Source organism: Rhamphochromis longiceps, linkage group LG14 (genome assembly GCF_057381845.1).
Source record: "Rhamphochromis longiceps isolate RC_006_pf linkage group LG14, R_longiceps_female_GT1.1, whole genome shotgun sequence".
In the NCBI taxonomy this organism is placed as follows: Eukaryota; Metazoa; Chordata; class Actinopteri; order Cichliformes; family Cichlidae; genus Rhamphochromis; species Rhamphochromis longiceps.
The window spans coordinates 5028855-5308332 of NC_140570.1; the positions used below are offsets into that span (position 1 = coordinate 5028855).

The 279478-nt window shown below is 40.4% G+C and overlaps 7 protein-coding genes and 1 long non-coding RNA gene across 16 annotated transcripts; 4 read left to right on the forward strand and 4 right to left on the reverse strand.

Annotated features, from left to right (window-relative positions):
- Window positions 1–9955: 9955 nt before the first annotated feature.
- On the reverse strand, window positions 9956–31730 carry wsb1 (WD repeat and SOCS box containing 1). The gene is made up of 9 exons (XM_085379772.1): window positions 31335–31730; window positions 29877–30045; window positions 23276–23559; window positions 17816–17947; window positions 16528–16628; window positions 14427–14599; window positions 12385–12498; window positions 11582–11689; window positions 9956–11359 (listed from the first exon to the last, which is right to left on the reverse strand). Exons 1-9 carry the CDS (start codon window positions 31372–31374, stop codon window positions 11197–11199), a joined length of 1284 nt encoding a protein of 427 aa, XP_085235898.1. The 5' UTR covers window positions 31375–31730; the 3' UTR covers window positions 9956–11196.
- A 2106-nt stretch (window positions 31731–33836) lies between these two features.
- Window positions 33837–63358, reverse strand: cuedc1b (CUE domain containing 1b). 5 transcript variants are annotated; one of them, XM_085379776.1, is made up of 12 exons: window positions 63340–63358; window positions 60827–60927; window positions 59060–59704; window positions 58026–58153; window positions 55437–55563; window positions 50326–50581; window positions 47059–47124; window positions 46769–46846; window positions 45867–45960; window positions 42422–42480; window positions 41338–41407; window positions 33837–38139 (listed from the first exon to the last, which is right to left on the reverse strand). In XM_085379776.1, coding segments are annotated over exons 3-12 (1191 nt in total). In that variant the 5' UTR covers window positions 59372–59704; window positions 60827–60927; window positions 63340–63358; the 3' UTR covers window positions 33837–38138. The 5 variants fall into 5 exon arrangements, with proteins under 5 accessions (XP_085235902.1, XP_085235900.1, XP_085235903.1 ...); XM_085379774.1 differs by having other exon boundaries at window positions 46769–46867; XM_085379777.1 differs by having other exon boundaries at window positions 46769–46843; window positions 50326–50584.
- A 5843-nt stretch (window positions 63359–69201) lies between these two features.
- On the reverse strand, window positions 69202–89228 carry akap1b (A kinase (PRKA) anchor protein 1b). The gene is made up of 11 exons (XM_085379697.1): window positions 89060–89228; window positions 80691–82288; window positions 80212–80333; window positions 79100–79226; window positions 78807–78934; window positions 76721–76898; window positions 76145–76295; window positions 73530–73597; window positions 73288–73361; window positions 73117–73182; window positions 69202–72533 (listed from the first exon to the last, which is right to left on the reverse strand). The coding sequence occupies exons 2-11, from the start codon at window positions 82261–82263 to the stop codon at window positions 72471–72473; spliced, it is 2550 nt and encodes an 849-aa protein (XP_085235823.1). The 5' UTR covers window positions 82264–82288; window positions 89060–89228; the 3' UTR covers window positions 69202–72470.
- Window positions 89229–93616: 4388 nt separating this feature from the next.
- LOC146653454 (uncharacterized) lies at window positions 93617–98907 on the forward strand. The gene is made up of 3 exons (XR_014907306.1): window positions 93617–95018; window positions 96306–96428; window positions 97797–98907. It is a non-coding gene; the product is annotated as an uncharacterized LOC146653454 (long non-coding RNA).
- Window positions 98908–101381: 2474 nt separating this feature from the next.
- nf1a (neurofibromin 1a) lies at window positions 101382–236138 on the reverse strand. Of its 4 annotated transcripts, none has more exons than XM_085380819.1 (57): window positions 235898–236138; window positions 219631–219774; window positions 215211–215294; window positions 212103–212299; window positions 204717–204823; window positions 204496–204563; window positions 204329–204404; window positions 203157–203314; window positions 202891–203064; window positions 200426–200554; window positions 200235–200309; window positions 200009–200140; window positions 199643–199780; window positions 199384–199497; window positions 198539–198618; window positions 196299–196422; window positions 195896–196142; window positions 194763–194836; window positions 194541–194624; window positions 193697–194074; window positions 191374–191513; window positions 189035–189157; window positions 188404–188487; window positions 188154–188270; window positions 178998–179179; window positions 178691–178902; window positions 178319–178480; window positions 178113–178210; window positions 177599–177734; window positions 168347–168409; window positions 164144–164302; window positions 162964–163061; window positions 161679–161825; window positions 161430–161576; window positions 157360–157470; window positions 125303–125735; window positions 124831–125171; window positions 123557–123759; window positions 121043–121236; window positions 120822–120962; window positions 116375–116654; window positions 115980–116194; window positions 115756–115817; window positions 115527–115668; window positions 115168–115269; window positions 114798–114938; window positions 114006–114132; window positions 113532–113663; window positions 113134–113269; window positions 110387–110544; window positions 110042–110164; window positions 109812–109930; window positions 109626–109726; window positions 108822–108964; window positions 108544–108590; window positions 105943–106159; window positions 101382–104281 (listed from the first exon to the last, which is right to left on the reverse strand). In XM_085380819.1, exons 1-57 carry the CDS (start codon window positions 235955–235957, stop codon window positions 104139–104141), a joined length of 8322 nt encoding a protein of 2773 aa, XP_085236945.1. In that variant the 5' UTR covers window positions 235958–236138; the 3' UTR covers window positions 101382–104138. The 4 variants fall into 4 exon arrangements, with proteins under 4 accessions (XP_085236945.1, XP_085236944.1, XP_085236943.1 ...); XM_085380818.1 differs by having other exon boundaries at window positions 193697–194077; XM_085380817.1 differs by having other exon boundaries at window positions 193697–194098.
- evi2b (ecotropic viral integration site 2B) lies at window positions 130263–136292 on the forward strand. Of its 2 annotated transcripts, XM_085380347.1 has the most exons (3): window positions 130263–130382; window positions 130753–131606; window positions 132057–136292. In XM_085380347.1, the coding sequence occupies exons 2-3, from the start codon at window positions 130787–130789 to the stop codon at window positions 132083–132085; spliced, it is 849 nt and encodes a 282-aa protein (XP_085236473.1). In that variant the 5' UTR covers window positions 130263–130382; window positions 130753–130786; the 3' UTR covers window positions 132086–136292. The 2 variants fall into 2 exon arrangements, with proteins under 2 accessions (XP_085236473.1, XP_085236472.1); XM_085380346.1 differs by having other exon boundaries at window positions 130264–130382; window positions 130753–136291.
- Window positions 141313–143636, forward strand: LOC146653457 (oligodendrocyte-myelin glycoprotein-like). The gene is made up of 2 exons (XM_085379942.1): window positions 141313–141524; window positions 142655–143636. The coding sequence occupies exons 1-2, from the start codon at window positions 141322–141324 to the stop codon at window positions 143634–143636; spliced, it is 1185 nt and encodes a 394-aa protein (XP_085236068.1). The 5' UTR covers window positions 141313–141321.
- Window positions 236139–273442: 37304 nt separating the features above from the next.
- On the forward strand, window positions 273443–274063 carry LOC146653458 (uncharacterized; the record flags this gene model as incomplete). The annotated part of the gene is made up of 1 exon (XM_085380505.1): window positions 273443–274063. A coding segment is annotated over one exon (621 nt), but the record flags the coding sequence as incomplete, so codon positions are not given.
- Between the last annotated feature and the right edge of the window lie 5415 nt (window positions 274064–279478).

Consider the following 279478-nt stretch of genomic DNA (forward strand, 5'->3'; position numbering starts at 1 on the left):
TCGTTGTCCGCTGAATGCAGCTTGGACTACGACAAACTGAAAAGTGCAATCCTGTTAGCCTATGAGCTAGTCCCCGAGGCTTACAGGCAGCGATTTCGGGGGCTGAAAAAGGTGCAGGGTCAATCCTTCCTGGATTTCGCAAGAGAAAAGAGTGTCCTCTTTGATCGGTGGTGTATGGCCTGTAAAGCTGCAGACCTAGCTTCGGTACAGGAATTAATTCTCATTGAGGAATTCAAAAACTGCGTCACCGAGCGGATGGCGGTATATCTGAACGAGCAGAAGGTCTCTACGTTGCAGCAGACCGCGACCCTGGCTGACGAGTTTGCACTCGTCCATAAAACCAGTGTTGTTAAGCATGAGCGACGCGACATACTAGCAAAGGCTAGCGGTGCTAGTGGTGAGCAAGACACAAGGAGAGAGGTGCCTGTGCCTCGTCCCAGGTCAGACCGGAAATGTTTCTACTGTTTTAAATCCGGCCATTTAATAGCGGACTGCGAGGCCTACAGGCGGAGACAGCCAGTTTCAACACCACGTAAACCAAAAGGGATAGGGCTGATTAAAAATGCTTCTCCTGGTAGCAGACCACTTAGCACTGAAACGCCTGACGAATGTTTTAAACCTTTCATTTTCAAAGGAGCGGTGTCACTCTCTGGTAAGCCTGGAGATGGGCGTACTGTGACCATTCTACGCGACACAGGTGGTTCACAGTCCCTCATACTGGCTAGTGCACTTGCCTTTGATGAAAAGACCGCCAGCGGCACTGATGTTATTGTTAGGGGCGTTGGAATGACTTATGTGCCAGCCCCCCTCCATCGAATTTGGGTGCAGAGTGACCTGATAAGCGGTGTTTTTCCTGTAGCTGTGTGTCCTTGTTTCCCGATTGATGGTGTGGACTTCATAATGGGCAATGACATTGCAGGCGGGAAGGTTTATCCTACCCCAGAGGTCACAAAGACCCCTGACCCAAGCCCCTTGCCAGATGTTTTAAATCGGCAGCACCCGGATGTATTTCCCGTAGGTGTTCTTACCCGGTCACAGGCCCATCGGCGTGTAGAAGTGGTTGACTTGTCAGGGTCAGTGGTCGGCTCTATGCTGGAGATGGATGTGATGCCCTCGGAGCAGGAGGTGGGTCCTGATGCCAAGGAACTGGCTCAAGAAGTGGCTGAGCCTGCTCCTGAACCCGCAGACCCCCCTCTCCTCACACGGGAGGCCCTTATTATCGCTCAGAAAGCAGACCCATCGTTAACCAAATGTTTTGCTGCCGTAGATGAGAGTGATCATCTGACAGGAGACAGGAAGCAGACATTTGTTGTATGTGATGGATTGCTAATGCGCAGGTGGACTTCAAAGCCAGGGGAGGACTGGAGTGTAGTCCAACAGATAGTGGTCCCGGCTAGTTTGCGTCAGCACGTGCTACAATTAGTCCATGACCATTCATGGTCAGGACATTTGGGGATAACTAAAACGTATGACCGTATTCTGCAGCACTTCTTCTGGCCGGCGATGAAGGCAGATGTTGCGAAGTATTGTAATACTTGTCATACGTGTCAACTGGTGGGCAAACCAAACCAGACTGTGCCCCCCGCCCCACTATGTCCAATACCTGCTGTTGGTGAGCCATTCGAGCATGTTTTGGTCGATTGTGTTGGTCCGTTGCCAAGAACACGAGCAGGCAATCAGTTTTTGTTGACCATAATGTGTTTGTCCACGCGGTTCCCTGAAGCAATTCCTCTGCGGAGGGTCACCACTGCAAACATTACTAAGGCGCTAATCAAGTTTTTCACCACCTTTGGTCTTCCAAAAACAGTGCAAACAGACCAGGGAACTAACTTCTTATCTCGAGCATTCAAACAGACTTTAGCTTCCCTGGGCGTCTCTCATTCTGTGTCTAGTGCTTATCACCCAGAGTCGCAGGGTGCACTTGAGCGTTGGCACCAAACACCATGTTAAAAAAGTACTGCCAGGACACGGGCAGAAGTTGGGATGAGGGTGTCCCCTTTGTACTGTTCGCAATACGCAATGTTAAGCAGGAGTCCTTAGGGTTCAGCCCAGCTACACTTGTGTTTGGCCGTGAGGTGCGAGGCCCGCTAAAGATGTTGAAAGAGAGGTTCCTTAGTGGGGGTGTTCCAAAAACTAACGTGGCAGATTTTGTGAAGACATGTAAGGATCGTTGGCAACGTGCTACCTCATTAGCGAAAGAGGCCCTGTGTACTGCCCAGGCGTGCATGAAGACGTGGCATGACAGAAAGGCTGTGAAAAGGCATTTTCAGGCTGGGGACAAGGTTTTAGTGTTGCTACCGGTGCCTGGTTCTGCTCTTACGGCCCGTTTTGCGGGACCGTACGTTATAGTGAGGAAAGTGTCTGAGACGGATTATGTTCTCAGTACCCCAGAGCGCAGAAGGAAAACACGCCTGTGCCACATCAACATGTTAAAACCCTACCATGATAGGGAAACCCATGAGACTGTTGCCAGTGCGGCAACCTCCAGCTCTGTCTCTGCCACCGTGCTGAGTGTAGAGGCCAGTGCTGACGACGATCTGCATATACTTTCTGAGGGACAACAGTGTGGACGGTTGGCGAATTCAGCTTACTTAGCCGAAGTAACGGCCCACTTGTCTCATCTGTCCCCTTCACAATGCGAAGATGTGCTTAATCTACTGCACTCCTACCCCTCTCTCTTTGGTGATGTGCCCTCGCGTACTAATGTTTGTGAACATGATATCGATGTTGGTGACGCAACCCCAATCAAACAGCACGCGTACCGCTGCCCTATGGGAAAGCGCGAGGTGATGAGGAAGGAGGTCAGTTATAGTGGAGAATGGTTTGGCGAAACAGAGTCACAGCCCTTGGAGCTCTCCATGTTTACTTACGCCCAAGTCTGATGGCACCCCACGTTTCTGCACCGACTACCGTAAGGTAAATGCAGTGACTGTCGCCGATTCTTTTCCACTTCCTCGTATGGAGGACTGCATTGATAACATAGGTCCTGCCACATTTATTTCCAAACTGGACCTTCTTAAAGGATATTGGCAGGTGCCTTTGACCCCCAGAGCCTCTGACATTTCTGCATTTGTCACACCCGACCATTTCATGCAGTACACCGTGATGGCGTTAGGCATGAAAAACGCTCCAGCCACATTTCAGCAGTTGATGCAGCTGGTTGTAGGAGATGTGCCTCAATGTAATGTGTACTTGGATGATGTGGTGATATACACAGCCACGTGGGAAGAGCATGTGGCCATCCTACGATCGGTATTTCAGCGACTGGCTGACGCCTCGTTGACTCTAAATCTCGCTAAGTGCGAGTTCGCCAAAGCGACAGTCATGTACCTGGGGAAACAGGTGGGTTTCGGGCGGGTACGCCCAGTGGAGGCAAAAGTCGAGGCTATCCTCAGCTACCCGGCCCCAGCCACTAGGCGGGAGTTAAAACGGTTCCTGGGCATGACTGGATACTACCGCTGTTTTTGCAAGAACTTTGCGGTAGTTGTGGCCCCTTTGACAAGGCTATGTAGCCCCAAAGTCCCTTTTGAGTGGTCAGGGGAATGCCAGCACGCCTTCGAGTCTGCAAAATCCCTCCTTTGCAGCGCCCCAGTTCTGGCTGCCCCTAACTTCTCTCAGCCTTTCAAGCTGGAAGTCGACGCCAGTGCCACCGGAGCTGGTGCGGTGCTGTTACAAGACGACGCAGAGGGTGTGTGTCACCCAATCTGCTACTACTCTGTAAAGTTCAAGCGCCATCAGCTAAACTATTCCACCATAGAGAAAGAAGCTCTAGCGATGCTGATGGCCTTGCAGCACTTCACTGTGTATGTGGGCTCTAGCTCCTTTCCGGTAACGGTGTATACAGATCACAACCCCCTCACTTTCCTCCATTATTATTATATTTATTAATATTATTATTATATTTATTAATATCAATCTTTGGTTTCATTTTGAGCTCCCTCTGCTTTGTGTCCACTTTGCGTCTGTGCCTGTCATGTGCTTCCTGTTTTACTTTGAAAGTCTGTGTCTCATGTCAGTGTGTCTGGTTTTGCTTCCTTTGTCTCGTTAAGTCTGATTTCTCTAAGCTGTGTTTCCCTCCTGTCTCCTATTCCCTCGTTTCCCTCAGTGTATTTAAGCCCTGTGTTTCTCTCTGTCAGTGTTGTGTTGTTCCTTCTCCGTGCTGTGTTTTCGCCTCCGTGTTCCTGGTAACATTTTAGTTCTCTGTTCACAGTTTTGTTTTCTTGCTTTTCACTTTAGTTTCCCAGTGTCTTAGTTCCTCATCGTTTGTTTCTAGTTTTCTACTTTTGGATTTTCATTTCTGTTTTGCTACAGCGCAATAAAGCTGCTGCTTTTAGTTCACCCTTGTGTTACTGTCATGATGTGCTGTGTGGCAGGCAGGAGGTTGGACCCAAAAACAGGACTCACAGAACACGACTGCCTAGAATAGAGAATAGAATAATCCTTTAATTGTCCCACAAGGGGAAATTTGGTTGTAACAGCGGCAAGAAAAACATATATAATTTTTTTTTTTTTAAATTTTACATCAAGGACAATAGTTACCAAAAACAGAGTACTGTACAGTTATTAATATTAAATAAAATGAAATACAGATAAGAGGCAAACCCCGGTTGTAGTGTGAATTGGTTGATAAGATAGTGCAAGTTACAGCACGGATGTAAACATCTGTTTGTTAGGAGCAGTTTTGATTGTACAGTCTGACAGCTGCAGGAAGGAAGGATCTGCAGAAACGCTCATTCATGCATCTAGGATGCAGCGGTCTGTCACTGAAGGAGCTCTGCAGTTCAGCAGCATTTACATGCATGGGGTGTTAGACTCTGTCCATCAGAGATGTTATTTTGGCCAGAGTCCTTCTGTCTCCCACCACCTGCACTGGGTCCAGGGTGCATCCCAGAACAGAGCTGGCCTTCCTAATGAGTTTATCCAACCTCTTCCTCTCAGCTGCCGATAAACTGCTGCTCCAACATACAACACTATAAAAAATGACAGATGCCACCACAGAGTCATAGAAAGTCTTTAGAAGAGCTCCCTGGACACCAAAAGACCTCAGTGGCCTCAGAAGCCCTTCCTGTAAAGAGCATCAGTGTTGTGGCTCCAGTCTACTTCATTATTCAGGTGAACACCCAGGTACCTATATGAGTCCACTATCTCAATGTCCACTCCCTGGATGTTCACTGGTATCAGTGTGGTGGGTCTGCATCTCCGGAAGTCCACCACCAACTCCTTGGTTTTCCCAGCATTGATCAGCAGGAGGTTCTGCTGGCACCAGTCCACAAAGTCCAGAGTCCACTGTCTGTACTCTGCCAAAGAGGGTGAAGAGGAACGGTGCCAGCACAGTTCCCTGTGGGGCCCCCGTGCTGCAGACCAGCGTATCAGAGACACAGCCCTGTGTCCTCACATACTGTGGGCGTCCTGTGAGGTAGTCCAGTATCCACTGGGACATGGATAGCTGGAGCTGATAGCTCCAGCTTGTCCCTCAGAAGTCGTGGTTGGATGGTGTTGAAAGCACTGGAGAAATCAAAGAACATGATCCTCACAGTGCTTCCAGGCTTCTCCAGGTGAGTCAGAGCTCAGTGCAGGAAGTAGATGATGGCGTCCTCCACCCCGATGCCAGGCTGGTAAGCAAACTGCAGCGGATCCAATGAAGAACTCACTCAATGCCTGCCACTATCCTTACCTTTACTAACTATAGTCCAACCATCAGCTGGGCCAATTCAGTTTGTAGAGGTGTGGCTGGGACTTCTGTTTTTTCTCCTAGGACAATCCAGGAATCTTGAGACAGATCTGGAGAAGCCACTGGAATTCCAGTGGTAATGAAACTGAACCATGGTATCATCACCGTCCATCGGGGTTGAGGTTCAGTGATTTTTGGTGCAGCAGGTTATGTTGGTCCTGTCCTGGTGTTGTGCCAAAAAGTTTTTATGTATTTTTTTATGTCTGAATATTGATTCTTTACATTCTGTATTTATTTTTACTCTAATGTGGAGACAAGTATTATGATTGCTTTGAGTTTTAGGAGACTGACGACTGCCCCGTGGATGCCATTTTATGGAAGTTCTTAACTCTTTGAATCTCTGCAGTGGAGGTAGTGATAGCAATATTAGCACAACTATCAAACACAGTAACTACTTTTATGTGAAATACAGCAGGTTTAAAAGTACCAGATTTCCATTCAAATCAATTCTTTTATAATACAAAATAACAGGCTCTTGCTTTGATGTCACTGGTGAAAAAGAGGAATGTAGAAACTGTGTGAGGCTATTTTATCAAATCTGCAAAGGTTTGGAGCATCAAAGAAGAGACAATAACTGGAGATGTAATGCGTCATTATTTTAAAAAACAATTTCATTATTTATTTCTAAAAGGAATGACAACCTCTCCACACTATTACATATTCCATATGTACGCAGAATGGCTAGCTCCCGAACTGGAATGACCCAATATTTTTCAACAATTTATTTTCAAATTTGTCAAATATATCAACACATAATCTTATAATCAAGGGTGATGCAAATTCCAAATTGCTTTCTCCACCAGATCGGAGCTCCTTGGCAAGGGCGCCCCTGTCAAAATCTGCCCAGTCTACTATCTACTACTTGAAAATTATGGTATGGTTGATAGCTGGCAATTTTGTAATCCTACTTCCAGGATGTATTCCTTCTTCTACTGAGTCCATAAAACATACTTGATGAGATGGGGGTACAACATACTGATAATGCAGAAATGAATTCCTGCTTTTTTGATTTTTACAAATCAAATCTGTACAGCTCTGACTCACCTGCAGGCATTGATGAGCTAAAACATTTTTATTTATTTTTTTAGATTTCTGCAAATCCCTTCTATCAGTGTTAATCATTTTAATGAGTTTGAGAAAGCTCTGACAACTATGGAAATAACATCAGCAATCAGAAACAGGCAAGTAGGAAAGCATGGCCCGGATGGCTTTTCAGCCAATTTTTCTAAAACGTTTTCTGATCAGCTTCCCCTTCGCTATCAATCAATCAATCAATCAATGCTTTATTCGCCACATGCAGGTTGCCCTGCAGTGAAATGGGACACCCCCCCGACCTTACACACACAACACAGACATTACATGGCGATACAAGTCGGAGATCGGTAGCATTACAGAAAAACACTGAAATGTACACAACAATTGGAAAGTACAAGAGGAAAAAAAGAGACCTCTACTCATGCTGTGCTTCCATGGTAGGACAGCACGAGAACAGGAAACAAAAAAACTCCTCTGCACAAAAAAGCACATAAATGTCCACAGCACAACTTTGTGAAAGACATGACAAGCCACAGGATTGGTTGGGGGGTGAGGAGTAATACGAAGTGAACACAGCAGCCGCCCTGCACAGCGCTACCATTCCAGCGCGGCACACAGACCCGCCGTGTTCCCCCGCAGGAAACAAGCATCGAAGACGTTTGGAAAGGGAGGGGGATGAGTGTGTGCTTATCAGTGTAAGTGTATGTGTATGCGTGTCCATAGTTCAGCTGAGACAGTGTCCTTCGTCCCTGCCAGGCTAAGTAAACAGTCTTCCAGCCGACCCAGGTGGCCTTGCATGGAATGGGAAGGAACAGACTAAACACAGTCGTTATCAGGGAGTTGTTTTTCGGCTCCAGCCTCGAGACCGCCGCTGGCACCAAGGGGTATCCGCATGAAGTGATGGTGCTTTTTACTTTAGTGCGAACAGCTCACATGAATTTCAAAGCAGTTCTACAGTCCAACATTGGTCTCTCAATCTCCCGTTGGAGAGCCGCGATTCGTCATACTTGCGTTCTGTGATGTTGTCATTTCTTGTGCTCAAGGAGCCGATTTCTGAGAACCCACGGCAGTGTGCCTCCCCGAGATGTCATCCAATTTGCGCCCAGAGATCTTATTCCGAGCTAGCCCTTCCGAGATGTATCCAGTCTGCAGTCAGAGATCTTATTCTGAGTATTCACAGCAGCCGTAGCCTCTCCAAGATCTTATCCGTGCTGCACTCAATGAGCCCATTTTGAGAAACTCATGCCTCTCCCATCATTCCAATTGTCAGTATTTAAGGAATCTTTCACCTCAAAGGCCCTACCACCGTCAATGTGTCAAGCAATCATATTTTTATTGGTCAAAAAAGGCAAAGATCAACCCAAGACTAACTAAATGAACATAACCCATAATACAACATGACATGAAAACACGAGAACTCATGAAAACACTGGGTCAAGTGACCCAGGACCATGACATAAAACCCCAACTTAGAACATATAAAATATAAACCTCTCCATAAAACACACTCTCCAGCGCAAAAGATGTTCCAAATGAACCTTACAGACTGAAACATATACACCCACTGCACAGGGAATTTCACTGTACTTTAACTTCACAGATTGTGGTGGCGGATGCTGTCCCCAAGCCCGGCGACTGGCCTTTTCTGCATGAGTCCAAGTGTGGGACCTGGAACCCTCGTGTTCCTCCTTGTATGCTCCACACTGTGGAGTCAGTTGGCCTATATCGGAATGTCCAGTCCAGTCGGGGGCAGGTATGTTACCCACAAACTCTGGGTGGAGCCAGTCCCAATCACCTCTTTACTGCTGTCTGCCTCTCACCTTTAGACACTGATGTTTTTGGGACAAAGTGTGGATGAGCACTACTAACCTGCAGTCGTGCGCTTATGTCACAGTTGTCCCCTCAATTTTAATAGCACTCTAGATTTCACAGTGGCACTGATTATTTACAGCATATACTCTCACATACTCTAATCACACCCAATAGGCCACCTTTAATACTCAAAAGTGGGGAGGGGAGAAGGCAGGTCTTCCTACACCGTGGCCAGTTGGCTCCAGGGTCACTGTTGGGCCATCCTTATAAGCTAGAATTAGCTAGCCTCATGTACAACAACATAACAACAGAAACCCATGGTATAAAACTTCTTTCAGAGAGCTTTTGGGATGACAGCCAGGAGAAATGGTCAGGACATGGTCATCATGTCCAGAACAAGCAGACATCACACAGAACTTGTCATGATTTCATTTTTCAACTAAACCAGTTGAATTGCTTACTGAAACTTAATATTAGTTATTTCCACTTAATATGATGAGTGCACTGGATTTCAGTTTTATGCCCTCTCTGTTTGGGAGCAGACAGGACAGGTCTTCTGAATTCATGCTCGGGGATGTGTATGATTGGGCTGCAGGGCAGTGTGGTGATAAACTACAGAAGCCCTTGCAAACCTGATAAAGCTAATAAGAAGAGAAGGACAAAAATCAAATTACCATACAAGTAAATGCCATTTCTGACATTAAAGATGAAATAATCCTCGATGGCAGTGGTGATTTTGACTGTGGCACTATTGTATCCTTTGCTTATGCTGGCAGACTCATGAAAGATTCAGATTCAATATATCATGAAAGTATAGAAAGCTGCAGATGGATGGATTCTTGAAATAATAACCACCAGTACAAAGTGTCAAAAAACACCTTTATTGAAAATTTTAAAAAAAGATCGCAGGAAATTAATACATTCATGTATTTTGGAAATATTTACCACTTTATACTCCATCTGAGGCAGGAATGTATTTCTCTAATCACAATGGTAACAGCTATATGAACATCATGTAATGCCAACCCATAACGATTCTAAATCCCACTCACACAATTAACACTATCAGAAATGATAACAACCCCTACCATTTCCACACTAATGAAAGGACACAACTTTGGCATTAGCACTGTCAGAGAACTTATTTCCACAAATGATTGACACCTGCTCCATCCACCCTCCTACAAAACACCTGGAGCTCCCATCTCTTCTCACAGACAAACTAAAAACAATAAGATGATCAAGAAGTTTCTAAAAACTCAGCATCTGTCCAAGTTCAGTGAGTATGAAGGTCTGACAACCACATGGCCCAGAATGGCAGTTGATTGATTTTAATTACTTTGGATTATTCCAGGTTGCAAAGACTGCTTACTGTAGTTTCTATAAACAGAGTCCATAAGCACAAACAGTCTACATTTGAGCCACACACACACCAAAAAAAAAAAAAAAAAAAAAAAAAAAAAAAAACACAACACACACACACAAAGATGTGCAGCTGTTTTAAGGAGAACAAGAACAAATTAATAAAATACAAATCTTCAACACAAGAAGTAGATATAAAAAGGAGAAAATAAAGGTCACAATTTTGATATGTTTATGGACAAAAGACAGAATCATGTGTTTACACACAAGGTTCTGTCAGATTCTGTATGTTCAAATACAAATAGTTAAGAAGCAGAGGTGCTTTATCTAACACTGGTCTCTGTAACACCCTCAGGCAGGGCACTGAAAAAATTAACCATACTGTAAACATACTAGGGTGGGTGTGAGTACGTTACACCTGCAAGTTTGAGGAAAAATTAGCAGAATATTTGCAGTTTACCCAAACGGCATCTCTTGACTTGGACAGAAATATTAAGAGTCATTCAATTTCTTGCCAAGGGATGACTACCAAGATGGTGGATACCCTATTCATCAGGCTCTAGCTTGATAGCTAGCATCTTTTACTGACAAATGCTGTCCTTTCATCAGAAATAAAAGCTGCTACAAGTTTTTCAGTGAGCGAGTATACCATGGTAGTGTAAATACTGTTTCAGAAAAATTTGAAAAACCTCCAAAGAGACCATGTCTGCATCATTATTTCCTTAGTATTGATAAGATGTAAATAATGGGCCTCAAGACCCTGCATCCCATACCTTTTCCCTTTAGTTCCCGCACCAAAGCAGAAAAGAAAACCTAACATTAAAAGCAAGCCCCACTGCAAAGCCTGTGTTAAATGCAATACCTATTCCAGGTCTGTGGAACTAATGCAGAGCTTAATAATAATGCAGGTGGACAGCTGGAGGCAGATGGAAGAGCAGCCGAAAATTACTGATAACCACACTGATACAGAGGAGGAGACCTGGCAGTATTGACCTAACAGGAATGGGTGATGTGCTGGGCCCTGTACACTCATTTACAAAAGCACTTACAAAAATAAATATGTACAAGATAAGGTAGTGATGGGCTCTGGCGAAGACATGGCCCTGGGCTTTCAGAAAAACAAACTTTTCTTCTTCCTGTCCCGATCTTCTTAGATTGTTCAGAGTTTTATGAAAAGCTGTTCAGAAAAAAAGTGTTTCAATGGTTTTTCAGTATGTTGCCAATACAAATGCAGTCAGATCAGCCAATGCCAAGGATTAAATGACTTTGTAGGTTAGGTAGTCACAGAGGAGTGCAGGAATGGCCAGCGCCTCCACCTGCTGGGTGCTCATCACTCGACGGAGAGCCATTCTGCACATGTGCTGCAGACTGGCAATGCTACGTGGACACTCCCAGAAGTGCACGCTACCATCACGAGTCCTAAAACATAAATCAAAAGGAGAAAAAACAGAAAACTGAGCTAATATTTCAGAGAGCTCTAAATGTAGTAAGGTGCTAAATGTAGTAAGGTGGTGCAAGGAAGCTGAGGGAAAAAATGATGAGGCTTCCTTATCGAAAGTCAGGATGTGCCCAGGTGTAGTTTAACTTCAAATGTGTGTGTGTGTGTTAACAGAGCATCGTCAACATGTTGTGGCATCTTACCCAGCAGCAAGGACACTTCCTTGAGCAGAGAAGGCACAGCAGAGGCCATTAGAGACAGAGGCAATCGCCAGAGGAGCCCTTTCCTCAATGCTCCAGAAGCGAACCAGCCTATGTAGAGAGAAACAAACAAAAATAAATAAATAAATAAATAAAATTGTCACAACCTAAACTGCAAAAATTTTGCTACCACCAGACCAATATCTGACCAGTGACCAAGCCAAATAGTTTCCTGTACTTCTGACTGGTTAACACATTTGTCTTAAACCTTTCAATCTTCCCATTTTTCTCCAACACTCTGAATAATAATGTGGGAACGTTGTGAAGCTTCCTCTCAACACTTTCCCAGCAATTCAGTGCTTGGACAGTTAGCAGTCAGAGTAATTGATAGCCACCTTGTTACAGTCATGTAACCCAGGACAAGCCAAAGAGACCAACAGTAGCTCTGCTTCTGAAACTTCCAAGAAGACATGAGTGTTGAAGAGAGAGCACAAACTGCACCAGACAAGCTTTTCTGCTATGCTCCAGTTGACTGTACAAACATACTCTCGAGAGGCCCAAAGACAAACACATGTGGGTTTGTCATGGCTCACTCTAGTTTTGTGTTCTAAAGTATTGTAAATAGACCACTTGCTTATATGCTGCTGAAACTGGTCTTGCTGATGCATAAAAAAAGATCATTCTCTTGTTTCTCGCCTTCTTTGTCTTTAAATCATTCACCAGACAAAAACAGTGAAAAACAAAACAAACAGATTTTAAGAATAAATAAAAACATACACACATACATTAAATTATATTAATATTACCTGTCATCTGTAACACTGGCAATGTGTCGGCCATCAGGGCAGAAGCTCACAGAGCGAACCCAGCGGTCATTTGCTCCTCCTGCAAAAATGGGTGAAGGAGGGGGGAAGAGGTGGCTGGGAGAAGACAAAAGCAGAAGTTCATAGAGCATCAGTAATAGAGCTTTTTGGATTCAAATTTTAAAACTCGCCGTTTGGAATGAAAAAAGTCATAATTTAAAAATTTTCATTGTACATCACATCGTTATAGCTTTTTATAAAGCATATTTATGGGTTTCATTGTGTTTGAACAGTGGACAGAAGATAGGAAGCTGGGGAAAGAAATCAGTGACTGACATGCAGTAGGTGGCTTCTTTTTGAAATTTTCATTTCAACCATGTGCAGTGGTGCAGTAAACAGTGAAGCGAGACAGCATTCCTTCAAGACCATGGTGCTACATATAACAGACAATCAACCCAGTACTACATATAGTGCAGTGTATATAATTTAAAAAATAAATAAATAAATAAAAAAAATAATAAAAAAAAATCAAAGATTTCCTTATGCAGGCCTCTGCTGCTCACTCCAGAGCATGTCAAAAATAAATGCATTTTTGAGATTCATACGTTTCCTAGTTCATTATTGTAATTTGCTGTGGGACGAGACAACAGAGTGACATTCAGTTGGGCAGACTGAAGCAGGACAGGTTTGCCCACAGGAAGCGGAGATGAGAGTTGTTGAATTAATCACCGACTAAATCAAGGCAGATCAGTCGACTACCAAAATAATTTTTTCTTGCTGTACTACAGATGAAGACGAAATTATTAGTCCTCTTATGAAATTTAAAGTTTGTCAAAATTCTCAAATTTTCCCAATTCCCTTTTCAGCAAGCAAGGACTTTTCAACATATCATTTCTAAACATGCTAGGTTTCTTGAGAAAGCATAAATCATGTTTGCACAAAATAAAAGAATTAAGGATCAAGAAGTTATTGTGATCCCGCAATCACAGGGTGATCTAACAAAGCACTAGAATTTATTTACAAAAATGCAGCCTGTTCCCAGTGAGCCAATTCAGCTAAATGAGAAAAGGCTACAGGAGAATAAATATGCTTTTGATATAATGGATAACTGATAGAAATCCCTTGGCACTGTGCAAAGGGTTCTGAGAATTGAAATCTAGGTGGGGTGCAGGATTTATCCAGAGGAAACGGCATTATTATAACTATTCCACCTGAAATATGTCAGATCACAAGTTATTGTGCTACATGTGCAAATGTACAGATCACATTTTCATAGCACATAGCAACATTCAGGCATTAATATAACACATTTACACATATTCATTGATAGCTGTGTTTTCACAAACATTTCACTTTTATTCGCTACAGAGTCAGGAAAGAGAAGTTGCTTGCTGTTTGTGCACTGCTGAGAAAAAGACAGCTCAGTTTAATTAATTTCTGCTTCTGCACTTGTCAATACTCAGCGTGAGGACTGAATGAAGAGTTTTAGGACAGAACCAAAGTATTGGCACTGGGATCACAACTCAGTCATCCACAGAAAGTCCTAACATACATGTGCCGATCACATCTCCCCCACAAAACTCAAACTGCGCCTCTTTAGTAAACCCAGTCAAAAGGCAGCTTTGGGCTGCAGCAGATGTTAGTAAATATGTCCCTAAAACTTCCTTTTGCTTTAAAAGTGCAGTTGTCATTTAAATAACTTGCATAAAACCTAGTGGTGAATAATCATGTCTCAGTAGATTCAACACAGCGAACACTCGGCATTACATTCTTAAGGAGACTAGTGTAAAGCCGTTCGGATTCTCAGCGCACTCCTCTTCTCTTTTCCCCAAGTCCTTATCTCACATTTCCTTGACCTCAATTAAACCTCAACGTCAAGGAAACGAGTTAGGCAAAGCCAATGGGGGACTTTTGGAACACTTTCTTTAAAGGAGATTTATTTTAGTTTACTTAGGGCTGCCGCTCAAACGAGCAACATTTTGTTTACCAAACAAATGTGTACTAACATAATATTGAATATCTGTGTTGTTTGGATTTCTTCTTACCCCAGTTCCAGGAGGATTGTGGCCTTATGGTGGTCCCAGACAATCACTCGGGTGTCATAAGAGGCGGTAGCTAACAATGCTCCATCTGGCGAAAACTCACAAGACACCACATCATGGTGATGTCCCTCCAACTTTCGGATCAGCGTGAACTTATCCATGTTCCATAGGAACACCTGCAATAAAGAATGACACGTTATAGCCCATGGAATGATTTAGACTGTATGACTATAGATGTGTTATCTTACACTAATTATCACTAGATGCACAAAAATCAACTAGAAATTAAATTAATTAAATTAAAAGGAATTAAATCAGAAAAATAGTTATGCTCAAATTATGCTCAGTGTCACTATAATGCTTTGTAACCTTAAACCAGGCAGAAAAAATAAATAGCAGAGCCTTGCTAACGTGCAGTGCTACACATCACCAACACTATGCCAATAAGAACACTTTCCTACAATGACAATAAAAATAACAAACATTTATATAACTGTAAAGCTTCTACATTAGAATTTACATTCATACATCTTTCATTACATCAGTAAATGAGCTAAATGTACACTATTTTAATAAAAAAAAAGTCTACACAAAAAAGAGAAAATAAAACAAGTAGTAACTTAAGGTAACATAAAGTTACTCCACTGGTTTCCCCTTTCAGAGATTTAGTTCACTGTGTTTACAATAGGCTCGCATCTCCGGCAGAAGCCTACGAAGAGAGACTGCAAGAGAAAAGAATATTTATGGCCAAAGGATCGATACCTCTGGCAGAGTACACATATGCACGCACATGCGATTCGCGCGTGCCCGCACACACAAACAGACACGAACATACAGGCACACACACACACACACGCAAAAAGTGACAATTTGCATAAGCCTTTTTCTTTTAATGTCAGCCATGGTCAGAATGTTTATTAATAATGTCTTTGATTTGTGGCATTTATCACAGGACTGTACGAGTATGAAACTTTTAGGGCCTGCCACTGACTAATTATAGGAAACTATAAATGATGCTGGTCGTTAAAACCTTATTTAATGGTCTATAAAAAATACAGCTTGCAATCTAATACTACTGCTTAATCTTTCTGTATGGGTTCTTTTCTTTTTTTGTCGTCATTTTTCAGTTAAAAGAAACAACATTTTTCACAGCTGAATTCCTGAAATGATGGCAGAAAGGTTGAGGTAAAAAAAAAAGAAAAAAAGAAAGAGCATAAAGTATTGCTGCTCCCTTTTATTTGTTTAGCGATGGCAGTGCATGTGTGTTTGGGTGGGGGGTGGAGCATAGGGCCACCATTTACATGACAGTTTTAAAACTACAATTAATAAAGTAAATAGAGCAACCGCGACAGCAGAAGTAGACAGACACGGAGCAGCACCTACGTACAGAATGACCTTGCAGGTCAGGATGCCAGGCTGCCCCTGGCCAGGCCTTTGGGCATTGCGCACTGTGCGTCCGTGGTTTACACCAGCTGCTCAAAATGTCAGCGCAGCGCTCCTTTCAAAACCAATCACACACTGAGTTTTACCACCACCTGTGACAAGGAGAGCAAGACACACACTGTAGGGACATAAAACCTAACAAAACTATCACCACGTTAAGAGTAATCTAGGTTTGTGATACTATGCATAAGGTTAGCCAAAGCTGGCCAGTCCATGGAATTGCTATTCAGCAACATGTTTGACTTGTAAATGATTTACAATGATTTCGAATTTTTTAAAATGAAAAAAGTATTTTTGGGGCAATTTATGTTTAAGTTAAACATTCCCCAGTATTAAAGAGGTTCTTTTGTTTTGCCTCTCCCACTTCCATGTCCATACTAAAAGATTAACTTCAGCTATATAACATTCATAAAAACAGTTGTCTTCTTCATACTTCATGCATACTTCAGAACAAAATCCCTTTTTCACAGCATACAAAAGCCAAACAGAATCTAGATCCAAGCACTTGACTGTTGACACCGAGCACAGTTTATATTAAAGGTAGACAAAGAGGTTATGGGGTCTAATTGAGGTTTGATTGAGCATAACTGATCACAAGCAACTGCACAAAGATTAGCTAGGACACTCATAAAAATGAGTACAAAGGAACTTGTTTACGCACCGACTTTCCTGCACCAACCGAGCACAGAATGGAAGAGTCAGGGGAGAAGGAGCTGCAGTACACCCAGTTCTGATGGCCCCTCAAAACCTTCACCATATTACCTACAAGAGAAAATGACCGGGCTCATTACTCTGAGTGCAACATTTCTGTCACAACCTATATGCCAGTCTTACATTTTGATCATGTTTATATTGTTTTATTTAATCAATATTTAACCAGGATATTTAGTTTCCCGTGAAGATCGTGATTAGAAATAACTGGTCAATATATTTTTGAACCACTGCCGTGTTAAGAGTTAAGTGTTAGCTGCATATTTGCTAAAATTGCTGCTACTCATCTACTAAAAAGTAAGCAATTGGTCTTTTCACAACACTTATTTACACTGCTCTTTTATTTTGCGATATTACTTAGTTGCATTAACATTTTTAACTGACACAATGTATGGAAGGATTCAGGGTTCTGGTGTTGCATCTAAGGTTCCCATGATCTGCAAATACTCTCAAGGCAGCATGTGGTTAGTGTTTTAAGTGAGATTCATGGTTCAGCATGGGTAGCGTTCTGGGGTTGGGCCTTCAAAGAGCTCCATTGTCAGATAGAGGCAGTTTACAAAGTTTGTGGTACAACTGGTCTATGGGTCACGCTTGCTTGTGCTATTGTTGGTCTGCCAGCAAGCTGCAGAGGAGAGCGAAGTTACAACATACAAATTGCTGATGTGAAACAGAGTGTTAAAAACAATGGAAAGTGCTTACTGCAGCTAGTTTTGCTTTTTGCAATTCTTCCATTCCTAGTGAACTCTGTTATCGCTTTCCTTTCTTATTCTGGCCCACTTGTCAACCAATAACCAGACACAGAGGTCATATGTATCCAGTCATGTGCAGCTAGGATTTTGGAAAACTGCAGGACTTTGTGTGTCAGGATGTCTGCTCTGCTAACTATCTAAACAGCAGTATGATGAATGCAAACAGACGCATTATTTGACATAAATTAATCTTGAAGCAGCATCTGGGTAATAAATGGAACTAAGACTCTTGTGTTTGTCAGGTTGCATTTTCTCAACATTAATAATAATAATAATAATAATAGGGACTTATCACTTCACTTCTTCATTGTGAACTTAGTGTAACTGTAAACACTGTTTGCTTTTCTGGTTTTAAAGACCAGGGGCCTTATATTTCAACTGTGAACAGCATGGTCTCAGTTAAGAAATGAGGCTATTACTTCTTTGCACTGGAACGAAAAGCAAAGAATAAGGTTGGTTTTTAAAGTCAAAAACAGCTCATCCACTTACCATCATCTTTGAGATCCCATACACGAAGGGTCTTATCTCTGGATGCTGACACCAGCATCAGACTGCCATCAGGAGCAAAAGTTAAGTCTCGTACTACATCTGTATGATCCATCAGATTCAGCAACAGTTTTCCTACAGAAAGCAAACCAAAGAAAGTAGATTAAAAGAAATGTCAGTCTTCACAGGCAACAACACAATTTCAGTTCTAAAGCTCCAGCTTTGTTTGTTTCAGGGACGAAAACCACAAGGTTAAAAATGAACGAAAAACTGATTTTAATTGCCAACTGAAAATTAAGAAAAAATACACTTGTGTTGCAGATAATAATGGTACCTGAAAGACAGGCATAATCAAGGACATAAGGTGTTAACTTGAGGAACAACCCTCAACTAGACTTTCTTTTGGAGCATTTAGCCCTAGGGGTTGGGTGGGATGGAGAGACTGCTGATTTCTCACGGTGCCTCCAAAGAGACATTTTTTTTCTTTTTTTCAATTTTTTTTTTTAAAATTAAGAACAAAATCCGACATCTATAATTCCACAGAAGCCACACATTAAATACTTTTAGAAATTTTGTTCGTTCACTGCAAAGCCGAACTATAGAACTGTAGCTCCATCTCCAGCTTTAAATTGGTCACATATTTGTATATCTTCCCAATCTACAAACCAAATACCAAAAAGAAAATATATATTTTTAAAAAGTCTCTAAAGGACTGTTGTTTCACGGCATTTTAAACTCTAAGGTAAAAATCCTATAATAATACAGAGAAATTTTAATTGCAGCATTGATGAAACTGGGATGGGGTTATCACAAGGGACAGGAAAATTAGTGGTACTACAAGGAAACAGCTAGAGAAACATTAAACAAATTAATTAGCTTAATTGGCAACATTGTGTGCCCCAGGGACCATCTGGCTGGTTATCAGAGATCGGTTTTCTGACGGTATGGGGGCACACTAGTGCCTATGGAATTGGCAACTTGCTCATCTGGAACAACCATTAGCCTCCTAGGACCTGGCGTCCACATATGTGGACATCACATTTCGGGTTCATTTTTCTCAGAAACAAAAATCAGGTAAAAAAAAAAAAAAAAAAAAAAAATCTGGTAATTCTTTGTTTGTACATTCATCAGGTCCCAATATAGAATAGAATAGAATTCAACTTTATTGTCATTGCACATGCACAGGTACAGGGCAACGAAATGCAGTTTGCATCCATCCAGAAGTGCTTTAGTGATATAGATATATTACAATATATATTAGCAATAGTATAGATATGTAAGTATATTACAGATATACGCTTCCATCTAGAAAACATCTTTTCCAGGAAAGGCATAGTATACTTCATCAAGGTAACTGTAGAGGCTAAGCCTACGCTTGAAGCCACTGAGGTGGTCGTTAACGGGGGTGACGCGATGTCACTGGTATGCATGAATTAAGTTCACAGTCCAATAAATCCAGCAGTATGTATCTTGTCCTTTTTGGTCTTTATTCTGTATCGACTTAGCATAACAGCGCAACGTTCACAAACTGTTTGCCTTCTTAATGACACACCTGACGCCGATTACGTGCGTCTACCTTAAATACCTTTACATTACATAATCAAAACAGAAAAAGGTGACCTCTAGTGACCACATAAGGTATTAACCCAAGAATGGCTCCTACACCCCGGCCCCTAATTGAAATGGCTATCAGACATGGCAATTCTAATCACAAAGAAAATAAGGAGCCACTAATACAGTCTACTTTAGACCTATACATTCACATAAATAAACATAAGTAACACACTTTTAACCTTGAAATGGGAAAGCATTTGCAAATCACTGAGCCAACTTTTCCACTTTTGCAACATGGTTTGGGGTATTGGTTCATCCCATCCCAGTTTCCTTTTGCAAAGCTCCTGCTGCATTCCTTTGGCAGGCAGCAGGACTGGTGCAAGACACCCCAATGGATCGTAAATGGAACTTGATATTGATAACATTCCACACCTAGTACAGGATTTTTGAGGGATATCCATTTTGAAGTTGAATGTATCAGTTTCCACGCACCACTGCAAGCCCAGAGCTCTTTCTACCGGAAGTTTGTCTCTGTCAAGATTTAATTCTTTCAAGTCTTTAGCCCTTTGCTCCTCAGAGATACTTTGCAACAGGGTGCGATTGTTACTGACCCACTTGGTCAGTGTAAATCCTCCCCTTTGACAGAGTGCTGAAAGATCCTTGACCAAATCGACAGCATCTGAGGTGGAGGCCACACTCTTTAAACAGTCGTCCACATAGAAGTTCTCTTTCAGCGTTTCACATACCTTGTCTAGGAATTCAGTTTTATTGTCCTCAGCCGTTTTTCTCAAAGCGAAACTGGCGCAGCTCGGGGAAGATACTGCACCGAACAGATGAACAGTCATGCGAAACTCAATTATGTCCTTGCTCAGATCTCCATCTGGCCACCATAAAAAACGCAGAAAGTCTCTGTCCTCTTTGGCAACTTTAACTTGATAAAACATTGCCTTTATGTCACCCATAAATGCGACTGGATCCTGTCGAAATCTAAGCAAAACCCCAAGCAATGTGCTTGTGAGATTAGGACCTTGTAAGAGCTGCTTGTTTAATGATGTCCCCTGGAATGATGCCCCACAGTCAAATACAATTCTTATGGATCGTTTTCTGGGATGGTAAACTGCGTGATGAGGAATGTACCACTTCTTTCCATTTTCGCAAGACAGCTGCTGTGAAGGTATTTGCTCTGCATATCCATTACTTATCATCTCGTCCATAAAGTTTTTATATTCTTTATGCAACTGTTCATTCTTGAGAAGTTTTCGTTGTAGACTTTGCAATCTTTGTTTAACTATGGAGAAATTGTTTGGCATCTTTATGTTATCCTTTTTAAAAGGTAACTTCAAACAGTAGTGTCCATCTTCCATTGTTGCAGATTTTTCCATGATCTTCATGAACTTAAGGTCCTCCCTTGACAAACCCTTTTCCTCTGTAACCCTTTCATTAAAGTCATAGTTATATTGACTTTTCAACATCTCCTCCAGCTTACAAACAGATATCCTATTTACAACTGTTGGTGGGTGCTCGCTGTCCAAGTTGCTTTTACCATCTTCCATGGGCCCATTTATGACCCAACCCAATGCTGTTCTTATAGCATATGGGCCATTCCCCTGGCTATGAATGACCTCCCATGGTTCCAATAACTTGGGAGTGTTGCATCCAATCAACAGGTCCACATTAGCCGTTATGTGGGGAATTTTAACCTTTGACAGATATGGCCACCTGATCAGATCTTCCTCCTTTACAAAGTTATCCGTGGTGACAGGCATCCTTTCCTGTGTTAGGATTTCTGGAAGTTCATAGAAGGCATTGCTGCCTAAACCAGAAACTTCAAGACCAGTAAGTGAGTGGGCAGAGACGACCTTTTCTTGACCCATTGTTTGTAACAGGAAGTGAGTTCTTTTGCCCACAAGATTTAGCTTTTGCATGAGGTGTTCTGAACAGAAGCTAGCTGAACTGCCAGGATCTAAAAAAGCATGTCTGTATGACATGACTACCTTTAACAGACTTTATTTGAACTGGCAGAATGGAAAGCAAACCGCTTTCTCTTCCGGCCCCTGTATGACCACAAGTTTTTACATTCTTTGAAGAGGAGGGCTCTCCATAGCATTCAGGACTTACACCATCGTTATCAATATGGAGGACAGTGGGATGACCTTTACCACACGTTCTACATATCAAACGCTTAGCACAGTCCTTGCTTGTGTGCCCAGCACCTAAGCAACCAAAACACAGCCCTTTCTCCTTTAGAAAAAGCATTTTGTCTCTGTGCTTCTTCCGCTGAAACTGTTGACACTCCTCCAGTGTGTGTCGTTGAGTACAGCAGACACAAGATGGCTTTACTGTAAAGTCATGGCTTGTTGTAGTAATCAGCCTTTCCGTGCTGTAGGTTTTATTCATGTTCATGGGTGTGGCTGTAGCAGCAAAGCTGTTCCCTTTAATTTGTTTGCTTGGTTGTGACTTCAGTCTGTTGTCAACCTTTGAGACAGGGATTGTTGACGTTACATTCTGAATGTCCCCAAACAAAGGATCTGAAAGAATTTTCACCTGCTTTTCAATAAATGCAACCAAATCTTCAAACCGAGCTCTGTGTTTAGAGGTTTCCAATATATCATATGCGAAAGCTCTCCATTTCTCTCTCATTTTATATGGCAACTTGCACAAAATGATTTTCATGTTCACTGGCATGTCCAGTTCCTGCATATGTTGCAATGTTTCCATGACATTACAACTCCCACGTAAGAAAAGAGAATATGCTTGCAATGATTTCACATCTTCATTTTTAATTGCAGGCCAAGATAACGCCTTGTCAATGTAAGCAGTTGCAATTTTATATTCATTTCCGAAGTGTTCTTTGAGCAGTTGCTTTGCTTGTATATAGCCTTGTCCTGCAGCCATATGTTGACAACTGCGTACCAGCTCTCTCGGCTGTCCTGTTGTAAACTGCTCCAAATAATACAAGCAGTCCCTCTTATTGGCCTTTTCTTCCACTCCTTGTTCAAACGCATTAATGAAAGATGTACTGAAGAGGATCACCATCGAATACAGGTATTTTCCTGGATGGTAATGACGATGCACGCTGATGCTGAACAAGGGTTGCAGTTATTTCATTTTGTCTTTGTAAAATGGTACAAATGTCCTCCGACCGTCCTTCTGCCGCTGTAGGAATTGACCTGGGCGATGGAGGATCCACATTGTGAAATTGCATTGTGATGACCGTTTGAGCTTGTGGCTCACTTTCAATTTCCGTTCCTGGCAGGATCATTGCAGATATGTTGCTTTCAGTCTGTACTATTTGCACTGCAGGTTTATCTTCATTGACTGGTGTACTAGGCTTGACTGTGGCTGAAGCAGCTGTTTTCTTGATTTCCCTTTCATAATATGAATTCATAGCATTGGACGATATGTTAAAGCTATTAAAACAGCATGGGTTTGTAAGGAGAAGAGACCAAGTGCTGAACTGGCCTGCCTGGAGTCCAGATCTTTGGCTATCTAAAAACTAATCATGCATATCAAGAAATAAAAAAAATAAGTCAAAGATGCAGGAATATTGAGTGGAGAGAATCCTGTATTAGACAAAAATGAGACAACAATCCTCTCCCAAAAGTCCACCAACTGGTCGCCTCAGTTTCCAGATGTTTATGAGCTGTCAAAAGAAGGGACTTGTACAGTTGTAACCATGACCTGACTTTTTTTAATGTGTTGCTGCCATTAAATTCAAAATGACAACATTTTGTTTTCTTCAAATGGCACGGTCTCTCAGTTTACACCTTTGATATATTTCCTATGGAAAATAAAATGTTCAACATTTGCAGAGTTGGGTTTATATTTCATAGATTCAAGTATCTAACATGATTATCAACTGGTGAAGCTGAAGAGAGCTACTTCTAATTAATGATGATGTGTTCTCACCAGTGTAAACATCCCAAATCTTGATGCGACCATTGTTGAGGCCTGTTGCCAGGAGCAACTGATCCTGTCCAAACTTGAAGCGATGCCACTCAATGTTGACACAGCGGCTGTGCTTTTCTGGTACTGAGGAACCAAAGGCCAATCCCCAGACAATATCACCACAATCTATGGTGTGTTCTGGTGGCTGGCCTGCTGCTGGGACTACTTGACCACCATTGCTGCTCTGACGAGACAAATGCCGAGGGCTCAAGGCATTGGTATCCTCTTCTCCATGGTCCACTGAACTACAGCCAAAAAAAAAAAAAAAAAAAAAAAAAAAAAAAAAAAAGAGTGGAGAAAGAAGGATGTCAATTATGGAACATGGTCAAAGAAAGGAAAGGTAAAAAGCTAATACAAGTCTAAAACATGTAGCCTAACTTTGGTAGATGTTTCCAGTACAGCTGCAGTGATTCAGACTAACTCTAATAACTTGATTATGAGAAACCATTGATGCAAATTCCTTGCTATGATGTTTTATTTAAATCCATACAACAGTCAGTAGTGACCATGTGTCCATGAGCACAGTGTGACGTATCACATGTGTAGCAGTCATGATTTGATGGTGGGATGGAGGCAATTGCTCTTGGGTATACATGAGGCCCAGTTTTTAAAGGAAAGATTGACTGCAGCAATCTACTGCAGATGTCAAGAGATCTTAGTTTCCTTAACAAAAACAGGTGACACACTCCCTTTTTGTATAGTTCATCTATAAGCAGGGACCAGTCCAGTTTGTTTATCTCGGTGTAAAACCATCCCAAAAATTTACACAGGGTAAAAAAGGAGGCCTGAATTTCCTTGGCTTGGCTCAACTGATGGAGCTGGTTGTCCTGGAGTAGTTGGTGGTGGAGCTTCCGGTAGGCACCACCCAGTGTGTCTGCTGCCACCGGCCCACCAGATTGGACACAGCGGTAGCCCTGGCAGGGGCCATCTAGTGGCCCGGCAAATGTGAGTCGCTGGGGCTGCTACATCCGTTGCCACGGCGGCTGGTGGAAGCAGAGCAACAGCCACTTTCTCCAACTAACCTAGGCTGTATCCCAATTCAGGGTCTGCAGCCTCAAAGGCCGCATTTTAAGGCCGATTACGTCACAGCAACGCGACGAAGGCTGCCCCAATTCAAAGGCTGCTCGAAATGCAGCCTCAAATGAGTCCTTTATTTCCCTGAATTTTGAGGATGTGGCGGTGTAGACTTCGTGGCCCAACATATCCCAGAATGCATAGCGCGGCAGTGTGTGTGGATAATTTTGCTGGAAAAAAACGGCGGAAGAGGGGCGCCCAAAGAGTAAACTTTTAAAAGTAAGTACTGAATATTATGTCACTTATTTATGTGCAAATGTTTAATAACGAAGAACAAAACATTACTGTTGGCCACATGTCGGCAAAGTTATGTGACATTAGTGATGTTTGTACTAACTTGGTTTTAAAGCCTTTACTTTAAAATATACGCCGTTCAATAGTCGACCTTAATCTTATAGAGAATGTGATGATTTTATGGATAATTAAAGTCAGTCATACATCCACAAACACAACAGTTTTGCAGTCCTGAATATCACAGCACAAGCAGGATTCACTGCACTGTTAATGTTAGCTATGTTATATTGCTGCCTCTGTTCGGTGGTGTTGAGCCAAACGGACTTTAACGTGTGTTTGAACGACCTGACGGTTCACTCGTTAAGCTGAAAGAAAGATGCTTCAATCACAGCAGTCACACATGTGTCCACTGTACCATCTGGGAACTCTTCTTGTTTAGCACTCGTAATAACACAAACACTAAATCCTCCTTCACTCCTCGCATTCCACCAGTGTGTGAATACGAGAGTGAATGAATAGTGGCATTGTAAAGCGCTTTGGGTGCCTTGAAAAGCACTATATAAATCCAATCCAATCTATTATTATTATTATTATTATTATTATATTCTGAGGTAAGTTGATCTATAGTGTTACATCATATTCTATAAGGATGTTATGTGTTTGTAGACTTTCTGCCCAGTTTGACCCATTTAGCAGAAGTCAGCCTGTTTAAGGCTCTGATATCTGTTCTGTATGACTTACAGCAGTTATGACATGGTCTGATTTTCTCACCCAATAAACAAATATTTAATATATCAGTCTACTCTTCATTTAATCAGAAACAGTTATCACAGCTCGTACATTTGCTTTTTCCACATATATGTAAGCATTGAGCAAAATGTAATAATGCCAACATACTGAAAGAACAATATTTGTCTCATATATGATACATCTATATATACACTGTCAAAGATACTTGTCTTTGAGTGAAGATTTAAGGTGATAGGACATAAATAACTGCAACTTGAATCTTTACTGAAGCTCAGTATTTGACACAGAGTTCAACCCTCCGACTCCCTCCCCCGACCCAAGAGAGACTTACTGCATACTGGCAAGGTGCCAAAGGGTTATACAACAGGCTATGGTTCATAAATATCCTATGGTACCAGTGGAAATTTTATATATGGGCAAAACTTAGAGGCTAAATGATACGGGCAGCATGCACCTATTGAATATGAGAATGAACTGGCATGGTTTCAGTATGCTAATAGGGCAGTGTGTAGGGGTGTGTTCTCAGCTGGTAGGGACACAGGTCTGTGCTGAGCTCAGCGGTGACATGAGATCGTTCGAAATGGACTCTGGGGGGAGGAGGAAATGGCAGGGCTTTCATGGGAGACCCTGCCAGCTCCAGCAATTAGCTCCAATGAAGGTGGAGCTGGTGAACCAGCTGGCCGTTCCAAAAGCACCTTTGCAGTGCCACAGCACACTTGTCTTGCAAAGAGTGTAGTACATGCACAGTTTCAGGTCATCTCTTGAGTTGGGATGCCGAAAGAGATACCAACTGACCAGGGCACATTGTTTATGTCTAGGACACCTAAAGAGGTGTACGAATTACTGGCCATTAAATCTGTTCAGACCGGTGTCTACCACCTTCAGACAGACGGGTTGGTGGAGCAGCTGAATAAGCCTTTGAAATCCATGATTCGTAAGATCATATAAGAGGATGAATGCAATTGGAACCACTGGCTGGACCCTATGTTGTTTACACTGCCAGAGTTCCCTAGGACTCCATGGGATTGTCTCTCTTTGAATTTCTGCTCAGCAGGAAGCCACATGGGGTGTTGGACCTAAATAAAGAAAGCTGTGAGGAAGGGCCAAACCCTGCTAAGAATGAAATTCAGTACATTCTGGACTTGAGAGCAAACCAATACACACTGGGTAGGTTATCTGAGAAAATGTGCTCTAGGCTCAAGAACATCAGCAGCGCCTGTAGAATAGAGAGGCTAGTCTCAGACAATTTTCAACCGGAGAAAGCTCTTGTATTACACACTTCTTTTAGCTCAAAGTTACTCGCCACGTGTCGAGGATCCTACATGGTCACACCCTATATGATAAAACCCAACAAAAATAAAGTTTGTGTAAAGATCAGAGCTACCAGACCAGTTGAAGCGCATGTTCCAGAATCTATAGATTACAAGTACAATCTATACTTTACTCAATACACATCAGCTGAGTGGTTTCAAATATTTTCAAAACAAATAGCAAACCGACTCAATTTGGCAAAAAATCAAAAATCATGAGGTTATGCATTTCTTCAGGGTGACTTAGATGTTCTGTAAAACAGTTTAAACTTGTACATAGTCTTCATTGATCTAATGACAAGTTATCAAAAGTTCAAAGAGATCCTACATGTAACCAATGCAGTCACACTACTGCATCCTTGTCATTTCCAAAACTAGATAGAATTTTTGGAATTCCATTTTGAGACCCTAACCTGTCTTTCACTGCATCATTAATAGCAGAGTAATAGAACTTGTGAGGTATCTTGAAAAGCATTTACAAATAAAATGTATTACTATTAATTTAAACTCCACAATTCTGTAAAACATGTCACATATTTATTAACTCCAATTCAAAATGTGATGTGGAACAAAATTCCTCTTTGCCTGTATGCACAAACTGCACACAACACTCTGTTGGAAAGCAGAAAATAGAATGTCATTAAAGACTTCTTAGGAATCTATTTTGTTAATATAATATTTATAATATTGATTCTCTCATTAAATAAAGAATTTTTTTGTTACTGCATAATTTCATATTAAAGTGGTATATCTGGTAAAATGGCACCAAGTGGATGCAGGACTTATTTCTGTTTTGTTTTTTTTGTTTTTTTTTATTGTTCTGTTTGACTGTTTGAGTGTCTGAAGAGCAAAAGCATGAGACTGGAAATATTACACTGATTAATTTAATTAACAAGTACCCAAAATTAACAGTCCCATTAATAACTGCATTTTGAAAGCCATGTGGTCAAGGGTGGAAATGGAAAATGTTCCTGGAGAAAATTTTGCATCTGCCACAAAAATGCAACACCACATTGAGTTTTGCTCTTTCTTCTAATAAAGGCATTTAGAGCAGACTAGCAGCAACCCACGCTGCCCACGACAGGTCAGGAGTGTAAACTGAACATAGTTTTTTCTGTTCAAATTTAAACCCACCACGAAGGCTTGTGCATTCTTCCAATTTACAAGCCCATCCATAAATTTACCCCCATTTGGCCAGTGGCAGGAGCTAATTTCCACCCATGCATGTGGTATGTAATTCAACCTACTGAAGACAGAAAGAAATATGAATTTTACCAAAAGACAGTTTTCACTGTGTACCATCTCTGCAGAAATGTGACTAAAAGCCTGAAACACTGGAATCTGCTCTGTAAAAAGGAAAACATGATACATTATTGTATGCATCTTGCATTTGAAGTCTCCTCTTCACTGCCTCTGAAGTGCCATTAAGTTTAGTTCAGCTCAGCTGTTTTAATAAAACACCAATATTGCTGTAGAGCAGGACTATGTGGGGCTTGGCTCTAAAGACTGCATGAAAAAAATTACATAACAGAGCCAAAGTTTTGGCACCATGCTTGCAGTTTTGAGCCATCCACTACTGCCAATAGTGTCACACTCGCTCTGACAACATTTCAACATCATTCTTAATAAATAAACAATTCTAGCAGTAACTAACTTATATGTATCTAACACAAAACAAGTTGTTCTTCTCTGCTTTAAAATGTAATTATGTTTGAAGTAAAATGCCTGCCACATTTGCGCATTTTATTATTTGATGGTACAGACCAACTCTAAATGCCAATGCACTGCAATCTGTCTTCATGTATACATTTGCCAGCAATTATTTGCAAACATTTGCCAATCTGTCCAAGATTGTCTGCAGTCTGTACAAGTCCAACTAAGATTAGCTGGCAACGGGTTGCCTCTCATCAAGCAACCTGTACAATTACCTCTCAATTGAAATTGCAAGTAGTTGCACAGTAATTCAGTGTGCAGCACCCTCAACCTCTGGGTGACTGCCTACTTACAATCAGTTCCAGATAGAAAATCAAGTGTTATCACACCATTGTCACACAGAGGCTGCTGTCCTTCTTTTCCTTTAATGTCACTGGGGCCCAACCAGCCACAGCCCTGATGGCCAGGAACAACAGGCACTTCTTTCTAAAGATAACTTCAACATGTGGCTCAGAGTCACAAGACCCTGGTAAGCGGAAAAACACACCATTAAGCAGAGAGTGAGCTGGTAATTCAAACCACGTGTTCTTGGCACTGACAAATGCATCTGATCTTTTAGCTTGAGGTTGGCAGAGACTGATTCAGAAGACAATTAAACAGCTAGAAAGCATGCAGAGTTTTACGTGTATGTAATCATGTAAAACTCATTCTGCTCTCCATCCTGCAACACAGAACAGCAGCTCATGCACCAATGTAATACTAATGACCAAATTCAGCTGGCTGTTAATCTCAAGAATTTGCACATTTCCACAACACCAGCCATTTGTTACCTAAAAGCAGTTTTCAACATGGAGGAGGAGCAGCTGTAACTGTGAGCCCCTCCTGCATGGCTGAGCTCCTCACCCTATCTCTAAAAGAGATGCCAGCCACCCTTCGGATAAAGCTCATTTCCATCACTTGTATACGCAATGTACAACGGACAGTACAGCGTCCGCATCACGTAGCCGAAGCCGCAATCTGTCTGTTGATCTATCCCTCCCCTCTCGAATAAGACCATGAGATACTTGAACTCCTCCACTTGGGGCAGCAACTTATCCCTGACCCAGAGTGGGCAATCCACTCTTTTCTGGCTGAGGACCATGGCCTCAGACTTGGAGGTGCCGATTCTCATTCCTGCTGCTTCTGTATGAATGTCAAAATTAAATCATGCACCCCCCAAAAGCAGCCCCAGCAATGGTAAATGCTCTGTTGTATGAGATAGCACAAAAATTTAATTGTAATCCAATCAAAAAATAATTAAATTAATTATCCTAAAAGCCTCAGTGTCTCATTTTTTTTTCCATAAATTTGAAGATTTTTATAATTAGTTGGGGGTTTATCTAAGAAGCAAAACAACAACACAGAAAACATGTACTCTATTACTATAAAAAACAGGCAAACATACTACCAAGGTAGTTATGATAGTGATATAAAAAGTGCTTGGTGCTTTAAGAAAATAAAGAGAAAAAGACATGAAGGGAAACAAACCAAAAGAAACTTACAAGCTGTTCAGGCATTTTGTCCAAGGGATAAGCCTGACAATGCGATGCCCCTGAGACCAAGCAAAGTAGGAACCATTGGGTGCAAAGGCCACTGTCCAAGCTTCACGCCCAGACTTCTGGTCAAAGGGAGCAACAGGCACCAGGAGTTCGCCAATGAACTTTGCCTTACCTGGAAAAAGCAATAACATAACTTTTTTTCAGCTACATTCTGTAACAAACTGAATGTGCGTCATTTTTCAGCCCAAATAATGCACATGAAACTAACTTCTTTATCTGGCACAGACACAGTTTGTTCACTGGTGCAGATACCTGATTGGCTAATGTGCAAACCATACCATTGTACAACGGGGGAGGGGGGGGAGACATAGTTATATTCTCTCAGCTATAATGGGCTATACGCTGATATATGAACTGTCTACAATTAACCTCTGCAGATCCACTATTAACTTTTTACGTTTGGAAATTTACTTTTTTCAAGTCCATTTCTACAGGATATCAAAGTCTACGTCGCAAAGTAACCTTTGGTTAACTTACGTCTTAAATTCCGGATACACAACATACTGGCAGTTTCATAACTGCATTCTTCACATAGCGCACAAAATGGAATCGTTGTGCTTTGTGTTCAGGTGTGTATATATATCGGGGTTACTTGGTAAGACCAGTATATAAGTTAATGTCAACACATTTTTGCAACAAGTAAAATAACAGCAACAATAAAACAAATACTGCATTGTTTACATGCGTGAGTAGATAAATATAACTCCGACAACGTCTATACAGTTATGAAGGTTGTCTTTTTGTGTGCAAGAATGTGTGAAGGTACGTGCATTAAGTAAACCACTAAAGGCCTACATGGGGCTGACGTTTATCAATTCTGATTTTAGGATTAAATAAGACGTTTAGTACCTAACTACGGTTATAGCTAATAAATAAGCAATAAATAAAAGTAATACAGTTAACATGCTAAAGCTACGAGCTCGGTTTATTAGCCATGCAACGTTGGCGTGCAAGCACGCACGTACATCCCTGGGCGGCTATGGTTCTCGCTGTTGTAGGAAGAATGGCTCTCGGCCACTGTTTGTATCAGCAAACCAGCAACAGGGAAACGCTGCACTAACGTATAAAATGGTTTTTATCGTGGATATGCATCAAAATAACAAACCGCACTGAGCTAATATAACAGCAGGGATACATACGTATATAAACCCAAGAAACACTGACAAATAAACGACATCTCTTAACTTAATTAAACTTTGCTTTACCGGTTTAAGCTAAGTAGCCACTAATTCGACATCTTATTTAGTAACAATGTTTTGAAAGTCCACATAGTCTGGTGGAAACAAAGAAAGTTTTACAGTTTGGCATTAGATAAAAAGCACTAAGACTAAAATACCAGGACATCGTTCAGCGTTCTCACCTGCATTCACAAAAACAATACATGTAAAATGTTTTACTTACCTAAATCATTTTCGTTCACAGAGTCTGGGAAGCTTGCCATCTAAATAAGGGCACAGACCTAAGAAAAAGTCGGACACGCACTATGAAACAAAGATGTTTGACAGAAATCTGGGTGCGGATTTATACAGCGAATTTTTCGTTAAAAACGTATGCTAAATTCGGTTAAATCCCTCCGCCAAGCTTCACGTCTGGGGTGGAAAATACAATCTTCGTTTGGCGCGTCTTTTTACTTGAGTACTTCGGCAGTAGACGTTATCTTTGAATCTATAATTATATTGGTAGTGTTTTAACACGTCGCGTTAAAAACTATATGACTCGCTACGCTTTAGATTTCTTACGATCCGTAAAAATACAATGGCTGCCAACTGAACGGTACAAAGGCTGAATAACACCGTGGGAGGGGTTTAATTCTACGTCAGCACAGTTGCCATGGCAATTTAGCCCCCCCTACACCCCCCCCCCCCCCTTTTTGTCTGACGTGTCCTGCGCATCCAGTCATTTGACGTTGTCGGCAACTAACAAAATGGCGCATCCGTAACCATCTGATGGAACACTTTTTTCATGTTTATGTCACAATTGACGCCACTCACAGACAGCTACTCAGTTTACCAGTATATCTTTAAAAATTACAATATTGTTTTCAATTCATTTTATTTATTTAGCACCAATTCCCAACAACAGTTGCCTCAAGAAAAATATCTTACAACAATACAGAGAAAATTGTCCCGATTATCGATTATCCCCTATTAGCAAGTGCTTGGTGGCAGTGGGAAGGAAATACTCCCTTTTAATAGGAATAAACTTCAGTCAGAAACTGTAATTGAAGATATATGTGACCACAGAGTGTCATCATGGTGTTTACCAATTTTAGAACTGAGTAACTGAGCAAGAAGGGCCATATCAAGACGGTGACCAAGAACATAACAAAACTTCTGCAAGGACAGAAAAACCTGCCACAAGAGGAGCCATCTCATCAGCTACAGCCTGTTTGAAGCTAATCCAAATGTTTTTAAAACTAAAAGAGTAAGAGAAAAAAATATTTTAAGATATGAGATCAAATGTTCATGTTTTTGAGCTGAATTACAGGTACTCCATTGAACTCCATGGCAATCCTTCACATTGTGGTGGCAACATTATGTTTTGAAGCTGGTTCTGACCATCAGTGATGTGGTGAGTGGCCAGAATGACGGAAAGATGAATGCTACAAACAATCCTCTGAGAAACTGGTTAGACTTGAAAATGGGGTATTAGTTCGTCTTTCAGGATAGCGATGACCTAAAGTATACTGGCAACACAAAATGTTACTTTATAGAAAAAAAATCTTTATTGGTTGTGTTAATGTATTCACAAATACAGTTTACAGACAAATCAGGGTAGAAAAAAATTACATAACCATCACAAAATGAGGAAGAAACGAATTCTCTAATTCCCACCTTCTTCAGACGCCAAGCAATTGAGCCAAATTGTAAAGTTACTAGTTGTAGCTGTATTCACACATAAATTTCAGAGAGCAGAATTAGTTTGGGATGTTCAGTTGTCCCTTCTCATATATACACATGGGCATATACATGTATACATTTAATATGCATTTGTAAATAACCTGCTTTTACCCTGTTGGAGATACTCTAGCAATGATTGCACTAGAATATTACCTACAGTATTCACACAATGGCACAATCCACTTCACATGGACTTTGTACTAGCGAGTTGGCAGGTTCAAGACTGGCTAATATAAGATCCAAATGCATTCTTACAAGCACGAGGGTGTGGTGTATGTGCAAAAACAAAAGAATTTGAAATCAAACAATAGACAGTTTTCTGTTTCGCATTTTAAAGAACATGGGACCCAGTAAATTTTACCTACTTAAAAGTGTTCAACATGTTGTATGTTTCTTGCTCTCTCTGTATAGTCTTACAGGTGCGTTCATAAGCCCATATGCACTGTAAACAACTCACCAGTATCAAACTTGTTGTTTTTTTTCTGGCTATCTAATATGACTGATGCAGCTGAACATGTAGTTATGTAAAAAGGATTTCTCAGCTCTTAGTCTACTAGTTAGTATATTCCACAAAAATACATGTTAGAAAATTTCCTTGTATCTGCCTTATTTTAATGGAACGCTAATGTTGTTAATATACACTAAAATAAATCAAATTGATAACATTTAGATTTGATCTGCAAATTTTGAACCATTTTCAACATCCAACATTAAAGTGAAAAATGTTGCTTTAAATTAGTTAATTATAACACAATTCAGTTACAGCTGTAATTATATTGTATTTCCACTTTTAATCTTTTACCTGATTTAAAAAAAAATGTACGTAGTAAATATAAGGTTTTTTATGGGATGTTTATGTTTGTTTGGTTCTAAAAACAAAAAATAAACAAAAACATATATCCTTTGGATTCAGTGTTTTGGAAGACTAAGTATTGAGCAGTACAAACGTTACAGAAAAAAAGTCTGAAATCAGAAAACCTGATTTGCTATTGCTAAATGGCTGTTTCATAAAGTTCAAATGAAAAAGAAAAGTATTTCTGGTCTCTGTTTCAAATGGGCAATCCATTGTTGCTTCGGTGAAATATGAGATTTTTGTGCTTCTGTTTGTTAAGATATCTAGTGTTAGACTTCCCTGAGGAGGAGAACACAAAGTATCCTTAAACAACAACCAACCATCCTATATAAATCAGATAGACAAGCATTGCCTTCAACTACCCTGTAGGACATTATGCTGCTGTTACTATTCCTGTTGTGCACATTATGCTACATTTAATCAGGCAACAGGATTTTGAATGCATTTCCTACATGTTTTTAGGAAGTGGGTGAAAGGTCAAACAAAAAGCCCATTCAGGCTTCCTGCCTCTTTACAAAACTGATTAAAGCTTTTGTTTATTCTTCTAGGTCCGACATGGAAACCAAGTTTCAGAATCAAACTGTCAAATATTCAAATTTGACAGTTTGACCTGCATTTTACAGTAACATAATCTATATGAGAAACAAAACAAGGACTACAGAAAACCTCATCTAACACTTCACCTGATTCTCATCTGGAATTTGTCCCTTGAAAATACACCATATGTCCTAACATCGATACTTTAAATTGCTGACTTTACTACACAACAACATAGCCTCATCTCTTAAAGGACCAGCACAGTGTTTGGCATGTTTCTTTCTGTTAAAGCTGTTTTTGTTTTTGTGTTTTGCCCTGGTGCAAAAAACAAACAAACATTAAAATCAACACTGACATAATATCAACATTTTTTCTAGCATTTCTTTCACCAGGAACACAAAATTCTTTTGTCCAAACACAGTTCTAAAGATAGACCCATTGACATCAGTGACCATGGAAAGGATTACCACAGGTTCTGTATGCTGTGATGTGTAGACAGACATCCATAACTTAAATTCTTCTGTTACATCCATGTTAAGTTATGTTCAATATGGTCTGAAAACTTCCTGTAAGGCACCATGAATTCTTGAGTTTTTGATTTCTTTTAAAAAACAAACAAAACAAACCAAAATCTGCAATTTTAGAGGCCAAATGCTGCACTAGGTTTACCAGCCAATCTTTATCTATCTGCTACTTGTGACACATCAGGTAGTTTCTTGAAAAAGACAAAACTAGTGAGGTCAATATTGATGAGACACTGACAAACCGAACTTCAAAATTAACCTTTGCAAAGTAATTGGCCAGAACACGCATTTAACACTGCAATGGTCCTTTGAGAAATTACGTATTTGACATCACTGACAAGTAAAGTTTACTCATCATCAAATAATCCAGTAGAGCAGACAAATCCAGAATGGTTTATTTATCAAGCTGCAATTTACTTGCTTTGTACTGTTAGTTCACTCATACAAGTAGGTCCATAGGTATGGGACTTAAGGATTAAGAGAATTACCGCATTGACTGTCTAGTTATCACAGAAAAGTTTATATACAGTCCCAAATTTACAGAATCTCATAAATAATTAAAGAAGCTAACATAACTTTAAATGTGTTTTCAAAAATTAGATGACCTTTGCAGCACATGACAACCCCAAGTCTAGAATCTACAGACATCACTAAATGCTGCAATTACTTCCTTGGAAGTTTTATGGTTTCTCAAAGTCAGCTGAGATTTTTGTTAGATGCATCTATGGCATCAATTTGAGAACCCTAGGTGACTTCTTTCTCACGTTATTGCATTGCAATACTGTCAGAAATCTTGACCTTTAACCTTGAGGTCGACGTCATTGAGATTAAAATTTGTCCAAGATTTTTAGAAGATGTACCAAGGGTATCAACTTGAAGCACCTATATTAAATTCACAAACTTCAAGGCCCACCTACCTTCCTGCCCGGCGGGGTGATGACAATACCTTTTACCGTTTAGGGGTAAAAAGCATGCTATGTCAAGTTGAGAATATGTGACCAAGTTGGCTAAATGTATTATTCAATCAATTTTGCAGTATTTGTTTGAATCTGAGAAGACATCATAGCCACACACTTCAGAATTCATTATACTGTTTTTATCAGCATTCACTGCAGTCACCTTCTCAATTTCCTTTTCCCATCATTCTAGTACAAGTTCATCTTGATTTCATCTTCCAAAGGAAAGGATTCTTTTTTCCCCCCCAGAACTGATCGGGCTCCCCAAGAGGTTTTCTGGCTTTTTCAATTTTGAACTCCCTGTTCTTGAGTGTAACCAGTATTTGGACCTTCTTGTAAACCTCTATTCACAATCGTGAAGTAATCTCTTGATTGCAGAGAATGACAATCATAGGCAGATGGCTAGATGTTGTGTTTTTCTAAATCAAGGAAAGAGTACACAACAAGCATCCACTTTAGTTGTCTTCTGTGGCCAGTGAGCATGGCCAGTGCATTCCTGCTTTTTAGGAATGTACCACATCTCTGATATGGTCGCTACCAAAGTTCTTGCTTGCTCTGATAGATTTAAGTTGGTTTTTAAGCCAAATTATGGTCTGCTTCCTGTGCGTCAAGATCAATGGACCTCATATTGAGAATTCAGGGGAAAAGATGCCAAATATAAGTTCAACCCTTGGAATCATAGCTGAATCTTTTATCAGATTACTTTATCATGCAATGATATGAGAACAGGCATCACCTGGTCATCAAACTTTTTGCAATACTTTTGTTAAACCCATTTGTTAAATTAAAGCAGTTACATATTGTTTGATTTCTTTTGTTCTTCCCAACATTACAATTAACAATCCACAATAGGTTCACAGCTACACGTGCAAATAAAAACAGTAGAAAGATGAAGATGAAAATCCCACAAACATTTTTTTCTGTTGTCATTTTGTTCAGCCACCAGATTTCACAAACCCACAACCATCTTATTGTTTATAGAACCATCACTTGTAAATATGCTTTCCTTCAGGAAATAAAGACAAAAAATGATCTGCATGAAGATTTCTGGAAACCTGGCACCTAATTAGGACCTGACTCTTCTGTCACCTACCAGTAACAGGCTTCACACGATAAGGGTGGAATGTGCGTCGGGTTCAAGCTACCAAGGTGAAGCCGTGAACAAGATGAGAACCTTCATCAACTTAACAACATTTCAACATATTGGTTGTTGGTCCTACCTTCCAGGCAGTCAGTCATTTGCTGCTATACACAAGTTTTACAAAAATGTCTTGTTCAGTGTTCAGTTTTTCCTTTGAGTACATCTTGTTATTTTCACTAGCAATAATTGCTATCCCAATTGACATCGAAGTGAATAATGGACGTACCTCGCCAACTAAACTAGGTAGTATTAGCTGATAACTTCCCATCTCCACTGTTGGGTTTCGATCATGTATTAAAAATAAAATAAAACAAGATGGCAACAATGACAAATGCCAAACTCAAGGCCCAAACTCAATGGGGAGGGGTGACTGTGAAGATTTTATTCAAATTTAGTCATTCCTGTCATTTCACCTTTAAATGGCCATAGCCTAAAAGCTCCAAATTTGCATTCAGACTGGGTTAGACAATAATGTATGTGAAGGACTTTGTGTACCAGTTAACCTTATGAAGCCTAATAAGATGCTGATGTTTTCCCTGGCTTGACAGCTTCTAGTTGGTCACCCTGGGTTAATGTTCGAACAGCACAGTGCCTACAGTACTACTGAAATAGACAACAACGCAAACTGAAAAATTTCACCTTGCCAAACAAACAAACAAAAAAATAATAAAATAGTAAACTGCTCCATACCCTGCAACACCCTTATTTCCCAGAACACCATTCTTTAAAAACACAGCCTAATGGTTATTTTGTCCATGGTGACATTTTGACATTTAGGCAGCCACAGACAACCACAATATTTGTACACCAAAAAAATTCAGTTACATAAAAAGCTAAATATTACAATGCTTGAGAAAATGAGGTAAAAAAAAAAAAAAGCCCTACATGGTTTAGTGTATATAAAGATGCATGTTCACACTTTGGATTTGAAATGCCTAGTATGCTGTAGTACAGGACTGGAGAAGGGTTTGTATGGAAAGAGCTTCACTATGCTAGTATTCCTCCACAGTGGATTAAAAGAAGTCATCAACAAATACTGTAAGGAATAACGTGTGTTCCTTTATGTTCAAAATGATATATCAATAAAATGTTAGAACACAGAGATTATGCATTTACAAAGTTTTTGCCCAGTGGCTGGGAACAGTCTGATTCCTCTTTCAGGGGTGGGCAGGGGTGTCTTAACTCTTCAGATGATTTGGACAGGAGCAAGTAGGAACAACACGAGCTAGAAAACCACTGCCCGTGGGTGATGCTGTAGTCACCTTGGAAACCGATATGGAGCAGCACGGGAGGATCTGAAAAGCAAAGAGTCTAGATGATTATGATTTTATACCAAAACAAAATCTGTGCCTTTTTTTCCTTCTTTTTTTAAAAGAAGCTTTTGAAAAGTCCAAGTGATCACAGAAGATCACATTCAATATCTTTTATCCAATATTTCTATCATCGCTCTGTCTCCAATAAACCTGAGTGGTTTCTTTGATATAATCATTTTCTAATTTCTCATCACTCCCAATGAAAATATTAAAATGTTTTCAACTCTGCCACCTCCCGCCCAGCCTCCTTTTTGTTCGTGTCAACATTTCAGAAACATACACCATAGCAGGTCCCTATCTCTGCACTGCTATCCTTTTGTTACAAGTCACCTCTGATGCTTATGCCTACCCACGCCACACTGCCTGCATTCTTCTCTTCACCCCTCTTTTTGACTCTATGATATCCAATATGGGCTCAAATTGTGGTCATAAATATTTTGTACTTGTAAATCAGTTTTGTATTTGTAAATCAGGATTTGTATGTGTAAAAAGAATTTGTGTGTGCGTAAAAAAGATTTGTGTGTGGCCAAAAAATGCCTGTGAAACTCTCGCACTCAAGTTTCAAGTTACAAGTACGAATTTTGACCCTATTTTTCTTCCTTTCATCTGATTAGTCAATGTCATGTCAATCACAAATTTAACTATCCAATCAGAGAACAGATGGGTTTGTCTGTCAGAGGGGCGCAGGTCCTTGAAGGGTAATACAGTTTGAAGCTGGAGGCTCTCTATATAAATAGCCGATAGAAGCTAGGTCCTGTAACTTTCAGCAGCTGTTGAAATGATAAAGTTGTGGTATATCAGTGGTTAGAAACACCATTATTACTTTAGGATTAGTTTAACACAAAGTCAGGGCTGACCCGGGACCATTGCTGTGAGTCACAGTGCGCAGCATAAAGGTCCTTTCACATCGGACGCAGGATGTGCTGCTAATGCTAACTGCTAACTAAAAGCCAAGGATCCAGAATTTGTTGTGCTGGCTGCTGAGCTCTGTGGGTTTTTGCAGCAGCTCTACCTGTACTAGATGCACCTGCTCCTTGTCGTTTCTATCTCAGACTTTATGTCCTCTACAAGAGTTTCTGGTTTTTTTGCTAGTTCTTCAAATGTTCAATAAAAACATGTATGCTCACGAAGAAAGCTTTGTAACTATCCCCACTAGTGAAGACTGTCATTTCCAAAACACTGCCCCCCCACCCCCGCAGTCCACAGCGCTGTTGAAAAGGCTCTGGAGGTCCCTGTATTAAGCACGTAAACCTGAGACACAAAAATCACCAAACTGAGACCACCACAGATTGGTTTTTTTCATGGTGATGAAGGAAAACGCTGGGCTGGCATGTAAAAGGGCATTTATTCCCTTCAAGGACCTGAAGCTCCATAAAGCACCCACCTGTTCTCTGATTGGATAGTTAAATTTGTGATTGACATAAAATTGGCCAATCAGATGAAAGGAAGAAAAGTAGGGTCAAAATTCGTACTTGTAACTTGCAGAGTTTCACACGTATTTTTTTGACTAAGTCCACACACAAATCTTTTTTTACGCACACACAAATTCTTTTTACACATACAAATCCTGATTTACAAGTACAAAATATTTATGACCACAATTTGAGCCCATCATATGACACTTTACATGGTTGATCTGAAGTATTTAATTTAATTCAGTCTCTCCAGTGTATACCTCCATTTTACCAGGAACTCTTCCATCTGCTTCTTACTCCCACTACCGATCATAATATCATCACATACCACCCCTACCTTTAACCCATATGTCACTCCTATTGCACACCTCCCCACATATGTCCTGCACCACCATCCCGCAGTTCTCTCCCACTCCTCTACATCACCCTTGATCTTGAGAGTCCGTAACAGTATTCCTCTCGAAGAAGCATCTTTTTTTATCCACCTCTATTCTTGGCAGTCCTTGTAAAGACTGAATGCTCCTGTGGAGGTGCTGGTGTTTCCCATTATGGGTGAGAAGACGCAGTTGCGCATGTGTCATTTTGGACACAGGTCCCACCTTTCAGGACAGTTGCATGCAGATACCACTGCAGATGACACTTATTTGTCCCCATGCAACTGGAAATGTGGTCACAGAACATCTTCTCCATCATGATTAGGTGTGGGTTAAAAAAAACAAAACCAAAAAAAAAAAGATTTACCCGATTCAATTTTTTTTTAGTTTGAATAATGCGATATCGATTCATTAAATCCTGAATCGAATTTTAAATATAAATGCATTTTGCCAGAAATGCTAGAAATCTCAAGTTAAAGCTCACAAAACTACTTGCACAACCACCAAAGAGCTAAAACAGCACGTGAAAGCAAGTAAAAGGTTTCGGCACAAAGATCTAAACACACTCGGCGCCATGTATGCAGAATTGCCGTCGGGTGCTGAAAGCTGACATCTCACATGAAGCTGCAGGTTTCCTCACTCTCCAACCAAAATTCACTGAACCAGCAGCAAAAGAAGATCAAAACTACGCGTCATGTTTGATAAACATCGTCATTAGTTCCCTCTTACTTTTGCTGCTCTGCTTCCATCATGATAAGATCGCGCTTTGTGCACAGCTCTCTCTCAGTGTGTTTCAAGAACAGTTTGCTATAAAAAAAAAAATTTCTCTGTTTCTGTATTATTCGCTTGCTTATTACGCACCAGTCTACTGTTGTGTTCAGTGCCGTCAGCCACTGTTTTGCTTTTGTTTGTTTTTTTCTGCTGTTCAATACCGAAGACATGTAAACTTTTACAAGTTATGCCAAATTGCAACATGCTTAGCTATGTCTCCAATAAAACTTCAGCACTTCAGCAGCAGCAGTTACTGTTCATATGTTGATTCATGGTTTTCTTCAGATTTTGATCTATTGCAGAATATTTATCTGCCATAATAAGCGAGGCCAGCAAAATCTCCTTTATATTTTTCTGTGTTTTATCCTCAGTTACTACAGTCTCACATTATCAGCTTTGGTTTTTTATACATAGATATAATTCTGATCATTTATCTGTACATATCCATATTCTTTTAGAATATTTATGACTGTCGGAGTCAAAATTGAATCAAATCTGGATCAAATCAGTTAAAGAAATTGAAATCGATGCCCAGCCCTAATCATGATGCAGGATATATAAAGTGGTCACTGTACATAGACTCATTTAAGAACTGTAAAAATAACAAAAGATTATCTTACCATGATATTGTCTCACTGCGTTTTTCAGTTTCTTCCTGAGTGTTTGCTCTTCTAGGCTGGCCATCTTCCTCTGGACACACACAAAAGTAAATGAACAGTTACATGTGCACCTAAAAAACTTAAAAAGTGCTCTAACATTCTCACACATTTATACTTCGATGGATGCACTGAAGAGCAACTCAAGGCTAGTATATTACCCAAGGATATATAACCTGTGATTAGTAGAAGACCTGCTCTACCTCCTGAGTTACCAGTCCAAATTTTAGGTAGGGTTAGGGTAAGACGGACAACAGTGTTCCCAAACAAAGGCAAAACAAAATTGGCTACTCATTTTTCATTTCATGCTGAAAAATCAAGCTGCTGCCAATCCTATCCTTTTCAGGTGGTATTTCATGGTGGATCCAAATATGACAGTACTTTTACTGCATTAATCAATCAATCAATACAATGACAAAGCCTGTACTGTGTTTTACAGACAGCTGAAGATACTCCTGTGTCCTTCTCTTGACTACCTCCTGTACATGTTTTTCATTTGAACCACACATTATGGTCGTACCGAAGGACATGTTGCATCAGGTCCTGTGTCAGATTTGCTTTTTCACATTAAAGGAGTAGTTTGGTTCCTTTGTGACCTTTATGCAAGTATCCACCCACAGCTGGGTTTGGAAAAGAAGACAAATTATGTCTAATGTGGTCAGAAGTTCAGTTTCCTGTCAGAAAGTTATTTAGGTTTTTAAAACCTTTTTTTAAACTGGCTAAGACACATTTTGCCGCCAAACCCAAATATGCCAAAATATTACATTGCTTAAGTTGTGTACCAGTCCTCTTCTGAATTTCCGAACTGGAACTATGCCCACCACAAAGTTGGTTAGGACTAATTCTTTAAAACTAAAATGTGGCTCAGTTACTTATCTTTGTGTTTTAATGCAAGGATTGAAAACACAGAATCACTGTTAGGGTGCTTTATGCTTTAACCATTACTCTCTCTCTGAGGTCTGACCTTTAAGCTAGATCAGTCAGGAAACACTCCTCTACATTATAGCATGAAACCCATTAGCATTGTATGGTTCACATGATTTCTTACCACAGTGGTGTCCTTCTACATCATCAAGAAGATTGGCTGTAGAGTTGGCTGTGCCCAATCTGGAAAGGAGTTTAGTTAAGAGCCACAAAACTCAGCCAGATCAATCTCTCAGAGTTCATGGACTCACAAACATGGAGAAATAAATGCAATTATGGAAGCTTGTGCATGGCTAGCAATAATATGAGAACCAAAAACCTCGGTAACAATGGCACAGACTATGGAACTGCTTTTCTCAGAATATGACAACAATGATGGTGCTTAGCTCCTTATGAATAACACTGGTCCACCAGAGGTGGCAAAACTGCACATCTGTCACTTCAGTAGATGGTTTTGTAAAAGTACTGATAAAAAGTACAGCCTCTGAAATATCCAAAATACAGTAAAAATGCAATTTAAAAAGTAGCTTATTGAAGGACATATCTACCAGCTATTACTGAGGACAGCTAACAGAACCTTATGTCATGTTAATATACCAATAAAATGATCTTACTGGAATACAAACATTATGGGAAAAAAAGCTTAGAAAAAACAAACAAAATTTAACAAATGCCTGTCCAATTAAGTGAGTATACTCATGGGTTAAAGTGGGATTCAGCAGGTGTGAGAAACCTAAGATCAATTGTAGTGGTGCAGCAAGGAGTAACTTAGAAATCATTCACAGTGATTTCTGTTGTGTGCTCCAGCAGATTATTTTGTATACAGCCTGTGGTCATCTAACCTGTGCTGCTCTAAGTTTTATTGTTGAGATTGTCTATACCAGGCTTTTTGTGGATGGAAAGGATGGTGGAGGCCTTCAGACAGGTGGGAACAGTGGCATGAATCAGGGAAAGGTTGAACAATCTGGTGAGGATGCCTGCCTGAGCTCCTCTGCAATTTTGAGGCTCCTGTTGGGGGGCTCTGGCCTTTGTATTTGGTGAGGGCTTGGATTCCTCTCCACACCTGGTAGGAGATGTTATCAGTAAGACGGCCTCCACACTCTCCTATAGGCCCTCCTTGGCCAGTTCGATGCCCCTCCTCAGGTTGGCTCTGGTAGTGCTGTCCCTCAGCCTGAGTTACGAATTCTGACCAGAGCCTGTACTTCATTTGTCATCCAAGATTTTCGATTAGGGAAAATGCAAACAGTTTAGGTCACTGTCACATTCTCTACACTTTCTTTAATGTAGAAAAGGACAGACTAAGTGAAGGTCACCAGTAGGGATGGGTACCGGTGTCCGGTGCCATGATGGCACCGGTTCTGACATAAACGGTAGTAACCAGACCGAAAAGCAGCGCACATTTCGGTGCTTTATTTCGGTGCTTTTTTTTCCTGAGCTGTGATACACTTCTAGCCAATCATTTTACGTTTCCCAGGATAGTAGGCGGGGCCAGGTACGTACGTTCAGTTAGAGCAGAGCTACAGATTAAAAATGCCCAAGGCGAAGCGGTCAAAAGTCTGGCTGTACTTCACAGCAAAAGATGCAAACTCAGCAGCAACAAGTGCTTTAAGCTGATACTGTGATACTGTCAAAGGAGGTAACTCCTCGAATCCGATGAAACACCTGGCGACGCATAGCGTTTTTTTTAAAAAGCCGAGAAATGCGCCGTATTTGATAGCTTGCTGCGAGACCTCACACTGTGCACGTTGGGTGGGTTGCCAGTTATCGGACCCGGAGCAACATCCCCCAAAAACCCGAAGAATAGAGTCCTGGCCCCTAGCCCTGCCAGTGTAGCAGAAATGATGAGGATGATGATGCAGCAGCAGCCGTTCTTCTCTGTGTGAGTAGCTTAATGTTGTTAGTGTGTAATTTACGTTGAGTAGGCTAACCACGTTATTACATTAACGCATGTAAGGTGAACTAGCAAACATCATCATAGCTACATGCGGCTGTCTTCTTGTTTGATGGCAGATACTCCCTTCACCCTGGACAAAAAGGCTAAAATGACCAAAGAAAAAGTGGAAAACAGTTAAACATGAGAGGTTTTTGGACAAAGTTTGTGTTTTTTCCATTGTTTAAGCACTGCTTCCAGCCAAGAGTGATACCATATATGCCCCATAGTTGCAGAAAAGGCTAACATTGTTATCTTTTTACAAAAAAAAAACAAAAAAAACAGCTGAACATGAGAGGTTTTTGGACAAAGTTTGTGTTCTCCATTCTTTAAGCACCGTTTAAGCACCGTCACCGTTTCAAAAGTACCGATTTGGCACCGGTATCGGATAAAACCTAAACGATACCCATCCCTAGTCACCAGGTCCTGCTGTTCAAAGATGGACCAGTCTGTTAGATCAAACCCACCCTCATGGGGCCATTTCACCAGAGTGCACGCAGATATCCCTTTGTTTTGCACACAGATGTCAGTTTTTGTCTAATCAGCCATTCCCCATTTCTCCAACAGTTGCTTGCTGGGTTCAGAGAAGATGAAGGAAGACAGCTGAGCCAAGCTGGTTTCTGCAGTTGGAAACTAGCTGTGAGCTGGCTGGCAACTGGGAAGCATGGCCGCAATGGTATACCAGAGGAAGTGTGGAATAAAAGAAAGTGTGAGCGAACCCCAAAGGAAGTGTCATCAGTGTCTTGCTGGAGCCCTCCCCTCACAGCCTCAGCCTCCTACAACTCTATTGCATCAACTGAACACAATTGTGCCTAAAATTGTCCACCATGTTTCACCATGCTTAAAATGCCAAATTTTAGACCTTTCATGTCACCTGTGATCACAAGTTCAGATGTATATCAATTCACTATGTTCAGTTTAAACACTGGTTTAAACTGAACGTAGTGTTAGAGTGTCAGGTTGATGGTGTTTTAGCCTTCAGGTGTACTAAAAGACAGTCAAGGGGGTTAGCAAGTATCCAAATATTGTTGTATGATCAAACAACACTACCAACACACAAAGTTTAATGTTAGTGACTTATGAAATCAAACACTTATCAAATTAATTACTAAAACACTAAAACAAGACAAGAACGTTCTGCAATTTTAACTAATTACTTATTTACATACTACTCAGTTAAATTTTTCTTCTTACTCTTTCTTCATAATGTAGTCCATCGTGGAATGCTACTTGTATAGTGCTTTTCTGAGCACTCAAAAGACTTGTGTTGCTTTTTATGTCTCATTACAAAGGACTTTCATTCTATGCCTTTAAGTGCTTTGTCTCATACACACAAACAACTAAAGGAGCAACTTAGTGTTTAGTATCTTTCCCAAGGTATTTCTACATGCAGACCGGAGGACCCAGGAGTTGAGTCACCGATTAGCACTTAACAGCAGTAAAAAGAAACAAGTACTATCAACAGTAAAAAAAATTCTTCTGTGTGTAGTGTACTAGAAGTCTAACCATTATCATAACAGTTTTGAAAGTGGTTTTGATTTAATGTGTTGTTTTAGCTACTGTACTGCCTCACAACATGAAATGGAACCTTTTTAAAAATACAAGAATCTCAGCCTAACCACATTTACATAAAGGATACGAATGATGCTTCAGGAGTGTCCTCCTTTTTGACTTTCTTCTCTTTGTCTTTTCTGAAAATGTTCTGGCAATTTCAAACAGCTTCTTTCTTGTTGCTGAAGGTGAAAAAAAACAACTTCCTGCTCCATTAATCAAACTACAAAATGACTATAAATACTAATCAATCAATCAAGGCTTTATTTGCCACGTGCAGGTTGCCCTGCAGTGAAATAGGACCCCCCCCCCCAACCTTACACACACAACACGGACATCACATGGGGATACAGGTCGTAGATCGGTAGCGTTACAGAAAAACACTGAAATATACACTACAATGGGAAAGTACAAGAGGAAAAAAAGAGACCTCTACTCATGCTGAGCTCTTGGGAGGACAGCATGAGAACAGGAAACAAAAAAACTCCTCTGCACATAAAAGTAATGCCACTGTTTTGCACATGTCTCACTCTGTATATTTTATTTTATTTATTTTATATATTCTATTCATTGTTTACTCTATTTAATTTGTAAAATATGTGTACACACACACACACACATGTAGAAAAATATTTAGTATACACATCCAGAAATGCATATACTATTATATATTGTACATATATTTATTAGTTTCAGATGTAGCCATTCTTGTATTTTGCTTGTTTACATTATTGTATTTTGCACAACTCTGTTGCTTGTGAAGCTCGCACACAAGAATTTCACTCACATGTGCTGTACCAATGTACCTGCACATGTGATGTGACAATAAAAGTGATTTGATTTGATTTGATTTGAAGTACATAAATGTCCACAGCACAACAAGCCACGGGGTCGGGTGGGGGGTGAGGAGTAATCCAAAGCAAACACAGCAGCCATCCTGCTAGGTAGGTATTGTGAAACAATAATACTACTGTAAATCAGCAGACTTACATTTGCCCATGTGTTTGAGTTTGTCTCTGAACGCATCATCTGAGATGGCCTCCATGGAAGCTCCAGAGTACTGGTCTCCTGCACACATACACAGAAGCACTACCACACAGTACACTTATGCATCTGAAGATCAAATATATCAAACGTAAAAATGCACAGTGTGATATATTGAGTGCAAATTTTTGATGCAGCTAACACAGTGAATGCACAAACACATAAACCAGTACTCTGTACGATTTAGACAGAGCTCAAAGTAGCTTAGCAGACAAATCTTGATGAGTGATATCTACCTGTGGAATTCTCCAAGCTAGTTGAATGATTGGACTTTGATTTCTTTGACTCATACTTCAAGCGATCTAAAAAGAGAGCAGATGTTATGACCACTAATGTGTGTTGCCCAGATGTGACGAGCTCTAGCATAAAAGTAATATGACCCAAATTTAAATTCTTAATCTCAGTTTCTGCTGGGAAAGGCAAACTGTTAGAGCTCTGGCACATTGTAGAGTAAATGCAGCAACTTCTTGTGCAAATCTTTCACAATAAACGTACAGAGATATATCCCACTACTTATAGTGAACTATCACTAAGAAGTTGACTTTTCATGAATACTAGCCACCCCAAAATAGGTTTTGTTTAATGAACACAGATTTCTTGTTTTGGGGTGACTGCCAAGCATATGCAGATGTGTTTGAGAGTTCTCCTTTTTCAGATTTTGGTTCCAGCATTCTCTAGACTTAGCAAGCTTTAGCTTTTTTGTTAATACTGTGTTGTATGAGAGCAAACCTTTAAATTTTATTACTTTAACCAAAGTAATAAAAACAAACCAAGCATAATACTTAAGCATAAAAGCAGACCTTGGCAATAACAAAGCAAAATAAAACAAGAAAAAAAAACAGTTTTCTGCACTGTGCAGTTTTCTTTAAACAATTATGTTTACATTCAGTGGTCCTCAGCAAAACACAATGTGGAAAAGGAAAAAAAAAGAAAAGAAATAAAGAACATGTTAACTTAAAAAAATAAAAATAAAATAAAAATAAAAAAATAAAACACAATGTGTGCTTTCGCAGTCAGTAATTTTCTAATGTTATATAATAGAAAAAGAATGGTAATATACGAATAAATATACATAGATTAGTTTGCACGCCAGCCAATACATGTAATCTTCCTAGTGTGTTGCGGGTCTACACCGGGGTCTCCTCCTGGTAGGACATTCACAGTCGGGACACCTTATCCAGGAGTCTACAGCAATCTCCTTCCAATGTGGAGGAGTAGCTGCTCTACTCTGAGCTCCCTACTCTGTTGCTAAGGGATAAGCCATCCACCTTTCAGAGAAAGCTAATTTCCTCCATGCTCTAATACAAAAAGATAAGGCCTAGATTCATAGATTTATTACATTTCTCAAAAACAATGTGCTATCTGGTGGCAGATGGTTGCATAACATTTATGACAATAATTTACAGGCATTGGGCATCAATTAAAATTTTAACAATTAGATTAGACAACTAGTCTGGTACCGACTAGCCATGATTAGTCAGCAAGTCAACTACTCGCCCACGTCACTATTTAGTATTAGACAAAGGTAACTGGATTGAATACAAAATGTGAACTTAAATTATGTTTTTATTCATTAAGGGAAAAAGAACTACCTTGCCCTATGTGAAAAAGTAATTTAAATGATAAATTAACTGTCATTAACCACCTTTTTGGAAAGTTGAGTTCAATTTCGCTAGGCCTAACTTACCAAGAACCTGTCTGGCAAAGTGAAATAGGCTATGCAGGAAACACAACACATAATATAATCTAAAGAAACTTAAGAATAGATGAGAAAAAAACACAAGTGATATCTACTAGTCTGGAAAGGGTTGCAAATCTTTACCAAGCATTGGCACTCCAGCAAAACGCAGTGAGAGCCATTACCCACAAATGGATATAACCTGGAACAGTGGTGAACCTTCCTAGTAGTGGAAGGTCTACCAATGCTATTCCAAAAGAGCATCAACGGTTCATCCAGGAGGTCACAAAAAAAAGAAAAGAAAATACACTAAAGGAATTCCATCCTTACTTTCACTGAACTTAACTAAGTTGACTGCTCATAATTCAGCACTAAGAAAGAGACCAGGTAAAAACTCTGTCCATGTAAGAATTCCAAGGCAAAATCCACTGCTGACCAAAAAGAATGCAAAAGCCTCTATTCCACCATCACCTACTTAGCTGGACTTGACTTTCTGTTCTTAGGGTTTTCCATTACGTAGGTAGTATCTAGCTTCCAGTCGAGCAAGACATTGCTAGCTCTTGCCGCTGAGTTGTTTTTATCTTCTATTTTAGGCATATTTGTGTTTTGTCAGCCTCCTGTGATTCCTTCCCCACTCAATCGTGGGTTTAACTCTAGAAAAATCGTCAATGATTACGTTTTTAGTGGATTAAGTCCATCAATAAGCAGTTACTTCACACGTCTGTCTCGTTAAACCATTAAACTGGAAGTCCAGTGAAGAGGTGCAAACGTTTACCATCAGTTTAGCAGCAGCTATGCCATCACCTCAATGTCTTGTTGTGTTGTTTGTGTCACATACAACAAAGAACTTTCATTCAGCCTTGGTCCAACAAACCCATCTACATTCAGGTGGATCATCCAAAACCAAGTAGAGCAGAGTACAGTCAAGTCAAGCCGAGTAGGTGCTAGTGCAAAAGAGGCAAAAGGCTGATCTCAGAATTGGCAAAAAATTTCCGTAAGGATTTTGGGAAAAAATTCTGTGGCTAACAAGACAAACATTGAACTTTATGGAAGATTACATCCGATTACATCTGGCGTAAAACTAACACTGCACTTCATGAAATAAACAAACAAGTCATATTAGCATGGTTGTGGTAGTGTGATGGGCTAGGTGCACAACACTGTAAAAGGAGTTGACAGCTCTTCAGTATTAACAGTATCTTATTAAGTATTTTTTAAATTCCAATACATCAGGTAAGTACAATAAGATATAAGACGAGGCAGTGCAACAGTACTGACCCACACATATGGTTCTTACACACACACTGGACTTTCTGGACTTTGTTTTTGCACAACACTGGTCACTATATTCTTCATTTCCAGTTAATACTTGTACAGCTGCTGTTATTGTGTATATATTTATTTAGATTTAGATTTCTTCATACATTCTTATATAGTTCTATATTGTGTATTTTGTTGTACAGTTATTTTATTTTCAACTTTAATTTATATATTTTATCTTATTCTTCCCAGTTAAATTTACCCTTCATTCTAATTTGTGTTGTACAGTTATTTCATTTTTAACCTTAATTTATATTTTATTCCTTCCTAGTTAAATTTACCCTTTTTAATTTTTCATATTTATTTCCTATCTTATTCATAGCCTTTTCCTTTTTTGTTTTTCTTTAGGTCACGAGCAGTTGTCCAAGCATTTCACTACATATCGTACTGTGTATGACTGTGTACGTGACAAATAAAATTTGAATTTGAATTTGAATTTTGAACTTACAGGCTCATGTTGACATTAATGGCAGAATTTTTCTGTGTATACTGTGAACAGGAATACCTTTCTCTAAGGCAATGAGAAACTCGTGGTTGCGTTGTAGCTCTCTCATAAACTCCTCGTTCTGCAGGAACAGTGCGATACGCTCATCTTCCAGATACTGTTTCAGTTTCTTGTCTTGCTCTGTAGCTGCTGTTGTTAAACCAGGACCCCCAGTGGTTCCGGCAGCAGACCCAGAACCAGACTGCACTGTCCACTGACTTAATGAAGAAACTGACGAGGAGGACGGTGACAGCTGAGACAGACTGTTCTGAGAGCTCTGCTGAGAAAAAAAAAAGGATTAATGTATGTATCAATCTGTACTCAGGATTACTATTATTTTGTCTAAACCAGTGGCACCAATGCCAAAAATGCAAAAAAAAGACCAAAACAAAACAAAAAAAACCCTTTATGAGATCCCTGTGACTGTTCGTCATTGCATCATAGAACCATGTAAAAAAGTAATCAAAATAATAACTGAAACAGAAAAGTGCATGAAAAACAAATTTTGTACCAGCACTGGCCACAAATGTCCATCCATCCATTCATTCGCTTCCGCTTCTCCTTTTCAGGGTCGCGGGGGGCGCTGGAGCCTATCCCAGCTGTCATAGGGCGAGAGGCGGGGTACACCCTGGACAGGTCGCCAGTCTGTCGCAGGGCCAACACACAGGGACAGACAACCATTCGCACTCACATTCACTCCCGCATTCACACCTATGGACAATTTAGATTTCTCAATTAACCTATCCCCACAAACTGCATGTCTTTGGACGGTGGGAGGAAGCCGGAGTACCCGGAGGGAACCCACGCAAACACGGGGAGAACATGCAAACTCCACACAGAAAGACCCTGTCACAAATGTATTGTAGAATAAACTAAGAGGTAGATGTGAAGAAAAATTGATGGAAAAACTGCTGTGCCTGTGTGTTAAATGCAGGTCAATAAATCAAATGAGGATGAGGCGGTAAAAGACAATGGTGAGGATAAATACTAAATAAACAACACACGAATTCATGTAAAAAACAGAGCAGCTGTTTGGAGGGGGTCTAATTTTTGATCAGGGTACACAGATGTGAACAAAACTGTTGATCATTTTCCACTAAAGAAAAAAAAAGTTCAGTGGTGACAGAAAAAAATGAAATAAAATTATAATTTTATTATTATTATTTTAAATTCTAAAAGTGTGAATTTGAGTGTGAACGCTTGTCTGTCTCTCCGTGTTAGCTGTGCGATAGCCTGGGACAAGCTTCATATTCACAAGAATTTCAGAAAGTTTACTCTGACTTTGAGACCAAGGTCACTGAGATTCAAACTTGTTCAATACTTTTAGTAGATGCACCTGTGGGATCAATTTGAAAATTCTCGTCACACACTTGACACACCAATTGTGTCAATTTGAAGCTCTTACATCACTTTGTTCTCAAGTTATTGCATTTACAAACTTGAGTGTCCACACTGCCCAGTGGGGTGACGATAATACCCCAGCAGCCTTTAACAGTCGAGGGGTAGAAATGAAGCAAAGAAAAAAAAAACATTGAACCTACAGTGAAAAACAGAGGAGGCATGGACATGTTCTGGGGATGCTTTGCTGCATGTGACACAGGGTGTCTTGAATCTATGCAGTGTACAATTAAATCTCCAGACTATCAAGCCATTCTGGAATGAAATGTCACGCCCAGTGTCAGCAAGCTTTATCTCGCAGGTCATAGTCCCTCCTGCACTTTCCTGCTCGGTCAGATTTTAGTTACTCCTCAGCCTCCTTGAGTAATAACGATACTTGTAATAAACATAGCCCATTTACAACTTCAGAGGCCATCCATCCATCCATCCATCCATCTTCATCCGCTTTATCCGAGGCCGGGTCGCGGGGGCAGCAGCCTAAGCAAAGAGGCCCAGACCTCCCTCTCCCCAGCCACCTCCTCCAGCTTATCCGGGGGAATACCAAGGCGTTCCCAGGCCAGCCGAGAGATATAATCTCTCCAGCATGTCCTGGGTCTGCCCCGGGGCCTCCTCCCGGTGGGACATGCCTGGAACACCTCACCCAGGAGGCGCCCAGGCACCACCTCAGCTGGCTCCTTTCGACGTGGAGCAGCAGCTGCTCTACTCTGAGCCCCTCCCGGATGGCCAAACTTCTCACCCTATCTCTAAGGGAGAGGCCAGCCACCCTTCGGAGGAAGCTCATTTCTGCCGCTTGTATCCGCGATCTCGTTCTTTCGGTCACTACCCACAGCTCGTGGCCATAGGTGAGGGTAGGGACGTAGATCGACCGGTAAATTGAGAGCTTCGCTTTTACACTCAGCTCCCTCTTCACCACGACGGACCGGTGCAGCGTCCGCATCACTGCAGCTGCAGCCCCAATCCGTCTGTCAATCTCCGGCTCCCTTCTCCCATCACTCGCGAACAAGATCAGAGGCTAGGATTACTAAACTGGAGATCCAGCTCTGCACTCTTGAAAAATTTGTAGCTAGTTTGGTGCTGCTCTATAAAAAGGCTTCCATAAAGCTAGAACATCCCGCTATTCAGCACTGATTGAAGAAAATAAGAACAACCCCAGGTTTCTCTTCAGCACTGTAGCCAGGCTGACAAAAAGTCAGAGCACTGTTGAGGCAACCATTTGTTTAATGTTGCCTAGTAATGACTTCATGAACTTCTTCACAAAATAAATTTTAACCATTAAGAGAAAAGATTACTCATAATCTCACAGACTTAACATTGTGTACCACAAATATTTATTTAGACTGTTTTTCTCCAATTTATCTCTCTGAGTTAACTTCAGTAATTACTTCCTCCAAACCATCAAATTAATTACTTCCTCAAAAGCCATCACTTAACCTAGCTGCCTTTCCTTTTATCTGAACATTTTTTTGAAAGACTTATTGTAAACTGATCATCTGCAGAGAAATCGTTTATTTGAAGAGTTTCAGTCAGGTTTCAGAGCTCATCAAAGTACAGAGTACAGCTTTAGTGAAGGTTACAAGTGATGCTCTTATGGCCTCTGACAGTGGACTCATCTCTGTGCTTGTCGTGCTAGACCTCAGTGTAGCCAGAAGCATTTGATACCGTTGACCATGATATTTTATAACAGCGATTAGAACATGCTGTAGGTATTACAGGTACTGCGCTGCAATGGTTTGAATCATTTCGACCTAACAGACTACAATTTGTTCATTTAAATGGAGAGTCCTCTTCACACACAGGGTTCAGTGCTAGGACCAATTCTGTTTACATTATACATGCTTCCCTTAGGTATAGCAATGTATGCATACATTCTCACTGCTATTCAGATAACACCCAACTCTCTCAAACACACGGATAGAACCCAGCTTCTATCCGTGAAGCCAGATAGTTAAACTGTAGGAATGTCATACAGATGTAAAGACATCTCTTCCGCTTATCCTTTTCAGGGTCGCTGGAAAAGCTGCACCTGTACCCTATCCCAGATGTCTTAGGGTGAGAGGCAAAGTATACCATGGACAGGTTGCCAGTCTGTTGCAGGGCTAACACATACAACCATTCACACTTACACCTGCATTCACATCTCTGGGCAATTTAGAGTTTCCAATTAACGCATTAGCGGGAGTGGCCTCCGGATTACCTGGAGAGAACCCACACAAACACATGCAAAATTCACACAAAAAGACCACAGCCTGATTGTGGAATTCAACTCAGGACCTTCTTGCTATGAGGCAACAGTGCTAACCACTGTGCCACTTCTAATTGGCACGGTGGTCCTGCTTCTAAATTTAGATAAAGCTAAAGTTATTGTACTTTGGCCCTAAAAATCTTAGAAATTTGGCATCTAGCTAGAAGCTTACTCTGGATAGCATTACCTTGGCCTCCAGTAACACTGTGAAGAATTGCGGAGGATATATTGTTCAATGCACACATTAAACAAATATGTAAGACTGCTTTCTTCTATTTGCACAATGTCTCAAAAATGAGACATATCCTGTCTGAGAGTAACAAAGAAAAACTAGTTCATGCATTTATTACCTCTAGGATGGACTACTGTAACTCGTTATTACTGTGAAAGGTGTTCCCTGTTATGGCCCTCTTAGCTGACAGTAAAATTTCAGGATGAGTTGACGGTTTCAGAAAACTCCCTATCAGGACTGCCAGTTTTCACTGTTTCCGTTTGGCTTGGATTTTTTTTTTTTTTTTAATGTTTGTGATGCTTTTAAAGTTGTCTTTGCATCAACAAAAGAAATAAAAAGAATATCACAAAAAAGAAAGTGAAAAACAAACTTTTCTGTGATGAAAATGTGACAACGAAACCTGCAGTTTCAGAATCTGTGAGAGGTTGGATTTCAGTACCCGACAGCATGTCGGGTGAACGATCAGCGATTTGTGTTTACATCGTTTTGTGGATTTACCTGCTCTTTAATTGTTTGCTGTTTGGTGGTTGTTTAAATGGTATTGTACGCTTTTAGCTGAGATTCTGACATTCCTGTGGATACCAAACGTCTATATTTAAATAACATATCTGGCGATACATCCGTTGCCGGAAATTTCTTCCTGTTAAAATTGAGTTTTTCCTTCCCACTGTCGCCAAAGTGCTTGCTCACAGGGGGTCATATGATTCTTTGGTTTTTCTCTGTATGTAGGGTCTACTTTACAATCTAAAGTGCATTGAGAGAACTGTTGTTGTGATTTGGCGCTGTATAAATAAAATTGAATTGCATTGAATTACACCAGATGTTCTCCTTCTTGCCCCCAGTAATATAATTAACATAATTAACTTAGCCACATCAGAAATGTTTGGCTGTCAGAACACAATCTTCTGTCAGTGAAGGCTGACACACTACCTCCTTGACAACGTTCTTGACTTGGATACGTTATGAAGGTGTTTTCTTAACCAACAAATGCAATTCTTCTTTTTAAGCATGTCCCAGATTGTTAATTCAGCCACTCCGTAAGGCTTTTCTCTGTCTCTGACAGGTTTATTTTGTTTTTGTTCGTTTAACTACATACATATTACAGTATCACAAAGCAAGCAAACAAAAAAAACAAAAACAAAAAACAAACAAGGCCAACATAAGAAAAAGACATTAATGGTATTAACAGTATTTAACAGTAAGGAGAGAAAAAAAGGAGCCATCTCGTGAACGCTTGGGAAAAAACAATCCCATTTTTACCTTAATGTTGTCTAACTGCTGTGGAAGAATCCGTAGAAAATCATCAGGGAGATTTCCAAGTAATGGAGGGTTCCAGTTACGGTAGCTTCTAACCTGCTGGTGAGCTGAAGGAGGCTGGGCTTTAGATCTAGGAGAGTCCATGGAGTAACAGGACAGATTAGTAAATCTACCAGTTGCATTTTCAAGTTGTCTCTATCTGAAACTATTATTAATTATTTAAATCCTTTATATGGTGCTCTCACAATAATAACTAGGGAGTGCTAGAGACAAGAAACATCTATTTTTCCCCATATATCTCAACAGGAAAATGATGTTATGAATGAGAAAATGCCTGGTGAGTGTTTGCAAATGTGGCCTAGACACAATCTATAATACTGTCAAACAATTAAAACAGGCTAATTCGATTTTAAGACGTGCCAACTCTTTGCTTGGTTTAGGTCTTTAAAGCATTGTCAGTGTTTGCATATAACATACAATCTTATGCTGCCTTTTGTTCAAGTCACAAAAGGAGCTGGGCTGTTTGGTATTGTCTGTTTTCACCCCATAACTATTTACATATCTCTGCATTATTGTACTGCAGTAAATAATCTTTGGATGAATTATCATAGCTGCTGATACAGATGTTAAAGGAGCAGCACAGGATCGGACCCACACTGGCATTTGCATGGTGCTTTTACAGTTTTACTATTGAACTACTTGTCTAATCGACAATTAGCCTAACATGTGTCTGTTTGGACTGTGAGAGGAAGTCAGAAAAACCAGACCAAACTCCACACAGAAAGGCCCCAGCCAAGCAGGACATTCACCTCACAACAAAAAGGTTCTACGAATTCCCTGTGACACTGTCCTTCACATATAGTGGTAACTGGGGAAACACCTATGCTCATTTTCCTTTTTTAAAAATGGCCACTTAAAGCAATGCATGAAGTCAATAATAGTTACAAAGTTTCACATTGCAGTAACTTTTCTCGGCGGCACAAAGCGTCAGAGAAAATTTCTTCATCAATTGCATGGACCAGGGTCTACATGAAAAGGAAGATACTTTTACCCCAGAAAAGACCCTCCTCAGGGGATACACTGTCTGAAAGGAAAGGACTCTTATGGGGGATGGCACTGCTTTTGTGTCAGTTTGCGTAGTTATTCTGCTACACAGATTGAAGGACTAAGGGTATTCAACGTACATAGACATGTGCAATCCTCCAAAAAATAAATACATAAAAAAAAATTTAAAAATTAAAAGAATGCATCTCCTTGTGTGGACTGTATGTGTTGGTCAACTGCTGGTTGTCTGAAATGTAGGCCTGGAAGAAAAAAATAAGGTATCAAAAGGAAACAACAATAAGGGGAAAAACAAAAGATCAAAAACACAAAAGGAAAACCACACAACAGCCGTTTGTGTTTAAACACTGCAAATTCAGGGGTTGGTTCCTTCAAAGGACTCAGCCTACGTAGACCATGTCCTTTGTCCTTGAACAAAGCCTTTGTACTTTACAACTCTCCACAGTTTGCTGAAGGATAAAAGCACAACTAAGGTCACCAGTATAATCTCTGGTTATACATTGGTTGCTTCACTCGCCACCACATGATCATTACACAGTCACTCCGGTATGCCCGCTGTTAAGGCATAGGAAGGGACTGCAGCAGCATTCTCCTGAATGATAGGTGGCGCCACTCAGACAACACTGTGAAATAGTTGCTGAGACAGGAAGGGGAAGTCAAACCTGGAAGACTTTGCCCTCAGGGAAGGACAAAAAAACCCCAAAAAAAAACCCCTACTCGGCCACAGTGCAACACAGCAGTTACAAAAATTGAGAGGTGCTCAACCGAGCGTGCCAAACGTCAAAATCTGTGTATGACAGCCACGACAAGAGGCATGCAGCGAGCATAAAAACACTGTAAAGGCCCCGCTTTGGATGAACACAACTACAACTGTGGCCAAGTTTTGGTAGACGTACAATGTTTATTTGTTTCTTTGCCACTTATTTAGATCATTTTTTACGTTTCTATTATACAGTCAATAAAAATTAGAAGGATTTCATTGGTTTTAAAAAATTTTATTAGCAAATAACATGATCATATATACATATATGGAAGCTGTTTGTTCTTAATCTAAAACACCTCGAATACACAGCACAGAGGCATCGTTTGCTCTAAATATGTGAAATTGTGAAAATAGCAACACTGAAGTGACTGCAACGACTGAAACACCCACCCAGACAATGAATACTGAAGATATTTTGAGATATTTTAGGGACCCATGTCCACTCTGAAAATGTGTCTGCATTGTGATATTACAGTGAAACTGACCATTAACCTGGGAAAATGTTATCACTTCACTTTTTTGTTATAACTAGAATCTGAATTCTTGAAATATGGACTCATGTTGATGAGTCACTGTGACCTTGACTTTTGACCTAGAAAAAAAAGACAATTTATCTTTGAGTCCAAGAGACATTTGAAGAAATGTTCTTGATATATTTTATTTACAAAAGCAATGCCTGAGGCTTCAGCAGGTTACAGAGGTATTTTATTTAAAAAAATCAACAGAACAATTATGTAAAACATAGCACCTAAGTCTTTGTTACTTACCGTGGAGATAGTGTTGGTGGGGCTTCTAGGTATTTCCTATCATAAATGTGCATGTCATATGTTGGTGGAGAGTAAACTGGAGGTGCCTCCTCATCTGAACTGTCAGGCTCCAGAGTTCGCTCCAATATCTAGAAAACAAATTTTGTTTGATTAGGTGCTTTGATTGATTTAAGCTGCCTTCAGCTAGATTTCCATTTTTTCAGCTAAATAAACTTCAAGTTAGTGCAAAATGTCTTGATCTTGAACTGAGTAGCTATGCTCTTTTCAGTAAAAAGACTGACTAGCATCGTGTTATTGTTATACTTGTCATGGTGCCTTCATGCATATGACCACATCCTAGACAAGAACATCTGATTCGATACAACTTGTTTAAAAAAATGGACATTTCTGCAGTTCCAGTCTTTGGCTGTAAACCATTATAGAACAGATTCTCTTAAAAAAAGAAAATGAAAAAAAAAAAAATACAATTTTGTATCAACAGAACTTCTAAAAATCACATGAATACATGTGATTGAGAAATCTCATCACATGTATCCATTCTTTTTTCAGAGCCATCTTGAGATTTTCAGTGACTGCTTTTACATCCTGTTAGATAGCAACCTGGTTTTTAAAACTTCCCATACTTTGATTTTTGTAACCTTTAATCCCTTCACATGGAACTTAAACACTTGAACTTAAAACCTGGTTATTACTGTATTCCTAGATGCATTTTACCATCTGTTGCCTTGCCATTATCATGTGATTTGAGCCACTATGCTCTGTACCATCAAAGAAAGTTCAAACATCATAATATTGTGCTTTTGCATTGTATACATTGGATGCGCATGTTTCTCAAAACGTCACATTTCTTGCTCACGTTTCTGAATGCAAAACATGTGCAAATCCAAACATGAACACTGTAAAAGCCTGGTCATCACCAGAACCCTAATGTGCAATTTAAATGCAGGGGATGCTTTGGTTTACAGTGCCAGCACTGACAGCCAGTCAAGCTCAGCAGGTATTGGTGTTTGTACCCTTGGACCCTTTCCACTGACCTCTGGTGGGATGCTGTCATCCGAGTCTGAGCTGTCATCTGAGCATTGTCCGTCAATGCTCATTTGCAGCAGCTGGTCGATGGTAGCATCCACAGCTCCATTGTTAGATCGCAGCACACACTCTATCACCTCATAGTCCATAGAGGGGAACATGGTCTTGAAGTCCTCCATGGCCTGGTTGAACTCCAGGCGTCTGACCTGTCGGCTTGGCCTGCTATTGTTAAGCTGCCCCTGTCCACTGCCACCCCCACCTCCATTTCCGCTGCTTCTGGAGCCTCCATTGCTGCTACTGCGTTTAAACAAGCTAGTCATCCTCACGCCCTGGCTACCTCAGGCGCTGCCAACCTACTGACAGGGTGGCTCTTCTGTTACCAGCACAAGCACTTTGGCCCCTTTGGTTTTACTTGCTTTTACTACTTTCTCGGTCAGTCTCTCATTCTAACACAAATTGCATTTTGATTGGAGTTTAGAAAAACAAGAATTTTCCCAACCTAGTTCTATTCATTATTGGACTGCATTACACATGATTAAGTGTATAATAGAATGTCTAGGAACTTAGACAAATAGTGACAAAAACTAAATGTTCAAAATCCTCAAGACTCGAAATCCATGAAGTAAAAGGCCTAACTACATGACAGCCGCCACCTGCAGAGAGAGCAGACAGGATCATCTTAGAAAGAGGTGGTAATAAGTATTTGGCCATTTTTAATAAAATTTAAAGTTAGCTCAATCAGTTAGAAGGAAATGAAGCTGTATTGTATTACTAATGTCCATATGCTGCATCTCAGGAAATATCCAGCATCACTGGGGACCCCTCCAGGTTGTAAGGTGATTTTGGCATAAGGGTGTTAACAAAGTTACTACTCCTAGGTTCTCGTACATAATGCATTTTTAAAAAGCAGCTGTGAGACAGTAAATTGCCTATGTAAGAAAATTAAGTATAAAAATGTATTTGCTAACATAATATTAAGACAACATAGACTTGTGTCTCTTGCTCATTATCAGGAATTCTGGAGAGCACGCATACAGAAGCTGCAGTTTCACCAGGGGGAGATTAAATATTTACAGCCAGCAAGTCACTACTGACCAAGGAAGGCGTGAACTACATTTCAGGCTTCTTCTATGTCAGGTAAGATTAAGCTAGGTGGCTGATATTTGTTTACATTTAAATGTATGAGTTTTATCTCTTTAATCATTTGTTTTCACATTGGCTTGAAATAAAATATCACCACGGCTTGTACTGCAGCTTACTGCAACTTCTGTATGTGGGTCCATTTCATGTGACATCCACAAGGTGGACCAGCATGTCTGTTACATGCTTTGAGATGATACTGGGTTGGAAGTTCAGCACCTGGGCACGTGTAGCTGGTGCACAGTTATAGAAATTCTCTGGACAAGTCCGCTTGGTCACAAAGAACAGATGGGAAACTGGTACGAAGCCCCACCTTTACTTTCTTATTATAAAATTTAGGTCACTTAAAACCAGGCAGCAGACTTGTGGACATGGAAAGCATAATCGAGGCTTAAGTTGGATGAAGTAACAAAAAATGTCCCTGGGTAGACGAGTGATGACTGGAGCTTACATCAATGGGCATGTAGATAAAGGGAATAAAGGTGATGAGGTGTTGGCTAGGTATGATGTTAACATGAGGAAGGACATATGGAAGTGCAGGGGAAAAAATGAAATGGCAAAGGTAAACATGTACTTGAAGAACTGGGAGGAACAGACGGTGACTGGTAAGAGTGGAATAACAAAATGGTTCTAACCTTTTCTTGTTTACAGTGGTGATAGTATGATACTCCATGGACTATGATGTTCACAGGTGTCATTGTGATCTGCAGCGAGCAAGGAGCAGCTGCAAGAGAGCCTGGAGAGGTGGAGGTATGAAATGGAGAGAAGAGGAATGAAAGTCAGTAGGAGCAAAACCAAATACATGAGTATAAATAAAGCTGGTTTTATGGTATAGTGGAGTTTACTGGGAAAAGGAGAACTGAGGAGGAAAAAAAGAACTTCAAAGATCAAAAAACAGCTTGAAAAGCACAAATGAGGGCTGCAGTGGACACGTTTCATTATTTCTAACACTCTGTTTCACTTCACTTTTTTTTGGATGTTACATATTTGCTCTTCTCCGAGGCTGCCTGACAGACTAACAACACGAGCAAAAGTGGCCTGCATATCTTCTACACTGCCTCCATCTGACAGCAGAGCTCCCTGCAGGCAGAGGGGCCCGGACTGAAGCTGACAATGAACACACCGCTTCTGCTCGACCATAAAACCAGCTTCAGACGGAGACAGGTGAAAAGGTCAACATCCAAGGAGTAGAGGTAGTGAAGGTAGATACCTGGGATAAACCATGGAAAAAGAACCAGGAGTGCATCAGAAATATAAAAAGAGAGTGCAGGCATCATGGAATGAGTGGAGATGAGTAGTGTCAGGGTGACTTGTGACAGAAGGATGACAGCAGTTCACAAGATAGTAGTGAGACCTGTATATGATTACGGTTCGGAAATGCTGCAATTAGCTGGCAGCAGCCATCCTATTTTAAATTGAAGTGAACAGGGGTGTTTACTACATAATTCCATATCTGTTCATTCATAGTTTTGATGCCTTCAGGAGATGGGGCGAACAATACTAGAGGTCAACTTCAAGCCAACTGCACAAGTCAACATCAAGTGTGGGATCTACCAAGGAGATAACCTGCCCCCACTGCTGTTCTGCATAGGCCTGAATCCCTCAGTGAGATCACTGCAAGACTGGCTACGGATACAGACTACAGAATGGAGCAATCGTCAGCCACCTCCTCTACATATCTGACATCAAGCTGTATGAAAGAAGTGAACGAGAAATCGAACTCTGAGCAGAAGATTGTTAGAGGCTGGGGTCTATCACAGCAGGCAAGATCCCAGGTGCAGGCTGTGTAAAGATGCTCCCGAGACAATCCAGCTCATAACAGCAGGGTGCAAGATGCTAGCAGGCAGAGCAAACGTGGAATGCTGCCAAGCGGCCAGCATAGTGAACAGGAACATCTGTGCAGAGTATAACCTAGAAGTCCTGAGGTCAAAATGGGACACGCCTCCTAGGGTGGTTGAGAATGACGAGCTAAGATCCTGTGGGACTTCAGATACAGACAGACAAACCGATGATGGCTAACCAACCTGCACATAGGAGTGGTAGACAAGTAGAGGAAGATGGCCGTAGTGATTGTTATACTGAGTTACAGCAACATAAGGAAAAAGGAACACGAGAAGCTCAAGAAGTACCAAGGCCTCAGAGAAGAACTGAAGAAGATATGGAGGGTGAAGGCAACAGTGATCCCTGTGGTAATCAGAACACCCGGTGCAGTGACCCCAAGTGATCTTGTGTGGGGGTCCTTATAGAAGGAGTTGGAATTTGGAAGCGTATTTTCACGCTGAAAAGAATGGAGCAATATTTCTAACCTTTAAAAGAAAACCAGCCCATCAGGACAAAACAAACACACAACCTGCACCACAAACACAGAACCTGCACCAAATGAAGGTACGTCTGAAAGAAAAGGAAAGGTTTAAAAGTACAACAGCAAGTGAAAACATGACTTTCCATGGCTGATTTACGATGCTAAGGCACAGCTTTTATTTTGTCACTACTGCTCAGAAGCAGCAAAAAAGGAGAAAATCAAACAATTCTTATGTCATGTCAAACAAGATATTTAAAAGACACAATGTTAAAAAAACACCACATTTCATGCTTGCACTACAACTTTTTGCTCTGTGCTACAAAACTGGCAACCTTGTTACCACCAGTACTATGAGCTAACAATGTTAATCTACAGCCCTGTCCTGTGCAGACAGTTATTTGAACTGTGCAGATATTAGTGTAGCAACCAGTCATCTAGTAATTCAAATAACTGTATTATAAAAAATCCTTGACACAAATGATTTGCTTCGATTGATACATCACTCTGTAACATTTGTGACTAAAAACAGACTTGGAATACAACCATATGTAGGAGTAGCATGTGAATAAAAAGTTTCACAATATTAAGCCCACACAGTTTTTCCAACAGACTGACAGAACAGCAGCAGCGACGATGACTCTAGCATAGTTTAACATGGAGCCAGAGTCTGTTTACACCACGAAGAGCTGAGAGGTGGAACTCTGACGTGAAGAAAAGCAAACTTTGTAGCTGTATACTCCACCATTTGTTTTACACAGCAAAAATGTCAAATAAAGCCACGTAAGTGGGATATCTTTAAAATATGCAGATGGACGGTTAAACCGTGTATCAGACTAAGTTAATTACGCCGCTTGCTGAAGGCTGACGGCAGAAGTCCCACTTTCCATCTCAGTGACCTGCGACACCTGCAATAAACAGGGGCGAGTTTAGAGACCATATTTTGTGAGTTTAGACCATATTTATTTCAAGGCTTTTGTAAATTTATTTTACAGATTTAAAGTGAAATAATATCAAATATTATCTCACAACAGCTTCTTCCCCCAAAAAACTCTGAGCCAGTGACCTGGGGCTGTTAGTTTGGACAGTGAATTATTATTAACATTATTAACATCTACACCATCATAATGTCTGTTCAGCAGCAAAAAAATTATACATCAATGCACAGGGCAAACTTCAGAATGCTGATATGCTTGCTTTTCTTCATTGCAGCCACCACACACACTCTTTTAAGGCTTACAGACACACAAACTCTCATATTCACATACACACTTAAATACGCAGAAACACATGCACAAAACACATACATATGAAAACACACTTAATCTATGTCATCCAGCAGATGCAACACAAAACTATTTTTGCAACATATTAATGTAAGAAAGCCTTCCAAGAAGACATCCATCCACTTTCTTCCGCTTATCCTTGTGGCAGAGGCAGGGTACAGGTCTGGGTGCCCAGTCTAACACATAGTTACTCAGGACCTGGGAGGGCGTTTGCTGTGGCTGCACCCAGACTGTGTAACAGTTTACCTCCTCACGTCAGACTCTCCAAAAGCCTAGAAACTTTTAAAACCGCTCTTAAAACTCACCTCTTTTCATTGGCTTTTAGAAAGGTTTAATTTATTTGTTTTATATATTTTTATTTTATTTTTATCAGCGAGGTGTTATTACGAAATTGTGTTCTATTGTATTTTTATCTGTATTTACTGTACAGCACTTTGGTCAGCCTTGGTTGTTTTTAAATGTGCTCTATAAATAAACTTGACTTGACTTGACTTGACCTTCTTGCTGTGAGGCAAATGTGCTAATCACTGAGCTGTACAGGCAATTTTATTTTATGCCTTAGTTTTCGTTGCATGTATATATTATTTTATTTTATATTACCATACTTGAGATTATTTATTTATTTTTGCATTTACGAAAATGTTTTCTTTAAAAAAAACAAAACAACTATTTTAATACAACAAAATACTATATTAGTTGTTTTAACAGATGTTGTTGTGCAGTTAAATTATTAAAACATTGCCATTTCTAACAGCTCATTTTGAAGTACCTGTGTTTTTTCTTTGTGTCCTCTAATGTGTGCATTTCTCCTGCTTTGTATATATTCCTCTTGTTTTGTTATTTATTCTTACTGTCCTACCATTTATATTTTTATCCATGCATAGTTTGAACGGAGCACCTACAATTTCGTTATGCATGTGCAATGACAAGAAAAGGCTATTCTATTCTATTTTTAATATTCATTATTGCTCATTAATAGCGCAAAATTTATTTTTATCCAATTACTCGATTAATTGATGGATTAATCCAAAGACTAGCCGATTACTAAAAATAAAAAATTGACAGTTGCAGCCCTAGCAGAAATTACAGATATTTTGATAGTACAACAGCAGATGCGTTCATAAAGGCTGACGGGTGTTCGCGGTAATAACGGGTGAACCCTATGCTCCATCAGCGCTGACTCCTATATTTTGAACTGATAAATCCAGTTCAATGCAGCCCAAATGTGGAGTTCATGCACATTCAAACGGGGTCAGACCAATGAAACCCTGGACTGTCACATGTTAAAACCTCAGAAGTTTAGAATGTAGCACAGCTTTTTAATGGGGGTCTGATATCGCTGCTGCTGTACCGTAGCAGGGTTTATATGTGCTCTAAACAGACTAGGTCGCTGCTAACTAGCTAACGGTCCAACTCTCAATGTATATTTTGCTCGCAATATTAAGTCTTTATCCTAACGCAATTTCAGTGAAAAACGGCGGTGGTGGTGGGGTGGGGTACTTTAGGTAACACTGGGTAACATTCTAAGCTCCCTTTAATTAAACTAGGGTTAGCACCGATATGTTAGCTGTATTGGCTAACTAATCACTACCAGGTACATAGGGTCCTCAGAGCAGGGAATCGTCATTCCAAGGCCTCGGTAAGTGATTCGCAGTCGCATCATCAAACCTAAATTAAGACACTTTCAAAATGTTTCATCGGATTTCAGATGCTAAAAGAACACGTAGTACATTTCCCTCGCAAGAAATCATACTGTTCAAAACAACATTTTAAGAAATCGCCAAGCTGCTGTTTACAAAGATAAGCGGTAAAGTAAGCAAGCATACACAACAATCCGACAGTTAAAGCTGTCTTTTAAACTTGTCCTTCGACATGGGGTAAAAAAAACAAACATAAGAGCAATGCTTGGAAAACTCACAGCGACCCCGATGTCCGGTTAAACAGACAGTATCCACGCGATAGAGGAAGAACAGCTGACCAGCAGGACAGCAGCTTTTAACATTAGAACTATAGCTGCGGGAATACAGTAGCTACACACGTACCAGCAGAAATGACGTTAAAATTCAGCTGGCTACCGGATGTATTACGTTAGCCATGAAATACGCTGATCTTCAAACTAAAAGACATACCCATACCTGTGCAATATTATTTGTTAAAACATTTATGAAATAATATATCAATTAATTTAAGTGTTAACAGGGAAGGTAATTTACAAAAAAAAACCAACAACAAAAAAAACCCCATATTTTCACCAACATCAGTTTCTTCCATGTTGTGTTTAGTAGTGCTTAGTGCCGACATGGGACAGTTTTCCAGTTTCGTTGTACTAAGTATGACTGTGCAGTGACAACAAAGAGTTATCTTATTTGTGGAGTGTAACTCTGGTGTAGATTGAAAATGTCTTTCATCATAAAGTCTTTCGATGTCTTACATGATGAAAAATGTGTATTTGAGATACTGCAAGGCCGAAACAGATAAATTTGAGCTGAAGTAGCTTATGGAACAGAAAGAAATGTGGAAAGACTGGAAAAGCGTCAATTTAAATCAAGATTTTCAGATGCGACCAGTCTTGTATTTGAAGAGCAAAACACCATAGTTTCTGTCTCCCAGACTGGCGTTCATAACTTACCTGAAACCACATCATGAACTGGTATGCAAAATAACAAACATCGTGAATTTGTTTTGCAAGTTTCAAGCGAGCTGATGTTTTTTTTTTTTTTTAACAAGATTGGCCAGAGACTCAAAGCTACTATTAACTGAATAATTAACATAGGCTTGGCTGTTGCTTGTCTGACTTGTGGGTATTAACATTTTGAGGAACAGACTGTATGACTTAATTTTGCTCACAATTGTACGTCAAAAGAATTCAGCAGTCACCCTTTGGGATCAAAATATCCATCCTCTGGTTTATTCAGTTTCAACTAGATGTTGGTGTCTAACATAAATATTTTTTTAACTCTTTCGTCCTTTATCGTCGATAGTTTTAGCTCTATTTCTTAAAACGTCGGGCGAACTATTTTAGCTGATTATTCACAACCTTTTGTTTCAGATTCAAACTTTCAACCACATTGAGCTGTTACTCCTGTTGCTATAAGCTATCAATCACTTCACAAAACATAATTTCACAAAACACATCAGATCGTAAAGGGGTGGGAGAAATCATGTTGTATATGGACTGGATAATGTTAGGAACAAAAGTCAGGAAATTAAAGTGATCAATCTACAGAGGGCTGAATTCAAAGACACCTTGAAAATTGAAGTAAAAACGTAAAAGAAAAAAAAGATCCAGCGTTGCCACAACTTAAAATGTTGCATAGTAGTTTGTATGGAGCCCACATGCCTGAGCCAAATCCTCATGAAATGATACTTAAATTTAGCGACATGTGGACCAGGGCATCATTGAGCTCCTTGAGTCTGAGGTGCAACCTGGCAGCGTCAGATAGATACAGTCCTGATCAAAAGTTTAAGACCACTTGAAAAATGGCAAAAAATCATATTTTGCATGGTTGGATCTTAACAAGGTCCAAGAAGAAATGAGAGTGAGAAAAACATTTTATTAAGCATGCAATTTATCATAAACAACGCTTAAACTGAAACAGGCTGTTTTACAGCTGATCAAAAGTTTAGGACCACACCTCCAAAAAAAACCATAAACCCCCCAAAACAGCAATCAGAGTTCAAAACATGAACTCAGTAATGAGTAGCTCCACCGTTATTGTTGATCACATCTAAAATTAATTATGGTTGATGCAAGCGTTTCCATGAGGTGAATGGGAACATTTCTCCAGGTGGCGAAGACAGCTGCAAGAAAGGCATCTACTGTCTGGAACTGTTGTCCATTTTTGTAAACTTTCCTTGCCATCCGTCCCCAAAGGTCCTCAACTGGATTTAGATCAGGGGAACACGCAGGATGGGCCTAAAGAGTGACGGTATTCTCCTGGAAGAAGTCCCTTGTCCTGCGGGCATTGTGTACTATAGCGTTGTCCTGTTGAAAAACCCAGTCGTTACCACACAGATGAGGGCCCTCAGTCATGAGGGATGTTCTCTTCATAGCTAGCGGCCATTTGATGCCCCTGCACTTCCTGAAGCTCCACTGTTCCACTGAAGAAAAAGCAACCCAGACCATTATGGCGCCCCCACCACTGTGTTGTGTAGAAAACATCTTTGGTGGGATTTGCTTGTAATGCCAGTAACCTTGGAAACCATCAGGACCATCAAGGTTACATTTTCCTCAACAGAGAATAAAACTTTCTTCCACCTTTCATGTCTCATGTTTGGTGCAAAGTCCAAACGGTCAGTTCTGTGGCGTTCAAGGAGTCAAAGCCTTTGAAGACGTTTCATGTTTTTGAAGCCTTTCGGTCTCAGATGCTGTCTGATGGCTATGGGGCTGCAGTCGGCACCAGTCAAGGCCCTAATTTGGGTTGAGGATCAGCCAGTGTCTTGACACAGCAAACTGGATCCTCCATCTCAGTGCTGGTGAAATTTTGGTGTCTTCCGCTTGACCTTTTTATTCCATAACCCTCAGGATCATTTAAGAAATTCCAAATTACTTTCTTGATGCATGCTCAATCATCCAGGTAAGTAAATCTCCAAAAGTGGATTCTGTTCATCTGGATGTAGCTTCTTCAGTCTTCAATGACTGAAGAAGTCACTTGGATGAGTGACAAAACATTTCTCCCACTGAAAACACTACGTCCAGATGAACAGAATCAACTTTTGGAGATCCAAATGACTGTCTTACTGTGTCCCACCTCAGCAACGATGGTGCGTTGCGAGAGACCCTGCTATTGCAGTTCAGCAACCCGACCACGTTCAAAAAGGGAAAGCTTTTTTGCCTTTGCCATCACAACATCCTGACAGTGTGACTACATGACAGAAAAGGACAATGAATTCACATTTTTGCACTGATTTGGCCTTTTAAAGGCACATGGTCCTAAACTTTTGATCAGCTGTAAAACAGCCTGTTTCAATTTAAACGTTTTCAATAAATTTCATGCTCAAGAAATGTTTTCTCACTCCCATTTATTCTTGTTACATGCTGAAGCTCTACGTGGATCCTTAAGCTCCAACCATGCAAAGTATGATATTTTTTTTGCCATTTTTCAGATGTCTTTTCAAGTCTTAAACTTTTGATTGGGACTGTATAAACTAAATTATATTGTCCCAGAATTATTTAGGTGAGCGTGGGAATCAGTCAATGGTATCAGTTCCATTCAAGTATACAACAAAGTTCAACAAAGCCAAATTTTCTTAGCTGGCTTGACATAATCTTAGACCTCAGATGAAGAATATCACAACGGTGGTTATCTTTGTGATTCATGCTCAGTGTGTGTTAACCACTACACTCTGAGATGATACCAAAGCAGTATAAACAATTTATACTACAAGAAAACAGAAAACGAGGCGCTTCCAGACGATTTGAAACCACTTTCAAGAACTTTTATTTTTTTTCCTAACAGATCTGTACAATCAAATCAAACTTAATATAATCCTAACAAAAACTGATCTGTACATGTCAATTGATTTTCGGCATAACAGTTTAACATCCAGTTAAATAATCAAATGATGACTTGACTAGCGATACAAACCCTAATAGTCAGTCCCACAGCTTGAAAACATTTGAAAGCTGGCAGGGGCAGGATGAAATGGAAGAAATCTTAGAAACGAAAAAATAATGTTCCCTTATCTTTCTGTCTTCAGTGTTATAGAAAATTACAGTCATCTTATCTACAGGAAAATGAACAAAAGCATCATAATCTGAGGCTGTAGTGAAGGATTGTTGTTAGGAGGACAAACACCAGCATGAATTGAAGAAAAACCCCCAAAACAAAAAACCCCAACATACACACATGGGAGCAGAGATCATGTAAAACATGGATGGATGGAAAAATGCAAAAGCCAATAGGGCTGATGCTAAGCACACTGTATGCATGCCTAATTTCATATAACTCAATGTTATGGTTTGAACACAACCAACCCATTTTCTTCCACAAGGTATCTGAACGGGTTGAGTCACTAAACCACTGAATTAACCATATGAGAGATGCATTGAGTTTGACTATAATCAAGAATTTGACAAAAAGTATCAAGTCAACGTTCTTAGCAAAATTAAACAACAGGTAACCCCTTCCCTAATCTGTTCTTCAGTCAGAATAAAGCTGCCTTATTGCTAGAATAACAGTGATTTCATTCATGTTAAAGAAAAAAATAAAATTAAAAAATTAAAAAAAATGAAGTGCACACAGTCCATATCATTTAAACGTGGGCCATTCCAGGATTCATTCATGCCCTGCAAACTCACTATAACATTTTCATGTTAAAATGAGGTTGAGGAACTGCTAACAGACAATTTGAGTTTACCATTACAAGTTACTGTTTGATAAATAAAATCTGTAGATTCATCATGTCACCATTTAAATACAGACTGAACCAAAACCAGCAGTTTTATGTGATTGGACTGATTGGCTGTCCAGCTCGACAAATGACAGAAGAGTGCTCTTGCATGGTTGTCTTGCTCCATTGATCAGTAAAACCACATCTTCAGTTTTTAAATGGGTTGAAATAATCTGTTCATTTTATAGTTTCTTTCCATCCGCTCTGCAGTACATTTTTGTCCTGTGTTCTCTTCAGTGGTGAGCTATGACCTGTGCTCAGCATCTCTGCAAGTCTGGTTTTAGTATATGAACATTTGATCCTTATTTGTGATTCAAGCCAGCTTGCCACAATAAGCGTTGCTCCTCTTCTGAAGCCTCTTTATGAAAGATGCTCAGGCTTACATCATGTCAGCTAGCTTAAATAAATAAATTCTTATGCAGTAGGCTAATATCAGTTCCCTTTAAAGACTCCAAGCTCTTACTGTTAAAGACAACAGGTTTTGTCCCCCCCCCATAAAAAACTAGCCCAGTATTAACAGAAGCACACCATCATGGTGAACCGCTAATAAATACATGGCTACTTCAGGATCAGATCAAAATCTTTCTGGAGCCCAAGTCAAGTTTTTTTCCCCCCCTCCTCTCAACTCATGATACTGAACTTTATTAGTGCAGGTCAGAACATCAAGGCTATCGTGTAAGAATAAGTGGCAGTAAATAAACCCAATGTTGCCTTAAAGTTTCATTTTATATTTAATAATTAAAACTTCATCCCTTTTCTTTGTTCCAGTACAGTCTTCCATTTTTATATATGTACACACATACACACCCCCACAATCTAGAATACATCTTGGCAGTTATACAAAAACCAAAAGACTGTCAGTTAATATATATTAAATGGTTAAAGCCAACCAAAATGAAAGACGTGTAGGAGTTTTTACATGTACAGGCAACTTTAAATACATAAACATGTTCTTCTGTGTTATAACACCTTCTGGATTTAAGTCAAATATATATTTATATATATTCCTCCAAATATAGCTTCCGACACATCAGGTCAGTTTCAGTCTGTCACATTAGGTACTTCATTCACAGCTGCGATCATGTAATTTGTAAATTAGAACTCAACTTGTTCGCATGAGTATATTTAGTTAACAAAGCCAGTTGTTGAGCCTGCTTATCATGGCTCAGTGAAGCTGAAGATATCCCTCAACATGTCTGACTAGAAGTACTGAAGTATGGCCTTCTGTCAAACCAACCAAGTTTTCCAAGTGTAGAAGAAGTCCCTCTGTGTCACAACAGGCAGAAAGTCTCCACCGTAAATGGAAACTCATGACACTAACTGAATTTAGTCGTTAAGTCTGATTTTTAACCATTTGGTAGTTTTGAAAATACAGTACATTCAATCACAAGCTTGCATATGGTTCATTTCACCTTTTGTGTATAAAATAATCAACCTTCAGGAATGGGGGAGACTAAATAGACTGATTTTTTTATTTCATTTGTTTGTTTTAAACAGCACCTCAAAAATCAATCTGCAGTTTTGTCAGCCAAACTGAACATCTCGCGTTGAGGAACTTGCATTGCCCCAAAGTAACGATCTGCTTCCTCAGATGAAAAATCTGGACCTGGACACCCCCCCACCCACACACAAACAAACAAACAAACAAAAAAAAAACAAAAAAACAAACAAAAAAATCCTGCCAACATGTAGAGCAATCATTCAGCCACATTTTGTATGGTAGGTCATTTATGGTCATTATTTGGTATTGCAAATCAGCTTCATGGAGAAAAACAAAGCAAAAAGCAACAAGGTAGTTCCTCTGTCCTTGCTAAAGGAGACCAGAGAGAAGTCCGAGCTCTGAGGCCGCAGGGCCGGGTAGATTAGCTCAGTGCTCCCACAGGGAACACTGTCTGACCATCTCTACACTTTGCAGTGCTGTAAGCTTTGTGTCCCCCACTTTCACTCCAGGCAACAAGCCAGGCAGCTTTGAAATGCACTAACCTACAGATGACTACATTAGACTGATGCAGGTACCTGTCCTTTCACTCGATCCACTGTCAGTGTGCAAAAGTTTTTTTTGTTTTTTTAAAAGACAAATTCCTTTCTCCTATTTTAACGCAAGAACAAAAATGGAAGGCTGTCATATTAAAGTAGCGTTATGTTCTTGTTCATCATGTCCATGATACCTGCAAACAATGCATTTCTTTTTAAAGGAGGGGAAGGAGGAGAAGGGGCAATAGCATGAGAGGAGGGAATTTTTGTTTTTTAGTTTTTTTAGGTCAAGTGAACTGTTTGATGAAGTTGAGAGACCATGCAAGTTCAAAATCCATCCACCCAAACACCCAGGCCCCTCTCTGCCAGTGTACGGTTCACAGATATAACCTGCAAAAAGAAGACCAACAGTCAGTGAATCACTACAGTTAAAACCAATTCAGGATGCCTTATGCATTTATGTGTGTATATTGTGTAATATCAGTAATCATCTCTCTCTCTCTCTCTATTCTCTTCTACGTTGTCAGTGTTCTGATGGATTATCGGATGATTTAAAGAAAGTGTGTTTGAGACCAGTCGTTTAAAGAGATCCCAGCCTTTACTCTCTGGGGTCTTTCTAGCTGGGAACAACTCAAAAAAAATCAAATACATGAAAAAAAAAAAAAAAGGATAATTGTGCTTGCTGCCTGAGGTTTTGGGCATCAATTAAATAAGCATCATTGTCACCAATTAAAAAAAACAAATTTAAAAAAAAAACTACTTTACACTTAATTTAACTTTAAATCAAGTTTTCATTTTAAAAAAGTGGCATCATAGCAGTGCATATTTGACTATCCCAGACTATGCTGGGGAAAGAAACAAAATGATCAGTGACTTGCGTCTTAAAGGAATAGGATTAGAATCATTAATTAAGATATTAGAGGTACAGAGGTAACATGAAAACAGTGGCAAGGATCCAAGACTTATGTCATACCTCATCTCCAACCATGTTCCACAGGTGGACCAGCGGGAGGCCTGTGTTGTTATCATAGCTGGAGACCTTCAGCAAAAAAACAAAACAAAAAAAAACCCCAAAACAAACACGCAACTTAGTAATGCCCAACTTTTCTACATTGCAAAAAGTCACTGAGAATGGTGGTCTCACCTGCGCAAGCAATGAGACTCCTCTGGTCATTTCCTCCAGCTCTGATGTGGCCTCAGCTGAAAAACGATCCTCTCCTGATCACAGACAATTTAAACACATTTCAGAACAACACAGCAGGTATCCTTCCAGCAAAAGAGTATCTGCAGGTTTCATAAGGCAAAGTTTATACTTTGTTTTAACAAATTGCCACTGACATTAGGTAGGTACACCACTATCTCCCCAAAGACTTTTCCAAACTGTACCTGGTAGTGGTGCAATGTTGTCGAGTAATACTTCAGCACCTTGAAATGGTAGTGTCACAAAGTCAGACCTGGAAAATAACAATGAGCAGACTTGGACTAGTGTATATACACACTTTGCAGTTTAATAAATATATTTTTTTCGACTGCGCTAAATGATAACGTGACCTTTAACACTAGCTACACTGACTGTTTAACTTATAAAATTATTCTCAATATACTTATTTTGTCAACTACAACACACAAAACAAATTCTGCTGATAATCTTCTTGAATTTGCCTAAAAAGATTTTTTCCCACTAGCAGACCTTTTCTCAAACAGCTAGAGAAATCTGTAGGAACTCCTTGTATATCCAACCACAGCAAACAGTCTAACTACAGACTGACTGATTCGGACGACAAACATTTGGTTTGGCAGATTTTTCTCACTCTGTCGCACACACGCATGTCATGTATTATTCAGTTATGCTTTGCTCAACTTTGGTCATATCAGTTGTGTTACTGAGCAATTCTGCTTCAGTAAGAAATCCATGCTTTAGCTACATTGTAACCACAACCTGCTCTGAAATTCTACACCACAACCTATCATGCAACCTGATGTGCATTTCTTAACTACACATTGGTCAGCAGCATTGAGGCAATCTGCTCCATACCCCAGAAGCTTATTATGCATTTCTGGTTACTTTCAGTTTTTGATAGTTCATTTATATCGCTTTTCTACTCTGAGCACTAAAAGCACTTTACACAACTTGCCTCATTCACCCAGTCACACAAGCACTTTTTTTCTTTCTAAGCTTTTAGTGCTTTCTATCCAACATTCACACGCTTTCATATTCTGATGGATGCATCAGAGAGCAACTTGGGATTAGTATCTTGCCCAAAACTATTTGGCATGCAAACTGGACCACCAACCTTGACCAGGTGGCCTAGTAGCCACCCCCAAATATTACAAATAATAAATTAATGTCTCCATAAGCTGCTCCATGAACCACCACTTTATCATGGTGGAGGGGTTTGTGTTCTAGTGATCCCAGAAGCTATGCTGCCAGGGGCAAGTTGCCCCCTGTTACTGTTTCCCCATGGCAAATTAGTCCTGAGTGGAGGGTCAGACAAAGTGATTCAGATAACCCATATGCAACACAAATTAGGGTCCAGTGTCCCTGCACTGAAACCAGGTCTGTATCCTCTCAACGACATTCAAGGGTGCATAGGCGTTTGCCCACCCAGTCTAGATGAGTTTTGTTAACCTGGAAATGGGATTTGACTGCATCCCTCGGGGTTTCAATGGCAAAAAGCTCTCAAGGCCAGAGGATTTCATCTTCATGTTTTGCACATAATGTGGTTCTGTTGGCTTCACATCACCTCCAAGCCCTAAACCATGGCTCACAGGCAGAAAAGGGCAAAGACTGGAAAAGTGCCCCATACGGGCCAGGGATGAGTTACTTGGAATCCTCCAAGGAGGGGATAGTATCTATGGGTCTTGCTGACACTTGCAAGGAGAGGGGAACATTTCCTTTAACGAGTGACCGGGCTCTCCCTTGGAGATCGAGTGAGGAACTCTTTCATTCAAGAGGGGCAAAGTAGAGCTGCTGAAAGGACACTGAAATGAGCCAGTTGAGGTGGTTCAGGCATCTGACTAGCATGCCTGCTGGATACCTCCTAAGTGGGGTATTCTGGGTATGTTCTACTGGAAGGATTTCCTGGGGCAGACCCAATACTCACTGGAGAGATAAGATCCCTTAGCTGGCTTGGGAACATCTGTGTCTGACAATACAAGCTAGAAGAAGAGGTCGGGGTGAAGGAAGTCTGGGCTTCTCTACGACCAAAATCCATAAATACACATAAAACACTGGGACACAACCACAAGGTAATTAGCAAATAATGCAGCACTGAGTAATGTTGTCCATTCATGTAGATTCACTCGTAGGTTTTACTACAGAAGTCTAACTCAGGCCTTAGAACCTGTTGCCAACAGAAGTAGAATACCCTCTGGTGGATAAACTCTACAACATCAACAACCATAATCTTTTGTGCACCTTTATTTATTTGCCATTATAAATGTGGATATATACATACAACTAATGCCAAATGGGCTAACCTTACCTTTCAAAAAACTCCATAATTTCAGGTTAGGGCATTAGAAAGTTCAAGAACTGAGTGTGCCCCACAGCAAAAAGTTTTGATGTGGGAGAGTGGGTCATCTACTAATCAGAACATTGGCATTTTGATTCCCAGCTTCTCTAGTCTGCATGTTGGGATAACTTTCTGCAGCAACTTTACCTTGCAGGAGATTAGTTAGTTTCTCGCTGACTTTGGCATTAACACTTCTTAATTCTGAATCAAATAAAAAGGTATTACAAATACCAGAATCACACAACAACTAAACTGTCTGATCAGCAAATGCTTTGTTTGGGGATGGGAGGTAATCTACTGGCTGTTCCAGTCTGCATGCGTAATATCTACCAAGTTTCTCTTGAGGAGCATGAATGTTAGATAGAAAGCACTTAAGCACAGGAAAAAAAGTGCTTGTGTTAGTGAGGCACGTTTTATAAAGCAAACACTCTAAATGACGCCATCTTAGAATACAAGTTTTAATATGGTGAGATCTCTTATAATAACCTTATTTGCCGTAGTGAGTCAATCTTAACTCTGTCATAGCCTCCATAGTCAACGTATCTGATCTCCACTTCATTCGATTCTTTGTAGAAGGTGATGACCTGAGCTCTCCACCAGGCTCCTTCAACTGCAGGAGCTGCACAGATCACACCAACTGGATAACAGAAAAGAGACAAAAAACAAAAACAGAATAAAAGCTAAAAGTAGCTGAATGACCTTTACTAAATTAGCTTGTTGTTAAGAAGTTCTGAAAAAAAAACAAAAACAAATCACTGCATGTGACAATTAGCTTATTTCAGCCATGTATCAAACTGGGTTACTTTCATGTAGAAAAAGAATAAACAAAAGCACAGGGACCTTGTTAGTTTACTAAAAATGTATTTGCAATTTAAAAAAACTAAACAAAACTTGCTTAACTAGAAAGCTGAGCTAAGTGAACTACAGCTTCACCGATGCAGTGAAGATTATTTTAAATTAACCATAAACTAAATGTCAAAGTTTCATTAAAACAACCTATAGTTGCGCATGTTTACTAAAATTTTACACATTTAGCAGTATCCACAGTACAACTAAGCTTACTTTCAGCAGGTGAGGGCAAGGCAGGGGTGCCTGGCTGTGAGTAGCAAAGGAACATCTGCTGGTCAAGGCTTCGCAAGGCATGGTACGTGGGGTGGGTGTGTTGCTGGACAAAGACGTGACCAGCTGACACGATGTTCACCACTATCACTTCAACTGTGACTCCACTTGGAAGGAGAAGCTGAGAAGACAAATATCAAACAAATGTTGGTCATGCATAAAACTACAAACAACTCTCTCAAACCTTAAAATAAATTAATGCAGTCTCATTTATATATATATTTATATCAGCATACCCAAATAATTCATCACTCTAAGGACTTAAAACACTTTAGCTTTACTACTTTAACGCTAAAAATGTATGATGAAGAATAAGTATGATGTTTCTAGTCCTTGTAATACATCTGAATCAAAATATTCTTATTAATGTTCACAACTGGTTTATACTTAAGTTAAAATTAACAAAATATTTCTTCAAGTCACTTTGTGTTAAATGAAAAGAACAGCATGATGCAGAGCTTCACACCGAGGTTTGCTTCCATACCGTTTCTTCATCTACTATGCTTTCTAAATAATACCAATTCACCTGAATCCTTAATAGTGACCAATGAAGAAAACACACACACACACACACACACACACACACACACACGTAGTTACTGTCCCTCCATTTACAAAGGCAGAGGCGTCACCGTGTGATTATTTTACGTGTAGTTGTTTTTTCCTGTGTAATAATATTCAACATTGCTGTCAATGCATTTTTCAAAAAATATCTCTCTGTGCAAAACGGGTTCAAAAACATAAACAGCTGTGGGATCCTGTTTGTCTGTGATTTGAACCGGGGGAACAAATCGTGGCAGGATCAGCCTGATATTATTTTTATCCCACTGTAACTTTACTGTATAAAGAGCTAACATCTCCAAAATGTCAGGAGTAGTTAGTTATTATAAAAAGTGTTTGTGAACTAAAAATCAAGAATGTGGGATCCTGTTTGTCCGTGATTTGAAGAGCCCAGCGCTGCTCCCAACAAAGGGAAACCCAATTCTGAAGGGGAGACCTACCTCGGCACTTGTGCAGGTGAAACCAAAGGGAAGATATGCTTCACCATATTTTCTAGTCTTTGGCTTAGAATGAAGTTGGTTTGGAAACCTATTCAGCGATGCTTCATCTCCTGCTTTGCGTTTCTGTGGGCGCCCCGTGCTAGCAGTGTCCAAGAGTGTTTTTTTGTGTTTGTTTTTTGCCTTTTCATACCGCGCACCCCCTGCAATGGCTCTGCGCCCTCCCTAGGGGGCGGGCCCCAGACTTTGGGAAGCTCTGTCATAGTCCATTATTACTCAAACAGACAATCACTGTGGTTGTCTTCCATAAACAGTTTTTGAAGAACTGTACAGTTACACCAACATATTTATAACAGAGGGACAGACGGGGTATAAATCAGCACTATAAGCAGGTGAGGTAATGTTAATGGAAAACCCAGGACTAAATTTGTAAACATTTTTTCTTAGGCAAAATGAAAGAACCCACAGAACTATTAAAACAAATGATGGAACATGTCCCTGCTAACTAACATTTATGAACTGATGCATTCATACACGTCTTCATGACTCAATTTCTCAAGTCTAAAGACTGAGCTGTGTGTAAAATGGGAAAGCAGTTTCAATGTTGTACAAATGTATTCATTTTCTGTAAATGATAATGCAAAAGGAGAATATAAAATATCTCTCTTTAACTTACAATAATCATAGTAAAAATACTGGCAGCCGCCAGTGCTACCCCTCAGCTTCCTGGTAGACATGCCTACGGTATCAGTGTCAAAATCCTATGTTGCCTTGTTCGAGGTTTCACATTCACAAGAGTTTCAGAGTTTGACCTTAGGCCTTGAGGTCAGGGTCACAGATTCAAAATTATACAAGACTTTTAGTAGATACACCTATGGTATCAGTTTGAAGCTCCTACATCGCCTCGTTATCGCATTCACAAACTTGGGTGTCTTTTCCACATGCTTGCTCGACGGAGTGACAATATCCCATCCGCCTTACAGTGGAGGGGTAAAAAAAAAAGTATCATTAACACAAGTATTTTTCCTCACCCATGAAGTCATGGGAAGAGATGGTAATGTAAGTGGAGGTGGTGGTGCAGCATATAGATTGTTGAGGTCCAGGTCTTTAAATTTCTTCCCAATCAACGACAGGGCTTTGTCGACCTGCTGCTGTGTCCCTAGAAAAAGATCACGCAAGGTCAAATTTTACCACTAGTCCAAACGAACAAGTAAGAAACAGGAGTTTAAAATGCTTGCGCTTTTCTCCTATGGTCAAAATCACATTTGTTCACAAATCTCTAAAGAAGATGGAAAGATGTGGGGACAAACCCCTCAGTACTCACCTTCTATGTGACAAATCTGGAACTCCTGTGTATAAGGCAAGGTAGAAATGTAGATCTTTGCTCCAGAGTTCTGCTTTAGGAAACTCACATAACGACCTTGCTTTCCAATAAGCCTCCCTACAAGATGCTGGTACAACAGGACAGGTAGAACAGACAATGCTGAGTAAACAGGACAGTTCCTTTAAACCGTTTAAATGAACATTTAATCAAACCCACTAGCATGCTGCCTACCAAGTTATGACAAAATATTTTAAATACGCAATATAGACAACTGCTCAGCTTTGAAAACGCATGTCACAAAGCCCAGTTTGTTTGCTAATGTTAATGTCAGAGGATATTCAGAATTCTAATGTGATTGTAACCAATAAAAAAAAAAAAAAAAGTTTTTTCCCCTTTACTTACGGTCCTGAGTGGTCCAACATTCTATTCAACCCAGTTGGCTGCCAGTTGTTGGGAAGATTTGTTTCAGTTACTGGTAATTCCATAATAAGCAATTTTTTTGTACAGTAATTTTACTATACCCAATGAAGCCATGTAAAAGTTTACCTTAATAAAATTACAGTACCTCAAAGTAGATAGGCATTGGCCAAATTTGGTGCTCGTCCAGTGACCCTGATTTTTACAGCTATTCTTTCATTACATCTTCAATACAGGAGCGAACCACCAACTCCAAGTGTCACACAGTTATGTCAAAAGCTTGCTATACTTCTACTTCAAAACAAAAGTATTTTTATTTCTTTATATTTATATTTTTTAATAAAATATTTCAAAATATTCCTGATGCTGATGAGAAGAATCGCCAATATGGACAGGCATTTACACTCATTCAGACAGGATTTTATTCTATATGCAATAAAAAGTCATCTACCTCACATGTGCCCAATTAACCAAACAAGAATGTCTTGCAAAATCCACTAATCAGGGTCATATTTAAGTTGCTTTCTTATGAATGCATTACAATTATGAAAAGTAAATTTGCCTAGTTGTAGAATCATGATAGCATTCCTGCATACAATACATTAACATTTTAATTGAGTAGTGTGAGGTGTACAGCGTTGAAATCATGGATAAAATATATGGTTTTGTATTTCACATGAATTGTCTTTACTCACCTTTGGTACCTCAATCTCCCAGATTATCAGCCCAGTGCTTGAGGCAGCATGGTTGCCCTTACTCTCTAGGGCACCCATAGTGCATCCGCTATCCACAGAGTCCATACTGTTTACATCAGAACCTGGCAATGGAAACAATCAATCTCAGCATGACAGCATCTGAATTTTCAGATTCCCGGCATCATCAGTTTTGATCTTGTCACTGTCCTAATTTACATGTTTGTTAACAGGCATCACATTCTTGGGCACTTTTTGACCCACTGCTCGATAACCGGGAATACACTGCAAAAAAAAAAAAAAGGCCAAATGAGCCTCTATATGTTCCGAGTTATGAGTTTGTGTAACAAATTACTACTAATACTGCATCTGCTGATGTACACCACATTTCTTAACTCACTGTTATCATTCTTCAAATAAAAAATAAAATAAAAATTAGCTATCATGACAAACATATAAAAGTCAGTGAGAGAGAATCTCACCTCCAGATTGATCCGTCTCTACTTCACATGTCCCATGAGCTCCATTCCTTACACCTACTGCATTTAGCCCCTTTATCTCACACGCTGCATCCAAAGAGTCTTCTTCAGTTGCAGACAAAACTAAGCCCTCTGTCAAACTCTCAGCCTGCACCTGGCCCTGTGCCGCTTCTCCTGCAGAGAGGTCTGTAAGCTGGATCACATCACTTTGGTTGTCAAACAAGCTGCTTTGAAGATCCTCGCTGCTAATGCCATCCTCAGAGTGGCAGGTGCTGCAGGCCGAGTCCTCGGCCAGCGGAGCAGCCTCGTCACCTTTTAGTTTAATGTTCAACACAGGTGAGGTTTGTGCTTCTTGGGGCAGCTGTGTTGACCAGTGGCTGCTGTGAACAGCATTTTTCTGATGATTTATGTGACTGACATCAACAGATTTCCATACTGGAGATGAGGAGCAGCCATTAGGCACTGCTTGCGCTTCTTTTTCTGTTGCCTCTCTACAATCACAGCCTACCTGAGAAGGGCTTGTCGAGAGATGATGGTGTTTCTGTGTTGCTATGATTGGCTCGAGCTCTGGGTATAGTCCACCACTACTGCAGTTAGGCAGACTTTTGTCCACAACCTGGCAACTTGTGACACTAAGGACTTCCTGGGTGGCAGCTGAGATGACCTTAGTTATAAGTCGAGCAGCAAGATCCTCAAGCTCATGCTCCTCTCCAGGGCTACCGTGTACCAATATGTCCTCTGGTGTTACTGCTGTTGTGTTCTGGACAATACTTAGGGATGTAGAGGCCAGGACTGGGTCAGTTGGTGTGCTGGACAGAATGTGTTGGTGAAAATCCGGCACTGGTGGAGGTGTATCCAGAGAGTCTGCTTCTGATGGGTCCACCCTCTCTACATTGGATGCATGCTCATCCCAACCAATCATTTCATCTTGTGTATTATTAGTGCTGTGGTTCTTTGCAACTTCCCCCTCCGGGTCTGGTCTCTCTGCACCAGAAAGCAGCGATGTTGTGGGAAAGGAGCTGGTGACTTTGGTAGACTGATAGGAAAATGTGGCTCTTTCTAGATCAGATACTGGATCTTTCACTAGGTTGAGCTCTGTTCCCAAGGCAAGTGACAAGCTCCTCTCTGGGTCTTTACGGTCTTTTGATGATACCTGCAAGCTGTCATCTTTATCAAGTGATGGCAGTGCTGACTGTGGAGGCCTATGGACTCCTTGTTTCATTCTCTCAGAATTACATGAAAACTTTTCAGAACTTTGTGCCAGTGACGGTGATGCTTCAGTGTGCTGGAAATGGATCTGTGAAATGTTTTCATGTTGTGTTCTCTGGTTACTGGCATTTGGAGGTCTGTGAATGGGGCTGTCTGTGTCATTTGTGGGGGATACAGTGTCTTTCTCCACCAAACCATTGCTACCATCTGCTGAAGATGTTTTAAGGTCCGTAGTGGTTGGAGTTCCCTCAGTCCTGTCATGGTTGATGAGCCGCTCTCTCTTTCGTGAGATGTACCACCACCATCCAATCAGTGCGAGTACTCCGGGCAGTGTATAGGGTACAACAGAGCGAAACCTCAGTGGCATTTCCTCAAGACACTAGCAGCTACACCTGAAAGCCACAACAGCACACAAACATTTGTATGAGGAACATTTCAAGCTAAATGCAACTTCTTACGGATGTGTGAAAACCATGCTTATTGACTACAGGCTGATTTAGAAATGAATTCTAGTCAGAAATTAAATTCTAGAATTCCTGACATTAAGAGAGTTGCTTGAACACAAGTGGTAAATTTGATGTCAACCTTGAAATGTATTTTGATTCACCAATTACATTCCTGTTTGATGTTCAACTTCTATTCATCTAAATAACCTCTTGGATGTTCCAAGAGAAGAAAAGGGTACAAGGTCTTTGTCAGGGGAGGTATAGCATGTGTATTATAGTAATTTTATTGGTACTACAGCCACACTTTATAGCTATGAATAAATGGCTATGAGGTCTAAAGAGAGATGCAAATGATGCCATGCTTAAAAACAAAAACCCAAGCATAAGCTTTAGGAAGTATAGTTTTAACAAGCTCTGGATAACTGCAGCTGTTCTGTTATCCTGCACAGCTGTTACAGTTTCATCCGACAGCTTTGGATGTTTGCAAACTACGCAGTCAATCATTGCATTATGTAACTAAGCAGTGGATGTAAGTGGCATTTGCAGGTGAGTTTAGCTTTCTGCTCCTTGTAGATGACATCATTATTTTCCTCCTGTGGCATAAACTGAAATCTGTGGAGTATAGTGCAAGTGGAGCCGATTAGCGTTGACTAACAATTCCAAGGAATTGAACTACTGAGAAACAGATTAGACTCCACTTCCTATTCAGAGCTCAGATGTGATAAATTGTCACATTAGAAAAGAAGACAAGTGTTGAGCTATAAAACATTACTCACAGGTTTACAAGAGTACTCATTTTCTGCCAGTATTTCGCTCTTGTGACAAACTACCCGTCTCAGTTATACCCTGCCTCTGGCTCCACAGCCGCCTGGATTGCTTCAGTCCTCATGTGACAAATGGACAGAGGTCTTGTCATGTTTGCAACAATATTGCATTTTGTTCCATTTTTAATGGTCTGTGCTGTAGATGAGAGAAAGACTGGAGCAGCCTCCTAGCAGATAATATGAATTTCAAAATCTATGTCATCTTGTTCTCAAATGATCACATTAACAAGATTTGGCTTTATGCTTGCATTCCATCATGGACCTGCCACTCAATCTCAATTTGTAAATAAGGTTGATCTGGTTCCTTTTCCCTGCCCATTATTCCTCAAGTGAACCTCCAGTGCAAGTGGAATTCTTGCTTTTTGTGTTTGTTTGTTTGTTTGTCTTTTTAAAATGCTGTGCCGAACTGCAACTGCTAAATGTGAATGAGGAATTCTATTGTCCCATTACTGATGTTTCATTTAAATCTTTACAAAACAGCAAAGACCAGGCCCAGAGGGCATCCCACACATGCTTTATAAAACAATTTGGAAGAAACCATTTCTACTTGGAATACTAAAAAAAAACAAAACAAAAAAAAAACCCCTCCCAACCCTGCCCAGGCTTGTTTTTCAAAGTACCAGATTCATTATTATGCACATTGGCTTGTTAAATATCTTCAAACTTCTGTCAGTTACTGTCCAGACACAGAAGCAGTTTTACCCTCAAGCAGCACTCCAAGAGTGGAAACGTCCACCTGGGTGTTATTTACTTTTAGGGAATAGTATTGTATTTTGTTTTAGTTTAATACATTTTTTTCTTCTTCTTAGACATTTTGTGTGCAATAATATAATTTAAAAAAAAATAACAGAATAAAATCCAGGTAACATGACTTTGATTACACAGAAATTTTGAAGGAGTAGGTAATGGATAATAGGAAGGGGTGAGAATTGCTAAGAATTTAGTTTATTCTGGTAGATTCTGATTCTCTCATCTATATCACTCATTGATTCCTTAACTGGGATCTCATCTTCTTTGCTTTGACAGTGACCACCATTGCTAAGCAGCATATCAACAACATTACATTCCTGCAAATAAATTGCACCAGTTAACAGTATAAACCTAGGCTAGGCTAATTACACCAGCACAAATCCCTGTTATGAACACACATTTATGACCCTTCTCTAACATTTAAGTATGAAAATGAAGCCGACAGCACAAAGCAAAGTTAAAAACCGGCACAAAAACACTTTAAAGCAATCATCACAGTGATTCTACTGTAGAAAGATGAAAAGGTAGAAATGGAGATCACCGTTTTCCTACTCTGACAGGCAAACTTGAGTCAGCTGATTGTAGTGCAAGTAAAAATGGAACCAATAAACGGGATCGACAGGAAAACAGACTAACAAGTCTATGGAACTGGACTACTGAGAACCAGTTCTCGATTCCATCCCCAATAATAGATATTGATTTGTAAACTCGCCACAACTTGACTCGGATCAACTGGTTTTCCATTGGGTCTTGAAGTTTGGACCCGGAAACTGCTAATAACGTCAAACTCCACTTCTGGTCACAAAGTCAAACAAACACTGTAGCATCACAGAGTTACAAACTGTCTCAATTCTTTCATCTTTAATAAAATGATCAGTGTGGCTCCTCTAGCAGGTGTAAAAATTAAGTTTAATTTATGAAGTTTAATGGAGTCTGAAGTTAGCAGTAAGTTAGCTCGCTAGTTTCTATCTAAAGCAGGGGTGTCAAACTCAAATACACAGTGGGCCAAAATTCAAAACTGGAACAAGGTCGTGGGCTAACATTGATGTTTATTGAAGAAGAAGAAAAAAAAAAAAAAACCTTCCTCCAGATTTAAGAATGAATCTCTTCTTATGGACTCAAACAAGTTTTGCTGAAAAACTGAATATGGAACAAGCAAAGCTTAATACTGAACAATATACATATTAGCTGTATAATAACAGTAGGCCAGCTCTAATAATAATTTGGTATGGCTTCGCGGGCCAAATGTCATTAGGCTGCAGGCCAAAATTGGCCCCGCGGGCCAGAGTTTGACACCTATGATCTAAAGATTATATACCATGTTCTGACTGAGGGATTTCTGAAAAATTAAACTATTATTTCTGTCATTTATGTTGAAAAACTAAACAGTAGTGAGGTTTGTAGTGTTACTGAAGTCAACTACCTAGCATACAATGATGTGCTACGTGGTTGCTAGGTACGCAGCTATGGTTAACATAATATAAACACAGTGAAGCTGGAGGATGACTGCTAACTTTTTTCACTCCATAAAAGTTAACATGACCATTCCCAATGGTTAGGGACAAATGCAATCGCAGGATGCAGTAAACGGGTCAAACTTTAGTCAGATGAACAACTGAGAATCCAACCACAATATGATGTTAGTCATTAATATACTGCTGCATGGGCAAAGGTTTTTAAATGTGCTGCCGATTCAAAGTGGTAATAAAAACTAGCAGCAACCCAAGCGCATTGCTGCCCCAGACAGGTCAGGAGTGCAAATTGAACATCATTTTTTCTGTTTAAATTTAAACCTGCCGTGGTGGCTTGTCTATTGCTCAAATTTACAAGCCACTTCATAAATTTACCTGCATTTGCCCAGTGGTGGGTGTTAATTTCCACCCCTGAATACAATGCATTTTTGGGGTCAATCTTTAAAAAAAAAAGAAAAGAGAAAAGGCAGATGTGAAATATAAAAATGAGATCAGAGGTCAAACGTGTTGGATCAAAACTATGTGATATTTAGAATCACTATTTACCAGTATAATTTTTTAAATCTTGCCAATACAAACACAGAAGTAGAATTTTAAGCATAGTTTTAAAGATGAAGCATTTTATGAAAGGTTGACATAATGAAAATTTGACCTTATTTGACCTTGAAGAAGCAGTCAAAGGTCCAAAGTAACATATTTGGAAACTTCATGTTTTCGAGGTGTCCCTTTCTGCAAAGATTTCAGTCAGAACTCTCATACCTTGTTCAATGTAACTGAAAGGGATAATGCTCCGAGTGTTGATAGCTTTGTTTTGGATGCAGGGTTTTTGACTAACTCTGTCCTTTTAAAAAGAACTTAATGGCATTCACAGCTTGGCCAGAAAGCTAATGCTGATAAAGTGGCAATCCTCAGCATCACCCTCCTACTTATACAAGGTGGAATAGGGGGTCCTTTATTTTATTAAATTTCAGGTTAAAAGTGCAAATCACTCAAATCATTACCAAGACTGCCTATGGATATAGACAATGGAATGGAGCAAACGTTAGCCACCTCTGCTACCTGGATACATGCATGGAACTTGCATGAAACCCAGTAACAAGGTGGGTTGCACAGTATACAGGAACATGTGTGCAGAGTGTGGCCTGGAAGTCCCAAGATCAAAATGGAATATGCCCCTCAGGGTGGTTGAAAATGACCAAGCTAAAATCCTGTGGGATTTCTAGATACACACAGACAAACTGGCGATGGCTAACCAACCAGATATATTACTAGTGGACAAGCAGAGTAATAAAGCCATAGTAGTACATGTAGCTATACCAAATGAAAGCAAAAATCAAGAAAAAGAAATACGTAAAGCTTGAGAAATGCCAAGGGCTCAGAGGGGAGCTAGAGAATAAACGAAGGATAAAGGCAACAGTGGTCCCAGTGGCATTCAGAGCACTTACAGCAGTGACTCCCAAACTGGGCGAGCGGTTCCAGCAGGTCCCAGGAGTAACATTCAAGATCTGTCCAGAAAGGACCAGCAAAGATGCTACACATGAAGCTCCCAGGCTTTATGTGTAGCTTGTATGTGTTGCTGTTAAATCCAAGGGCAACTCACTCACCATATAAAGGTCACAACGGAAGCAACAAGCTGTCAAATGAAGAGCTGTCCTTACAAGTCAGACAAGTCTTTATTGGTTCCTTTCCTGGCCTTATAGTCAAGACTGTCTATAAACTGTAAAATCGTCTCTTACTGTGACCTTGGCTGTTCAAACAGGAATGATAAAACTATTTTACATGTTATAACCCTTACATCATGCCAGCACAGACAGACTGGTGTAAAATTATTATGTAGCCTCAAAAGACCTTCATGCCAACAAGTTCAGTGTCACTTAATTCCCACCTGTTTGCGTTTAAACTTTATTCTTCATGTCATACATTTTCCAATATCCCTTTAATCATCATCATGCCTGTTAAATGAACCTTGGGACTCACTGTCATCACTAAGAAAAATTAACAATGAACATGACAGTTTTTACATAAATGAAAACCAAATTATTTTATGTAAACAAACGTGAGTTACAAAGCGAATTACAGACAGATCTGGATATTAATACAGTAGGCTGTCAAGTCTTGCATGCCCTGTGGCCAAAAGTCAAGACCATACAGGAGCCATGCTGCTACCAACAACTTTAAACTTAGGTGGCGTTGATCGTTGCTACAGACACATACGAGTCCAGTTTACATGTGACCAAAGCCCCAGTGATGTACAGAAGGTGCGCCTCAACACCCCAGCTGTCTTTCAGCAACGACTCAATAAATGCTAAAAGCGTTCAGCTAGCTATGTCTTAATACTACAACTGCGGGACATTGTGTAGTTCCCAATAATGATAGTGGTGATGCTTTCTGTCCCACAAAAAATAATAATAATAATAAAAACAAAACAAAAGCGTGGCGTGTGGTCATTCACGCCATCGTCAAACACCGGCTAACACAATTAGCTAGCTAGGAAGTACAAAGGCCACAATGTGAACCTTCATATATAATTCTCGAAGTTTAACGTTACATGACTATATGGTAAGGAAAAATTAATTCGTTGTGATACCAAAATACCACTTTCATTTGTGACTCAAGCGATTCATTTTGTCTTTATAAGGTTATCCCTCTCAGTTCTTTGCATTAGCCAACTAAAACCTAAACAACCTTCGAAAGAAGCGCAAAAATATATGCTTAGACTCTCATAGGCAGGCAGCAATTTATAACAACTTTAGCTTACGATACGCTGACAGGTCCTTTTTAATGCCGAATTTTTCAGATTCTACAAAATATCCAACAGCGAAGTTGTGCCCCGTACTAAACTGAACAACCTGCAGCCAGTAAGATGTCAAATCCCATATAACAAATGCATATAGGGGAGTTTGGAGGCCGCAGTGCAGGATACAAAGCATGAAGTTAGCTACCTAGCAACCACAGTGGCTTTGATGTTTATGAAAATTAACGCTAGCTAAACATGAAAAAATATAAGCTAATGGCACGTTCCCTCCACTGTATTATTTTTAGACTGTTGGTAGGTGGCTACATTATTAAAGCCACTTCAGAGTTTCATATCCCCGAATTACAGACGTACTGGGCCACAACATAAAGCTGTGTGATACATAGTCGTTAACTATACCCAACTGCACCAACGAGGGGGAATCTGTAATCGATGCAGGGGTAAAGGACATTTGAAGCCAAAGACTGTCAATGCCCCGCATGGGCCTTAGACCTTCATGCTAGCCTGCTAGCCGGCCTGGCGACAATGACTGCCAACTGTGGGCCAAAATGCATTTATTATTATCCGAGAAGCAATGCTCCTACGTTGGCACGTGCACGCTCAACAAAACGAAGCAAGTGCGGAAATTTAACTTCTACAACAGAAGCTACATGTGCTGTTCTGAATGGCAAGTTAGGAGGAGTTGCCTTGTAGGCTAGTTTTTCAATGACATGGGATCACATGGCGACACAATAAACATTTGACGACCCACAGAGAACAGTAGAAATGCCAGTGAATGTTTTTTTTCCCTGAAATATACTCACATAAATGTCAATGAAACTGAATCATGCAACCATGTACGCATTAAATAGAAAACTAAAAGCTAACAGTCTCTTTCAGTGTGCCACTTCCTTCACGGACTAATTATTTTACTTACAATGTTTTTGGGTCCTCGGTACCGCAACGATGATAGCAACACTAACAACGTGAGCTTTTTGAAACGTACACTAGTGGAAAGTCACACTCTCCTCCCCACGTGTTTGACAGACCAGTACCAGTCTTAAAAAAAGAGAGAGGAAAAAAAACACGCAGACATAACAGCTGATCAATTCTCGCGATACTCTAAAGTTTAAGCCGCTTGGAGTCCTGCGTCAACTGAGAATGCAGTAAAGGTAAACGTTTCTTCTGTTAAGCTCACGCAGTCTCATAGGTAGATTTCACATCATCCTGGTCACTTTTACTATAAAAAAATAGGGGGGAAAAGAACATTCGAGTACAGATGGGACAAAGCACCGCGTTCATATAATTTTACTATATAAATGAATGCCATCACGTTAAGGCAAAGGTCACGTTAGAAATAGCACAATATTACAACCGGAAGGATTTGCACCTTGTGTGATAAGTAAAATTAAATTGGGGCATGTCGTTGTAATACAATTTTCTGCTGGACAACCTTGAGTCATGGCATTTATTTATTTATTCATGTCACTTTACATGGTTGCAGACCAAGAACCTTACAGCTCCAACAGGACAATGTGCCCCCCCCCCCCCACACACACACACACACAGCAAAGCTGCTCAGAAACAGTTCTAGGATCAAGACAAGGAGCTCAAGGCATTGACCCAACCTTAAAATGTCCCAAATCCCCTTCCAATCAAAGACAACATTACCTGGGCATTATGCATTAAAGTTAATGATCAAAAATGCAGATCTCTCTGTTATTCAAACTGAGAGAGAGAGAGAGAGAGAGAGTCGTTGTGCTCAAATCAACTGCCCTTACTCAGACACACCTGACCAGTCTCACAACACTGCTTTTCAAAGTAAGCCAAACACTGAGCACTCACAGAGTCCAAACCTCTCTGGTACCTCACTATCTGGGCAGTATTTCCTTTTAAGGCATTAGTACTTTATTGTGAATATAATCATTTGGTTTTCTTTGTTTGTTTGTTTGTTTTTAACATATTGTACTTTAAGTTTGTAGTGCAGTAAAAACAAGTACAAAGGCTTTTGTTATATACCCTGTTGAAACACATTTATACTTGACATAAGTCTTTTTTTTGTGTGTCCAGTTTGGATCTTTAGCCATCAGAATTGTTGTCTTAAGGCCAAGAAAGAAGCCAAGCGGATTTATTTTACCAAGTGGATCATCATGGTCTTGCCATATTGGTCCATTTGATTGACCTTTATTATAATTATGAATTTATTTTATTTTCAGTTGCTACAAACGGGACAGACATGACTGGGGGATAGGACAGGGAGAAAGAATGAAAGAAAGAGAGGGAGAGAAAGAAAACCAAAGGGGAGAAGAGACGGTGAGAAGGGGGGGGGAAGAAAGAAAGAAAAAAAGAAAAACAAACAAAGCACCTGGATCACCTGTATGGAGAAAAAAAACAGAAGAGAAAGCAAACAACACAAGAGCAACATAATAAAAAAACAGCACCATCACAATAAACTAGCTAGCAGTAGATATCAGTAGATACTAAATAATAAACGATATTGTGCAGCACGCAAGATAGACAGCGCACAATGTGCTTTGAGGCAGCAGCCAAGAAAGGTGTAGTCCGCGTCTGTGAACACCCGTGTGTACACCTGTGTGCACACCTGTGTGGATCAGCACGCTTGTATTCCAAAGGTTTCTCCATGTAACGATCTGCTAGGGACTGTGGGGAGCCATAGCCCCGTCCACCAGGGTATGAAGCAGGTATGGAGGAGATCCAGGCCTCAGATATCCAGAGGCCCCAGAGTACAAGGACCCGAGGAGGACCACCAAAGGGGGGGGGAACCGTGCCACCCTCCTGGGAAGAGCTGAGTAGAGCCCCAAAGGAGAGGTCACCCCACAGCTACGGAGCAGAGGCCAGAGGGGGTTGCAGTGGCGTGCCCGCGGGCTCTGCCGGCAGCCAGCTGTGCCAGAGAGGACTGAGCTTCAGGCCCAGAGGCCCCCGGAAGGAGCCCAGCCGGGCCACAGGCGCCCGGCCCCGCCAATCGGCCACCAGGAGTGAGCCGGTACATACATGAGCGCCCAGCCCCAGACGACAAGGACCACCAACACACCAACGTCTGAGGGCATCAGCCACCGGCAGGGAGTGTGGTGAGGGGAGATAGGCCTCCGTACTTTAGAGGACCTGAGATGTACCCAGAGAGGTTGAGTCTAAGACCCAACCTGACATATAGACACAGACGAACAGGCACACGCGGACACAGACGTGCATTCCCACCCCATATGCACAACCAAATACTCGGCACTCACCCAACGTGTAGACAGACACAAATAGACACTGCACAGACAGTCACACTCCCCAAACATACTCTATATCCCAGGTCCAGGTACCCCCGCCCTCAGAGGGGCAAGCCGCACCTAGACCCAGGAGATGTAACCCTTGTCTCTGGGGTGGAGGCAAGCGGACCACCTCCTTATCTGCAGTAGCAGGGAGGCCCCGCATCCCAGACCCCAATCTGACGGCTAACAGAACCGGGGTGAGTGAAGACCTCAAACCTCCCTACGCCCGCTCATATGTAGTGTTGCTGCGTGCTGTTCTAAAGTGCATTTAAAACTCAGGAGAGTTTTACTTGACATAAGTTTAAGTATAATTATTTTGTGTTCATTTCATTGTTTAGTAAAGTTTATTTACTGTACATGTTTAGTAATACATTGAACACAGGTTTTAATCACAAGATTATTTCTTTTTCTAAAAAATACGAAACAAACTTTTCACAAAAAGTAAGGTTATTTGTCATTGGCAGATGACTTTGCAAGTTTTCGTGGATACAACCCACATCCACAACGCTGCTGCTCAACCCACAAATGCATTTACCTTACAATTGTGGCACCAGTCAAGGAGAAAGAAACAGGCTTTCCAGTGGTATAAGATTATAAATTGGGAGAACATCTCTTAACTGTCATAGATCCCAACTGAGTGAACAAAAACAGCCAATCAAACAAAGAATATAAAAAATCAGGAGATGCTTTTTGTCCTAAAATGCAAATCATTCAGCAAAGTAAGAGACACTTTAACCAGGTCAGTTCTGTAATTCCAAATTTCAGTCAGCTGAATGACATCTCAAAATTAAAATAAGTTTTACTAACAGACTGCTTAAATAAATTACAAGAAATCTTTCCCGACAGAGTATGGGTTATGTTAATACTGACCTGCAAGCTCATTAGAATTGCACAATCTCTGTTTTTGCCTTATGTAATGTACATACATATACATTTGCATGTTTCAATAAATCACTATACCCATTTTCCATTTTTCCTGCTAAAAGTATTGAGAAAATGAGTGGTGACCCAACCTTCTGGACAGTACTCAAAAGAGTCACAGAATAAAATTTGACAGCCAAATGTTCACTTTTTAAAATGCAGAGCCGTTCAGCATAAATTGCTATTCAGAATATCAACCAACTTGTCAAGCACAAGAAATGTACATTCTCTGCATTTAAAAGATTTTGTTGTTTTTTGACAACAAGTGATGGTAGCTCAATGAATAAGACACAGTATAACTGTTTGTGCATGATTTTTCACAAACATTTGACATTTTGACACCCTGGGTTAACTTAGAGAGTTAATAACTAGCTTTGTGTGGCCACTTATTGTGTGTTAGTTGCCTCTTTCAATCATCAGATGACAAAATGGTGATTTTATACAGGAGAAGCTGAAGACGTGGAGGCGTGTAAGACTGCAACTCTGCTTCCGGGTCCCAACTCTGGATAAAGTAAAAGAGACGGACAAGACACTAACACCTATAAAAGAGAGGAAACAAGTGAAGTAGCTGGAATGTTGGAGTGTTTCTTCAGTTTAACTATAACAAGTGGACTGATTTGGATAACACATGTTGGATTTGATAAATTGTATAGGAGGACAGGAAGAGTGGTGTGAATGTGAAAACCTGCACACCACTCCTCTTGACCTGTACAGGTTCAGTAAGACAGAAACTTTTGGGCTACCTCTTGGTCTCCTGTATCTCCCAAGAGGTTCATTAAAGCATTGATAAACCGCCAACAAGACGACACCACTGCCATCATCGATACAGGCTGAAATATAGGTTCAAATTCAGAAAGCTTTAAAGAATGTGGTTACATTGGCTAATGATTGGGGCTTTAAAATATTTATTGATAAAAATAAGTGTATGATAACTGGACATAAAAGGAAGGGACCAACTAAACATCTGCAAGTCTACGGAAAGGACCTTGAGAGAGTCAAGCAGTTCAAATTGATCAAGAAGCTGGATATAATTTGGTCGAAAACTCTGCACCACTCCAATATTGTCCTTTTAATAGAAATGTGTGAAATGCCTTTGAAAATGAGAAAATATAGGCTTGGGCTGAAGTATTTAATAAAAAGAAAAGGACAAAATGTAATAGTTCTGGTTAAAACTGGGCTAGCACTGGGAATTCTTGGGATCAGCAAAGAAAGTCAAAATCAACTTTAATGAGGAGTTGAAATCCATCACATGAAAAAATTGGCTTTGTTGACATGTGTTAGGTATTTTAGTACCATGGTAGCATTTTCTGGATATTGTTTTATAGTGACATTATACAGGAAAACTCTGTCATTCAATAAGGCCCCTTTGTTTTAGTTATTTTTCTCTTTGACCCAAGAATTGATGTGTGAGAATCACAGGCTGGTACAAGGTTGAAATACCACAGAGATCACTCCCTCAGCTACATTAGTTTCTTAATCTTTTAGACGCCTGTTGAAGGCCAAATGGTTTGTTTCAGATTTCACTAATGAAAGAACTCTTTGTTTTGTGCCTTGAAAATATGTCGCTGAGATAATCACAATTGTAGCTGAACTAATAAACTACACAAAGGATGCTTCTTCACCCAAGGGCAGGAAGACGCTCCCTTATCTTGGTCTGTACTGGTTTAAACTGATAATCTGCTGTCTCATGAATTTTACCCTCTATATAAACTGTTGTACTTGTGAATAAAGTTGAGTCAATTTGGGAAGACAACCTGAAGCAGTCTCTGTTTTCTTGTTCTCCCAAGCTGCTCCCGAGCTCGTACTAACGCGCTGAATGGCATGCTTGAATATTACTTGAGAATATATTTGACTGTGTTACAGACTAAGGGACATTCTCTGCTGATAGGTGAAGGTACATTCTCTGCTGATAGACGTCCACGCCTCGAAGGAAGTCGATCCACGGATTAGGCCCTGGAAACAGTTTCCTTCAACATGGATGTGTGTTCTCCTGTCTGTTGGTCAGGTATACCATCATGGCTGATTCTAGGTCCATACTCAACAAGAACAGGAAAAAGAACTCAGTAGATATCGTAAAAATAACCTACTCTAGGATGGAACACCTTTGGATTGGCTATTTACAAGTTTATACAGATGGGTCAAAGGTCATGTAAGTAGCAGAGTGGCTTGTAGTGTGTACATACTGAAAACAGAGTTTTAAAAAAAGCTTGTGTATATCAGATCAGTTTTATGGGCTCTCTGGTGGGTTGAGGACCAAAGGCACGATACTGCATCATATATACAGTGATTCAGCTGCAGGTTTTTTAGCATTTAAGGAGCAGAACCAGACCTGACCTGACTCTAGAGACACCTCGATGTAATGCAGCAGCATGTTCATCAAAGGAAAAAGCTGTTCAGAGACTTTGATCAACTGGAAAAACTGTTTTCAATATTTTTAAAAGGAAAGCTGTTACATTACTTATGCAGTGCTAACCTGTTAGAGAATATAGAGACCTGAGACTGAGCGTGTGGCTAGCTCGCTTATCTAGAAGAAAACTTGGGAAGTAGTGAACAGTAGATGGCAGCAACACGCCATTGTTTCATCTAGCCTGCCAAACCAGCGAACCACTGATCATTCCACTGAGAGATTTGGAGCCAGCGAGGAATAAAGGAGGTTCTGTTGTGTGGGAGAATTTTGAGTTGATTTTTGTCGATCAGGTGGGTTTTCCAGCTTTGTGTTCTGGCCGTTTGCTTTTTGTTTTGTGCGTGTTTATTATATCTGAAAACGGGAAAAAGGTAAAATGTCAAAAATCTGCTTCCATAATATAAATATCATTAAATAACTTTAGAAAAACTTCCACTTGACTCTTTACATGTAATGTTGTAAAACTATATATTTTATTGTTTAATTAATCTGAAAATGTTAGTCTGCCAAATGTGCAGCAATTGAATTTATTTATTCTCTTTAGCTGATAGTTTGTGGGGCCCAGGTAGACTGTATAACTGCATCTCTACCAGTTTCTCTGCACTCCAGCCTCCTCTGTGCCATGTGAAGGGATTTTCCTTAAGGCAGGAGAAATTATCTCCACAAAAAGGAACAGGTTCAGTCATCGCACACTAGAACAAATTCTCTTCTTAAATAAAAATGAGAAAGGGTTACCTTAAATGCATCATGTTTTTAATTTGCAAGTTCATAAGCATTTTCCTTTTCCATTTCACAATCAATTCTACCCCCAGGTCAAAAATATGTCTGGGGAAATTTCCCTAATATAATATTATTTATAAATACACCCGTCCACTGCCAGACTGCAACTGCACCTTATGTACATTCTGTAGTATTCATTCCACCTCATTTAATTTCTGTATTTTATGTATATAAGTTTAGATTAGTTATTTATAGTTGGTTTACACAGCTTTGTGCATGTATGTGTACGCATGTGTAATGTATATATAGACACGTGTGTGTGTGTGTGTGTGTGTGTGTGTGTGTGTGTGTGTGTGTGTGTGTGTGTGTGTGTGTGTGTGTGTGTGTGTGTGTGATGTACATTGCTGTGCTTGAGAGCCACCATCTACCGGAACCAAATTCCTTGTATGTGTCTGCACATATACTTGGCCAATAAAGACGATTCTGATTCTGATTCTAGCGATTAATTGCATACCTGCATGGAGGCAGGACCTCACAGCAGAAGCATACTCCATAATGTGTTGTACATTATTATATGTATATATTATATGTAACGTGGTATTTTTCAATTATTGTATTTACCAACATCAAGAAGTCACAAGCAAAGAAAGACCACACCATGGTGCTTAACAAGGAGAGTTTACTGGTCAAAACTATTTATTAAACAAATAAAACACATTTTTTTAACCACCAAAAAAATACACGTTCAAAGCAACACAACGGCGGCCCAATATCAGACAGAATTCCACTCAGTAGAGTGGGCAATCATAATGAAGCAGTTGGTTTTATTTTGTGGATTCACGCTGCTCTTCATATTTTAGGCCACCAGATGTCACCAGAGAGGACTGTGTTGAAAAGCTTCGAGTAATGAACCGTTTTTCAACACAAGCTTCAGTGCTTCAGAAAGCGTCATTTGACCATCACTACCGTCAGGTATCAAGCTGGTGAGTTTGGCTGTGTAATTTACACACCTACATCATCGCATGAAAATCTCTTAAAAGTTTATTTTGTGTCACAGAAACAGTAATATTTCAAACTCTTTACCCGCCCTCCTCCGCCATTTGAGTTTTGGACGAAATGCATTCTGGGATATTTGGCTGCACGCTCGATAGAATGGGAGGAGCGAGAACACATCCGGGCATTTTGAGCGTACTTGGAACACTACTTGGTCTGCGACTGATGACGTATCACAACTCAAGTACATACAAATACGCATATTGAGAAATGGCCAGAGTTTTAAAGAGGAAGTGAAGAAAATATTCCCGTGTTTCACTTAAAAAGGGATTATGTTCAAATGAATGGTCATGTGAGAACATGCTAAAGACAAATCTAACTGAAGTATAATTACTTTAACTGAAACTTGAGTTATATCCATAGTGAATGTTCAAATGGGAAATAGATTTTCTATTTTAAGAATAACACAGAAAAGAAGAAAATGTAATGAAGTGATTTTGAAGTTTAAACTTAAACCCTGTATTAAATCATGTACGTGAAGTCAGATAGGCCCCATTGTAATTGCTCCGTTTATTATTACTATTATTTTCCCCCAAAATGGTCTTTTTAACATGCTCAAAAACTCATAAAACTGCGATATTTTTGGTTAAAACTTTTGATTTTGCAAATTTTGTTGTACTTTTGCAAACTCCTAGGGATTTTATCGGCTCAACTTCATATTTGGGAAGTCTAAACTACAGAAACTGCAGAGCTTTTGCGTTTTCTTCAAAGGCGGTGGCCGTGGCACCACAGCGAATTTTGATCATTCGCTATGGAATTTTAATATGCTGTCACCCACACATGCATTATCCAGTCTGGACCAAATTTTTCATATGTGATCAGGCTTTGACCCTGAACACATTTCATCTGCCATATTTGACAATGGTCAAAGCGCCACCTAGTGGGAACAGTTGGTCTTGGGTTACATTAACCTCTTAAGACCTGGCATCCACATATGTGGACATCCCATTTTGGGTTATATAGACCAAAATACTCAATTTTGCTCTACAAGGGCCTGATATCCACTTACAAGGACATTATACTGCTACTGTTCTATCGAAATTTTAAACGAATATCCTCATATGTGGCTCTCATTTTTCTTAGAAACAAAAATCAGGTAAAAAAAATCTGGTAATTCTTTGTTTTTACATTCACTGGTTCCCAATATGCCCAAATATCAAAGAGAAATGAAAAATGCATGCCGTGGAAGAGTTCAGGTCTTAGGAGGTTAAAAACTATGAGTTTTTGTTAAAGGGTGTGAAACTGGCAGCTTTGGCAAATTTCAATATTTTCACATGAAGCTCGTAATTGCTCCACAGGCATGAGAAGATCTAGCTCATCTTGATTACCAGAGTGAAGAAACACAAGGAGAGGGGACCCCCATATCCTCCACAGAGCTAGTGGGGACAACAACATGGACCCATCAATCATCACACAGGATGGAGGAGGCAATAGCTGGCTGACCTGGCTTACTTCATCTGAGGGCTTAAGAAATGATTGCTCCAGAGGTGTGGGTCGTCCCAGGGTTAACCCTGAAGTTGCCTGGACCAGCCAAAATCCTGCTTTGTAGTAGATGCCTCTGGTCAGCTGGAGCCTTTCTCAGCAGTTTGCCGTTGGATCTCTTTGCGCCTCGTTGGCTCTGGCTTCCTCCATGCTGGTCATTCTAAAACTGTATGTGGTTCAGAGCAAACCAGCTTTTGTGGTTAAAACTGGAATGCGAGTTTATATTTTAACCAACTGACTTATTTTACTTTTGGTTTTGCAATTAATGAAATGTAACTTCACAAACACAAGAAATCAGTTGTATGCTGGTTTATAGCAGACAGGCATAAATTAGTAATCTGTTTTAGGTACCAAATTTATAGTGAAGACCAGAAGTATTAAAATATTAAATTACAAATTTGGAAACAGAACTGTAAAAGAAACAAAATTATGCTCTGATTTTTTTTTATTATTATTATTTTTTACAATTTATAAAAAATAGATTGAATTGGCTAATAATATCGTCTTATTGTCTGTGCCAGTGGATATATGGAAAAACATAACTGAATTACTTTGACGATGAAGATAAAATAAGTAATATATATATATTCTCCGGTGTCTTTATTTATAATGACCAAGTGTAATTCACAAAAGAAAAAAGGTATATGTTTCATACCAAAGATTTTGGTGTCACAACTCAGTTAAATCTGAACAACAATCTTCATGTCATTTATAGATTGCCTGTAGTCCACCCGTCTACATCATTTAGTGTATGTTTGTAGGAACTTTGACTCCACCCTTGTAGGTGGACCTACGCTGCAGAAGATAGTATGAAGATATGAGATATTCACCTGAAACAGACCTACGAGCACTTTCTTTTAGAAACTTAATTTTACATTGTTGCTAAGATGTATTTACTAAAAATGTCACACAAATTCATAATTTTGAAGAGTAAACCATTTTATTACTAACACTGGAGTAGTTAAATTTGTTTATTATTATACAGAAACTAACTGTTTTACAAAAACAAAATGATACAATGTCACACATATGTACAGTATAGTAAATATACCATCTCAAATTGTACACAAAGTATTTACAATTCCACACATACTGCATTAAAAACAAAACTCCGGCTAATACTCTACAGACATTGAATTTTGCATAACATCAAATAAAACATGCCGCATTTTGAGGTTTTTCATCTTTACAAACCCATGACCATTTTTAAATTAGTGCAAGTTAACCACTTGTGTCAGAGGTTATGGATATATATTTTTAATAGTTTCATTCACACAAGTCAAACTAAAACCTGGAAATAATGGAAACCCGTTGCCTTGTTCCTCAAATACAGCTGACCTTCAGATGTTTCCTGATTGTGTTTGGTTAAAGGTATAGTAGCTGATTCTTTGACCGGATGGCTGTGGACATAGTTCTGTAGTATATCTTTAACAACAGTTCACTTGTGAGGAGTGGTGAGCAGACTTACTCGTGAGATGTTTCAATGCAATTCTGACACTGAACTCTAAAGAAATATGTCCCTTAACAGCATCAGTGACTGTATGATCCACATCTCATAAGTTTCTCATTGAGTTTTAACAAATTGAAGGGTCAAAAGAAAAAGAAGAGAGAAAACTTGATGCTGCATTTTGATCTTAGAGGAGGCCTAGTTACATAATCTCAGTGACTGCAGTGTGGCTCTAGAAAATATTTGGGAAAATCTGATGTCAAATAAGATTTTAACACATCACACTCGTGGTATCTGTTCAGTATCATCAGTAGCTTCGAGGTCTGGAGATGCTTCAAATGATAGGAAGGGCTTTTTTTTTAGCAGTTATACAGCTGTGAGTCATACCACCAACACTTTCTAATGCCAGGATTAGAGACAAAATATTACATGACATCACATTTGATGTTTTTTTTTGTTTTGTTTCTTTTTTAAATTCCCATTATTAAATTCACATTGGATGACAATCAATCTGACAGAATGGTTACCTTATTTTTTACCTCATAATACAACTTCTACAACCAACAGTAATACAGAGTGCACTAACAGCCCATCTTTGACAGTCTCTAGTTTCACATCTGCCTGTGACCTGGAAATCCATCTCTGCATGAAAGTTGCAGTTCTCAGATGAATGATGGCGTGATTTAACTATACACATCCAGTGTATAAAAAATTGCATCCATACATTCTCATCACGTCAGTGTGAATTTTTTTTTTTATAAACACTGACGTTCATGTTCATTGTAGACAGGTGCTGTGGTGACTCATTTCTCCTTGCATTTGCGCCGCCACCACTCATGTTTTGGGTGTAAGGGGCTAAGACTATAGGAGAGGATTTACACACTGGAAATGAGAAAAGTGGATGAGGGAGCTAGGGTCAGACAACACTTTTCTTGTTCCCAGCAGCCACTTCCTTTTAAATCCATCCTAATGACATCTCACAAATCATGAAAGGCACCATGCTACGATTCGTCAGGAAGCAATATTGATGGATCCAATTATACGTCTCTGTCAAACTAAGGCAAAACATTTTGGTCTCTATTACCATCTATTCTGACAGAATGAGTATTTCAGATGGACAAATTGTGTAGCCTGAAGTTGACATAGAAGAACTGTCAAGTGTCCAGAGTCACCTGCATTTTCAGCACTCTGACCAGAAAGCTGCAAGACTGAAGCCCACTGGAACATTCAGAAATGTTTTTTTCCTCCAGGCCCTTTCAGATTGTACATCAATGGGACTCTTTGGGCATTTATTAATTTCTGGTACTTTAAAACTATGTTAGGACTTCAGCAATACATATTTCTTGTTTGAATTTGACTCTGTGATTTTATACAAGAAAATCTGTTAGCGATGGCCTCATGGAGGCCAACATAAGAAGTCACGTTTCATGTGTTCATTTATTTAACTAAACATCCTTCATTAAAGGATTTCTCTATCTCCTTTATGACAAATCTCATGATATACTGACTGAAAGAGCTACATGCACAGTAGAAAATAACATCCTGTCAGACCACTACAAGACAAGGAAAGAAATCTGTTGCGACCGATTCACAGATGTATCAACAAATGACATTAATCTTTAAAAAATATGTTTAAAATAAATTCATAGTTGTTCAACAATACTCAACTCTTTTTATGCATAGATTAAAGTGTTTTGACTAACTGCACAGGTCCAGGACACAGTGTCACTACAAATTTTGTGATCACTTCCAAAGCAAGTCATTTTCTCAAAACAGCTACAGGTTCCAACATCCAGATCAGCCTGCAAGGCAGGTTAAGTAATCTATACTGACCGTCGTGACTGCTCGTGTTGTCAGAGGTTTATTGTTATTGTGAAGAGTAATAATAATAATGGAAAGACAATAACGATAGCAATGACTGGCAGTTTAAAAAACCCAATAATGAAAGAGCCAATAATTTTTAATGATTTAATTTTAATTGTGAACAATTTTTGGAGTATTGTGACCAACATATGTAGTGAGTGGAACAGTGTGAGTGTAAAAGTAAACCATTCCGGTTTCTTATACTTTGACACCATTGCACGTAGAGACGTGTTGGGTTGTACTGCAGATTTGTTTTGTTATCTCACTTTCTATTACCACATGCAGGCTGCCCTGAAAGTTAGAACTGCAGTACAGCATCTAAAACACAACAGCATGCTTTGAAAACAGTCAGCAGTGATGCACAGTTCCCGTGATATGTAGTAAATGAGCTGAAACACAATTCTTGTTATGTAGACCGTTCTAAAGCCACACAGATGAAAAGCATTTACTACCACGTACTTCCCCCAAAGAATCTGCTCAGTCTCTGCAAGTGAAGACCTGTCATCTCTATGATCATGCGGACTGGGAGCTCTGGAATTACTTTAAAGGACTGAAACCGAAACCACATTTTATTTCACCATTTTTCAGTAATGCTAGAAAACCATACCAAATGGAGCGGGGTATGATGCCCATTTCTTTCTGAATACCTGATCTTTTTTGTGGGCAGCTACATATAAAGTAAATGTCCAGCACTGTCAGTTGCCACTATAGTCAGTCACTTTGTCACCCTCTTTGATCAAACATTTTGTTCTCAGAAAAGGTCAAAGGAGCTATAGAAATGAACCATAAGTCACAGTCTTAGTGCTTTGTTCTGCTCTGTGACCTATTGTTTTGGGTAATTTTGTAGAAAATTGTCTAATTTTACACTTTTTGGTACTGCTGTGAGCTATCAGGCGTATATAAAGATAACATGACACCTACATCTTGGAAACAGGTGCTTCTGACACTGTTGACATAATTCAGAACCAGTTTCTGTCCAGTAGATGGGATTCAGACATGGTTTTAAGGGCCGGGCAGATGGACGATTACTTAATACTCCATCTTAGCAAAGACATCTGGGGATAAAGCAGCTGATGGCTATAATCACAATTTAAAAAAAAAATGTCTGTTTTAGGCTTATTTTCAAAATCAATGTTTATAAGAACATGAAAAGTAAACACGAATATTATTATTTCAATACTGGTAATGTTTGCTGATAAAACAAAGTGTCAATAAAATACATTTATTTTGAAAATCATCCTGAATAATAAAGGTAATGAGTTTCTGTGAGTAAATAATTTTGTTATGAAAATGATGATTGCACAGCAAAGATCACTGAAAGCTCAAAACGGCAGAGGCTCAGGACGTGAGCTACGGCTCGTTTATGAGCCAAGTAGAAGGCAAGACTCTGGCTGCATGACAGTGACGAGTTTTTTGATTTTCACTTTCGTACAGAAGGGAACAGTGGTGACTTTAGTCAGATTTAAAAACAGAAGAGCACAGTCAACTCCTCTAACAGACGAAGCTGCTTACTGGTTGGACTTTCCTTTCAAGGATCCAGCTCAGACTGCCGAGATGAAACACACCTAGACACCACGCTGTCCACTATGAGTTAAATCTCTATTTGAACAAGTAACTCAGAAGTTGGCCACATATTGCACCAAGCTGACAGTAATGTGTTCTTCCGGTTTGTGTGAAGGAAAAAAAAAAAGGTAGAGGTTGACAAAGTTTGAGAGTTGAGGATTATTGCCTATTACTCAATTTTCATGGTCCATGTGTAAACAAATTTAATGCTATGCTGCTAAAAAAAATACAGTTCATAATAAAATATCAACAAAAAACACGAGGACAGAAAAACCAAACAAACCCGAAAGCTCGCAGCTATTTACAGATGCATTTTCTCTAGTGTTTTGCAATCTTCATGTTGAAAGACAGTTTATGGAAAGTAAATAGATGAATCGTGTACTATGATCTACTTGTACAAGATAAATATTTTCAGGCAGCAGGGTATATTGATGATTGTATATTTGATGATCATTGGAGGCCTGTCGTGACATAGCTTGGTGAACTTGTGAAGATATGGATGGCTCGCCTCCAAGATTAGTACCTGGTCTTTGTCCCCAGCAAGATTTTAATTTTACTTTACAAATTGTACACATTGAAAAACCCTGACAAAGGCACACCATGGAGAAAACATCCACATCTAAATTAGAACTAAGGACTAGTTATACATAATCTATGTAACATATGTACAGTACTGGGAGAGGGGAGCTGAGATGTCCAGAGAAGAGGTCTTTTCTCGCAGACACACCCAATCACCTATTTACTGTTGTCGTTTGGTCCATCTCACTGACACTGGAATATTTAGTCTGGAGGAAGGCCAAGGGACTTGCCTGAAGTCAGAGACTTCCTGTTTGGACTGTGCCAACTGAGACACATCACAGTCGACATCCAAATCCATTCACATGGTTTTCCCTTCAGTGTTTTCCACTTAAAGTGTGGCTTCCCTCACTGCAGGACAGTTAAAGTGTTTCCAAACACTGTCCCTATGAAGAGAAGGAGCCTGTCTGACACCATGTACTCTCTAAATTTAAAGATTTGAGAAAAAAAAAGAAAGAAAGAAAACAATTATAATGATAAAAAAATTATAAAATAAATAAAAATCAAGCAGCAGAATTCAAGTTTGCCCTTGCTAATATTCCTCCTTGTTACGAAACACACGATCACCTGTTCTGCCAAAGCAACAACCGTGAAGGAGGAACTAAAGAGTAAATGTGGAGTGCAGCATGAGGCCTGGCAGGCCTGGGACAGGTGGAGAGGGGGAGAAAGAAAGTATATGTGTGACGGGGCAGCTGTCTTCTCTGGTCGATCAGACAATCTTCTTGATGCTGGGTCTCTTGAAGCTGCCAGCACTGCGCTGCTTCTGGACCTGACTGGCTGAACCATGGCGAGTACGACCTCCACTGGACAAAGCTGAGCTGGGGGACAACTGGACATTCTCCTTATCTACACCTGGAGGAACACAGGGATGACAGGCTTTAAAGGCATTCCCTTCGTCTGGGATTGTTTTCTCGACCATTTCATTTTTCTTAAAATCTCTTTAGATTATATTGTTATTGAGACCAACCACATGTTTCTAATCTTGGGAAATTATCTAATTAAAACATTTACAAGTCTGATGAATGAAAGGTACTGCGAAGAAGACGTGGTGCAGCGGTTAGCACTGTCGCCTCACAGCAAGACGGTCCTGCATCTACATCCAGGGGCCCTTTCTGTGTGGAGCTTGCATGTCGTCTCAGTGTGTGGACTTTATCTCTGGTATTTCGGCTCCCTCCCAGTCCAATTTGCATCTTAGGTTGATGCAAATTGTCAATGAAAACGACTGTCTCTCTATTTAGCCTGTGCCTTATGACTGCTACAATACATGGATTTATGGATGGATGCTAACAGTTTAAGAGTGGTAATTCTTTTGGTTAGGTAGACTTGCAGAGTTTGTAAATGTGTTTTTTTCTAGAAACATCTCTTAGCTTGTTTGTAATATTGTTTGTCTAATTAAACAGACATCAAATAAGCTCTTTGAGTTTCTTTTCCTTTCTATACTGCGTTGCATTTTAACAGAATTTTTGTTTTTATATGTGACATGTATTTATTGTACAAATAAAGTAAACTGCCACTCACTGTTAATTTCCTAGTAGTCTTAAAATGTCTATATTATATCCTTCAACCTCATAACAAACTGTTGAAGAATCAGGTCAGGACAGTGTCGAAAGATGTTCTTTGTTACATCCTGCACACAACACAAGGCCCAAGGCAGACCTGTTGTGGAAATAGCTATAAACCATACCTCACAGCGGGTGCTTATTTAAGCTAAGGGTGCTTCCTGGGTTGAGCATGCAGAAGACGGAACCGCCCGCTTATTATGAATTTGCAGCAGCTCGTCTATTCTTAAATAGACGAGCTGCTGATGTTACTGTAGCCTGGTTCTAGAGATAAAGGTGAAAAGGGAAACAATGCAAATTTAGTATTTTTTAACCACACTTCATCAGGGCTGCCAGTGTAGTGGAAGGTTTGGTAGACGTGAGTACTGCGTCAGAGACTTTATTGAGATCTCTTTGATCGCAGGAGTGATCATGTCGTGCAAGTCAGAACATCTAAAACATCACCTCTCCCATCACTGACTACTTTCCTTTAGAAAGATGTTTTTAGAGCAACTTCAAGTAACATGAACCGTTCTCTTTATGTTTCTGTGAATCTTCTTTGATGATTAATCACTAACAGATTAACTTTTTTGGTTTTACTGTCTGTAACACAAGACACAGACAGACGACTGACATGAGGTAACACTACGCATGTCTCAAAGTCTTCTCTTTGTGCAAGCAGTAATTCTAGTCCAAAAAAATAATTCTCAGCATCTAACCCCCTCGAGATGATTGATGAAAATTTCCTGGTAAATATTTAACCCTTTACAAGAAATTTCTTTTCAAACAAAAGGAGGTAACGTAGGACAAGAATGTGACCAGCTTTCTCTCTGGACTGTGACTTGGATGAGAACATTTTGATTTGATTTCACTAGATGATGAAGTAAAACATGTAGACGAGGTGAAAAAACAGGAAGCTTTAATACAGAGAGTTAGAGTGACTGTATGCTTTTTGTTGTAGAGAGAGATGGACACCTGGTGAGTGCTGTGAAGTGGCCAGTGAGGTCATCGAGTTTGACAGGTTGAGGTTGGCAGTGATGCTAAGCTGGCTCTGGCTGGTAGGAGGGTAGGGGGAAGTAGGTGTCCTCAGTTGCTCCTCCCCTCGTTCCTCGTCAGCTGCTGGCAGGTAGCTGTCAATCAATGCCTCCAAGAACTTGACAATCAGCTCAGCGTAGTCTGGAATCTGGGTTTGCTGCACAAACAACAAACACAATGAGCAACATCAGAGTCAGGTAACAAGGTCTAACAGCAGCACAGACGAGGTTCATCCTCAGTCAGTGAAACCCAATGTCGTCTGCATAACAACTGCAACCAAATGCCGAAAGAGCATAAGAATCTGGCCCGTGTCAACACTTTATCGGGTGGATTTTTCAGATGGGATGGTAACATGCTCTGTTTCACTGGTTATAATTAAAATTATTTAACATTGCTTTACTAATTGCGTCATGAAAACAAACTGTTGGTGGTGTTGACAAAACTGCTGTGCGCATGAGAGGTTTTCTTAATTTAGACATTTGATTACCTCCCATAGACACTTTTTATTTTGAATACTTGCTGGACTCTGGGCTTTCAACAACAACTAATTCTCTTTCTTCAACCTTTCTGTTGCAGATTTCCTGGTGTGCTGAAGAATATTTTTGTGACATGACCCAGTTTTTATCAAGTTTTAACTGTCAGACAGTTGGCCCCTTGACTCTAGAATATACAGAGGAGTTGATGGTCAACAAGGTGGCCAGATGCTGTAATTAATGACAAACATCTCCAATTTGTTCTTGTTTATTCAAAGAAAATGGTTCCAGAAGTCTTGTGGTTTGCTCTGATGTATCTTTACAAACCTAATCAGTGCTGCAATGTTCATTTTAGAGACAAACGGCTTTCTTCTGGAAATCCCTCCAAACCAAGCCACACTGGAGTCTTTCTTTACTTGTACTGTCATAAACATTTAACATGCTACCTGAGGCCTCTGTAGCCTGCCTTTAGGTATTTTGCAGTTTCATTAAGTGCAAACCATTGCATGGTTTGAGTTAAGATTGGCAACTGTTTGAGTCTTTCCACTAATAAATAATAATGCCAAAACTGGATTTCTAAAGGTGCTGACACTTTCTGATGATTGGTTTATCAAGTGCATTTTATTAGCAGCACCTGGCTGCTACTCACACTCTGAATTCTTTTGGAAGGAGTAACAGTACACGTATACAGGACTGCATAGAGTTCTTTAAACTTAAGTGCTGTATTAAAAGAAGAATGGGGAAAAAAACAAGAGAACACAGAAATAAATAAGAAACTAGTGATATTTGGGGGTGCAAAACATACACAGTCATGCCCCAAAAAAGGCACAGGAGATGCGATGAGCAGAAAGACTCGGATAAACTCAAATACCGATGACTAAAAATAAGCTTTAAGTCTAGTTTTAAAAGACTTAATTGAGAGAGCAGATTTGACCAACCACAGCAAACGTCCGGTCCCCTCTGAGTTTAAAGGTGCTTTCACACCTGATGTGTTTAGTTCATTTAAATTGAACTATGGACTGGTTCTTATATATCGCTTTAAACAACTCATTTACACCCATTTGCACAAGCACTTTTTTCTATGCTCTTTCTACACAAGTGATAAGATGGAACCTGAGGTACACAGCAAAGTGTTGCTGTTGAAGAATAATTTCCAATGATGACAGAGAAAGTTTAATTTTTCAGGTATGAGGTAAAGCGCCCTGAGGCAACTGTTGTTGTGATTGGTCCTGTATAGCAAAATAAAACTGAACTGAACCAGTGTAGTTCTCTGCAGCTGATACCAGCACTAAAGTGCAGGTTGAGGAGGAGGATGGTACAGTCCCCAGAGTAAACTGACAGGAGCACATCATTGTATACTTTTAGCAGGGCAGATTCTGTTGTGGGCCCTGAAACCCGACTGAAACATTTCAAAAATGTTATGCAGTAAATATGGAAGAAATTGATGGAGAAGGACAATAAAACACTTTCTGTGTGTGTTTTTGAGTGATAGAGTCTGTTAGATAGAAATAGAGCATTCATACGGCCCCTGAACATCTTTCTGTATAAACTTAAGTTTTGTAAGCATATGTTCTCCCAGGATCTTAAACTGGTATGTCAAAACTCAAAAAAACATTCCAGTCACCCTCAGAAAAAAGTAGAAGTGTAAACATTAGGATTCCATGCTGAACCATTCAATATCAATATATCAAAATGGGCAACGTTTAAAAATAAAATTAAAAAACATAAGAAAATAAATTAATATTCAGTCAATTAGTCATTTAGTCAGCATTGTCAATGCAATTCAGGAGTCTGTATTATTGAGTTTTGGGTTTTGCTAGTTTTCCGAAGCGGCATAATCCAATATCAACATGAAAGCAGACCACAGATCATTTTCAGCCTCTCTGCTACTTTTTGGTATTTATGTATGTGCTTCCAAGAGTTGATGCTTCATATTTCAACACACCAATTGACAACCTGGTTGTAGATCTGCTGTGTACTTCCTTAGTAAGCTGAAATTCTACTGCAAGGCAGCTGAAGCGGCCCAAGTGAAAATAACTAATTGACAAGAGGAAAATGTTATTTGTACCTTAGAGAAGGGTCCAGCAAACCTCCAAAGTCCATTAAAGCCAAAGCCTGTGAATTGAGAGAAAGGAAGAGAAGGGAATGAAAGTAGTGAAACATCTTCATAAAGTTAAAGACGTCCAATTGTCTTCTTTTTTCTTTAGCTTCTAAGAACGGGGGAAGACAACTCAGTGAATAAATATCTACAAGCTTCTATCCATTTTCAGTACCTGTCAGCATCAGGTGACATAACTAAGTGCAAAACTAGGAAGGCTGGCATGTAGAGCTTGTAAATCAATTTACTTTGTAAATAGGAAGGTTGGTACTGGGGGGGTGACTCCTCATGGTACACCACACTCTGGACAATGCCGTGGACAGGGTTCAGGAGATTGATATCCTGGCACATGGATAGCACAGTGTTGATCTTGGAGTCCAGTAGATTGTGGCTGAGAGGGTGAACAGAGAAAACAATATTGGGGCACATGGTTATGCGGTTATACAAGTTAGCCTTTTAAAAAGCTCAAGGGTTTTACTGCTAATTGAAAGTATCGAGGTACATTTTCACTGACAATTACCACAAAGAGTGTAAAAATGAGAAATAACTTCCAGCATTATAAAATCTTAGTGAAGCGAACACCTATAGCAGAGTTCGTCTGTTCTGATGTAGGATATATTTGTTAAAACCAACATTTTAACTGAAAATATTGGTTAGAAGGCGCTGATAACCATTCAGATAAAAGACTGAGCAAGCTGCATCCTATATGGAACAATGGCTCTTTAATGAGTCTGGGGGTGGATTGGCAAAGTATTGGATTGGAAAGCTTCCCTATCTAAGAGCAAAATGAAGCCTGACCTACCACTACAGAAAATCAACCATTGTCCAAAAATATCCCAGGATAATTTCACCTAATCTGAACAAGAACAGAAGACTGGCAGCAGCCATTTGATCCTGTCTGCTTATATTGGGTCCCAGTTATAACCATGAAGACTTTACCTTTATACTCAAAAAATATCTGAAAAATTCAAAGGTCACATTTTTCAGGTCAAACAAACAAACAAAAAAAGTAAACCGCAAGATAACCAGGACTAGACATGTTCATTACTTACACAACTGGAAAAACCTTTGGGAAGACAACACTAGCTTCAGCTAAATACTCATACAGAATCCGCTGGTCAAAGTCATCAGTGGTGTATTTGACCTGGGTGGCCTGAAAAACAACAACAAGAGTGAAAAGTGAACATGAACTGAAAGGTAACAGCATATAAAGTAAGCTGTATGGTGTGTTTCCTCACCAGCACAGTGAGCAGCAGAGCCTGGATCTTTGGGTCGGTAAGCACCTCCTCGTCCAGCAGAACATTGGACTCTGATACAGACACCTTGCGAAGGTGAGAGTTTCCAATTCTCTGTGTCTCTGTAATTACAACAATCAGGTATCACATAGAATATGTCCTTGAACAAACTTCAGAATCATATCAAACATAGAAGGATGTGCTAGGATCAATACCTTGTGCTATACTCTCACCTATCTCATAGTCGTTCTCTGCTACACGCCTCATCTTTGGAGGGGTAGTCATGCCTGACTCCATTTCTGGTCTCTTTGGTGCTTTGGAGTCTGATATGAGATGATCAAAGCTCTTCCGGGTGCCTAGCCAACAACACACACACACACACACACACACACACACACACACACACACACACACACACACACACACACACACACACACACACACACACACACACACACACACACACACACACACACACACACAGAAGACTTGAAATGTGGCGATTTAACACAGATATTCGGGGGGTCCTTCTAAGGAAAGACTGACAGATGTAACAAAAACTGAGGGATTGGACATACCCAAGAGCTTCTTGGTGTTGGCCTGTGAAGGCTGACCCATGTCGAGGCTCATCGACTTGCGTGTTCGAGGGCTAATCTGGCCCATTGTTGGATAATGAGCTGAAAGGTAGCGCTCTGAAACCTGAGGTGATGTCCACGGCTGAGTCTCATTCAAAGTTCTGAGAGGACAGTAACAGAACAATTGTTAGCAAGTAGGTTACAAACTCATTTTTAACCTAGAAATTCCACAATGGAGGAAGGTGGACAACTGTCCCTAATGACAGATAACTAACCAAACAGAATTGTGGTTCTATCTTTGGTCATGAAACTAAACATTGGACTACTAACTAATACTTACAGGAATAGAGCATGAAATGATGCCGCAATCAAAAAACATATCCGTGCCATGATGGGAGAAAAGAACCCCAAACAAAACAACACCGACAACACACACACACACACACACACACACACACACACACACGAAAAGTAGATGGATAAAATGGAGAACAAAATCCAATCAAGTGTCAATAAGCTGTTAAACCTACTGTCATAACTCCGTTTCTCAGATTTAGTGTACCCTGCAATATGACCTGTCCTGAAGTCTCTAACATTGTGTTTAACTGACATTAACAAATCAGTTACTGCAAACCTTTTAAGGCTTAATTAAAAAAATTGAAATAATTTTAACTGGCCCTAAACTGAAATGCGTGTTAGGGACACTGGCTGAAAGGGGTATAACCACCAGTTAAAAGTTTTGTAGTCATTTTAGATTCTGGATTGCACTTTAACATCAAATTGACACTGCCTAAGGGAAGCATGTGTAATGTAAACAGAATTGGTCCTAGCACAGAACCCTGTGGAACTCCATAATTAACCTCAGTGTGTGAAGAGGACTCTCCATTTACAACAAACTGGAGTCTATTAGATAGACATGATACAAACCACTGCAGCGCAGTACCTGTAATGCCTACAGCTTACTCTAATTCTTCTAATAGAATATTATGGTCAACATTGAACGCCGAACGGAGGTCTAGCAAGACAAGCACAGAGATAATGTTACATCTGTGAGATGATTATGGGTCATTTCCTCTCTAATGGTTAAAATTTTATTTGTGAAATCATGAATTCATTACTAGTTAACGTTAAAGGGATGGTTGGCTCAGTAGAGCTCTGACTTTTTGTCAGCCTGGCTACAGTGCTGAAGAGAAACCTGGGGTTGTTCTTATTTTCTTCAATGTGTGTAAGATGTTCGAGGTTTGTGGAGGGCTTTCTTATACAGCAACAAACTATTTCTCCAGGATAAATGATGATCCTCTAAATTTGTGATACACCATTTCCTCTCCAGCTTATGAGTTATCTGCTTTAGGCTGCGTGTTTGAGAATTATACCATGGAGTCAGGTACTTCTGGTTTGAGATACTATTTTTCACAGGAGCTACAGTACCCAGTGTCATACATAGTATCTATTGTTCAGCACTTTAAAAACACACAAGGCTGACCAAAGTGCTATATAAATAAACAATGATGATGATAGTAAGGAGGTAAAATTATTAACAAGATAATCGACCTCTGTTGGAGCAGCGTTCAGGTAGCTGCTCTGCTCTGTGTTGGTACAGGGCATTGAAGATGATAACAGTGGGTGGATTATATTCTTAAACTTAGTTACAGCGCTTTCAGAAAGACATCTACTGTGAAGAAACCTACTCCCCACTGCTGTGTAACCAACTATTGTAAATTTAAATCAGGAAATGATCAGACAAAAGAGGGTTTTCAGGAAACACTGTTAAATGTTCAGGGTTTTTTTTTTTTGCCATATGTTAAAACAAGATCTAGAGTGTGAGTAAAGTGATGGGTGGGTTCTTTTACAATATTAATATAACTAATATAAATTTAAGGTTTTTTTCTGCTCAAAATTCTGATTTTGTTGAAACAAATTGTTGGTTTTAGTTGAAAACGACAATTGTGATTTTCTGATGTCGGAGTTTCCATGAAGGCATCTATTCACTGAAAACTGTTTTCTTTGTATGAGCAGACCTAAAAAAAGAAACTAAACAAATGACTTCTGCATATTTCACAGACAGACAAAGTTTGCTACTTGTTTGAAGAAGGAAGGCTCTTATTTCCTCATTAAGAGGTGACGATAGTTTTAATGTAATACAAATGAAGTGCAGCAGCTGAACAACAAGCATTAAAATACGAAAAGCAAGAATCCCTCATTTTAACATTGCATGTTCCCCAAGTCGATGGCAAAGAAGATGATTGTCTTTACACAGTGTTCAAAAATACTTTCTGCCAATGATTCCTCCACAGAGAACTGTGCATGTGTGTTAAAATTACAGCCAGCCATAGCAAGTGATATTTGGGACAGAATTCAGAAGTCACTGGCCTTCTTGGGCTTACCTGTCTGTAAAAGTTTATTTTTGGCTTTAAAATTACTGTAGTGATTTGACAGAGATGTGCAGAGCACAGAAGAAAAGTTTAAAAAATAATACAAAAAATACAGGTGGTTCACAGCAGGCAATTTACAGCATTTTATAATAATGTATACATTATTAGTAAAACTATTGTTTCAAATTGTCTTATTAAAGTATTTATTTATTTATTCATCATCAGCTTTAAGGAGGCCAAGCATCTCTACACACATTTGGTGTAGCACAAGTAGAATACTATTGAAAACAGAAGCATCAGTGAGCAGACTGATGCTCTTTAACTAACTTCCACCGTAGTTTGTTGTCCTTAGTTTTTATTGTCTTTTAATGAGCTCACCTGCACGTAGGATCAGTCATATGACTTGAGAAGGTGTCCATAGGAACTGGGTCCATGGAGAGGTCAGAAATTAACAGCGACTTCCTGTGTTTGAGGCTGCAGCGACTTCGGACCTCCTCAGATACAGTGAGTAGTGCTACACAAAACAACAAAATGTTAGTTACGATATCATAGCTGTTAGAAGGGCACATCCAAACCACTTCAACTACGCAGGGTTAACAGCTCAGACATTGGTTCAATATTAATGCTAAGATCCTCTGATATCTGAGTTAGCAAACACTACCCAAGTTCCTCAACTTCATCACATGATGACCTCAAATATCCAGCAAATGAAAGGTATTTCAAATGTGTGAAAGTGCTGAAAATTGCAGTAAAACGACACTGAACATCTTATGTACCAGCCAGATAGGCCACACTCTGGGTGTTGACCTCAAACTTGTCACATTTCAGATGCTTGCTGATGAGAGCCAACAGTGTGTGAAGGATTCTCACTGTCCTTGCGACTGTGGTGGCTGATGGGTGCCTGTAGCCTGAAAGACATGTATAAAACATGCTGAGAAACAGAAAGACAGACGGCAATGGAAATGTCATTGTGTACAAAAACAATAAAACAAAATATAGTGCTGAGGGGGGACAAACCCACACACATAATAAAACGCGTTGCTTTTCACAGTCACGCTGTGTGACTTCCTTTCTTAGATACTGTAGTTAAATGCAGACAGCCATTTTTAGACATAGCACTTCCTATGTACATATTCTGAAGCTTCATTTCTAAAATCACACTGACAGCAGATTTGTGTGTCTGTTTAACTGTGTTTTTGCAGACTAAATATCTACAAACAAGTGTTTAGAATCATGACACACCAGTTTACCTTTGAGTAGGTGGCCCACCAGTGCAAAGTTAAAGTTGGCGCTAAAGTTGAGTCCGACAAAGTGATCCATCTGCTTGCAGTGCCATTCTAAAGGACGCCTGATCTCCATGAATACTTCTTCTGGACTCTGCAGGACAAATTATATGTTAAAAAAAAGACTCCTTATCAATGGCCATGTCGATGTATGGCCACAATATATTTCCTGCACACAGATGTTACTTTTGGCTACATGATGGAAGTCTAGTGCTAAATACTGAATCAAATATCTCTTTATTAGATTCTTGAAGACATTTAACATACAAAAAAGACCAATCAGTTTTTTAGCTCCTGTCAGAGAAGTTCTACATAAAAGTAATGGGTGATGTGCAGTACCAGACGATATTCTGACTGTCTTATAAATGAGTGTGTTTACGTTCACTTCAATAACCTGATCACAGAGGGAAACCTGAGAAACACTGCAGTCATCTGGTTGCTTACCATCACCACTACCCACTTTTCTAAAGTCAAAGTCAATTTTTGTTTTTTGTTTTGTGTATTTTATGTTCAATATAGGTATTTGTTGTGCCTGAAAATGAATAAATAAATGAATGAAATGAAATGAATGAAAAAGCGTGCCTACAGTGGATGAGCTGAAGTTATTAGCCATATTCACATAAACAATGTTCCTGGGCATTGTTACAAACTAAATTATACATATACAAAGCAAAAAGTAGATTGTCACCCGATGGATGGTCTTTAATTCAAACAATATACAACTGCAGGAATGAAAAGGCAGTAAATAATGCTTTTTACCTTATCATTGAAAACACGCATTGTGTCCAGAGTGTGGAGGTTCTGCTCCAGCAGGGCCGTTCCAGCTGAGTAAAGGTTGACTTCATCCAGCTGCAGCACAGCTATTGCCACCCAGAACAGAGCTTTGTGCATGGGAGATTCCTGGGAGATTAAACAAATAAAGACAAATTTAATTAATATTACAAAGGGGATAGTGATAAACAAAGAGCCAATAAGGTTTTACTTTATAACAATATGATGTACAGAGTTACCAAGTTGAAAAGAAAGGAAAAGATCAAACAGTTTGAAACAATTTGATTTTGAACAGAATTGTGAATTTCTGAAAGGTTTCCCAACTGTGACAAAAAGTAGATCTATACTAGTTGAATACCTTGCTGAGTAGAGGTTGTAGCTTAGTCAGAGCAATGACTGTGGCCTCTATTAATACTTGGCTGTTGTAATTGTCTGGCCCCTTCAGACAGCTCTCTAGACCCTGAAACGAAAAGAAGAGTGAGTGAAATAAAAAGAAGGAAGAAGAACAAAATGTTAAACATAATTTTTCAGTTAAATGTTACCGTTTACACCGTACACAATACACGGAATAAAGAAGTCAAAGAGACAGTGAAGTAAAATTCACAGGTGTATGTGAAGCAGCTTTACTCTACAAACGTCTATGTAGACACGTAAAGGACTGAAACACACGTTCTGTTCACGGATCAGACTGCATGGTAAATGACTCAAGGCCCTCACCCGGTCTATGCTGAGCAGAGGGCTAGCCTTGCTTAGGATTCGAATGATCTGCTTGATCTGGCCATGGCTCACTCTTTTACTGATGCAGCCAAACACCACCAGTGCTCTGGGCTGAAGAGATGGGTTGTATTGGAATGCAAACCTGGAATCCAAAGACAAATAAATACCTGTTCCACACTGAAAATCTATGCAACTGAATGAAAAGAAATAGAACACAAGAAGATCATACTTTTGTGCAAGTTCTGTCCACTGGTCTAACCACTTGCAGCTTGGTATGTCCCTCATACAAGCCTGGACCAAAAACACATAACTCAATCAGTATTTAATAAACTAAATACAGTAATTAGACAAACAGTCAATTTTATAATAATAACTTTTTATTAAACGAATAAGGGTAGTAGGAAGGCAGAGAAAAAGCAAAAACATGTAAAAATCCTGATTTTCTCAGCTGACCTCCATGATTTCCAGTAAGGCCTCAGTGACGGTTTCGAGGGAGGACAGTGCAAAGGTCTCCCTCTCATAAGAGCCTGGTGAGAATGAGCGGTCTCTGTAGCTGGAGCGGAAGGCAATCACAGCGGCTGATTTGACTTTGCTGATGCCAAACAGCAGGTAGAACTTGGGCAGGGAGAACTCAGTCAGACTCAGCCTCAGAACCTGCTTTGTTTCCTCTGTATTCAACACAAAAACATGGTTCTTTTTTCAGGTCACAGTAGCCTACTCGCTTTTTGTTTTGTGTGTCCATTGTGTGCCTGCACGCCATGCAAACTCATGCATCTAGCTTTATGAAGATACTTCCCATTATTCACTGACCAATAAAGAAGAAAATAAATGAACAAACACTTCCTCACCACTGAAGTTGAGCTGAGAGCAGGTGCAGAGGGAGTGGATAATGTTGATGACCAAACCGTGAGTGGAGGCCCTGAGGGACAGAGGCCCAGTGGCTACTAGCAGGGTTACCACATGGAACAGATAAGGCAAGTGGGCTGCCACATCTAGAGAGTTATTGAAGGACAACATGAGCATGTAGCGAGCCAAGATGGCAATGTCATCCCACATCAGGTGCTGCTCCAGTGTTGGCGTTGGGGACAGACACGTCTTGTCGATGATCTTACACATCCGCCCAATGACCTACCACAAAGAATAGGTGTAGAATCGTTATGTCTAGCATGTCTTGAACTGCCCAATTTAGGTTATGTCTTAGCATCTCATTTGGGTTAAAGGTCAGGATCAAGTCCTTATTCTCTCCGAAGCTTCGGCTCATTGTTTGCTGCATCTGCTTCTAAGCATTTTGTCACCGAGTTCAAGGTGTCACTTATGCTATTATCTGAACGTTGCCTCAGTTGCGTCCTTCAATTAACACCATTATTATTCATTGTTTTTTCTACAGTGGACACATGAATACAGATGTTAGCTAGCCACATAACCTTTTGCAGTTTTTTGTTGCTTATTTTCACCCATTTTTCACAACTGAAAGTTGAAAAAACAAATAAATAAAGCTTGGTCTGTTGGTACAGGGTTATTGATGCAGGTATCAGAATTTGTTATAGAATAAAATAATAACTCACAGGAGCAGAACAGTTACGATAAGAATGAGTGGAAATCTAGTCCCCAATAGTAAAATGTACTGTATTGCATATGAGATCTGATTTATGACATGAAAAACTATCCAATGTTTGTCAAAGGAGCTTGCAAAGAAAAGCGTCTGGACTTCTTTAAGTTGCTTGAAGACGTTTCACCTCTCATCCGAGAAGCTTCTTCAGTTCTAAGGTCAAATGGTGGAGAGTCCCAGATATAAACCTAGTGGGAGTGATCCCCCACAGAGGGACAAAAGGACCCCCTGATGATCCTCTAATCGCCTGAGCCAAGGTGTGAAACTGGGTGTGGGTCCCAATCAGCCAGAGTTTCGGGTGTGTTCATTGTGAAACCTGGCCCCACCTTATCATGCGAATTCCTGAGGTCAGATGGCCCAGGATGTGAGTGGGCGTTAAGGCATCTGGGAAGGGATCTCAAAACTGGATTATAGATGGCAGAGAGTTGGTGTCGTAAACCCCCGCCTCTGTTCAAAGATGGTCGCTCACAGTGGACATAGATGGCTTCTTTCACTCCTCTTTCAAACCATCTGTCCTCTCTGTCCAAAATGTGAACATTGGCATCCTCGAAAGAGTGTCCTTTATCCCTCTGTGGGGGATCACTCCCACTAGGTTTATATCTGGGACTCTCCACCATTTGACCTTAGAACTGAAGAAGCTTCTCGGATGAGAGGTGAAACGTCTTCAAGCAACTTAAAGAAGTCCAGACGCTTTTCTTTGCAAGCTCCTTTGACTACGATGACCTGGATGACTGAGAACCTTCACAGACATATCCAATGTTTGCTCAGAGGAAGTCCCATGGGCTCTCCTCATCCTCCTCGTCTCCCCTGCAGACCTTCAGTCTGTGCAACATAGATTCATAAGATGGAATCTCCACGTGAGAAACCGTTTTTAGAAATGTGTTGCCTTTTCCAGCTTAATGCATCTGTACAATAGTACAGTTACTAAGTGCCTGTGAAAGTTGTTGGGTGTAATGCATGCCTTACATCAAACACTTTATTTTCTTCTATTTTTCTAGAAGGGCAGTTTCTGTCATTATCAAGACTTTATGAGCATAAAGAAAAAAGAAAAAACAAAACAGAGAAGAGAAGAGCACATCCACACACCACACCCGATCTCTAAGAAGCTACGGTATTAAAGACGACTTCCACAGGGGTTAACTGGAAAAAGTTTACTGGGGGCATTACTCATGATATTCAATCAGATTGTGAATGTCTATGTTCTCCGTAGAAGCCTGTGGAAATGTCATTGAAAGCCACTTCCTCCTGCTGCTTTTTAAAATTTCAAGCGATCAAACGATTATTTAAAGAAAATGGTAGAAAAGCTTTATCCTTACACAACCACAAACGTACATTAAGGCCTTATAAGATGTATCTCCTTGCGTAAGCTAATAATAACTTCTCAAAAATTTTGAACTCAAGTAAAATTTTGTACAAGTAAAATCATGGTTTTATAGGAGTGCTTAACCAGAGCCAATAAAGGCAACACTAAAGAGGAAATGCAAACTTAATAATAAATGTATCACTAGTAAACTAATAATACTAATCATGACCCTTAATAATCATTTTGGTTATGAAGCTGACATACTGGACTATACAGCTATTCTAACCAGTTAGAAAATGGCATTTATTCAAGTTTTGGGAGACAAAGAGTTCAAGAACAGCAAACAAGAAGCCATTGTGTCCAGTAGGCTGTACTGCCATGACATCATGCTGTAACTCTACAGATAACACCAGGATAAAGACTCAAGTAAGACGTCTAATAGCTATGTACAATGCTCAATTTTATATATCGTTTTTCAAATTCAGTACAATACTTTAGTAAGACCAAACTGACCTGCAGAGAAAAACAATACTACAACTCAAAGATCAATTTTTTCTTAGTCAACAGTCTTCACAATGGCCACTATTGAGTGCAGTGATGGTGTCTGCTATAATCGGAGCCAGGGGGCCTTGGGTTTTCTTTTGTGTCTGCCTGTGTATATTGTGTTTGTTTATCCAAACAGCAGCTTGGATTTGGAACAACAGCACACAGATAATGGATAGTGATTAGATGAGTTTGTCTCTTTAGCTTCTACAAATCAAGAGTGAATCCCAGCTGGATTTATTTCTTCCATCAGTATGTAAGTAATTATTAACTGACTTTAACATTTAAATATATTTTATATTTTAGGTTTCTGTGTAGGAGTAGGAGTATGCCCTTGACCACCAAAATCTAATGATTTTTTCCTGAAGTCTAAAGACTTTGGCCAAATTTGTAGAGATTTCTTTGAGATGTAAAGAGAAAAAAATTAAGAATTTAAGGGACACTGTCACTGTAACCTTTGACCACCAAAGATTTGATGTTAAAAACTGTGGGACAATTATTGTAGGGTCTTTACAATTTAACGCACCATGAGGCAACTGTTGTTGTGATTTGATTATATAAATAAACTTGAACTGAACTGAATTGGGACTTGATAGACAACCCAAAGATGCAAGTCATGTGGCCACTGTGGTTGTCAGTGTGGAAACATAACAAAGGCAAAAAATTGTCAGCTGCCTTGGCTCATGTCCATGTGCATTTCTGCTTTTAGGCCACATGATGTGGTGGCTTTTTGTTGATTTGTTTTTCTGTCCTGAACTACAGGCTCTCTGTTTCGACTGACCAGTAGCTGGCAGAGAAATTTTGCTCTTTACGTACAGCTGTTCTTCTAAATGAAAACTGTAGCACACATAGCTAGAACGTAGAGTATGAGATCCAGTTGCAGCACAGAAGCACGTTTTAAACTTGCAGCCTGAAAGCATTAATCATTAATCCATAATTTAAACATAGTATATCCTTTATTAACCATGACCAAATGAGCTGACCTGGACCAAGTAGAAGTGAGTCTATTAAGAAGTGTTAACACCAGGTCAGGGTTTGTGTGTGTCGGTCTATGTGTAAATATCTATATCTAGAAGGTTTGATGTTAAATTTGTGGGCCAGTACATGATAGGGTACTGCTATCATGCCCTGGCCCCGTTGTGCCATATCTACTGTCTGTAGTTTCAAGACAGTGGGTAGCTGGCTCAGTTGATGTGCATAAGGCTAATAATGCTATATATTGATATATATCTGCCACGCATTGTGATATATTGCATAACACAATGCAGCATACACAGATAATAAAAGCACAGTGCTCAGAAACAGAAGAGTTTGACAAATGGCAGGAAAGTGCATTGCAGTTCCCCAAGTGGAAGAATATATAAGCTCTCTTTCTGATGGACGTTTATTGTTTTATATTTTTCCAGAACTCTTTCAATATTCTTTGTAACAGATGTGAATCAGCACAGAAATGCCCCTAGTGGGAACAGTATGTAATTACTGAATTTCTCCTTTTCACCTGATTTTGATATTTGGCAATGAAGGAAAGTTCTGTAAAGAAAAGTAATTACTTAATGAAAATAAAGTATTTCGTCCACTTCTTATGTATATTAAAATGTATAGGATAATGAGCATATGTGTTTGTATGAAATATAATGTAGGATTTGTCCTGTTTAACATAATGCGATGGTTTTTACAACCGCTTTAATTGATCAGTTGTTTACTCAAACAACCTGCTCTGCTCATTTAACAGAACCCCAAGTCACTTTCCATCATCAATACCATTAAATCCTCTCCACGAGTTGCAACATGATTCAACATGATTATTTTCTGTGTGTATTAGTTGCCAATGTGCTCTCACCTTGTTGGAGACCAATTTGACATTTCCTGAGGCTAGAGCCACTGCAGTATCAGCCATAACCTCTGCTTTGATGGAACCCAGGCCTCCTGTGGCACTGGTCTTAATAAAGCTGTCTAAGACCACATCCAGCAGGTCTGTTATCTGAAGGTGAGATGGTTAGAAGGCCAGAATCCAAGAGACACATGTACTTATTTAGCTGCTGAGGGGCTGGGTAAACTTACCTGGCCAAGGCTGCCCCAGATCTTAGCCTGGATAGAGGGATACATCTGTTTTTCATTTATTGTCATGGTGATGAGTTTGTCCAAAATGGCAGTGACCCGCTGGCGCTTGGCATCGTCATTGTGCTTACAGAAGCGGACCAGGTTGAGCAGCCAGGGTGTCATGTACTCCAAGCAGAGATGCTTCAGCTCGATGCCTGCAAGAGAACAGCAGCACTTAGAGCTTACGGTTTATTTTAATGTTAAGAATATATCACTATATTGCCAAAAATATTCAATGGTCCTGTCTTCAAACACTTATGAACTTAAGTTTATTTATTAAGCACTTTTCACAGATAGCGGGTAACAACAGGCTAAATAAACAAGAATATTAGGTGCCAAAATAGACAATACAAAATATTTAATAAAATACAGCAAAGTTAACAGGTGGCTTTAAAATAAATTAATCAATTTAAATAAGTAAATAAATAAATACATTTCTGAACAGAAAGCCGGATTAAACAGAAATGGTTTTTTTTTAAAGAATCAGCAGAGTCAACCAAACACAGTTGTGGTGGTACACTGATCCACAGCCTTGGTGCCACAGGCTGAAAGGCTCTGTATGGGGAACAACCAACCGACTCGGAGTCTGTGAACGTGGACAACGAGCAGCAGTGTATTTTGTAAGAAGCTGAGATAAATAATCTGGGGCCTGGCCAATTGGTGCTCTGTATGCTAAAACAAGAATTTTAAAATGAATTCTAAAATCTATTTGCGAGCCAATGTAGAGAACATAAAACAGGAGTAATGTGAGCACGCTTGCTAGAACGTGTTAGCAGTCTAGGTGAAGCACTTTGTATAGCTTGGAGGTGAAAAAGGGATGATTTGTCCAAGCTGGTAAACAGAGCATTACACTAAATGCGATGACACAAACGCAGTTCAGCTGAGGAGACCATATGTTGCAATTTAGAAATGTACCTTAAATGAAAGAAACAGGAACCAGACAAAGGTTTTACATGCAACTCAAATATTACTCCAAGGACAGAAAGAAGCAAGAACCTGACTGACTTCAGAATGTAGTTCAAGAGGAGCTGCAATCACGGTCTCAGTCTTGTTGGTGTTTAAAACAAGGTAACAGATAGAGAGCCAATCTGAGTTAAGTAGTGGATTAGGGTGGACAACCTATCCAGTAGATGAGTCTTAAAAGACATGACAGCTTATCCATTGTATGCTAATGACAGCTGAATATGTCACTGGCATACAATGGATAAGAAATGTCACTAAAAGACTAAATAAGCTAAAGAAAGCATGTAGAAAGAAAATAATAATGGACTCAAAACTGAACCCTGTGGAACCCCGCAGGTCAGGAAGGAAATGTTAGAGGAGAACTTGTCTGTTCTAACAAAGAAGGTCCTATCAGATAAGTATGAAGAAAACCATTCTGGCTTTCTTTCTCTGGCAGAGCCATATACACCAGCTAAAGCTTTAAGCCTATTAAGTAGGAATTTGTTTCCAATGGTATCAAAGGCTGCGCTATGACCAAACAAAATGATCACAGAACAATTCCCTGCATCAGAAGCCATTAGAAGATCATTACAGACCTTCAAAGGAGCGGTCTCAGTGGAACGCTGCCTCTGAAAGCCCGACTGAAAAGGGTAAAAATATGTCATCTGCACAGTAAAGATCAGAACTGATTTTCTACTATTTTTTCTAGTAATTTGCTTATAAATGGCCTATTGAAATAGGCTTAAAATAATTACTAGTAGAGCTGGATTCAAGATCATGTTAGAATAGGAAGGTCCATCCCCAAACCAGACTGTTCCCACAAAGTTGTGAGCATGAAAATGCCCTAAATGTCTTCGTATGCTGAATCAATGAAATGAAGCTCACAAATGAAGAGTTGCTTTTACTGGAACTAGGGGCCTGAGCACAGCTCTTGAAAAACAACAACACCACAATCAACGTCCACCAAACTTAATACTTGGCACAGTGCAATCAGTATCTTTCTCCTGGGAGCTGCCAAACCGATATTCGTCAATTGGATTGCCAAAACAAGTGTTTACTGCTCTAGAGTCCAGTGGCTGTGTGATTTACACCACTGCATCCAAAGCTTTGCCTTATACTTGGTGATGTAAGGCTTGGATGCAGCTGCTCTGCCATGAAAACCTATTCCAGGAAGCTTTTTGTGCAAAGTCTTGAGCTAATTTGAAGGCTTCATGAAGTTTGGAGGTATGTAGCGATTGACCATACAGAAAGTTGGCGACCTTTGTGCACTGTGCACTTCAGCATCTACGTAAAATCATAAACCATATTGTCATTCCCAAACGCTCCCCTCCCCACCACAGTTATGTAAAAAAAGAAACAAAAACCTTAAAACTTTATGCATTTCAGTGAGGTGAGCTGGTGGCGGTATGAGTACAATGTATCTATTCCCATTTAGAGAGGTAACATCTTTGAATAATAAACTGACGCAGTTTCATGACTGAGTGTATGTGAGAGCTTATGTATGGTAACCAGTACGATGGTAAGCAGACTTACTAGACTTGCTGAAGCCTGAGATGCACTCCTCCAGAAACTCCAGAGTCAGATGAGGTTCGTTGGCTGCCAGAGTTTTGCTGATGGAAACTATAAAGAGCGTATTGTTGGCTGGGATGCAGAGACCTGATGTCTCCAGCAGCTGGCCCTCTATCTTCAGATTAAAGGTGCAGGTCAAAGCACACAATAGGTTGTAAGCTGCAGATCTGGATATGAAACAGATAAGTCAGTGTAAAAACAGTTTTAGTCTTTACTTTTACAGGTTTGAGTTGAAAAACATAGGTGTTGTAAATGAGTAGATCAAAAGTTTTATTTCAGGTCGGTGAAGCTCAACTGAAAACTGGAAAGACAATAAGATGTGCTAAAATGTTCGAGTTTTTCCTTTGAAACTGAACCACTTGCATTGGATCAAAAATATTTAGGCTCATGTTCAAAGTGTACATTACTGCGCAAAAGTCTTGAGCCATCCCTCATTTCTTTATATTTTGCTAGGTAAATGGGAAATAGATGCAGTGAGCTAGTGAGTAAAATACAGGCAAAACAGTGTTTTGGTCCACCCATATTTTTTTTAACAAAACAACTTTTAGGGAAGCTTTCTTGTAATTTCTTCAAGTAGTCTTCAGGAATACTTTTCTGATGTACAAGGACTAGACTAAAAGTAAGTATTTAAGTAAAAAAAGGTGCCATTAAGAAGACATTAAGAAAGCCCAGAAAGCGATTGCTCATGTCTGGTTCTTTCAAGGAAAACAAAGAAATGAGGGGTGGTTGAACTAAACCTTTAAACACAGTGTATAAAAAATGAATGTATCGCTAATCCAGTTAACTGCTGGTTTCTGAAATTTGACTTTGAAGCATTGAGTTTTTTGACCACTGCTATAGTTTTTGCTTTGTATTAGTTTTATAATCTAATTTTCATCTACATGGGGCTATAATTTATGATGTAAATACAATGTATTCATACATTGTAGTACCTTCAAATTTATGTTTTCATAGACATGTGAGCAATAGGGTTGTTTTATCAAACATTTATACAAGCAGGAGTCACTAAGTTTAAGGTGCTTCTGCATTAGGTTTACTTCCAGCAACCTTTATACAAAGTCTAAACTTTAAACCTAAAGTATGCTCAAATATTCATGTGTCACTGGTTCCGAAGCAAAAAATCTCAGTTATATTTTAAATTAAACACATTCTTTGTTATTTTTACAGACCTACTTTATTCCCCATAAAGCCAAAGAATTTGGCCTAGAATAACAAAACAATGACCCTACAGGACAGACCTGAGGCTGGGGTCAGAACTGCCCAGGTTGAGAAGAGCAATGTTGAGGAGAGTGCCAGGCACATCTTTTGGTCGGATTTTAGTGTGCTGAGGGATGGAGTCAGGCTGCGACAACTCCCAGCGTGTCCGGATATGGATGATAGACTGAACTATGGCATCACACTCCTGGTGCATGAAAGTGAGGGGTGTGCCCTGGTTGGCCATGGTGAGGGTGAACTGACTCTCATCCACAAGGCAAATTTCCTCAATCTCGGAGGCATAATATACATCGTTGAGGAAGACAGGCTGGCCAAGGACGCGGGTGCGCTCAGCTGAGGTCACCTGAACGGCTGTTGAACCCACCTGGTCAAGAAGAAAATAAAGATGGTTAAAGATACACCTCTGTTACGATTTTAGTGATTTAATATGTTTATTTAGTGGTAATATTTCTATGTTGCTCATTTTTAGTGCAAGTTCACTGGCTGAAACCTTACCTTAATTGAGACCTTGGTATCTTTGTGGGCCAGTTTGAGGGCATTGTGGAACACTTTAAGGTCTTCCTCCAGTATCAGTGTGGCTGCAGGCAGCTTCTGTTGGTCAGGTTCAATGTGCTCTGCCAACTTAGCTGGAGAATCAATGAACTGGAGCCGCTTGCTCCCTTTTAGGCCTGTCAGCAGCCGCTCATGATACTTGGTGTACTCTCTTACCCAAGTGTTGCAGTTGTAGACATAAACAGCTGCCACATTCTCATATGCAAAGCCAGGAAAGACAACAAACCACTTAGAGAGGAAGTCAGTCTTGAAACGATTGCTGGGTCCAACATGTGTTAAGTCTACCACTATCTCATAGGGCTTAGCATAGTAGGGTTTGAGGGTGAGAAGGACATGGTAGATGAGCAGGTCACCATTGATCTGGCCCGTTTTGAACCTAAAGAAAAGGGGGAAAAAATTCATTATGGTTAAATACGAAATAGTTTTATTTTTTAGATCAGTTGTATAAATGTGAGGCTTAAATTGTTCATTGCATTCTATGTGGTTGAACTCTGAAAAGCTTCATTTCTGAAAAAGATTGCTTCTTTTTGTCTGTCCTTTTTTGTAAGAGCCCTGCAAGCCTCTGTGGTATCAAACCCAAGGCTCTGAAATAATCACACCCTCTGCAAAAAAACAAACAAACCAAAAGACAAAAAAAAACCCAGCAGAAAGAGGGGTCAGGAAGTGACTTCAGACCATCTCAACAGTCAGTTTGCAGCAGGTGTCACGTGCCATTTCTTCCCCAAGACCTCCATAGGACTACTTCAGGTAAGAATTTGTCATGCAGCATCTTTGAATCATATTAAAAGCACAAAAGTCAAGCATTTCCTTTAAAAAAAATTTAACTAGAACTGTTCAAACAACCTTCTGATCATGAGCTCTTGTAGTGGCATTCTGGAATAACGTTCTACATTTTTTTTCAGCTTTACTTTTTCTAAAACAGTTTCTGAATTTCAGAGATGATGGAAGGTGCAAAAACTCTTTGGCTGTTTCTCCTGCTCAACCACCTGCCACTCTGCCCTGTCGGTGCTGACGCAGTCCTTTCAACAACTCAAATATATTCACAAGACTATTCACAAGACCAAAGAAGCAGCCCCACACTTGCTGTGAGTACTACCCTCAGAACAAGTGAAGACAAAAACTCCATCAATGGCACTCGTGGTGACTGCTTGGTTGACACTGAGATGGGTCTGATTGCTATAAGTTCAGCTGGAGGTCTCATTGTGTGCTTGCTGGCTGCTACTGTGGTACTGGCATGCCAGGTCTGCAGCCTTCAGCGCCAGGTTTATGGCCCTCGCACCTCACGGTCCAACATGGACTTAGTAAGCAGTACAGGCTACTGGGGCACAGACCAACCAGAGATTGCAGGCCTGGTTGGACCATATGATGCCAGTGTCATGCTTGAGGAGGTGAAAGAAGACAAGACTGAGGAAGAGAGGCAGGCTGAAACAAAAGGGACAATGGAGGACGATGGGGCAGGACTCAAGGAAGGGGCAATGGCAATAGCGTTTAATCCTGAGGACGATCAAAGTCATATGCACAGCTCCAACTTCAAGGACTCCTGTTTGGAGATTCCCAGGGATTTAGAAGACATGCCCCTTGTTGTGTAAGGAGGTAACCCTACTTCAGTAAATCCAGTCACATACACAACTAATCAGTTTAGCTGATTTAAAATATATTAACTTGGCTTGTTTCAATCACATCCTTTCCAACAGAGATGCACCAATTGTTAAATCATGGGCAAATATAAAATAAAATAAACGAATTATATTAATGGAGATTTTTTTTAATTTTTATTTTGCTCTTTTTTTGGACAGAAATAAATAACTTTGAAAGTCTTTCAAACGCATTCATGAAACGGACACAAGGAAAGAAAAAGCTATAATAGAGTGGTGACTGTTTTCTTATTTGCTGAAGGCAGTCAACAAAGTGAGAATGGAAATTTGGTAAATAAACTGATAATTTTGTTGTTGCATCACTATTCCTGTTTATTTTCATCTTGTTAAATGTAGGGCATCATATGCAATTTACTACATTAGTGCTGACAGAATAAAGAGCTTTGGGTGCACACACCAAAAAGCATAGTTTTTGCTTAGATAAGGATACTTTTAACATGTTACATAGTTCTATATCTCGTAGTAAATCTTTAAAGCCTGGTCCTGAGTGTTCAATTAAAACAGAAAGAAAGAACGAAAGAAAGAAAGACATCATAACTTTTAAACACATAACATAGCACGGTCCATATTTGTTGTGCGCATGATTTGCATCAGTAACATAACATAGCATAATAACTTACATAATGAACAAAAAGCAGATTAACAAAAACAAGGTCAACATACATTCACAGTTTTGAAGAGATAATGGGCTAAATTGATAATAGAAATGCTGGAAACTTAACTCTGAATCTGTTTCAGCTATGTCTAATCTTTTAAATGAATTTTCAACAATTTAATTATTGGTTATAACTTAAATACTTGTAATATTTGCCAGTTTTTAAATAAATTGACCTTTGTATTGGTGTCAGTGTTTCATGAGTCAAATCAATATTTGTCAATTATGAGCCCTATACACACACACAGACAGAGAAAGTTGTGGTCAAAAGTTTCCATACACTCGTCATGGACATTTTGAGCTTTAAATTATTTCTTTCCATTGTTGTTTTCCCTGGTCGACTGAGTCTCATCAATATACCTTCAAGGACTAAAAGAAAAACACACAAAAAACAACCAAGAACTGGATGTACTGTAGAATTTATTTTGGATTTCATAATCATACATGACCAAAAATGTCCACGCAAGTTCAAATATATATATACACCCCCCACTAATATTTGGCTACATGTTCCTTAGTTGCACCTAGACCAGATGCTTTTGGTAGCCATTAACAAGTGACAATTTGGGTGTTTTTCAAGAGCTTGGCAAAGTGGTGACACATCCAAATAACTTTTGTAAAACAGTTTCAACAGATATCAACTTCTTGAAATCTGCACATCTGTACAAAGGCTCCAAGAGATCTTACCAGCTTTGGAAAATCAATAGTTTCTTGGACTCGTAGAGTATTGGTCAATGAAATAAGTACTATCAAGCTATTTCTTCTATGCTGACAAATACAAACTATGTCTTGTTAAAAGACAACACTTTGAGCTTGAATATATACTTTTGACCCTGTGTGGATTAGAGAAAATCCAAAATGTATTTGTGCAATGGCAATTATTATTCTTAAAATTTTTAAAGATCTATACTATATAATCATTCGACAACAAAACAGGCCACAACAGTGACTACTTATAGAACTGTTATTCTGCTTGATTAAATAACATGTACAAGCCACACACCTGTCAGTAACCCAGAAAAAACCCCACCCATTCCTGTTATGATACAGTTCTGATTAAAAGTTGTTCTAAACTTCTAAACTGTATTGAACTGTATTGTACTTGAAAAATGGCAAAAAATATCATATTTTGCATGGTTGGATCTTAACAAGGATCCAAATAGAGCTTCAACATAAAACAAGAAGAAATGGGAGTGAGACATTTTTTTGGAGCATGCAATTTATTGAAACAATGCTTAAATTGAAACAGGCTGTTTTACAGCTGATCAAAAGTTTAGGGCCACATGCCTTAAAAAAGCCAAATCTGTGCAAAAATGTGGATTCATTGTCATCTTCTGTCAGGTAGTCAGACTGTTATGACGTTCTGATGGCAAAGGCAAAAAAACTTTACCTTTTTGAACGCGGTCGGGTTGCTGAACTGCATAAGCAGGGTCTCTCAGCGCAACATCACTGCCAAGGTGGGACCCAGTAAGACGGTCATTTGGAATTTCTTAAATGATCCTTAGGGTTATGGAACCAAAACGTCAAGTGGAAGACCCCCAAAAATTTCACAAGCACTGAGCTGGAGGATCCAATTGGCTGTCCGTCAATACACTGGACTATCCTCGACCCAAATTAAGGCCGTTACTGGTGCAGACTGCAGTCTCATAACCATCAGATAGCATCTGAGGCTGAAGGGCTTCAAAAACGTTACTGACATGACAAGCAGATCCCACCTGAGATGTTTTCTATGCGCCACAGTGGAGGGGGTGCCATAATGGTCTGGGGTGCTTTTTCCTTCAGTGGAACAATTGAGCTTCGGGAAGTGCAGGGGCGTCAAACGGCTGCTGGCTATGTCCTATGTGCATGTGCGTCCTAAACCTTTGATCAGCTGTCAAACAGCCTGTTTCAGTTTAAGTGTTGTTTTCAATAAATTGCATGCTCAAAAAAATGTTCTGTCTCAGTCCCATTTCTTGCACATTACATGCTCTACTTGGAATCGTGTTAAGATCCAGCCATGCAAAAATATGATTTTTTTGCCATTCTTCAAGTGAAGTGGTCTTAAACTTTTGATCAGGACTGTATATGCCCTCCTTATGCAGTCAAAATATCTCTGACCTGTCAGGGCATGGGAAAGTGATCTCTGTTTGTATGTTTTTGTGTATCGCAGATCCTGTAGATTTTGTGGTTGAGAATGCAGTATGATAACAAGGTGAGTTTACCTTTCACAGGCATCAATGGTGTGGCTAATAAATGTCCTTACCTTACTCAAACTATGTCCTAAAAAACAGACATGAGCTGCTACCATGCTGCTATTTCAGTTATGATATGTTACTGTTCTGGACATTTAAACTTAAAGAATGCCTTTTCCTTCTTAAAACCAAAGAGCACTCATGAAAATTTAAAATTCACACTTTTTAAAAGTCAATCTTTAGAATTTTACAGATTAATTCAGCATTGTTTCAGCAAACATTTTTAACACAAGACTTGGTTGTAAAACATGAACTACTATATTTAACATAGGACACTGAGAATGATTTCACGTGTCACGCTTCCTGTAAGTGGTGCAAGAATCAGTCTCGAAATTTCAGCAGCGACAAACTGTCCAACCCCCAAGATCTTACTTCCTTAGAGATAGCAACTCTGCCAGACAGCAACAGCAATATTCGGCTTTTAATACACCCTGGAAGGACACAACCAACAGCTTTGAGTGTTCACCTGCGTACAGACACTGGTATGTAAATCTAAATTACTAGATTACTGATACAGTTTTGGGTCCAACTCACAGCTTGACAACTTTAAATTGATGATTATGTGAAATTGAGACATATCTATATCTATACACACACACCTAAAAACTAAATGTTATGTGTAAAATGTTATTAAACAACAGAGGATACATAAATGTAAATTAGATGAAAATGGTAAAAGCAGTGTTTGAAACTGGTAAATTGCGTACCCTTCAAACCTATGGTGGATTACGAGCATTTTGAGGAACTTACCATTTCCTAAAACATATTATATTGCATATCACTAAACGTTCTTTATTCAAATGATACTACTTCAGACTACGTGCTCTGACAAAATAATTTCCTCTGTTCTAGCTTCAGAGACACAGTAGCCATTCTGAGGACAGCAATGACCACAGATTTTACAAGCCTCACGTTCATATGGCTGCTGCCACTGGCAGCAAGCAATGCAGTGACATCAAGCAATGCAGTGACATCTAATCAAAGTGAAGTCTCCAGCTCTGTGGTAACTGTAGAATCATTCTCTCACAATGAGCTGACAACACATACTCAGGCATACTCAGAGAAAATACCTGCCACGAAAGACGCACAACGAAGAAGTCAAACAATGCCCTCGAATACGATCCTACCTAATACTAAGACAGCACCAGCTCCTACCAGTTCTGCATCGCCTCACTTAAACAGTACTTCCATGGAATCCTTAACAGAAATACAATCTACAGTCATCAAATCTTCAATGACAGATCTAACTGGCACCCCAGCAACACCTACAAGTGTAACTCCAGTGATAATCAACTCAACCCAAAGCCAGAAGACATTAAGCACACACGTTAGGAGGCACACAAACCCCTATCCACCTACATTTTCACCGAAGTCTACAAAACTCATCTCTACTACTAACACATTTACCACACCTGAAGAAGACAAGTCTGAAAGCATGAGTCCAGCTACAGGTGATGATGTGAAACATTCCACAGGCTTATACAAAACTTCAACATCCATCAACAATATCAGAAAAAGGAAAATACAAGAACCTTCAGAAACAAAGAAAACTAACCATGGCAAAGTAGTGGCCGGACTAATCGGTGGATCCCTGTTAGTGATGATGGTAGGATTCCTGATCATCTTTATTAAGAAACGGAAGCTTCAGAAGCAGCAGGTATCAACTACAGACTGGGCGGGTCCTTCGCCATTTCTAGAGGGTGGAGCTAACAATGGCCAGGTAACAATGAGGCCACCTAACCGAATTTCTGTAGCCAGCTTTCTACCTGCAAGACTGTCCAAAAGATTGTCCTTGCTTCCGGAAACAGATGAGGAGTTAGAAGACATGACTCAAGTTACTACATTTGGAGATAAAAACCAGGGGACCACATTTGGCCAAACAGTTGATGGAAATGATGGACCAGAAAGCAATGGGACTAATGCAGTTTTTCCTGAAATGAAAACCACAGTAGACATCGGACCAGAAAGCAATGGGACTAATGCAGTTTTTCCTGAAATGAAAACCACAGTAGACATCGCAGAGACTGCTGAAAACTGTGTTTCGGCTGTCTCTTTGCAAACTAACAACCCTGTGTCCACAAATAATTCAAGCCTCCGTCAAGACCTTTCTGCAAATCAGTCAAATCAATCTGAAGTCATGGAAAATATGTCTGAACAAATGAACAATGCCCTTATGGAACCTTAAGCGAACTTGATCTCTAAACAAATCCAGCAGATGTAGGGTACCAGTTATAACACCCTTCATTGGTTTCCTGGTAGCAGCAAAGGTAACTACAAAAACAGGAAACCATGTTGTTAGTGCATTCGGAAATAATTGAGATTGTGTGATGTTAACCATGATTTCTACAGCAAAACCTGAAGAACAACATAGTAAGGTTGATTAATTGTAGTTTTCTGTGTTAGTAAGAGTAGGAATATGCAAAATAATAATCATACGCTACATGTAGGGGCATTTTCTTGCTGCTAACAGATAATAACATTGCACAGCAAGCAGTTTTATTTACACTGTGTCATGTAACAGTGTGAATAAATACCATACCATGATGTGAACAGGAAGCTTCCTTTTTAACATTCATGTGAATAAGATCTGTCTCATTTCAAATATCATTCAGTTCGCTTGGCCACATCAAAAGCAAGCTCTGGTACATACATGCCTATCTTAATAATATTCGTTTTGCACAATATGGCATATGCAATAGAAAAGTAAGAAAACTAAATATCCCCCAATAAAATTTCCTGTACTTACAATTGCATGTAAGAATCTGGAGGTGCGCTATGGCTTTAGTTTCGTTTAAATGACATTCAGAACCTTTCTGCAAACGTTACTTTTTATCTTTAATTCCAAAAACAATTAAGCTTATGTAAACCTCAGAAGCACGTTTCTCAGGCAGCCTTTTATAATTTAGTTCAACATTAGTAACAGTGGAGCTTGTACAACTAATATAATGCAAATAAATTGTTTTAGCTCTCTGCTCAATTTGCAGAGAATTAAATTATTTCAAAAGAAATAATTTAAAAAATTTTCAATAACCTTTTTAAATTTCTTAAATAATTAAAATAATTGTTCCATTGTTCACAATTGGGTTGTTTCTTTACAATCACATTTGGGAAAGACAAACAAAAACCCCTCATTACTCTAATTTTCCATTTCTGTTTCTCACTTACATAGCGTGGCGTTTTTAGTCAGCAATGGACCTAGTTGCGCAACCACATTTAGTTTAATATGGCAATACTGATCATCATTTAAGTTGATTAGAATGCTAGGTATTAAAAAATATTAAGAGAAAACTATTTTATGTTTAACAATTATCCATTTGATAATTATCCAGTACTTTTTGAGTTAATAAATTAAATTGCATAAAACCACAAAGCTTTCAAAGACTAATCATTGATCGTTGTCTTTACAAGTTTTACTTCTCTGGCGTGGTAGTATAAGTATAGGTGCCACCATCATAAAACAGAAACTCAGACGGGACCTGAAGTATCTGTGTGATGGCCATAATAAGAGCTGTACCAATTCTCCAAATAATAAGGGAAGGAGGGTAAATTCTTCCTTTATTGGTTCCTTTAGCATAGTGTACACTGGACCATCCTTTAAGAAAAGGGAGGAGAAAACACCACTCCATAATTCACTGAGATGGCCCATCTGACCATTCATGACAAAACACAATATAATTTAAAAAAAAGTTGCTCAGCTCTGGTAAATGTTATCTGTGAGTGCCTTTCCCCATTTTCATTGAATATCCTCCTGATATAGTTTTTAACAACAGTTCATTAAATTCACAGCTGAAAGAAGAACCTCACACTGCTGCAATAAAAACTACTTCTGATTGAACTGTAGCCTTGCACGAAGAACACAGAATGCTATATAAGCTCAAGATCTATATTAATTAATAATAGTACTTAAGGTTCTGTGCAACTGGTGCTAATCAGTAAAGTCCTTTGTTATATTGCAGTCTTTAGTATAATTTTACTCCAGAATAGTCTGCTGGAATAAGTGATAGATAGCACTGCCTTAACAGGCATGATAAAATTAGTTACCTAGTATCACAACAGTAAAATATAACAAATAAGATTAATTTAATTTTAGATGCTATGGGACAGATTTACTAAGTGAGACAAATTACTGTGATGTCGCAATTGCTGGGGGATCTATTAAGAATGTGCTTTATTTTTATAAAAAGATGCAGTTAACTGCAGTAAAAACCAGCCTTGTGCCAAGAGCAAATTAGTGGCTCAAAATTCCAGTTTAAGCTCAGGTTTCACACAAGTGTTGCTCTCTGAAAACAGCGTGGCAATTCGGATAAATGTGAGGAAGCTGAAAGAGAATCAATATCCTTTTGATTTAAGAAAATAAGTCTTTCTATGCAAGTGCTTTCTATCTAACATTCACACGCAATCATACTCCAAACTGATGCATCGGAGAGCAACGGGGGTGTTAGTATCTTGTGAAAGGATATTTGGCATGCGAACTGTAGGGATGGAACCCCTAACCTTCAGATTAGCAGATGACCTGCCTTATTACCTGAGCTAAGATGTACAGAGAACACAAAACATTATTTACCATCAGATTATGAGTCATCTTGTGTTACTGTGTCATGTGCATGAATGCATGCATTGCAGTTTTAATAGCACATTGCAACATTCAGGCATAAACCTAACACACTAACACCTATTTCTTACACATTCAGCAGAGAAAAGTTGCTTGGTGTGTGCGCAAAGTTCATTTCTGCTTTTTCATGAAAACAGTGTAACCGAGGAGCAATAGGTGGGGCTCACAGTCTGATGGAAGGACCAGTGGAAACTCTGCATGCAGATTATCTTGCCATATTTAATCTGCATGTTTAGTAGCCTTGGAATTTGAAAACTGATGATAATTCTAGTCATGATGCTTTTACTAGCCTGTAAATGTGTAGTGGCTTAATTTTAATCAGCAAAGTCCACAGGTCTACACAATTTTTAAAAACAGGGATTTGCTTTGCTTTTGCTTTGAAAAGAAAATGCAAACCATGATGCAAAGTGGTTTATGTATACTCATCATAGATATGAATGTAAAGGTAATTTGGAGCTTTTAATGTTTCCTTTGAACTGTTCTTTCTAGTGTGATATGATTGTACAGAACACAGCTTTAAGAACTTTATAAAAAAAACATTATGTGTGCAGGGTTTGATTTACTTAGAATTTTCTAAAACACAGGATCATAAAACAAACACTTTTGTTTGCTAGTTGTGGTATTTCATGTGTCGTATACTAAATCAAGTGTGCTGAGTCCAAATCTGTAGTCGGATTTTGTCTAGGATGTCAGGTTCTGAAGTTATACACAGTATCAATGGTTATTCATACAGACAGAAAAGGAAACTGATTTTATAGTCGTTATATGGGCACTGTACATAACTAAATTTTGATTTAAAACTGTGAGAGATTACAAAAACTTGTACACTTTACGAAACGTGTAAATAGATAGTTCACTTGAGTGTTTATGGAATGTACATACACTGTTAAAAAGTGCTGTAGGCACTTGCTTTTGCGCTTGTGAGTCTCTGCTGTTGACCGCTGCAGAAGCCAGCAGTAATTGCCCATCATTATGGGGTTGAAGTGGCCTTGATATCTTTTCTCCATGCTGGCAATATCCTGGTGGAATTGTTCTCCATGTTAATCACTCACACCACCCAAATTTGGAGTGAAACCCCCCCGCTATAAATGCATTTTGAGTCACATTCAGCAGCAGAGTTGCTGATATGCTGCTAACATGTTGCTTACAAGTTCAACATAGTTTTCAGCCTGATGGTTGCCAAGAAAGTTTTGCACAACTAGCACAGATGCATCCCAAGCGGCGAATTCATGTTCAGTTTGGATCTGAATGTGTCATCATGCATCATTTAGCGGATTTCAGGACCAACAAAAATTTCTACTTTTAGCATCAGTTTTGGTTTTTCCAAATGGAATGGAAGCCATTTCCATTACGATCCATTGCCAAGACAAAGTTTTTCATTAGGCCTAGTTTAATGTGAAGTGGCGGAAAGTACACTTTTAGTGGATCAACTAGTGATGCATGTAGCACATTGTATCGGCCAACAGTTTTTTTTTCCTCTTTCCGACAACATAGTATTTTTTTCTATTGCATAAAATATTTTATTCTATTGTATATAGCATCTTATTCTTAATATCTTATCCTATTCTATTGTTATTCTTAATTTTTGCTACTGTAACTTTGCACTGTCCACTTTCTGCTGTGACACAACAGATTTTCCACATGTGGAACTAATAAAGGTTTATCTCATCTAACTCTGGGTGGCTACTGCTTCACTTTGTAATGATTGCGATCATCACGAATGTTCCATAGGCACAGAAAGCACATGTGTTCTGTGTACCCCAACTGTAGACCCAACAGCAGTGCCACAACCTTCAGGTCATCACAAATATTCCAGTTGATCAGCTTCAAAATGAGTTCCATTGACTCATATGTCTCTTTCATTCCCACAAGCAAGTAATCCTCATAGCATCAAAAGTAGACATACAAGCTCAAATGAATTCATACGCTAACATAAATCTTCTTGTTAGTGACCGCGATTGATGAACTGGCAGTTTCTTTTTTCCAGCATAAAAGGCTTTGTTTGACCGCACTGACTGGCTAGGCCAATACTCAGAAGAATGATAAAGTCCAAGCAACTCAGTGAAGATCTAAGAAGGAGAACGGAAGATTTACAAAAACTGGGAGGAACTCTTCCCATGAGTTGGACATAGAAACAACTTTGCGATCCCGTTCTCTCAGTCAATACCCAAAGCTCTTGACTATAGGTGAGGGTAGGGATGTAGGATCAACCGGTAAATTGGGAGATTCGCTTTTATCATAACAGGATGTCTGCATCACTGCAGCTCCAGCCCAAATCCATCTGTCAATCTCTTACTCCATTCTCTTCCACTTAAGGCAGCAACTCATCCCTGACCCAGAGTGAGCACTTGGACCCTTTGCCGCCTGAGGACCATGGACTCAGATTCTAATTTCTGCTGCCTCGAAATCAATAATCTAACAGAACCACATCATCTTCAAACAGCACCCCACTTAGTGACTCCAAGAAGACTGGGTACTCTGAACAGCCACCAGTGAGAACCCAAACACACTGGCAGCAAGCCAATACCCTGCCAGCTCAAAGAAACCATTAAAAAGGTATATATATATATATATATATATATATATATATATATACCGAAAGCACTGTATCGAACGGTTCAATATCGATATGAGTATCGTTGCACCCCTAATAAATAAATAAATAAATAAATATATATATTAGTGCTGTCAAAATTATCGCGTTAATTGTTAAGATCAACGCGAAATGTTTAATGCATTAAAAAAATTTAACGCTGATTTTGTTCTTTTATTAATTTCCTGTAATCTAAGACCTTTAAATTCATGAGCACCTCTGGAGGAGGGGGCAACAGTGTGCTATGCTGGCGTTTGGCCTGACAGAAATGATTAGAAGAAGAAGAAGAAGTGACACCATGCTACTATCTAGCTAACACACGCAAGCATGGACGAGGGCGGACTTTTGGGTGGAAAGTTTCTCTTTAAGAAGTTGCCTGATGGCTTGTTGGACAAAACGAGAGTAAGATGCACAATTTGCAACGCTGAATTCAAGTACCACAGAAGCAGTTCATCACTGGCGTATCACCTGAGAGCAAAACACCCAACTGAATCCACCTCTACGGGACCTCGCCAGTCTACGCTTCAGGAGTATGGTGCTTGTGGACGAATAACAAAAAATGTGAGAGAAAAGGTAACCAATTCCTTGGTTGTTTGGATAGCTAAAAACTGCCGACCAGTTAGCATAGTAGAAGATGATGGACTGAGAGAAGTCATTCGTGCTGCATCAGGAGATGAGTGTTACAATCTGCCCTCGAGAGGAATCATTGTGTCGAGACTGCACACTTTGTATGGGGACCAGAGGGCTCAGCAGTCCAGCAAGCTTGTGCAAGTAAGGAATGTCGCTCTCACCGGAGACCACTGGACTTCGGTGAACAACGATAATTACTTAAAATATAAAGAATAAAAAAATGTAATTGGAGCCAGGCTATTAATAAAGTAATTGAGATTAATCGCAATTAATAACAGAAAATTGTGAGATTAGTTAGTTAATTTTTTTTAATCTATTGACAGCACTAATATATATATATATATATATATATATATATATATATATATATATATTAGGGGTGCAACGATATTCGTATCGATATTGAACCGTTCGATACAGTGCTTTCGGTTCGGTACGCATATGTATCGAACAGTACAAAATTTTATCAACTTTTCTTCTGACGATGCTGTCTGTGTTGACAGCTCAGTGGATCTGCGTTCGACTACTCCGCCTAGGCTGCACTGTCGAGTGCAGAGCCACTGAGCGCAGCGCAAGCTAGCAAGACAGAAGCTAAGCTCGTTGCAACATGGCAACTGCCTCAACGCTACCCGAAATTGAACCTCCCTCACCCTCATTCAGATCTGGCGTTTGGAACTATTTTGGTTTTCATGTGACGTATGACCCTGAAGGTAAGCGCGTCATGGACTAAAGTAAAACAGTATGTCGGATGTGCCACACAATGCTCAATTGGTGGGAACTAGTGCGTTAGCGCAGTTAGCTTGTTAACGTGCTGACGCCGTCCAGCCCCACGCACGGGGCGATCCCCGGTAACTCGTTAACGGAGATTTGCCGCGTTATGGCATTAATGTCATTTTAACGAGATTAACGCTGACAGCACTAGTGGGAACACAACGAATATGACTGCACATTTACGCCGACATCATCCTAGTGCAAAGACAAGTGGAAACAGACAAAAACAACAAGCATGCATGCTACAAACTTTACCCGAGTCATTTAGACAGCCGTTAGCACAGGATTCTCCTTATGGGGACCTGATATGTTTAATATGCTGCTGAGAATATAGCCCAGAAGAAGCGTATAGTATAGCTTTTATTTTGGAAAGAGCCATTTCTCTGTAATAAACTCTCTTTTCCAAAGATGAGCGATTCCTCGATCAGATAGATTAGATTTATTTTTTTATTACTTTGTTGTTTCAGCAACATTAAATTTAAAAACTGTACTTTTGAGTTAAAATATATATTTCTAATTTTAATAAATGACAAATTAAAAAGGCATGAACATTTTTTTGTATTGAAAAAATATCGAACCGTGACACGGTATATATATGCACACACAAACACACACACACGTCGAGTTATTGCTTGCTTCATCAGCAGTAGGCTTGGCTTGCTGCTGCAATTCTCTCTCCTCCTAACCTGGAGCTCCAGCTGCATCAGGAGCCTGCAGAGCAGTAAACAGGACACAGCACCAGCGACAGAAGGTAGTATTGTATACTGCCACACAACAACCAGAAACAGGAATCTGAGAGTCTTGAGCAGCAAAGAGAAGCACAAAGAAAGGACACAACAAGAGCTTGAGGAGGAAACGAGAAGAAAAAAGGAAAGATGATAAACAGACACTAGAAAGCATAAGGTGAGTGATTTTAAACGGGGAGATCCACATGCACATGATGGCTGCAGTAAATTAATGTAATGTAGTGCTGGCTCATGATAAAGCTAGTCTGTGCTCTGTCGCTATGCAGATTTTTTTCTTTTACTATTCCATGGAGGCATTGACAAAGTCACATTATAGTACTTAAATATAGAAGCTAGCAACGTAAAGCACAGTCATAGCAGTGGCACCTGCTATCATCAAGCACATAAAGCGACACCTTGAAGAAATTTCCAGAATATATTTATCATATTCAGTGCTTGTGATCGAGTAGTCTTTAGATCAGAATATGAACTGCAGTTGTGGAAACACAGTTTATTGGCTTGAATGAACTGAATGTCACTGCAGCATTCTGAGCGCATGTCCTACTGGCACATCTTCAAGCTGGTTGCTACTTAAAACCACCCTACTTCAGTATGGCAACAGTACTGAGAAGAGAGTCTGATGAGTTTAAGTGGTGAATTCACAATGCACGTGCCATTTCTGCAGTCATTCACTTACATTTAATGCTATTTGTTAGTAACTAATTTTCTTAAACACCATCAATGATATTACATAGCAATAATGTTACTGACTTAGCTCAATGACTGTTTTGGTCAGAAGAGCAGTCTGAATTGACAAGACATTAAAATTGATCTCTGAAGGCAAGATTAAAGGCTGCTAAGGACTCAATTTGAAGATAAAATGCCAAAATGCTGAAAATGTTAACTGGTGGGCCACAGTTAAAAGTTCTCAAAGACAAGACCAAAGAGTCACATTTAGGAATCCAATATATGATGGAGGGTCACTCAGTAAAAATGCACTTTAGGTTTGTGTTTTTAATATTTTTAATGAAATTATGGTTTCTATTGATATTTGTATTTATAGTTTTGTCACATAGAACTGTGACTAATATAGTATACAGTTAATATGGATCTTCTCTAATGAGCTATGTACAATGATCTATGATTACAACCTTCAAACACCTCTGAGCTACAGTGAAACTTGGTGTCATTCTGCTATATTATTGTATCATATGCACTGTAGATGCTGTTGCTACATTCGGGCATTAGCTCAAGTATTGCATCACAATCATATTCATGATTATTTTGGTCAATACTCAAGTTAAAATCTTTTAGGACAATTATTCACTTGCCTTTTGACATATAATGCATTCGACCCCCCCCCCCCCAAAAGATTTTCTAACTGAAATACCTACACACAATCAACAAAAGACTGATGGTGATTAAGCACCGTGTTCTCCATAAACATGGGATGCGACTGCAGCCCAGCCCTGTCACAAGCATACAAAAAATAATACTGTTAGATCAACTTGATTCATGTATACCTACTTCCTATCACATCAGAAGTACATAAAGTTACATGGACTGGTTCTCATATATTGCTTTTCTACCGTACCTGAGTAGTCAAAGCGCTTTATACAACTTGCCTCATTCACACAATAATAAAAGCATTGTATGCTTTTCCTACAACAGCTCTTGCTTTCTAACGGTTATACCTGTTCATAGTCCAGTGGATGCATAGAAGAGCAACTTGGAGTTATGTATATGTGGCACGCAGACGGGAGCAGGGATCAAACCACCCACCTTCAGATTAGTAGACATCCTGCCCTACCTCCTGAGCTATAGTAACTGCATTTTTAAAAAAATTCACTTAAAATATATTCTGTCAGTACACTTGCCAAAGATATCTGGACTACGTCAGCAAAAAAAATCTAATTTCAGTAAATAATCTGACATTTCCGTCAGATTCTTACAGAGAAATATAGAATATTTGAAACAATGGAAGTATTCATTTAAAGTTTAAATATTACGAAATTTCATGTGCTAGAACTAGCCAGCTTGATATCTAACCTACTACTTTAAAAACTTGTCTCACTTCTAGAGCTCTAAGCATGCCTGTATGCTCTGCATCTGTGCTCTACCTACTCCTCTTGCTGCTGTGTGGGCTGCTGGGAGGCTGGGTGCTGTCCATCTGCCCCGCTGCCTGCTCCTGCAGTGGAGGCCATCGTGTTGTGGACTGCTCTTCACGAGGCCTGACCAAGTTACCGCCTGGTCTGCAGCATAACATTCGCTTTCTCAACCTTTCTTTTAACAGGTAAGCTCCTGCACCTCTCAAATGCTCCACTTTTAGACATTATATTACATGACTCACTTTTAGATACATGTACATGTAACAGGTAACAGAATAAGTAGCATATGGTTAAGCAGAAATTTACTTAACTAGAGGATCTGACTGTTAAAATATATAGCTGTCCCAGATAAGCGTCCTGAACTTGTAAATTAATAATAATAGATTTTTACATACACACTCACAAGTCTTTAAAAGCCTTTAAGGAACTTCTAAAAATGAACTTGGAACTAATAGCAACTGTTCATAACAGAATAAGAATAACTTGATTGTTGATTGAGCTCATATATCTGACATCACTCATCTGCTACTTATATGAAATGAAAAAAACTGATATCCGTTTTTTTGTTCCATAAAGATTTTGTAAAGTGGGTGATCAAAATTATTCAGAATGGCTTCTAATGGATTTAGTATGCATCTTTCCACCATCTCCCCCCGTATGGCTCAAATTACAGCAATTACAGCTTACACTAGTAGGTCCAGTCTTCATGCATCCTTGTTTCTGACACTGGCTTCCCAGTAGAAGTGTGCAGCATAGAACAGTTAGTGCCACAGACTGAAAGAACATCTGCAGCAATTTACTGCAGATTTCAAGAGATCTTGGTTTCCTTAAAAAAAAAAAAAGAGAGAGATGGCTCCTGTATTCAGGACCAGTTTAGTTTGTTGTATAGGTGTAAACCTAGATATTTATATTTTGTTACCATCTCTATGTCCAAGCCACAAACTTTCACAGGCTGGAAAGGAGGCCTGTATCTTTGGTAATCTACTATCATTTCCTTTGTCTTAAAGGTGTTCAATATGAACACAGTATGAGTAGTTTTTTTTAACTCCAGATGATCAAGGCTTTTACAAGATCCCAATATTCAGACTCCTGTCGTACTTCTGTGCTTATAATCATGCTATATGGTATCAACTGATATTTATTAAGCGCTTCTCTAATCCTTCTAAGCACTCAGAGTGTTTTTACACTAGCAAACATTCATGCTTTAGCTTTTTTAGCCATTTGATTATTCATCAATCCAATTAGCAATATTATCATTCTATTACAATTATGATGGTGATAAATATGACGATTAAATATGACATTCTTTTGGCAGCTTGCACGGTGTGGACAACCAGCTCAGCCACTATGCCCATCTGCGCACCCTGGATCTGTCCTACAACCGCCTGGAGAGTCTCCCCCCTGCCCTGCCACGGTCTCTGTGGGACATTCGAGCAGCAGGGAACCATCTACGCTCTCTAGACAAAAATGACACAGCCTACCACTGGAACCTGAAAGTACTGGATCTATCAGATAATGAGCTAGAGAGAGTGGTCTTTATCAATAACACACTGTTGAGTCTACAGTCTCTTAACCTCAGTCATAACAGGTTTTGGACAGTGCCCACAAACATGCCACACAATCTGGAGATCATTGACTTGTCACATAACTATCTGTTGCAGATCCTGCCCGGATCGTTGGATCGACTGCCCCGACTGGCCCAGTTTTATTTGCATGCTAACCGCTTCACCTGGCTGTCTGAGGGAATCTTTGATGACCTAATAGGACTGGAGATTATTACTCTTGGGGATAACCCCTGGGCTTGTGAAGAAGAAGAACACATAACAAAGCTCCTTAGATGGTCAGAGAAAACCCGTGCAACCATTTTGGGGTGCCCCTGTTATACAAGACCCATCTGTGGGCAATCCCATTTACCAGTAACCGGAAGGGAAAGGCACTCAGCTCGGTTTACGGAGCCACCACTCTGGGTTAACAACAGAAGTGAAGGGCAGGATGTTCAATTGCCCCCAAGGACTGTAGAGAACACACCTAACTATCAGGCGAAGTCTCCACTTGTTGACAGTGGAATGTATCAGGGCAAAGCAGGTATGAATGAATCTGGGGATCACATCTGGACATCTTCAACAAGTATGGATAGTTTTTCTTCACACACAAGCACAACAGAACATCCAAGGTCTTTAACCAATAAGCCTAAACTAACTCGTTTATATAATGAAGGCTGCAAACTGGACATCAAAACTCAACAAACAGTCATTCTGTCTGTTATAGTCATGACAACTGCACTCACCACCATCTAAACTACAATACACATAGTGTAACAGTTATTAGAATCTTGTGGACACTAAATCTATAAGTAATTTCCTGTATGTAGCAGTTCCATTTTCATTTGCCGTATAAAAACTGTTGCAACTGTTGTTATCATCATGACAATATCTCTTAAAATCCTGTACACAAAGAAAAATGTCAGAGGTAAACATCTAGGTTATTGCTTGAACACATGCTGCTGGGTTCATTTATTAGTTGATTCCTAATCAATGCTATTGTGCTGTTTTGGTCCTACCAAGGCATTTAGAACAGTGCTGTTCTAAATACAAAATGCTTTCCAATTTACCAGTTAAAGACTAGCAATAGGACAGTGTGTAATACACACACGTGAGCATGTTCTCCTCCTGTTCCACTATGGGGACTGCCCAACTGCCTGCAGAGAGTCTGTTGTCAGACGGAAGCAGTGTTTAAAGCATGTGAGCCAATCTGTGAGACAGTTTTGCTCATGTTGTTGCTGTTGGTGAGTCAGCCAGCCGCAAAGGAGAGTGAAGCTATAACATATAAAGAGCTCAAGTGAGATCGAGTGTTAAACATAGTGAAAAGTGTGCACTACGGCAACTGTGCGTTTCATGCTGTATTTTTTAATTTCTGAAGTTTTTTTCCCCCCAGTTCTTCTGTTCCGAGTGAACTCGACTATCGCTATTGCTTCCTTCTCTATTCCAGGCTACTGGTCAACCAATCAACTTTCAGCAGTCACATCTGCATGGGAGGACTGCATGGGAGTGTGTCTTGGGTGGGTGAAAACCCCTCTTCACCCCTGTGCCAGACTGAAAAATGTATGCGAATGAAGACATTTGCAGGACTGCAAATTCCACTTGTGAAACTGAAAGAGGAACGCAAACAGGAATTTGAGTCTCAAACAACACTTTACCAAGAGAAACCTACAAGTTGTATCGCAAGCATTATTTAATTGTGAGCAGCAACAACTTCTCAAGTACAAAATACCTAACTTTCATGTTTGTACTGTGTGTAAAATGTGATGGACAACCTTGTGACCCGTATAAAGTTTGGATGATGTTTCTGCGATAAAGTATGGCTGAGCAGGAGGGCTCCAAAGTGGCCTGGCTTGGTGCTCTTTTTCAGAGGTTTTTCCATTCAAATGAATTGGAAAAATTTGTTGAGAATGTTGCAAAAACTATGTGACGAATAGCTACCAAAAACGGTTTACATTGGCATCCTCAAAAGAGTGACCTTTATCCTTTAGATGCAGATGTACATTTGAGTCTTGTCCGGTCGAGGTGGCTCTTCTATGTTGTGCCATACATTTATGAAGTGGCTGTTGGGTTTGTCGAATGTAGAGGTCTGTTGTTTAGTTTGTCTTTGGGACAAACCAGTTTTTGTCAGAGTGTGCGTCAGTTTCTTTGATAAACTGGCTACATAAGGGATGACATTTTTGTTCTGTTTGTCATTCTGTTTCTCCCTATTTGGTGTCTGACCTTGTTTACTGTGCATCTTTGCTGATTTGATTAAAGCCCATGTTGGGATAAAAACATGTTTTAAGAGCTTTCTTTACATGTGTGTGTTCCTTTTCTTTCCCTTCTGCCTTAGAGGGAACATTTTCTGACCAATATTGCTGGATCACTTCTAGTTCCAGAGGGTGGTTGGAGTCAAAGAGTAGGTACCAGGCTGTGTGTGGGCTTCTGGTAAACTTCAATGTTGAGGTGTCCATTCTTCTCAATGTCCAGAATGCCAATGTTCACATTGTGGACAAAGAGGACAGATGGTTTGAAAGAGGAGTGAAAGAAGCCATCTATGTCCACTGTGAACGACCATCCTTGAACAGAGGGGGTTGCTTATCACACCAACTGGTCTGCCACTTATAATCCAGTTTTGAGATCCCTTCCCAGATGCTTTAACGCCCACTCACGTCTTGTGTCAGTTGATCTCAATAAGTCACATGATAGGGTGAGGCAAGGTCTCACAATGGTTTTTACCCAAAACCTCTGATGATAATGATCCACACCCTTTTTCACACTTTGGCTCATGCGATGAAGCACATGATCAACAGTGCTCAACAACTCTAACTCCCACCAGGGCTCAAAATCTGGGACTCTCCACCATGTGATGTAACAAGTAGTATAACAAATTACTTTTTCAGAGGAGTAATTAAGTAACTTACTGCATTACTTTGAAAAAAGTGTTCTGTATGTGTAACACTGACTTTTTAAAATAACGACTCAACACTGATCACAACAAAGAGGGAAAATACCCCAACAAACATGCACAAACATTTGACCCACAGCATGCAATTAATCTGCCAGTGACAACCGATAAGGAATCAAAAAAATAAGTGATATCAATAATGGAATCGAAATTCCTAAATCCTTCATTAATCCCATCCCTGGGTGTTATTACACAAAGACAGAGAGGAGATTCCAACCAATCAACAAATGATATTCAAATGAGCAAGGGTGTGAGCACCCCTGTGTCTGTCATGTCTTTGAGAGAAGCGGTTTGTAAAAAATGGCTTATAAAAATGGAAACTGCCGTTTCTAAATGAAGGTGTTTATTATTCGGGGGAAACAAATCCAAACATAGATGGCCCTGTGTGCAAAGGTGATCCCTCCCCTGCCCCATTATAACATAAATTAACTTTGGAAAGCTGGGTTCAGTTTCTCTAGTCACACCTAGCCTTGATTACTGATACACTTCAATCAAGAAATTTAAATAGGACCTGCCTGACAAAGTGGAGTAGACCAAAAAGATCCTCAAAAGCCATACATCATGTCACGAGCCAAGGAAACCCAGGAACAAATGAGAAACAAAGTAATTGAGGTCCCTCAGTCTGGAAATGATTATAAAGCCATTTCTAGAGCTGTGGGACTCCAGTGAGCACCATTATCCACAAAAGGCAAAAACATAGAACAGTGGTGAACCTTCCAAGGAGTGAATTGCTGACCAAAATAACCTTAAGAACGAAGCGAGGACTCATCCAAGAGGTCACAAAACACGCCAGCACAACATCCAAAGAACTGCAGGGCTAACATCAATGTTCATGACAAATTGGGCAAAAATGGCCTTCATGGCAGAGCTCCAAGATGAAAACCATTGCTGTGCAAAAGGAACATAGAAGGTCATCACAGTTTTACCAGAAAACATGTTGATGACTGTATTCTCTATACTGACAAAGACAAAAGTTGTACCTTTGGAAGGTTTGAGTCCCATTACATCTGGTGTAAAACTAACACAGAATTTCAGAAAAGGATCATCATGCCAACATTAAAATAGGGTGGTGGTAGTGTGATGGTCTGGGGCTATTTTGCTGCCTTAGCACATGGAAGACTTGCTGTGTTATATGGCACCACGAATCTTGCTTTCTACCAACACATCCTGAGGAAGAATGTCCGATCATCTGTTTGTGACCTCAAGCTGAAGTGCACTTGGGTTCTGCAGCAGGACAATGATCCAAAACACACCAGGAAGTCCACCTCTGAATGGCTTAAAAAAACAAAATGAAGACTTTGGAGTGGCCTAGTCAAAGTGCTGACCTAAATCCAATCTGAGCGCCTTGAGGCGACTGTTGTTGTGATTTGGCGCTATATAAAACATTAAAAAAAAAAAAACAGAATTGAATCGATCAAGATTCTGTGGCATGACCTTAAAAAGCTCCAATGTGGTTGAATTACAACAATTCTGCAAAGATGAGTTGGCCAGAATTCAAAGACTCATTGCCAGTTATTTCAAACACTCTACTGCAGTCAACCAGGTATTAGGTTTAGGGGGCAATCCAAAAAAGAATCCAGCGATTCCAGTGGATTCCAGTGAAACACCATGATTATCAGCATAGTGTACAGTTTAAGCTAAATAGTATTCTACACAGCTCACTACAAAGTTGTGAAATTGGAATTAAAGTGCACTGATTGTACCACCAAAACAATTCAACGGACATGTTTATCACGATTGTTTTTCACCAGAAAAACATTTTTGTTCTATTGCAGTGTAAATGCTGTTAAAATGTTAAGTTACATAATTTCATGAATATATATAGTTTGCGTTGAAATGTCTTTATTTGAAATGTACATGTGTAAGGTGAGAGCTAGTGTCTCGTGAGAATACCCTTAACGAGAGCACACGAGACTTTTCATGGACTGCGAGGGAGCAGATGTCTCTCATGAAGCGATTTAAGCTAAAAGTTTACTAAAAGAAAGGGCAATACAAGGACTTAAGGACCTCTTTTCAGGACAAGCAGCCAACGAGGTATTTGTCATTTGAGAAATGTTTTTTATTTGTGTTTGGACTTAATATGTGTACTGTAAAGTTGCTAATTGTTTGTACTGTTCGCTCGTGACCAGTTCTCACGGCGTATTGGCGTAATGGCGTATCGGCGTACTGGTGATGGTGAAGCTGAGGAGAGAAGGCCCAAGTAATAAACGCCCGTTTCAAAGAACCGACCTGTGTCTGTGTTGTCGTGAAGAGAGCTACAGTGAGAACTCGCCTGCTCAACACGGGTAGGAGAGGACAGGATCGCCGCGGATGACGAAACGACGCGGATCCGGTGCATCACGTCAGATAAGCAGAGTGCATAACGCATATCGGCACAGCATTAACAAGCAACGGTGGTTAGACTGAGTTAAAGCGCTAATTTTCACGTTTAAGATCAGGAGAAGCTCTACCACAAAAGTGAAGTTAAGGTGGTGTGAGAAGTGGTTAAATGTGAAAATTGCAACTAAGGGACTCATCTGTTATTCTTGCTTGCTTAATGTAGAGATTAATCCAATGTGTTTGCATTTATAGTTGTTGTACATCACAAGGTTTATAGAACAAACAAGTAAATATTTAACAAGCTCACAGGTTATGAGTAATTTTGAGTTATACAAAATTTGCTGAGTTTAAAGGGCACCTTATGTGAATTTTAAAGGGGTACTATACTGATGTGAAAACTTGAAAACCTTTAGTAATGTAAATGATAAGGATTTAAGGTATTTCTAAGTACATTTACACTGTTATTGTATATTTGTGATAAGGTGATTTTTGTTGTTCTTGTCTGTTTGAAACTTAAGTTCAGTATTGAAGTCAACAGTGTGTTGGAAGACTCATACATACATTTATGAACCTTAATTCAAATTAAGTTTATTGCAACTTTCACTTACACATAGTCCAGAAGAAATCTAGTTGAAGTTTAATAGCTGCACAATCACACTGCTATAATCTCAACATGTCTAACATAAGCAGAGAGACCTGCCATAAAGATGCTGAACAATCCGCTCAAGCTGAAGCTACTGTCACTGAATCTGCAGCAGAACTAGAGGGGCTTCGAAGAAGTGAGAGGGCGCGTACCCTAACAGAAAGGGGAAGAGCATACCAAGATGAGAGACTGAAGCACATTCAACGCAAATACAAAATCATCTATGAGAAGTGGAGGTGTCATGCACGAATAGGCAAAGAGTTATTAAGTGGTGATGCTTCTAAGGATGAGTTAACTGAGCTTATTGAGAACATCAAAAGCACCTGTTCTGATGTAAAGGTGGTTTATGAGGAGCTGCGTCAAGCGCAAACCCCTGAACCAGACCTGCGGCGCAGGGTTGATACATGCATGTCATTCTCAGAATTTATTATTCAAAGAGCAGAGAGACAGCTTAAAGGTCATGAAGCAGATAAAGATGAAGAGTCTTGGCCTGATGCTGGATCTGTTCTAGGCTCAACAGGTTCTGTTTCTAGACCACTGTCTCGTCAAGGATGTAGTTCTACCCACTCTAGCAGCCACTCTGTCAAAAGAATAGAGGCTGTAGCTGAAGCTGCTGCAACTCAGGAAGTCTTGGCAGTGTTGGAGGAGCAAGAAAGGGAAGAAACAGAACTTCAAATGTTAGAGGCTGAGAACCTAGCCAGACAGCAAGCAATCCAAGATAAACGTAGAAAACTTGCACGCCTAGAAGAAGTAAAGAAGCTAAATGCTGCTAGAGCTCGAGTGAGGGTCTATGATGAAGCTGAAGAAAACATAGAAGCAACTGATTTGTTGTATGGTAGTGAAGTACTGCCAGAGCTTAGAGTCGCTGACTCCACAGTACTTCCAGTCACAACCCATTCTCTCAATGCATCAAGTCCCCCATTTATTCCTCAATCCCTAGCAGTCACAAGTCAAGCTCCTTGTCCACAACAGCTACCTCAGTCTCCTCCAGCCTCAGTGTTGAGGCCTCAAGAGCAGAATAGCTTAGATCTGGTCAATGCACTAGTAGAAGCTATGAGTGCAAACCGGCTCCCAACACCAGAGCCTGGGGTGTTTACAGGAGATCCCTTGAAGTTCAAAGACTGGCAACTGTCCTTTGAAACATTAATAGAAAGGAAGAACATCCCAAAGAATGAAAAACTGTATTACCTAAGAAAGTACTTAGGTGGCACAGCAAAGAAGGCCGTGGAAGGATTTCTTCTATTGGGCACAGAAGCAGCATATGACTCAGCCTGGAAGCTTTTAGAGAAACGTTTCGGAGACCCATTCCTAATTGGGAAGTCACTCAGAGACAAGCTGCATGCATGGCCAAAGATAGGTTCTAAGGATGCTTGCGAGCTAAGAGAATTTGCAGACTTTCTCAAGAGCTGTGAGGCTGCCATGTCTCATGTCAAGATGCTGGAGGTCTTGAATGACTGCGTTGAGAGTCAGAGGATTCTGCTGAAATTGCCAGATTGGTTGGTTTCCAGCTGGAATCGCAAAGTGATGGAAGTCAGACAAGTGAAAGCTGAGTACCCACCATTCAAGGTGTTTGTTGACTTCCTATCAAAGGAAGCAGATCTTGCTTGCGATCCAATTTCCTCAATACAAGCACTTAAGAGTGTTGAAAGCGAGAAACCAAGGCATCTACGAAGCCAAATAGTTCAAGCAAAGACTCTGACCACAACTACAACACAGAGCAGTATTACATCATGTGTTTTCTGCAAAAGGACAGGACACATCCTAGACAAATGCCGAAGTTTCACAGAAAAGACAGTTCAGGATCGTGTTAAGTTTGTACACACAGAGAAGCTTTGCTTTGGATGTTTGAAGACCGGTCATCACTCAAGAAAATGTGATAACAAAAGCACGTGTGAGAAATGCCAAAAGAGACACCCAACATGTTTGCATGACGATAAGTTCAAGGAACGTCAAAGGCCAATCCACCTAAATGCAAGTGAAATTTCAAAGGACAAGGCAGACACCACAGAAAGGACCGCAACAGCCACTTCCAACAGAGTTATTCAAGAGGGTCTAAGCACACGAACATCTTCTATCTTGCCAGTCTGGGTGTCATCTATTAAGCAGCCAGATCAAGAACTGCTAGTTTATGCACTCTTAGACACACAGAGTGATACCACCTTCATACTAGATGAAGTAGCTCAAGGCCTGAACACAAACAGAGAGAATGTCAGTCTGCGACTGTCCACAATGTCTGCCAAGTCGACAGTTATTCCATGTCAGAAAATGACAGGTCTACAAGTGAGAGGATACAACTCAGAGAAAAGGATTCCACTACCACCTGTTTTCACAAGAGAATTTATTCCAGTAAACAGGCTGCACATTCCTACCTCTGAAACAGCTCTAAAATGGCCACATCTAGAGCAACTGTCAGAAAAGATTCCACCACAGTTGAATTGCGAAGTAGGCCTTCTTATAGGCTACAACTGTCAACGAGCCCTCCTCCCAAGAGAGATCCTGTCTGGTGACGAAAATCATCCATATGCGCAGCGGACTGATCTGGGCTGGAGCATTGTTGGTTGCTCACATTCAGCAAGCGACAACAGCGATCCAATAGGATTCAGTCATAGAATCATAGTACGACAAGTGACACCAACTGTGCATCCATCAGTTCAGCTAAAGAAGGAAGTGCACTTTGCGTGCAGGACTCAAGTCAAAGAGATCAACCCACTTGACATAATTAAGACTTTTGAATCAGATTTCACAGATCACTCAACAGATGATAATCCAGTTTCTCAGGAGGACCTCCTCTTTCTGTCTAAAGTGAAAGCTGGAATAAGACAGAAGGAAGATGGCCACTATGAACTTCCGCTTCCTTTCAAGACAGACAAACCTAATCTTCCAGACAATAAACAGTGTGCAGTTCACAGGCTCAGCTCATTAGAGCGTCGACTGAGGAGAAATGAACAATATTACACGGACTATGTCAATTTCATGAATGAAATCATAAGTAGAAGAGATGCTGAGAAGGTGCCACAGTCTGAATTAGACAACCAGCCAGCATGGTACATACCGCACCATGGTGTCTACCATCCCCACAAGCCCGGGAAGATCCGTGTGGTTTTCGATTGTTCGGCACGCTACCAAGAAACCTCTCTAAATGACCATCTCTTGACAGGTCCAGACCTGACTAACACATTAGTTGGTGTGTTGTGTCGATTTAGAAAGGGTCCTATAGCCATAATGTGCGACATCGAAAAAATGTTTCACCAGTTCCACGTTGCAAGGGAACATCAAGATTATCTCAGGTTCCTCTGGTGGGATGGAGGTGATTTGGATTCTGAACCCTCAGTGTACAGGATGAAGGTACACCTCTTTGGGGCAGCTTCATCCCCCGGTTGCTCCAACTTTGGACTGAAATACCTAGCTTCACAAGGCCAAGGCAAGTTCAGCAAAGAAGCCATTAAGTTCATCCAAAGAAGCTTCTATGTAGATGATGGCCTGACAAGTGTAAGGTCGACTGCTGAAGCTATACGCCTGGTAAAGGAATCAAGAGCTCTGTGCAAAACAGGAAATCTACGGCTACATAAGTTTGTATCCAACGATGAGAGTGTGATTGCAACAATTCCACCACAAGAATGTGTTCAGACCAAAGATCTAAACATGGCTCTAGGAGAACTTCATATCGAGCGAGCACTTGGAGTTCAGTGGTGTGTTGAGGCGGATGAATTTCAGTTCAGGGTGGTGGTAAAAGAAAACCCACTGACAAGGAGAGGCGTTCTCTCAACTGTTGCCTCAGTCTATGATCCACTAGGTTTCGTGGCTCCATTCCTACTTATCGGCAAACAGATTCTTCAAACACTGTGTAGAGACAAGGTAAGCTGGGACGAACCTCTCCCCGAGCACATCCAGCCACAATGGGAGTCATGGCTCAAAGATCTGCCTCATTTGGCAGTTCTAAAGATTCCAAGAAGCTACCTTCCATCAAACTTTGGTGAAGTCTCACTATATGAGCTTCACAACTTTTCTGATGCAAGCTTCAAAGGGTATGGTGCATGCTCATACCTTAGAGCGGTGAGTGAAACAGGACAGATAAGTTGTTCACTTGTCTTGGGGAAAGCAAGAGTAGCCCCTACCAAACTAACAACCATCCCAAGGCTTGAGTTATCTTCAGCTGTGACCTCAGTCCGCATTGGTGATATCATTAGAGGCGAGCTGGAGATTGAAAATGTGCAAGAGTATTACTGGACTGACTCAAAGGTGGTCCTTGGCTATGTGAACAATGATGCTAAAAGGTTCCAAACATTCGTGGCCAACCGCATCCAGCGAATAAGATCTAGCACAAAACCTGAACAATGGCGACATGTCAACTTTGAAAACAACCCAGCTGATGGAGCCTCAAGAGGATTGACTGCAGTTCAAATGAAAGAATCTAGCTGGCTGAAAGGACCCAACTTCCTTTGGCAGCAAAATCTCCCACATGAAGTGGGAATGGTGGGAGAAGTTGAGGCTACTGATCCTGAACTTCGGAGAGCACATGTTCATGCAGTTAAAGCAAGAGAACAGAATCCAATGGTAAACCGTTTAACTAAATTTTCTGACTGGTCCAGAGTGGTGAGAGCCATTGCCAGGCTCAAGAGATTTGTCAGAGAGTTTAAGGGATTTCAGTCGAGAACTAATGAGTCGACTAATCTTGAAGAACGAAGAGAAGCAGAGATCTTCATCATCAAACTCGTACAAGAAGACGCTTTCGCTGAAGACATAAAGAAAATAAGAGGCAAGAAGGAACACACTTTGAGCAGGCACAACAGGCTACGCCAGCTGAATGCTTTCCTGGACGAAACCAATGTTCTTAGGGTGGGAGGACGGCTGTCTCAGTCAGCCTTACACCATGATGTAAAGCATCCTGCGATTCTTCCGAAAAAATCTCATGTGTCAGCTCTGCTGGTCAAACATCATCATGAGCTTATACACCATCAAGGAAGGGGCATGACCATGAACGAGTTGCGCGCAAGCGGAATATGGGTCCTAGGATGTGGAAGTGTGGTCTCCTCACACATTTACAAGTGTGTAAAATGTAGATGATACAGAAGAACAACTGAGGTTCAACAAATGGCAAATCTACCAGGTGAGAGAATTGAGACATCTCCCCCCTTTACTTATTGTGGGCTTGATTGTTTTGGCCCCTTTATTGTGAAGGAAGGAAGGAGAGAGTTGAAACGATACGGATTGTTATTCACCTGCCTATGTTCTAGAGCAGTTCACATAGAAACCCTTGACGATTTGACAACAGACGCATTCATGAATGCACTTCGATCATTCATAGCTATTCGAGGACCCGTGCGCCAGCTAAGATGTGATAGAGGCACAAACTTTGTTGGTGCTAGAAAGGAGCTTTCTGAATTGCTTGAAGGAATGGATCAAGACCGTACAAGGGCGCTTGGTTGTGAATTTGTGCTGAATGTCCCATCAGCTAGTCATATGGGAGGAGTTTGGGAACGCCAGATTCGAACAATCCGAAGCATCCTGATAGCTATGCTCGACAAGTCCGCCAGCAGACTTGACACCACAACTCTAAGAACGTTTCTGTATGAAACAATGACCATAATCAACAGCAGGCCACTAAGTGTCGAGCATCTTCACGATCCTACTGGTCCGGAACCCCTCACTCCCAACCACATTCTAACCATGAAATCATCTGTAATTCTGCCACCCCCTGGACAATTCTGCAAAGAAGATCTCTATCTGCACAAAAGGTGGAGAAGAGTGCAGTTTTTGGCCAATGAATTTTGGCAACGATGGAAACGAGAATACCTGCTAAACCTCCAACAACGACAGAAATGGCAGAAGCTGTCACGAAACTTGCAACCAGATGACATTGTAATATTAAAGGATGACAGTGCACCAAGAAACCAGTGGAAGCTTGCAAGGGTTGTGGAAGCCCTGCCCAGCGCAGATGGCAAGGTGCGAAAGCTAAAGCTTCTGCTCAGTGACACTACTTTTGATAAGGGAAAACCAATCACTAAATCAGTTTTCCTTGAGAGGCCTGTTCACAAAGTAGTTACATTACTTGAGGCCACCTAAAACACACGTAAAGCTAAATGACCTACACTTAAATGTACACTCACACATCACTTCCTTATAATTTTCACTGAGGAAAATCTCTCATTTTAAGTCAATGAGTGATTTTGGTGGGAGTGTAAATACTGTTAAAATGTTAAGTTACATAATTTCATGAATATATATAGTTTGCGTTGAAATGTCTTTATTTGAAATGTACATGTGTAAGGTGAGAGCTAGTGTCTCGTGAGAATACCCTTAACGAGAGCACACGAGACTTTTCATGGACTGCGAGGGAGCAGATGTCTCTCATGAAGCGATTTAAGCTAAAAGTTTACTAAAAGAAAGGGCAATACAAGGACTTAAGGACCTCTTTTCAGGACAAGCAGCCAACGAGGTATTTGTCATTTGAGAAATGTTTTTTATTTGTGTTTGGACTTAATATGTGTACTGTAAAGTTGCTAATTGTTTGTACTGTTCGCTCGTGACCAGTTCTCACGGCGTATTGGCGTATTGGCGTAATGGCGTATTGGCGTATTGGCGTAATGGCGTATCGGCGTACTGGTGATGGGCCTTCTCTCCTCAGCTTCACCAAGTAATAAACGCCCGTTTCAAAGAACCGACCTGTGTCTGTGTTGTCGTGAAGAGAGCTACATGCAGTGTATGCAGATCAATAACAAGTAGCTCAGAGAAAAATCAAAGCATTTGCTTTGAGAGAACGGTCAGGTATTTCTTTGCTGCTGGTGGCACTAAAAAGTTGGAAATCACTTCACTCAGTGAAAACAGATTTACTAAAAAAAAGTGGCAGACATTTTAAAATTGATGTGTTTTTGATATGTGCATATGTCCTTCGACTGTATGTAAAATGACTGTAATATCATTACACATAGGTTCTTGCTGTAGTGTGAAAACAAGCGTATATAATAATGTGGCAGAGATTTTTAAATTGAGACATCTGTTTGTGGTACCCATATTACTCTTGTTCCTGTAAAGTGAAAACAGCTGCATCTCGCCTCTGTCAGTGCGCCCCAGGGTGGCTGTGGCTACAATGTAGCTTGCCATCACCAGTGTGTGAATGTGTGTGTGAATGGGTGGATGACTGGATATGTAAAGCGCTTTGGGGTCCTTAGGGACTAGTAAAGCGCTATATAAATACAGGCCATTTACCATCTAATAAAGTTGTTGGATATTGTAAAATTAATGTGTTGTTAACCATACTGTATATTATTGTATGTTATTGCAAAGTTAGACACTTAGAAAGACAAAAATAAACACTCATAATAACTAGAATAATAAATCTGACAAATAATAATAATATCCAACCATAAAATAATAATAATAATAATTCTTGGATGCTATTGCATTGGCACACTAAATAATAATAATCAGAATAATAAATCAGACAAATAATATACAGTATTTCTTGATGCATGCTCAATCATCCAAGATAAGGAGATTCCAAAAAATTAGGAAGGCTTGGTAAGGTTTATGCTGCACATCAACTTTTAAATGTCCGCCATTACTGATGAAAATCTCAAAATCTTAGAAGAACTGCAGCCACTTCCCACTCTCTCTGAATGGTACTCATAACCATTGATCAATGGTCATTCCTCAGTGATCAATAGCAGTTGACCAATGGCCTTTGATAGGTGGTTGCTGATCAATGGTCATGACAATTTGCATATTAATGATCAAGAAACTGACCTGTCAGCCCATTGTTCGCCAGTGGTGCTAGTTTCATTCATCATGCAAATGTATGTTCATAAGGGTGGGGAAACCTGCAGTCAGCTGAGACTGAAGAAGTCACTTGGATGAATGACGAAACATTTCTCCCACTGAAAGTGCTACGTCCAGATGAACTGAATCAACTTTCGGAAATGCCTCAATACTGAGACTCTCCAACAATTGCACTTAGAACTGAATAAGCTTCTAGGATGAGAGGTGAAACGTCTTCAAGAATTACTTAGAGAAGTCCAGAACCTTTTTTCCCAAGCTCCTTAGACAATGCCTCAGTACTATTGTACTGGCACACTCAATAATAATAAAGATTGGGATGTCAATACTGTGAATGCTTTGGGACACTCAAATAAGCAGATACAAAATGGTTTTTACATTGCATGCTCAGGCACCAATCGTAGACAGAACTGACACAACAGGGTCCTATTTTTAAAAACCAAAAACCAATCTGTTTGAAGCAGATACTGTCTCAACTACTGTTGATAGGTGCATACTGGTATCCAGGAAACATCACACACTAACACCATACACAGGATGTGTGGTTAGTGGCTAATCTAGAAATAATTCATCCAACTTGCCAGCACACATTCTGACAGATACAATATATCTTTACAGAATAGCTCTGTCCTGACTAATTTGAAACCTCCACATTTCATTTTTGGCAAAGGAAATTTTAAATGCAAGGTTTGCTTGACAGCAATTTAAAATGAACCAAAGTCTCTAACAACAAATGCACTCTTATCTATTATTTTGTCAGTTTACTAAATTGAGAAATAAGTAAAGCCAAGTCCTACCTGCGGGCGACATAGTAGAACACTGGATTTCCAATCTTTGAGGTTCCTGCCTGGTAGAAAATGTTGAGGGTCTTTAAGGCTTTGAATTCCTCCTTCTCATGTACTTGATGCCTGTAGAACAAAAAGAAGCGCTGAAGATAGTAAATTAAGCAAATAAAGTTACAACCCAACTGGTAAAATAACAAACCAGTTTTATTTGTTGTTTCTCTATTGTCCCCTTGGCCCTTACTCAGAGGTTTATCAGACTTGTTATCTGACTTAGTGCTCAGTTCAAATAAAATAATTGTTGTGGATGATTTTGACAGCCTCAACACAGCATTTAATCTATTATTAGACTCAATTAGCTTCTCTCAAAATGTAAAAGAACCCACAACAACGTTAACCACACTCTCCATCTAGTTCTGAGATATGGCATGGAAACCGAACACTTAAAAGTATTCATTGAAAACCCTTCGATCATTTCCTAACAACAATAAAATTTACAATAATGGATCACACAGCAGTTGGGAATACTTTTAAATACAGCCGATAGCGCTGTAACTAAACTTAAGGGTATAATTCCTCCACTGTTATCTTCTTTAATGCCATTTGCTAACACAGTACAGAGCAGCTACCTTAACTCGGGTTTTATCCTGGATTCCAGCATGCTGTCTGCCTTAGTTTATGAACACCTTTATCCATGCTATCTGATGGGTCAAGATACCTCATCCTCTTGTTTTGATATTTTGTGCCTGAATCCTTATTTGGCATCCGCAGCATTGCCCTCCTTGGTGCATGCAGGAGTCGGGAATAAGAATCTGTTTTATTGTGCAGGTGGACGTCAACCTAACCCAAATGGCTTGTTTTTAAAGAAGTTTAGTGATTTATTATTCTCCACTATTAAGCCGTTTAGGATTGCTTACAGATGGAAATATTAACATTCACATAGATGATTAGCTCCTGTTTCCAAGTTGTCACCTTGGATAAATTAGATAAACACCATACGCCTCTTAAAGTGTTCTTGTGGAAAAGGTGAGCACTAGTGAAGGAAAATTCAGTTTGTATTCATCCCCTTCAGCAAAAGGATCTTTTCATCTTTTCTTTCAACAGTTCAGTTAGAGATGCACGGGCTGACTGTTTCTCACACTTGGTTACAAATAGAACAGGTAATCCTATGGCGTTATTTGACACCATTAATAATATTGTTACTTCTGCTCCACCTGCTGTCCCACTCTCCTCAGTATATACAGTCCTGATTAAAAGTTTAAGACCACTTGAAAAAAAATCATATTTTGCATGGTTGGATCTTAACAAGGTTCCAAGTAGAGCTTCAATATGCAACAAGAAGAAATGGGAGTGAGACAAAACATTTTTTGGAGCATGCAATTTATCGAAAACAATGCTTAAATTGAAACAGGCTGTTTTATAACTGATTAAAAATTTAGGACCACATGCCTTTAAGAGGCAAACTCTATGCAAAAATGTGAATTCATTGTCATCTTCTGTCAGGTAGTCACGATGGCAAAGGCAAAAAAACATTCCCTTTTGGACCGTGGTCGGGTTTTTGAACTGCATAAGCAGGGTCTCTCGCAGCGTGCCATTGCTGCTGAGGCGGGACGCAGTCAGACAGTCATTTGGAATTTCTTAAATGATCCTGATGGTTATAGGAACAAAAAGGTCAAGTGGAAGACCCAAGAAACCCTTACCAGCACTGAGCTGGAGGATCCAATTGGCTGTTTGTCAAGACACTGGACAATCCTCGACCCAAATTAAGGCCATTACTGGTGCCGACTGCAGCCTCATAATCATCAGACGGCATCTTAGACCGAATGGCTTCAAAAACATTAAAGATCTTAAATGGTCTTGTCTCGTTAAATGCCAGAGACTGAAAGAGAGCACTAAACACGGAAAGGTGAAAGAAAGTTTTATCCTCTGATGTGAAAAAATTTAACCTTGATGGTCCTGGTGGTTTCCAACGTTACTGGCATGACAAGCAGATCCCACCTGAGATGTTTTCTGTGCACCACAGTGGAGGAGGCGCCATAATGGCCTGGGGTGCTTTTTCCTTCAGTGGAACAATGGAGCTTCAGGAGGTGCAGGGGGGGCGAATGGCCACTGGCTATGTCCAGATGTTGCAGAGAGCATCCCTCATGACTGAGGGCCCTCGTCTGTGTGGTAACAACTGGGATTTTCAACATGACAACGCTACAGTACACAATGCCTGCAGGACAAGGAACTTCTTGCAGGAGAATACCATCACTCTTTTGGACCATCCTGCGTGTTCCCCTGATCTAAATCCAATTGAGAACCTTTGGGGATGGATGGCAAGGGAAGTTTACAAAAATGGACAACAGTTCCAGACAGTAGACACCCTTCGTGTTCGCCGCTTGGAGAAATGTTCCTTTTTGATCGGCTGTAAAAAAGCCCGTTTCAGTTTAAGCATTGTTTTCAATAACTTGCATGTTCAAAAAAACGTTTTCTCACTCTCATTTCTTCTTGTTGGATGTTGGAGCTCTTCTTGGTTCCAACCATGCAAAATATGACTTTCTGGCATTTTTCAAGTGGTTTGAAACCTTTGATTGGGACTGTGTATGTTCTGCTCGGCCTTAGTGGATCATTGCACTGTTGACTGTAGTATTTAATTACAGTGATTAGAGCATGCTATAGGAATGAAAGATACTGTGTTGCAGTGATTTGAATCATAACTATTTAATAGACTTCACCTTGTTCATTTAAATAGGGACCCCTCTTTAGGGCTGTTCGATATAACGATATATATCGGATGACGATATAAAAAATCTATCGTTTCATTTTATGCTATCGTTTGTTTCGTGGTGTCGCAAAATAAACTGTTTACGGCAATATTTTTTCATCGTTTTGATGGTCACTGTAGTGGCTATATTCATTTCTCTTTCTCTTATATTTAATATAGCCACACTACGGACGGACAAGCGCCTGTTTTTATGCGCTGTCGTTAGCAACAACGACGGTAAAACCATCGCGTGTCAGCTTGTTTATTTTCCACATAAACCTTTCACAATAAAGCTCAAGATCCTGTTGAGACTTTTCAAAATAAACTGAATCACACGAAAGAGTATGCAGAGTATTTACGGATGAGAAGCAAAGAAGAGCCGTCAGGTGCTAAAAAATAGACCTTAGACTCAAACGTTAGAACAGGCTTTTCCCTGCAGCACGCCGTGTAATAAATACAACAAAAACGGCGGCCGTTACAACATGTGTCTAAACATGCATAATTTCATGCATCGGTTAAAATACTTGACTCCAGGTACACGACACCCAGCTGGAAACACTTCCCGCAAGTCGAGCTGCCCGAGATTCACAGAATTTACAGAAAATGTTAAATTTTTGTGATTTATATCGTTATCGGGACGATAGAGGTCTTATATCGGGACGATGAGATTTTGGTCATATCGCACAGCCCTACCCCTCTTCACACACTAAGGTTAATTATTAAGGTCCACAGGGTTCAGTGCTAGGACCAGTTCTGTTTACATTTACATGCTTCCCTTAGGCAACATCAATAGAAAGCATAGCATACCTTCTACCTACCTGCCCATGAAGCCAGACAGCACAGACTGATTGTCTTAAAGGCCTGGATAACCTCTAATTAATATTTTTTGTCTCTTTTTACATTTATGAAGAATATCCTTTGCTCTTAGACTGCCAGCTTACTTGAAGTTATAAGGGTATTAAAAGCAGAAAGGGGGGGGGGGGGAAGAGCCTTCACCTTTCAGGACCCTCTTCTGTGGATCTAGCTCTCAGTTTGGATTTGGGAGACAGACACCCCCTCTACGTTTTAGATTTGGTTCAAAACTTTCTTTTTTGACAGCAAATAGACAGGGCTTAATCAGGTCGCCCTGAATCCTCCTTTACTTGCGTTGCAAAAGGCCTAGGCTGCTAGGGCTTCCCATGATGCACTGAGATAAAAGTTGAAATTGAATACAATGAAAGCTTCCTATAAAGTGTTAATGCATCTAAAACTAAAGATGGACAGACTTACAACCCATAAATGGGAAAAAAGTGCTTATTGAGTCAGAACCATTATGTTGACAAGCTGTTATCAATCTTACCTGGTCATAAACTCCTCAAACTTGGAGCTGGTCAGATTGAGACTAGACCAGTGAGTGTCAGCCACAGGTTTGTGTTCCGGCGGTCCTAGGTAAGCCAGCAAGGTGGCCATCTTGTCAAAAGGTCGCCTACCTACAGCCTTGTGGTCCCTAAAATAAAATTGTGACTCATGATTTAATGATCAAAAATAAAAATGTAATGATTAAAAATAAAAATAAAAAATCTAATTTAATGAAATACAAAATTCTGACCTGTTACTGGATAAGTACTGGCCAATTCTTTCCTGATTATTCCACAGCAGCCGGTGGAGAGCCAGCACATTACCGTCACTGATAAATGACAGACTGTGGTTGACAGAATCACTGGGTGGAGAGTCAGATGCTATGTCCAAGAAAAACCTGGGGCAGAGAGAGAAGATTGCCAGCTCAACTTAAGGTCAGAAGAAACACGACAGCAAGCACTTCACTGATTTAGTTTGCAAAGTTTTTGGTTTGTCTGAACTGTCACATGACCACATAGCTCAGGTTTCCCTGACTACACAAACTCTGTTGATATAAAATGTTTGATTCGTTTGTTATTTTTTTGTTAGTGACTGGTCAAACAACTGATGAACAGTCAGCATGAACAGTCAGCATGGTGGTACTAGTGAGAAGAGAGGGGATCATTAATTGCCACGATGAGTCTGTGATTCATGTCAGGCAGCAGGTGTCAAAAAATTACGACAAGGAAAAGAAAAAAATCTAAAGACTGAAAAAGTTGCTAATTGCCAGAAAGAAATAACATCTGGTGTATCTTTATATAAAAAGCATACCAGAGGTTCTGGGTCTAACAAAAGTATTATATGAGGAGGGTTTCAGCATGTGAGTTCACATACACTGGAGTAAATAATTATTTGATCCCCTGCTGAATTTGTAAGCTTGCTCACTTACAAAGAAATCAACCATCTGAAAATTTTATGGCAGTTTCACTTATCGGAGGGAGACAGACTATAAGCCAAAAATCCAGAAAAAAACGCATTACATAAAAATAAATGATGCATGTCTATAACCCAGCCAGAAATCTGTCTCTCACCGATTGGCTGCATGTTCATGTGGCACACAGATTACCATCTCATCAAATCAGTTACAGATATGCCAACTTGTTGTGTAAATAAAACATGCCTGTCCACAGAATGATTTTTCTCCATTCCTACCTATTCACTACCATGGGCAAGACCCCACCACTGCCCGCCTATTTTCAGGTCTCAGAGCCCTCTCGCACTATGAAAACTAACCAGAAGGTATTTGGGACAGATTATATATTATATTGGCTAATTAAAATATATTTAAGAAACAAAACAAAACAAGCAGTCCTATAACGTCCAATATTTGAGCACACACTGACAAAAAATACAAACAAACATATCAGTAAATATACTTTTTAACTGGATATAGTTAAGTTAGAATTTCACAGCAATCCATTATATAGGGGGCAGGGATATCTCTAGGGATAGGGATACAAACAGTATTTACAGTAACAGTAGTTCCCTGCATTTACCTTCGGGCTGAATCAAAGTTGCTCTTCACAAAGTCATTAAAAGGCCTCATGTGTTCTTCTTTTGTAAATAAGACGTGGTTTGCAATACTCTGCAAAATCTGAAATAAAAAATACAAGAGATTCACAATAAGCTCATGTTATGTGAGTTGTGTGATCTTGCTCGAGTTCAAAGAGAATGGTTACCCTCAGGTTTAATCCTGATATCAAATACAGGTTACTGGGATCTGAACAGACACTTATATCAGGTACACTATGCCAAAAGATTTCTCTTTAATGCAGTACAGTGTTTCACTATCTTTGTGCTCAGTCTCACAATAAAAACTTACCTCCTGCTAAAATTATTAATGTCACTCTATACCCAGACTGTAGGAGCTTCTTTTTAAACCAGACGCGATCACAAGGTTTAAGATAGTCAGTGACATTTTAAACTTTATTAGTCATGTGTCTATGATGCCTACTCATTGATGGCATTTTTGCCAAACAAAATTAGGTTAAGGACACTTTATTTGTACCTGTGGATACAAATAAAGGGGGTAAAAATACATTTCTTTAGATCTCTTCTTGTACGTCACTTATCCTCATGTGGATTTTCAAAAAACAAACAAACAAAAAAACCCAGAAAAAAAATAAATAAATCACAGAATAAGTAAAAAGTTTGGCTATTGGAGCCAAACTGTTTTAAAGGTTTGTTCTTCTGCTCCATTGAACTAGAAGACTTCATTCAGAAGGAAGAAACTGAAAGTTGATATGCACAGGATGCAAAGTGTCAAACAAAATTGAACCAGCCAATGGGTATAATTCTCTGGCATACAGAGATGCTGGGTTCAGCTGTCGCTAGGGATGGGAATTGTGAACCGGTTCTTGTAGAATCGAATATCTTTAATATGCTGCTTAGGGATGGTGTTGACTCTCAAACAACCCAGTGGGAAAATAATGAGAATTGAAATTGAAAGGAATCGAATTAGGCAGCAGCCTCTTTGCTTAGGCTGCTGCCCCCGTGACCCGGCCCCGGATAAAGCGGATGAAGATGGATGGATGGATGGAGGAATCGAATTAAGAAGTGATATTGATAATGGAATCTGAATCGCTAAATTCTTATTAATTCCCATCCCTAGACTTAGGGATGTAACCATTTTTTTCTGGTTACTTTCATGGCAGCCCTCATATCCAATAAGCTTACCTTGGACATGAGTTTGAGCCCCCGTTCTATCCTGGGCAGAGGCTTCTTGTCTAAAATACCAGTCTCATAGGGGGACACAATAGCAGGGTTGATGAAGCGCAGAAACATAGCACTGCCCACCGCACCAATGCTGTTCTGTGGGAACCGCTGACTCACAACCTGTGTGAGGGAGTATGGAGAGAGTGGAGGGAAAAAAAATGTTGGCGAACACAAACGGAAAATACAGAACAGAAGGGAAAAGTATAAGAAGAGGGACCAGTTTGAAAAAAAGGGAAGGAGACAATATTAAAAGTTGATTTTGGTACATTCAAGAGCAAATGAGGGAATGATAATAATAACAAAATATACATGTATCAATATGTGTAACAGAGATATTTGAGCTGAGTCATGATCAGGCCAAAAAATGCTGCGCTCAGGAGGAGAGCCTAGCTAGGAAGAAATATGACAAAAGACTTGGACATGATCCGAGTTTATTCTGGTTGTACCAGGAGTGAAAAAGGTTTTTACTCCAGTTACAGCAGAAGAAACATGCAAGAGAGGAAAAACATGACAATCAACCCAGCTGTCTCCTCTCTGTTGGTGAAAGATGAAAACAGGAAATGATTACACAAACTGACAGAAGACAGATGACAGATGTTAAGCCATGAATTGTGATTAAAGTATAAGATGGTGGTGCCTCTTTTAATTCAATTACTAGAAGAAGAAATGAAAAAATACAAACTTCCTACAAATATATATACACAGCTACAACATCAGGCTATAACCCCATATCATCAACACAAACGTCAAAATCATCAGTAAGGCTTTACAATTATGGACAGAGACAGCTATTCCATCTTGTGGATCAAACTAAGTTACTAAAAGAATGACGGTAACCTATAACTTTATTATGTTATTTATTTTACATCTCATTCCAACCACCCATCAGCAGTTGTTTTATTACATGCAGAAAATGCATATGATAAATGCGCGTTGGGTGACCTGTTCATTGGTAGATAGATGACACTGATGACAACACATGAAAACTCGCTAACCTGCTATGAGCAACAGAGGGCAAGGATTAGTGAGTGTCAGAGCCACAATCCGGGAGGAAACACAGACCACACATTAACACATTTCACACTTAGATGCACTGGTCCAGGAATGCCTCAGGTAGATTAAGACAGGTGGTGAAGAGGAACAGCACAGGAACTATTATTAAAGACCAAGCCGGTGCACAAGATGTACCATCGAGAGATAGCGAGGCTGTTGACATTAAGAAATCCTACCACTGACTACAAGAGTCCAGCCTAAAGGATACCAGAAGCTCTTATCCCACCAGCACAAGAACAAAGCCTAAGCACTAGACCTCTAAAGGCAACAGTCTACCACAGCTGAAAGTTGTAAGCTACGCAAAAGTACCCTGCAGATGGAATACAAGTTGGAACAGCATTTACTTAGAGGCACAACCAGGTTGCTGGAACAGTTTCCAATAACATCTATGTACATCAGGAGTTGGGAATCGGTGGGAAAGATATCGTCAATTTTTTATGTTCTTGGACCTGATTGGTGACCAGTTGGTCAGACGTGTATGACATGTATGTTGCGTGTTTAATGCATGTGCAACACATTCACACTGGCACAGAAAAATAGTCAGATGCACACTCACAGCCACACACTAACATGACAATTGCATGTAAGCTTTTCACTATGAGTTAAGGTATAGTTAACCAAAGTAAACATTGAAGGAACCACCAAAAAAAGGTTGTAACAACAAAGGTACACAGACAAAACTAAAGCTGTCCAGAGCTTAGAGCTAGCCACTAGCCAGCTGCCTCAGTAAGAGTAGTCACCAGATTCAGTTCCTGGGTAAGGTGTTCTGACTGGGCATGTCCTAATGGTTTGAGGCCCGGGCAGAGACCAAGGACATGCTGGAGATCTCTCTATGTCCCTTATATCTACCTACCTACCTACCTACCTGGTAGAGGACCCGAGCTTGAAGGATACACTTCCCGCGGACAATACATTCTGCAACCATTACCGAGAGCAACCAGCTGATCTACACTACAGTGGCAGTGATCAGTGAGATGAACAGCCACAAGAAGCAGTACCCTCCATTGAGAGAAGGAGACTAGAGGCCAAGATCAAGGTAGTAGGGAGGAAGGTTAGCCGACTATTGGAGCTGCAGAAAGGTGCAATGAAGAAGATGCCTAAGAAGTAAACCTACATGTTGAAATACAGCAGGTTGAGCTGATACCAAAGAGTTTAATTTTGGCTTCATCTCCTCTTTCTCCCTAGCCTTCTATCAATCATTTCACAAAGCAAGATTTATAGTAGACCTGGACATGCTTCATCATAAACCAATGTTTCTAGGATGTTTGTGAACTACTTTTGTGTCTATGTTCTTAACATAATAGTGTTATCAGTGATGTTCTTGGTGATAATGGTCTTTTTATATTTTTTCATTTTCTAAATAATCACAACAACCAACTACACTGAACTGACTGTGGTATCAGATCAAAACTTTGAGGATCAAAAGTCAATGGACATTTCAGAACATTTTCAGTTTAAACAACCCTTAAAGAAAGTCTGTGTGTACCGCAAGTACTAGAATTGACCAAAAACTCTACAAATGGTCAAATTTGTGACTACAAATTACAATCAGTGTTTATAATTTGTGGACAAACAGTGTTAAATGAAATATAGAGCAGGAAATACGCAAAATGTCCTGAAAAGGACTATGCTATTATTGGCAAGTTAGGTTTCTTGGTAGTTCATAATAAAGTAACAATCACAATACAAAGATGACAGTTGATAAAAAGCATTTTTTATAGCAACTCAAGGGGCTTCATAACTAAAACATTAACAAAGCTGTATCTCCACACTGTTGTCCGTGTAAGTAAGGGTGAATTATTTATGACAGAACGGTATAGATAAAACCAAGAAGCTCTAAAATGTAAAAAGTTTTATGTTTGCCTGCTGTAATTCATGTATTTTACTTTGATATTTTGAATTTTAAAAGGTCACAGAAAGTTAGTGGCTGCTCTCCTAGATGCAAAGAGTAAATGATGCACAACTTCCTGTAGGTAAAGCCAGTGCCTGCAAAAGCAAAAATGTTCCACTTCAAAGTTTGGGGAAACTACTGACACTCGCCTTAGAGAAATGTTTCCCTAAGTCTCCCCAAGTTCCCCATGTCTAGCTGAAATGAAGCAAAATCGTCAAAAATCCTTTAAAAAAAAAAAAAACTTTAAAAGTAATTAATACAAGAGTCTATAAGTATGTGAATGTCACTGTATTTGCTTAAAGATTAAATATAGACCTGAATGTAGTGGTAGAGCAAAAGTCTGATTATCAACAAAGTCATCAGGCATTTTGGGACCATGCTTTTTCACAGTTTAGAACATTTAGACCAAAAACCAAAAATGATATACCTTTTATATTATTGCACCAAAATGTCAGAACTGCTTTAAAGCAGGGTTGAGGTGGATCATAATCCGCAGTTCATGTCAGAACCCCAGAATTATGCTCTACTGATGCAACAACATCAGTAAACTATTTCAGAAGGAAGAGGAGATGGAGGAATTGTTGATAAACAAGTGGCAACAAAACTGCACATCAGCACCAACATTTGAATAAAAGAATCAAGGTTCTGGATGAGTTTCTAGTTAAAAACAAACGAACAAAGAAAAAACTGTGGGGACATACTGTCATAATGGTGGCATTTCACATCAGCTGTGAAATGCAACTCATTACAGCAAGAGGCCAATATATCAGAATATTTCATCTAAAAGTCTTAAAAGGCTATGTCCCCACCAGAGCAGGCGAGATGTGCTGCTGTGCATCTGTGACAGTTTACTAAAATAAGTGATGTAAGTTAAAAGATTACAATGATGGTGCAGATGAAATGTTCTGAGAAAAGGTCACCTAGAGTGCAAACAGAAAGCCCAGAAAGAAAAGAGAAGACAGAATGCTTCTATTTCCTGGAAACTGTTAATCAAAAATACATCAAGTGATGCCAGTATTAGTACAATGATTTCAAGAGAGGGTTGTACACAAAGCTGAATATGGAAAAACAAAACATTTCCAGTGAAAAACCAAATTAAAACTGAAAAAAAGAAACAAAACAAAAACAAACAAACAACAAAAAGAAATAAAATGCAAAAAAAAAGCTTTTTTGCTTTAGGGGTAAAAGTATCTGAGGTAAAATAGATTCTCCAAACTTACTGCTTTTTTGCTTTCCTTTTTTTCTTTTACTGTTGCTTTATTCAGTAGAGAGTGGCAAGTAGCCTACAGAACAGAGATGAGCACAATATGGTCACAGCACCAGCTAAACAGACACACACACCAACACACGCGCGCACACACACACACACAGGTAGCATAGCCCTAACCATTTAAACATACATTTTTATCTAGGAAAGCACAAAGAAAAATAAAAAAATGCCGTTTCACTGCTCAGGGCACATAAAGCGTGTTAATGCATGCACTACCAGTCTTTTACTTTAGCAGACGGGTGTACACAAATGTGTGTATCTACACACTTGTGACACGATATCCAAGGTGGAGAACAGGAAATGAAATATATAAGCAGATACAATAAAAATCAAAGACTTTTTGTGTGTGTCTCCGAATCATTTTAAATCTTGAAAGCTGAGACAAAGTTGTTGTTTTTTTCACTTTTTGATTACGAGTGGAAAATACTATAGTGAGGGTATGTTGGCATATTCTGGATTTCTCCGTGGCTTCATGGGACATCCAGGTAGAAAAGACAGAACATCTGAACTCAAATATAACTGAAAATTGCAATTAGATAATATTATTTGGTACATGTCTTTGTGATAAAAAGCAGTCAGTTGTCATTCTCCCATGATGTGATCACACCTAATCCACTGCTTGATTTGGCCTTGAGAGATATTGTCCTCCATCTCTAATTGTCTGTAGCACCTTCGGTTATTCCGGTTTTCTCACACAATCCAAAGACATGCATGAGATTAGGTTTAATGGCAATTCAAAACTGGATATAGGTGTGAATGTGACCTGGTTGTCTCTAAGGATTAATCTGGATATAGATTGCGACCTGTCCAATGAATGCTCTTAACCTGTGACAAACTGCAGCCCCCATGCTACCCCAAAGTGGAAAAGCTGAAGAAAATGAATCAATGAATAAAGGGATGAATGGTAAATTTATATATTCCAATAGACAGTGAGCTTGTATTTTCATCACTATTTTCAAGCAATCAAAAATGGCTACATTCATAGAGGAGCGCTGGTGGTGGGAAAGTCAGACTTATTCCAGATGCTTGTGTGTTGATCGTCCCAGCGAAAGAGCACAATTGCCACTACATCTCCTGAAATGTTGTGTTATTGTCCTGTAATTTAGTGTTTTTTTCTGTTTTATATTGAGTGTGTGCTCTCTACTTTGGGCGATATTTGATTCTCTGTCTGCAAGTCTCCAACTGGTGGGCTCCACTCATGCACTTGCCTATCAACAAGTCAACTGCTGATTGGTCCGTATCTACAGCTTCATGTTCTTTTGGTTGCCCTTTTGAAGGGTTGATCATGTGCCTACACCTCACCCTGTCTGTAGCATCCTTTTCTGTCACACTAACCCTCTGCATGTCATCCTACACTACTATCCTTGAACCTCCTCTGAGGTTTTCCTCTTCTCCTGCACACCTGGCATCCTTTGTCCAAGATACCCACTAGCCCTCTGCAGGTTTTTAAAACATCTCAACCATGCCTCTCTAACGTTCACTCATCCTGAGCTGTCCCTCTGATAGTCCTTTCTAATCTTGTCTACTCTGGTCACTCCCACTGAAACCATAACATCTACAACTCTGCCATCTTCACTTCGAACTCCTATTTTTGTTTAGTGCCACTGTCTCCAAACCATACATCATAGCAGGTCTCTACCATTCCACTCCCATCTTTCCCACCATGTGTGTGCACCGACCTCAACTCCTATATCTTGACCTATCCTCCCTCTTACTGAAATATCTGTTGACTACAGCCATCCTTTTTGTAAAATCCACCACCATCTGCCATTCTCCATTCCTCTCCATAACACCATACCCACCAAACATCTGTGTTTTGTTTCCCTATATGTCCACCGAAGTCTGTTTTAATCACCAATCTCTGCCCCTGGGGACATTCTGTATCACCTTAACCAACTTACTAACATGTCCTCCACCTCCAAACCTCTGATTGTTCTGTGAGCGTTTTTTCTGGAAAAACCCAGAAAAAGGGTGCAATTTAGACTTTTAATGTCCTACTCTCCACCCACACCAGACACACTCCCACGCAGTCCTCTTAGATACTAAATGCACATCACCGAAAGTAGATGACACATCAGTCTGCAGACTGGTTGTCAAGTGGGCCAAAATAGGAGAAGTATCTACAGCTACAGCGAAGTTAACTGGAAATGGGAGAACCAAAAAAAACTTACTTGTGTTGGTATAGTGACCAACAAAAGTAAAGCTTGCGTCACAACTGCTCTAACTTAATTGTTCCCATGAGCTTTAAAACAGCAGTTCCCAAACTTTTTTTGCTGGGCCCCCTTTGTTTTACAAGACCACCCCCTCCAACCACAAACACCCACATATTGTTTTCAAACTCCAACGCAATTAATTTCACACCTCAAACCTTTTGTAAACAATTAAATAAATAAAAGTAAACTGCAATAAATTACAGGTAGCAATAAAATAAACTACTATCCTTTTACGTTACGCCCCCACCTACAAAGGTATTTTTAGAAAACATTTTTTTCTATGCGTTTGGGCCTGAAAAACTCCTGCCAGGGTGGAGATTTTCGAAAACTCCGTTTTTGCATTTACGTGTGGACAAGGAATAGTCACGCAACATCAAAGGTGAGCGCCTTTCATGACGTCACGCTGTGCGCCATGTTATTGTTTACATGAGATGAATTTCTACAATGGCCGATATAGACAAAATACTATTGCTGTTAATCTTACTATCTGCAGTTTTTACACGCTTACACACACAGTTACTGTTCCTCCATTTACATCAGGCATCAGAGTGAACTTCAGATTCTTCCGGGGATACCTACCTTGGCACCACCATTGTGCAGGTGAAGCTAAAAGCAAGATATGCTTCATCATATTTTGTAGTCTTTGGTTTGGAAACATATTTGGCGTTGCTTCCTCTTCTGCTTTGTGTTTGTGTGGGAGCCTCGTCAAAAACCTGTCCATTATGCTAGCAGTGTCCAAGCCTTTCCTTTTGGGTCAGCTGGGTTAAACCACAAAAGGAAAAAAGACTGGTGGCAGCAATTGGTACCCCTCAGCCTCCTTGTAGATATATTTATGGTATAAATTTGAAAGTCCTCCATGTTTTGTTCTCAAGTTATCCCATTCACAACCTTGGGTGTCAACAATACCCCATTAGGTTTTTAAGGCTGAGCATTAAAAACTGACCTAGCATAAAATAAAAACTGATTAAAAGCAAAAAGTGAAAACCCATGGGTACAATTATGTCTAAGGATGTACACAACTAGTTGACTAATCATTGCTACTGTCACTAGTCTCTAATAGACTCCCTGTATTTCTGCTTATCCGAGGCTGGGTCATGTGGGCAGCGGCCTAAGAAAGGAGGGCCAGACTTTCCATTCACCAGCAACTGCCTTCAGCTTACCCGAGGGAATACAGAGTAGAGCAGGGCAATATGGCCAAAAATATTTATTACGATATATATTTGAAAATTTGCGATAACGGTACAACTGACGATCTAATTGACCCGAGACAAAATACTTTACCACTCCACAACTTTATTAGTGGAAAAAAGAACCCATCAACGTATTTTCACTTAAACAAGCAGCTGTTTTTTATGTGCATTAAAGTTATATAAAAATGTAACAGTGCAAATGCAAATTCCTCACTGACAGTTTAACCAAAAGGCATTTCCAGTGGAAATTGGCCGACATATCCTCAGCATAACCATGTATAATATCCACAAAACTCAAAAAGAGCTTATACACACACAGTACGGTAATATTATGTTGAAGCACAGTACGTATCACTCCGCATGACTCCTGACTACGGTAGCCGTAATGCTCGGCTTTCGAGCGGTGCGGCTTTCGTACTTAAGCAAAGTTGCACTAAAACATTTTTTGTCAGATTTTTGAGCGCTGTGTACCAAATAAAATCAGCTCGGTAATAACGGTAATAATGATGGTGCGCTTGCTTGCTCTACTAAAAAAAATCTGCTTTGGTGTGTATCTGACGGACGAAAGCTAAACCAGTCCCACACCACTGAAGTCGCAGCATTTTGACAAACCAATTCCGGTTCATCTGTTTCATTCAACGATCCGCTTTCACCCTGACACGCCCTTCTCATTCTCCGTCACCGCCATGCTTTTTCTACCATGTGCGTATGAAAACAAAGGTACTGTGCATGCGCGTTTTACTCATATTTTATCGCGATATTTCATTTTCTTATCATTGCCTAACATTATACCAGTATTACCGTGAATGGTATGATATGGCCCAGCCCTAATACTGAGCTGTTCCCAGGCCAGCAAAGAGATCTAGGGTGCGTTCCAAAAGTACCTCCTATTTCCCATTTCTAGCCTCCTTTCCTTGACCTTGATGAAAACAGCATTCTAGGAGAAAAGCCGTGCGCTGAGAAATGGATGTCTGCATTGTGAAACTATGATATGCAAAAGATAGACTACAAAACAAACATCTTACTTTGCTGTTTTACTGATTTCAAATAAACAAGAACAGGCTGCGAAAAATAACCCTTCATTACAAAGGTTGGTATTTTAAAGAAGAAGGAACAATTAGGGCCAGACTAACATCTGTGACAACCAAAAGCCTTCTTTTCACATTAAAATATGCTGGATTCACTAAAGAGGCTCAGTGTCAGTTTTGTGACTGAAAGTCGGAAGAGGAGTATTTTTGCAGTTGGCCTTACACCATACATATTTGCAAGAGTTTCACCTCTAGAAAAAGAATATTGAAATGAAAATGAAACCTTGTTTCATATCACTTTTTTAGGGTTTTTTCCTTCTTATTCTCATTGTCTTGAATATAATGTGGAATGCAAGATACCACACGGTTAAGAAGCAGTTAAAGTATGACTCATTACTGAAGAATGTGATTAACTTGTTCAAGTGCCTTTGCTTGACCCCTTTTTATAGCAGTTGAAGTTCATATTGAGTTACAATGAAAGAAAGTTAAAAATTGGATTAACAATTATTTTAAAGCCAAATTTCAGCCCTTTAAAAATGTAGCATTATCTTTTGATGTATGGCTTATAATATTACAATATTATAATATAATATAATATTCCTTTAGATGCCGCACTATAAGGACATACAGATACAACCAGTCAAAACTGCCGCTTTTAGCCAGAGGTCATTTATACTTAAAGTTACCAAAACTATTTCTAGTAAACAGTTTTTCATTCATTCATTAATTTCAATGTAATCTAATAAAGAGATACAATTTAAAAGAAAATTTAATCCAGACAAATAATATTCTTGCACACAAGCTTCTTCATAGATCCCAAGCCTGTAAATAAATGCGCCTCAACACTGCTCCACCTGGTGGATACACTAGAGATTACCACTGGTTTTCTTAACTGCCGTTTAGGGGTATTTGCTACTCATGGTTGCATCAGCCACGTCACAGGTGGGGGATGATTACACTCACCCACTAGCCAGCAATCAGTCAGAATCCCATCATGGTCCTGTCAGGGATGAGGTAGCCATTTTAAGTGGCTGTATTTTTACAGTGGTAGAATTCTTGGCAACAACGGTCGGATGCATGTTGCACTTTTGATGTAGCTTTATTGTCACAAACACTGCACCTATCACAATATTTGTATCATCAATTTAAAAAACAAAACAAAAACAGTTTTAACTCTGTTATATTCTGCCAAGTTAATATGACACTCCTGAGTCAGTTTAATAAGATAAAATTAGTTTTGATGGTACTAAAAATAATATTCATGAATCTAAATTCCATTATGCTACTCATCCCTGATACCCAGTTCAGTTTACTGTATGAAAGTAGCTTATTCAAAATCACTGCTCTGCTTAAACAGTCTAGCTCATGTACGGGTAAAGCAGGTTTACTGCTGAGATGATTTGTAAATACTTTCCTGGGGACAAGAGGCTGTAAAGTTAAGGTACTACCATGAACTGCAAAGCCAGCAAGTTTATCTGCCTTCAAGACTTTGATTTTCTGAATGAAATTTTGACCCCTCTCTCTCAACCTAATTATAACATATCTCCAGATCTTCACCGCCTCCTCCAGCTCTTTCATGGGACAGCAAGGCGTTCCAAGACAGCGAGATGTAATCTCGCCTCCGTGTCCTGGATTTAAACTTGGTCTGCCTCAGGGCCTTCTCCTGGGGAGACATGCCCAGAAAACCTCACCCAGGAGGCGCCCACGAGGCATTCTGGTCAGATGCCGGAAAAAATAAATGATGGCAAAAAAATCTCCCAAAAGAATCTTTGTTTCATTGAAAGCGCTGATAATAAAGACAGAGGAAGTGTAGGAGTGTGCAAAAGATTTTCTTTTACAGTGATTCGATCAAACAAAAGAATCAAATGTTGACTTAGATCATGACAATGAAAAAGGTGTGATCACAGTTTTTGGGTTTGTTTTTTTTTTTTTAAATGCACTCAAATCTGGAGTTACTGAAAAAGTAGTTAGGGAGAAATTTCACTCAGTTTAAGTCTGGCTTATACCAACTTAACTTGTTTTTCCTAGGCCACACACTGCTTTTACTAGTTTTTACCATCATGTGTTCTCTACTTTTATGTTTTATTTTATCTGTATGCTTTCTGGTTAACAAGCCCAACTGCCCTCACTACAATATTACTCCTGCTCAGGGGAATTTTAAATAATTTCATAGGTGTTCAGTAATTTGAACTACAACATAGCTCTGAGGAGCCTGTATCATGAATGCTCAGTGGCTATAATCTCTCTTCATTTAGTGCATGCAATTGATGGCACCAGGAGTAGCAAGTTTTAGTGTTTATATTCAAAGATGTTTTTAGCTCTCTAATTTCTGAGTGGATGTTCATGGTAACAATTTTGTCACACAAAGATGAATGCATTGTGTAAATACAGTCAAGCCCATAATTATTCATGGCAAATTTTGACTTGACGTTACTCTTATTCAACCATTAATTACACAGGTGTCTCCCAAAGACAATAAGATGATGTAAAAGAGGCATCATTGTGGAGAAAAATATTTCTGAGCTCTTATTTACATTTGAGCAAAAAGTGTAATGTCCAAAATTATTCATACCCATCACAAACTGTCACAGTCTCTTGGAAAATCTAAAGTTCTATACCATTCCAAACAGTCCAAGATGTTCTACAGCATTCTCATTACCCTGATTCACTGAGAACAGGTGTTTTAATCAATTTAACAGGTGAAAAACAGCAGCTCCTTGTGGACAGGCATGACTAAGACAAAGGAGCTCAGTGAGGACCTGCAGCTGTGCATTGTGGCTGCTCACAAGTCAGGAAAGGGCTACAAGGTTATATCTAAAGGTTTTCAAGTTCCAATGTTATTAAAAAAAATACAAGATGTTCCGCAGTGTGGAACATCTCAGAGGATGTGGTTGGAAGTAACACCTGTGCTGGCCAGCAGGATGGTGAGAGGTGTGAAATAGAATTACAAGGATCACCACCAAGACCATACTGGTGAATCTGTGCTCCACTAGTGGCAATGTCTCAAGGCAGACAATCCAACGGAAACTGGACAGTGCTATGTTCCAGTAATGCAGACCAAGGAAGACGCCACATCTCCAGAGAAGGCACACAAAAGCCTGCTTGGCCTTTGGAAATGCTCATCTGGACAAAGAAGCAGAGTTCTGGTCTTCCGTGTTACAATCAGATGAAACAAAAATTGAATTGTTTGGACACAATGATGTTTCCTTCATTTGGCATAAAAAACAAAACAAAACAAAAGCAAAAAAGGAGAAACGTTTTGCTAAGAACACCATCCCCTCTGTCAAACATGGTGTTGGGAACCTAATGCTTTGGGGCTATGTTTCAGCCAACAGACCAGGGAACCTAATCACAGTAAATGGCACCATGAGAAAAGAGCAATACAAGAAGATTCTCAACAATAACATCAGGCAGTCTGCAGAGAAACTTGGCCTTGGGCACCAGTGGACATTTCAGCACAACAATGACCCAAAACACACAGCAAAAGCGGTGAAGAAATGGTTAGCAGACAAAAACATTAACGTTTTGCAGTGGCCCAGCCAGACTCCTCACTTGAAACCAATTGAAAATCTGTGGAGGGAGCTAAAGATCAGGGTGATGGCAAGAAGACTCTACAACCTGAAAGAGTTGGAGCTCATTGCTAAAGATGAATGGACAAAAATACCTGTGGAGACACGCAAAAAGCTGGTCTGCAATTATAGGAAGAGTTTGATTGCTGTAATCGAGGTCTTTCTATTGATTATTGCGTGGGGTATGAATAATTTTGGACGTGACACTTTTTGCTCAAATGTAAATAAAAGATGAGATTTTTTTTCCCCTCCAAAATGATGCGTCTTGTACATCATCTTATTATCTTTTGGGAGACGTTTGTGTCATTTCTGGTAAAAAAAAAAAAAACTAAAAAAAAACTAAAAAACTTGCTGATTGAATAAAAGTAACTAAGTCAAAACTTGCCAGGGTTATGAAAAAGTATGGGCTTGACTGTATCAACAATCCTGCAGACCATAGTGTTTTAATGTGGAATATCACATGGATTCATGTGTGTGATTAATACTTGCTATGCTTGCACACACAAACTGCATTTGCAGCCACTTTCCTACTGAGGTAGGAATTCATAGTTCAGTCAAATGCAGAATATTTTTAATGGACAAATTACATCCAGCTAACATGGTCACAGGCACTGTGTGTTTGTACATAGAGAACTCGCTGGTTCTGCTAGCTTGTACTTGGCAGTAGTGCACACTGCCAATTACGTCTAGCACTAGCAAGTTAACTGATTAATAGAAAAGAAATTACCAGCTTTAGTTCAGTTTAAATCAAGAGAATCAAAAAATATCTCAGGTCAAGATGAAAAAGGAAAAGACTGTGACCAACAAAAACTGTATAAAGTTTTCAGATAACCTTGCTTTTAATTGAAAATAATGACTAGTGATCCTGTTAGATGTCAAGATGGCAAAACCTTAAAAAACAAAAAAACAAAAGAAAAACAGGCTCTGCACTAGAATCATCTGCAACGTGTTCCACCAAATCTCAAGCTTTAAAGGATCTTTGAAAGGTCCTAACTTATGAGTCCAGCAGTTTAAAGTTCTGTATAGTTGTGCACTGATTCATGTTATGTAGAAGCAGTGAATCAAGCGGCATCAGGCGGCCTTAGAGTGAAGAGGTAGGAGCTTGAAATGTTAAAGTGACACTATGTGCACACAGGCAAGAGCAGACAAATTGAGTGAGCAACTGTGGACTCATGTTGGAATGAAAAAAATCAGGGGTCTACCTGGTAGAGACAGTGGCAGACACTGCGGAGCTGTGGGGGAAATTCGCCTGATGAACTAATGATGGCCTGAAAAAAGCGCTCAGTGATTTGCAGCAGGTTCCTCTGGTTCTCTTCGAGGTTCTCACCTTGTTCCAATCTGATGACAAAAAAACAAACAAAAAAAACTCAGTTCTATTAGTCTTTCAGTTCTTGTGACCATATAGAAATAGTGGGCAGCACTTAGCTGATACATGCATCCAACACATAGTTTGTGTTTTTTTATTTGAAGCAGTTCCAGTGACTAAACTATGGCAAACGGGAAAAAAGCCAGTGTATGGCAGCACAAAATTCGTAACGTATGAGAAGAAATTTGCCAGTGACTTGCAGAGGAAGCTCCTCCTTGTTCATGCTATAATTTTGTTACCACTTAAATTTCTCCAACATCTGCTACCTAGGCCATTTCTCAAAAGGCATTAAGAAAAAGAAGGGCTTCAGTTTTTCAGTCTAAGCTGTCTGCAGAGATGGAGGTACTAACCTGGTGGGGTCCACCTCAAAGCTAATGTGTTCAGGGGTTGTGATGACTCCTCTCAATAAAGGCTCCAGTAACTTCTGTAGATAGGCTGCCCCGTATACCTGAAAAAAGAAAGAGTGACAGCTTAAATCATGCAAACAACATGTCCTAAGAGGCAGTTAAGAAGCATTTCTAAAGAATTCACAAGAAGAGTCAGGCAGGGTTTCTACCTTGAAACAAAAGGTCATTATCTTGCTGGCCAGGCTATTTCCTCTGAAGAGGGTTTGCATGGAGTCAGCTAGCTCCACCTCTTTAGAAAACATATTCCACAGGAGTTGGTAGAGTAGGTGTCGGGAATCAAACAGTGTCACCAGGACTCGTGCTAGTTCATCCTGAAAACACATAGAGTAACTATTACATAGGCTTTCACTGTATTAAAGCAACATTATGAACACACCCATTCATTAAAAAAGGGAAAAAAGGCCTCTGAAAGGTCTGTGCAAATGTGTAGTAGCATTATGTTACCTACGACATTGTCGTAGGTAACATATGTCAACATTCAATTTTAAATCCGTGGTTAAAAACAAAAAGAAGCCACACACCCATTGAGACCCTGGAACCACATTAGCTAATGCCATGGCAATGGGCAGCTCTCCTTGGTCTCCCATCATGGTGACCAGCTCTACCAGCCTCTCAAAGCGGTCAGCCAACACAGTCTCAGCCAGTGTGTCAAACTCTGTTCCCTGTTGAAGGATCTTGGTCAGCACTTCCATAAATGTGGCTCGAGTCTGAAGATCTTTGTGATAACCGAGACCTGAAAAAGAGGAAACCAAAATGTAAATTTACTAAAATAAACTACTGGACTTCCTCACAACAGATTCATTTTGCCTTATATATTTCCTTACTTACCAATTGAGTGCATAAGACCACTGTCCACATTAGCATTGAGTAGATTGGACATTGCTAGGATGGTGCAATGTCGAAGGGATGCCAGACGTCGGGACATTCCTCTCTTACGTCCCCCAACTGCCTGGCCTTCATCCTCCACCTCACTGCAGTCATTCAGCAGGTTCATGAACAGAGTAAAGTACCTGCACACCACCAAAAACAACAGCTAAATGAGAAAAGATGGGTTTTCTATAGTCTCACTATACTGTGCATCTTTTATTTGTATACCTTCACGGGGGTTCACATTTTCAGTGACAAATTTCAGAAACCCAGTTGTAAAATCATTACTGGAAGTGTACTGAATGTGACAGTATTTGGCAAAAACAAAACAAATGAAAAACCAAAACGGAAAAGTAAACGTGGTCCGTTGTAAACTGTATAATTCTGTCTGAAATCAGGCATCAGTGACACTGCAATCTGCAGCAGTGGGCTGAACAGAGGTTTGTCTCAGTGTTCAGCCCCATTCCCAACATCAAGGAGACATCCCTGTATTCTCATACAGATAGTAATGTGGAAGATTCTTGGGCCACTCGCCATTTCTTGCGAGGAAAATGGGAAATAGGTGCACTGATTAAAGGCAGTTACTGAATTTGTACAGTTCTACACTCATTTGGTAAAGTCACCTTTATTCTTCAAAACAGCCTGAACTCTATTAGGTAAGCTTTCTTGTCATTTCTTTTAGCAGTTGTCCACACTTCTTGAAGGACACTTGAAAGATCTTGCATCAAGATCTCCAAATACCACTGGCTGAAATGCAGCTCGAAACCACTGTATGTAGCTGTAGATACTATTGTACCTTTCTTCTGACCTCCTCCATGCATATAAACCACAATTTGATACAAAACAAATCTGGATCAATGGCTTCATTAGACCTGTTGCCACTGATTTTCAAGATTCAGGTAATTTTGGATACCTCAGCCTTTTCTCTTTTCTTCCCTTCCTTAAGAACGGCTCCTTGCATCTTACTATTATGTGAGTAAATAAGCCTCTTAATGTTCATGTTTGAGCAGACCACACCTTAGTCAGACTGCTGCTGGGAATCCACGAGGGTGGCTTCATCGCCGCCTGTCTGGCAGAATAGAGAAGCAGAGTGCGAGGACAGCCAGAAAGCAGTCCTTTGTCTTTTTTTTTTTTTTTTTTGGGGGGGGGGGGGGGGGTGTTCCCCTCATTCTCTAATGTCTTGGACAGATGATCCTGCTCCGACATTTAGGATTCTGGGCCTCAGCATAACCATGTATAATATCCACAAAACTCAAAAAGAGGTTATACACACACAGTACTGTAATATTATGTTGAAGCACAGTACGTATCACTCCGCAAGGCTCCTGCCTACGATAGCCGTAATGCTCCGACAATCCATCAAGAGGTGCGGCTTCGTAGCTTAGCAAAGTCGTACTGAAACATTTGACAGATTTTCGAGCGCCGTGTACATAAAATTGTTTCGAGGTCAGTAAACACAACCAGAATTCATACATAAGGCACACGGGATTATAAGGGGCACTGTCGATTTTCAGAAAAATCACTGGATTGATTTTAAGTGCACCGTATTTCCCAAAAAACACGGTAATAACGGCCCGCTAGCATGCTCCACCAAAAATAGTGCTTTGTTGTGTATCTGACGGACGAAAGCTAAACCAGTCCCACACCACTGAAGTTGCAGCATTTTTACAAACCAGTTCTGGTTCATCTGTTTCATTCAACGATCTGCTTTCACCCTTATCATTCTCCATCGCCGCCATGCTTTCCACCATATGCGTATGAAAAAAAGGCACTGCGCATGCGCGTTTTACCCATATTCTATGGCGATATTTCATTTTCTTATCGTTGCCCAACATTATACCGGTATTACCATGAACGGTATGATATGGCCCAGCCCTACTCCAGAGGAGGTGAATGGTTCAACTTACATTCCACACAGTCTTGTCCATCACAACAACAAAGCCCCCCTAGTCTTCAACTGCTCCTTCCTCTACCAGCAAACTGCCAAACTTAATGACCTCATGCTGCCAGGCCCCATGCTTAGCCCTTCACGCCTCAGCGTGTTACACCAATTCCACCACCATGCTGTGGCCATAAGCGGTGATATAAATTTATTCTAAATTTTTACTTTATCAAAAACATCTGGATTGAATAATAAATTGGATAGGTTGAGACTGGCTGTATGAAAGGTAGTCTAGAGCCTAGAAAAGCTGAAGGAGAGATGTGTTCAAGTAAAGCTCCTTCCAACACCATCCAACTGGAGCTAACAACAATGTTCCAATATTTGATGCCCAGCAATAATATATGTTTGGAAGTGACATATCGCTCATTGTTCTAACTAACTATAAGATATTTTCATGTACCCTCAGCTGTCTTTCATGAAGTTTTATGAAGATATGCAGTTGGCAATTAAGGTTGGAAAAGAAAGATTTTTTTTAAACACATAAAGAAATTTAGGAACTACACACATCTTGATAGATGTGACTTTTCCTCATAACAGAGGTTGATAATTAGCCCTATAAAGATCCCTAAAACTAAAACAAACAAAAACCCAAATTGACAAAGTAATCATTTGTCACATGTTTCTACGACTTGATTTGGGTCCAATGGTGGTAAATTTCATTGACTGGACATAATATGGAAAGGCACACACCTGACTATATAAGATCCCATATTTGACAGTATATGTCAGAGAACAAACCAAGTCATCAAGTTCAAGGAATTGCCCATAGACCTCAGAGACAGATAGGATTACTCAGGGGTGCTGACTCATTTAAACTAACATAAACAACATCCTGTAACCAGGTTTCTGGTTTCTGACTTTTAATTTAGTGACCTCTGAGACATAAATGGGTTGGCGGTGTAATGAGGGCTTCAGTTTAAAACTAGTCAGCCTGTTTTCACAGCTGCTTCGAGCGCTAAAGGCCTCTATCACATAGGAAACGGCATACTCAGTGCTGCACTCTGAAACCCATCGTTTCAGAGAGTACTTGTGCATTGAGCCTAGCTTCCAAAGCAGTATACAGCCTAAATTTCTTACAGGCATCATCATTACTAAAGGCTGAGGAGTAGCTAAATATCTTACACACTGAGTGCCAAAGGTGCAGGAGGGAAGCTACAAGCTTAACTAAGCTAGCGAATCCATAAAGACACAGTGAATCCACTGCACTTCCTAATTCTATGACTGTACTTCATCTGTCCTGATCGGTAGGGCAGGGCAACATGGCCAAAAATATTTATCACGATACAGGGAGTGCAGAATTATTAGGCAAATGAGTATTTTGTCCACATCATCCTCTTCATGCATGTTGTCTTACTCCAAGCTGTATAGGCTCGAAAGCCTACTACCAATGAAGCATATTAGGTGATGTGCATCTCTGTAATGAGAAGGGGTGTGGTCTAATGACATCAACACCCTATATCAGGTGTGCATAATTATTAGGCAACGTCCTTTCCTTCGGCAAAATGGGTCAAAAGAAGGACTTGACAGGCTCAGAAAAGTCAAAAATAGTGAGATATCTTGCAGAGGGATGCAGCAGTCTCAACATTGCAAAGCTTCTGAAGCGTGATCATCGAACAATCAAGCGTTTCATTCAAAATAGTCAACAGGGTCGCAAGAAGCGTGTGGAAAAACCAAGGCGCAAAATAACTGCCCATGAACTGAGAAAAGTCAAGCGTGCAGCTGCCAAGATGCCACTTGCCACCAGTTTGGCCATATTTCAGAGCTGCAACATCACTGGAGTGCCCAAAAGCACAAGGTGTGCAATACTCAGAGACATGGCCAAGGTAAGAAAGGCTGAAAGACGACCACCACTGAACAAGACACACAAGCTGAAACGTCAAGACTGGGCCAAGAAATATCTCGAGACTGGTTTTTCTAAGGTTTTATGAACTGATGAAATGAGAGTGAGTCTTGATGGGCCAGATGGATGGGCCCGTGGCTGGATTGGTAAAGGGCAGAGAGCTCCAGTCCGACTCAGACGCCAGCAAGGTGGAGGTGGAGTACTGGTTTGGGCTGGTATCATCAAAGATGAGCTTGTGGGGCCTTTTCGGATTGAGGATGGAGTCAAGCTCAACTCCCAGTCCTACTGGACATTGCTGCTGCACGCAATGTTGATGGTGAACAGATCAAAACACTGACAGAATCCATGGATGGCAGGCTTTTGAGTGTCCTTGCAAAGAAAGGTGGCTATATTGGTCGCTGATTTGTTTTTGTTTTGTTTTTGAATGTCAGAAATGTATATTTGTGAATGTGGAGATGTTATATTGGTTTCACTGGTAAAAATAAATCATTGAAATGGGTATATACAGTGGGGCAAAAAAGTATTTAGTCAGCCACGGATTGTGCAAGTTCCCCCACCTAAAATGATGACAGAGGTCAGTAATTTGCACCAGAGGTACACTTCAACTGTGAGAGACAGAATGTGAAAAAAAAAATCCATGAATCCACATGGTAGGATTTGTAAAGAATTTATTCGTAAATCAGGGTGGAAAATAAGTATTTGGTCAATAACAAAAATACAACTCAATGCTTTGTAACATAACCTTTGTTGGCAATAACAGAGGTCAAACGTTTACTATAGGTCTTTACCAGGTTTGCACACACAGTAGCTGGTATTTTGGCCCATTCCTCCATGCAGATCTTCTCGAGAGCAGTGATGTTTTGGGGCTGTCGCCGAGCAACACGGACTTTCAACTCCCGCCACAGATTTTCTATGGGGTTGAGGTCTGGAGACTGGCTAGGCCACTCCAGGACTTTCAAATGCTTCTTACGGAGCCACTCCTTTGTTGCTCGGGCGGTGTGTTTTGGATCATTGTCATGTTGGAAGACCCAGCCTCATTTCATCTTCAAAGTTCTCACTGATGGAAGGAGGTTTTGGCTCAAAATCTCACGATACATGGCCCCATTCATTCTGTCCTTAACACGGATCAGTCGTCCTGTCCCCTTGGCAGAAAAACAGCCCCATAGCATGATGTTTCCACCCCCATGCTTCACAGTAGGTATGGTGTTCTTGGGATGCAACTCAGTATTCTTCTTCCTCCAAACACGACGAGTTGAGTTTATACCAAAAAGTTCTACTTTGGTTTCATCTGACCACATGACATTCTCCCAATCCTCTGCTGTATCATCCATGTGCTCTCTGGCAAACTTCAGACGGGCCTGGACATGCACTGGCTTCAGCAGCGGAACACGTCTGGCACTGCGGGATTTGATTCCCTGCCGTTGTAGTGTGTTACTGATGGTGACCTTTGTTACTTTGGTCCCAGCTCTCTGCAGGTCATTCACCAGGTCCCCCCGTGTGGTTCTGGGATCTTTGCTCACCGTTCTCATGATCATTTTGACCCCACGGGATGAGATCTTGCGTGGAGCCCCAGATCGAGGGAGATTATCAGTGGTCTTGTATGTCTTCCATTTTCTGATGATTGCTCCCAGTTGATTTTTTCACACCAAGCTGCTTGCCTATTGTAGATTCATTCTTCCCAGTCTGGTGCAGGTCTACAATACTTTTCCTGGTGTCCTTCGAAAGCTCTTTGGTCTTGGCCATGGCGGAGTTTGGAGTCTGACTGTTTGAGGCTGTGGACAGGTGTCTTTTATACAGATGATGAGTTCAAACAGGTGCCATTCATACAGGTAACGAGTGGGGGACAGAAAAGCTTCTTACAGAAGACGTTACAGGTCTGTGAGAGCCAGAGATTTTCCTTGTTTGAGGTGACCAAATACTTATTTTCCACCCTAATTTACGAATAAATTCTTTACAAATCCTACCATGTGGATTCATGGATTTTTTTTTTTCACATTCCGTCTCTCACAGTTGAAGTGTACCTCTGGTGCAAATTACTGACCTCTGTCATCATTTTAAGTGGGGGAACTTGCACAATCGGTGGCTGACTAAATACTTTTTTGCCCCACTGTATTTGTTTTTTGTTAAGTTGCCTAATAATTATGCACAGTAATAGTCACCTGCACACACAGATATCCCCCTAAAATAGCTAAAACTAAAAACAAACTAAAAACTACTTCCACAAACATTCAGCTTTGATATTAATGAGTTTTTTGGGTTCATTGAGAACATGGTTGTTGTTCAATAATAAAATTATTCCTCAAAAATACAACTTGCCTAATAATTCTGCACTCCCTGTAGACTTAAACACACAGCGCGACCCGCGGATCAGAATCAGTGAGATGTCGCCTTTCTCACGATCGGGGCTGAAAGCCGACAGCTCGCTGATTCTGATCTGTCGGCGGGTCCGCGCTTTGTGTTCACGCCCTTTATGCGCTGATTCTAAAGCTGTTAGTTTGATGTCTCTCCAAACAATATTGACCGAACCAGCAGCAAAAGAAGATCCAAACTACGCTTCACATAAACATCGTCATGAATTCACTCTGACTTTTGCTGTTTTGCTTCCACGGCGATGCACAGCTCGCTCTCTCTCTCTCTCTCTCTGTACTTCAAGAACAGTTTCCCGTCTAAAAATCTGTTTTCTTCATTATTCGCTTGCTTGTTACGCACAAGTCTACCGTTGTTTACAGCGCTGTCGGCCGCTGTTTTTTTTCCCTTTTACATTCTTCCGAAAAGAAAACCTCATTTCTGCTCTTCAATACTGAACAAATTTAAACTTTTTAAAATTATGCAAAATGCAAAATGCTAAATCTCTACTAAAACCACTGTAACTTCAGAGGTAATGTTCATGTGTTGATTAATGGTTTTCTTTCGTTTTTGATGTACTGCAGAATATTTTTATAAATCCCAGGCCAGGAAAACCACCTTCATCTTTTTCTGTGTTTTATCTTCAGCTACTTTGACACAAAGGCCTCTGCTGTGATGCTCACACCTTTGATAAAGTCTTGCGTGTGTCAGCTTCCTTTTTATTGATACAAAAATATGTAAATGTACTGATCTGAATTATTTCTGACTGTCAAAATTTCCCAGATTTAAATCGAATCGAATCGAATCGAATTAAATCGAATCGTGGATCAAATCGATTCGGGACCTTGTGAATCGGAATTGAATCGATTCTAGAAATCAGTGACGATACCCAGCCCTACTCATTAGCCTCATTTACCACCTGGGCCCAGTCAGCAATCACCTCTCTGAGGTCATATAAGCTGGGGATGAACTGGATGTAGGAGGGTGGTTTTTCCTCTGGTGTTCCCACATTGTGTGTCGAAGGTGTCGGGAGAGATCCTATAGTGGGGAGTTGTGGAAGCAGTGTAGCTGCTACATGTGAGTCGTGTGGGCTTGTGGGCCCCTGGAAGTGCCTCCTCATGCTGTGGAGTTTTTTGTTTGGTTGTTCTGTTCTTTGTTGTTGCGACCTTTTTCTTTTTCCAAGTGTTATTGGTAAAATGGCGTTGTCGGCTCTTTATGTTAAGCTCATCTATAATAAAAACTATTTTATTTACTAGACACCTCTGTCTGTTCTCCTTTCATTCTGTTCCGGACCCATATGTTACCAGTCCCCCCACACACCCCTAGACCTTCATCGTGGGGACGTAACAATGATGTTAACTGCATAATCCCCAGGAGGCCCTAAGACAGCCTTATCAGTCAACCAGCAAAACCTCTAATGTTAAGTTTTACCCTTTTGACGACCCCTGTTGAGGCAGGCCCATCACGGGTCGATCAATCGTGGGCATGTGTATCGTGGTTAGCTGACTGCCTTAGCTGCCCAAGTGATGTCAGCCCTTTTTAACCATAGCCAGTGACTGGTCCTCTCAGCAGTGTTAGCTAGTTCTCCATTAGCCTGCCGTTGCGCCTGTCCTCTGATCCCAGTCTCTCTAAGCAGCTTTGCTCAGACTTAAAAAGAGGTTATACACACACAATACGGTAATATTCTGTTGAAGCACAATACGTATCACTCCGCGAGGCTCCTGACTACGGTAGCCGTAACGCTCCGACAATCCATGAAGCGGTGCGGCTTCGTAGCTTAGCAAAGTTGTACTAAAACATTTTTTGACAGATTTTTGAGCGCCGTGTTCCAAATAAAATCGGTTTAGTAATAACGACGGCCCACTTGCATGCTCTACCAAAAAATGGTATGATATGGCCCAGCCCTACTGATCGGTCTCATTTTTCCATTCATAAATTATATCTCTCACTTTCTCAGCGCACTCTCTTCATTTGTTAGTACGTTTCCATCTCAATCTCTAATCACCTTAATGCTGGGCAGACACTGTGCGATGACCTGCGAACGATGCAGGGTCTCACACTATACGGCCTGATGCTCTGATGCGACCTGAGTGCTCACACTGTGCGTCCATAAAACGAAGGTTATAACAGAAATAATGTCGCTTGCTCTCCCTCTGGCTTTCACTCACACAGACACACCACCACCATCAACTTTGCTAAATTGCTAATGAAAAACATTGATCAGGCAGCTGTGATTGAGCAGCAGTGTAGATCCAACTATTTTCACGGTTGTTGTGGTCGTGATCATTTTGTGAGGCCACATCGAAAAGGCTCGGATGAGCTTTCCAAAGTTCTACAAGTTGTGCCTCCATCGCTTGTGTCCAGATCACACGCTGCACTGCCGTACTGCTCCGTCTTTTTCCCTGACATTTGTGTTTGCGCGTGCGCAGTGTGAGAAACTGCGGTGACACCCTCACGACCAAGCGATTGATGATCGGGAGCTGGTCGTGAGGTGTTAATAGCTTCTCGTTACCCCACGTATACTACACGATGCACGATGAAGGCCAAAATCGGGCCAATCGCCAAAACGGTCGCACGACTCAAAAATCGGCTCAAAATGGGCCAAAAATCGCACAGTGTCTGCCCAGCATAACAGGGTGTACGTCCTTTCCCGCTCAATCTCTTTGGCTAGCCAACTGATACAAGTCCTTTTCTCCTTCCCCTGAGTGTCCAGTCTCACATACATGATCCTGTCTGACACTCTCTTCATCTCTAAAACACCATCTCACATCCTTAAACATTGCCCCTAATCAATTTCCTCTTCCTCTGTCTTTGGCCATGATGCATTGCACTTATTGCAGAGCGAGGCTGTACATAGTACTTGTGGCTGTGAGAGCATCAGCATTCAAACATAAAATTTCTGATGATTGTGAGCTACTGTTGAGATGAATTAATGATCAAGTACTGTCTTTTATGCCACAGAAAAGGTAAAATGTTGATGTGTTCTTACTTCAAGAAGAGCTGAGATTTGGCCTCCATCAGCTCTACTCCATCTCCCTCCTCTGGCTGCAAAGGAAGACCAGCTAACAGTGATACTACAGCCTCCATACTGGCTTGGTCCAGGTCCCTTAGCATCGCACATTACACATGCATGCATGCACACAAACAGACACACAGACAAATATGAAAACAATGAGAAGGGAGTTCATCATTTCCTGACAATACAATGGTTTTATAGCATATATTTAACAGAGATGCACCTTGTCAGGCACTTGATGTCATCATCAGCAGCTTGGTTGGAGGTTCCCATTACCCAGTCTGTCAGATATTCCACCATCTTGTTCCTACAAAACACCATGAGTGAAAAATTCCATTATGTCCAAAGGGGCAATACATTTCTATGTAAATAACAAGCGGAGGGGCAGCGGGCTGCACTATTGCGTCGCAGCTTGGTGATGGACGGTGCTTGTTTCAAACCCATTGGCCACCTGGGACCTTTCTGTGTGAAGTCTGCATCTTCTCTCGGGTAGTCTAGCTTCCCCAAACAGTCAGAAGATATTCAAAGGGTTATGTTAATTTGCGAGTCTAAATTGGCCAAACGTGTCAAAGTAAGCGTCAATGGTCGTCTGTCTCTCAGTGATACCTGGGGACCTGTCCAGAGTGTACCCTGCCTTTTGCCCTGTGACAGCTGGGAAAAGCTTCAAACCCCCCCCCCATCCAACTCTGAATCGAATAAGTGGAAGAAGAAAATCTAAGTGAATAGGATGTGTTCTTCAGTTAAAATGCATTAAGTCAGTAAGTGCAAGCAGCTGGTATAAAAAGTAGAAGATGTGTTTTTCCTCAGTGATGTGCAAGCAAACAGTGTCCTAACTGGTAGCTGGTTCTACTGACCTGAACTTCATCTCCTGGCAGAAGGACAGGTCATCTCGTCTCTCCATCATCACCTCGACCAGCTGGCACAGCTTGGTTTTGATCTGGATCGCATGGACTACATTACCCAAAATACGCACATACCTAAGGGATAGAGCACAGTTCTGTGTAGCTCAGAGCATATTCTGTGATTTTCATTACAGTTTCCAAAAGCTTCAGAGACAAATAAAATCATAATTCCATTCACTTTGAAAAAACAAAATCTCTCTCACTGACATTATTCACTTTTTAAACACATTTGGATAAGCAAACATTTGATCCTGTTTAAAACAGCGCCTATTGATAAAGTCGACATACTCTGATGGAAAACCCTAAAAGGGTTAAATGTACTGGATTTATATAGTTTTTCCTTCTAGTCTTACTCGCCCCTCACAGTATATACAGCCACTTAAAATGGTCACCTGGTCCCTAACAGGACGATGATGGATGCTTAGCCGATTCTTAGCAGTAATGATATATCTTGCCTGTGACATGGACCATGCAACCATGAGTAGGAACACCCATAAGTGGCATTTAGGAAAACCAGTTGTAATGTCTTGCATATCCAGCAGGGGGAGGAGTGTGCATTCATTTACCTTTTAAATACTTATAACAGAACCATTACTTTAAGCCTTTCTATAAAATACCAACATAAATGTTTGCTTGCACCAAATAAAAAAGAGGTTGTGCATACCAAACACGCAAGACAGAAGACAGACAGTGATGCTTGCTGTCTATGGTCAAAATCAAAACTGAAATGTGAATTAAGCACTTGCTGGATTGTGCAACACCCAGCAATTAATGCAATTTAAACAAGCTGCCATAGAGCACTCAAAATGTGTGTATGTGCCTGCGTTTTTCTGCCAGAAATTTGTGGCACTTTGTTCTAAACAATTGGGGTGATTAATAGGGTCAGTAAAAAGATTCTGTAGGAGAGGGGCACAAAATAGTAGTTTTACTAATAATGTATGGATTGCATAATTTTAAAATGCAGTAAATTGGCTGGTGTAACTGCGTTTTTTGTTTTAAACCCTTCTGCTCTGTACATCTCTGATAAATCACTACTTGTAACACATTAGGCGATTATTCAAACAGCTCTCTGACCCCTCCCACCAAAGGCCAATGAATTCCAAACCCCAGCCCAAATATCCTCTCTATGTCCAACTGTGATTTTAACAGACGCACATAGTAGTCCTGCAGAAATCACTGACAGAAAGTACTGACAGAACACTGTGATACAAACAATCTTCTTCTTTGAATTTTCCTGAATTTTATGACATTAAAATAAGGGAGTTAAGCTTTTTACATTTTAATGCTTGTTGTTCAGCTGCCGTGCTTTATCTGTATTTCATTGAAACAATCATCACTTATTAATGATCGTGAAATAAAAGCCTTCCTTCTACAGGCAAGCAGCAACCCCCCAATATGGGAATAGTTTCGGTGACTACAAGATTTCTCATAAAATCTTTTACAGGTAATAATTCAAGTCAAAGGGGTGTGTTTATAGTGGAAAGTAGATATGTCCCAGGAGAAGGAGGGGGGTACTCCGATCAGCTGACAACCGGTTGACATATGGCTGTTAGCAGCAAACATGAGTGGCTGTACCTGTAAACCACATTCACCCATTTAGTTTATGAGGTAAAAAGGTGCCTTATCCTAGATTTTGCTAGTATTTAATTCTCATCTGCAGGTCCTGGACAGGTACACAAAATATCAAAGAATTTATAATTTAATTAAACATACAGTCTCCAAAAGTTGATTGTGTTCATCTGGACATGGCGTTTTCAGTGAGAGAAACGTTTCATCACTCATGCAAGTGACTTGTTCAGTTACTGGAGACTGAAGAAGCCTGAGGACTTTGTTATTAGATAAAATGAATATTGATAAAGTTTACCTTTATGGGCAGAATCTGCAGTAGAAAAAATGTGATAAATCAGAATATATCACATCGCGAGTTAAGTATTGTGATCATATCGTATCGTGGGGTGTCTGGTGATTCCCACCTCTACTAAATATGTTCAAACTTTTGACCATACTCTTTTAATGCAAAGTGGAGATGGTTAAGCAGAAAATGTTCTACATGCCACTGTGAGATGGAATGATCCATGAGAGAAGGCTGGACCATTCTGCTAAATGATGAAGAAACTCTACTAGAAGTTATTCTGCTAAAAGGAACAACTATGTCCAGATGTTATGACATTTATTTTCACATTTTTAATGCCAAAAAGAACATCAATTTAGATTTAGTTTGTTGTGGTGTTTTATGCTTTGTAATTTCCATCACCGCACAATGTTTTAATTTCATATTTTGCTGTGATTACCTTACTAGGTTGAGCATCATGGTCTCAATGCTGGCTTGTCCCAGGTGTTCAGAGCTGCCCTCTGAGTGGTTATCTAACAGGTTCTTCATGATGGCTATGGTCTGCTCCACAAACTGTGTGTTAGTGTCGTTGATGGGAACCTGAAAAAACGGAAAGCCACAACGTAAATGTCAGTAACATTGTTACTGTACACAGTGTTAAAGAAACAAAACAACAAACACACTTGGTGACTTTTGATAAAGGACTGAATTTTATCAAAGCTGCAGTGTGATGAACCAAAACAAAGAATTGTTTAAGAAAAATCTGACAATTTAATCCAGATTTGTTTTTGAGTCCTTGCCAGAAGAAAATTTGGGGATTTTTTTGGGCCAAAACCAGCCATTTAACCAAAACTCCAGCGTTATTGACAGTTAACCATGTTAAACTCTCCTCAAGCAAGGTAATGATGATTCTTTTAAATATTATGAATATATATAATTAAAAAGTAATATTAATCCATTTAAGACTGATAAAGAACATTTTTCTGCAAATTACAGATACAGCCACTCAAAACTGCTGCTTTCAGCCAGAGATGAGCCGACAGTCAACTGTCAGCTGAAAGTCAGTCGCTGAGAGTCTCCCTTTCGTCCTTGGGGCGTATACTTTCCGCTATAAACACGTCCCTTTCACTCAATTGCATAGTGGCACCAAGGGATGTCGCTTTGTTAGGGGAAAGAAAAAATAAAAAACCCACACACTTTGGATAGTTAGTCATAGATGATTTTCTCAGTATTATTGTAGGGCCTTTATGTTATAATATAAAGCGCATTAAGGCAAGTGTTTTGATTTCATGCTATAAAACTGAATTTAATGGAATTTTACATTCTTTTGATAGCTTTTGCTGTAAACCTCTTCACCGATTAAAATCTAAAAGAAATTGATAAAACTTCATTTTCAGCATTCAGACATTTCATACTACAAATCCCCCAAACTATTTTCAGTTAACAGTTTTTCATTCATCCAATTCAAGCTAATCTAATAAAATAGTTACAATTTAAAGGAAAATTGAATACAAAAAATAATATTCTTGCACACAAGCTTCCTCAAAGATCCCAGCCTATTGTTTGCTGGGCTGATACTTCTTCAGACCTCTGTTTGAAATATGAGTACATTCTTCACTTTTCCGTGTAAGGTTGAAACTAAATACTTTGATTTATTCTTTAAATTTCTTCTAATTCTTACATTTGTATAGTCGCTCATTAAGACCAGGTTGAACGCTAATAACGCGATTCTTTGCGACCTGTTAGCACATGCAGATTTTCCACCTATAACTAAATAATAATAGTATTCTTGCACACAAGCTTTCTCAAAGATCCAGACCTGCATAAATACTACAGGTTGGATACTTTGCAGGACATGTATCAGTCGTTGGACTTGGAGTGTCCCTTTCACAGCGCAAAATTTTTGAACCAGAGTATTATATTGCAAATCACAAAGGCGATTTACTAAGATTAGTGGCAGACACCTTGAGTAAGCAGGCAGGACTGTGATCGTTACCGCTATGACGTAATTTATTTGGAAAGTGTAAATGGTGAGAATTACCAATGGTTTTACGCACAGTGCCAGAGCTTTGTGGTTCACTCCTACAGCAGTGTTTTATTAATCATCCACATATTTCTGGCTGAAACACACACATACATATTGTTGCACAATCTGAATTAGTTTAAGTTTCGATTTTGTAGTTTATATAACAAAACATACAAGACCCTACAATAATAATTTTACGCTGTCATGTTCAGAAACACAAGTCAGCAATAATCACAGAATGCAAGCATCACTTTCTGTCTGACCTGTTCGTGCACAACCTGTAATTTTTTGGCTGCAAACATATTAATATACATATTTAATAACAAGGCTCAACATTAGCCAGCAATCGGTCAGGATTCCAACGTGGTGCTGTCACTGATGAGGCGGCAGTTTTAAGTGGCTGTATCTGTAGTTGTTTTTACTTTTAAAACTTTATCCACAATTTTCCAACAATACAGTTTATGTGTACTGAGGTGATTTCATAGGCTTTTACTGCTTCTGTCCTAAAATTGAAAAAGAAGGTCCTGAATAACAAATTATGCTACGTCCTCGTGTCACTGGATGGCATAAAGATTTTTGAAAATTGGATGAGGTTATACAGGAGGCTTTCTAAAGCTCAATTAAAAAAACGACTGCTATTAAAACAAGGGCCTATTACACAACCACATTTCTAATTTTTCTCCACTATTTGACACATTTTTACTTCCTAAGAAAATGGCTAATTTTTAACATTTATTTCTCTTTAATACGAACTCACCGGACCCTGAGTGTCAAAGAACTTGCCAATGCTGTTCTTGAGCTTGTTGAACAGCATGGGATACAGAGCTGGACTGAGCTCCAATCCAAGGAGATCCTTAACATTGGTGCGAACATGGAGGCCCACCCTGTCGTGGCCACAAACCAGCAGAGCCAGCAGCCGGTCCAGGAAGCGGCTCACAGGTGTCTCACTCGAGGCCGAAGAGCAAGAGGAGGTCATGAGGTTGGACACCTCACAAGGGCCCATAGAGATCATGGAGTGTTTACGCTCGGTCATGGAACCCATAGGTGGACTGTATGTGGGTGGGCCTGGGGTGCTGCGCTGCTGGAGGCACACACCGCCCAGAGCACACAGAAATCCTGTCATGTTGATCCACTCCTGCTGCAGGGGGATACAAAGACACTGAGGCCCAGTGGCACAACACCAGGTAAGCTATTTGTTACAAGTCTGCATTCAGTAATATCTCTGTTCATATTGCATTGTCTCAAAACAAAAATTCACATCAACAGCAACAAACAGGTCACCAAATCTTAGTTTGACTAATCAGAATTCTTTGAGACTGTTTTAATGATTGTAATGTTTAGGATTATAATTCAGTTTCCAAAATAAATAAGCTTCTAAAGATGACTGAATATAACACAATAGTGGACTTGCAATCAGGTAGAATTCAGAGCTGGTAAATAATCCATACCTGCTAAAAACTGGTGTCCTCTGCTACTGCCTCACTAGCAGTGCTCTTATATTTTATCTTAGTATTTTGTGCTTTCAGGTAAAACTAAGTCTGGTACTCCCAGCAAAGATGTGATACATAGAGACGGTAACTTCACATTTCCCTATACCTTACCTGTCCATCATCTGCCTTGTTTTTGGGAAAGTTGAGAATCTGTTTGGTGGCCTGGTCCCATTTAGCGTATGTGTCCTCCCAAGCCTACAACATTAACAAATTGTAAATTTGAGATCTGAAGCTATTGTATAAATCAACCAAGAAGTCACCAGGGAAGGGTGATTACAAAAATAACAAAAAGCACATCAGTAGCCCTGAAAATGAATGTAAATTGAATGTTACTTCAATATTTCCTGGCGTAGGATGCTCTATCCTCCTCAACAAAGCCATCACCCTCTTCTGCAAGGTGGAGCGGCCTATGGAATTAAGAACAAAGCCTTCATTTAAAGACTTCTATTTTGGGATCTACAGACAATATAAACAGAAAACAATGACATCTAGATATTCCTAGTAAAGCAGGATCTAAAAAACTACTAAATCACAGTGTGTGCCTATTGTTTAGACCCTGCTTTTGCATTTTGGCTTAGTTTTTGATAAATGATGTCATATTGCGATACAGTACTGTGCAAGAGTCTTGCACCAATTTCATTTCTTGATATTTTACTTCCAAGAAATAAGAGGGTTCTTTTGAGTGGTCCTCAGCAATAGTTCTCCAGGATTTTGTAAGGTCTTTCAATGACTTTCTTTAGACACTGACTGCTTTTTTTGCTGATTTCAGTCCACTTATATCTGAGTGTTTTCACTGGAATGTTTTTCTTTTGTTGTTTGTTTTCTTTTTGTTTGTTAAGCCATATAACACTGACGCATAGAACAACCAAGGATGAAAAAAAGCCACATAACTCAGCAGACAACTTAGCCAAAAACATTTTTCTATTATCTTTAGGCACTTTACTACTTGCAGCCTGTCATAAAATTTGTTCTTTATTTAAAAATAGCAAAGATAACACAGTTTGCTAACTACAAAAACTGAATTTTCACATCACAAAGGTGATTCTCACAGAGATTAAAAATTAGAATGTGTGCAGATTGTTCTTACAAAAATGTAAAGAAACTGAACAAGTGGAGGATAGATGAAGTGGTAGGTCTAAAAAGGTATGCCAAATTACATAAGAACTGAACTCAAAATCAAATGATGATTCTAAATATGAAACTTTTTGGTTTAATATTTATGTGAATCCTATTTGGATGCTTTTCTCGGCTTGAGTGAATTGTCTGACACACACTGGCTGCTGAGGACACACTTTGTATTTTGCTTGATTGAGCATGCATCAAAACGTGTTTTCCGTTTATTTTTTTGTTTGTTTTGTGCATCAAAGCAAAATCATTTACAATTTATTCATGTGAAAAGATTCATTAGATGGCATGAAGCCAAACTGGAGGATTACTTCTAGCTAAGGTACAGGCAACATACTTACCCGTTCCCATCATGTTGCTGACAGATGCCAGTTCACTGAAAGTCATATAGTTGGGCAGGATTGTCTGAACGGGCACCTCGTCAGCAGCACTGCGGATATCAGCTTCCTCACACAGGTGGCGAAAACAAGACATGGCCACCAGAACAGCTTCGGTGTCTGGGCTCCACAAGAACATGTAGAGGCACACCTCTAGCTTTGTCTGTGCCTGCCGACAGATGGGGATGCCACCACCCATGGTGGCACACTCCTGAAAATAGCAAGTAACATCCTGATTATACCCACCTTGTGGGACATCACATCATCACCCTTCCTGGTTCTAAGCCAATGAAACACATCTCGCAAGGACTAGACTGATCACTGGGGCATACACCAGAGTAATGTGCGTAAATAAATGGGGCTGCACCTTGTTTTTGAGCAAAAACTTGTTCCTGCAGATGAGAATCTCCCTCAGCCATTTCAGAACCTCTGTCCCATTAACAATTAGCTGACCGATAAGTTTGCGGCAAATTAGGAAGAGCACCTGTGAACTGAAAAGAAGAACATAAACAAGCGGTCCTGTAAATTTCAATGTTTATAACATCAACTGAGTATGTGCTGCTTTTTTTACACTATAACAACATAAAAGCACCTTTCAGAAATGCACATCTTTCCATTATTTTCCATTAATTCCATTAACAGTATCTGAAACTGTCGACTTCATATATAAATAAGTACTAAATGGTCATTTTTGAGGAAAAGTTCCAACGAACATACTGAGTCCAACCTACTTGTGTACACTCAATTTATTAGTTATACCTGCTGAACTGCTTATTAGCACAAATATCTAATCATCCAATCACATGAAAGCAACTCAATGCATTTAGGGTCATACTGTGACGGATCATCATCATATCTCATTACCTGTAATATTTTCATTTAAGCTGTCCTGACTTAATTCACCAGTTCTAAAAAGATTAAAAGGGGCTATAGAGTCCCAATCAAAAGTTTTAGACCACTTGAAAAATAGCAAAAAAATCATTTGTTGCATGGTTGGATCTGAACAAGATTCCAAGTAGAGCTTCAAAATCCAACAAGAAGAAATGGGAGTGAGACAAAGCATTTTTTGGAGCATGCAATTTATTGCAAACAAGACTTCAACTGAAACAGGCCGTTTTACAAGCTGATGAAAGGTTTAGGACCACACCTCTAAAAAACCCTGTAGACCCCCCAAATCAGAAATCAAAATTCCAAACATGAACTCGGTAATGAATAGCTCCACCGTTATTGTTGATCACTGCAAATTTTGTTGCAGGAATCCTTGATGCAAACATTTACATGAGGTAGGTGGGAACATTTCTCCAAGTGGTGAAGACGGGTGCACGAAGGGAATCTACTGTCTGGAACTGTTGTCCATTTTTGTAAACTTCCCTTGCCAGCTATCCCCAAAGGTTCTCAGTTGCATTGTAGATTGGGGGAACATGCAGGATGGTCCAAAAGAGTGATGGTATTGTCCTGGAAGAAGTCCCTTGTCCTGTGGGCATTGTGTACTGTAGTTGTTACCACACAGACCTGGGCCCTCAGTCATGAGGGATGTTCTCTGCAACATCTGGACATAGCCAGCGGCCGTTTGACGACCCTGTACCTCTTGTGCTGCCCCCTCCACTGTGGTGGGTAGAAAGCAGCTCAGGTGGGATCTGCTTGTCATGCCAGTAACATTGGAAACAATCAGGACCATCGAAGTAAAAAAATTTTCACATCAGAGAATAAAACTTTCTTCCACCTTCCAATGTCCCATGTTTGGTGCTCTCTTGCAAAGTCCAACAGGTCAGTTCTGTGGCGTTTAAGGAGACGTTTTTTGTTTTTGAAGCCCTTCAGTCTTAGATGCCATCTGCTGATTGTGGGGCTGCCTTCAGCACCAGTAACAGCCTTAATTTGGGTTGAGGATCATCCAGTGTCTTGACAGACCCTCTCGCTCAGTGCTGGTGAAATTTTTGGGGGTCTTCCACTTGACTTTTTTGTTCCATAACCATCAGGATTCATTTAAGAAATCCTAAATTACTGTTTTGCTGCGTCCCACCTCAGCAGCGATGGTGTGTTGCGAGAGACCCTGCTTATGCAGTTCAACAACCCGACCACGTTCAAAAAGGGAAAGCTTCTTTGCCTTTGCCATCAGAACCTCATGACAGTGTGACTACTGGACAGAAGATGACAATGAATCCACATTTTTGCAAAACCTTTGATCAGCTGTTTCAGTTTAAGCTTTGCACGCTCAAAAAAATGTTTTGTCTCACTCCCATTTCCTCTTGTTGCATGTTCAAGTTCGACTTGGAACCTTTTTATCATTCAACCATGCAAAATATGATTTTTTTTTGCAATTTTTCAAGTGGTCTCAAACTTTTTATTGGGACTCTACTTTGTTTTATACTCTATGCCCCAGCATAGACTAGACATAATAATGTCCAAGAAGTTCCTGGCTTCAATGTCAAAATATCTTCTAAAACATATTCAGCGGATGGATGTAATATTGTTTGTGTTATGAAATAAAAACAAATTCACTAAAAGGCAAGAAAATGAGTCACAACCCTTTGGGACATTGCTGAGTCTTGATGGGAATGATCAAATTTAAGATCTCTAGCTTCTTCATGAAAGATAAGACTGTTGTACCTAATGTCCCAAAATGTCTCTATGGGGGCATCAGGATTCCACAGCTCTATGTTCTCTGGTTGGTGCAGAACTAACAAAGCCTGGAAATCAAAAGAGCAAGAGGAAGGAGATTTTAGACTTAAGAGAAAGAACCAGGAAGAGGTAAAGATTAACAATCAAAAATAAAAAGATCAGTTCCTATCTCTATTATAATAACTTGCATAAGAAATTTACCACAATTCCAGAGACCGTGAGACTGTGTAAAATTTGAGACAAACCTCAAGAGATATCATCACTTTGGGTCAGAACTTTCAGAAAAAAGTATTTTTGAAATTGTTCTTTAGCCTTAAGCTGAATAAATAGCTTGAGCTGTGTGATCATATAAGTTCAACTAGCTCTTTCATTGTTTTTTCCTGTTTTATTTGTTTGTGTTTTCCACAGAACATATAAAACACTTTCTTAAATTGAAATAGGAGACAACAGCAATAATCAGTTGTCTCTAGTGAATTCTTGCTCCCACAGATGGATTCCACCTCTACAATCTTTGAATGGAGTTGTAGTTGGAGTCCTTGTTCTGCAGCTCAGCAAATCCCCGCAGAACAAGAGCACCACGGCCAACTACAGTCAACAACTATGAAGTTGGTGTCTGTCTAACAGCAAGACAACAGACTTTAGAGAGAGAGAGCCGAATGGTATTAGGGATAGCAAAGTCCTGCTCAGCCTACTGACTGGCTAATAGCTGGATGTTATTAGTCATGTGAACATTCACATGTGTAAAACGGAAAGGAGTTTTTTCCCTTTTATTCCTGCTTTTCATTTTAAATATCTGTAGGAAGTGCACCGAGCATTGAGCATTGGACTCTGACCTCCATGGCTTCTTGTGAGAGCTGGGTACTGTTGGTTAGCGGCACCAGCTGCACAAGGCCAGTGATGAGCTCTGCTGTGCTGCTCTGCATCTCTGGAGCTTGTTTCACTGGATTCTGATACACAACGACACAAACAAAAATATGAGCATACTTGCAAAATATTGAAGTCGAAAGATATTTTTGTACCAGTTTAAACAAAGAAAAATATCAGTTGTTTCTAGCTGATAAGACAGTCCAACATAAATGTAGAGGGACTCACATGCAACATGAGTTTGGGGTCGGCATGGATGAGTTTAACCAGAGCAAGGAGGAGGCACTTGTAACTTCGAGTGTCCAAATCTGTGGCTTTCTCTTTGAACTTAAGGCTGGTGGTTTTCTTTCCAATAAATGTTAGACTCTGTAGCAGGCAGCAGAGAGAGAGGCAGAGAGAGAGAAAAGACAATATAGCAGTAACTAGTAGCCAAGTGTAATTATATACATGTATAATTATATTGCAGAGTTGACTCTTTATTGTAATAGTACAGTTTGTCTTTTGCCATGTTTAGTTGAGGCATGCTTTCTCTGACCTTCAGACAAGTTTGTTTAAATAAGTAAAACAGTTTACAATATCCTTATGCCTTCTCACCGGAGTCATGCGTAGGGGGGCATGTGTGCCAGTGCCTTGGGTTACACGGTTGAGGGTGTCTGAGAACATGAAGCGAAGCTCTCCAGAGTGGCAGTATACTGCATCAATCTTAGGCCACCAGTCCAGGTGGGACTGAAATAAAACACAGGACAAGAGATGACAAGTAAGTCACAGAACACTTCAAACTGTTGCAGGACCACTGATGTATGAGCCTATGCAAACTTACATTGTTGATTATTCTATGTAACGAGTTGACCAGGACAAAGTGAAAGGTGGAAGGGGATGACGAGGCCAGGCAGACCTATAAGACAAAGAGGAAGCACCCCGAGATTTACAGGAAACTTCTCATGTCATGCACCTTCAAACAAAGGTTAACATGGCATACAAGAATATGAATATCACTTTTTTCCTGTCTACCTTAAAGTGCTGGTTGTTGTGAGGGTTAATGCGGAAACAGGACACAAAGCAATCCATCATGAGCTCCACATCAGCATTCTGACTGCCCGTTCCCCTCCAGAAGGGTTTGGCTGGGTTGAACAGCAGAGCCTGATGAAACACAGTCACTTGATGTCATTCACAAGCACATTTCTACAAAGACAAACTTCATCACAACGTCCTTATAGATAAATATAATAAAGGGACCAGTTACAGCAGTTACAAATACTGTTATATACAAAACGTATAATATGTATAACATATGTAATAATAATGAATGAAGTAATATCTTTCAAAGCCTTTGGATGTTCTTTAAAGTCCGATCTGCATAATGATTGTTTAAGGATTGTCCTGAAAAACAGTAAAAGCCAACTGACTTGGAGCAAAGGCTGAGAAGGGGAACTGTCCTCAGCATCGCAACAGAGATGAAAATAAGACACACACACAATGCATTAACCTGCCTACTAACACACACACAGACAGCCAATGAAGACCAGCTTACACTCGTAATCATAGTCATATAGTTCATCAGTGTGAAACACGCTTACTAACAAATACCGAGTTCATCCGTTTCAGTGCCACCAATCAGTGATCCGTCAATAAACTTGGTGGTTAATACAAGTGTAAAATGCTTGCAATATGAAGGCACTGATCTTTTATTTGGATCTTTCAAACATGCATTTCTGTTATCATGCTGTCCTGTCAACTTGCAGGGTTAAGATTTGACATGTAAACTAACCGAGTGTCATCATGTCAGGGGAACATAAAATAAAACACCAGTGAACAGAATGTTGCAGATGGTTAAATGTGACTCAGATCCACCGCTGTATGCATGTGAGTGGAGACTCAAACAAACTGCTGTTATTCCTGCTTCTGATGAACTGGTATAAAAACTGCAGGTAGTACATCTATGCCTACATAAGCCTTTTTTTGTGGCTGCCGTCAGCAGCAGTCGGGGTATGCAATTTGTATTCTATGTGTTGGTATGAAAACAAGATGTTTATTTGTGACAGATCTGTCGAGTTTATGTTAGTCATGTGCAATACAGAATGTGTTGACATTTTGTAAAGGTTAAATTAAGAACTGTAAAAGGTCAAATTGTGAATGTCTTTTTCATGTTGAATAACATGCTTTATTGTTTATTCTCTATGAAAATTGATTATTTTATGTTGTTTTGTACAGTTCTCAACGCATCATTGGTGGCACCTGTGTCCACTAAATGCCAGAAGAAATCAAGAATGCCATGTGTCCGTTATTCAGCTTGGAGGGAGTTACAGTGAGAACTCAGTACGCTCGACATGAGGCGAGGAGACGAGGCGCTGTGCCTGCTGTCCACTGAGCAGCAAAGAAATCTGAAGATTCATCACACTCTAAAATCAGACAGATAAGACTGTGCATACGCCAGTAACCTGAGCAGCAAGTAGTTTGAACTTTTACATGGATGCTCAGACAAGTGACACGTTTAAAACAAGTTAAATATTAGGAAGAGGATCAACTTTGTTAAATACTTTGAAGGGCAACCGCAAGAACTAAAACTTGAAGTAATCTGGTGCTCTGCACATTTTTTCTAAGATCAAGGTTTTGTCCATTTAAGATTTTGATAGGTGAAGTCATTTTACATATTTATGTTATTTGGATGCTAGAAGTGTTAAAGTCTCACAACAAAAATACAGAGTGGATAAATTACATTTATTAGAAACAGGAAAGATTAACTAATTCTTCTAGACATCGACTCAAAGCTGTATGAGAGCAAATAGATGCGACTAGTCTCATGACTTGGCAAAACATAATCGCTTAAACTCTACGCGCGAATCTGATATTTTTGGAGGGTTTTCCTTTGTATTATTACTGATATTTTTCGCTGAGAATGTCTGATTAAAAATAACCAAATAGACTGAAATGTGATGGAAAATATGTACTTTACCTCATCAAACCACTATGTACTATTGATATGTAATTATAACTTTATTGTACAAAGAAGGAGTGAATGAAGACAGGAAAACAACTGACTGTAAACTTTGCTCAAGGGCATGACACACTTCATTATCTAGCTGGTGCCTACATGATGGTGAGAATTTCCCTCCCAACCACTGAATAGACAAAGACTGTATCCAGACAATGGCTATAAAGAAGCTGCTATAATTTTGCCTTTTGGTCAATGCTGGTACAAATTCTGTATATTGATCCTTTTGCAAAGTTTTGAACTTTCTTTCAATAAATCTCAGAAAATCAGTTTGGTTTCGATGCTCAAACTATTTTTCCCAAAATATGTACACCCATTTAGAAACATATTTGAGTGATAACTTATGTCCAATATGTAGGCACGATGTGTGCGTTCATCTTTGATGTGTAAAGATTCATTACTATTCGCTATGTAATAATAAACAGTATTAACACAACCTAAGATTGAACAAACAGGATGAATGCTTTTCAGAAAGTGGTCAGACCTTGAGATCCATGACAATGGACTGGACCAGGAGGAAAATGGTGGAATGATCTTCCCAGTTGATGTAAGTAGAGGCTTTACAAAGTTTGACACAGGCAATGGCAGCACTCTCCATCAGCTGTTTGCTTCCACCTTGCCCTGCTAAAGCTTTCCGTAAACTGTCCAGAAAAAGTTTCTGCAGATACAAAATGACAGAAAAGTGTGTGTGTAATTAAAATGTGACTGGAATCAAACTCTGTTTTATCTCTGTGTGTTCTTCTGTCACACCTTGTTAGCCTTGCTTTCTTCCACTGTGTCTTTGGAGATTGTGTGTGTAATCTCTGGACAGAGTATGAGGAGGATTATCTGCAGTGGCCACACTGCTGCCTTCCTCTTGGTACTCTCTGCAAAACTGTCCACCAGGTCAAACAACTTCTCTGCAGCTTCTGTACAAAGACATAAATACACACATTTAATGCCAGGAACATTGCCAGTCAATTTTTTTTAAGCCACTATCATGTATGTTAAATTTGAAATAAAACATGTACAGCTGACAATATTTTTCATTACTTATATATTCTAGAGCAGCGGTCTCCAACCTTTTTTGCGCCACGGACCAGTTTATGCCCGACAATATTTTCATGGACCGGCCTTTAAGGTGTCGATGATTAATTACAACAAAATAAAACTAGTACCGGTACCGAAAAAAAGAAAATTTATTCATAACACACGTGAAAAGACCCAGGAAAACAGAGTTAACGATAAAAACGATAACAAAATAACGCTGAAAACCGATAAAAACCCTGAAAACTATACATTTCACACCTGAGCCTCAACTCTCGCGGCCCGGTACCAAACGACTCACGGACCGGGACCGGTCCGAGGCCCGGGGGTTGGGGACCGCTGATGTAGAACATTAGAAAAACATCTAGAAAATTAAAAGAATCTTTTGATGGCTATTGAACTACTCTTCAACTACTTCTACTACTTACAAAGGGACCTGTCATCTTTTACTGTTGTTACTGTTTCCATTCAACCATCAGCTGAACCAGCAGTAGTAGTGATGTCACTTGTAGAATGCCATTCAAAAACTTTTATTGTTCTTACTGATTATTTTAAACATATATCGCTGGAGAGAATAGACCATTTCTACAGTACATCAAATGTGCCATCAGTATATTCAAACACTGCCAATGCATACAGTACCACTGCACACGCTCTGTACCACTTACTAAGCAGGCATGGAAGCTTTTTCTCTAACAGACTAAATCAGCTCAGCTGCTACAAGATAGCTGTTTGATATTGTCTGTGTGTGTGTTTCATTATTACTATTACTAAAAACAGTTGTAATAATACACAATCATATCAACCGTTCTAACAAAATAACTTCCCAGATATGGGGGTAATTATTTCTTCTCCATCATCTTATATATTAATATTATATTTAACTCTTTTCATACCTGCCATATCTGACTGTGGTCGCTGGTACAGCATGGTGAACTCATCTGGGTAACACTCCACCCAGTTCCAAAATGCCTGAAAAAAAGAAAAAGACGTGTCACATTTGCATTATTCACTGATATCATGCTTAAAATTATTTTGCACTTTTACAAAGAGAAAAAATTACCTTCTCTAAACTGCTGATGACTGCAAGCTGGGCAGGCTTCTTTAGAGCTCTGAACTTCATTACAGTTTCTAAGAGAAGAAAGCCAAACAGAATTTTTTCTTTAACATCTCTATTTCATAATTTCTCAATAAAAAACTAATTTTATTCTTCTAATAATTCCGTAGTCTGTTTACAAATAGTATAGCCCCAAATGTAAACCTGTAAGTGCATTAGAAACGAACCTTGTAACAGCCTCTTCAGCTTAGAGCAGTCCACATTGATGTACTGCATGAGCTCTATGTCATGAACATCAACGTTATCCTCTGAGCAGACGGTCAGCTCTTGAAGCCTGAAAAGACAAGGAGTGAATTCTGCTGTTCAGCAGTTACAAACAACAAGGCATAAAGAAAAGAGAGCTTAAAACATTAATCTGGAAATCAGAGGTACTCTCTGCTGACCAAATAACTGAATATTCATTATTCATACTACAGCATAACCCTATAATATTATAGGAATGGACCCTATGCCAGTAAAACTCAATTTGATATAATAATCATATTAAAAAAGAACTATAAAAATGTCATGAGTTATCAACTATATTCAGCAAATGTGTGATACATGACACATATCCCATAATTTGTAAATGCTCCACGTCTTGAAATAAATCAAGACTCGGATAAATCCAGACTAGTTTACCCTGCCCAGGATAAGGTTACCAGCCCCCCACCCTGAACCCACGTCTTAGGAGGGCGCTTGAAGGAGAGACCTGGTGGCCGGGCCCAAGTCTCAGGAGGAAACATCAAGAGCAGACCCTGAAGAGTCAAAGACGGAGGTCCTGCCAATCTGAATCTTGGCTAAAGTATAGTTCAAGGACCTCCACAACCCCACTGACACATCTTCCATAGAGGAAGCAGAGTTAAGAACGAGGCGGACAATTGACTTGGGGGTAAGGTTATTGAGGTAGTTGAACAATTCTCTGGTGGCAGGACCTCTAGAGTGGATGAGATTCACCCCAAGTTTCTCGAAGCCACGGTTGTCTTGGCTGACACACCTCTGCAGCTGCACCCCTGGATAGGCATTCAGTCCGATCTTTAAGATGGGGATGGGGGTGTGTGTTCCAAATATAGAGGGATAACACTCCTCAGCTTTTGGGCAGACCTATGGCAGGGTACTGGAAACGAGAGTTCATCCATTTATTGAACCTGGGATTCAGGAGGGACAATGAGGTTTCTGTCCTGGTGGTGGAACGCTAGATCAGCTCTTTATCCTCACAAGGATATTCAAGGGGGTGTGGAAGATTGAACGCAACCAGTCTACATGTGTTTTGTGGAGTTGGAGAAAGCATTCAACTGCAACCTTCGGGGTATCCTATGGGGGGTGTTTTGGGAATATGAGGGATAGCCATAGCCAGGTGATAAAAGGCCTCAGAATTTAATCTTTGCTTTTTGCAGATGATGTAGTTCTGTTGGTTTCATGTGCTCCAGTTTGGACTGGAGCGGTTCACAGCAAAGTTTGTAACAGTAGGAATGATATCTAGCACCTCCAAATTTGAGGCCATGGTCCTATGCCACTAAATGGTAGTGTGTCGACTCCACAGGATGAAATAAGATGCACCTGAGATCAATTTTGAATGTCATGGCAAGGGCTGTGATTAGTTATGCACAAGTTAGATTTTTGTTTTTTATTTTTAATACTTGTGCAAGAATTTCAAGCAAACATTTTTCACGTTGTTATCATGGAGTACTGTGCATAAAATTGGGAGGTGAAAAATGACTTTATTCCATTTTGGAGAAAGTTTTTAACATGACATGAATGTGCAACAAGTGCTTTGAATACTTTCTGAATAAAGTATGCATGCACTACATTAAACCATTAGAAAGACAAAAGACACAGCAGAGAAAGCTTTCAACTCACTAAACTTTCAATCTGGTTCCAACCAAACACCAAGACACACTTAGATGATGCCCTTATGTGTACTGACTTAGAAATCATCTTAATAAATAATGAAAGTCACAGACCTCCACTGCACTATAATCCAGTACATCTTGACTTGAGAACATATACCAATAGGTCTGTATATAGTGTAAGTTTGCTTAGCCAAGGAGACTCACGAGTAAGTTTTTTCTGAGGTACCAGCCAGAAAAAAAAATGGATTCAGTTTAAAATGCTAACCACACAAAGGATGTTTGTACATTTAAGACAACACCCTAAACAGTGAATGAAAACAAACCCAATGCAATTTCCTATACACCAAGAAATATGTTCAACACTCACCCACAAAAACAATACAAAATGCCATTAACCAGTAAATTCATTCCACAAGGAGTCCATAACATCAGTAATAAGGAGTTGCTTGAGTTCACTCACAAAAGTGAAGACAAAAAACCAGAGTGGATTCCATATTAGATCTTCAGTTCATTCTTTGTTACTAAAAAAAGTTGCACAATCAAAACTCTACCTCAGGTTCTCCAATCCCCATGAAGCAAAACAAGGAAATGAGCCCAGCACATTCAATCAAAGTATCCTGAAGCTTTCATTCGTTTACTGTATTTCACACCCAAATAAGCTGCCACTGAGACCAACTAGGTTTAAACAGCTGGTCTGACTTACTGCACCAGAGTCAGTCTGGGTCATACTTCTGGCGATTCAGCATTTTATTTCAGTGGAGTGGCCCAAAAGAAGGCTAGCCCTACCGTGGATTTACTGGATATCGTGGATAAATGATGCAGAGTTTCAGCTGGAGGTTAATCTGACTGCTTCCTTTCTGGCGTCTTCCATCGCGAGTCCTGGCCCATAAAAAAGGAACATCTGTGTACAGTATAGTATACAGGAATATCTGTGTATGGCCTGGTAGTCCACAAGTCAAACTGGGACATTCCCCCTAGCGCGGCTGAGCATGACCAAGCTAAGATCATGTGTGACTTAAGAGATACAGACAGACAAACTGGTGACGGCTAACCATCGGGACATGGTAGTGGTGGACAAGCAGAAGAAGACGGCTGTAGCGACAGATAGCGACATTAGAGGAAAGGAAAACAAATAGCTCAAGAAATACCAAGGGCTGACAGAAGAGCTCAGAGAGAATTTTGGTCTCATCTGATCACACTATGTTCTCTCAGTATTTCACAAGCTTGTCTAAATGTTGTTCAAGAAAATTCTAAATGCGCTTCAACATTCTTTTTCTACAGCAATGGAGTCTTGCGTGGTGAGTGTGCATACAGGCCCTAGCGGTTGAGTGCATTACTTATTGTGTTCTTTGAGTGAGTAGGTTTGATATCTGTGTAACCAACTGTATCAAATATTTTCCTGTTAGATACTCCCTGCAACATTCTGCATACCCTTCTGTTTGTTGCTTGGTTTGTGGAGGCACTGATTTTTCTGGCTTATACCAAGCCAATATATATTACTTGTAGATGATTTATTTATCGACCGTCTTTCATAAAACATGGTTCTGATTGCATATTATTACTGTGTGTCGTGGTCATGTGGCTTTTGACAGGTGACATAAGATGGCACCGCTCTGTATTTCATTGTACAATGAAGAGTACATGTGCTCAAAACATGATACACTAGATGGAATAAGTAAGGAAATTTGAGGTTGAAAAGAACAAAGTTAATTCTTTTCCATGTTCATGTTTTTTTGGCCCTGGAGGAAGTGCGTGGCTTTTTTCCCCCCTGTTGTTGTCTTAGATTTATTTACCTTTAATTAAACCTCTCTGATAAGGATGAATAACAAATGGTATGATTTTATATAGTTCAGATGCAAAAGCTAAGAACTCAATAATTAGATTGCTGGGTGGGTTTAGTTTCACAAGCAGTGTGATGAAAGCTTGATTTATACTTGGTGGGATTCTCTAGGTGGTTTTAAAATCTAAAATTATTGTAATAAAATAAATAGCACTGTAGGTTCTATAACTTTCTGTAGTCCCGAATGGATGTCTACATGTTGAAAACAACAAGCACGATAAGTCCGGTTTTACGATAAAATCTAAATTTGGTATGACTACCTTTGTACTTCAATACAGCAAGAACAGCCTGAACTCTCTTGTTATTTATTTCTTTATTTATTTAGTCTTTAGGAATAGTTCCACAGGCTTTTTGAAGGATGTTACAAAGCTCTTCTTTGGGGTTTGGGCTTTGGCGAGGCCAAACACTGATAGTTTTCCACTGTGCAATAATAGAGAGGCAAAAATAATTAATGGACCTAAATATAGCCTAGAGACTTACTGGACAAGATTCCCCAAAAAATTCTTTATTGTTGGCACGTTTATTGCCTGAAGCCCCAAGTCAGGGGATTACTAAGGATAATAATACAGGGTGCATTAAAAAGAATCATCTGGTTTCAAAGGCTTTATATTTTAAAGTAGTTCGCCTTGTAATCGGAAGGTTGCCGGTTCGAGCCCCGGCTCGGACAGTCTCAGTCGTTGTGTCCTTGGGCAAGACACTTCACCTGTTGCCTACTGGTGGTGGTCAGAGGGCCGGTGGCGCCAGTGTCCGGCAGCCTCGCCTCTGTCAGTGCCATCACCAGTGTGTGAATGGGTGGATGACTGGTTGTGTAAAGCGCTTTGGGGTCCTTAGGGACTAGTAAAGCGCTATACAAATGCAGGCCATTTACCAATGTCCACAAGTGCTCAATGTGTCCCTCTCTGGACCCATGCTATACAGTGGGGCAAAAAAGTATTTAGTCAGCCACCGATTGTGCAAGTTCCCCCACCTCCCACTTAAAATGATGACAGAGGTCAGTAATTTGCACCAGAGGTACACTTCAACTGTGAGAGACAGAATGTGAAAAAAAAAATCCATCCACATGGTAGGATTTGTAAAGAATTTATTCGTAAATCAGGGTGGAAAATAAGTATTTGGTCAATAACAAAAATACAACTCAATACTTTGTAACATAACCTTTGTTGGCAATAACAGAGGTCAAACGTTTACTATAGGTCTTTACCAGGTTTGCACACACAGTAGCTGGTATTTTGGCCCATTCCTCCATGCAGATCTTCTCGAGAGCAGTGATGTTTTGGGGCTGTCGCCGAGCAACACGGACTTTCAACTCCCGCCACAGATTTTCTATGGGGTTGAGGTCTGGAGACTGGCTAGGCCACTCCAGGACTTTCAAATGCTTCTTACGGAGCCACTCCTTTGTTGCCCGGGCGGTGTGTTTTGGATCATTGTCATGTTGGAAGACCCAGCCTCGTTTCATCTTCAAAGTTCTCACTGATGGAAGGAGGTTTTGGCTCAAAATCTCACGATACATGGCCCCATTCATTCTGTCCTTAACACGGATCAGTCGTCCTGTCCCCTTGGCAGAAAAACAGCCCCATAGCATGATGTTTCCACCCCCATGCTTCACAGTAGGTATGGTGTTCTTGGGATGCAACTCAGTATTCTTCTTCCTCCAAACACGACGAGTTGAGTTTATACCAACAAGTTCTACTTTGGTTTCATCTGACCACATGACATTCTCCCAATCCTCTGCTGTATCATCCATGTGCTCTCTGGCAAACTTCAGACGGGCCTGGACATGCACTGGCTTCAGCAGCGGAACAGTTCTGGCACTGCGGGATTTGATTCCCTGCCGTTGTAGTGTGTTACTGATGGTGACCTTTGTTACTTTGGTCCCAGCTCTCTGCAGGTCATTCACCAGGTCCCCCCATGTGGTTCTGGGATCTTTGCTCACCGTTCTCATGATCATTTTGACCCCACGGGATGAGATCTTGCGTGGAGCCCCAGATCGAGGGAGATTATCGGTGGTCTTGTATGTCTTCCATTTTCTGATGATTGCTCCCACAGTTGATTTTTTCACACCAAGCTGCTTGCCTATTGTAGATTCACTCTTCCCAGTCTGGTGCAGGTCTACAATACTTTTCCTGGTGTCCTTCGAAAGCTCTTTGGTCTTGGCCATGGCGGAGTTTGGAGTCTGACTGTTTGAGGCTGTGGACAGGTGTCTTTTATACAGATGATGAGTTCAAACAGGTGCCATTCATACAGGTAACGAGTGGGGGACAGAAAAGCTTCTTACAGGAGACGTTACAGGTCTGTGAGAGCCAGAGATTTTCCTTGTTTGAGGTGACCAAATACTTATTTTCCACCCTGATTTACGAATAAATTCTTTACAAATCCTACCATGTGAATTCATGGATTTTTTTTTCACATTCTGTCTCTCACAGTTGAAGTGTACCTCTGGTGCAAATTACTGACCTCTGTCATCATTTTAAGTGGGGGAACTTGCACAATCGGTGGCTGACTAAATACTTTTTTGCCCCACTGTATGTTTAAAGTATTTGTTGAGTCAAGTCAGAGAAGAGCCAAGGGCTCAGAGATGAGCTTGAGAAGATGTGGAGGGTGAAGTTAACAGTGGTCACATTAGTAATCGGAGCCCTAGGTGTCCGTCCCTGGTACTTCATTTACATCATCTACTAAATCTTCCAAGTGTACTTCACGTAGTCTTGGTAACCGGCTACAGAGGATCCAGGTTTCAAGCTTCGCCATGATCTTATCTTTTAGTTCAGTTCTTCAATCGCCCCCTACAGCTGTAGCATGAGTGTTGTACCTTGTGAATCTCTAGCCATGAGAGCAATCCTTTCTTCCGAATGTTAGAAAACAGAGCTACTAGTTGTTTCGCCGTTAATGTGGATGCTGGGTATCGAAGACTCCATAAGGCCCTCATCCTATTCATGTAACCCCTTCCGCAGGGGTTACTTGCATAGTAGCATTCAAATAGCGCTCTATTTTCGTCACTTGCCTACCGATGCCGTCTGGTTCCAGTAGCCCACTTCTAATCAGCATGCCCTGGTTCCTCGACACCTGATGCGGACCTTGTTAATCCAGGCGACTTCCGAGCCGGTATGGCTTCACATTTATCTCTGTCACTCATGTCTGCGGTAGGCTTGGTTAGCATGAGGGGTCTAGCCGTGTGTGTGTGTGTGTGTGTGTGCGTGTGCGTGTGTGTGTGTAGACACATTTTGCAATGACGCTTAAAACTGATCTCAGGTGCATTGTTTTCATTGATCATCTGTCAGATGCAATCAGATCAGATCATCTGCAACTTGATTGCAATCCACCTGGCATAAAGGTATAAATTCAGGCAACTGGACTTGGATTTAGAAAGACACGCCTGTGTATATAAAGTTCCCATTGATGACAGTGTATGTGAGAGCACTAGCCAATCCATGATGTCAATCCATCCAATCCATGTCAAGCCTTCCAATCCATGATTATTCTGTTATGCAATATTATTTTTAATATGTCTACAAGAATTTCAAGGAATCTTTTTCACTTTGTCACAGGGCATTGTGTGTAAAATTTTGGAGAAAGTGCTGTGAATACTTGCACCGTATATATTGCTTAATTTTTTTATTAGACCTTCAAACAGTTTAGAAATCTGTCAAAGACACATTTGAAACTAATAATTATCTAATTCACTTAACTAAATTCACCCTTTTTTAAAAAATAAAAATAAAAATTTAAGTAGGCACATTGGACTTCTTTGAGAAGTTAGAAATTCATTCAATTCATTAAAAGATTTGATATATTTTTTTCAACCTCAAACCCTCTAGGCCACTGGTCTATTTCTTTTCATTTTATATATTTACACAACAAATGACAGACTTAGGTGAATGTGCTACCTGGTCGAAATGCGGCTAAAAACAGCGCTGAAGTTGTTGGAGCTCAGAGAGAAGAGGACAGCCGAAGCTGAGGCTCGTAGCTCAGCAGCATGCTGGTGCTGGTGCCCCTCACGATACGTGTGAATGAAATGGCAGATCTCTGGCAGCAGCTGTTTGACCAGCATAGTTTCATCCAGACGCAAGCAGTCCTTAGATTGCTGAGAAGGGAAAACAAAGAGGAGGGCAATCAACAAAAGGGCTACATGATGTTTCAATGATGTGAAATGGCATTTTGATTGGGAAGCTATTTGAAATTACAAACACAGCCCTAGCACAAACTACTGAGAAGTACCAGGCTTCAGTCATTTTTGTGAAAGCCAAAGGTAAACCAATCCCAGGGTCATGGGGAGCAAGATTCATGAAAGAGAAGTGTACTTAGGGGTTTGTGTCTGCATGAGGGGAAACAGCAACAGAGACACTGAATAATTTCTGAGTTACACTACATAATAGTAGTAGAAATGGTAGTGATGGTGAAGCCTAAATTTGACGGACAACAACTTGCCACTATACCCCAGATATTCAATGTGTCTGTTACAGTTTCTACTCACACAAAGTCAAATCAAATCTTTGATGTTCTTGCACTATATACTATTACAACTAGAGCTGGGCGATATGAGATTTTTTCATATCACGATATGTTTTTTTCATTTCAGGCGATAACGATATCTATCACGATATAAGCCAAATAACTATATTTGTAAGATTTAAATGTGCCGTTGCTCACAAGTAAAATGTGAAATAATCAGCAGCTTGTTTTTATTTAAATATTTATTTCCCATAATAAGTTCAACAGGGTAGATGTACTTAAGGAACATGAGACTTTTTCAGATAAATAAAGGCAAATATTGCAAACTACACAAAAGGCAGCCGCTAAAGCATTTAAGTTTCAAAATAGAACAAATGAAACAGACGACTAAATTGTCAATTCCACTTAGAAACAAAGTATTAATTCTAAAAATAAATCTTAGTTTGTTTTACAGAAGAACAGACAAAACTGACTAACTTTTGTCAATATCAAATAAACTGAGAACTAAAAGGAAATTCTCAATCTCTCCTTGTTGTATAGCTTAGCTTTTCAAACAGTTTTAACAGTTACTTTAGTCTGACAAAAGCCGAATGACGAATTAGCGCTTCCAGTCAGAGACTGAGGCTACGTCCACGCATACACGGGTATTTTTGAAAACGGAGATTTTCCGTTTTCGTTTTAAAAAATAATCCCGTCCACACATAAAGGCAGAAATGAAGGAAAACGCTGCTATGAACATGCCAAAGCAGCAGGTGGCGCTAGATTCCTAACCGTGCCGAAATGTTGGCCAATCAGAAGTCTAGAAGCCTCGGTGGGAAAAAGTAAACAAAGCTGGGGCATAGAAGCAGAACAGAGTCGTATGTGTGGACGGACAGTAACTGTGTGTATATGTAAGCATTTAAACACTGCAGAGAGTAGAATTAACAGTATTGTAGAAATTCATTTCACCGAAACAATAACGTGGCGCACAGTGTGACGCATGCACCAGTTTATTGTATTTCCAGACTTGCTTTCGGCACAATTTACAGTGCACGCTACTCTATTTTTTGTCAGACTTGAAATAGCCGAAATACCTTCACACTACGGAACTTCTATGGCTCTTCCGTTCGACAATCTCTCCGGCATTGGAACCATCATCTGTTTTCTCTTCGGTCACGCTCGGTTGATTTTTCTAGTCGGCACACTCATTTCCTCCATTACGCGCTGGCTCCATTACCCACTGGCTGCTTCCCAAACAAACACACGTGCGGCTTGGCACTTGTGCTGTACGTAACAAGTCACGCGACGCGACGTGACGCTGCGGCTGTGATTGGTTCGGCTCTGCGCTACTTAATTTGGAATGGCTGACCTTTTTTTTTTTTTTTTTTTGAGGACAAGAGCGGCTAGGTCTATCGCGATAGCTTAATTTCTCTATCGAGTAAAAGTTATATCGCGATACATATCGTTATCGTTCTATCGCCCAGCTCTAATTACAACCATTTGCCCCCTTCCTGATTTCTTAGTTTGTCATATATTTCTCACATGTTTCAGGTCATCAAACAAAGTCTAATACTAGATAAAGATAAGCCAAGTAAATACAAAAAGCTCCTAAAGGATTTAATTTATTAAGGCAAAAAAAGTGCCCCAAACCTACATGGCCCTCGAATGTTGGCACTCTTAGCACCAAGAACTCCTAAAGAAATTGGTTGAAAAGTTTGACCCAATGTCTTGGTGTCATTGTGCTTCAGAGGGGTTTGTAGTTAACAACCTATGGTCTAGATTTAACACATAAGCACAAATCTCCTGTTAGATGGTAAGAAATTGATTTTCCTGTACTGACAAAGTCTGTAACTAGACTTATTACTCGAGCTTCTCCTTTGTTCTACAGCCAAATATTGCCGCAAGAGTCTAACAAGTGAATAGAGTATTCCAGTGATACAAAGTTATCCAGTGAACATCTTGACTTAAACAAACTAAACACATATTGCATTGGGGTGTAGTGGTTACAATATATTAAAATATATTAAAAGAACAACATTCATCTCTGAGATGAAGCCTAGTAGAGTAGAAGAAGTTATAAAATGATATTGAATGGAAGTGAATGTACTTCAAATTTTTACTGAAGCACAGTATATATCAACTGAGTTAACTTCTACCAATTCCACCGGTAATTTTAATAAAATATATTTAATGTGTTAAAATGAATGTAAGCTCTATTATATCTATATTATACAGTCAAAGTGAAATAAAGCAAGTCTCATGAACTACATTATCTACATTTTGCTGAACAAAGCTGCTGGTGTCACGGCTGCTATGCAGCAGGAGTGGCACTTCATAGGTTAGACTGTCTCATTTAATTGGCCCTCAAGATCACAAGCGTTACACTGTATTATAGTGCCATCTACTGACAAATTACGGAAAGAAAATTTCACTGTCAAGTCAATGTTGCCTTAGTTAGATATGGTCTTCAATAAGATGAGGTCACTTAGACATAACTAAGTTTGCTCAAGTGAATTTTTTTTCCCTGACAGAACAAAACCATATTGTGAGAGGGTAAAGCTCACCCCAGCCAGGCACTTCTTCAGGGTATCTAGAATGATGAGCTGAGAGAGGTAGAGGTTCTTCTCAGATGCTTCTCCAAATATCCGCTGTGAAGACAGGCACAGACATAACATCACTGAATTAGATCTTAAATCTTAGGGTGTTTTCATACCTATGCTTTTTAGTCTGCTTAAATCAAATTTTCATTCTTTTTTCTGCTGTTGTGAACTTAATTTTCGCAGATGTGAACACAGTAAATTCACTTAGGCGTAAGGCAAAAACAACCACACTGGGACCCTTTGGGGTGATCTCAGTCCAGTTCTGAACTCCAGAGTAATTACTTTATGGTGGTACGCCATAAAGTAATTACTCTAATGCAGACTTCTCCCACAACTCCACCCCGTGCTTCCTGCAGAAGTTCTGACAACTCTGCAATATTAGGCCTCATCACTGATGGGGACAACAGGGAGTACAGAGAACTGACCCAAGATTTTGTGGACTGGTGCCAGCAGAAATACCTCCAGATCAACACTAGAAAAACCAAGGAGCTGGTGGTAGACTTCCACAGGCACAGGTTGGGAGATTCTGACAGCACTGAGCAGCTCCTTCAGTGGCAGGCTGCTGCACCCACGATGTGGGACGGCGAGATTTCGCATGTCTCTCCTTCCTACTGCTGTCAGACTCTACAGCATGGTCTCTGCAGATGACCACACATGTGCAGACAGACACACATCCTGTACACAACTGTAACTGTCTCCCTGATGTGCAATATTACCAAAAGCAATTTACCTACTATAACAGAGCACTTTATTCTATTTTATAATAGTATTTTATTCTTGAGGAATAGTATGTTATTCTAGTTTATCTTATCATATTCTTTTGTGTTCTTCTTAAGTTTTACTGCTCTTAAACTTGTACTTTCTGCCATGACCAAAAGATTTCCCATGTGTGGGACTAATAAAGGTTTATCTTATCTTATGTGACAGAATCCCATAGAGCAGAGTGCATGAACTTTAGTAACTAGCCTTAAACTCAATCAAGGGTTAATCTGAGAAGCAACAAGGTTCAAATTCAAATTCTATTTGTCACATACACAGTCATACACAGCACGATATGCAGTGAAATGCTTACACAACTGCTCGTGACCTAAAGAAAAATGAAAAGGCTATGAATAAGATAGGAAATAAATATGAAAAGGGTACATTTAACTAGGAAGGAATAAAATAAAATAAAAATATAAAAATTAAAGTTAAAAATGAAATAACTGTGTGGCTCCAGCAGATCCCGGGAATAACATCGGAGCTCTCTGTCCAGAAGGCTACTCCATTTTACTCTAGTTATGCAAATTGGAATGGTCAAGCAGAAAATGTTCTAAAAATTGCTGAAGAGATGGAAAGACCCAAATAAAACATCTTAAAAATTAACAATGCATTCAGACACGGTCAAGACAACCTTAAAGATTAACCTTAAAGTAGAGAGGTGATTTAACTTGTTGTTCCTAGAGTATTTAAAAGTAGAATGGGAGGCAGAGCCTTCAGTTTTCAGGCCCATCTTCTGTGGAACCAGCTTCCAGTTTGGATTCGGGAGACAGACACTATCTCTAATTTTAAGATTAGGCTTCAAACTTTCCTTTTTGCTAAAGCATATAGTTAGGGCTGGACCAGGTGACCCTGAATCCTCCCTTAGTTATGCTGCAATAGACGTAGGCTGCCGGGGGATTCCCATGATGCATTGAGTTTTTCCTTTCCAGTCACCTTTCTCACTCACTATGTATTAATAGACCTCTCTGCATTGAATCATATCTGTTATTAACCTCTGTCTCTCTTCCACAGCATGTCTTCTATCCTGTCTTCCTTCTCTCACCCCAACCGGTCGCAGCAGATGGCCGCCCCTCCCTGAGCCTGGTTCTGCCGGAGGTTTCTTCCTGTTAAAAGGGAGTTTTTCCTTCCCACTGTCACCAAAGTGCTCATAGGGGGTCATATGATTGTTGGGTTTTTCTCTGTATCTATGAAGCGCCTTGAGGTGACTTTTGTTGTGATTTGGCGCTATATAAATAAAATTGAATTGAATTGAATTGAATTAAATTGAAGTGACTGTAAACAGTGTGCGGGCAGACAGGCTATCTGAGTATTTCAGAAATCGGTGATCTACCAAGATTTTCGAACACAACTATCTAAAAGATCCTTAAATTGCTGTTGCCTCACAACAAGAAGGTCCTGAGTTAAAGTCCAGCACCTATAACTTGGAGGGAAGAAAAACAACACTAAAACTAAAAATCAGTTAAAGGGGATCACACGCGGGCTCTCCCTGACTGCAACAGTGACGAGGACATACTGTCCACCTTACTGTCGGTTTCTCATAAATGAGGACTGTATGGAGGAGAGGCTGTTTGAGCCAGGTGACAGGTGATTCACCGGACTGACAGAAACCGAATTTCCCGAATTTCCCTCCTTGGCCGAGTGTACATCCACATCACACCACAAACATAAAGTTTCTTTCCAAAGCACGATTGGGAATCCCATCAGCATGTCTGCAGGGAAAAGTAGGCCAATGTGTATGAAGAGGGGGTAAAAAGAAAAAGAAAAGAATCTGATGTTCTGAGGACAAGAATGCACACTTTTTGGAGATCTTTTGTTTTTTTCGCCACATTATTTCACTGATGACTGATCATCTCACTGATGATGTGGGGAAAAATAATTCCCCGTATGAAGTAAGTAAAACGACTTACTTCATATCAGAAGTGAGGAAAAGCGAATCCCAAATGTAATTGAAGGATATTGTAACATGGAGATTTCCTGCGGACATGCTGATGGATATTAGAATTTCCAATAGTCATCAGGTTCTTGAGAGTAGGGCTCAATGGTGTAAATTAGCCTTTCCATTTGTAGCGTTTTATGCCTCATTTAACCCTTTAAAGCCGGTTGGAGCGGGCACGCTCTGTTTTGCGTAACTATTTTTAAATCCCGGTAGCTCTGCAACCACGTAAGCTAGCACAATAATTTTTTTTGCATATGAAACCGGAGGAGTTGTACTTACATCTTATGCCATCAGCTTGTCCTAGGTCACAGTTTTCTTCCACATAAAGCTTTGCAAAAACTGCATAAAAAGCGCTTGCAGCAACAAAAACATAATATTCCAGAAACACACTCTGCCGATCCGATCAGCTGTTCATAACACTTCCTATGTTGGAATAGACGTCAGCGCGAACTATTGCATGTCCACCATGACCTGCCCGAAACCGGAAGTGATGTCATTTTGCGGAATTGTAGTTTTTTTTTACCATCAGGGCCTCATGAGCCTATTCTGGTGTTTTTAAAAGTTTTCTTTGACTTTATGACTTTCTGTGTCGTTTCTGGGATGCTTCGGACTCATATTGCACTGCTGGAAATAGTTTATTTTGATGCATATGCTGCTTTTTTGCAAATTTGCATTATAATATTTATTTTCGTTTTTCCTGCAGTATATAAAAATTGGTGTATTTCAAAAATAAAACTATGAAGACACTCAAAATAAATTTCCTGTGGTAGGAAGCTATTTTGTGCAACTTTTTTGTATTTACAGTTTTGAGGGATAAGCCTCTTAAATTTCTCTAACTAGAAATATATGTTCCATCCATCCATTCGCTTCTGCTTATCCTTTTCAGGGTTGCGGGGGGCGCTGGAGCCTATCCCAGCTGTTGTAGGGCGAGAGGCGGGGTACACCCTGGATAGGTCGCCAGTCTGTCACAGGGCCAACACACAGGGACAGACAACCATTTGCAATCACATTCATTCACACATTCACACCTAGTGACAATTTGGATTAATCAATTAACCTATCCCCACAAGCTGCATGTCTTTGGACGGTGGGAGGAAGCCGGAGTACCCGGAGGGAACCCACGCAAACACGGGGAGAACATGCAAACTCCACACAGAAAGACCCCGGCCTGGTGTTGGAATTGAACTCAGGACCTTCTTGCTGTGCGGCAACGGTGCTAACCACCGTGCTGCCTGAGAGCAATATATGACATATATTTCTTCAATATATAAGAAATATATGTTAAAAAAACAAAAACGATTTTCAATTTTTTTGTAGTTTATTGCACTTTTTTGCAATTTATGTAATTACTATGCACTTAATGCAGACATATTATTAGAATCTGGGCTATAATGGTTGTATTGATGTATAGCAACTTGAAATGCTCCCAAAAATGGCACTACAGCATGTAAAAATATAATATAAGCTCTGGCGGACTTGGTTCTATGGTAGGTCTTAAAGGGTTAAGTGTTGAACTGACCTCCAACCTGCCCCGATACAAGTCTGATAAAGCAGCCTTGCAGTTTACCACAACAAGCCTGATCAACACATGTCACATCCTGCAACATACATCAACAATCTAAAAGATTTGTTTAAAGTGTGTGCATGTAACTATTATGACTAGGAGAGTAGGAAAAATGCACTTACCATATTATTGACATTTTTGAGAATGGTGGTAAGACCACTGATGACAAGGGAGAACTTGTACTTGGAGATATTAATCAAACATTCCTTGTTGTGCTCTGTGCTGACTTTGGTGTGGGTGTTCTGGTGTCCAACTTTAATGGGAAGCTGAGAAAAAGAACAAAAAAACCCCATGAAATTAGAGGTGAGACATTCAGTAAATAAAATATTTCTGTCGTGGCCTGACTAAAAATTTAGAGAACACCGTTCACCTAGAACATTTTGGCAGGCTTAGCCTTTAAAGCTACACACTGTATGTTGTTTATCCATCCTGCATGATGTGCTATATACTCTTCTCATTTTAATTGCTTTCCTCTGGGATGCATTCATTTAGAGATCCTCTTGTTAAAATTATGTCTCTTTTTAAACTGCCCCTAAGCTATTGTCTGAAAACAATGGGCAACTGCTATAGTTGTTGACTACAGCTTCTACTTCTTGTTTTTCCTATCTTGGGTGCAGGTTATGGTTTACAGAACTATTACAGGGAGTGCAGAATTATTAGGCAAGTTGTATTTTTGAGGAATAATTTTATTATTGAACAACCATGTTCTCAATGAACCCAAAAAACTCATTAATATCAAAGCTGAATGTTTTTGGAAGTAGTTTTTAGTTTGTTTTTAGTTTTAGCTATTTTAGGGGGATATCTGTGTGTGCAGGTGACTATTACTGTGCATAATTATTAGACAACTTAACAAAAAACAAATATATACCCATTTCAATGATTTATTTTTACCAGTGACACCAATATAACATCTCCACATTCACAAATATACATTTCTGACATTCAAAAACAAAACAAAAACAAATCAGTGACCAATATAGCCACCTTTCTTTGCAAGGACACTCAAAAGCCTGCCATCCATGGATTCTGTCAGTGTTTTGATCTGTTCACCATCAACATTGCGTGCAGTAGCAACCACAGCCTCCCAGACACTGTTCAGAGAGGTGTACTGTTTTCCCTCCTTGTAAATCTCACATTTGATGATGGACCACAGGTTCTCAATGGGGTCCAGATCAGGTGAACAAGGAGGCCATGTCATTAGTTTTTCTTCTTTTATACCCTTTCTTGCCAGCCACGCTGTGGAGTACTTGGACGCGTGTGATGGAGCATTGTCCTGCATGAAAATCATGTTTTTCTTGAAGGATGCAGACTTCTTCCTGTACCACTGCTTGAAGAAGGTGTCTTCCAGAAACTGGCAGTAGGACGGGGAGTTGAGCTTGACTCCATCCTCAATCCGAAAAGGCCCCACAAGCTCATCTTTGATGATACCAGCCCAAACCAGTACTCCACCTCCACCTTGCTGGCGTCTGAGTCGGACTGGAGCTCTCTGCCCTTTACCAATCCAGCCACGGGCCCATCCATCTGGCCCATCAAGACTCACTCTCATTTCATCAGTCCATAAAACCTTAGAAAAACCAGTCTCGAGATATTTCTTGGCCCAGTCTTGACGTTTCAGCTTGTGTGTCTTGTTCAGTGGTGGTCGTCTTTCAGCCTTTCTTACCTTGGCCATGTCTCTGAGTATTGCACACCTTGTGCTTTTGGGCACTCCAGTGATGTTGCAGCTCTGAAATATGGCCAAACTGGTGGCATTTGCCTAATAATTCTGCACTCCCTGTATGTATGCTTATAAATATAAAATGTATCACCTTTTTGTTCATTGTTATAATTATCAAGACCAACATTAACAAAAAAACTATTGTCAGATATCCAAGATTGACCCAAGACTGCATTTCTGCCAAACTCCTCTTTTGCTCCGACCATGGTCTTTTTAGTTGCATCCAGTAATGAACTGTTCAAACATGATTATTGTAATAAGGGCATCATGGATATTCACTTTTACAATTTTTTTTTAATATTCATGTATTTATTTTCTTATTTATAGGAAATAAAACAAATACAATCAAAATAATAAACAGTTTTTAAAAGACTTTGTATATCGCCTTGGTACAGATTTCTATCAAACTTCCAAATGTAAATGAAGGAGAACATAAACACAAGTGACACTTGATTGTGATCTGTTTATGCTCCAAGGGAAACAAACAGCAGATGAAGTACAGCACTGGCTCAGTGAAGTTCATATATGGATCAGGTGTGCGACCACCAGTTTGATGAGGTAGTGAACACAGGCGTTCAGCTGTCTCGCTACACTGTGTGTATCTAGAAAAAAACTGTCTGAGAAAAATGTTTATAGCCAAGAAATTGGTGATGAGGGTCAGTTACCTTAATTGGGCTGCTTAACCCTTGTATGGTGTTCGGGTCTGTGAGACCCGTTTTCAGTTTTTTTCAAAAGAAAAATTAAACAATTAATTATTTTTTCAACCTGAAATTCATTGGCTTTGGCTTATTTTCTGTGAAGAACATAAATCCGAACTAATTTTCAATGACCTCATACTGTACCTCCCCCCACGCATTTACATTACATACAAGGTGTTCGGGTCTAATAAAAGTGTTGAAAGTGTAGGTCCTGTGTTCCCATACTCTGTCTTCCTCCTTTCTGGTGCTGCTGATAGTGTTTTCTTCCCCTCCTGCTCCCGCACAAAGTTGCAACATTGTTGAAAATTCAACTATCAACATCGTCTGCTCTTACATTCCCGCACATTTTACCCTCTTTCTTGAGGGATCCAAATTTTATTTTCTCATACCCTGTCCCACCTGCAAATTAGGGGCATAATACTATAAATAAGACTTTGCCAGTGTGGTTCTTTATCACAACTGATCAAGATGGCAAAAGATTATCTGCTGCGAGGGCCGTCCAATTGATTTTGGAAGAGAGAGGAGCTTTGGATGATGATGTTGACAAAGAGGTTTCAGAATATTTCACATTTCTGAAAATTCAGAGTCTGACAGTGACTTTGAAGAAGACGATGAGGTTGAGCACCATTTAGTAACAAAACGAAGGCGAGTACCCCATCTGCAGCCAGCTCCAGGACCAGAACAAGCCCACCAGACAGCAAGTGAAGAAATATGGATGTCAATAACTGGTGAAATTGAATGGTCTTCTTGCCCAAGAAATGAGCCACCCTGCAGAGCTGTTACTGTGATAAGCCAGGGCCAACACGGCTGACAGGACATCAAGTCTTCATTTGAGCTTTTCATCCCAGATTCCATCCAGAAAATTATTCTGGATTGCAGTAATCTAGAAGGAAGGTGTGTTTTTGGAGAGAGATGGAAGGAGATCTAAGAACCCCAAAGGCCTACTTTGGGGTCCTTATCCTTGCAGGAGTTTTCAGGTCCAAAAGGGAATCCACAGAATCCCTGTGGGATGCAGAAACCGGCACGAACCTTTCCGTGCATCAATGTCTCTGGAAAACTTCCACAAAATTTCCAGGATTATCCGTTTTGATAACCGAGATGACAGACCAGCTCGACGGCAGAGAGACAAGCTAGCTGCCATCAGGACAGTGTGGGATAAGTGTGTGCAACACCTCCCCCTGTTTTACAAACCTGGGCCTAATGTCACCATTGATGAGCAGCTGATCCCATTTAGTTGTGAAACATATTGCTTCACGTGTAAATGTGTTGTGTCTTTCCACTCACTCCACTTGATTATAACTGATATATTTTTTATAACATTAAAAAACAAAACCAAAAAAACCCGAGAAGCACATTGATTCATAAATGTGATCTAACAAAAGTTAAAGGGAAAAAATTAACCATGTTTGCTGTTCATATGGTTTGTAATTGGGATGAAGTAAACATCTGATGAGTAATTTAACAAAAAATTGTTTGATAGTGTTAATTTGGAAAGCCAAAACTCTGGCGGGTCCACCAGACCCATGAACACTGGCTGAGTAACAAAAATATGAACACCACACAAGGGTTAAATCTGATATTTTCGATACTGGCATCATGCCTTGTCAAGTGTTACCTGCCTTTGTGGAAAGATGTATGCAACATAAAATGTTAAAAAAAAAAACAAGGAAGTCTTTTGAGCCTCAGGCTGTGTCTGCTGAGGTGCCCTCTAGCTGAAGATTTTATTAACATTTCACGTTTTCATTTTAAGTCTTTTACCTTGCTGTAATGTACCATTGCGTAGCAGCTCAAAGATTAACACATATATTGCTACCAGCTAAGAAAGCATCAACCTAACCCCATGTAGCTGTAACTATTCCAACAACATGATTAGTGCAGCGCAGCACTATTCTCATCATCATTGGCCCTTTGTGCTGTTTAAAAAAATGAAACTAAAAATGGAATCAGAATTGTAAACACTTAATTTTTATTTCAGTTTCAAACATTGAGTTAAAAACAACAACAACAACAACAAAAAACAATCTGCAGCTATTGTTGCATGTTGTCTGTAAAAGTTCTTAAATTCTGTTAAGAATTTCAAATGCTAAGGCTTTTTTAAATTTAAAATGTCAGTGTGTGCAGTGAAGAGTATTTTAGCTAAAATATTATGCATGTCCTAATGAGACATTTATTCATGTTGAATATTACACTGTTTTTATTCTTCATCATAATTCACATTTCTTCAGTGCTGGTGTAGGTCTCCCTGACCAGATTTTGTCTAGTCTTCTCATAAGCTTTTGAGAGTCATTTAATACCATGTAAACTCGCCGGGAACTGTACAGGCTATAGGTCACACTGAAGGTGGGAAAACTTTTGAAATTGTTTACTGTGGTCTAACATCACAAAACCCTGGGTTAACATGGGTGTGCACACTTTTTACATCCACCGTATATATAGCCAATCTATATCTTGGGCTGTTTCTCCCATTCTTCTAAATTCTTTCTGGATACAAAGTACATAGGCAATTCAGAAAATGTCACTGCCAAGAGAACAGCAACATACTTGTAGTTATGATTGTTGCTGCAATAGTATTAGTACTACTACTCCTTTCAGCTGTTTCCTTTAGGGGTCGCCACAGCAGATCATCTGCCTCCATCTCATCCTACCCCTAGCATCTTCAATTATCCTTGTCAGCCAATCACAAAATTATATGGCAACTAGGGCTGTTCGATATAACGATATATATCGGATGACGATATAAAAACATCTATCGTTTCATTTTACGCTATCGTTTGTTTCGTGGTGTCGCAAAATAAACTGTTTACGGCAATATTTTTTCACTGTTTTGATGGTCACTGTAGTGGCTATATTCATTTCTTAAGTTCTCTCTTTCTCTTATATTTAATATAGCCACACTACGGACGGACAAGCGCCTGTTTTTATGCGTTGTCGTTAGCAACAATGACGGTAAAACCATCGCGTGTCCGCTTGTTTATTTTCCACATAAACCTTGCACAATAAAGCTCAAGATCCTGTTGAGACTTTTCAAAATAAACTGAACGACGTGAAAGAACATGCAGAGTATTTACGGATGAGAAGCAAAAAAGAGCTGGCAGGTGCTAAAAAAAAAAACAAACCTTAGACTCAAACGTTTGAAAAGGCTTTTCCCCGCAGCACGCCGTGTAATAAATACTCACAAAGAAAACAGCGGCCGTTACAATTTATGTCTAAAAATGCATCGCCGCTTGGCATCTTTCTTGGCCTTAAGACAACAATTCTGATGGCTAAAGATCCAAACGGGACACAAAAAAAAAGAAAAAGAAAAAAAAATGCATCGTTTCATGCATCGGTTAAAACACTCGACTCCAGGTACACGATGCCCAGCTGGAAACACTTCACGTAAGTCGAGCTGCCCGAGATTCACAGAATTTACAGAAAATGTTACATTTTTGTGATTTATATCGTTATCGGGACGATAGATGTCTTATATTGGGATATGAGATTCTGGTCATATTGCACCTGATGGCAACACAAATGGGGCGATCGTGGCTGAAAGAGTTGGCAGTTCGTCTTGTAACCGGAAGGTTGCCGGTTCGAGCCCTAGTTCAGACAGTCTTGGTCGTTGTGTCCTTGGGCAAGACACTTCACCTACCGCCTACTGGTGATGGCCAGAGGGGCCGATGGCGCGATATGGCAGCCTCACTTCTGTCAGTCTGCCCCAGGGCAGCTGTGGCTACAACTGTAGCTTGCCTCCACCAGTGTGTGAATGTGAGAGTGAATGAATAGTGGAATTGTACAGCGCTTTGAGGGCCCCGAAAAGCACTATATAAATGCAATCCATTATTATTATTATTATTAAATAAAAGTGGAAAGTTATGGGAGTGTTGTCAACAGTGAGAACAGCTATATCACCAGCAATCTCATGTGTAAGCCTGTATATCACCATCGCAAACAAAAAGCCTCTCTGAGCTGATCCCTGATGTAATCCCACTCCCACATTGAACACATCTGTCACACCTACCACACACCTCACTATTGGCTTTCTGTCCTCCCTTGTTCTGCACCACACTGACATACTGCTCTGTCACTCCTGACTTCCGGATATATTACCACAGTACCACACCTGTGGAACTATGCTCTCTCTAGATCCACAAAGATATAGTCTATCGCCTTCTGACCTTCTCTATAGTTCTCCATCATCACTTTAAACCTAAACACCACATCTGTAGTTAGGAATGGGAATTGATAAATTCAAATCCCCATTCCGATTCCATTATAAACATCACTTATCGATTCACTTTCTTATTGATTCTCATTGGCTCCATTTTGAGAGTAACCACCATTGCTAAGCAGCAATAGAAAAAATTACATTACATGCAAATTGCATTTTTTTCGGTCAAACGTTTGTGCATTTTGTTAGGGTAGCACCCTTCTTTGTTTTGATCAGTGTTGGAGTCGTTACTCAAAGTAGTAATTAGTGCACATATTACACAGAAAACTTTCCTCAAAGTAATGCAGTACATTACTTAATTACTAAGATCTTTCTCTTAGTACAATACAAATCTGACTGCAGAAAGCAAAGACGCAAAGTGATTCCGCATTAGAAACATGAACAGCTAGAAAGGGAGGCTGCAGCCTAACTGTTCATCTGTTTGTTACCTATAGAAGTTAAGGGTCTTGCTGCTGGGATCGGCATTCACTCAGCTTTAGTATTGGGTTCTTGGCTAGCTTAGCATTACTATGTTGTCTGTGCAGATACGTGCAAAGAACTAAAGTTGCAGCATAATGCATTCGTTTCTGTCCTGGATGCAGTTTTCCACTTTACCACTGTGCTCTCGTCCTTTAGAGCAATAAAAATAAATGTCCATATCCACTGCATTGCTATTTTCCTCCTCAATCACCTGATTGTCACGCAAGCACAAAAACCAATAAGCAGAATCAATAGGCAGGCAGACCAACGATTCCAAGGAATTGGACTACCAGGAAACGGTTTTCTAAAAAGAGTAGGTTCTTGATTCCCTGGAGGGAAAATAATTCTGACAGTATATAGCAATATACAGCAGGTAAAATAAGTTTTGAACACATTGCTAATTTTCTAAGTAAATATACATATACACATTTCTAAAGGTGATATTGATATGAAATTCTCACTAGATGTTGATAACAACCCATCCAATCCACACATGCAAAGAAATCAAACTGATAAATTATGTCCAATAATTAGAAATAGGGCTGGGCCATATCATACCATTCACGGTAATACCGGTGTAATGTTGGGCAATGATAAAAAAATGAAATATCACGACAGAATATGGGTAAAACGCGCATGCGCAGTGCCTTTGTTTTCATTAGCACATAATGGAAAAAGCATGGTGGCGATGGAGAATGAGAAGGACGAAAGCGGATCGTTGAATGAAACAGATGAACCACAACTGGTTTGTAAAAATTCTGCAACTTCAGTGGGTGGAGCTGGTTTGGCTTTCGTCCGTCAGATACACACCAAAGCATATTTTTTGGTAGAGCATGCTAGCGGGCCGTCGTTATTACCAAACCGATTTTATGTGCTACACGGCGCTCAAAAATCTGTCAAATGTTTTAGTACAACTTTGCTAAGCTACAAAGCCGCACCGCTTGATGGATTGTCAGAGCACTACGGCTATCGTAGTCAGGAGCCTCGCGGAGAAATACGTACTGTGCTTCAACATAATATTACCGTATTGTGTGTGTATAACCTCTTTTTAAGTCTGAGCAAAGCTGCTTAGAGAGATTGGGATCAGAGGTTTTGTTTTGTGGATATTATACATGGTTATGCTGAGGATATGTCGGCCAATTTCCACTGGAAATGCCTTTTGGTTAAACTGTCAGCAAGGAATTTGCATTTGCACTGTAAAATTTTTATATAACTTTAATGCACATAAAAAACAGCTGCTTGTTTAAGTCAAAATACATTGATGGGTTTTTTTTGCACTAATAAAGTTGTGAAGTTGTAAAGTATTTTGTCTTGCGTCAATTATATCGTCAGTTATATCGTTATCAAATATATATTGTGATAAATATTTTTGGCCATATTCCCCTGCCCTGATTAGAAATGACACAAGGAAAATGTATTGAAAAAATAAACAGGGAAATGGAAAGTCATTAAACCAGCTAAAATCTATTAATAATTAGAAAACGGTCCTGTCACTTAGCGCAAATTATATAATCTAGTTTACTACTGATGGCCTATATAAAAGGTGTCTCATTACCAAGGCGTCACACAAGAAACTTCTCATTATGAGTAAACCAATGAGCTCTCTCAAGACCTTCACAACCTTATTATTGCAAAACATACTGATGGCATTAGTTACTAAAGAAATTCTAAACTACTAAAGGTCCCAGTGTGCACTGTTAGTGCCATAATCTGGAAGTGGAAAAAACATAACTTCACTATAAACTAGTCAAGACCAATTGCTTCCCCCAAGATTTCATACAGAGGTGTGAAAATAATTATCATAAGATTTGTCTGAGAGCCAAAGAGAGCACTAAGAGAGAAAAGACATTCCCGAAAAAAACAAACAAAAAAAACCAAACAAACAATAAAAACCTGCTGCCATTTACATGGATGATGAAGATGAAATGAGAGTGGACATTTAAGGAAGACAGTGATCCCAAACACACAGGGAAGGAAACTCTCAAATGGTTTCAGAGAAGGAAAATAAAGGTTCTAGAATGGCCCAGCAAATCACCTGACCTGTATCCAATTTAAAATCCATGGAAAGAACTATGGTAAATGGCCTGCATTTGTATAGCGCTTTTCTAGTCCCTAAGTACCCCAAAGCGCTTCACACTACATTCAGTCATTCACCCATTCACACACACATTCACACACTGGCGATGGCAAGCTACATTGTAGCCGATATCATAAATTTGGATATCTGCCGATACTGATATGAATCCGATATAGTGTTTTTTAATCAATAAAACTGTTTTTTAATATCTTGCTGCATTTTGTATAAGTACATACTCAAGTTTAAATAAACAACAACACTAAAGCTATTCTGTTATACCTGTATGTAAAAGATACACTGCACCCAAAATATGTCATAGTTCAGCAAAACTGATCAATCTAATGAACTTAAACCTGCTCCTAGGGCTGCTCAATTAATCGAATTTTAATCACGATTACGATCTGGGCTTTCAACGATCATTAAAAATGACTGAGCCGATTATTAGCCCCTCCCTCATTTATCCGCGACACCTTAAAGGCCGGTCCGTGAAAATATTGTCGGGCATAAACCGGTCCGTGGCGCAAAAAAGGGTGGAGACCGCTGATTAAGAGGACCCGAGGGAAGCTCGGAAAGCTATAGTTATTTGGAGAGGAGAGTGACTGCCGTTGGTTGAAAAGAGTTTAAAAAAAAAAAACTTCAGTGGTGTTGCACACTATTTTATATTATTTTTTTAAAGTCATTGTTAACCCTTTAAAGCCGGTCAGAGCAGCACGCTCCGTTTTGCGTAACTATTTTTAAATCCCTGTAGAACCTGAACCGTTTAAGCTAGCGCAATAATTTGTTTTGCATATGAAACCGGAGGAGTTGTACTTACATCTTATGCCATCAGCTTGTCCTCGGTCACAGTTTCCTTCAACATATAGCTTTGCAAAAATTGCATAAAAAGCGCTTGCAGGAACAAAAACATAATATTCCAGAAACAGGCTTTGCCGTTCCTATCAGCTGTTCGTAACACTTCCCACAGTGAAATGATGCACATGCTGTTTTCTTTGCAAATTTGCATCATAGGATTGTTTTTTGTTTTTCCTGCAGTATATAAAAATTGCTGTATCTCCAAAATAAAACTATGAAGACACTCAAAATAAATTTCCTGTGGTGGGAAACTATTTTTTGCAACTTTATTGTATTTAAAGTTTTGAGGGATAAACCTCTTAAACTTCTCCAAGTAGAAATATATGTAAACAAAACAAAAGCGATTTTCAATTTTTTTTGTAGTTTATTGCACTTTTTTGCAATTTATGTAATTACTATGCACTTAATGCATACATATTATTAAAATATGGGCTATAACAGTTGTATTGATGTATAGCAACTTGAAATGCTCTCACAAATGGCACTACAGCATGTAAAAAAAATAAATAAAAATAATATAAGCTCTGGTGGACTTGGTTCTATAGTAGGTCTTAAAGGGTTAAATAAATATCGTCAAATAATCGTGATCTCAATTTCAGTGAAAATAATCGTGATTATCATTTTTGCCATAATCGAGCAGCCCTACCTGCTCCATCCTCCCTATTCTGGTATTTTAAAGAGTACTTAGCAGAAATATTAAGCAACCTAACTAATAGGGTTGCAAACTCCCAGCAAAAAAAATAGGGAACCACCCTCCACCTAATGATGCTTAATCGACTTAATCAACTTTAATTTGATGCAGTGTGAAAAAAAATGCACAGAATTAAATTGTCTGTGAAGGTTCTCAGTCATCCAGGTCATCGTAGTCAAAGGAGCTTGCAAAGAAAAGCGTCTGGACTTCTTTAAGTTGCTTGAAGACGTTTCACCTCTCATCCGAGAAGCTTCTTTAGTTCTAAGGTCAAATGTGGAGAGTCCCAGATATAAACCCAGTGGGAGTTTCCCCCCACAGAGGGACAAAAGGACCCCCTGATGATCCTCTAATCGCCTGAGCCAAGGTGTGAAACTGGGTGTGGGTCCCAATCAGCCAGAGTTTCGGGTGTGTTCATTGTGAAACCTGGCCCCACCTTATCATGCGAATTCCTGAGGTCAGATGGCCCAGGATGTGAGTGGGCGTTAAGGCGTCTGGGAAGGGATCTCAAAACTGGATTATAGATGGCAGAGAGTTGGTGTCGTAAACCCCCGCCTCTGTTCAAAGATGGTCGCTCACAGTGGACATAGATGGCTTCTTTCACTCCTCTTTCAAACCATCTGTCCTCTCTGTCCAAAATGTGAACATTGGTATCCTCGAAAGAGTGTCCTTTATCCTTAAGATGCAGATGGACTGCTAAGTCTTGTCCTGTGGAGGTGGCTCTTCTGTGTTGTGCCATGCGCTTGTGAAGTGGCTGTTTGGTCTCTCCAATGTAGAGGTCTGGGCATTCCTCGCTGCACTGTACAGCATACACTATATTGTTAAGTCTGCGTTTTGGCGTTTTGTCTTTCGGGTGAACCAGTTTTTGTCTGAGCGTGTTGCTGGGTCTGAAATGCACCGGGATGTCATGCTTGGAGAAAACTCTCCTCAGGAGAGTTTTCTCCAAGCATGACATCCCAAGCATGAGCCAAGGTGATCCTCTAATCACCTTGGCTCAGGCAATTACAGGATCATCAGGGGGTCCTTTTGTCCCTCTGTGGGGGGTTACTCCCACTAGGTTTATATCTGGGACTCTCCACCATTTGACCTTAGAACTGAAGAAGCTTCTCGGATGAGAGGTGAAACGTCTTCAAGTAACTTAAAGAAGTCCAGACGCTTTTCTTTGCAAGCTCCTTTGACAGAATTAAATTATTTTTGAAGAATAATTAAATAGATTCAACATCTTTCTTCTACAGAATGGCAGACTGCACAGATGGTATCTTCCCAAAGGAAAAAGTAGTATAGCTTACTAGGGTATATTAGACTTAACAGTTACTATATACAGTAATGGACTTCTATACATTTGACATCAGATTAAAACTTTGGGTGTAAGATTCAGATAATTATTTATAAAAAGCTAGACATTTTAAATTAGAATAACAAAGAAAAGTATGTCTTTGTGCCCCCTTTTCCCTGTTCATGCCCTATCGGCCCCCTTGGCTAAACTTTGCTAGATCCGCCTCTGCACAGTTACCAGCCGTCAGCTACGTAGAAAAAGATCCTGGTGTAGAAAGTAATATTAAATAAATTCTAACAACAGATTATCAAGCTTAAACGTGCTGCTGTTGTTCAGCCGCTGGTTTCCTCTTTCTGGTCCAAAGTGGGCCAAAAACAAAAAAGAGAGACGGACTCGCAACAGAAAAGCCGATCAGCTGATCATTGATCAGTTTCATGATTGAAGTAGCAGCAGGAGAGAGAGGCAGTCGCTCCATATATCGGTTGTTAAGCTTAACGTGGGAATGCTTTACAAAGATTCAGAGACGAACTTACACACTTGCTTTACTTCTCTCTGGGATAACTTCCTCGGAGATGAAATGCTGGTTTGGTAGCGAGGCTCCAAATACACACAGCCGCTCTATCACGTGATGCATACTGCTCCGACGTGCTACGGTTATGAACTGAGTTACGCCGTGTGGCAAGTTTTGTGAGATGGTTTTTGATATTTAATGGATCGGATTACATTTTTTATTTCTCTTCGATATCCGATCCAGTAATTTACGTCAGTATCGGACCGATACCGATACGTAATATCGGATCGGTCCATCTCTAGTCCATACACCTGAAAGTCCCGAAAACGCATTGCGAATTCTGTTTTGAGTCTACGGATGTATCCGTGTATTTCCGCGGTGCTGATGCTGCGCTGAGCGGACAGCTCCTGAAGAATTTGAAGTGTCGGAATGTGGAAATTTCAACATCGCTTGAAAAAAAACTGCCAGCGAGCAACGTCCCTCTCACCGGTAGGCTAAGTTATTTACAAGCTGAATGTGGTTGTTGGGGTTAGCTAAGATACCGTCATTAAGAAGCGGCACAACTAATGTGTCTATGCGAGCTAATGTGCGATGTGCACCGCTGGCCCAGCCATTTATTTTTAATGCACCTTCTCCGATTAATTCACTGCCTGTTGTGCCATTAGTTAACCCTTCACAGCTGGCACGCGTGCCCAGCGTTGCTGACCCCTGCTGTATACTATGCCAGCCACTTCGTTATGGCATTCCATGTATGCCCTGCCTGCTAGCATCTTGCACGTTGCTGTTATGTGTTGGATTGTCTCAGGGGCATCTTTACACATCCTGCCCTAGAATATTGCCTGGTGTGACAGACCCCAGCCTCTATGCACCTTGTCTTCTGTGCTGTCTTTCAGTAGGATTTCTTGATGTCAGCCACTTCCTCTATCTGCCATAGGTACATAATGTGCAGGGGCTTGTCCTTTCATGATGGTTCCTCCTCCTTCTTGGGTTTCACTGAGCACACGGTCGGTCATGGAAACTTACATTAATTAGTCCCAAGCCTCCTTCCTTCTGCTTAGCGTACAGCCTCACTGTGCTAGACTTAGAATGAAACCCTCCATGCATGGTCAGGAGCTTCCTGGTCTTGATGTCAGTGGCTTCTACCTCCTCCTTTGGCCATCTTATTATCCCAGCAGGGTACCTGATCACGGGCAGGACGTAGTCATTATGTGTTGCATCCTTCTCCCATATGCTCTTCCAGTATTGCTCAGTCTCCACCCTTTGTGGAGCTGTTGTCATATTGTTGCCCTGCCACTGGGAATATACCTTGGATGGTTCTGTGGAGAACAGCTAGTTTATTCTTCTGCCTTCAATCTCTCTGGTATACCTCGTCAAGCGGCTGGCCAAACCTGTGAGTCTTTGTTTGGTAGTTTCCAAGACCTCAGGTATGGACAGCAAGCTCAGATGGCTACATTCTGAGCCGATCACATATCAATCTGATACCAATATCAGCAAACTGGTATCTATACTAGGGATATTTGGATTGCTTCGCCTACTTCTACTAAACCAGTAACATAAAAACTGAAAACATTTTCCAGCAGTGCTGATGTGGTATAGCATTTGGTTTCTTGCTATACATACCATCACAGCAATCACACGTAATCCATTTTCTTTTCTACTGTATTACAAAAAATTAATGCAACTCATCTGCACCTCTTCAAGTATTTGTCAGACTCAATAGCTTGGTCTCAGTAATGATAGAAATGCTATATAATATTTATTCATTACATTTTTTCTTTTCTTGTTTATTTTAAAGCTTCATTGTAACTGCTACTATACTAGTACAAAAAAGTATACTTCAAAATGTTGACATTTTTTGGGAAGTGAAAATCCTTCACAGTAGCAACCCAAAAACTGACCACATATAACAAACATACTTAACAAAATCTATGTAATCTCAAATAATTTCTTTGATATTTTAACAGTTTTGATTTTATAGTCAAAAAATAATAATAATTTTAAATTAGTAACTTTTGCTAGGTTTACAGCTACCATCCACACAAGTCTGGGTTTCTAAAATTCAGACTTTTCTTGGGAAAACTTCTTACCTGTTTTTTCTCCCCGGTCTGAACAAGCATAAAGAAATTTTTGGAAACAGTGACACAGACACACGTATGTGCTTCCTGATTGGATCTTATCAATCATGTTTCCTCAACTGACTTGTCACATCAGTATCTTGTGACTCTTTTCCAAAGGAAACAAAAACAAAGTGCTTAAATCAGCACACAAAGAACTACAAGGGTTGCTTGCTGGCTTTGTTGTCCATGTCTATTTTATACATGCAGATAGCGTGACCAGTCAATTAACTGTAATGGTCACCTATTAATTTTCAAGTATGGACATAGATCATTCCTCAAATGCTGCCAAAATGCTTGTCTACAAGGAAATTTTCAACTGCCATTTTAAAATTAAAGTTTTTAATATCTCTCTCTCTCTCTCTATATATATATATATATATATATATATATATATATATATATATATATATATATATATATATATAGATATATATATATAGATATATATATATATAAACAAAATGTAATATTAGACAAATATAAGTAAAAATCAAAGGCTTTTAAATGTTGAGTTAATTTATTAAGAGAAAAAGAAAAGATACTTTTTCACATAGACCTAGATAGGTTTAGGTAAATTGAAAAAGGAGGGCCAGATGTCCTTGGGTTATCCTTGTCTAACATTAAAATTTGCTCTGAATCATGTAAGTGTGACAAATATCCCCCCCAAAAAAATACGACAAAGGTTGTTTTTAAAAAAAAAAAAAAAAAAAAAAAAAGCAAGGTAGGCAGTAAGCAATATAAACACTGACCATTAAATGCTTTTTCTATTAATTATTAATATTAGTGTCTTCCAAACACGCTCAGATTGCTCAAAATGTAATAGTGTCAATGACAAACTATGTGTATTTCAGCACAGACTGTTGCCTGTGAGGTTTTAATTGGAGTTTGGTGCAATAATAACTAACAAGTAGATGTAACACCGAAAGCCACTTTTTCCAGTGGTAGTAATCCAGGCTAAGCTGCTAAATCCTACGTACAAGCCATGATCTGTATCAACTAACACCCAAGACAACTTAAGAAAAGCGAATTACTTTTCACAATCACAATCTACCAAAATTAACTTTGACTACTGTCTGACTGGGAGGTTTTTTCTTTTGTAAACAGCTGATGCATGTTTTGTCGACGTCGTAGATGTGTCATACTTAAAGGAAATAACTAATACGAACACACATTGTAACAAGAGCTAAGTTTTGAGTATAAACTGATATGGATTTCTCTTACAAATAAAGAAAAGCAGGCGTCTCACAGTAACTGTTAAGAAAATAGCTGTTAGAAAGAGGCGCATTAACTTTTAGTACTCACACCCCAGTAAGTTCATAAGATATTTTGGATGCAGTGTGCTACCCCAGCCACATCTTTTTTGTTTACATTAGAAAGCTAGGCCTGCTAATGTTAGCTACCTAGCTGACAAGAGAGAAAACGACAGATCAACTTTAAATGGCATACAGACGTATCTTCACTGGTTCAAATGTTCTAGATATAATGTTTTATTAACATTATTCCCCACTGGAACAGGCAAATCCCAACAGCTCAATTATAATATGAGATAAACGTGCTAACTGATCGTGGAGACAGCGCTAGCTAGAAAGACCTCATCTTCAGTGTTTTGCAGCTGGAAGAAGCAAACACAGTACACTACAGTGGAGAAAGTACATTTGACAAATGAATCGGTATTTAATTCGATTTTCAAAACACCTCGTTGCTGTATATATTACGTTAATTAGAGTACTTCAGCGTCAACACTACCGAAGCTTGCTACACCCATCTACTGAATGAGCCCATCTTACCTGCTCATCAAATCTAGTAATCACGGCCTGGACCCATTCCACTGGTTTGTGAGCCGCCATGACCAGGCGGACGGACACCGCAGCCCTCTGCTGCTAAATCCAAGATGCAAGACCGCAGCTGACGGGCTTAGTAATGCATGGAAATTGTCTTGAATCTGTGGGAAAGGACGAAAGGGGCGAGATTTTTTCTCCTTCTTTAGGATTCACCATCCCACCGCCATGACACACTACCGGAAGTCTTCTTCACAGAAACTGACTGGGGGGCGGGCGGTGCAGGGTCAAGTTAGCCGTAATGAAAAAGGACACTTCCAGGCACTGTTTTCAAGATTCATCATCATTTTGATTTTCATTATGCAACATGTATGCTACATGTAACACGGTATGCTATGCCAACAGATACACATAAATATATATAAATATATATACATTGATATATATTTGTGTGTGTGTGTGTATATATATACATATATATATATGTGTGTGTGTGTGTGTGTGTGTGTGTGTGTGTGTGTGTGTGTGTGTGTGTGTGTGTGTGTGTGTGTGTGTGTGTTTGGACACGTTCCAATTTCGTTGTACTATTGTACTAGGTATGACTGTGCAATGACAATAAAGAGTTATCTCTCAAACTAGAACTCTGTTCACAGACGCTAGAAGACTCGTACAGTTGTGCCTTTGTTTACCACTATCAGTGGCCTCACAGGAGAGATACTTCTTTAACTTGAGATCACTGAAATCATGGTTACAGTCCACTATATCGCATGTCCGTCCAATGTCCACACAGGCATTTTGAATAAGAAATATAGACATTAGAGTCCACATGAAGGAATTTATGAGGGCTCTCTTCAGACCCTGAGCCACATTTGGTATTGCACCCCTGCACCAAGATAAAGGTAAAGCTTTAACTTGTTATGAACACTTAAAACATTGTTATTAAGCATGAATATATCCTTGCTGCAAAATGGATTTAGCCATTTTGTATGCTTTGAAAATGCGTCTTTTGGGTTAGTTCAAATGTTGTATATTTTTTTTATATATCTTTTATTCAGCTGTGCACGTTGTATGTTGCTGGTTGCTGTATGTAACAGAACTTCATAGTTGTAAGACTGGCCTATTGTTTTCTAGTTTCATTATGATTTTGCTCACTGGTGTGTTCACCTTTTCACAAAGGAGATGTTTAATTACGGTCTCCTTTATAGGTTCAAGATGTTTTTCAAGCTCTGGATAACAGATTGTTGGATCTGTACATCTTTGTTTTTGCTTATTCTTGTCTGCTTCGTGCATCAGGGTTTGTTATCTGCAAGACAAATTTGTGTTTAATTATTTTACTGTTGCATTAGAACAAGACAACATGACTTGTATGTTTACTAAAAATAACTCATACTTGTTAAATAAAAATGTGTATGAAGTATATTTTATAGCCTGTTATTGTATACTATACTTTTAGTCTAATAAACCCCACCATGCAAGCATAAAAAATGTAACACCTACTGCAGGACTCCCACAGCTCTGAGGAACCAGTACACACTGATGAGAAGTGGGTTATTAGAACGAGGCATACATGGGCAACTACTGGACAAGAATATGGAATTACCAGATGAGCCAGTGAGAGGGGTTATATGCAGCATATGTGAGTACTCTGGATGAGTAGAAAGCCAACATCCATACTGACCAAGAAGCAACTAATAACTCAATAACATCAACAGAAAACACACTCAATGTAGCCACCCTAGGAAGAGCACAACTCCCTCAGCTAATTGACAGAGTCCTATCAGAGGAGATGCTTGCCGATATGAATATTGCTCTATGCACCATCCCCACTTTACACAAGCCTTAAAAAACAATACAAACTATAACAACTGTACAACTGGGCAGAAATGATAAAATACAAAATAGGCTGAACATATCGCAACCTGGATGAACCTTAGATATTAATGAATAAAGAATAAATAAAGAATACAGGTTTAGGAAGAAAGCTGGACAACCAATGGATATGGACATGATCTCCACGTACTGACTGAAGAAGCAGACGAGAGAGATAGGACAGAGAGAGATTGAGGTCCCCCTGGCTTACCTCTTATCACATCTGAGAAAGGGTAAAAGGTCTTAATAGCCTTTTATGTTAAAAAAAAAAGTGGTATTACAGAGTTTCTCTATATGAGCTTTTGCTAATGCTAAATCATCTTTATTATTAAACAAAGATGTAATGAAAGTATAAGTCTGATTAATATGTTGACTGAAAAATGCAGTTTGAGTAATGAAAATGATTCTAACATCTGGATTTTGTTTGCATAGACATGATCCAGTTACGACCTTGGCAGAGTTGCATCTGTGTGTGGCTGCAGGAATGTGGAAAGAAATGGAAATGTGTAGCCAACGATCATTAAACATGATTTTGAATAAGAGAAATGGTATTAAGTGTTGGTTATTGAACACAGAACCGTAATTCATATATGATTTTGCTGATAGTGTCATGGTCTGGGTGAGTCCCAGTGTTTTTCCTCCAAGCCAGCAGCTCCACCTCTGGGAGGAGCCACCGTGTTCCTGCTCATTGCTCGCACCTGTGGGCAATTAAGCCGTGGACTTATAAGGCCAGCGGCGCTCAACTTCTCTTTGCCAGATTCTCAGCTAACCACAGTTAATACAGGCCACCGCTTTGTTTTGTACACGGCTTAGTGAACTACCTTGGCTCATCTTGTATCTCTCTTTCATAGCAACGCACCATAGATTAGCAGACGCAACTCTCCGCCATAGAACCCCCATTCGGACGCTGGACCTCCTGACAGTCTCACGGTTTTACTCACTCCACGCACCTGCCTGCCTCCCTGCCTCAATGTCAGGAATTTCGGTTACGTACCACTCACCGGGACCACGCTACCGATCCACCTGCGGCAAGTAAGCAGTGCAAAGGAATATTCAGAACAAATAGCTTGCCAGTATTCCTCCGGAACCATACCTGACATATCAAATCAAATCAAATAAAATCACTTTTATTGTCACATCACATGTGCAGGTACATTGGTACAGCACATGTGAGTGAAATTCTTGTGTGCGAGCTTCACAAGCAACAGAGTTGTGCAAAATACAATGATGTAAACAAGCAAAATACAAGAATGGCTACATCTGAAACTAATAAATATATGTACAATATATAATAGTATATGCATTTCTGGATGTGTATACTAAATATTTTTCTACATGTGTGTGTGTGTGTGTGTGTGTACACATATTTTACAAATTAAATAGAGTAAACAATAAATAAAATATATAAAAATATACAGAGTTGAGACATATGTACTCTTGTTTCAGTGACTCTGACCCCTTTCCAGGGACCCAGCCATCCAGTTTGACTCTCCCTTTGTCCCTAACCACAGAACTGCAGTTTCCACCATTGAAAAATCACTGATTGTTTACTTAGCTCAGGTCGCATAAGTGCTGTTTAGTTTTGGTGTTTGTTCCTAGCACTAGTGAAACACACAACTCAGTTTTCTGGGTTTTTTTTCACTTACACTTGTTGTGAAAGAATAAACGTTGTCAATAAAACGTTCTCTGTGCTGCTCTGTGTTCTGCATTTGAGTCCTTTTTCTTTTGAGTCGGCCTCGGCCGTGACAGATCAGTATTAAGCATAATCAACTAAATCAGGTGTAAGTTTAATCGATATAACAAATAAGAGAGTATAATAATGACAGTAAAGACAGGCCTATCACTGAAAGTGTGTGTGTGTGTGTGTGAGGATAGGAGGGAAGAGTGAGCAGACACTAAGCAATGTCTGACTATAAAACACATTATTCAATAAAATACATTTTATTGTATATAATGTGATTCACAAACACAAAGTTCAGAAGAGAAAAAGTGAGAAAACTTTCCCCTGTATTTGAATTAAAAAAAGAATATGCTGAAATGAGTGTTCATGTAAGAATGAGCTAATCTGGCACCCTGGAGAGCATCGCCAGATCCTCCTGTCTCAGGAAAACCAGGGCCATGACAGGTGACCGATTGCTCCCTGCCTGCCACCTGCCTGAGGCGCCGACCAGAGAACAGTGGGTCAACACTGTTCTCTGGTCGGCGCCTCAGGGCCATCAAGTCCCACATCTCTAAACTCACAAAGAGCTTCTTCCCCTGGGTAATTCAGACTGTTAATATACGCTTTCCCCCCACACCACACCCTGCCGACTCATCTCACCAAATTAATTTTTTTTTTTAAATTCCTGCCGTTTTACTATTTATATTTTATTCCTGTTGGTGTGGAGCACCCATAATTTTGTACATGTGCAATGACAATAAAGGACTATCAGAGAGATCAACTGCTGCCGAAACTGTAAACCTGCAAGTTGATTTTGTATGTTTTGGCTTGTTCCTGATTTTTTGTTAGATCATCGACTCAAGACGATTTGGATTGCCACTCTTCAGGCTAGGGTGTGCCTGTTCTCTCTCCAACCTTTCTTCTCACAAAGATCAGAACAAGCTCAGCATCAGTGTTGGGCAAGTTACTTTGAAAAAGTAATTAATTATAGTTACTAGTTACTTCTTCAAAAAAGTAACTGAGTTAGTAACTGAGTTACAATATTCTAAAAGTAATTAATTACTTGAAAAGTAACTATTGCGTTACTTTAAAAAAAATTGTTTAACCCTCTTTGGTCCAGGGTATAATTGGCCATTTTTAACTACTTTTGATTTTCCCTCCACATTTTACCTTTAAAAATTATTTACTTAGCCTTGTTTGGTATCATCAGCACAGCCTCACGTGTCTGAATTTACAGTTATGTTTTCATTTTTGACATACTGTATTACCACAATTGATCTAAAATCTACGACAAAAAACATAAAATCCGAGTAGAAAAAGTTATATTTTTACTGTAACAACCACAAACATGTTTAATGAATCATATTTGATAACTTTAAATGCAAATATAAATTGTTAATTTTAAAATCCTATGCACAAGTTTTGCAAACAACAAAGTTATTTGCATCCATTTACCTTTTACCTTGATTTTTTAAATAACCATTTCAAACTATTTACATAACAATCAGCTGTTCTGCATTCAATAAGATGCCACATAAATTATTTGTGCCACTCCAAAAAAATTATTTCTGTCCACTATAAAGGAGAACGTCACAGCCTGATACCTGCAGGTCTGACAGCAGCAGGTGTATCACTCCTGTTTCTACCTGGAGACAGCAGTCGCCTCAATGTTCTGACACATCTCAAAACTCGCTCTCCCTCTATTTCTGCTGTCTTTCTCTCTCTCTCTCTCTCTCTCTCTCTCTCGCCGTCACTCCTAAAACTTCCCCTGTTTTGTTTTGTTGTTTTGCTCATATGCAGAGAGTGCTTGCTGCGCTGTCCTTAGACAGTAAAAGTGACGAAACTATTGAGGAAAAAACGCCACGTATATATTGTTTATCATGACTGTGGTTTTACGTGGCCTATCAACACAATTTAAAAACTGGTATATATCATCTTGTTGCTTTGTCTTTAAGTGGTCGTGTGACTGGCTTACCACGACTACTTTATTCTTCCTCAGTCAAACAGCAGCACTCACGCGATTGTTTTGCCCCTTAGCTCCAGGTGTTGTGCTAGACCAGACCTTCCCAAAGTGTGGGGCCCGCCCCCTAGGGGGGGGCGCAGAGCCATGGCTGGGGGGGGGGGGCGAGGTATGAAAAGGAAAAAAACAAAACACTTGGACACAGTAGCGGTTTTTGATATGGGCGACACGGGCGGTTGCCCGGGGCGGCATCGTGGTGGGGGGCGGCATCACGGGCATCGGCAAAAAAAAAAAAATTGCTCGTACTCATGCTGCCCCGACATCAGCCAGCGCATATTGGGAATGGCATAGGCACCGATCGGTTTTCTATCGCCCATTTGCTGGGAGTAAGGGTGCCCTCCGTTTGCGAGGTGCGCCTGCTGCTTGCGGCACAGGGAGGAGAGGGCGGGGCTGCAGGGGATTCTCTGGCTGGCTAGAGCAGCATCTAATAACCAACTCGCAAAATAAAACAAAATCTAAAAAAAACAACAAACACGAAAACACCAGACATCATGATAGAGACTTATAATTTGCACCGATGTTTTTTCGAAATTCTATATGCGAAAAGTGAGCGCGAGAGCCCTCGGTGCGCCTCCTTGCTGCTGAAATCAAAGTAAACTTTATTGTCATCTCCACTACATACAGTACAGTATATAGAGAGACGAGACGACGAGGCTCCAGTTACAGCAGTGCAAGTAAACAAACAATAAATATAAGAAGAGTAAGAAAATAAATCTACAGTTTAGGACCAGGAGTAAAGGGATCAATAACAATTCAAAAATTATAATTTACAGTTTGATGATTTAAAGTCTCACACACAACCCGTCGAAAAGGGAGGGGGGCCGGCTGCTTCCAAATAGAGCACATTTCATTCATAATGTTGTAAATTATGCATTCATGATTTGAATCCTGGGTTGTGTGAAATCCCAGAAATACACCCTAGACAAAGTGAATCTGTGAACTAAGGTGTAGGTCTATTAGGTTATGTTGTGGTGATCCTTGGGTTGGGGGATTTGTGTTCATACTGGAGTGCAAAAATTAAAACCAATGTAAGATGGACAAGAAAAGTTCAAAGCCATCAGGTGCTCAGTTTAGAAAAAATAGAAAAGAAGAGGAGGAGAAACGAGCAAAAGATGCAGGTAAGCAGATGTGTCATTGGATAAAGGCAGGTCATCCTGAAACAATCAGAACACTTTATTAATCCCTAAGGAAATTATGTGGGTTACAGTTGCTCCAAAAAGAAATGGTAAAAATAGTAACAGTAACAGACTTAACTCCAAACAATATATTATGTTACAGATTTTAATATTAATTAGTCATTGTCAATTGTTGATTTGTCCTGTTCTCATTGTATGATGAATTATGATGGCTGTTTGGTAGCCGTTTGCATATTCTCTCTCTCTTCGTGTGTGTGTGTGTGTGGGGGGGGGGGGGGGGGGGGGCGCCAGAGGGAGTGTTAGCCCGGGGCGACAAACAGGCTAGGACCACCACTGCTTGGACACTGCTAGCGCCGGCGCCCACAGAAAGCAAAGCAGGAGAGGAAGCATAGCTGAATAGGTTTCCAAACCAACTTCATTCTAACCCAAAGACTAGAAAATATGGTGAAGCATATCTTCCCTTTGGTTTCACCTGCACAGTGCCGAGGTAGGTCTCCCCCTGCAGAATTGGTTTTCCCTTTGTTGGGAGCACACGCTGGGCTCTTCAAATCATGGACAAACAGGATCCCACATTCTTGATTTTTAGTTCACAAACACTTTTTATAATAACTAACTACTCCTGACATTTTGGAGATGTTAGCTCTTTATACAGTAAAGTTACAGCGGGATACAAATAACATCAGGCTGATCCTGCCACGATTTGTTCCCCCGGTTCAAATCACGGACAAACAGGATCCCACAGCTGTTTATGTTTTTAAACCCATTTTGCACAGAGAGGCATTTTTTGAAAAATGCATTGACAGCAATGTTGAATATTATTATACAGGAAAAAAACAACTACACGTAAAATAATTACACCGTGATGCCTCTGCCTTTGTAAATGGAGGGACAGTAACTGCGTGTAAAACCTGCAGATAGTCAGCTTAACAGTATTTTGTGTCTATCTGCCATTCTGCAATTCATCTCATGTAAACAATAACGTGGCGCACAACGTGACGTGAAAAAGGCACATTGACGTTGCATGATGAACTCTGTATTCCTCGTCCACACGTAAACGCAAAAAAGGAGTTTTAAAAAAATCTCAGTTTTCGGTGATTCGAAACACCGTTTATGTGTGGACGAAACAGCTGCGTTTTCAAACATTTTTCTTGTAAAACAAAGGGGGGCCCAGCAAAAAAAGTTTGGGAACCACTGTGCTAGACAGTGATCGTGATTACCGTCAGCTGGAGCGCGCGCAGCTGCTTAAAGCTGTAGCGCCCCGATTACTTACAGCTACTTCCGTGCAAGTGATATAAGATGCGGTAAGCTGAACACAGCTTCAACCGTCTGTTTGTTGAAAAATAGTAAAGGACCGCATTTTCTTGTTAGTAACTGTAACGGCGTTGTAACGATAGGAATAGTAATTAGTTAGATTACTCGTTACTGAAAAAAGTAACACCATTACTTGTAATGCCGTTATTCCCATCACTGCTCAGCATTAGCTCAGAGAAGGTTAATTAGCAAATTGATTTAATTCTGTTTTGCTTATGTTTAATCACTTCATTGAAACATGCTGCATTAAAAAGTCCGAATTGTGGACCTATTTTTTTTAACCCTTTGTGAAACAGTGAAGGCAAAACCCTGAGTATTAATCTGCATTTGAATAAATAGCTCTTACAGGTTACTCCAGTCTTTTAAAGTAACAGAGCCTTGGGGCTTATTTTTCAAAACCACTAAACTAAACCTAGTTATATTTCAAGAGCACTGATCTAAAGGGACGCTGCCGTTGATGCGTGTAGCTAGTAGGACTAGGCTTGCAAGGCCATTGCCCCCAGTTTTTTTTTATCAGAGGCAGGAGCGCAACCGCCCAGAGGCCTTCGAGGCAGTTAGTACCGGGCTAATGCCCTCATCCATTTAAGCTCTGCACTGCCTACTGGGTAAGACTCATAGGATCAGTGTGGTGTAAATAAGGCACGACGAGTCCACAGGTCAGATTTCAGAGCCATTTTATTGAATGCGGCTGCAGCTCCCAAGCTACCAGCCGAACATATACCACAACTCTCCCCACAAACCCTAATTCCCCTTATTTAAGTCGGCAGGCGTAATTGCGGATGCCGTGAAGCTGCGTCCACCTTCCCTGCATGGCACCCCAGACCACGCCCCACCACATACCCCCGATGGGGGTATGAGGCCGGGAAGTCATCCAGTCGAACCAGCCATCCAGCTTCCTCCGAAGGGTGGCTGACCTGTCCCTGTCCCTTAGTGAGGAGCACAGCCATCCAGGAGGGGCTCAGTGTAGAGCCGCAGCTCCTCCACATCAAAAGAAAATAGTTGATGTGGTTTGGGCATCTGACAAGGACGAGCGCCTCCGGTGTTCTGAGCGTGTCCTGGGTCTCACCGGGAGGAGGCCCTGGGAAGACCCAGGACACGCTGGAGAGATTATATCTCTCGGCTGGCCTGGCAATGCCTTGGTGTTCACCTGGACAAGCTGGAGGAGGTGGCCAGGGAGAGGAAGGTCTGGTATTCTCTGCCTAGGCTGCTGCCCCCATGACCCAACCCTAGATAAATGGAACAAGATGGCTGGATGAAAATATAAAGTGTTGAAATTTGTAATGTAAAACATAAAAAGCTTAAAATGTGATGCGGCCCTGGATAAGTTAATACGAGAATATAGCTTGCAATTTTGAAATGTTCTCTAAATGAAAGAAACAGGAATGTGAAATAGATTCTATACGTGAGTCAAAAATTACACTAAGACTATGGAGAATGGCATTCAAGGATTATTGCCTCAGTTTTGTCAGAGTTTAAAACAAGACAGTTACTGGAGATCCAGTCACTAATCCAGGAAGAACAGTCAACTAGGGTGGACAGAATGTCATCAGCATACAAATGATAAGAAATGCATATTAAGTAAAATATTATGGTCAACAGAATCAAAAACAGCACTGAGGTCAAGCAATATGAGCACAGAGCAATTTTCTGCATCAGATGCCAACAGAGGGCAATTATAGCTATCATTATAGAGATCATTAAAAGAGCAGTTTCAATGGCACGCTGCTTTTGAAAAACAGATTGAAAGTGGTCAGAAATCTGCAAAGTGCATAGTAATGATCTAAACTGATTTTCAAAAATGTTTTCTTTTTCATTTTGAAATAGGCTGCTGGGAGAACTGGCATCAATTTGAGGTTTTGTAAGTAATTGAGTTACCTTAGTATACTTAAAATCGGATAGAACACAATCTTGCCTCAGTGAGCTGTTAATAATAGACAGCAATAAGGGAGCAATGCTTGTGAGAGATCCAAACAGGACAGAAAGAATTAAGATCTCTAACAAGGATGATGAGGGTCTTACCTTATCCCTTATACTAACTAAGTCATTAGTCATAGGTAAATCATACGGTTACTGTGTAACCTTGGTTCTCTTAGTCAGAGACTATCTCTCCACACCGTTACGTATTCCATATGTACAAGATACGTCCCCCCTTGGTCGTGGTGTGTGGATACTTCTTTAAGACACTCCAGCACACCTGGCTACGCCCCACAGCTCACGTATAAAACAGCTGTGCAGACGTGACACCGGTGATAGTTTGATCGGAACACGTCTCCGAGCGACCTGACGGTGGAGAGATAGTCTCTCACTAAGGGAACCAAGGTTGCACAGTAACTGTACGTACTATCATATCGAGACTATCTCTCCACACCATTACATTATCCATATGTACGGGGTAACTCTCTAAGACACCCCGCGAGGAGACAGTGCAACCGAACCCCCGAGAGGGAAGGTGCCAATGAACCATCGACAAAGTACACATAAGCAGACCACCCTGGTCAGGGCTTCGCCAGACGCGAAGGCCAAGCCGGGGGGTGGAGGCAGCAGTCTGCAGACGCCAGACTGGCCCGAACCTGTAGTGCAGGACGCAGGACCGCAAGTGATTGGCCGCTCAAGGTCAGCCTGGGAACCGTGAAGCACACGGCCAGGGAGCGCAGCACACCAAGCTGCCAAGTAGTATCCTGCTGGTCGCATAAGCCATGCGGGCAATGCCAGACAGACAGCCTGCAATGTCAGCACAGCCGCTGAAAGCAGAGGGCCGAGGTAGGGACATGACCCAAAGTGTCTGTCCCCAAGCCACCCCGCGCCATCCACAGACTGGCAAGGGGGCTGGCGGTCCAGCCAACTGAAAGGCCAATTGGGGACACAACCCAAAGGTGTGCCCCAATGCCGGTTGGCCACTAAGTGCTGTTGCAGCAGGTGTGTCGCAAGGGCGAACTCGCTACTCGTGCACAGTCGGCGCTGGAGGGTGAAGAACACTCACTCACTGGCTGACACATCAGACACAGCGAGGTCCAACTGGCGTGGAAAACACAGCCTGCAGCCGCAGCAGCTCATATGCCAGACAGAACCTGGCTAAGAGGCTGGAGAACGTACACTCGCTGCAGTGAAGTCCGACTGGCGCGTTAGCCGGCTAACCACGGGCAATACGCCAGGGGAACACAGCCCGCAGCAGCAGTACAGCTGCGAAAGGTAACGTAACCCGCAATATGTGGGCAATCTGCCAGACAGAGAGCCAGCGCCGCAGGCTGGAGAACTGTCAACTGCTGGCCCAGGCGGCAGACGCAGTGAGGCCTGACTGGCATATAAACCGGCGAAGCATGGGCAATATGCCAGGGGAACACAGCCTACAGCAGTGCTGGCCACTAGGCCCAACTCAAAGGATGTCATGAGGGAGGAAGGCGGCTGGAGGACAGGTGATCCTAGGCTCCGAGTCCTCCCCGCCTCACCTGAACACAGCTGTCTCCACACGCCTGCATAGGGCCCTCAGCACAGCGAGGTGGCCGCAGGGCAGACAGGCAGTCCCATCAGGCAACCCTGGTTGTCCGACCGGAGCCAAGCGTCATAAACATCAATCTCCTGACAATCAACCTCCACCGGCCCAGGCCTCACAAGGCGGGGCCATGGCAGGGAATGCTGCGGGAGGGGCCCGGAAATCAAGCGACCCAGACATAGGTCCACCCATCCAGGCCCCACTCCAGTGGCAGCCAGAGGGGATGGAAGCTTCTTCAACATCGACCTCACGGTAATCAACCTCCACCGTCCACCTGGGCCGGTGGAGGTTGATTCCCTCACACGCTGCAGCCATCCCCATTTTAGCCTTAGAGGCACAGGATGTGGGAGGGCTCTCTGTGTCCCCAGCCTGCCTGCAGCTGTCGTGTCAAGCTCCATCCCTATAGAGCGACCGACAAAATGGCCACCAGCCACCAGCAGTTACCCTCACGCCCCTGTTAGAGCATGCCGCCCTGCCCAGGGAGGGCTTGAAGGGGCATCCAGAGGGACCAGGGACGGGGCTATCGGGGGAGGGGCCAAAGGCAAACTAATCTCGCCATGCATGGCAGCAACCATCTCCGGGCAGGGGACCATAAATGCTGGGAGGCAGGGCACTCAACTGCCTGCAACCAGACCAATCAGGCAGCAGCGGCACCTGAGATAGGAGGCGCTGTGGCTGTGTGACATCACCAACCTTGAGGTCTGTTCTACTAGACAGGACCTCAGGAAGGGCTAGTTCCCACACCCGGCATGCTCCAATCAAGAGCTGAAGGGATCCATCTTGCCCGACACTGTGCCTGGGGACCAGCAGTGGGCAGCCCAGGGACAGGTGGGCGACACCGGAGGAGAGGATGGAAGCTTCTTCAACATCTGCCTCCTGATAAGTCAACCTTCACCGGCCCAGGCCTCACAGAGGCAGGGGCATGGGAGCGACGCTGTGGGAGAGGCCAGCAGTGAATCAGCAAGATTGCTCCAGACCAACGGCCAATTAGAGATGCCACTTGCTGTATGCTGGCTGCAGGAATCATCGAGCCTTCACACAGTGAGTGGTGTAGTCCTGTTGTGCTTTTGCCAAAGAAAGATAATTCTAAGCTTAGATGTTGTGTAAACTTTTATGAGTTAAATTGTATGTGTGTTTTTGATCCGTATCCAATGCAAATCCTAATTTTCTGACAACCCTTGACCTCTGTAAAGGATATTGGCAGGTTCCCTTGACAGAATCTTCAAAGGACTTACATTCAGAGTACCAAGTGGATTGTTTAGATTCACAGTGATGCCTTTTGGCTTGCATGGAGCACTGGCTACATTCCAAAGGTTGGTGGATCGAGTTTTGAGGGGTGCAGAACAATATGCAGCTGCATACATTGATGATATTGTTGTCTTCATGCTGATGTTTTTCAACGCATCAAAAATGCAGGACTTGTCATAAATACAAAGAAATTTCACATCTCCAAGCCCGAGGTGCAGTACCTGGTTATGTAATAGGAGGTGGAGGCATTGGCCCTCAGGTGGCAAAAGTGGATCAAGTTACTGCAGCACCCTTTCCAAACACAAAGAAAAGGTTGCAATCATTTTTGGGGTTAGTGGGTTGGTACTGCCAACTAATTCCCAATTTTTCATCCAGAGTGGTTCTACTAACCAACATGAAAAGAAAGTCTAGTTCTATAAAGATTGAGGGAACTAAAGAGGCTGAGAATGCATTCAATGATTTGAAAGACTGTGTCTGAAACTTGTCTTGCAGTGTCCAGATTTTAGACTTCCCATTACAGTACAAACAGATGCCTCTGAGGTGGGTCTAGGAGGAAATGAGATATTCGACCATTGGAGGAGGTATTGGCAATTAAATGGGCCCTAGACACCTAAGCTATTATCACATATTATCACATCAAAATGGCGGCGCGTGTAAACGCAGCGACCTCACGCTCTCCTGAAAATGCGATGTTTTGTTCGTCAAGTAAGTGTCTTTCTGCAAGTGTTTCTCGCCAGTCCACGTCGGAATATGTGTACAGTCGTCAGGCTCTCTTACACATTCAGAGAAGCAAGATTTGCCAAGTTTTGAACACTAACGTTGAGATGCTAAGGGAGATAGGACTTCTGCGACAGCCTGCTAGCTGGCCTAGCAACTCACCGGACTCGCCTGCTAACCCTCCCCGGGCAAGGAGGTGTCGAAAGCGGTGCGCTAGGACAAGGAAGCGGGGCAATCGCGGAGGTGTCCGAGTCAGGCTTGAGGCTAAGCCAACTCGCCCAGCCATACCATCGATCCTCTTAGCCAACGTACGATCTCTGGACAATAAAATGGACAACATATGACTTCTGAGATCAGCGAATCGCAAAGTAAGTGACTGTTGTGTGCTAGTTTTCACCGAGACATGGCTTAATGACAACATTCCGGACTCGGCCATACAACTGGAGCAGCTAGCATGCTACCGAGCCGACAGGGCTCTCGTAGACGGAGGCAAGACCCGAGGTGGTGGGGTCTGTGTTTACATCCGTGACGAGTGGTGTCGTGATGCCACTGTAGTACACAAACACTGCTCATCACTGGCGGAGTTCATGATCGTGAAGTGTCGCCCTTTCTATTTGCCCAGGGAGGTAAGTTCGATCTTGTTGGTCGCTACCTATATACCTCCATCTAGCAACAACAGCGATAGAAATGCGGCGCTGAACGAACTGTATCAGGCCATCAGTGAGCAACAAACAGCACACCCAGACGGTTTCATCATCCTCGCAGGAGACTTTAATCATGCTGATCTTAAAACTGTTCTCCCAAAGTTTCATCAGCATGTACATTTTCCAACAAGGGGAGACAACATATTGGACTTGGTCTACACACAGGAAAATGGTGCATACAAAGCCATCCCCCTCCCCCACATTGGCACCTCTGATCACCTCACTGTTATGCTAATGCCAGCATACAGACAGAGAGTGAAGGTCATCAAACCTGTTATGAAAGAGGTAAGAGTGTGGCCACAGGAGGCCACCTCTGCTCTTCAAGACTGCTTTGGGTCAACTGATTGGGACATATTCAAGGAAGCAGCCACCTACAATAACATCATAGACATCGAGGAGTACACAGACACGGTGAGCTCATACATCACCAAATGCATTGATGATGTAACACAAGTGAAAGGTATCACAACTCGAGCCAACCGGAAGCCATGGCTAACAGGAGATGTCCACAGGCTGCTGAAGGCCAGAGACAAGGCCTTCAGAGCTGGGGATGAAATAGGCCTGAGAACAGCGAGAGCCAACCTGTCCCGTGGCATCAGGAAAGCGAAACAGGACTACACACACAAGATAACCTCCCACTTCAATGATAGCAAGGACGCAAGAAGCCTATGGCAAGGCATCCAGGCTATTACAGACTACAAGCCTGTAGCGCGTAGCTGTGAGAGCGACACCACTCTGCTCAACAACCTGAACAGCTTCTTTGCACGATTTGAAGCACAGAACAACACACGCCCACAGAAAACACCACCACCTCCACACGACCAGCCTCTGTGCCTGTCTGCTGCCAGCGTGAAGAGGACACTCATCACCATCAACGCCCGGAAAGCAGCGGGTCCAGATAACATCCCTGGTAGTGTGCTGAAAGACTGCGCAGAGGAGCTGAAGAATGTCTTCACAGACATCTTTAACACCTCCCTGAGGCAAGCCACTGTTCCATCATGCTTCAAGACTGCCACCATCATACCTGTGCCAAAGAAACCATCCCCAGCCTGTTTCAATGACTACCGCCCCGTGGCACTGACACCCATTATTATGAAGTGCTTTGAACGACTAGTCATGTCACACTTCAAATCCACCCTACCTCCCACCCTGGACCCACACCAGTTCGCATACAGAGCGAAACGATCCACAGAGGATGCAATCTGCTCTGCCCTCCACCCAGCCCTAACTCATCTGGACAAGAAAGACTCATATGTGAGAATGCTGTTCATAGACTTTAGCTCAGCATTCAACACCATAATACCACAACAACTCATCTGTAAACTGGACAGACTGGGCCTCAGCACCTCCCTCTGCAACTGGCTGCTGGATTTCCTCAGCCAGAGGCCTCAAGCGGTGCGTGTGGGCAACAAGGTCTCAAACAGCATCACCCTGAGCACGGGGGCTCCACAAGGCTGTGTGCTCAGTCCTCTGCTCTTCACCCTGTTGACACATGACTGCACACCAACCTACAGCTCCAACCACCTTGTGAAGTTTGTGGACGACACAACGCTGGTGGGGCTCATCACCAAGGGCGATGAGACCCACTACAGGAAAGGGGTTGAGCTCCTGACCACGTGGTGCAGAGACAACAACCTCCTGCTAAATGTTAGTAAGACCAAGGAGATTATTGTCAACTTCTAGAGAGGCCACACCTGTCACCCCCCATTGACCATCGACGGCGCTGCGGTGGAGAGGGTGAGCAGCACCAAGTTCCTGGGGGTGCACATCAGTGAGGACCTCTCCTGGACCACCAACACAGCATCACTGGCCAAGAAAGCACAACAGCGCCTCTACTTCCTGCGCAAACTCAAGCAGGCAAGTGCTCCACCACCCATCCTGACTACATTCTACAGAGGCACTATTGAAAGTATCCTCTCCAGCTGCATCACTGTGTGGGGCGGTAGCTGCACTGACTATAACAGGAAAGCTCTACAACGCATTGTGAGAACAGCTGAGAGGATAGTTGGTGTACCACTCCCCTCCCTGCAAGACATTTACACCACTCGCCTCACCCGCAAAGCCATCACAATTGTCAACGATGCAACCCACCCCGCGCACTATCTGTTCAGCCTCCTGCCCTCTGGAAAGAGATACAGAAGTCTCCACTCCCGCACTACCAGGCTCACCAACAGCTTCATCCACCAGGCTGTGAGACTGCTGAACTCTCTTCCCTCCCGACTCCCAGCCAGCAGAATCACCAGATTGGCAGAAGTATAGGAAGACAGATTGGACTCTACTCCCCCCCACCCACCCACCCACGCACACTCTCCAACAAGGAAACACTCTCTGAACCAAGAACTGAAAACATTCCTGACTTGCATTGCAATTGCACACACCTGCTACTATATATATATTTTTAGTATTTCTTTTAGCACTATTTATATTATTATATTACTATTTATTACTTTATTGTTAGGGCTGTTTTTGTTGTGCATCTGCACCTTATTGTTGTCAATGTCTACGCATGGGACAGTGTGAAACGTAATTTCAATTCCTTTGTATGGCAAGTACATTTGAAGAAATTGACAAATAAAAGTATTCTATTCTATTCTATTCTATTCTACATTGGGAAAGTGTTTGTTTTTGAGAATGATCATTATGCTTTGCAATGGATCCACAACATGAAAAACACTAATGCTAGGATAACAAGATGGTACTTATCTCTTCAGTGTTAGGGTACCTGGGTGGTTGACCCAGTGTTTTCAGTTTTGGTTTTGGTTTCTGTTTTACATTTTTATTTCTCCAGTTCTTCTTGGTTTGTGATTTTGTATTTCTTAAGTTTTGGTTTCCACACTCCCTCTGTTCTGTGTCCAGCCTGTGTCTCTGTGTCTGCCCTGGCCCCAGGTAATATTGTTTTTCCTCATAGAACCGTTCACAGTGTTTTCCTTTAGTGCTACTGATAGAATCTCAGAGGGTAGCCTCATAGATTATAGATGACTTCAAGTGATTTGGGGGTCCATGCAAAGTTATGTGCTACCTTGTAAATTAGTATTTTCCTCTGAGCCGGTTATAAGGCTCTCGCCTTTAGTTCATGTTCACTTACTAAGAGTGTTTTATGTTCTTCACTCGTTTTTTTGTCACAACTGACCTCCTGTAACTTAACTTCACTTAATTCTACGCCATCGAGCCTCCAAAGTTTTGTCTGCACCTGAGTCCACTCTCTCACCTTGGGCTGCACGGCCGTGACACAAAGATCAATTAAAGAAATAGTCTTGAAGTCTATTAAGTCTAATAGTAGATTAAATGATATGTTACAGCTGTCATTTTTATGTTACACACCCTAAAGTGCTTCCACCTTAAGTTTGTTTGCAAGCAACTGCAGCTTTTAGATAGCTTTTAGAGATAGTGGACTCTTATAGGTGTTCACCTGAATAATAAACTGGACTGGAGCCACAACACTCATGCTCTTTACAGGAAGGGTCAGAGCAGACTCTACCTGCTGAGGCGGCTGAGGTCATTTGGAGTCCAGGGAGCGCTTTTAAAGACCTATGACTCTGTGGTGGCATCTGTCATTTTTTACAGTGTGGTATGTTGGAGCAGCAGTTTATCGGCAGCTGAGAGGAAGAGGTTGGATAAACTCATCAGGAAGGCCAGTTCTGTTCTGGGATGCACCCTGGACCCAGTGCAGGTGGTGGGAGACAGAAGGACTCTGGCCAAAATAACATCTCTGATGGACAGAGTCTCCCACCCCATGCATGTAAATGCTGCTGAACTGCAGAGCTCCTTCAGTGACAGACCGCTGCATCCTAGATGCATGAATGACCGTTTCTGCAGATCCTTCCTTCCTGCAGCTGTCAGACTGTACAATCAAAACTGCTCCCAACAAACAGATGTTTACATCTGCGCTGTAACTGCAATAAGTTAATTAACCGATGTCATCAGGTTGTGCCCAAATATCATTGGGTGTTCTGACCTTGAACCACAACGCCCTCACATTGGCAGGTCGGCAATGATAACCACTCACTTTGTTATGGACACATTTGTGCATAAATGTGCATATGAATGTTTCACACACAAAGTAGTGATTCATCAATGTTTTCATACCTTAATTTCTATTCTTAAATTATCATATTTAGAAGTTCCATTTTGTCACACTGTCAGGCTCAACTCTCAAAACCTGAAACCATTAGTGATGTACTAGCAGTGCAATGTTTGTGAATGTGGCCCAATGATCCCAAACACCCTGCCAATGGAGTAAAAGCATGTCTGGATAGAAAACAATGGGACACTATCAGTCATGGATTGGCCTCCTCAGAACTCTGACCTTAATATAAATGAAGCAGTATAGGATTGTCTTGACAGAGAACAAAACAAAAAGGCAGCAAATACTTAAAGTGCTTTGCAATGTCCTTTAAGGAGCTTAGAAAACTATTCTTCAAGACAACTGAAAGGAATTACAAAAATCCGTCTTCCGTCATCCATCCGTCTTTTTCCGCTTATCCTGGGCTGGGTCACGGGAGCAGCAGCCTAAGCAGAGAAGCCCAGACCTCCCTCTCCCCGGCCACCTCATCCAGCTTGTCCGGGGGAATACCAGGGCCTTCCAAGGCCAGCTGAAGGATATAATCTCTCCAGCGTGTTCTGGGTCTGCCCTGGGCCTACTCCTGGTGGGACATGCCCAGAAGACCTCATCAAGGAGGCATCCTTGTTAGATGCCCAAATCACCTCAACTGGCTTCTTTCGATGTGGAGGAGCTCTACTCTGAGCCCCTCCTGGATGGCTGAGCTCCTCACGCTATCTTTAAGGGACAGGCCAGGCACCCTAATTTCCGCTGCTTGTATCTATGATCTTGTTTTTTCGGTCACTACCCACAGCTCGTTGGCATGCTCTAATAGGGTGATATGGTACTACAAGGTCATTAAGATAAGATTGGGCCTGATTATTTAAGACCTTGTATGTGAGGAGCAGGATTTTGAATTCAATTCTGGATTTAACAGGAAGCCAATGAAGGGAAGCCAAAACAGGAGAAATATGCTCTCTCTTTCTAGTCCCTGTCAGGACTCTTGCTGCAGCATTTTGGATTAGCTGAAGGCTTTTCAGGGAGTTTTTAGGACTTCCTGATAATAATGAATTACAGTAGTCCAGCCTGGAAGTAATATCCAGAAGTAATAAATGCATGAACTAGTTTTTCAGCGTCACTCTGAGACATCATCTTTTAGAGATGTTGCGTAAATTGAAGAAAGCAGTCTTACATATTTGTTTAATATGTGCATTGAAGGATATATCCTGGTCAAAAATGACTCCAAGGTTCCTCACAGTGTTACTGGAGGCCAAGGTAATGCCATCCTGAGTAAGTATCTGGTTAGAGACCATATTTCTAAGATTTTCAGGGCCGAGTACAATAACCTCAGTTTGATCTGAATTTAGAAGCAGAAAGTTAGCGGCCATCCAGGTCTTTATGTCTTTAAGACATTCCTGCAGTTTAACTAATTGGTGTGTGTTATCTGGCTTCATGGACAGATAGAGCTCCGTGTCATCTGCATAGCAGTGAAAATGTATGCTATGTCTTCTAATGATGCTGCCTAAGGGAAGCATGTATAATGTAAACACTGAACCCTGTGGAACTCCATAATTAACCTCAGCGTGTGAAGAGGACTCTCCATTTACATGAACAAATTGGAGTCTATGAGATAGATATGATACAAACCACTGCAGCACAGTACCTGTAATACCTACAGCATGTTCTAATCGCTCTAATAGAATATTATGGTCGACAGTATCGAACGCTGCACTGAGGTCTAGCAGGACAAGCACAGAGATGAGTCCACTGTCAGAGGCCATAAGAAGATCATTTGTAACCTTCACTAAAGCTGTTTCTGTGCTGTGATGAGCTCTGAAACCTGACTGAACCACAACACATTTTGTTTGTTAAATGCAGCTATTTCTGTATGCTTTGTCCGACAAAAAGACATTTGGAAAATTCATTCTGAGGTGAAAATATTCAGAAATTTCACAATAGTGTGGGTTTTTTTGTGTGTGCTTGTGACAATGTGGGTGAGAACACCATTTGCCCAGAGTTTAGGTTTGTTATTCTTAGTTAACATTCTTGTTTTGATTTAGCCATACCTTGTTTTTTTTCTGTAGCTTGCAAATATTTACTATCCTGGGGTTGTTTATGTTTTGCACTTTTACAGATTACTTAATATAACATCTTTTAAATAAATTTTGACAAGTTTGTTAAGTTAAAATTTCATTTATTTAAACTGTTAGCTTGTCCTGTTTAGTGCTGACATCACAGGAAGGAACCAGGTGAAGAGGGGGAAGAAAATTGTTTTAATTTAATAAAGTCAATTTTAGGGTTTTGTTTGTTTGAGAGTTGTATGTATTATTGTAAAATGTAATGGCTACACTTCAGAGGTGTGTGTTTTATTTTTGGTAAAAAGTATCATCATGTAATGTTTAGTATTACCCATTGAATGGAATATTCCATAGGAGAATATTGTGTTTGGATATCGAGTATTTAAGCAGAGAACTCAGGTGTTTGACAGAGGAGGATCAGGTCAGTGTGGCTGAGTGCACTTGACATTAATTTTGGTTTAAGTCCATGCTTATTTGCACCAAGTTAACTTTGGAGTTAACAGCATCTGTCTCCTGGCCTTCTTCAGCATCTGTCTCCTGGCCTTCTTCAGCCACTTTGGCCAAGCTTTCTCACAATGCTTGATGCCAAGATTATATTTGAGAACAAGTAGCAAAACCCCTGTTGTAATAATAAACACCAATACGAATGTGGTTTGCTGCATTTCACCAAAACAAAACAAAACAAAAAACCCCACAAACAAACAGACAAAGATAAAAGTTGTAGTATTTAAAATATTTAACAAATCACATTGTGTTTTATCTCTTTATTTGCAAAAATGCAAATCTCTTATAAGGCACTTTGTTACACTTTGAACAAGTCACGAATGACTCAAATGTTTGGATGTCAATGACTTTGTGGATCAGGCTTCTAAACATTTTGAAGATGAAGAAATTCATGTGTGATCCTACTGCTCTTAAAATAAAATATTTCACAGTGACATTCACACAAGGTAGGCACAAGAATTATTCTAAACATGTCACACATATTTGTACAGATACTGTAAATGTGAGATATGTCTAAGGTGTGGTAAAGGACCTTGTTTGCATTGATTTGAAATATTTTTAACAGCACAAGTCACAAGACCAATTTTTTACATTGAACACTTTAGACATTAAACACCTGTGGTCACATTTTGAAAGCTCTGCATAAGTACTTTGGTATGCAGGATAGTGCATTGTTTTGTTAAACATACACACAAATCCATCAGTGGCTGTAAGACTCTAACAACCAAGATTAAATGTGGTTTTACCCTCATACATTTGGAGGCACCAAGGAGCAATGTTTTCTTCTTTTTGCAGCATGAAGACACACTTTGAAGAAGGGTTTCCTTAAAATAAACAATAGTCCTAGGCCCAGTAACTGGCCTGCACAAGTATGGTCATCACATGATAGGGTCAATCCTTTCGATATAACCAAGTCAATTTGCCACACCAGCTGGGAAGTAGATGTTTCTTTAGTGTCTACTCAATAGCATCAGGTCTGGTGGCCACATAGACAAAGACGATGATAAGTAAGACCACTACAGCTAGTGTGGGCAGGACTACAGTAGCAACCTGCTGACGGGCTTCCTGCATTGCCTGTTTGCGCTCCTTCTTGTCCTTAGAGGTTTCTTTCTTCGGCTTGCCTTTAAGCTGCCTCATTACGACCAAGTGATGATTTGTCTTGCTGTGCTCACTGGAACCTGGGGAAGCATACAATAGTTAGCATTAAATTTTGGCATTAATATTTCTGTTACTTATGCTGAAACCCTTTTTCTATGCAGTTCATTTGTAGTACTAAAACACACACACACTTGTTGTAAATTACATGGTGGCACAAAGGAGTAATAGAAATGAGTTCACACCTAGTTGTTTTAATCCCACCCGAGGGATTAATAAAGTTCTATCTTATCTTATCTTATCTTAAGTCTCAGTTTCAGAAGTAAGCAGACAAAAATGATACTGATATAGCAGTCTCAAGAGTTAGCAAGGACCAGAAACGATTCCACACTGTCCAGTAATGGCTGACAAGCCAAGTCCCTTATGTGATCCTCCACCATTATGACAACGTCTATTTCTTCCATTTCAATTCGACAAGCGAACTCAATTCAGTTACATTTTTATAATGTCAGTCACAACATCTGATCAAGGTGCCTTTACCTTGAAGTTAAAAACCTACAATATTAGATGGAAAACCTCAATGATCAAATTATTCCTTGTTGCATCCCCTTTAACCTCCTAGGACCTGGCGTCCACATATGTGGACGTCCCATTTTGGGTTACTTAGGCCAAAATACTCAATTTTGCTCTACAAGGGCCTGATATCCACTTACAAGGACATTATAGTGCTACTGTTCTATTGAAATTTTAGGGTTCTAGGTAGGTTCTAGGTTCTTTATTATTTGTCACATGCATAGTTATACAAGTATAACACACAGTGAAATGTAGCCTGACACGCTCCTCGACATGTGCAAAAATTGGGGGGGGGGGGGGTGTAGAGGAAGAACAACGAATATCCTCATATGTGGCTCTCATTTTTCTTAGAAACAAAAAAAAAATCTGGTAATTCTTTGCTTTTACATTCATCGTGTCCCAACATGCCCAAATATCAAAGAGAAATTAAAAATGAATGCCTTGGAAGAGTTTGGGTCTTAGGAGGTTAAAGAAATAGAGCTCGGTAGACTTGGGTTTAGGAAGGGGCATCCACCTGCCTTGACATGTAACACACAAGAACCTTCCATTTTCTTCAGTTTCAGTACAAATGCTTACAACAATAACACGTATTTATGACATTTACAAATGATTTACAGTCCATGTTTACCTTTTCTTATTACAGTGAGGCTCACAGTTTTTGAACAGCAAAGGTTAAAATATCAATACTACAGTCTAAATATCAGGAGAGCAAATCTATGTGCTTTCACGGTTTTTAGTTATTTAGATTTTTCTTAAGTTATAAATTTGTTTTGAAGTTATTGCATTCACAGGATTACTAGAAAACTTCTCTGTCCTCTGACCTCTGTCCTTGAGGCTGAGGTCCCTAAGATTTAAACCTGTTAAGAGATTTTTAGTAGATAAACCTATAGCATTAACTTCTCCTTGAGTTATCGCATTCATTGGATTTTCAGAAAACTTGAACTCTGACCCAGACCTTGAGGTCGGGGTCACTAAGATTCAAACTCGTCTGAGATTTTTAGTTAATACACCTATGGCATCATTTGAAATTCCTATGTTGCTTTGTTCTCGAGTTATCGCATTCCCAAACTTGGGTGTCCACATTGGCCATCTGCCTACCTGCCCACCTGGCAGGGTGATGACAATACCCAATCAGCCTTTTTGAAACTGAGGGATAAAAACCAAATAAACCTATTAGAGAGAGACAGAATACCTATTAAGCTCTACTTATAAAGCGCTATACAAATACAGGCCATTTACCATTTACTTGTACACATTTGCCAATATTATTATTATTATTATTATTATTATTATAATAATGAATTGCAAATTATACGTTCTTCTCTTTTAATATTATTATTGGTGCTATGTACTATGTTTTAGCATTGTTCATTGGTCAAAGTAGAGTCACTAATTAACCTTATTAGGTCTCTCTTTGAAAAAGAGATTTTAATCTCAGTGAGACCATTACCTGGAGAAATCCTTAACTAACAATAAAGCACTACTCCACAATCATATTGCTACAAAAGAATACACTGTAAGCTTCAAATCAAATTCACCCAGGTGAATTTAAAAACAACCTTTACTGCACCGAGATTCAAACAAACCAAGCAGGTATGTTCTACATAAAGCAAGTTTCACGAGTGTATTAAAAAAAAAAAAAAAAATCAGAGGTAAGGGAAACAGCAGTTTGGAGGGCAAGAAATGTTCAGTCGCTGACGTTGAAGATACACTTAGTCATCAAGAGTCTCCAGCATGCAGAAATACAAAAAAAGATTCCGAAGCAGTCTGACCTTCCACAGTCGCCCCCCATGCTATATTTACTAGGGTTAGGGTAAAAGTAGTACCTGAATCGTGAGTATCGCGGCACAGTGTATTCATATCATGCTAACGTTACACTTAGTAACATTAGTTCCACACTGAGAAGGCGCTGACTTCACAGGGGACTGCGTTAAATACAGGAGTTTTCTAGTCTTCCCATTTTCTCTTAGACAGTATTACGTACTGTCGAGGAAGTTACGGTTTTGTATCCGGTGCCTTTCAGTGACAGTAGTTAGTATAGTAGTTAGTTCTAACTTTAGGAAGCGTGAGCTTCATCGATGACAAAGTACTGCTGACGATTCAGCAGCACTGAGTTACTTTATTATTAGCAGTGAGTTACAAGTAACTGTCCTGAGTTGGGACAGTTTCTGTTGGCCAGCATATTTCTACCGGACTCGTAATAGTCGGGTTCGTTATAGCAGAGAATCACAGTGTGAAAGAATAGTTACAAACCTTGTCGTCACGGATCTCGACGTGGCAGTCCGTGGAAGACTTGGTGGAATACTACTGTTAAATGGTTAGCGTGTAAATAAGGAAACTTCCGCCAACGACCTTCAAAATAAAATACTACATAAAACCTTTTGTGCCAAAATCTACCAAAAAGTGATTTCCGATGTTTCTACGGTTTTTAAAGTCTAATACCTTTACTTATATTACTTATATTAGCAAATACTGTAGTGAACAGAGGTTGAACATGTTATAGTGTGTGTAGGTTCTCAGTCGTCCAGTTCATGGTAATCTAAGGAGCTTGGGAAAAAAAGCAACTGAGCTTCTTTAGGTGTCTTGAAGACGCTTCACCTCTCATCCAAGAAGATTCTTCAGTTCTAAGAGCAAATGGTGGAGAGTCCCACAAGTGCTTAAATAGCCAGGATTCTCTACCAATTTCTACCAACCATATGCCACAAACCTGTCAAAATAGACCACAAAACTCTCAAAGTTGCACATAAGTCCCAATTATTAAATCTCAAAACAACCACTGTGCATTAACAGGTGTTCTTGCAAATGTAAATAATGCTTGACCTAAATATATGGATCACAATTTGAGCAATTGCTTAACATTGTAATTCCAATATATAAACACTCTAGTATAGGTATATGGTGTATAGAAGTACATATGATTTCACGGTATATATATCATAAAAAAATTCTGTTAAATTTCGGGGGCCTCCTCTAAATAAATGATGTTGGCTACAGAGTGGCCTTTTGTTTACTGTGATTCTCACAGTTGAGCTTTTCTGTCTTTGAAGTGCACTTTTCTTTTGTGCCGCGGTTTGTGATAAGTTTGAGGATTTACTTGCGTGGTGTTTGGGTTCTGTGAGTAGGGAAAACCACTGTTAATTGCAGATTGCTTATCAAGGCCGGGTTGAATTTTTTTTTATTAAGGATGTTTTATAAATTTTAATAATTGTTATTCTAATTCAAAAGTTTGAAGTTTTAAAAGCATTTGACTGATAATCCTGATTTTCTGAACAGCGGACCAGACCAGTTTAAGAAAGTAAGTGGCAGTGGTACGCATACTAAAGACAAAAAACCCTAAGTTTTATTACAATCAATAAAGTCTTTCTTGGTCACTTAAAGTGTGTTTATAGAAATGTGATGTTATATATTTCTGCTGCGTTCTTGGATAGATCGCTTTTTAATGTCAGTGACACTTTTTACCTGGACAAATAAAGGAAATATAAAAGTCACTTTGCCAAAAACTGATTCCATTTTGTGTCAGGAATGTTCTTTCTGGCTCAAAACGAATATCATTAGACCAAGAAAAACAGGCATTTCTCTTGCGTGAGATGCAGGCCATCTTCTTTAAGTCTGCTCAGGACCTCATCCATTTGAGGTGCATCCTCAGGACCACCGACGAGCATGTTGTCCAGGTATCAATTGGTAGCAATTGGTCCAGTTGGAGCAATTGACCTAGCGAAGCAAACAAGTCCTCAGTGTGTGGAATTGGATACTTATCCACACAGATCTGTGGGTTTAGAAGATTTTGAGCATACGGCACGTTACGTGGTGGGCAGAATTTGGGTACAGTGGGTCTTAGAGGCAGTTCGGCTTTAACCCTTTTCATTTTTCCTAGCTTTTTAGAGAAAACAGCTGCATGCCTCTTTAACACAGTCTGTAACTTGTCTTTTTTTCTTTGCTCTTTGCATGGGACATCTTTAAGTATTTCCTGTTCAATTTAATAAATTTCAACGACTTCCTAACAAACAGCAGTTTAAACACATTAAATCAGGAAGTAAAGACAAATGAATGATTTAGTTCAACAAATGCTCCAGTGAGCTATTGAGGTCCACTAAAACTATGCAGTTTTCAATTGACTTCAGTTCAATTCAATTCAGTTCAATTTTATTTATACAGTACCAAACCAACAGTTGCCTCAAGGCGCTTTATATTGTTAGGTAGACCCTACAATAATACATACAGAGAAAAACCCAACAAGCAAATTACCCCCTATGAGCAAGCACTTTGGCGACAGGGGAAAATCGCCCTTTTAACAGGAAGAAACCTCTGGAAGAACCAGGCTCAGGGAGGAGCAGCCATCTGCTGAGACCGATTGGGGTGAGAGAAGGAAGACAAGATTAAAGACAGTGTCATACATAGTAAGGAGTAAAATTCAGGGTGGTATCGACGATACTGATCCGATACAATACTTTGTACAAACTTAATGTGTTATTGTATTTCAAATTATTGCTTCATAATGATTACAGGGCATCAGATTACTCGTTCTTGTTGTTTAATTATGAAGAATTATCATATAGAAATAAAAAAAACCTTGAAGTTGTGTGTTAACTGATGCTGTTTGAACACGCATATCTTGTCATTTAACATGTATATACTTGCCTCAACATTTCAACAAAAACATTCAACATTCACACTTTCCCTCATTCACAGTAGTGCTATGCCACACAACAAATTCTGGTATCAATCCAATACCAAGTAAATACAGGCCCATTATTGCCGATATCGGTATCAATAATTTGAAGTTATTCAGGGAGCTAATTGGGGGAGAGTAGTGTGCCATGACCTTATCGGTGTAACTTTTTGCTGAACATTGGGGGGTGGGGGTCAAGATCTCTGTCTAAATAAATAAATAAATCTGGGTAAATTCCCAGATGATTAAACATGCAACTGTTTTGCTGGTAATACCTGAAATGAGTAAAGAAAATCAACAGCTTATTTATTTATTTTTTTTTTGGGGGGGGGGGGGTTGTATTGGTTGGGTGTGATTATTGGGGTGGGTGGGTGGGTGGGGGGGGGGGGGGGGGGGCATAATTTCCATGGGCCATAATTATTATGGCCCTGCATGACCTGTGAACTGAATTCTCAATTTGCAATTTCTCGTGTGCCACAGTTGGCACACGAAGGGTTAACTGGTGGCACGGCCATAGCTGGACTGGCCATCGGGCATGCGGGCATTTGCTCAGTGGCCCAATGATTTTTTTTTTTTTTGTAACGGTATAAACAATGAAAGGTGTTGGACTGGCCAGATGCTGGCCGGTGTGTAAAAATAACGCAGTTGTTTGGTGGTGGCATCTTGGAGCTTCCAGAGATTCAGTAAAATTAACAAGTGGTCTTGTTAATTTTAAGTGGTCTTTCTCATCACATAAAAAGAAAAAAGAAAACAAAAATATTCAGGAATTAGAAAAAAACATCAAATCACTAGAAGAAGCCTACGCGTCCCACCAAGATCAGGAAACATTGAACAAAATACGCAAAACAAAACTAGAATTAAATGAGATAATTGATAAAAAAACAAAATTCTTAGTACAAAGACTACGCCTACAAAATTATGAACATGGTAATAAATCCGGTCAATTTCTAGCAAACCAGCTAAAAATAAATAAAGAAAAAACAACTATATGTGCTGTTCAAGATTCATCTGGGAACACAATATATGATCCGATACAAATAAACAACATTTTCAGGGATTTCTATAAAACGTTGTATTCACCACAAATAAACCCATCTAAAAAAGAAATTGATCAGTTTTTGGACAACATAACTCTTCCAAAATTATTAGACACTCAAGCAATGGCACTGGATTCACCACTGACACCAGGTGAACTCCAGGAAGCTCTGATAAGTATGCCCAATAATAAGGCTCCAGGTCCAGACGGCTTTCCTGCAGAATTCTACAAAGAATTCTGGTCGATTCTAGCACCAGTTTTCTACAGAACGCTGTTGGAAATTAAAGAAAAGGGCAGACTTCCATCAAATATGAATTCTGCAAACATTAATCTCCTGCTAAAACCAGGCAAAGACCCTGTATATCCCTCAAGCTATCGTCCAATATCCCTTATAAATGTAGACCTTAAAATAATCTGCAAAGCTCTCTCAAAGAGACTGGAGAAAATAACCCCCCTCTTAATTCATCCTGACCAAACTGGTTTCATAAAAGGTAGGCACTCATCAACAAATACACGTAGATTACTTAATTTAATAGACTACTCATACAGTAAAAACCTAGAAACTACAATATTCTCTTTAGACGCAGAAAAAGCATTCGACAGAGTTAACTGGAAATTTCTATTTGCAACTTTACACAAATTTGGTTTTGGATCTTCTTTCATAAACTGGTTAAAAATATTATATAATTCCCCAACAGCTTGTGTTAGAACAAATGACCAGACATCCTCCAGCTTCTGTCTCTTGAGGGGCACCAGGCAGGGATGCCCACTCTCCCCTTCACTGTTTGCAATTTTTATTGAACCACTAGCAGCAGCAATTAGACAGAATTCAGTAATTAAGGGCATAAAATGCAAGAACGTGGAACATAAAATCAGCCTTTATGCGGATGATGTGTTACTCTTTCTCCAAAATTCACAAACCAATATCTCTGGGGTGATTGAATTGATAAACTCTTTTGCAAGAATATCAGATTACTCAATTAACTGGTCAAAATCTACAGTTCTACCGATTAATTGCTCCCTCCATAATTCCTCTTCTACACCACTGCAATCGGGAAATATAAAATATTTAGGTATTAATGTTTCTCCCAAGCTTGCAGATCTAACTAAATTAAACCATATCCCACTTTTAAAGAAGGTAGAAGATGATCTGGCTAGATGGAAATGTCTACCCATATCACTCATGGGAAGGGTTGCCGCTATAAAAATGATGGTCTTACCAAAAATAAATTATTTATTCTCAATGATCCCAACTAAACTGCCACAAGATTGGTTCAGATCGCTAGATTCATGTATGTCCAAATTCCTTTGGAAAAATAAACCCCCACGTATAAGCTTAAAAACACTACAAAAGACCAAGGATAAAGGAGGACTAGAACTGCCTAACTTTCAGCACTACTTCTTAGCCAACAGGCTTCAGTTTATCTCAGGATGGCTAAAACACACCCTCTTAGATGAACCTTGGCTAGATGTAGAACAAGCACTTTGCAATAATCTAGAGATCTCAGACCTACCATTTATCAGCTCAAACATCCAACGACATGAATGCTTTAAAAGCATCAACATCAGCTCTTCTCTGACAGCATGGTGGGAGTTTCTAAAATTGACAGCGTCTTCATTAATCCCATGCAAACGTACACCTATCTGGAACAACCCTGACATATTACAAAACAATAATATGATAAACTTTTCAGATTGGAGTGGTAAAGGAATCAAATATTTAGAACATATACTAGAAGGAACAGAATTTATCTCATTTGACGGACTAGTTACACAATATGGGATCAACAAGAAAAGATTTTTAGAATATCAACAAATTAAATCCATAGTAAAAAAGAAATTTAAACCGGGTCAAGTTGAACTACAAACACCACCAAGTGTGGTTCAATTTCTTACTCTTAAACCCCCCAAATTACTATCCAAAATATACAGAATGCTTTCTAAAACAGATGAATCAATATCACTTCCTATTGCAAAATGGGAAGCGGATTTATCAGTTAACTTAGACCTAAACTTCTGGTCTCAGATTTGCTTAAAAACCTTTCATCTAATTAGAAATCCCAGTCTTCAATTAATTCAATACAAAATATTACATAGAATGCACTATACAGGTCATCGGATGTTCAAGATGGGCTTTACGTCTACCAACAACTGCTCACACTGCCAAACCAATTCACCGGACAATTATATCCACGCTCTTTGGTTCTGTCCACCAGTTCAGAAGTTTTGGCGCGAGATATGTGAAGATTTATCAAAGTGTCTGAAATGTAACATTCCAACTTCCCCCTTAGTGTGTTTGTTGGGCAGCTTAGATAATGTCACTTCAGAAAAGAATATCGCCCATATGGTTTTCACTGCCCTATGCATAGCCAAGAAAACAGTCCTCATGAACTGGAAAAATAAAAATAATCTTAATTCTAACCAATATAGAAATTATCTATTAGATTACATTAGTCTTGATACAGCCTCTGCCACCACATCAGATCAATTGCTCTGGGCTCCTTTGATCAGCTCCATCACCTAGTGGGGGTGGGGGGTCATAGTTTGGTCCCGCCTTCACCGTTGTGATTGGTGTGGGGGTAGGGACAGGCTTAGGGCGTCGGGGGGTTCCCCGGAGGCATCTTCCTTGGGGGGCTCAACCCGGGGTAGCGGTCATGTCCGGTTAGGGGCTCTGTTGGCTCTCAGGTGGCTGTTTCCTCGCGGCTGCGTGCAGCGGGGCTAGGGGAGGGTCTGTGCTGACGGACGTGGGTTACTGACCTGGTAGCCTGGCTGCCCCTGGGTGGGTCCGGGATGGGCGTGAGGTTCTGGGGGCGCTCCGTCTCTGGGCTGGGGCCCGGGCCGGGCCTCGGGGGCTTGGGTCCTGGTTGGTGTGTTGCCGGGGTTGTGGGCGGGTGGGTGCATGGGGGCCCAGCCCTGGAGCAGGGTGCCGTCGGTGCATCGAGCCACCTGGGGGGGCTCTTCAACTGGTGGGGGAGATTGTCACATCTTGCAGGAGCTTTCCTCTCCTCAGGAGCTCTCTCTGCAGGAGGGGGAGATACAGGAGAGGTGGAGGAAGATCTCAGCCTGGGTGTTTATTGTCTTATGTAGTCTGGAAGATGAGTGGATGGTGGGGTGGGTGCAGTTTTCTCTGTGGTGGGGTTGGGTGGACTATCCCGGGCTCTGTGGGGCCGGGAGGCGCTGCTGCACTGGGCCCCGGTCTGGATGGGCCTGGGCCCCCTTTCCCTGGCGGGTCGCGGAGTATGGGGGTGCCTACTGGGGTCAGCGGGGGAGCTGGCCCCAGGGAGGGGTCACTTGCCCCTCCCTTCCTTCCCTCCCCATCTCCAGCTGCCTCCCTCTTCCCGCTCCACCACAACCACCCACACACGCAGGACCTTGGAGTAGGGGTATGTCACCAGGGTGCAGAGGAGGCCACCCCCCCCCTCTGTCCCCTTCTGGTTGCCTCTGCCTCAATTTTATCCCACAACTTAGACATTCACATTACTCACACTCTCATTACACATACATATAGGATCTTGGGGGTGGGCGCGATACACGGAATCCAAAGTACCATCAGGGTGTACACCCCACCCCTGGCGTCGTTGCCCACCTCTCAAGGTTAAATACACGTAGACATTGAGGGCTAGCAGGAGGGACCATGCGCTTACCTGCTGCTCTCTGGCAGGTAGCTCCATGCCCTCCTGGGTTTTAAATGCACCTTAGAACACACATGCATCAACACTACAATGAGCGGGTGGAGGGAGGTTTGGAGTCTTCTCTCACCCCCATTCTCTGCGACCTGCTGGAGCAGGGGGGCTAGGAGGAGGAGTTGGCCGTCCGACTGCGGTCTGGAGTGTGGGGCCTCCCTGCTGCTGCGGAGTCGGGGCGGTCTGCCTCCCCCCACCGCAGGGAAAAGGGTAACACCACCTGGGTCTGGGTGCAGTTCCCCCTCCAGGGGCAAGGGTACCTAGACCCGGTTTGTAGAGTACACTTGGGGAGTGTGATCGTGTGTACAGCGTCTCTTTATGTCTGTCTCCACGTTGGTTGAGTGTGGAGTAAGTGCATATGAGAGCATGAGGGTGGGAATGGATGTTTGTATATGTGTGTGCCTGTATTTCTGTGTCTATATGTCAGGTTGGGTGTCAGGCGCCACCTCTCTGGGGACATCTCAGGCCCTCCAAGGTTTGGAGGCCTATCTCCCCCTACCACCACTTCCCCTGCCAGTGGCGGACTCCCTCAGACATCGGTGCGTTGGTGGTTCTTTGTGTCCGGGGATGGGCGTCCAGGTACACACCGGCTCACTCCTTGGCGGCCGCTTATCGGGGCCTGGAGCCTGGGGCTCGCTCGGGCCACTTCGGAGGTGGGGTGCCCCCGGCCTCTCGGCCTGGGGCTCGGTCACTCAGGCTCGGCTGGCTGCCGGCGGAGCTCACGGGCGCGTCACTGCAACTCCCCCTGGCTTCTGCTCCGCGGCTGCTGAGTGAGCCCTCATCTGGGACTCTCCTCAGCTCTTTCTGGGACAGTGGCGCGGCTGCCCCTCTGTTGGTCTTCCTTGGTCTCTTGTGTTCTGGGGGCCTCTGGATGTCTGGAGTTTTGATCTCCTCCATACCTGCTTCATACCCTGGAGGACGGGGCTGTGGCCCCCCCACACCCTCTAGCAGATCATTACATGAAGGAACCTTTTAAAAAAACAAGCGCGTCCATGCTCACAGGTGTACACACGGGTGATCACACCCACAAACTACACCCTTTTTGGCTCCTACCTCAAAGCACACTGTGTTCTGTTGATCTTATGTGCTGCACAATAATGTTTAATATTTAGTATTTACTGTCATATTCCCATATATCATTGTGATGTTGTTTATTCTCTTCTGCTTGTTTTCTTTTTTCTTTCTCAGCAGGTGATCCAGGTGATCGATAGATGCATTTTTTATTTCATTTTTTTTTTCTGCTCATTCTGTTGGTTTTTGTTTTTTGCCCTTCTCCCCCGTCCCTCTTCTCAGCTGTTTCTCTTTCCCTCTTTCTTTCTCCCCTTCTTTCCCCCAGTCAAGTCTGTCCCGTATTCAGTAAATGAAAATAAAATAAACAATAAAAGGTGAATCAAATGGACCATTATGGCAAGGCTGGGATGGTCAGTTTGGTAAAGTAAATCCGTTGGGCATCTTTCTTTGCCTTTAGACAACAATTCTGATGGCAAAAGAGCCAAACGGGACAGGCAAAAAAAAAAAAAATTAACAAGTGGTGGAGGCCAGCAGGTGGATGAGGGAGATCGGAGGCAGGACGAGGAGAGACCCGGGGCGGCCGCCGGTCCGAGCGTCAGGTGAACTGAACTTCAGGTAAGAAGTTATGACCTGCAGTCTATCTGGGTCAGATATAAAGTTTAGGTGGAGTTTATTTTCGTTGTGCTGACTTTTTACAGTCAGTTACAATAACTCGTACTGCGTACTAGCTAGCATGATGGAGTTTCTATACAGCTGGGTGGGTGCTTTGATGTTACTGATGTTGAACTTTATTTAATTCATAAGGTTAGTTAGTAGAGTTGCCAACCGTCCCGTAAAAAGACGGAATCCTCCCGCATTCAGAGAAAATATTACGCCTTTCATGTTAAGCTGAGAGGGAACACAGTTTGTCCCGGACTTCAGCTAGAATGGAAAAGACACAAAGCTGGAGTTATTCTTTGTCTTTGTTGCACAGCTGCCTCTTCTCCTTTCATTCTCTCCCCTCCCTCTCCTGTTGCTACTTCAATCATGAAACTGATCAATGATCAGCTGATCGGCTTTTCTCTCTTGTTTGTTTATCGCTCACTTTGCGCCAGAAAGAGGAAACCGGCAGATGTCGAGCTAAACAACAGCAGCACGTTTAAGCTTGATCAGCTGTTGTTAGAATTTCTTTAATATTAATTTCTAGTGTCAGCTGATGTTTGCTGGAGCCACAGCTGTAAATAGTGCTGGTCATGATATTGGTTTGTATATGTGGTGAGAGGGAAACATGAAGATGAAACCAGGAGATGTCCTTACTGGATCATCAGAGCTGAACAGGTGAAGGAGAAACAGGTTTACCTTTTAGGTGACATGAATGAGTTGAAGGGAAGTTATGAACTGTTTCTGAGAGACAAATAACACCAATATCATTTTCTAAGTAGCTGACAGCTGGTAACTGTGCAGGGGCGGATCTAGCAAAGTTTTGCCAGGGGCCAGGTAGGGCATTAACAGGGAGAGGGGGGCACAAAGAAATACTTTCTTATTTTCATTTAAAATGTCTGGCTGTTATTAAATAATTATCTGAAGCTTACAACCAAAGTTTTTATCTGATGTAAAATGTATAGAAATCATACATATATACCAACAAGACTGTGCATCACTGTCACAACAGCGTTTGTTTTCATTCAAAGGCTTTATGGCTTTAATACCTGGTGGGCCGGTCTTTAGTCAAAATGCCCGGGACGATTTTTTGTCCCAGTCCAGCCCTGTGCACGACACACAGTGAGTTAATCTGAGAGGGTGCATTAAAAAATAAATGGCCACGCCAGCGGTGCACATCGCAAATCAGCTCGCATAGACACATTAGTTGTGCCTCTTCTTAATGACGGTATCTTAACTAACAACCCCAACTACCAGATTCTACTTGTAATTGGCTAAAAATAATTTCACCTACTGGTGAGGGGGACGTTGTTAGCTTTCCACATTCTGACACTTCAAAAGCTTCAGGAGCTCTCCGCTCAGCACAGCATCAGCACCACGGAGATACACGGACTCGAGACACAATGCATTTTTGGGACTTTCAGGCATATGGACCAGTGTTTTATTTTCTAATCAAACCAGAAATCTTTAATGAGCTGCTGGATTTGTCTCGCATTAACTGGCTGAGTTAATGCCAGTTAATGCAACATCGAAGCAGCTGGAATCCACAGCTGTGCCTGTTCATGGAGCTGCATTTTCACCTGCTGGACATCACTACCTGACAAGTTTAACTGTCTTCAGAACATTGCAGAGGCATTATTGACAGTATCTGGCTCTACATGTCTGTGTGAGCAGGTTTTCTCTCACATGAATTCAATTCAATTCAATTTTATTTATATAGCGCCAAATCACAACAAAAGTCGCCTCAAGGCGCTTCATAGATACAGAGAAAAACCCAACAATCATATGACCCCCTATGAGCACTTTGGCGACAGTGGGAAGGAAAAACTCCCTTTTAACAGGAAGAAACCTTCAGCAGAACCAGGCTCAGGGAGGGGCGGGGCCATCTGCTGCGACCGGTTGGGGTGAGAGAAGGAAGACAGGATAAAAGACATGCTGTGGAAGAGAGACAGAGGTTAATAACAGATATGATTTAATGCAGAGAGGTCTGTTAATACATAGTGAGTGAGAAAGGTGACTGGAAAGGAAAAACTCAATGCATCATGGGAATCCCCGGGAGCCTATGTCTATTGCAGCATAACTAAGGGAGGATTCAGGGTCACCTGGTCCAGCCCTAACTATATGCTTTAGCAAAAAGGAAAGTTTTAAGCCTAATCTTAAAAGTAGAGATAGTGTCTGTCTCCTGAATCCAAACTGGAAGCTGGTTCCACAGAAGAGGGGCCTGAAAACTGAAGGCTCTGCCTCCCATTCTACTTTTAAATACTCTAGGAACAACAAGTAGGCCTGCAGAGCAAGAGCGAAGTGCTCTAATAGGGTGATATGGTACTACAAGGTCATTAAGATAAGATGGGGCCTGATTATTTAAGACCTTGTATGTGAGGAGCAGGATTTTGAATTTAATTCTGGATTTAACAGGAAGCCAATGAAGGGAAGCCAAAACAGGAGAAATATGCTCTCTCTTTCTAGTCCCTGTCAGTACTCTTGCTGCAGCATTTTGGATTAGCTGAAGGCTTTTCAGTGAGTTTTTTGGACATCCTGATAATAATGAATGAGTGTCCTCAGGTAGCCGTCTGAATGCTGGACACTCGTAGACCTGTGTCTCTGAGTGGGAGACCAGAGATCATATTAACATGTGTGTCTCTGTATTAACAGACATGCCATATTGGCTTAGTTAATTTTTCTTATCATTCTTGTGAGGAGACCATAAATAGCATTTGTATTTTCTGTTGTACAGTTCATTTGTTGTTATGGATAACAAGTGTCTTTCTTTTGTTTCAAAATAGCTGATAACTATTCGCTGATAGCTGTCAACATCTGCAAACAAATATAATTCTAGAAAGTGGTTCTATATAGTGTGTAACTGTTAATATAGAGCGTTATTAAATTTATTGCTAATGCAATCATATGGCACACTGACCTCTGAGGAAATTTTAAATGGCACTCATCATCAGAAAGGTTGCCGACCCCTGCTTTAAAGTGAGGAAGATTTCATGAGTGTGAACATTTCAGGTGAAATATGTCAAACTTTAGAAACATCAATTTTGGGCAATTTTTGTTTGAAAAATGCTTAAAAACACTCAATTTAATGCACGCGCCATGGAAACGACGTCACTCATTAGAACCTGCGGGAGGCTGACGTCTGACGTCAGTGCGGTCATCCTGGAGTCCTGTTTTTGTATGTGGAGGGTTTGAGTTTACATGTTTTAGCAACTGGCCCTGAATTAGACGATAAAGTTAATAAATTACGAATCTGTATAGAAGCATGATGGAGCTGTGAGAGTTCACAGAGGCACTCGTTGCGTTTATAAAGCTGGGAAATTTTGAGGGAGGTTAGGGAGTCCTCGGAGATGTGGCCAAAATTTGATCTTGCACGCATTATGTGCAAAATCAGTTATAGCTACTGATGCTGAATTAAGTATATCATATTTATGTGAGTGCATTGTGTATTGCCGTGTCTGTACAGGTGTCCAGATGTATGTTATGTGCTCGGTGAGAAATTGAAACTGTGTGCATGCAATAAGCAGGTTGGAGGTTTCTCACCTGACTTTAGCTGTTTTATTTCCAACAGACTGATGCTTAAATAAAATAAGAATAAGTGCTGAACATGAATTCATTATTAAACATCACTGAAACTCTATGCAGCCTTACTGACAATGTGTCCATAATTCACAAATATTATGGATGACATTCATTTATCATGAAATGTTGTTCACAGTCACCAAGAACACACAAAGTTATTCTTTACTATGAGCTGTACATTTTTAATTTACATGCAGCTAAAATGTGAATTTGCAAATGAATTCTATCAGCAGGACATTTTTACTGTTTAAACATGCTAACAAGCAGAGTTTGGTGCTGTGATCTTTGGTTTAAAACATGAAATTTAGTCATTTACAGTGCAAAGCCATTTTTCTCACCTTCTACCAATCTTAAGGCTTTCATAAAGAGTGCTGCTGCGGGCCTCTCATTGTCTGTGTGTAGAAATAGCATATGATGATATAAAGCCATGTTTTGACATTTAAATCCGTAATTTGTCTGATTATGTCACGATTAACACAGATGATCTTTTTGTTTTCTCGTAGCTGAGCTGGTGAGTCCTGTCAGCATATGCCAGATGTTAATCTCCAACCTGAGGAACCGTCCTTTGAGCCCCAGCCATGTGGACTCTATGAAAAATCTGGTCCTCTCGTTAAACCACAACCTGGTTACGGGGACGAAGGCGTTTCCTTATATTGCCTTCAGGGGATTCTTTAACAAACTGCTGCTGACGACACCTTTCACCCATGTGCCAGAGAGCCAGTTGGAGAACACCACTCCATCTCCTCCTACCAACTCACCAGCTGGTTTAATGGTGCCGCCTGCAGGGTCCCACCTCCATTCATGGTTCCTCACACCTCTGCTTCCAGAGAAGGCAGATCTTTCTGTCCTGAAGGCAGATCAGAGGAACTGCGTCTGCACCCTGGATGTCGACGGCGACACCATCACCAGAGTCATTTCCACTGTGTATTGCACAGAGGAAAGGGAAATGACAAATCGATGGAGAGTTACGGACTACACCTCTGACGGCAGAGTAATCATGTCGGTGCTCTGCCAGTTTCTGAAGAGGTTTACACAGGGTGCAAAGAGGAAGCCTGCAGAGGAGGAGAGCAGCAGCAGGAGCCCCACTCCACCAAGGAAACGTCTCCGGCTGTGATCAGCAATGAAGCCTTTCCTGGACATATGGAACATGGATGTTACATATGGATGTTTCCTCGTGCTTTGGAGCAAACTTTCTAACTCCTCATGTCTGCGCTGTGTCTGGAAAGGCTGGAAACATCTCTCCATCTTACACAGAGACCATCATGATGCGGCTAGTCTGAGGAGTTATTTCTGTACATATGTATATAGTTTTTTTTTATTATTGAGATACACAGGTCAGCGTTTTCAGTGCGTCTTGCACTTTTCTTTATTTCTTGGTGCTGGCCTGTGTGTTTGATATGACTGCAAGGAATACAAGACTGACTTTATTATGTAATCTGCGTAAAATGAACCAATAATCCATGAAGACAGTGCAAAGTGTAAATTATCATCTTCTGCATCTCAGACATTGGCGAGAATGAACAATGTGGTAAGTAAAAAGTAATGTTCTGTCTCTAAAATGATGTCCCAAAATATTAGAAAACATCTAGTCCAGCCTAGAAGTAATAAATGCATGAAGTAGTTTTTCAGCGTCACTCTGAGACAGGATATTTCTTATTTCAGAGATATTACACAAAGATTGGAATTGGAAGAAATCAGTTCTAGATATTTGTTTAATATGTGTGTTGAAGGGCATATCCTGGTCAATAATGACTCCAAGGTTCCTCACAGTGTTACTGGAGGCCAAGGTAATGCCATCCAGAGTAAGAGTCTGCTTAGATACCATATTTCTAAGATTTTCAGGGCGAGTACAATAACCTCAGTTTGATCTGAATTTAGAAGCAGAAAATTAGAGGCCATCCAGGTCTTTATGTCTTTAAGACATTCCTGCAGTTTAACTAATTGGTGTGTGTTATCTGGCTTCATAGATAAATAAAGTTGGGTGTCCTCTGCATAGCAGTGAAAATGTATGCTATGCCTTCTGATGATACTGCATTTAAATTGTAAACAGAATTGGTCCTAGCACATCCATAATTAACCTTAGATAAATATGATACAAACCACTGCAGAAATCAATAGGATGCTCTAATTGCTTTAATAAAATATTACGGTCAAAAGTTTTGAACGTTGCACTGAGGCCATGAGAAGATGATGTGTAACCTTCACTAAAGCTGTTTCTGTGCTGTGATGAGCTCTGAAATCTGACTGAAACTGTTCAAATAAGCCATTCCTCTGAAAATTATCTGTTAGCTTTTTAAAAATTATTTTTTCAAGAATTTTTGAGATAAAAGGAAGGTTGGCGATTCGCCTCTAACTAGGTAGGACAGCAGGGTCAAGAGATGGCTTTTTAAATCAGTGTTTGGGTTTTTTTGTGTGTCTATGTACAGAAAAGAAGTCTGAACAGACCAACGACCTGCCAGAGAAATCCTCCTCCAAGCGCTCTGCTTCTCCATCCGTGGAGCTGCAGCTCAACGCTGGCCGGCTGCAGCTTGGCGGTCTTCCTCCGGGGGCCGGAGCTGCAGGTCCTGGTCTACGAGTGGCCCAGGTACAACTATTGGACCGCAGAACCAGCAGCAGGCCAAGCAGCCGACCTGGGACTCCAAATTCCAACACTTCATCCACCCCAACCCCCTCAGAGGAGCAGAACGATGGAGAGGAGGAGGCAGCAGAGCCTGAGGATGAAGTTCAGGGTGCAGAGCTTGAGAGTTCTACAGTTTCTGCTCTGACCCGACATAGCGGCTGCTATGGAGAGAAACCCCACTCAGTTTCAGCTGGATTCAGGATGTCATCGCTCTCCAGTGCAGTATCATGCGACACCTATCCATCAAACATAAGGCCTCATCAACAGAGTGGCACTTTGAGCAGAAAGCAAATACACAATCAAGTGGAGCATCAGAGGACATGAAAACTCAGGCCTCATTAGAAAGGACTTCTTCCCCTGACCCCTGCTCTAAAGCTTGCAGTACACCCAGTGACTCCCAGGGGGCCTCTCTTTCCAAGGAAAGTCCATCAGTTCAATTCAATTCAATTCAATTTTATTTATATAGCGCCAAATCACAACAAAAGTCACCTCAAGGCGCTTCATAGATACAGAGAAAAACCCAACAATCATATGACCCCCTATGAGCACTTTGGCGACAGTGGGAAGGAAAAACTCCCTTTTAACAGGAAGAAACCTTCAGCAGAACCAGGCTCAGGGAGGGGCGTGGCCATCTGCTGCGACCGGTTGGGGTGAGAGAAGGAAGACAGGATAAAAGACATGCTGTGGAAGAGAGACAGAGGTTAATAACAGATATGATTCAATGCAGAGAGGTCTGTTAATACATAGTGAGTGAGAAAGGAGACTGGAAAGGAAAAACTCAATGCATCATGGGAATCCCCGGGAGCCTATGTCTATTGCAGCATAACTAAGGGAGGATTCAGGGTCACCTGGTCCAGCCCTAACTATATGCTTTAGCAAAAAGGAAAGTTTTAAGCCTAATCTTAAAAGTAGAGATAGTGTCTGTCTCCTGAATCCAAACTGGAAGCTGGTTCCACAGAAGAGGGGCCTGAAAACTGAAGGCTCTGCCTCCCATTCTACTTTTAAATACTCTAGGAACAACAAGTAGGCCTGCAGAGCAAGAGCGAAGTGCTCTAATAGGGTGATATGGTACTACAAGGTCATTAAGATAAGATGGGGCCTGATTATTTAAGACCTTGTATGTGAGGAGCAGGATTTTGAATTTAATTCCGGATTTAACAGGAAGCCAATGAAGGGAAGCCAAAACAGGAGAAATATGCTCTCTCTTTCTAGTCCCTGTCAGGACTCTTGCTGCAGCATTTTGGATTAACTGAAGGCTTTTCAGTGAGTTTTTTGGACATCCTGATGATAATGAATTACAGTAGTCCAGCCTGGAAGTAATAAATGCATGAACTAGTTTTTCAGCGTCACTCTGAGACAGGATATTTCTAACTTTAGAGATGTTGCGCAAATGGAAGAAAGCAGTCTTACATATTTGTTTAATATGTGCGTTGAAAGACATATCCTGGTCAAAAATGACTCCAAGGTTCCTCACAGTGTTACTGGAGGCCAAGGTAATGCCATCCAGAGTAAGAATCTGGTTAGATACCATATTTCTAAGATTTTCAGGGCCGAGTACAATAACCTCAGTTTGATCTGAAGTAAGAAGCAGAAAGTTAGCGGCCATCCAGGTCTTTATGTCTTTAAGACATTCCTGCAGTTTAACTAATTGGTGTGTGTGCTATCTGGCTTCATGAACAGATGGAGTTGGGTGTCCTCTGCATAGCAATGAAAATGTATGCTATGTCTTCTAATGATGCTGCCTAAGGGAAGCATGTATAATGTAAACAGAATTGGTCCTAGCACTGAACCCTGTGGAACTCCATAATTAACCTCAGTGTGTGAAGAGGACTCTCCATTTACATGCACAAATTGGAGTCTATGAGATAGATATGATACAAACCACTGCAGTGCAGTACCTGTAATACCTACAGCATGTTCTAATCGCTCTAATAGGATATTATGGTCGACAGTATCGAATGCTGCACTGAAGTCTAGCAGGACAAGCACAGAGATGAGTCCACTGTCAGAGGCCATAAGAAGATCATTTATAACCTTCACTAAAGCTGTTTCTGTGCTGTGATGAGCTCTGAAACCTGACGGAAACTCTTCAAATAAACCATTCCTCTGCAGATGATCTGTTAGCTGTTTGACAACTACTCTTTCAAGGATGTTTGATATGAAAGGAAGGTTGGAGATTGGCCTATAATTAGCTAAGACTGCTGGGTCTAGAGATGCTTTTTGAGTAAAGGTTTAACTACAGCTAGCTTGAAGGCCTGTGGTACATAGCCGATCATTAGAGATAGGTTGATCATATTTAAGATCGAAGAATTAATTAATGGCAGGACTTCTTTGAGCAGTTTTGTAGGAATGGGGTCTAAAAGACACGTTGATGGTTTGGAGGAAGTAATTATTGAAGTTAACTCAGAAAGATCAATTAGAGAAAAAGAGTCTAACTTAACATTAATGGTACTAAGAGTAGCTGTAGATAATATTACATCTGTAGGATGATTATTGGTAATTTTTTCTCTAATGATAAAAATTTTATTTGTGAAGAAGTTCATGAAGTCATTACTAGTTAACGTTAAAGGGATTGTTGGCTCAAAAGAGCTCTGACTTTTTGTCAGCCTGGCTACAGTGCTGAAGAGAAACCTGGGGTTGTTCTTATTTTCTTCAATCAGTGATGAATAGTAAAATGTTCTGGCTTTGCGGAGGGCTTTCTTATAAAGCAGCAAACTATTTCTCCAGGCAAAATGATGATCCTCTAAATTTGTGACACGCCATTTCCTCTCCAGATTACGAGTCATCTGCTTTAGGGTACGTGTTTGAGAATTATACCACGGAGTCAGGTACTTCTGATTAGAGACCTTAGTTTTCACAGGAGCTACAGTATCCAGAGTCGTACGTAGTGAGGAGGTGAAATTATTAACAAGATAATCGACCTCTGTTGGGGTAGTGTTCAGATAGCTGCTCTGCTCTGTGTTGGTACAGGGCATTGGAGATGATAACAGTGGGTGGATTATATTCTTGAACTTAGTTAAAGCGCTTTCAGAAAGACATCTACTGTGATAAAGTCTACTCTCCACCGCTGTGTAATCAATTATGGTAAATGTAAATGTTATCAGGAAATGATCAGACAGGAGAGGGTTTTCAGGAAACACTGTTAAATGTTCAGTTTCTATTCCATATTTTAAAACAAGATCTAGAGTGTGATTAAAGTGGTGGGTGGGTTCTTTTACATTTTGAGAGAAGCCAATTGAGTCTAATAACAGATTAAATGCCATGTTGAGGCTGTCATTTTTAGCATCTACATGGATGTTAAAATCACCCACAATAATTATTTTATCTGAGCTCAGAACTAAATTAGATATAAAGTCTGAGAAATCAGACAGAAACTCTGTGTAAGGCCCAGGTGGACGATAGATGATAACAAGTAAGACTGATTTCTGAGTTTCACAGCTGGGGTGGACGAGGCTAAGCATCAGGCTTTCAAATGAATTAAAAGTCTGTCTTGGTCTTTCATTAATTAATAGGCTGGTGTGAAAATTTGCTGCCACACCGCCCCCTCGGCCTGTGCTTCAAGATTTCTGGTAGTTTAAATGAATCAACACCCCCGACTCATTCTAACTAACATAATCAGCCTGCTGCAACCAGGTTTCTGTAAGGCAGAGTAAATCGATTTGTTGATCAATTATTAAGTCATGTACTAACAGAGACTTGGAGGAGAGAGACCTAATATTTAATAATCCACATTTCACTGTTTTACTCTTTGGTTCAGATGTGGATACTGTATTGTTCTTTCTTTGTAATTGTTTATGTTTAAGTTGTTTGTTGCTGGTTTTTAGTTTGTTTTTTGTCTTTTTGGAAGCTGACACAGTCTCTATGGAGATGGGTTTTTGGGGGGTAGCAGGAGGAGAGAAGCTGCAGAGA

Bases quoted from the DNA above. Each gene is read 5' to 3' on its own strand.
- wsb1 (XM_085379772.1), bottom strand. From the start codon at position 31,374: ATGGCAAGCTTCCCAGACTCTGTGAACGAAAATGATTTAG. The intron at 16,629-17,815 runs GTAAGTGGATGA...TTTCTCTTGTAG, and splicing joins ATGGGATCTCAAAGATGATG to GTAATATGGTGAAGGTTTTG. The intron at 12,499-14,426 runs GTAAGAAGAAAT...GTCTTCTCCCAG, and splicing joins ACAATCCTCCTGGAACTGGG to CCACCTCTTCCCCCCTCCTT.
- cuedc1b (XM_085379773.1), bottom strand. From the start codon at position 59,371: ATGACTAGCTTGTTTAAACGCAGTAGCAGCAATGGAGGCTCCAGAAGC. The intron at 58,154-59,059 runs GTCAGTGGAAAG...TTTGTTTTCTAG, and splicing joins ATGACAGCATCCCACCAGAG to ATATTGGAGCGAACTCTGGA. The intron at 50,585-55,436 runs GTAAAAATGGGA...TTTTTTTCTCAG, and splicing joins AGCAGTTAGACAACATTAAG to CAGAGCTCTCAGAACAGTCT.
- akap1b (XM_085379697.1), bottom strand. From the start codon at position 82,263: ATGCCACTGAGGTTTCGCTCTGTTGTACCCTATACACTGCCCGGAGTA. The intron at 76,899-78,806 runs GTGAGGAAAAAT...TTGTCTTCTCAG, and splicing joins CTCTTCCCATGACTTCATGG to CTTCTCCTTCCAAGTGGAGT. The intron at 73,362-73,529 runs GTACAGTTTGGA...GTCTGTGATCAG, and splicing joins CAACATTGCACCACTACCAG to GAGAGGATCGTTTTTCAGCT.
- evi2b (XM_085380346.1), top strand. From the start codon at position 130,787: ATGACCACAGATTTTACAAGCCTCACGTTCATATGGCTGCTGCCACTG.
- LOC146653457 (XM_085379942.1), top strand. From the start codon at position 141,322: ATGCCTGTATGCTCTGCATCTGTGCTCTACCTACTCCTCTTGCTGCTG. The intron at 141,525-142,654 runs GTAAGCTCCTGC...TTCTTTTGGCAG, and splicing joins CTCAACCTTTCTTTTAACAG to CTTGCACGGTGTGGACAACC.
- nf1a (XM_085380817.1), bottom strand. From the start codon at position 235,957: ATGGCGGCTCACAAACCAGTGGAATGGGTCCAGGCCGTGATTACTAGA. The intron at 212,300-215,210 runs GTGAGCTTTACC...TTCCCTTCTCAG, and splicing joins TGAAGAAGTGCCTGGCTGGG to CAATCTAAGGACTGCTTGCG. The intron at 110,545-113,133 runs GTGAGCTCATTA...CTGTCCTCTCAG, and splicing joins ATGACTGATCCTACGTGCAG to AACTTTGAATGAGACTCAGC.